At 31.5% G+C, this 252,287-nt stretch overlaps 24 protein-coding genes, 2 long non-coding RNA genes and 1 other non-coding gene across 42 annotated transcripts; 10 read left to right on the top strand and 17 right to left on the bottom strand.

Moving 5' to 3' along the window:
• Positions 1-35,969: 35,969 nt before the first annotated feature.
• LOC137831639 (trans-cinnamate:CoA ligase, peroxisomal-like) lies at positions 35,970-38,703 on the top strand. The gene is made up of 2 exons (XM_068639397.1): positions 35,970-36,438; positions 37,009-38,703. Exons 1-2 carry the CDS (start codon positions 36,130-36,132, stop codon positions 38,623-38,625), a joined length of 1,926 nt encoding a protein of 641 aa, XP_068495498.1. The 5' UTR covers positions 35,970-36,129; the 3' UTR covers positions 38,626-38,703.
• A 7,084-nt stretch (positions 38,704-45,787) lies between these two features.
• Positions 45,788-51,621, bottom strand: LOC137831638 (ras-related protein RHN1). Its single transcript, XM_068639396.1, has 7 exons — positions 51,313-51,621; positions 51,149-51,226; positions 50,445-50,612; positions 48,480-48,528; positions 47,652-47,725; positions 46,981-47,074; positions 45,788-46,252 (listed from the first exon to the last, which is right to left on the bottom strand). The coding sequence occupies exons 1-7, from the start codon at positions 51,349-51,351 to the stop codon at positions 46,152-46,154; spliced, it is 603 nt and encodes a 200-aa protein (XP_068495497.1). The 5' UTR covers positions 51,352-51,621; the 3' UTR covers positions 45,788-46,151.
• Positions 51,622-56,721: 5,100 nt separating this feature from the next.
• Positions 56,722-61,882, bottom strand: LOC137831637 (probable polyamine oxidase 4). The gene is made up of 10 exons (XM_068639394.1): positions 61,336-61,882; positions 60,589-60,704; positions 60,386-60,474; positions 60,065-60,178; positions 59,332-59,419; positions 59,146-59,231; positions 58,957-59,059; positions 58,256-58,353; positions 57,450-57,879; positions 56,722-57,330 (listed from the first exon to the last, which is right to left on the bottom strand). The coding sequence occupies exons 1-10, from the start codon at positions 61,373-61,375 to the stop codon at positions 57,016-57,018; spliced, it is 1,479 nt and encodes a 492-aa protein (XP_068495495.1). The 5' UTR covers positions 61,376-61,882; the 3' UTR covers positions 56,722-57,015.
• Positions 61,883-73,825: 11,943 nt separating this feature from the next.
• Positions 73,826-75,372, bottom strand: LOC137831636 (protein OXIDATIVE STRESS 3-like). The gene is made up of 2 exons (XM_068639393.1): positions 74,820-75,372; positions 73,826-74,339 (listed from the first exon to the last, which is right to left on the bottom strand). The coding sequence occupies exons 1-2, from the start codon at positions 75,083-75,085 to the stop codon at positions 73,997-73,999; spliced, it is 609 nt and encodes a 202-aa protein (XP_068495494.1). The 5' UTR covers positions 75,086-75,372; the 3' UTR covers positions 73,826-73,996.
• A 3,372-nt stretch (positions 75,373-78,744) lies between these two features.
• On the top strand, positions 78,745-80,391 carry LOC137833504 (uncharacterized). The gene is made up of 3 exons (XM_068641848.1): positions 78,745-78,756; positions 79,473-79,784; positions 80,086-80,391. The coding sequence occupies exons 1-3, from the start codon at positions 78,745-78,747 to the stop codon at positions 80,389-80,391; spliced, it is 630 nt and encodes a 209-aa protein (XP_068497949.1).
• A 9,645-nt stretch (positions 80,392-90,036) lies between these two features.
• LOC137831635 (uncharacterized) lies at positions 90,037-97,548 on the bottom strand. 3 transcript variants are annotated; one of them, XR_011084461.1, is made up of 9 exons: positions 96,168-97,414; positions 95,869-96,054; positions 94,897-95,450; positions 93,795-94,681; positions 91,463-91,640; positions 90,939-91,063; positions 90,617-90,705; positions 90,456-90,512; positions 90,037-90,274 (listed from the first exon to the last, which is right to left on the bottom strand). It is a non-coding gene; the product is annotated as an uncharacterized lncRNA (long non-coding RNA). The 3 variants fall into 3 exon arrangements; XR_011084460.1 differs by lacking the exon at positions 90,037-90,274 and having other exon boundaries at positions 90,302-90,512; XR_011084459.1 differs by lacking the exons at positions 90,037-90,274; positions 90,456-90,512; positions 90,617-90,705; positions 91,463-91,640; positions 94,897-95,450 and having other exon boundaries at positions 90,923-91,063; positions 96,168-97,548.
• Positions 97,549-102,112: 4,564 nt separating this feature from the next.
• LOC137831632 (CASP-like protein 2A2) lies at positions 102,113-105,212 on the top strand. Its single transcript, XM_068639388.1, has 3 exons — positions 102,113-102,419; positions 103,822-103,939; positions 104,814-105,212. Exons 1-3 carry the CDS (start codon positions 102,205-102,207, stop codon positions 105,087-105,089), a joined length of 609 nt encoding a protein of 202 aa, XP_068495489.1. The 5' UTR covers positions 102,113-102,204; the 3' UTR covers positions 105,090-105,212.
• A 1,192-nt stretch (positions 105,213-106,404) lies between these two features.
• LOC137831633 (zinc finger CCCH domain-containing protein 44-like) lies at positions 106,405-119,697 on the top strand. 3 transcript variants are annotated; one of them, XM_068639390.1, is made up of 17 exons: positions 106,461-106,596; positions 106,677-106,835; positions 107,403-107,482; positions 107,854-108,041; positions 108,774-109,665; positions 110,483-110,595; positions 110,929-110,988; positions 114,174-114,224; positions 114,619-114,690; positions 114,948-115,200; positions 115,405-115,879; positions 115,958-116,084; positions 116,162-116,440; positions 116,539-116,640; positions 116,722-117,180; positions 118,349-118,465; positions 119,350-119,697. In XM_068639390.1, exons 2-15 carry the CDS (start codon positions 106,741-106,743, stop codon positions 117,145-117,147), a joined length of 3,213 nt encoding a protein of 1,070 aa, XP_068495491.1. In that variant the 5' UTR covers positions 106,461-106,596; positions 106,677-106,740; the 3' UTR covers positions 117,148-117,180; positions 118,349-118,465; positions 119,350-119,697. The 3 variants fall into 3 exon arrangements, with proteins under 3 accessions (XP_068495493.1, XP_068495491.1, XP_068495492.1); XM_068639392.1 differs by lacking the exon at positions 107,403-107,482 and having other exon boundaries at positions 106,405-106,594; positions 114,619-114,689; positions 114,947-115,200; XM_068639391.1 differs by lacking the exons at positions 106,461-106,596; positions 106,677-106,835 and adding an exon at positions 107,123-107,204.
• LOC137831634 (uncharacterized) lies at positions 117,388-118,504 on the bottom strand. Its single transcript, XR_011084458.1, has 2 exons — positions 118,234-118,504; positions 117,388-118,110 (listed from the first exon to the last, which is right to left on the bottom strand). It is a non-coding gene; the product is annotated as an uncharacterized lncRNA (long non-coding RNA).
• A 4,195-nt stretch (positions 119,698-123,892) lies between the features above and the next one.
• LOC137831629 (uncharacterized protein At5g08430-like) lies at positions 123,893-147,454 on the top strand. 4 transcript variants are annotated; one of them, XM_068639382.1, is made up of 12 exons: positions 123,893-124,076; positions 124,169-124,327; positions 124,950-125,029; positions 125,360-125,547; positions 126,301-127,192; positions 128,006-128,118; positions 128,830-128,889; positions 131,832-131,882; positions 132,305-132,376; positions 132,632-132,884; positions 143,626-143,823; positions 146,607-147,454. In XM_068639382.1, the coding sequence occupies exons 2-12, from the start codon at positions 124,233-124,235 to the stop codon at positions 147,245-147,247; spliced, it is 2,643 nt and encodes an 880-aa protein (XP_068495483.1). In that variant the 5' UTR covers positions 123,893-124,076; positions 124,169-124,232; the 3' UTR covers positions 147,248-147,454. The 4 variants fall into 4 exon arrangements, with proteins under 4 accessions (XP_068495483.1, XP_068495486.1, XP_068495484.1 ...); XM_068639385.1 differs by lacking the exon at positions 146,607-147,454 and adding an exon at positions 144,411-144,585; XM_068639383.1 differs by lacking the exon at positions 143,626-143,823.
• A 1,180-nt stretch (positions 147,455-148,634) lies between these two features.
• Positions 148,635-150,296, bottom strand: LOC137831631 (uncharacterized). Of its 2 annotated transcripts, none has more exons than XM_068639387.1 (4): positions 150,162-150,296; positions 149,829-149,937; positions 149,116-149,220; positions 148,635-149,043 (listed from the first exon to the last, which is right to left on the bottom strand). In XM_068639387.1, the coding sequence occupies exons 2-4, from the start codon at positions 149,871-149,873 to the stop codon at positions 148,948-148,950; spliced, it is 246 nt and encodes an 81-aa protein (XP_068495488.1). In that variant the 5' UTR covers positions 149,874-149,937; positions 150,162-150,296; the 3' UTR covers positions 148,635-148,947. The 2 variants fall into 2 exon arrangements, with proteins under 2 accessions (XP_068495488.1, XP_068495487.1); XM_068639386.1 differs by having other exon boundaries at positions 149,829-149,958; positions 150,162-150,291.
• Positions 150,297-151,501: 1,205 nt separating this feature from the next.
• LOC137831628 (uncharacterized) lies at positions 151,502-158,687 on the top strand. Of its 3 annotated transcripts, XR_011084457.1 has the most exons (11): positions 151,502-151,772; positions 152,619-153,194; positions 153,411-154,784; positions 154,913-155,237; positions 155,391-155,652; positions 155,738-155,954; positions 156,276-156,640; positions 156,741-156,869; positions 156,988-157,083; positions 157,419-157,478; positions 158,375-158,687. XR_011084457.1 is itself a non-coding variant. In XM_068639380.1 (8 exons), the coding sequence occupies exons 1-8, from the start codon at positions 151,689-151,691 to the stop codon at positions 156,859-156,861; spliced, it is 3,324 nt and encodes a 1,107-aa protein (XP_068495481.1). In that variant the 5' UTR covers positions 151,502-151,688; the 3' UTR covers positions 156,862-157,228. The 3 variants fall into 3 exon arrangements, 1 of the variants encoding a protein (XP_068495481.1); XR_011084456.1 differs by having other exon boundaries at positions 156,741-157,083; XM_068639380.1 differs by lacking the exons at positions 157,419-157,478; positions 158,375-158,687 and having other exon boundaries at positions 156,741-157,228.
• A 1,313-nt stretch (positions 158,688-160,000) lies between these two features.
• LOC137831627 (probable helicase MAGATAMA 3) lies at positions 160,001-165,518 on the top strand. The gene is made up of 7 exons (XM_068639379.1): positions 160,001-160,487; positions 161,574-162,161; positions 162,629-163,858; positions 163,950-164,277; positions 164,408-164,666; positions 164,747-164,983; positions 165,162-165,518. The coding sequence occupies exons 1-7, from the start codon at positions 160,383-160,385 to the stop codon at positions 165,199-165,201; spliced, it is 2,787 nt and encodes a 928-aa protein (XP_068495480.1). The 5' UTR covers positions 160,001-160,382; the 3' UTR covers positions 165,202-165,518.
• A 589-nt stretch (positions 165,519-166,107) lies between these two features.
• On the bottom strand, positions 166,108-170,517 carry LOC137831626 (uncharacterized). The gene is made up of 8 exons (XM_068639378.1): positions 169,231-170,517; positions 168,939-169,023; positions 167,754-167,850; positions 167,331-167,394; positions 167,191-167,247; positions 166,815-166,852; positions 166,640-166,721; positions 166,108-166,407 (listed from the first exon to the last, which is right to left on the bottom strand). The coding sequence occupies exons 1-8, from the start codon at positions 170,293-170,295 to the stop codon at positions 166,318-166,320; spliced, it is 1,578 nt and encodes a 525-aa protein (XP_068495479.1). The 5' UTR covers positions 170,296-170,517; the 3' UTR covers positions 166,108-166,317.
• On the bottom strand, positions 170,450-170,531 carry TRNAS-AGA (transfer RNA serine (anticodon AGA)). The gene has a single exon. It is a non-coding gene; the product is annotated as a tRNA-Ser (tRNA).
• A 484-nt stretch (positions 170,532-171,015) lies between these two features.
• Positions 171,016-175,339, top strand: LOC137831625 (protein DJ-1 homolog D). Its single transcript, XM_068639377.1, has 5 exons — positions 171,016-171,243; positions 171,334-171,450; positions 172,549-172,992; positions 173,289-173,651; positions 174,920-175,339. Exons 1-5 carry the CDS (start codon positions 171,190-171,192, stop codon positions 175,106-175,108), a joined length of 1,167 nt encoding a protein of 388 aa, XP_068495478.1. The 5' UTR covers positions 171,016-171,189; the 3' UTR covers positions 175,109-175,339.
• Positions 175,340-175,863: 524 nt separating this feature from the next.
• Positions 175,864-180,508, bottom strand: LOC137831620 (cold-responsive protein kinase 1-like). The gene is made up of 8 exons (XM_068639372.1): positions 180,068-180,508; positions 178,447-178,835; positions 177,807-177,920; positions 177,479-177,606; positions 177,157-177,370; positions 176,821-177,052; positions 176,528-176,681; positions 175,864-176,436 (listed from the first exon to the last, which is right to left on the bottom strand). Exons 1-8 carry the CDS (start codon positions 180,430-180,432, stop codon positions 176,122-176,124), a joined length of 1,911 nt encoding a protein of 636 aa, XP_068495473.1. The 5' UTR covers positions 180,433-180,508; the 3' UTR covers positions 175,864-176,121.
• A 6,652-nt stretch (positions 180,509-187,160) lies between these two features.
• Positions 187,161-191,325, bottom strand: LOC137831623 (cold-responsive protein kinase 1-like). The gene is made up of 8 exons (XM_068639374.1): positions 190,921-191,325; positions 189,253-189,644; positions 188,974-189,087; positions 188,635-188,762; positions 188,313-188,526; positions 187,977-188,208; positions 187,693-187,846; positions 187,161-187,601 (listed from the first exon to the last, which is right to left on the bottom strand). Exons 1-8 carry the CDS (start codon positions 191,292-191,294, stop codon positions 187,287-187,289), a joined length of 1,923 nt encoding a protein of 640 aa, XP_068495475.1. The 5' UTR covers positions 191,295-191,325; the 3' UTR covers positions 187,161-187,286.
• A 2,669-nt stretch (positions 191,326-193,994) lies between these two features.
• On the bottom strand, positions 193,995-197,704 carry LOC137831622 (cold-responsive protein kinase 1-like). Its single transcript, XM_068639373.1, has 8 exons — positions 197,249-197,704; positions 196,204-196,595; positions 195,805-195,915; positions 195,474-195,601; positions 195,148-195,361; positions 194,815-195,046; positions 194,526-194,676; positions 193,995-194,432 (listed from the first exon to the last, which is right to left on the bottom strand). Exons 1-8 carry the CDS (start codon positions 197,620-197,622, stop codon positions 194,130-194,132), a joined length of 1,905 nt encoding a protein of 634 aa, XP_068495474.1. The 5' UTR covers positions 197,623-197,704; the 3' UTR covers positions 193,995-194,129.
• A 6,197-nt stretch (positions 197,705-203,901) lies between these two features.
• LOC137831619 (cold-responsive protein kinase 1-like) lies at positions 203,902-207,295 on the bottom strand. 2 transcript variants are annotated; one of them, XM_068639370.1, is made up of 8 exons: positions 206,786-207,295; positions 206,026-206,414; positions 205,643-205,768; positions 205,371-205,498; positions 205,063-205,276; positions 204,724-204,955; positions 204,449-204,608; positions 203,902-204,357 (listed from the first exon to the last, which is right to left on the bottom strand). In XM_068639370.1, exons 1-8 carry the CDS (start codon positions 207,163-207,165, stop codon positions 204,046-204,048), a joined length of 1,941 nt encoding a protein of 646 aa, XP_068495471.1. In that variant the 5' UTR covers positions 207,166-207,295; the 3' UTR covers positions 203,902-204,045. The 2 variants fall into 2 exon arrangements, with proteins under 2 accessions (XP_068495471.1, XP_068495472.1); XM_068639371.1 differs by having other exon boundaries at positions 205,643-205,714.
• A 1,790-nt stretch (positions 207,296-209,085) lies between these two features.
• On the bottom strand, positions 209,086-212,444 carry LOC137831624 (cold-responsive protein kinase 1-like). Its single transcript, XM_068639375.1, has 8 exons — positions 212,062-212,444; positions 211,484-211,875; positions 211,240-211,350; positions 210,676-210,803; positions 210,241-210,454; positions 209,905-210,136; positions 209,613-209,766; positions 209,086-209,527 (listed from the first exon to the last, which is right to left on the bottom strand). The coding sequence occupies exons 1-8, from the start codon at positions 212,442-212,444 to the stop codon at positions 209,225-209,227; spliced, it is 1,917 nt and encodes a 638-aa protein (XP_068495476.1). The 3' UTR covers positions 209,086-209,224.
• Positions 212,445-216,632: 4,188 nt separating this feature from the next.
• On the bottom strand, positions 216,633-222,950 carry LOC137831618 (cysteine-rich receptor-like protein kinase 2). The gene is made up of 8 exons (XM_068639369.1): positions 222,348-222,950; positions 219,080-219,462; positions 218,871-218,993; positions 218,481-218,608; positions 218,144-218,357; positions 217,820-218,051; positions 217,532-217,682; positions 216,633-217,357 (listed from the first exon to the last, which is right to left on the bottom strand). The coding sequence occupies exons 1-8, from the start codon at positions 222,845-222,847 to the stop codon at positions 217,040-217,042; spliced, it is 2,049 nt and encodes a 682-aa protein (XP_068495470.1). The 5' UTR covers positions 222,848-222,950; the 3' UTR covers positions 216,633-217,039.
• A 7,114-nt stretch (positions 222,951-230,064) lies between these two features.
• LOC137831617 (psbQ-like protein 3, chloroplastic) lies at positions 230,065-231,857 on the bottom strand. Its single transcript, XM_068639368.1, has 3 exons — positions 231,731-231,857; positions 231,007-231,486; positions 230,065-230,359 (listed from the first exon to the last, which is right to left on the bottom strand). The coding sequence occupies exons 2-3, from the start codon at positions 231,466-231,468 to the stop codon at positions 230,264-230,266; spliced, it is 558 nt and encodes a 185-aa protein (XP_068495469.1). The 5' UTR covers positions 231,469-231,486; positions 231,731-231,857; the 3' UTR covers positions 230,065-230,263.
• A 278-nt stretch (positions 231,858-232,135) lies between these two features.
• On the top strand, positions 232,136-239,729 carry LOC137831615 (auxin response factor 8-like). 4 transcript variants are annotated; one of them, XM_068639363.1, is made up of 15 exons: positions 232,136-232,404; positions 232,506-232,843; positions 233,060-233,175; positions 233,330-233,428; positions 233,532-233,588; positions 233,680-233,835; positions 233,914-233,998; positions 234,774-234,864; positions 234,955-235,119; positions 235,206-235,328; positions 235,916-235,991; positions 236,764-236,911; positions 237,766-238,763; positions 238,842-239,032; positions 239,195-239,729. In XM_068639363.1, exons 2-15 carry the CDS (start codon positions 232,801-232,803, stop codon positions 239,370-239,372), a joined length of 2,526 nt encoding a protein of 841 aa, XP_068495464.1. In that variant the 5' UTR covers positions 232,136-232,404; positions 232,506-232,800; the 3' UTR covers positions 239,373-239,729. The 4 variants fall into 4 exon arrangements, with proteins under 4 accessions (XP_068495464.1, XP_068495465.1, XP_068495467.1 ...); XM_068639366.1 differs by having other exon boundaries at positions 232,185-232,404; positions 233,063-233,175; XM_068639364.1 differs by having other exon boundaries at positions 232,136-232,843; positions 233,063-233,175.
• A 2,989-nt stretch (positions 239,730-242,718) lies between these two features.
• Positions 242,719-243,647, bottom strand: LOC137831616 (uncharacterized). The gene has a single exon (XM_068639367.1). The coding sequence runs from the start codon at positions 243,529-243,531 to the stop codon at positions 242,992-242,994; it is 540 nt and encodes a 179-aa protein (XP_068495468.1). The 5' UTR covers positions 243,532-243,647; the 3' UTR covers positions 242,719-242,991.
• Positions 243,648-246,059: 2,412 nt separating this feature from the next.
• On the bottom strand, positions 246,060-247,450 carry LOC137831614 (uncharacterized). The gene is made up of 2 exons (XM_068639361.1): positions 247,019-247,450; positions 246,060-246,325 (listed from the first exon to the last, which is right to left on the bottom strand). Exons 1-2 carry the CDS (start codon positions 247,223-247,225, stop codon positions 246,257-246,259), a joined length of 276 nt encoding a protein of 91 aa, XP_068495462.1. The 5' UTR covers positions 247,226-247,450; the 3' UTR covers positions 246,060-246,256.
• On the top strand, positions 247,333-251,260 carry LOC137831612 (FLUCTUATING-LIGHT-ACCLIMATION protein 1, chloroplastic-like). 2 transcript variants are annotated; one of them, XM_068639359.1, is made up of 8 exons: positions 247,333-247,522; positions 247,939-248,318; positions 248,592-248,697; positions 249,242-249,297; positions 249,812-249,973; positions 250,163-250,246; positions 250,717-250,830; positions 250,923-251,260. In XM_068639359.1, exons 2-8 carry the CDS (start codon positions 247,956-247,958, stop codon positions 251,043-251,045), a joined length of 1,008 nt encoding a protein of 335 aa, XP_068495460.1. In that variant the 5' UTR covers positions 247,333-247,522; positions 247,939-247,955; the 3' UTR covers positions 251,046-251,260. The 2 variants fall into 2 exon arrangements, with proteins under 2 accessions (XP_068495460.1, XP_068495461.1); XM_068639360.1 differs by having other exon boundaries at positions 247,347-247,545.
• The last annotated feature ends 1,027 nt before the right edge of the window (positions 251,261-252,287 follow it).

The following is a 252,287-nucleotide window of genomic DNA, read 5'->3' as shown; positions in this document are numbered from 1 at the left end:
TAAATTAGATAGCCACGTATTATATAGATAGAAAACTCATTAAATTGGGATGGGTCACAATTTTAAAACTACCTTTCAGCAAAATAGTGTTAATTTTATTTTATTTTTTTAAAATTGTATAATTTGTGTACAAAATTGTATAATTTTTACATTCTAAACTGTAAAATTTTGAAGATATTTAAGAATTCAGAAAATATAAATTCTATAATTCAGAGTAAATTAGGCTTTTCATAAAAAATAAAAAAAATATAGAGATACAAGAAGAAAGTATGAAAATGTTGAAGACTGGACCAATCTACAAGCTTTTCACTTAGGCTTAACATGATCCAAGCTGTCAGCAGCTTTTAGGAGTTTTACTTCCTGCACCCCAATAATTACTAACTCCATTCTGATACTAAGATTGAAAATACTAAAATATATTTGCACCTTCAGCAAAAGGCATTTAAAACTCAGACATCATACACACACTTGAGCAAAATACAAGCCCTAGCTCTTGATACCAATTGTTGGGTCTATTAGTGTCTAAGTTCAAGAGGGGAGGGGTGAATTGAGCTTATAAAATTTTCGCAAGAACACACAATTTTTCAGTATTCCAGAGGCAAAAAGAACAGATTGTTTTTACATGAAACAGATTGATTCTTCAGAGCAGTCTTGGCACAATTTGAATTTTGTTCAATGTAAAATTGTGTTCAACAAGAAATATAACAGAACCAGATCAGCTTAATATTGTGAGGATGAAGGATACAGCTATGCTTAGAAATCAATCAAAAGCTACACAACACAAGATTTCAAGAAGTATGATCCTTTCTCAGGTTTTAATGAATGATCAGTTTGTTCACAATTCACTTAAACCATTATATGCAGCAACCTTGTTTATGATCAGAAAACTTCAACAAATCAGGAAGAACAGTTTTCACTTAACCCAGAATTAACAGATTCAATTTAAAAAGAACAGATTTAGTTCTTGACAGAATTAAGCAAAAACCAGAAAAAAGTGCAGGGATGAGAATACAAGATACACACGTTTTTATACCGGTTCACTCATACAGAGCTACATCCAGTCTCACCTTACCCCAAGGTGGAATTCACTAAAAACAGTACCAATCACTTACAAAATCAGCAGTTCTTGAACACTACAAGAACAACACACACAATGCTGAAAAACCCTATTTCAGCACACCTTGCACTCCAAGAAACCCTATCAAGGAGTGACTAACACTTACACCTTTACAAAACAGAATAAAGGAAAGATTACACCTGAAAAGAAGATGCAAGAACTCAAAACCAGTAGTTCAATTTGCTGCAGAACTGCACCAGCACCTTCACCAAGATTCAAGGTTTCCTAGAACAAGCACACTTGAAAATCTCTTTGGAAAACCTTTCAAAAACTCTTTCAATCCTTCTTCTCACATGGAAATTATTTGATCTCTGTCAAAAGCGTAATTCCTCAGCACTTGTTCATGTGAGAGAGACATTGTTTATATAGAAAACAGTTTCTAACTTCTTTTCAAAAAACAGTTGAAAAGCAGTTAAGAAAACAACAGATTCAGTTTTGAACTTAACAGATTTATTTTGTGAAAACTGCCAACTCAGCTTAACAGAAATAACTGTCTGAGTGGTACCTTTGGTGCCCTAACTAACTTGTGAAAAACCTTTCAGCAGACCAAAGAATAAACCTGTTCTTTCACAGTAAAACAGATTAAAGTATAACACACAGGCCAGCTCAGCTTAACTGAAATAACGAACTGAGCTTTCCCTTGGTGCCCTAACAGAAATTTAGAAAAGCCTTTTAACAGAGAAGAAATAAACAGATTCTTTCTCCATAAAACAGATTTATTTGTGTACTGTTTTAAAACTGTTAAAACCATTTTAAAAGCTTTTCAAAAACCATTTAACCACATCATGTGCTTGATCTAGACTTGGTTAGGCATCTAGGATAGGTTACACAGCAAAAGGCAATCATACACACTTACAAGCCTAATTACAAATGAATCTAAAAACCTATTACAATCTTCAAAGCATACAGGCCATTTTCTTCATCAAACACACATCAAGCCTTGGTAGGGAAGAAGCTTCCTCCAGCTTCAACAATCTCCCCCTGTTTGATGGAGACAAATCCCCTTTGCTTTGCACAGCTTTGAAGAAAAATGACCAAATCTGTACAGAACTATATACAAAGAAAACAGATGTTAAAGCAGAACAAACAGATTTAGAAATGATATACCTGCAGATTTAACATCTGAATCATATCAGCAGCCACTGTGAATATCATCTGCAGAACCTGTTCCAGGCTATTCTGTACCAGGCTATTCTTAGGCTATTCTGTACCAGGCTATTCTTCTCCCCCTTTGGATTCATCAAACAGAATGGGAGCACAAAATACCACAGAAAAATAATAGCCATACATAACAGTTCAAATAAAACCAACATAGAGATTCATTACAACCCACAAAACAACTAAAAACAGTGCAGAAAAAAACAATACAGATTAATCTCAAATTGTTCAACAACATATGAAAGGTAAAGGCTTAGAAATAGGATCACTTGTTGTTGTAATAGAGCTCAGCTAGCTGCACTTGAACTCCTTCAAGTTGTTCATCCAAGTGTTGAAACCTGGCGTAAGTCATCTCATAATGTGCCTTCTGCTCATCTGTGAGTGTGTCCAGCCTGCTTAGCACCTGTCTTTCAAACATAGACAGAGGTTCACCTCTGTACTCAGGTGCCTCATATGCAACTATTGCATTCTGACTAGTGGCAGCAACATCTTCATGTTCAACAGAATGTACTGGTGATTCGTCCATGTGTTGCACACCATCAGCATTTTCTTCTTCTTCATTTCCTTGAGGAGCAGCTTCTTGCTCAGCCCTTTGTCCAGCATTCCTTCTAAAAACCCAACCATCTTCATCCTTATAGAATCCCATTTTCATGAGTGTGGAGTTATCTATTTCACTTGCAGCCTTAATAGAGTCATTCCTTTCATTGGTAGTGTCCACTTTAAAGTGATCAATTAGTTTTGACACAAATATTGCATAGGGAAGACGATAGTCAGGTAGTCTTGCAGATTTTAGCATATGTTCAACCATAGTACTTACCCAATTTACCTTAAGCTGATTCATGATGCAATACAGCAGTATCAAGTCTTCCTCATGAAGTACAACATGATTACTTCCTCTAGGGGTAAGCTGCCAAGCAATTATATGAGCTAAGAGTCTAGGAATTAGAGTTAGGCTACCTGCATGATACCTAGCTACTGGTTCAGTGGGATTCCTCACACAGCTTCTATAAAATTGTAATTTGTTGAATCCTTGAATTCCAGCAGTGTTTCCTTTGCTCACTTTCAGTCCTGAATATTTGATTCCACCCACACTGCTCCAGATTTCCCTAGTGATCTTCAGCTTCACTCCTTTTACATGCGAAACCAGATTTTTACCATCCTGTTCAAGGTTGCAGTAAAACACCTTCACAAGGTCTGGATAGACATTTCCATTCATCTCCAGAAATCCTTTCAGCTTTTGATGTTTGAGCAAGTCTTTGGCTTCTATCAAATTTTCCTCTCTCAGCCATGAGAACTCAAGCAGCTTGGGTACATTGATTTGCTTCCTGCCAGTCTCATGTATGAACCTTGTCATTGCCTCTGAATCTCCAGCAAACCAGTTTTCCAGGATACCTTGGTTGCTTTGAGATTGCTCCTTGGATTTCTTCTTTCTATGTGAGGAGGATGCCATGCTTAATCTGTTTTTCCCTGCATCAATATATTACCATACAATTCTAGAAGAAAGACATTACAGATTATTATTCAAAAGCAGAAACAAAACCTGTGGTGAAGCAATGTGCACCTGGACAACTTATAGTGCAAGTGAGATGGTGTGAGGGACGAGCTAAATTGTGCTAGGTTTATATAGACTTATTAAACCAAAATTGAAAAGCACAAATTTTAATTCAGGGCAATGTAAAAAGATTTTGGAAATAATGAATTTTGAAGAAAAATCAAATCCCACAGATATGCTACAGATTTTATTCCAATGGTGCAGCAGGTTCAGGTGTGGATTCACATAAGAATATCTTGGAACCTGATTTTGGTACATCAAATCTGTTGCATCTACACAAAATCCAATTAGTTAGGATACCCACACACTAATTTGCATGGATCTGCTGGTCAATAACCGTAAAAGCAGTCAATAATAAAGTGAGAGAGAGAAAAATAAATCTTTCTCTTTCCTAGTCACAGTTGTGATTTCTGAAACAGGGAACGAAACATGTTAAAACATAAAACAACAGATTGAAATTTTTCACTGCAGAGGACAATTCAAGCTAATAATACTCAATTCATTTAAAAGAAAGTGAAACCTGTCTTTAGCAAGTGGTTTAGTGAACAGATCAGCTAATTGAAATTCAGTACCAATGAATTGTATATCACATGTTCCATTAGCTATATGTTCTCTTAGAAAGTGATGTTTAATTTCAATGTGCTTAGTCCTTGAGTGCATGACAGGATTCTTAGACAGATTTATGGCACTTGTATTATCACAATTTATAGGTATGTTATTTAATAGAATACCAAAATCACTTAGCTGCTGCCTTAGCCATAAGGTTTGAGCACAACAACTTCCAGCAGCTATGTATTCTGCTTCTGCTGTGGAGAGAGCAACACAAGCTTGCTTCTTGCAATGCCAAGAGATTAGACTTGATCCAAGCATGTGACAAGTCCCACTTGTGCTCTTCCTATCAACTTTGCAGCCTGCAAAATCAGAATCTGAAAAACCAATCAAATTCAAAGATACCTTGTTAGGATACCACAATCCAACATCTTTAGATCCTTGCAAATATTTCAGAATTCTCTTTGCTGCATTGTAGTGTGATTCCTTTGGATCAGATTGATATCTAGCACATAGACATACAACAAACATAATGTCAGGCCTGCTGGCAGTTAGATATAATAGGGAACCAATTAAACCCCTATACTTCGTTTGATCCACTGATTTTCCTGCAGAATCTTGATCCAACTGACAACTTGTTGAAATAGGAGTGCTGATTGCTTTGCATTGATTCATATCAAACTTCTTGAGCAGTTCCTTGCAGTATTTTTCTTGACTTATGAAAATCCCATCCTTGAGTTGCTTAACTTGTAGACCAAGAAAGAAATTCATTTCTCCTAACATTGACATCTCAAACTCACTTTTCATGGTTTTCACAAAGTCTTCACACATCTCTTCATTTGTGGATCCAAAGATAATATCATCTACATAGACTTGCACAAGTATGATATCTTCACTTTTCTTCTTTAGAAAGAGAGTTTTATCTGAATTGCCAGGGCTATATCCTTGAGACAGCAGAAATTCACTTAGCCTTTCATACCATTGCCTAGGTGCTTGCTTTAATCCATATAAGGCTTTCTTAAGCATGAACACATGTTCTGGATTCTTGTGATCTTCAAACCCTGGAGGCTGAGATACAAACACCTCTTCATTGATGTAGCCATTTAGAAATGCACTCTTGACATCCATTTGAAACAGCTTGAAACCTTGTATGCTAGAGAATGCTAAAAGAAGTCTGACAGCTTCAAGACGTGCTACTGGTGCATAGGTTTCACCAAAATCAATACCTTCTTCTTGGTTATACCCTTTAGCAACCAGTCTTGCTTTATTTCTAGTGATAGCTCCATGTTCATCCATCTTGTTCCTGTACACCCACTTGGTTCCTATGATGTTCATCTCATGCTTCCTTGGAACCAAAGTCCACACTTCATTGTATTCAAACTGGTTCAGCTCTTCCTGCATTGCTGTTATCCAATTGTTGTCTTGTAGTGCTTCTTCCAACTCAGCCAACTCAGCTTAACAGAAATAACTGTCTGAGTGGTACCTTTGGTGCCCTAACTAACTTGTGAAAAACCTTTCAGTAGACCAAAGAATAAACCTGTTCTTTCACAGTAAAACAGATTATAGTATAACACACAGGCCAGCTCAGCTTAACTGAAATAACGAACTGAGCTTTCCCTTGGTGCCCTAACAGAAATTTAGAAAAGCCTTTTAACAGAAAAGAAATAAACAGATTCTTTCTCCATAAAACAGATTTATTTGTGTACTGTTTTAAAACTGTTAAAACCATTTTAAAAGCTTTTCAAAAACCATTTAACCACATCATGTGCTTGATCTAGACTTGGTTAGGCATCTAGGATAGGTTACACAGCAAAAGGCAATCATACACACTTACAAGCCTAATTACAAATGAATCTAAAAACCTATTACAATCTTCAAAGCATACAGGCCATTTTCTTCATCAAACACACATCAAGCCTTGGTAGGGAAGAAGCTTCCTCCAGCTTCAACAAATGGGTCGTAATAAATATTGATGCACCATTTTATAGTTGTTTCCATAGCTCACAAAGCACATAACACATTCAAATCATCTTAGACCGTGATGGCTTCGAGAGGGTCGTGAATAAGCATCCTGAGTTTGGTTCTTCGTCTTTGACCTTAGGTGAGCTACCTTAGGTGAGCTTTCTGTGAATTTTGTTCTGAAAGGGAGAAAATATTAGAAAAAATCATTTTAGAAAATATTATATAAGTTATTGAAAGTTTGTTTTGAAAATTTTACTCTGTAACATATTTTATATGTTTTGAAAAAATTATTTTGAAAAGTATTTTATAAGTTTCTAAAAAATTATTATGAAAATTGAGAAAACTCATTCCAAAATACATTTCATATGTTTTTTTAAAAAAACTTATTCTATAAAATCTGTTCAAGAAATTATGTTTAGAAAATTTCAGGAAGTTTGTTCAGAAAGATTTCCATAACAAATAATACAAAAGTCAACCTTTACGTAGGGTAAAATAGTCATTTTAAGTATTATAAGATGCAGTTAGAAATTACGGGTGCATGAAGAAAAAACCACTTTTAGAGTTGAGTAACTGATATATCCTTAAAACCTTTGCTGGGTTTTGGTATTTTGCTTTGGCACCTCCATAATTGTTTCCCATGGCCACTGTATATATTTTTTCTCCTTTTAAAAGCTAAATAAAGTAATAAAATGTATGTTCTGTTTTAGTTGTGCTTTTCTCGATTTTCCATCTTTTCAAAACTCAAAAAAATGAGAAAATATTATCCTTTTTTTCCATTTTCTGATCTCTAAAACAGTTTTTAAACTAGAGTTATCAGACAAGGGTTTTTCCAATTTATTCCTAAAAACAGTTCTTCAAAATTAATTCGTAGAACTGTTTTTAGAAACTAAAACAAAAAACAAAGTCTAAACATTTCATATGCTAATTTTGAAAACAAATCATAAAATTTGAGAAGATTAAGATTCATTAAACTTCGTTGAATAGAGTAACTTAAATTGTAAGATGCATACATGAATGGGTGAAAATAAAACAGTGAGAGATTGCAGTCTTAACCAACATGTTTACGTGTTTAACCTCAAATATTCTATACAAGAAAATTATGAAATAAAAACTAATTTTTAAAACAAAAAATAATTAATTGTTATAATAACTAAATTAGAGATTATTTTACAAATTAAAAAAAATTTGATTTTTAAATTATTTTTTATTATTGTTAAATGGTTTTTAAATTGGTGTCTAATTAACAACTAAATTTTTGCTACCAATTATTTAAATTTTAAATTTGATAGCAAAAACTTAAATACCAATTTAAAAATCCTTTAACAATAATAGAAACTAATTTAAAAACCAAAATTTTCATATTTTCTAAAATATCTCTAGTGTAGTCACTAATTATTTTGTTTATAAATATTTTATGATTGATTTTGTTGTAGTAATTATTGTTTTTTTCTATTTTGAGGTAATTGCTAGACAAGAAACTATAATTTAAATTATATTTAACCCTTCAATCCAATCATTTCAGTCTACATTTGAAAAAAAATAATAATAATTCAGAATCAAAACTTTTATCTGAGATTTTTTTTTTTCGTCACGAAAGAGAAAAACCTATAATTTTATAGTTCAAATTATCATAACAAGTACTCTCACAAACCAAAGAATATAATGACAAAAAATAAATAAATTAATGCACTCACATCTTGGCCTACATTTTGTATCATCATCATTGCAATCGATATCATGGTTCAAAAGAAATCTGTTGCTAAAATCCAATTGTAGAGTTATTGACAAGTGCAGTGTGTAGGACAAGTGTGCAAATTTTGAATTATTGAAGCCAGAAATAGAATATGATGGGACATTTTCCAGTGACTATTTATTAACATTAATTAATTTATAGTATCATAGTTCATAACTATTGGAATTCAAAATGTTCATACCTGTGATTTGGATACTGAAATTGAAGTATGAATTTGTCCTGAGGTGTTTTTGAAAAACAAGAAAAGAAAAAGGCAAACAGACATATGATTCAAGTAATTCCACAGACCGAAAACATGTTTTTGATTTGAAGTGTAAAAGTAAAAGATTGAATTTATAGTATGTACGTAACCTCATGTTATTAATGTTTGAATTTGTTTTCCTGTTATTACGTGAATTTATGTGTAATTTTCAACTTACATAATTTCGTATTCACAACAACAAAAATAAAAAGATTAGAATAATTAATTATTATTTAATTAAATTAAAAAATATTTTATAAACTAATTTTTTAATATTAAAAATAAATTCTATTATTAATAAAATTTTATAAAATATTTCTAAATTAATATTTACATTAACTATTTAAATTTTAATTACTAATATTTTGATTTCTAAATTAATTTAACTACTAATAAAAACTAATTTAGAATATAAAATAATAAATGACTAAAATTTTAATAATTAATAATTAAATACTCATTTATAATTCATCTTATAAATTTTTATTAATAATAAAAAATACTTTAAATATAAATATAAAAAAATTAATTTTTAAATTAGTATTTAATTTAATTATTAGAGTAACTAATTATTTCTGTATCTAAACTTCTCATACTTTATTCTTTTAGAAGTTTGATATTAAATAATATAAATAAATTCAATAAACTTAACTAAAATATCATTTAGTAAGTAGGCTGGTTTCTAACTCAATCTTAAAAAATATTATATAAAGTTTGATCCTACTTTATTTATATATATATTAATTATGATTAATCATATGTTAATTTTCAACTTATGATAATACGAAAAAGTAGTTTTTTAGTTGTTGTGTGAAATGAGGAGTATGAAGGAAAGAGAATGTGTGTGTGTAAACATGGGAAAAGGGTCAATGCAAATTAAATGTACAAAAAATATGTGGTTCTAGTATAAACAGTTGTAATATATATTGGAAGGTGACACAGAAAAGCAAATTATTCAATTGTCAACATTTCAGAAGGGTCATTATCAAATGTTGACCTCATGACAACATAATATACCATTTTTATTTGTATTCTCCTGAAAAAAAGCTTAAAACCAAATTATTAACGTTATAGTATAAATTATACCAAATTATTATTTTTATCTAATTTTTTTAACCAATTTAGGTTAGACCAATCCATAAAATAGTATTATTATAATACTAAAAATAATATTAGGATTAATAACTTAAATCACTATATATAAAATTAAAATTAATTTTACTATACGACTTAAATTTTATATATGTGTATATATATACTGCTTTTATTTCTTAAATAAAATAAAAATAATCTAAGATCGTGATTACATTGTTATTGATATAAATTCTTCCTTAGTCTAAATTTGGAACTTCATAAGCAAATAATTGATAAGGAAAATGGTGTGAAAAATATAATAAGTGAAATCAGTTTTTTTTTCAAAATGTCTCTAATTTAGTTATTATAATAACTAATTATTATTTTTTTTATCTAAAATTAATTTTTATTTAATATTTTTTTTATAGTGATTATTTTTAAAGATAATTTTATTAATTATGTAGTTTGAACACCTTTATTAAAATATATAAGAATTTTTGGTGAGTCACTACTATAAACAACCATTGTGTTGTTATCATTTAAGAATTCTTGATGAGTCACTATTATAAACAACCATTGTGTTGTGTTGTTATCATGTTATATTCTCACCTTCACAAATGAATGATTCACTAAATAATCTTTTATTTCATATTATCAATCTTTATTATTTGTAATTTTTTATTTTAGTATATATATATTAATTATGTAAAGTGTTATCCTCAATTTGAGATATATGGCTTAGTTGTGTAATATATGTACAATTCAATGAGTAAATCATGTAAAATTTGTTAACACTTTTAAAATTGTTATTGTTTTGGAGTCATGATTATTTATATTACGGCTGAAAAATTTTAGATTATGATTTTTATGTTTTAGATTACGATGTTTTCTAAAGTAATATTTATTGTAATTTCATATCAAACTTAATTATGATTTTTATGTTTTAGATTACGATGTTTTCTAAAGTAATATTTATTGTAATGTCATATCAAACTTAAAAATTAATGGATGAAATTTATATATTATATTTTTTTTTTATATTTAACTCATTTACCATAGGCTTTTAGAACAACTTTAAAGCATAAGACATTTATAGCATAGTAAGACACTATGGAATAATTATCAAATTGTAAAGTTGAGTTCTTATTGGTGTTTTAAGATAAAATAAATATGAATATTTTTTGAGCAGTTTTTTAGGTCATAACCTTTTCTCTGTTTGTGTGATGTGTCATTCCAACCACTCTAAATTTTGATTGATAAAAATAATAATAAATAAAGGTGTTAGTTATGGAGGATATAGTTACAACATTCCAAATAAAAGTTTGTTAAGAATTATGTAAAGATATTTTTACACCATTTTTCGTCGCTTTCTGTGCACACAGTGTTTCGGTGTGTACCCAATCCAGGGCCCACTATCATTAACATTTGTTTTCGTTTTGTTTTTTCTATTTATAGTGCCAATGTGAATTTTAAAATGAATTAGTATGTTTCAAACTACAAATACTGTTATTCATCGCAAAATAAATAAATCATCGAATATAAAAAAAAATTATGTTAGGTATGTATTTCACATGCTTAACCAGAATTATTTGTCATTATATAAAAAATATATTATTAAAAAGAATACAAATATATGAGAACTAATCAAAATCTATAAATTAACAAAAACGATAGAAGATAGAGTATACTTATTAATAAAGAATTCTAATAACAGACTTTATGAAAATCTATTATACTAATTAAATAATTTTGTAAAAATAAATCCTAAATTAAATAAAATTTTAGTTTTAAAAATATAATAAATTAATTAAATATAATATTTTAAATAAATTTATGACAATATTGTTTCATGAGAGTCTAATATGAGGGTTAATTAGACTTAATAAGTCAATCCAATTTTGATCAATGCTTAGTTGAGTAATAAATTTAGCGTTTTAAACATAAAATATAATTTAATTTGAACAAAATTATTAAATATATAATTATTATTCAGTTTATTTCATTATCTATTAAATAAATATCTAATTTTTAAATATTAAAGGTATAATTTTTTTTAAAAATTATAAATTTAAACAAAATAAATATTATGTAATTTACCCAATTCAATCCAACTCAAAATGAATTAACTTGAACTTAATTTAATAAAAAAAAATCAACTTAATTTAACTTCAAATATTTTTATTGTGTTGAATAATGAGTTTGGATGTATCTATCCAACTCTACTGTCATTTTTATACGAAAAAAGTGTTTTTTAAATAATATTTTTAAAATTTGGTTACTCTTATCTTATTTTTGAAATATATTTATCATTATTATTATTATAAATTTACTGAAATTAAAAGTTATTTTTAGTTAATATAACCTTTTATTAACAGTTTTATACATTTTAATGAATTGTAAGAAAAAGTTGAGTGCGGTAGGGTCCTCCATTGTCTTTATGCAGAGACAATGCTGAAACACAAAAACACAAATGTTACAGTGTCAAATAATCATTTCACCTTTCAGCCTTCAATTATTCATTTTCCTTCACATATCGTCCATTTATTTGCTTTGATTCAAAATTTGTCGACCCCATCAACCATTTTATGTTATTTCTTTTGTGGCTTCTAATTAAAGTCATATATTTTTTTTCTTAAATAATAAGTTTTGGAAAGATATCTTACATTTTTATCACATTAATTTCTATGTTATTCTTTATAACTAACACCATTATTTGTAACACCCCATAATTTACCTATAACTATTACAATACTGGTTCTACATATTTCTATACAAGCTTACAGTTTTTTCAAAACATTCCTAATACGTGATTAGGACATATGGAAATACAAATATTTACAATATAAGTTTCAAAATCAACGCCTTAAATCTTTTCTGATCCTCAGACACCTGTAAGATCATCTGCTCGTGTACGTAGTACAGTCATCGCAGTTCAAACACAGCAAGAAAAGCAAGGGTAAGCTAGTGAAAATAGAATTTTATAATATACGCAATTAAATCAAAAGAGAAAACCAAGTTACATGATCAATTTCTCAAATTATACAATCTTCTTCAAATCCCAACATTAAAACAATCACATAGATCTCACATGGATCTACACATCCAAGATATTCAACAAACAACGTCTTCCGGAAGACCCGTATTAAGTAAGTCCTACCAGAGACTAACACCTGATCCAAAGATTACCAGCGAATCCAACAGAAAGGATCAGGTAAGTTCAATACAACCCAAGCCGTGCATCTCATATGTCACGGTGTGCATGAACTCCCCCATCAGCTTCTCACCACCTGATATCTTAGTCTATGTGACTTAGATCATCAATGAAGCTCGGAGATCTCTGTTACCACATAGGCATCAATACTTAATACACAACAAACATCAGTCCATACATTATCCCAAATGTATGAATTCAATTCCATACCATTCCGTCAATACAATATCATTCCAAACACGATCCACAACATTCAAAAACATAATTAAAATAAAAAAAAACAATACTTAAATATTAAACCATCAAAATATAATATTTTTACAAATTTAAATAACATATAAACAAACAACCCAATATATATAACACACAACATGCCTGCAAGAAAAATTGAATATTGGGACCACGTCCCTTCCGCATTCAGATCTTCTATCCTAAGGTGCTATTAAAAATTAAATTTAGCTTCCCTTACCTCAATTGCTTGCTTTCCAAGCAACTTTTAGAATTTTATTCCCCACCGTTTGGATAAGCTTCAAGATTTACGGGCCTAATGCAAATTACCCAAACAGAACAAAAATTCAGTATAGAGTAGAATAAGTTGAGAGGATTAAACTTCTCAACTGACCCCACCAATATTGATGACTAAATTCTAAGGAAAAACAGAGAACAAAGGAACTTTAGAGTAAAAATGAACTTACTCTGTTTGAAAATCTGATCGGGTAGAAATGTTCCTTAACTCCTCAGCTACAGCGTGGTATGATCAGATTCTAAAATAGATGAAGATTGGGAGAGAAAATTAGGAGAGATGGAGAGAAGAGAATATGGGGAGAGAGAGAAAAAGAAGAAAATGAAAGGCACTGGTGGTGGGGGGGCAAAGCTTTTGTTGGTGTTTTTTTTTAAAAAAAAAACACGCTGTTACATTATCTCCAACTACAAAAATTTTCGTCCTCGAAAATGATTAGGGTATGATGCTCGTATCTCCTCTTCAATTTCCCAAGTGGAATCTCTAGAGATGAGATCGCATAATACTTTCACCATGAGAATATTTCTTCTAAGAAGTTGTTTCACTTGTGAATCTACAATTCTGATTGGCTTCACTTCAAATGACAGATTTTCTTTCACCTGGATGGAATCAGACTCTAGAATGTGGCTAGGATCAGGTACATACTTTCGTAGCTGGGATACATGGAAAATATTGTGAATGTTAGCTAAAGAAGGAGGCAAAGCAATTTCATAAGCCATAGGGCCTATTCTCCTGAGAATTTGATAAGGTCCTATGAACTTAGGAGTCAATTTCTTGGATTTGAGTGCTTTTTCTACACTAGTGAACGGTGTAACTCTCAAAAAGACATGCTCACCCGCAGAGAATTCTAAAGGTCTTCTTCTTTGATCTGCATAAGATTTTTGCCTGCTAAGAGATGTTTTCAATCTTTCCTTAATCATTTTGACTTTCTCATTGGTTTGTTGTATTAATTCTGGTCCAATTAACACACTTTCACCATCCTGAAACCAACACAAAGGTGTCCTGCACTTTCTCCCATACAATGCCTCGAAAGGAGTCATTCCTATGCTAGCTTGGTAACTGTTATTGTAAGTGAACTCTACCAAAGGTAGAATTTCATCCCAACTGCCCAAATGATCTAACACACAAGTCCTAAGCAAATCCTCTAAGGACTAGATAATTCTCTCTGATTGTCCATCAGTTTGAGGATGGTACGCTGAACTAAGTCTGAGTTTAGTCCCCAAAGCTTCTTGAAGTGTTTGCCAGAATCTGGAGGTGAATCTAGGATCTCTATCTGAAACTATGCTGGAGGGTACACCATGCAATCTGACTATTTCATCTATGTAAATTTGGGCCAACTTTCGCATAGAGATTCTCAATTCTATAGGTAGGAAGTGTGCCGTCTTTGTCAACCTGTCCACTATGACCCAAACAGAGTCATGCTTCCTCAAAGTACGTGGTAAGTGGGTAACAAAATCCATTGAGATACTATCCCACTTCCACACTGGAATGTCTAACTAAGTTAACATGCCTCCAGGTCGTTGATGTTCAATCTTTGATTTCTGACAAGTCAAGCAAGCAGCTACAAACTTAGCTACATCATTCTTCAGGCCATGCCACCAATAAGACTTCTTGAGATCTTGATACATCTTGGTCATTCCTGGATGTAAACTGAGTTTGCTTTTATGACCTTTTAGATAACACTGTTTGCTTTAGTTCATTATCCTCTGGTATACAAATTCTATTTTTGAATCTCAAAATACCATCCACTCCTAAAGAGAAGTCTTTAGCTTTGTCAGTATTTAATAAGCCCATGAAGTTCTTCAATTTTGAATCTTCCAACTGCTTCTCCTTCACCTTCTCCAGAAATTCATTAGTTATAACAAGTGTATTACAACTAATGCAATTTGAAGACATGGAAACCTCCAAATTCATACTCCTGAAATCTTCAATCAAGCGAAGACATTTGTATCTTTTTACGACTCAACGCATTTGCAACAACATTTGCCTTCCCAGGATGGTATATCAGCTGAAAATCATAGTCTTTTAAAAATTCAATCCATCTCCACTGCCTCATATTTAACTCCTTCTGATCAAACAAATACTTCAAGCTTTTATGATCACTGAACACATTAAAACTAACTCCGTAAAGAAAATGTCTCCATATTTTTAAAGCAAAGATAACTGCTGCCAATTCTAGATCATGAGTTGGATAATTTCTTTCATGCACCTTTAACTGACGAGAAGCGTATGCAACAACTTTCTTATTCTGCATCAAAACACAACCTAATCCCTGATAGGAAGCATCACAGAAAACTTCAAAAGACTGATTGGTATCAGGGATTGTCAATACAGGAGCATTAGTCAACCTTCTTTTCAACTCTTCAAAGCTTTTCTCACATTGTTCAGTCCATGCAAAAGGATGATCCTTTCTAGTCAATTGGGTCAAAGGAGCCACTATTTTAGAAAAGCCTTCTATAAATCTCCTGTAATATCCTGCTAACCCGACAGAAGCTTCTAATTTCTGTAACTGTTTTAGGACGTTCCCACTGAAGTACAACCTCCACTTTAGAAGGATCTACTAATATTCCCTGTGCAGAGATGACATGTCCTAAAAATTGTATTTCTGACATCCAGAAGTCACATTTTGAAAGTTTAACATATAACTGTTTTTCTCTCAAAATGTTCAGGACGGTTCTAAGATGTTCTGCATGTTCTTCCCTTGTACGAGAATAGATCAAGATATCATCTATGAACACTACCACAAACTTATCAAGAAAAGGTTTGAATATCCGATTCATATAATCCATGAAAATAGCTGGAGCATTAGTCACCCCAAATGGCATAACCAGAAATTCATAGTGACCATACCTTGATCTAAAAGCAGTCTTCTGAACATCTTCTGCTTTCACTAAAATTTGGTGATAACCTAAGCACAGATCTATCTTAGAAAAGACCACTGCCCCATGCAACTGATCCATCAAGTCATCAATTCTAGGAAGAGGATGTTTATTCTTTATTGTTAACTTGTTTAATTGTCTATAATCTATGCATAGACGTGACGAACCATCCTTCTTCTTCACTAATAGCACTGGAGCTCCCCATGGAGAAACACTAGGTCGAATGAATTGCTTCTCCAATAAGTCTTCTAGTTGTTTCTTCAATTCAGCTAACTCTGCTGGTGCCATTCGGTATGGAGAAATTGACACTAGGCCTGCTCCAGGAATCAAGTCTATTGCAAACTCTATCTCTCTTTTAGGTGGAAGTCCAAGAATCTCATCAGGAAATACATCCATAAACTCCTGAACTACAAATATATCTTTTTGTACTTTATCAGTAACTATAGAACAAGTCAAGAGCATAAAACATTCTGCACCTTCTTGTATCTCTCTCTCAAACTGATGAGCTGAGATAACCTGTACTCCTTCTAATTTAGGGAAAATTAACTTCTTCCGACCACAATCTATAAGGATATGATTAGCAGACAACCAATCCATTCCCAATATAACCTCCAAATCTTTTAGAGGTATACAAATCATGTTGATCTTGTATCTCTGCCCATCTATAATTACTGGACACTCAGCACACATGGAAGAAGTTACTATAATACCTTCTGTTGGTGTAGATACCACCAACTCAAATTTTAATTCTGGGACTGGCAACTTAAGTTCCTTAGCACAATCAAAAGATATAAAAGAATGGGTTGCCCCAGAGTCAAACAATACAGAAACTGTGTTCCAAAGATAGAACAAATACCTCTAACAAGGCTATCAGACTGTGAAGCTTCAACTCCACTAATAGCAAAAACTCTGCCAGTAGCTTTGAGTTTTTTTATTACTATTTTTTTGTACTTGCTGCACTCTGCCAAAATTTGGAGCTCCCAATTGGACACGACAGTCTTTTGTTGCATGACCATACCTGTGACATCTATCACATGTCACATTTGACACTGGATGAGGGCAAAATCTAACAACATGTGGCCCACCGCATCGAAAACATCTGAAACTAGGTGGTGATTGAGAAATGGGTCTTCCACTGCTATAAGATTGAGGTCTGAAATAAGGTTTCTTTCTATCTTCATATTTAGGCATGCTTTTAGAAGGTCCTCCCACTTGAGGCTTAGCAAGTCTGTTACTATTTTTCAAACTCTCCACTACTTTTGCTTTCTCCACTAGAGTAGGGAAATCTCTAATGGACATAGGAATCACCACTTCTTTAAGCTCTTGCTTCAACCCAAACTCAAATTTTCTACATCTCCAAGCCCCAGTGATGGTCTGGGTGTAGAATCTAGCTAGGTGTTTGAACCTAGTAGCATATTCAGCGACTGAAAGATTTCCTTGTTCCAGCTGCATGAATTCATACCTGACACTATCAGGAAAATACTCCTCTAGGAATCTTACTTTGAAGTTCTCCCAAGTAGCATCTTCACCTTTCTCTTCCATCATTTGCTTCATGCCTATCCACCAGAATTCAATTTCTTCAGTTAGTACATAAATGGCATAGGATAACTTTCTCTCTTCAGGGCATTGAGTAGCTTCAAAGATTCTTTCTATGTCTCTCACCCACTAGTCTGCTCCATCTGGATTTACCTTGCCATTAAATCTGGGCGGATTGTGTCTCAGAAAATCCTCCAGACTATAGGTATGGGGTTGTTGATGAAGCTGAGATGCTTCAGCTGCTAATCTAGTAGTTTCTAATTGATGAAGGGTATCTTGATGATGTTGTGCCATAATAGCACTCTCTTGTTGCAAGGTTGTTGCCATCATCTCTATTGCCCGAGCTAAGTTGGGCATATCTACTGGTGGAGGAGGAGTAGGTGGTCTACGTGCCATCTACTAAGTACGTAAAGAATTGGGTTAGAAATTACTAAAAAATTCCAACTACCTCTTTAAGACAAATTAACTTAAAAGAAATAATCACACAGAATAGATACAAAACCAATCAAGACTTATCTCTAAAATGTACTCTAGCTACTTAGAATTAAGATAGAAAATAATCTTGATCTAGTCATGAGTGTGCACCCTCACTACTCTATCAAGATTCTTTTCATTCTTAATACTTTCATCTTTATTCATAACAATTAACTTGACTCGAACACAAACAAGATTTCAAGAAAAACAACTTTGTCAAACATCTTATTAGAAACTTTTAACTAAGTCTTGAGGCTAGACGTAAACAAAAATCTACACGCAGGAGAAACAGAATAAACCCACTACCCTCAGGTTATCCTAAGGATGAACCGCTCTGATACCATTAAATGTAACACCCCATAATTTACCTATAACTATTACAATACTGGTTCTACATATTTCTATACAAGCTTACAGTATTTCAAACATTCCTAATACGTGATTAGGACATATGGAAATACAAATATTTACAATATAAGTTTCAAAATCAACGCCTTAAATCTTTTCTGATCCTCAGACACCTGTAAGATCATCTGCTCGTGTACGTAGTACAGTCATCGCAGTTCAAACACAGCAAGAAAAGCAAGGGTAAGCTAGTGAAAATAGAATTTTATAATATACGCAATTAAATCAAAAGAGAAAACCAAGTTACATGATCAATTTCTCAAATTATACAATCTTCTTCAAATCCCAACATTAAAACAATCACATAGATCTCACATGGATCTACACATCCAAGATATTCAACAAACAACGTCTTCCGGAAGACCCGTATTAAGTAAGTCCTACCAGAGACTAACACCTGATCCAAAGATTACCAGCGAATCCAACAGAAAGGATCAGGGTAAGTTCAATACAACCCAAGCCGTGCATCTCATATGTCACGGTGTGCATGAACTCCCCCATCAGCTTCTCACCACCTGATATCTTAGTCTATGTGACTTAGATCATCAGTGAAGCTCGGAGATCTCTGTTACCACATAGGCATCAATACTTAATACACAGCAAACATCAGTCCATACATTATCCCAAATGTATGAATTCAATTCCATACCATTCCGTCAATACAATATCATTCCAAACACGATCCACAACATTCAAAAACATAATTAAAATAAAAAAAAACAATACTTAAATATTAAACCATCAAAATATAATATTTTTACAAATTTAAATAACATATAAACAAACAACCCAATATATATAACACACAACATGCCTGCAAGAAAAATTGAATATTGGGACCACGTCCCTTCCGCATTCAGATCTTGTATCCTAAGGTGCTATTAAAAATTAAATTTAGCTTCCCTTACCTCAATTGCTTGCTTTCCAAGCAACTTTTAGAATTTTATTCCCCACCATTTGGATAAGCTTCAAGATTTACGGGCCTAATGCAAATTACCCAAACAGAACAAAAATTCAGTATAGAGTAGAATAAGTTGAGAGGATTAAACTTCTCAACTGACCCCACCAATATTGATGACTAAATTCTAAGGAAAAACAGAGAACAAAGGAACTTTAGAGTAAAAATGAACTTACTCTGTTTGAAAATCTGATCGGGTAGAAATGTTCCTTAACTCCTCAGCTACAGCGTGGTATGATCAAATTCTAAAATAGATGAAGATTGGGAGAGAAAATTAGGAGAGAGGGAGAGAAGAGAAGAGAATATGGGGAGAGAGAGAAAAAGAAGAAAATGAAAGGCACTGGTGGTGGGGGACAAAGCTTTTGTTGGTGTTTTTTTTTTTAAAAAAATACGCTGTTACACCAACAAAACAAAATAAAAATAAAAATCTTGAAATATTTTGATATGTAAGATCTTTAATAATATATCAATACTAATATCTTTTATAATATCTTTCTTAATAAATAAAGTTGTGAAACTATTTAACCTTTCTTGTGCCATTAATGATCTTAAGTAAGTTTGTATTAATTTAAATTTTTAAAAGATCTTCTGTTTGTTTATGTCAGTGTCATAAGCACAATTAAGAATATTTTATATGCAAATGACAGATTTGAATAACAATTTAACAAACTAAAGGATTTTAATGGCTAACATTTACTTGGTAGGCAATTCATTTGCAACACTTTCAATTTTAAGAAAAGATATTTTAAATGGACCTATGAGAGAAGGTAAAGTGTAGGTAAGCACAACTTTCTTTCAAATTATTATCATCTAATAACTTTAACTTGTTTCAATTAAACAAGAATCCAAAAATACTTCTAAATGTTGTTCTTTAAAGAAGTAATAATTATGTCTACGCTAATTAAAGAAGTGCGACATGTTCAGCTATTCGTTTATTTGTTTTATGCTATTAATGTTAATGCACATACCCACCCCCCACCCACCAGGCACACACACAATTCAAATTTATTAATTAAAAATTGTTTCATAGATAGTTGTATTCTAGTTTCGTTTATCACATATGGTATATATACATGTTTTGAAAATATTTTTTTTAATCATTTATGTCACATTGTATTTTTTTTCAAACTTTTTCTATTAAACATACCGTTTTTATATACATATGTGATAGTTACTTGAATAATAAAAATAATTGTGATAGATTCAGTAATATTAGTATTTGTGGTTATCTCGTAAGATCAACAAAAGATGATTCTTGTTTAGTAAAGAATTGTTGAATTTATATGGAGATGTCATGTGTGTAAGTTTAAGTTCTCTCTATCATTTTATAAAAGACAAATGATACACATAAAAGACACATTAAATGATAATAATTATCAATAAATTCTTTAACAGATTATACGAATATATATATATATATGGCATTGTCGATAGAGTTAGTTAAACTCAGTGATACATGCACCTATGATGCAATTAGTCAAGCTCACTAATACAAATACATATGATGTTAGTAGTCAAACTCATTGGTATAAGTACAGATGATATAATTAGTCAAACTCGTGATATAGATACAAATGATACAATTAGTTAGCATAAATACACATGATACAATTAGTTAAACTCACTAATATAACCACAAATGATACTATTTGTCAGATTCAAATGATACAATTAGTCAAATTCACTAATACAAACTTAGATGATGTAAGTAGTCAGACTCACTGATACAAAACATAGATTTTGTGAATAATCAAACTCATTGATACAAATAGACTCATTGTATAAATACACATAAGTAGTCAAAATCACTATTTAATTCATGTATATCAATTAAATTATTATTAAATTGTTCTTGTAGTGACTATTAAGGATAAATGGACTTATCAAATTATAAGGTCCAACCTCCAACTATGTATAATTAAGTTTGCATTTTTTTTCATGATAAAGTCAATCTTGAATTAAAACATACAATCCAACCCACTATTTGATTCACATGTAATAATTTAAATAATTCGTGTAGTGACTAGTAGGATAAATGATCTTATCAAATCTCATTCATTTAAATCCTCAAGTTCCAACCTTCAGCTATATTTAATTTAAATTTGCACTCCCTCAATACAGTATGACGTCAAAACGTAAGATAAAATGAGAATATCCTTTTTAAGCCAAAGAAATATCAATCAAACAAAATATTGAGATTAAAAACACCTCACTTGATATCGGACACATGGGAAAAATGGAAAGTTCCTTACCCATGTCAATTATACACCAATCACACAAAAATAATGAAAATAAGGATAAATAAAATAATAATTGTCTTTTTTCCCTTACTTGATTGCTTTTGAATATTGATCTATTGATCCGATGTTGTTCTTCTCTCTTCCAATCTCATTGTTACTCTTGTAATAGTGTGTGTATGTATGCTCTTATTTATAGTGTAACTTGTAATGATAATATCTCTCTCAATTTAAATTCTAGCTCTTATATTTGAGTTCCAATTGAATTAAGACTTCAATGGTTAGTTTGTAAAAGATAATAGTTGTAATTTTCCCTTACTTGATTGCTTTTGAATATTGTATTGGCCCAATATTTTTCTTTGTAAGGATCTAGAAAATAACCTTAGAGTAAAAGTGGTATATTTTAAATGACACCTGAATATTTTATTATTAAAATGAAAAGAACATATAAATAGAAAATTCAGTTATTCAGGTTTTATTTTAAAAGAACCGCCATCTTTCAAGAAATTTATTTTTTCCTTTCCTCTCCATTCTATCTAAGATTCTGACCTTCTCGCTCATCAGTTTGACGATTGGAGTACACTAATAGACTCTTGACAACGAAGACTACAAGATTGTCCGATTAGAATCTTCAATAAACTAAGTTCATTTTTGCTCTTCTCTTTGAGTCAAATTTTGAACTAGTAGGTTTGTCTCAATTTAGATTTTTTGCATATGACTCTTTTAGCTTCAGGATTAATCTTTGTTAGCTCAGAGTCTTAGTGATATAGTTAGATTGTTGATTAGAACTTTGTGGTGCAGGTTAAACTACTTTTAAGCTTTTGGTAGAATTGAAGCTCTTAGTAAATATTTACTCAAGTAAAGGTAAAGGAGGCTAGTTTAAATTGCCAATAGAACCCTAGACTAGAAGATCTGGATGTGGAGGTGACGTGGTCACCAGTTTCAAATTTTCTTGCAGGATTTCTTGTTTTTAAGTAGATTGAAATTTGTTTGAGATTGAAATGTGAAATTGTAGATATAATAGATGTTGCAGAATGTATACGAGTTTGAAATTTAAATTTGTTTTTAAATATGATATTAAAATTTATCTAAACAAGGTTTATATAGTGTATTGTGTCACTTGTTATCAAATCATACTCAAATATCTAATTTTACATATGAGATGTTTTTACTTTAATTTAGAAAAAGTGTATTAAAAATCTTACAACTAATTATAAATAAGATTAATTTATCGTATATACGTGAGAATGTTATGTGTTAGACCAACTTTTTAAAGAGCATGTATTTTCAAGAAAAAATTTACCAATATTTCCTTGATGTGATTTTATTAAACATTTCCTCTATTTTTTCACTTCAAGATAACATCTTGTGAGCAAAACCTCAAGTATAAGTTGAGTACTTGAATATCTAATCACACGTTTGCTAATTCCAAAAGTTGACTTCTAACGCAGTAAATATACGAAAATTAATTTGATAAAAAAATTAATCGGAAAAATAAATCATACTTTTTCACAAACAATAAAAAATATTTACACGCATTTTTTGTAAATTATAATTATAAATATTAAAAAAAAACCTCTCAATTTTATGGGGCGTACAATTAGACTCTAAAAAAAAACCATTGTCAGTCCTTAACATTAGAAAAAAAAGTCACAATTAATATTCAATTTCATTGAAAGACAACAAAAAAAAAAAAACCAAGTAAACCATGATGTGAATACTTTTTTAAACTACCATTCATGTATGTTATTATGTTATTGAAAATTAAACATGACCATAAGATCAAGAATGTCAAAGAATCTAGGTGACTATATACATTCTTTAATAAGTTTTTATTGTTATTAATGATCATCATGAATAAAATGATCGAATTAATGAATCTTAAATGATAAGTGACTATTTATGGAACAATGAATAACATTTATGTAGTTAATTCAAATGTCTCATGAAAGTTCATCCAAATAATACTACTTCATTAATCTATAAATATCATATTATCTCATACTCACTTTTATACACACGGAATTGCATTCTCCAAATTCTAACAAAACATATTGAGAATGGGATCATTTGTTAACAAGAGTGGCAAGGGATATTGAGTTTCAGGAGATTAATTTGGTTTCTAATGAGAGTAAAAGTTGAAGTTTGAAGAGAGAGATAAAAAAAATAGCTTTTATTCTTCCAATAATTCAAACGAAAATCCAGAAAATGGTACAAAGGGAGACTAAAAGAACTGTATCTAAATTTGGTGGGTGTCCATGAAATATAGAAGTAGAGAAAAAATAGTGAAAGAAACTTCCTATGTATCTTTTAAAAAGTGAGTTTTAAATTTAATTTAATTTTATAAGATAACATCACATTATTGAGAAGTCTTTATATTTAGTGAATGTCGAATCTCCAACAACGTGTTATTTGCTAAAAACAGTTGATTGTTGAGATTCTTTGTTTGTTTTGTTTTAATTTCATTCCATGCCTTGTTGCTGTTTTTTGTTTTGTTTAGGTTTTTCATGCCGTCTACTCTAACAATATCCGTGAAAAACGTGGGGGTATAGTATAACATTAGTCTACCTTATAATAATTTGTCATCATTCGTCTAATTTATGACATTAAATAAGTTAATCATAGGATGCATGTTCTTATTATAATGAAACTTGATTACATGTACATCATTTCGTAAATCACGCTCCACTGAATAAAATATGTCCAGTGTATGTTATTATACTAAATATCAATAATGCAAATTAACGTAAGCAGCACATTTTTTTAATATATGCTTTATTGATGGTTACAAATGATTAATAATTACAAAGTAAAAAATGAATAACTAATATTACTATGAATGCATAATATAATGAGTATATTGCCCTATTATTATTTTTATTAAGATACTAATTAGTTTTATCTTTATGGCGAAATTACATACATTAATACTATACGTAAAAATTAAACTCTTACGTTCAATATTCTTATCTCTATCCTTTTATATTTTGAAATCTTTCCCTACATGCAAGCTATAGATACTGATTTAAAACTGAAAAAGCATATAAAAAAAAATATTATTAATTGTGTCATTTATATTTTTTTACCTAATAATAAACGTTCGATTTAATACATAATAAATTTGAAAAGAAAAATAAGTAAAACAAAAACAAAAAAATGGAAGAATCCAAAATTCAAATTATAATATCTCAAGCAAAGCCATTAACTTATAAACTCAAATCTTAATATACTTTCACTTTCCATAAAATTTTAAAATTAGCACATGTATGACAACACATCCATAATTATTTTAGAGTCCACATATAATAACATTTAATTATCACGTTTTCAGTTATTTTTTTATTAAATAATACAGAGGTGAAATTTGTACTGTAGGTTGATTTGATATATGCTGCATTATAAAATTGCACCACATTTGAAGTAGCTAATATAAATTGAGTTTATAATATATTTTAATTTTAAATTTTAAAATTAGCATATTCAAAACATGTTAGGATAGTCGTATTTCTGAGACATAGATCTATTGGTTTGTAGGAACATGATCTCATGATGTATTCATTTGAGTTGTTTGACTATTTCTCCTAAATGTCTTCCTCGATATTAGATGGTTAGATAAAAAAGTTCTGTTTTGGCAGACTTTGGAGTAAGTCTTCTAAAAAAATTATGAATGAGTTATTGTATAAGAGTTGAATCATCCATAAAGTGATTCATATTTATTTATTATTTATTATTGATAAAAAAATAAAAAATCATAAGAAATAGTGTTCTCTGAGTTGAATCTAACTATTATAATATGTGAATCAATCTTCATTGTTGAACGTACAAGTGAATACAAGTGGCAAGAGAAGGAAATGATTATTGCAAAATTCTAATTTATTGCTGTTGAATAAGATAAAAAAAAAACTGATACATTATGAACTTAAGAGTTAATCAATCTTACATAGATTTTATATGTATAAAGACAGAAAAAAAAAGAGTGAAGTATGAGAACTTGAAAGGGAATAATGGCTTAAAATAATGGGATTAGATTAAACGTGGTAGGATTAAACTAAAAATATATATATCACCTGTCGATTGATTGAGCTAATCCTAATCCAATTTTTAGTGATGATTATATTAAATATTATAATTAATATTTTAATTTATATTAATTTGTTTATTACATAAAAAACTAAAAACTTATTTTAGTATTTTTTTTAATATATATTATTTAGAAGATAAAAAATTTAGATACGAACAAAAATTAATTTCATGTGTAAAAATATGGGAAAAAAACATTTTTCTATTACTTTCCTTTTGTTTCTTATATTTTTTTTCTGTACTTCAAATAATGTATTTTAAATTTGTTTCATTTCATTTCTTTCCACCAATCTAAACATAGTTATCTTTTGTATTTCAATTTTCATGTTAATTAATAATTGACTTTTAAAAAATTATTTGTTGATTTAATTTTATAAAGTGAATGAATATAGTCACAAAAGATCATAACAGGAGACAGGTATATTTTCACAAAGATCTCTTAGTTTATTACATATATATTTTTTCTATTAAAATATATGTAATAGGATCCATGCATTGCGCGAGCTTCTGTATAATAATAGGTAAACTGATTTTTAAGCAAATTAATTGTTATATTTCACTCAAAAGTATGTTAACAATGATAATAATAGTAATAATAACAATATGTTTTATAAATATTTTGTTCAGTGTCTCAAATTGCATGTTATAATTTTTATTTTCTTTCTATAAACTAATAACTCACACATCATTATATTATTGATACCAGGTTTGAATAAATTATCCCATAACTTTTATATAAAGATAAAATAAGATACTTTTTTTGGATCAACTAAAAATTAACTTGTATATTTTTTATAAATTATTTTTCAAAAACTAAAGCTTGGAAGTTTTTTTTATAGTCATTAATTTATTTTTCAAAATGGTATATTGTCTCATTTTCCTAAGACTAATCATTAAAAAAGATTCTGGAGTCAAGAGGTATAATGGATACAAAGATCTAGAAATTTAAAAGGAAGATTATCTCCTAATTTTATAGTTAATTATTATTAAATTATATGTTTTTTTTAATCAGCAATTAAATTATATGTAATAAGATTCCATGCACTACAGGAATTATTATAGAATAGTTGCTACCATATCAATGATTGATATAATTTAAAAAGGTTGATCCCTAGATGAAATATCATAATTAGTTATATATTTTAAAATATAATTTACTGAACAACTTTGTTTTCTTTAGCATAAAGTATTAGGAAATATTATTATAGCATTTTTAACTCATGATTGAGCTACTGTGCAGTAAAGAATGAAATATTGAAGTCAACAAAGAGGACATTTTGGAATATAAGGTTGAAGCTTAATTAAGTTTTATAAATTTTTAATCAAATTTTTATTAAATTTTTTGTTCTGTTAATTATTTAAAAAATTATATTTTAATTAATTCTATATGGTTTGATTTGTCATCAATTGAGGTTAGATTTACTTTGTGTAGTAATGTGTCTTGAAAAAAAAAATATCTTAATTTAGTTGAAGTCTTTTATAAGTTTAAATATTTTTAACTATATTATTATTAAAACTTTTTATATATTCAAAATCTTTATACTTTTTAATTGAGTTTCTTATGTAATTGCTTTAATTTTTCAACCATAACACCGAGAATTTAGACTATAAAATAAAAATTTTAAACCTTAATTATTTTTTAAGTAAATAATGTTATTTTCAGTCTCCACATGGTTAATTTGATATTTGTTTTAATAATTAATTTATAAAATAAAACAATATCATTTTTCATAAAGATAAACAACTTATTTTTTTTATTGTCCAAATTCATATTATTCTACTTGAAGCTACAAACCATCAACCCATCTCAATTGATGATGAAGATTGAATTGAAACATATAAGAATTCACATTATTTTATTTGGAGCTGCAAAATCAAACAATGACATCATCTCGATTGATATGAAAATTGAATTAAAACACAGATGATTTTAAATTCAAAGCAAAATAATTTTTTAATAAGAATTAAATTAAAAACACTCAACTTGGAACACATTTTTTTTTCAATGTGAAGACATATTAAATTGATACAAAATAATTGTTAAGTAACTCCAATTGACGACAAAATCAAATGACAAAAAGTCAATTAAAAATATAAAAATTATAAATATCCAATAAAATAATTTATTTAATAAATATTCAATTAAAATACTTAAATTTATAAGAATTTAAAATTTAATTAAGCTTAAAGGTTAATTAAGTCATTTGAACTATCTTATTGAACATGCTATATGTTTTGATATTAAGAAATATTTACAATAAAAAGAGAAATATTAAATATAGTTAAACTTAGGATAAATATTTGGTTCATTAAAAATTATTGATATATTCCATTTTTACTATTTTTTAGTATAATAAGAAAAAAAATATTACTACTTAAATTTTAATTTCATTAATTTTGTTAATGATTCACATAATTAAACACCTATTTAAACTTTTAGTAATGACCTATTTATTAAAACATGGATTAATGTTAACATCAATTAATATTCAAATATTGATTACATATTAACCTAAATTTTCATCTGAATGAACAGTTGTAGCAGTTGCTAAAAACAAAAAATGTTTACTAACATAATTTTAAAAAAATAACAATCACTTATTTATTCTAAAATTTATATATAAAGTATAAACTTGTTGTATTTAATAAATTATGGAAATATTAAGCTAGAAATTATAGGTAAATAAAAAAAAGGAGATTGTATGTTTGTTTTACACGTAGCAAATGACAAGTGAAATTTTGCTAAAATTTAGTATAAAAATCATATAAAATAAAATAATAATCAAAACAGGTTTATATATAATCAATTTTTTATTAAATTTTTTGTTCTGTTAATTATTTAAAAAATTATATTTTAATTAATTCTATATGGTTTGATTTGTCATCAATTGAGGTTAGATTTACTTTGTGTAGTAATGTGTCTTGAAAAAAAAATCTTAATTTAGTTGAAGTCTTTTATAAGTTTAAATATTTTTAACTATATTTTTATTAAAACTTTTTATATATTCAAAATCTTTATACTTTTTAATTGAGTTTCTTATGTAATTGTTTGAATTTTTCAACCATAACACGGAGAATTTAGACTATAAAATAAAAATTTGAAACCTTAATTATTTTGTAAGTAAATAATGTTATTTTCAGTCTCCACATGGTTAATTTGATATTTGTTTTAATAATTAATTTATAAAATAAAACAATATCATTTTTTTAATAAAGATAAACAACTTATTTTTTTTATTGTCCAAATTCATATTATTCTACTTGAAGCTACAAACCATCACCCCATCTCAATTGATGATGAAGATTGAATTGAAACATATAAGAATTCACATTATTTTATTTGGGGCTACAAAATGAATGACATCATCTTGATTGATATGAAAATTGAATTGAAGCACAAATGATTTTAAACTCAATGAAAAATAATTTTTTAATAAGAATTAAATTAAAAACACTCAACTTGGAAAACGATTTTATTTTAATTTCCATGTGAAGACATATAAATTGATACAAAATAATTGTTATGTCCCTCCAATTGACACGACAAAATCAAATGACAAAAACTCAATTAAAAATATAAAAATTATAAATATCCAATAAAATAACTTATTTAATAAATATTCAATTAAAACACTTAAATTCATAAGAATTTAAAATTTAATTAAGCTTGAAGGTTAATTAAGTCTTTTGAACTATCTTATCGAACACGAAAGAAATTATTAAGTAATATTTACAAGAAAAAGAGAAATATTAAATATAGTTAAACTTAGGATAAATATTTGATTCATTAAAAAATATTGATATATTCCATTTTTACTGTTTTTTAGTATAATAAGAAAAAAAATATTACTACTTAAATTTTAATTTCATTAATTTTGTTAATGATTCACATAATTAAACACGTATTTCAACAATGACCTATTTATTAAAACATGGATTAATGTTACCATCAATTAATATTCAAATATTGATTACATGTTAACTTAAATTTCCATCTTAATCAACAGTTCACTAATAGAAAAACATGAAAATCATGAAATATAAATAAATTTGTAGAGATCAAAATAATTAGATGCAATAGTAATTAAATTAGAGACCATTTTAAAAACTAAACAAGATTTTCTAAATTTAAGTATAAATTAGTTTATATTATTGTTAAATAGTTTCTAAATTGGTATCTAATTAGAGACCAAATTTAAAAACTAAACAATTGGTAGTTAAAACCTTGGTTACTAATTAGATACCAATTTAGAAACTATTTAACAATAATAAAAATTAATTTAGAAACCAATTTTTTTTAGTTTTCTAAAATAGTCTCTAATTTAGTTACTATTACAACTAATTATTTTGGTCTCTAAAAATTTATTTATATTTCATGATTTTCTTGTAGTGGTTATAGCAGTTGCTAAAAATAAAAAATGTTTACTAACCAAATTTTAAAAAAATAACAAATTTTATACTAAGACTGGATTTTTTATTATACTAAAAATGAAATATGTGAATTTTTTTTTTAGTCAATCACTTATTTATTCTCAAATTTATATATAAAATATAAACTTTTTTATTTAATAAATCATGGAAATATTAAGCTAGAAGTTATAGGTAAATAAAAAAAGGAGATTGTATGTTTGTTTTACACGTAGCAAATGACAAGTGAAATTTTGCTAAAATTTAGTATAAAAATCATATAAAATAAAATAATAATCAAAACAGGTTTATATATAAGAGTTGAATGTAAAATATAAAAAATACAAAAATATTACATACAAAAAATCTATAAAATCTAACGCATGAATATTAAAGAGTGTCCATATTAATACTTGTATTTACCAATTTCTCAAATTTCTTATATAAGGTCCTATTTTTCCTTAATAATATTTCTTTTTAATTGTTCTATATTTCATATTTTATTTAAATTTTTAAATAGTTATAATTTATGATTTTCTTCTTATCTATTTTTATGTTTAAATTTTAATTTTAATTATTCTTATTATCATTTATTTTTCTCATAAAGCAGATTTTATTATAAATAAAAATTTATAAGATAATTTTTATATTGATATTTAATTATCAACTATCAAGATCTTTGTTATTTATTATTTTATATTTTAAATTAATTTTGATTAATCTTTTAAAAATTAATTTAAAAATTTAAATATTAGTAACTATTTTTTTAAAATATTATTTTATAATTTTTTATTAATAATCAAAATCATTTTAAATATTAATAATTTTTTATTTTTTAAAATAATATTTATTTTATTCAATAGTGATTAATTATTTTTTAATTACTATTTTATATTTTTTTATGCAAATAATTAAGTCAAATAGTAGTTTTCTTTAAATATTAAGTAGAATGTTTTGTAAAACGAGAACCAGCAACGAATGTCTCGAAGAAAAACAGCTTCCCTCCAACCAATAAAAATAATAAACAAATACAGTAATTTATTCTCTGTAACATTATGTTAACACATTATTTTAAATACACACTTTACATGAAAATTTATTTCAGTAAAAAATTATAAAATTTTCAGGATTAATTTATTTTTAACAATTTTTTAAAGTTTAATCTGAACTAAAAGTCTATTTACAATATAAGAAAATCATGAAATAGAAAATAATTTTAGATAAAAAAATAATTAATTGTTATAGTGACTAAATTAGATATTATTTTAAAAATTAAAAAAAAAAAAGTTTTTAAATTAGTTTTTATTATGGTGAAATGATTTTTAAATTGATATCTAATTAATTACCTAGATTTTTGCTATCAAATTTAGAATCTAAATAATTGGTAGTTAAAATTGTAGTAGCTAATTAGATACTAATTTAGAAACTATTTAACAATAATATAAACTAATTTAGAATCCAATTTTTTTAGTTTCTAAAATGGTTTCTAATTTAGTCAGTATAGCAACTAATTATTTTTTGTCTCTAAAATTGATTTCTATTTCATGATTTTATTTTGAGGTGTGAATTAATTTAATTAGACTAACGAGCATAAGAAATTTAATAAGTTGTTTTCTATTATATAAGTTATATTTTGTTTTCTAAAGACTAATATCAAAAAAATTAAATACAATAAGTCATTAGATTAAAATAAAATGGCACATAGAGGGTACATAGTATTTATGCATAAAGATGAAAAAAAATCAGTTAGAATTACCAAAGTGTATATTTATTTTAAACCATTGCACTGTTAGCTATTGCATGTATTCATTTTTTCCAAAATTAACAATTTAATCTTAAAACATAATTTATATATTCAGTAAAAAAATTATAACAACTATATTAATTCAAATACAAGCGAATTTTAATTTATATGATATAATAGCATTCCTTTTAATATCAATTTTAGTGAGAAGAGAATACTATTTTGTAAAGTTAGTATTTGTATGATTTTTTGCATATTTAACTTGACTTCACTCTAATAATGCTCAAGTGGTGACAATAATGGTTGACAGAATATTATCTCTTAAATGTAATATTGTTTTTGAAGCAAAAACGTTTACTATTTACACTAAAACAATCATAAAATAAAAATTAATTTTAGAGTTAGCAACAAAGTTTTTGAAAAGATCTGAGAATATAAATGAAAAGAGTGAGAAAAGAAAAATAATAGAAAAAGGAAAGAGAGAAAAAAATGGGAAGGAAGGTGGAAAAGAAAGCAAACAAAAGAAAGGCCTCAACACCAAAATTCCATGGAAAAGTTTGGCCACCTTCTAGACTTTGGAAAGTACAAACAATTTTCCTCTAAGTTTAACCACCATATTATATACTTGTAATCCACCCACCCTTTTAAAAGTATAGACACATAGCCTTCTATTTTCCAACTTTTTCATATGGTCTTGCTGAGATGGTGTCCATTAAGCAAAATGAGACAAAGACAATTTCCTAGCATCACCAATAGTCACTCTCCAAATTCAACTAGAATACAACAAAACATTAGGAATTTATCATTTTTCATGAGTCCCACCCCATCTTTTTTTCTTTTCTAAGATAATTTCCTGGAAATTTTATAAGCTTTGGAGTTCAGTGTATTGTAATTGAATTGTGGAAAGATGAATAATATTCAACAAGACTAGACCAAAGACATTTGAAAGATTTTAAGTTGGAATGATGACTACGAAAGGAAAAGTTTGAAGCTTGAATAAGGTGGAAAATAGAAAATAGTTTACACTATGCTCTCTCCTTTTCTCGTTGTTAACTAACATCAAGTTGTTGTAGTCATTCTAGTGCCCGAAAAGATGTGAGAAAAATGAAAACACTATTATTGGGAAGCATGATGGAACATCTTTCTAAATGTTGTTTAGGTGTTTCCACTAAAGTCATGTAAGATGTAACCATTCGTAGACTCTATTTAATATAATTTATATCAATACAAATTCCTCACAGTTAAGACCTAAAATAAAAATATGACCAAAAGTAGAAGTTGTTGATAACTTTTATTTATTTTAGCATGAAAAATAAAATTATCCATAGATTTCATAAAATAATAAAACACGAAGAAAGTAGTAGGAGATGTTATAGTATTTTATTGTGTTAAATATGTTTTTCGTTCAATACTATAATACAAAATTGGTTTTTGTTCTTGTTCTAAACTTTTGATCATATAGGTGTTTGTAGTATAAAAATGATTAGAGTGAATCCTTCTTGGAATTGGTTCAATTTGATATTCAACTTCATCAACTTATTGAAAGTAGTTACAATGGATATCAATCTGTAATCAAAAGAACAACGAATTTTAAAAAGAACTAACAATTATTTTACACGATTTATTTCAATCGTTTTCATACTACAAGTATTTGGATGATCTAAAGTTTGGATTAAAGATGAAAAACAATTTCTTATTACAATATAAGACAAAAGTATATTTAACCCCTATTATATTTAGAATAATGATAAGATGAGACTTATTAGACTCACTTAATATCTAAATAAATTATTATTATTATGATATAATATTTTATTTAAAAAATAGTTATAAAATAATTATTTTTTAATATTAGAGTATCAAGAAACTTTATGCTTTTGTTTATTTGCTAAGCACTTGCATTTGTTTATGTCCAACGACACCCACTTGGGAGGATGAATTTTCAAATGAAATTTTTTTGTTTAAATTTTTGCAGGCATAATGGGAGAACGTTTCTCCAAACAAAAATAAAGGTTAGCATTTACTTCTTCAAAAACTAAACTCCCACCACAAATTGTGAAGAGTGTTAATCTGAAAATTAATGTGCAAAAGAGTTTTTTTGGAAATTTTGTTTCAAAAACCGCATTATTAGGGAAAATTTTAATGTTTTTTTTGTTTATATATGTGATAAAACTTAGATGGGATACATTGTTGTTTATAATTTAGCAAGGAGATGGATGAAAAATTAAATTAATCAGTGGCTTTTATTTGTGTAATATATTTAAACCCTAAATTAGTAAAAAAAAAATTGTGGTTTAATAGCAGTCTGCTTTTTCTGCATATCGGGAAATAATTGAATCCAATAATCTGAAAATACTCGAATCTGGATTCTTGCTAAGACTTTGCACGTAACTTGAACAAAAAATCTAGCACGCAAGTTAAGCCCCGCAAATATCTAATGTCACAATTAATAGTTAGTTGATGTCCAAATTAAAAGCATATGATACTGACCTCACATTTTGAAGTGATTAGAATTTATTATTGTAGTTAATTAGTATTAAGAAGAGGAAATAAAAATCCATTATTATTAGTATTATTATAAAGAAATAAACACAAATTGTAGATATTTTTTTACTAAAAAAGTTAGATGATAATAAAAAGAAATTACAAGAATATACACAAATTAAATAGAAAAAGTAAATAAAAAATATACGGAAAAATTTATATAATTCGAATAAAATTCAGTTTATGTTCTCGGTCAAAAATTTATTAAGAAAAAAAAATCGAGATTACAACACAAGGTCTATCTCACTGATGAATTCTCAACTCTAAGATAATGGTTCATTATAAAATCTTATTTGTATATTTGTATAGTTAAAACTGTCTATCTAACTTTCAAAATAATGCGAGTTTGGAAAGTCAGTCACGTAAATTGATTCAGTTAGGAGTTGAAAATATTAACTATAACGTTTAAAGTCAAACTAATGAAACAAATTTAACTAGAAACTCTGGTCACTAAGCCTTCATTATTAAAAAAAATAAAAATAAAGTGTGGGTTATATGGACATAAACTAAAAAATAAAAAATAAAAAATTGTGTGGGTCAGACGGTCACAACTGGAGCTATAAATAATAAATAATAATAAAAATTTAAAATTTTGTAGATTAAGCCCATGCAAACATAATATATATATATATATTTAAATTAAATTTAAATATGTAATAAAATTATGAAGGTTAAGCTCACGCTTGTTTAAAAGTTGTGTGGTCAATCCGTTGACTAAGCCCACGCTTCTTTGAATAAACAATATAAAATATAATTTTGTGTGGGCATAAGTAGGCTAAACTCATGTTTGTTTATAAATTATGTGGCCAACATGTAGGTTAAGCCCACGCTTCTTTAAATAAACAGTATAAAATATAATTTTGTGTGGGGAGCATGTAGGCTAGGCCTACGCAAAAAACACACCACTTATGTCCCACACACCCGCCACTATTTTTATGTCGAGCATATTAGCTTCCAAATTTTAATAATAACTACACTTTTGCATCCATTTATTATAGCTAATGTCCTTTTTTGACCTATGCTAATAAACATATTTTTTGTAGTGGGTGATCTTATATCACCAAACACTTTAACCCTGACGGTCACATTCCTAAACAGTTTATGAACCTTTAAACATAAATTTTAGTGAATTAAATTTTCACAATTATTTAAGTTAATAAATCTTATAGGTCTTCACTATTAAGCATGAGGAAGTGACCATATAAAAAAATAAAAAATATCTACATGCTCATCTTTTCCACCAAATTTCACTCACATCTTTCATTTCCATACTACAAATTAACAAGTAATTTGGATATTGAGTATAATAAAAGATATGGGCGTATGAAATTCATTTTTTTTATTAAAAACATGTTTATTTTTAATATTGAATTTAGTATTGAAACATGTTATTTTGAGAAGAAAGTTGTGGAGGAAAAATAGAGATAGTTTCACACTATATTTTTTCACATTTTCAATAAAAAAAATAGGTGCCAAAGAAAAAAAAAAGTAGATGTCAAAGAATTGGTTGTTAAATGAGAGTGTAAAAAAAATGATAATATTAATCTATCATGACCATCCTTTTGAATATTGTGTGTTCAGACTCAAATCTATTGAGAGGAGAATCAAAGCAACTTCCTAATACTCCTATCACTTGAACTTCCACACGCAAGTTTCAGTGTATCTTCTTCTTGATGTGGGCCTAACAACCCTTCACAAATAACGTGGCCTTGAACAACATCCCAACCAATGAACCTTTTTCTATATAAAGGAATTCTCACTCTCATTCTCAAACTCAACCTTTCCTTTCTCCCTATAGATCTCTTACCAACATACACACGCACACTCATCTTCTCCAACATGGATAAGCTTCCAAAATGGCAAGCAAACTACACAGCACTCACCCCTTTAACCTTTTTGTCAAGAGCTTCTGCATGCTATGCAAACAGAGCTTCTGTGATCCATGAAGGAACCCGTTTCACGTGGGCACAGACTTATGAGCGATGCCGTCGCCTTGCTTCCTCTCTCCGAGCCCTCAACATTGCTACCTCCGATGTTGTAAGTCTACCCACTTTCTTTCTTCTGCTACCTGCATCACTTTCTTCTACTTCAAAAATATTAAATCCTTCTAGTGTTTACAACATGCTGCAAATTGTTCAAACACTACCATTTCATCTCTATCTCACTCTCCCTTTTTCATCTTTACATAATGTTTTCCCAGGATCAAACCAGACTATTCTAGTTGTCTTCTTTTTGTTGTAGGAAGAACTTTTCAGAATGCAAATATCGAGGCAAAAAGTTAATTAAACTACAACAGTTAATTAATGATTCATGCATATACACTCTAATGTTCTACATGTCACAAACTTTAGTATTTGTTTATAAAAACTAGAATGCTATAAAAGAGTATGACAGTCATAGGATGTTTTGATTTTCATTAAACATGGAGTAATAATAGAAGCGTGAGTAGTATAGCTGTCACTTTTAAATAACTGATATAACTTTTAAAATACTATATTTTGACATCCACCCAAAACAAATATACCTACTTGAAAACTATTTTAATATCTAATTAAAATATCAATAGATGTATTTTAGTATCCCTCCTAACTTTTCTTCGTGCCACAGGTATCAGTGCTGGCCCCTAACATCCCAGCAATGTACGAGATGCATTTTGCAGTGCCTATGGCAGGTGCCGTGCTCAACACTATAAACACTCGTCTTGATGCCAAGAACATAGCCACCATTCTTCGTCACTCTGAAGCAAAAGTCTTCTTTGTGGACTACGAATATGTTCCAAAGGCACGAGACGCCCTTAGAATGCTCATGGACGACAACAGCCAGCTAAAGGGAGATAGTACTGCCAAACCAAGAAATCAACAAGACAGGGCATTTTCTCTCCCACTGGTCATTGTCATAGATGACATAAACTCTCCCACTGGGATCCGTCTAGGCGAGCTAGAATATGAGGAAATGCTTCATCATGGTAATCCAAATTATCTTCCTGAGACAATTCAAGACGAGTGGAGTCCAATTGCGTTGAACTATACATCAGGAACAACTTCAGAGCCAAAGGGTGTGGTTTATAGCCACAGAGGTGCATATCTAAGCACCCTGAGCCTGATATTGGGATGGGAAATGGGCTGTGAACCTGTTTACCTTTGGACACTGCCTATGTTCCATTGCAATGGATGGACCTTCACATGGGGTGTGGCAGCACGTGGGGGAACAAACGTGTGTCTTCGAACCACAGCTGCACGAGACATATACAGGAACATTGTGGTTAACAACGTGACTCACATGTGCTGCGCACCAATTGTGTTCAACATACTGATCGAGGCAAAAGCAAGTGATAGGTGTGAGATAAGGGTGAAAGGGAAACCCCCGGTTGAGATTCTCACTGGGGGAGCACCACCACCAGCACCATTGCTTGAACAAATTGAGTCACTTGGGTTTCACGTCACACATGCATATGGGTTGACTGAGGCCACAGGCCCAGCACTTGTGTGTGAGTGGCAGAAAAACTGGAACTTGTTGCCACAGCAGGAGCAGGCTGAGCTGAAGGCCCGGCAAGGGGTGAGTGTGTTGACAATGGCTGATGTTGATGTGAAGAACCTTGACACAATGGAGAGTGTGGCTAGAGATGGGAAGACAATGGGGGAGATTGTGTTGAAGGGGAGTGGGATAATGATGGGGTACTACAAAGATCATGAGGCAACCTCAAAGGCTTTTGAGAATGGGTGGTTTAGAACTGGAGATGTTGGAGTGATACACCCTGATGGGTATTTGGAGATCAAGGATAGGTCTAAGGATGTGATCATTTCAGGAGGGGAGAATATTTCTAGTGTGGAAGTTGAGTCTCTCTTGTATAGGCATCCAAGGGTGTTGGAGGCTGCAGTGGTGGCAATGCCACATCCTAGGTGGGGGGAAAGCCCTTGTGCTTTTGTGGCACTAAAGAAAAACAGCAACTCCTCACCAGAAAATGAGGTCACTGAATCAGAGATAATTGCCTATTGCAGAAAGAATTTGTCTCACTTTATGGTCCCTAAGGTGGTGAAGTTCATGAAGGAGCTGCCAAAGACTTCAACTGGGAAGATTCAGAAGTTTGAATTGAGGGTGATGGCTAAGGCTTTTGTGGTGTCAGAAAATGTGCAGAGCAAGAAGAAGAGTAGCAAAGTGGGTCAAAATAGCATTGGAGGGTATAGTAATAATAATCAGCAAATTTTGGCAGTGTCTCGTCTTTGAATTAAGTTAAGGTCGGTGATGTAGAGTGAGTCTTTGTCTGTCTATTTGGAAGAAGAGCAAAAGTGGATATTGTGTGTACATACTATTTTGCAGTATTATTCACTGTCATGCCATGCATAAATTTTCTCCCTTATTAACAAAATGGTTTCGTTTTTAAAAAATTATAAGGTTACTGAAACTTCATTCTTAAAAAAAATGTTACAATGTGATATAATTTAGTTGTAGGAAAAAGTTGTAAGAAAAAGTAAAGTAGTGAAAGTCTTATAAGACCTTTTCAACATTGTAAAAGGAATCCGAAAAGATTTGTTTACACCCTACACTTTGACACTTAGAGAGTAAAAACATATAATTAACACCACATTAGAATAATTAGTTTGTTAAGTTAAGTGAATACCACATTATAATAATTGATTTGTTAAGTGAATGTTTTACTGTTTGTACTATTAAAGGTATTCCCACCCGAAAAGGAAATAACCATCCTAATATAGAAAACCTGTTTTGCCTTAATCTAAATGGTTGTAACTTGGACAATTCGAGGTAACCACTTCCACTTTTTTAGCTTTCTAACTGTATAAGATTTTTGTAAGGATTTAATTTTTCTTTATTAATATTTTTTAAGTTTAAAACAAAATTAATTACTTTATTAACATTTTTAAGTTTAAAACAAAATGAATTATGCTTAATTACTCCTTCTTCTGTTCCATTTCAAAACTTCAAAGAAAAGATTGTTCTAAACTAATTATTTTTAGAAAGTCAAAATTATGTATTAAATGCTTTTTCCAAGACTATCTTTACTTTATAATTTTGTTAATTTTAAAAAATATTTAACATTTTATATTTTACGTGTATTTTTATTAAGGGGTTTTTTTTCCTATTATAAATATTAATTTTTATTGTGGATACGGTGGATTACGGTTCTCAAAATATCATGGAATAATTGAGTTTGGTTCTGCTGCCTTTCGTTTGTTTGCAGGCTCCACATGGTAAAGCACAAACCTTTGATCACTAATGTGTTTTTAAACATAATATTGTATTTTATTTTGGATGATGATACTAAATAAAAAAAAACCCTCATTTGACATTCTGAACAATAATATTTATTTTATTTTTAGTTTATAATTTTAATATATATTATTATATTATTAAAGTGGGATGTTAAGTGAATGTAATTTTTTTTAAGAGGTGTGAAACAAATACTTTTTTTATTATTATGAAAAAATATTACTTTTACAGTCAAATTCACTCATTTATAATATTTCAAAATTTTCTTTCCTCACATGTACACATTTCAGTAAAAATTGAAGAGAGAGGTAATGTGAAAGATCAATGAAATGCGCACATAATAAAAGTATTGGTTCATCACTTGCAGAGCGTATGCAACAATTGTCACCGCCACACACTAAAACTGTGAGATAAGAAGAAAATAAAAAGGAGGAATGAGAGATGGAGCAACATTGAAGAAAAGAAAAATAAAAAATATATTGTAATGATCAGAGCTTAACTATGTCACTTCTATTGAAACTAATATTGAATATTGATCAACTAAGTGATTTTAATTACATTAAAAGTAAATAAGAGATTAGTGACAATACACCTATATAAATTTGGGTAATATTTCAATAAACATAAAAAAAATATAAGATAAATTAATTAATATTAGTGCAACAGATATTATTTATGTAATAAAAGAATTTACTACTAAACATTATAAATAAGTCTTTATTATAAATATCATTAACTCTTATACATAATACTTACATAATTGTTCAAGTTGGTAACAGGTATTATTTAAATCTTAAACTATCAACCGATCATCAAAGAATTAAGAAATTCGAAAAAAATAAAAATAAACAACCAAACACAAAGTAACGAATACGAAAAGAAAAAAGACGAACGACCAAACAAAAAAAGACAAAGAAAAAACACTAGAAAAAAATGAGAAATAAGTCAAAGCATTCAAGCGATCAAATCGTCATTTTTAAGTTAAAAAATTATTATTATTATTATTTTATTTGGTGTAAATGACCTAGTTATTGCTTATTATTAAAATATTTTCTCAAAACATATAAAATAAATATTTCAAAAATGCTTTTTAAGAATAACTATATCTAACAATTATTATTTTTTTAAAACATCAAATCATCTTTAATTAAGACAATATAACGTTTACCGGTACATGCTTTTATCAGCTTATTTATAATTTATAAAATGAGAACGCAATAAAGACTTGTAAATATGCAAATAGCAATCATGCATAATTCATAAGTTTAACTCTTCCTATAATCAAACAAATTTATTAACTATTAAAAGCTAATTAAATAGTACTGAATGTAGTTTTTAAAAATGACTATTATAGATGCAACCAAAATAATACAATAATTAAATCAATCAATCAATTAAATAATAAAGAAAATTAAAATTTTTGAACGTCAAGAGCTTGTAACCATAGAAAAAATATCAAATTATAAATAAAGATCTTCAAACTCATGACAATAACATTAATATCCAATGTCGTCTCGTCTCTATCACATATTTAACTAGAACAAATAAATTGTGATGATGATAAGTGTACGGTAACATGATTATTTCATTTTTATATTTTTATTATATTAGTCTCCATCACATTCTTTATAAACATTATAGTTAGAATTATATATATATATATGTTTAAGTCTTGAAATAGGTGATTAATCAATATGTAACAGTTAATTATTTTATTTATTTTTATATTTGAATTCGAGAGATTATACTAGATCTCATATTAGTTAAAGAGTAAAATATTTTACAATATATAATTAAATATAAATTTTATCTTATTAAAATAAAAATATTTTATAATATATAAATAAATGTAAATGTTATTTTATAAATTAAATTTGTACTACTTGAATTTGACAGACTGAATGGAAGATTGTGTAAAAGAAGATATTTATGAGTGTTGGTCCCCTAGAGAGGGTCCAACAACAGTTAATGTGAAAAGGTTAACTGTTCTCCACTTCCAATAATAACTACTCCACATTTCACTTTCAACAACACTATTCACTTTTTATTTCCTCTTATCATTTTAATGTTGGAAACTCTTCGGAATTTCAAAATTATCAATACGACATTGAATTGGTTGTGTAACAAGAGAACAAACATTACTTAGATTCGGATATCATACGGATACATTTTCAATAAACTTTTTTTTTTCGATGAAAGCAAAGAAGGAATTAGAAATATATAAATTTACGTGGTTTAGATATCATATAAAAGATTTAAAAAGGTATAATTTGAATGAAAGGAAGAGGCTAATAAAGGAGGGTCATAGAATATAAATGCTACAAATAAGGAAATAAAATGCAAATGCAGAATTCCACCAACAAAAACCCTAAGGGACCGATGAGAGAGTTAATGTAAGGGTGGAAAAGTGGAGGTGTGATGAAGAGTGGCAGAGAAACAATAAGAGAGAAAATGACATGAACGATGATGAAGATGATACAGTTACGAAGCCGTACTAGGTACCACAGAGAGGCCCAAAACCAATGGGCTGTCAAGCCCCATTGTGAGTTCATGGCATGGGCCCATCTACTACATCCTTATCTGTCTTCTCAACATCCCAGGCCCCACACCTCTGTATTCAACTACACGTGTGCCATTTATGAGCTCATGTTGATCTAAACTTTAAAACAATGTAATTAAATATCTTCATTTATCTTCATAAATTTAATATCAACTTCTCATATAATTATCAATGCCAAACAAAATTGTTTAAACGGATGGGCAGAATATATCCTCTTTGCTCTTTTTTTTTAAGTTAAAATTCAATATAGATTTATTGAAAATAATTATTATTATTAAATACATTCATTGAATATTAAATTTATTTATAAAATATAATTAAATTTATAGATATCGAGTTCAATTAACACGAATATCAGTATTAAATGTTTATATTAATATCAAATGTGACTAATTAATCCGATCTAGAAGGATCCACACTGTATTTCTATCACCTCTGGCCTATGATGTAAAAAATATATCCAACAAAATCCTAAAATAACTACCCTTCCAAAGTACAATAATGTTGTTTCTCTTTTACAATTCCTTCTATTATCTTATCCAAAAATAAAAATATAAAACACATTTTGTATTTACACAAACCAATTACAAATAATCAAGACACTTCCATAAATTATAAATATATTACAATTTTATACTGTTGTCTTTTTTTTTTCTTCACACGTGACTTTCAATATCACAAACATTAATTTTTTGCGTGAAGGACGTTCAGATTTTCTTTTACTAAACTAAAATAATTTTATAAAGTAATTACTGAAATATTTAATATTTTAAAAAATTATTAAAATACATTGATGCATATCCAGTGTATTTAAATTAAAATCGTATTAAATTGGTATGACCTTTGTATTAATTGAGATGTAATTATATTAAAATTATGCAAATATCATACAATTTATCTATTTAGTTAATTTTTAAAATTTTATTTATTTTAATAATCATTCTATAAAATTACAGTATAAAAAATTTCGCATTTAGAATTATATGATTACATTAGATCACATTATGTTGAAGGTATAAAAAAAATAACTTTTTTCATTACATCTAAAATGTGTAAAATCAACACTAAGATGTGAAATGAAAACACTATTTTGTTTTGTTGGATATTCACAAGCTAGCTGCCGGAAGTGGTGATCCATTCTTTTTTATTGTGGTGAACTTGAAGAACTTTATGCAGTGTTATGTAACTTTCCAACTTAATGTTTGCATATGATTTTTTGGTGTTATGAGGGTTGAGATGGGCAAGCTATGTGGAAATAGGTGGTGACCTACCACCACGTTTTTGTATAGTTAAATAATTTTAGTAAATTCTAATTTGTGGTGTTGTGTTTGGTGTTGCATAAGAAATGTGTGAAGTCACATTTAGTTAATTTGAGTGTGAATGTGGTTAGTCACACTAATTGATGAAATGTGTTAGGAGTAAGTGGTAAGCTGGTATGGACTTTATTATAGTTAAGTAATTTTAGAAATTGAATTTTCTTTTTTATTGGGTGGGGTGATGTAGTGCATGAGGTGTTGTAAAAAGTGAAACCAATAGAGGACATGATGGTTAAAATTCGTATGCTCTTTATTAATTCGTTGTTTGTATTTTGCTGGGTCAGTATTTATTTTGGTTTTTGTAGAATTGAATTGTAGTGTTCATGGTTTTCAATTGATTAACTAATTACTTGTTCATGATATAATGTCAAGTAGCGAACGTTCAAATGAGGATGTTGTTACGATTGATCTTGATCCCGAGCCTCAAGCTAAGGTTTGATTGAAATCATGATTTTTGTTTTAAAGTAAACATGATGGTATATTTGTTTTTTCATGATTTTTATATATTAAAGTGTATTTATAATTGATATGCAAGTCTTTAGCATAATTGCTGGTCAAAGTGTTTGGATCTTGTGAACAAACACTTAAGTTTGAAAAAAAAGTCTTATGTACCGTGCATCCCATTTGGATAACTTATGTTTTTGCGTGAGGAGATAAAATTGAGTCGTGAACTTTTAAGTAAGTTATGTAGTGTTTGGGTGGAGAGGAAGCAAGATTTTGTAATTCAGTGTCAATTTGTGTCAGTTTGTTAGATATGTGTTTAGGACTAGGTCTAAAGAGTTGTGGGTAAAAAAATTTATTTAAGGAAAACAAAAGGTATATTCAAATAAGCTGAACCATATTCAAATATTCACAAAGAACAACTAAAAAAAATCATATTCAATAAGCACAGTGAAGACCAGAGGCAACGAATTTGAGTAGCAAAATGGAAGAATCAACGTTTGCAGAGACCAAAAAAGTGGGAAGAGAATATTGAATGAAAAGGGGTAAAGAAGTGGTGGTTCAACCAAGTACAAGTTAATATTGAGAAATAGCGGCAAAAATTGAAGAAATAGAAGAAAAGGAGAATTTGTTAGGGTTTCGCATTAAACATTGTTTTCCATATGAGGATTCTACCTTTCCAGGGGTCTTTGTAATGAGATCCTCTTTCCATATTTATTTGCTTTAAATGAAACTAATGATATCAAACAATATTAAGTGTTTTGATTATGGAAATGAATGCAACAAGTTTAATAGAAAATAGTAAACTTTTAAGTTGTTAGCTTATTTAATTTGATGCATGAATGTAAAAAAAATAGTAAAACTGGTTTTCAAATCAAGCTTATAAATCTAAATCGAATGTGATTAACGAATCATAATTTAAGAACAAAATAATCCATCAAGTCGTGAAATAATCTACCATGATTTTATTAGATAAATAAGAATTCACAAATTCTTACAAATAATCAATTATCCTATTAGAATAATAGCTTATCTAGCGTTTTGAAAAATATTAGTTTTCCACTCTTTAGATAATAAACTAAATTGAATTAGGAAGTTAAAAAGGTATTTTAATGAATAATGTAATAAATTAGTTTAAATAATAATTAGTTATCTTTATTCTCAGATTAAAAGCATAATTCCAAAAACAATACTTTCTAAATATCTATAATTTCAAAAACAATACTTTCTAAATATCTATCAGAAACTATGAGGTTCGGACACTTCTTGAATGACGTATTCGTGTAGACCACTCGTAGAATACTTATCGGTGAAGTGTTCAATTCAAAAAAATATTTGTTGAATTTTTTAAAATTTTAACACAGTTCTAAGGTATAAATACAATAACTTTCTAAAATCTCAAATAATAAATTTTTATTATGATTATAAAAATAAGAACTTGAACCAGTCATGAAAAAAAATTTTCTACTCACAAAAAAATCTAAAACATACTTTTACACATAAATATTTATTTTCAATTTACATAATTTAAAATTATATAAATCTAAAACATACTTTTACACATAAATATTTATTTTCAATTTACATAATTTAAAATTATATAAATCTGTCCCCTATCCGTTTCAATGCTAAATAGATCAGAAATGCTCTTTTTCAGTCTAACTTCAATAGCTGAGATTAGCCATTGGGTGACAACCCACGTAAAATTAATGGTTGCTAAGACACTTTATGACATTAAAGGGAGTGAGCTTATTTCTGTTAAACAATATTTAATACAAATATATTGTGAATCTTTACCTCTTGAAAGATCCCACAGTTACATTGAAAATATCAAAGAACTCACTTTGAATTTAATTAACTCGGATTTTTTATTTAATGTATATATAAGTTATTATTAATTAGGTTATGAGTGAAGGTCACCTTGGGAAACAAGAGAATTTTTTTGCAAAGAATCACTAATGTTGTCTATAGAAACTTAAGAATAAAGCTTAACGTTCACGCCTTTTCACCTCATACCCAAACAAATCATGGGGTGCTAAGAACACATCCAAAGGATATATTTTGCAGCATCAAGTTGTTTTGTAATTGCAGCCCATACACTTGTCGGAGCTCCACATAACAGTGACATCAAAGTGTGCAGTACGTACAAACCACAGAAAACATGATTAATTAAAAAGGGTTGGGGGATGCAAATACATCTCAAATATTTATGAACAACATGATGCAGCCCTAGTTCCTTCGGCAGGTCTATCAACAAGAACCATCCCTGCTGGGTTCTGAGCTGGCTGGGCCCTTGGTAACCTCTTGGCTGTTCACAAAACCAAATTTCAGTCAAGCAATGTAAACAAGGTTCGGTAGTTTATAGCACACAATAATCCCTGTTTAAGGTATTACTAATATCATTCAAATACTGCATGTACAACTATTTGCATGCTTCATACAACAGAGATTCAGAAAATAAAATGCACACACTACTATGAATGAAAAAAAGGATGTTTTTTTGGATAAAATTCTCCTAAGCACTTGTAACAAAAGAAATTAAAATGAAATAAACTTCTCTTGTAAACAAAAAATTAGTTCCTGCATAAGTTAATAAAAACTGTCTTTCAGTTTGCTTCGCCCAGAACTAATTATAACTTGTGTGCATAGCTTTTAGAATATGGCATTAAAGTGTGATATTGAGACGGTAAAGAGAAAGGATAAGGGGAAAAAATGTTGTAACGTTATGCAGCTCTCCAAGGTACATATAATAACTAGACCCAAAACACATGTCTGGTGTTGGATATGTCATCAGTGGGTCAAGATAAATAAGTCAAAAGACTAACTTTTTTATGAATTTTAAAGTTCAACTAGTAGAAATAATAGCAACTAGGCCATTAAAGTGGGGACAGATATTTTCTCAATCTTTTGAAGGCTTCCTCCCTCTTGAACTGATGACTGATGTACTATTAACTTTATTCTAAGCCATTCAATCAAAAGATGAAGAAAATAAATACTAATAAAGCAGCGTAAGACAAAGCAGGAATGGAATCAGACCTATTTCATAGAATATATCATTAACGTTGGATGCTGTTTTGGCAGAGGTCTCCATGAAAAACAAACCATTTTCTTCAGCGTATACACGTGCTTCCTGCAATATCAACGTGTCAAAGCCAATAAACTGGTAGCAATAAGAAATGTCACATAGCATATTATAAAAATGAAACTAGACAAGCATATGCAAGCTACCAATCGTAACAGAAGAATCCGAACATGTTGCAAACGTAAATTAAACATTATAGCATTTTTTTATCAAAATTGAAATTTTACTACGGTGGAAAATTAGTGAGATGTACAACTACCCTTCAAATTAAAACTAAATCACAATAGGTAAACCGTTAAAAGCACAAACAGTTTATAGAATTTGCACCTTTGCAAAGAGGGATTTACATTAAAAATACTTTCGGATTAAAAACCTAGAATTTTATCCCCCACCTTCATGTTTTAGAAAGATTCACTTCCCTCTAGAATACATCGTTGAAGATTAAAAAACATTAGAACTGTTAAACAGTTAGTAAAATATTTATTTGCCACATGTGCTACATTTTCTACTGCTTAGGCCCGGAATTCATAACGTATTGCATTCAATACCTGATATTGTTGGAGATTATATAATTCTTGATAGCTGACATGGAATAAAAAGAATATAGGAAAACAATTTTACTTACTTCAGCTGTCACTTTCCTCTTATCTTCCAAATCAGCTTTGTTACCAGCAAGAGCCATGACCATATTGGGATTTCCTGAAACAAAAACAAAAAAATAGAGAGCTTAAGTGGTGACTCTAGTTATGCGACAACAACTACCACATACAATGTTTAATTTAATAATTCAGAGAACCTCCAACTAAAGCATTACCTATATCATCTATCTGTTGACCTAGAATTTGATAGACGAGTCTAAGTAACATTTAAGGGATGTATATTAACATACCCACTAGATGTTAGAGACTCCTAACCTTGTGAAGGTACGAGGGAGAGTAATTGTATGCAGGATTCCCATTGAGCATGCAAAGATGTTTTTTTCTGGATTCGAGTCAGGACCAATTGGTCACTTAGATGCAACTTTAACATTGCACTATGGCTCTCCCTCCTTTATGGGAAGTATAAATAAATAATCATTTCAATTATTAAACAATATTTATCTCGTCAAACAATCTAATTCAATCACCCAAACTTTTCAAAAGTTTCTTTAGCACACATTTTCACACCATATCATGTATAATTCATCTATATCTCCACCATTCCATTATAAAGCATGAGTTAAATTTATTAAATGATTAATATAAGTCATTCCAACAGTTGAGATCCTAATACAAAAGAAGAAAGACATAAGAAACATTGAAACATTGTGGCAAAATTAATTTACAAATAGGTCTCATCCATAAGTTTGCAAACAGTTGATAAAATAGTTTAAATATCTTTTATTACTCTAAACTTTATTTGACTTCAGGAAAAAGAAACAATGATAAAACTTCAAAACCAATAGCAAAAATACCTTGCTTTTGAAGCTCTTGGACCCATTTCTTAGCTCGGGTAAAGGAGTCCTGTGAAAGGAAGATAGAAAATATTATATTAAAGTTCATTAAATAATCACATTAAACGCATAGTTTCCGCCACAACAAAAGACAAAAGCATATACTAATCAAATGAAAGAACCCTGCTATGAAATTTGATCTATTATACAAATTCGATAATATTAAACAAATTCATAGTTCAATTTTGATCAATTATACTCATTTTTCAATATTCTACGCCAATGGTCCAATCAATTATCACCACACAAAACCACACCCTACAAATATATACTTTGCCAAATTACACAAGGCAGTTAATGAATTTTGTTATATGTAAAAATCATTCATGGTCCTTCATCTAACAACTTAAGATTTTTTAAGAGTCAAGTTTTGGCATGAATTAGAGCTCCCTTGACTAATTATGAGTTGGTTGTGAGGTGGGTCAAAAACAAAATTGAATAAATTTCCCTGTTGATATTGAAGCAGCAATGTCCAGCTGCCAAATATTCACAAATTTTAGGTAGCTTTTTAGAATCCCCCACGTAACCAAACACAGGCTAAGTGATCAGGAGTTTGATCTTTGCTACCCGCAGTACTTTAATATTAAAAAGACAAATTCAGTAAAAGATGGAAGCATTGATTACATTTCAAGACAAGAGGACACTTTTGTGAGGGGTGTATCAAAAATAAAAACATTCATGAGCTCTTCATGTTTTAGAGGAAGTTGGTTATTAAAAAACTCTTAACTGAACTTATTCCTCACATTTGTTAGTTCCAAGAAGTTATAGCATGGAGTAGAATAAGTATCCCCGTGCATACAAGAATTACACAGGAACATCTTGTGCAAAGGTTTTGGTTATAAAGGACCAATCATTTATCCCCTAATGAGGACAGTACATAATATCTTAAAAGTAGGAAACGAACACAATTCCCTAAAAAGGATTGTTCATGACATAATACGCAATTCCCTATTTCCACTTTAAGATATAATTCACACTATACGTAAATTCAATTTGATTAAGAGTGATGAAATTAGACAAAATAACCGAAGACAGTAAGTATAACTTCAATCCAGAAATATATTCACTAGACCTATAAAATGAGGCAAAAGAAGCACTTGCTACAGAACAAATAAAACTTGAGACCGGCCAACCAGGACAAGCAGGCTGCAATTTTATCATTGTACCATGAAAACCAATAATTTTACATATTTTATATAAAGTATACAGCTACAAGAAATAAATAGAAGCATCAAATTAATTAAAAATAGCGCATATCTTAGTTAGTTATCAATCTAGGATAGCACTACATAGCGGTCAACCTTGAAAAGCCTAGAGTGAAGTGGGATGACCATTATTTTAAAGATTTTAGTAGATACTAAACAGTTTATAGTATACCTATTACTTAAATAACAAAATAAACTCCAAAATATAAAAGTATGACAAATAATAAGTCACAAGTTACATACACAATCACCATCAATCTATGAGCAATAAAAACATAGTAATGGAGTCAAAGAATACAAGATGACGGTGATATTAATAGCAAAAGAACATAAACAGTTAGATAAAAATTAACAAGATGTGAACTAGGAAGTTTAAGGGAAAAAGAAAGAACAGAGAACAGGAAAGAAAAATAGTCTGGTAGAGTGTAAAGGATCAGAAGCCAAAACAAAAGGTAACTTTTGGTGGAATATTTTACCCATAAAAAACTGAAGCAATAATATTTCAGGGGTTAAAATTGGTTTTTAAAGCTGATATCGTGGTCACGCCACAATAACACACGGAAAGAAGCCACCATTAAAAACCATTCCAGTATTTGAATTACAGAAGGAACCATGGCCACTCTACTACTATAGCATGCTATTTACTACTACGGTCAATGTGCCCCAGATACTGCAAATTTAAATAGGTATTCAGAGATATCCAAAGGCAAAGTTATCATACCAAGCTAGTGATGTCATAGACAATGATAGCAGCAGCAGCGCCTCTGTAATACATGGGAGCCAAGCTATGGTACCTCTCTTGGCCAGCCGTGTCCCAAATCTCAAACTTCACCGTTGCATCATTTACTGCCAGTGTCTGCGAAAAGAATGCTGCCCCTATTGTTGATTCCTGTTACCACAAAAAAACACAATTTCAGTAACACAATCTCCATGTTTCCCTACCTTTAAGACTCATCACACACAAAACAACTTCTCTCAAAAGTCGAAACCTCAAACTCAAACCATCATCACACAACTACAAAAAGAATAAAAATACTCTCTACCCCACCACACCAAAACTATTTAAGCCCCACAGTTATACGACCAAACACTAAATGATCACTACCATCATAACCTCCATGATCAAATCAGGTAGTCCCTTTAGAGACCAACCGAAATTCCTCACCTTCTGAATATTATTTTTTTAAGAAAAACCATTGGATACAACAAAATCCCATCTCTGGTCCGCCAATTTCATAGCGAATCAACATGAATTAGCTAAACACAACCCACCGTAACGAAAAACTTGAAGTTTTGTCAATATTTTCATCATTCAGAACAAACCCAAAAAAACGTTTCAGCGTACAACCCAAGGAGACCCTTTAAATTCGGAGAATCCTCCCGCAATCAAAACGAAGAAATCAAATAAAAAGTTAGAAAAACAACCTGAAATTCAAGAAATTGACCCTTGACAAAGCGCAAAACGAGGCTGGATTTCCCAGCACCCATGTCCCCGAGAAGAACCTGACGAAAGGAACAGAGTCAAAAATCATCGGAATCGAAATTTCGAGAAAGAAACAGATGAATCGAAAAGGAGTGGATGGACCCACCAATTTTGCATTGAGGTTGTTGTGTCCGATCGTAGCCATGGGATGAAAACTGGATCGATCGGAAACGAAGAGAGGAACGAGAAGAACCCAATACGCAAAAGATTAGAAATTTGAACTTTGCGGATATACAGATACTGAAGATTGAAATAATCAAATCGCAGAGGCAGAAGAAGAAACTCTCTCTCTTTCTCTCTCTCTCAATTCTATTGCTTTTCGCTTACGGTGGCTTTCCTTGCTACCGTCTGCGTCCAAACGCGTTCGTTTTATTTGTTTCTAGTTTTTATCTTTTCTTTTGCTTCCTTTTATTTTACTTATTTATTTATTATCATGCTGTTATTATTATTACTATTATTGTTATAAATTATTATTTTTTATTATTGTTATTATTCTGGTGGTTATTGGTGGCTTGACTTTGACATACAAATGGGAAATTGCTTTTGCTTAGAAGTTGGGCAAAATGAAAAAGAAGTTCCCTCAAAAAGGAACAATCTAAATTTGATCACTCTTTCTTTCCTATCTTCTATATCTTCTATGGTGGTGAAGTATTATTATGAATAGATTTACATTCTTTCAATATTTCACACTTTCTTTAATGGGGATAACAATATTGAAATATTATTTTTATTTTACTCATAGAACCCATTATCAACAATATTCTTTAACCCATATTGATTATATGATGTGAAAAAAATATAAGTAAGATTATTTTTTATTTTTAATATTATCATTTCTTTCTGTTAGTCTTATTTAAGTTTTTCAGTACTTTTGTAATTTCTTATTCATCTCAGAAATATTTTATATTTTATACATTATTTAAAACTTGGATATGTACTTAAAAGTTATCTATTTTCCTAAATAAATATTTTTTTTGCCTATATTAAAATATTTTTCTTTTCACCTACATACGATTTTTTTTAGGAAAACTTGACTATATATATTACTTTCAAGGAATATTATTTTTTAATAATGTTAATTTTTTCAAAAACAAAGAAACGTAATTTCTCAACTTTAAATTATCCGGATCTTAAGCGAAAATCACACACACATCAATTAATGAAATAATGCCTACAGACATCTCATTACAACAAATTATTATATCTTCATGTTTAATTTATTTGGTTTTCTGAATTCTTTTATTAAATGATAGAATGATTTCATTTAAATTTTTTAATTTTCAGTTATAATTACGTCTGTTTCCTCTATTATCTATAAGTGTATATATTGTTTTATTTTTACTCTATTATTTATAAGTGTATATATTATTTTATTTTTATTAGTTTGAATACTTAGTAATCTGAATAAATATGTAATTTTTATGTGATTAATAAAATTTAATTCTTCCTTAAGAAATATCAGTTATAACTACTATATTTGTTTGCTCTATTAGCTGTAACAATATCTGTTATTGTTTTTTTTTATTTATTCTATAAATAGAGCACTCGTTAATCTAAATACATGTGTAATATTTTTGAACCAGTAAATGAAAAAATTCTACTTATAAAAAATACAATTTAGTTTAAAATGATGAGTAATAGTTAGCTATGAAGTTTAATAATTATTTCAAAGCACCATAAAAAAACATTTATAAAAAATATATAAATTTTCCTTAAAAGACAATATTAGGATAAAATTTTACAAAAATGGTTATAGGAGTGACAAATATAATTTTGAGCTCAATTAATAATTTAAACACCATGAAACAAAGATTATTGTCTTATTTATTATTTAGTATTGTAATTTTTAGGGGAGTGAAACCTAAATTATGGAGAAGGAATGTCAACTTTGAAGCAAAATATTTGTTTAAATAGATAAAATGTCTGATATGAAATAGTTAATGAATTATGTGGATAGTGGAGATGATAATTAGACATTTTACAACAAATGAGGTAGAGAAAATTTAATTGATGCAGTGTTATAACTTTGACAAGTCATGTAATTATGTTGTCATGTATGTGTATAGGTTTTTCCTACACAAGATGACCTCTTTGAGTGGCTGTGTAGAGTGACTTTGGACTTGGTTTTGTGATACTCATTATTAAATCTAACACTACAAATGGAAAATAGGGTAGAAATACATTTTTCTTGTTAGGTTGTGAAAAGGGTGGTAAGTACAAAAAATATAACATGATTTAGAGGTCGGTGTGATTATAACACAAAAATTTGACTATCCATTTATATTGCATGATAAATTTGTTAGCAATGGAGAAGGTTGGATGTTGAAGGTAATATGTGTTAATCATAAACATGAATTGGCTTAAACATTAGTTGATCACCCTTATGCAGGCAAATTGAAATCGAATAAACACTTCATGCTTGTTGACATGACTAAGTATAGTTAAGTCGGCGAACATATTACTTACTTTGAATGAGAACAATGAGAATAATGTCACAATAATAAAGCAAGTGTACAATAGTAGATACATACAAAGGTATCTTAATATTTTATAATTTTGTTTGTTGGGCATCATTTATGGTTATTTTGTAGGTGAAATTGCATGATGGATGTGCCATACAAATGATAGACACGTTGCAGTCAACTAATTGTTGCCCAAAGACGAAGTTATGATCATCACATTATGTTAGTAGGATGCAAATATTTGCGAACTTAATGAGAGTTAGTACCACATATGTAAATCTTGTAAACGATTTATGTAAATATTATTGTATTTTTAATTAAATGTGTTGTTTTTTTCACTACATTCATTTTGGAAAATGAAATATTTATACACATTCGAATTAAACTCTCATTAAAGTAGAAGAAGGGGTGAGTAACCACCATACATAATATTAAAAGATATTCATACAAAGACGTATAATTTGTCCATCGATTTCAAAGAAGTAAAGAATCAAATATTTAATATTATAAATCTAATTACTCTACTACATTCCTAATGATGCCCATGTACTAAACAAGATTGTCTAGTATACACTGCCCCATCATCAGTCACGCCCTACTAGAGTGTCTTCAGTGACGTGACCACAATTAATCATATGTTGCAGAACGTTGGTGGTCCTCTTAAATATACCTTGAAAGACGTTCAAATAAAATTAAGTTACTGTGTATAAATAAACTTAATGCAAATTAGCAATGAATCATTTCAACAACATACTAACTTACTGAACATGAATGGTCCTGCTAGGATGAGGAATTTGTCTCCTCATTCTAGGGACTACGACCATGATGACGTGGGTGTACACTCGATCGATCTTCATCTGCACCCCTCACTATGTGTGGGTGTGACACGATCTTAAACCATTATATGTACTTTTATACACATGTATGGGGATGAGATGCCAAAGTCACGCATATGACAAAGTGGTCAGGCAAAGTGTAACCACCTTTCATCTATAACAGCCAAAGTACCTCCCTCGTATGACATCAAAGGTCGAGGTATGCTCCTATACTAATGCAACACATGTTCGGGAAAATATCGTTGACATGACGAGCCCAATCAAATGTAGCCAAAAAAGTTAGAGATGGACTCAAAGGGTCCGCTGGGGTGGTGGTCATCATATGGAGTCCAAGTCACTTTATCATGCATCAAAGCATCCAATTGCATCCAGACAACACCAACAATACAAATATCTCGTCTAGTGAGATATCGAGTTGCATGCAGGTGTACCTCATCATAAAGGAGATTTATATCTCTTCTCCCCATGCCCAAAAAATGTTCATATATCCATGTCTGTGTAATTTGAACAAAGTAATTATTCAAGTATTCATATGATAATGAACCTAATAAACATTAATGTTGTTTGTCTTATACCTAAATTAGAATAGCATAATTGTCCAATTGCTTCAATAATTTTCGACCAATGGATAACAACTTCAATTCTCCACTATCCTAACAAATACATTTGTGTTAGTAACTCAACGTCATGATAATTATTAGAAGTTAACTAAACAGTTTTTCACTTACCTCACCTTCTCATAGCCTCACGATGACATCATCTGCGAAACTAACTAGTAGAGAAGTCTGAAGGTCCTCCATGGAATCATTCATTCTCACTATGTCAATCTTCATGTTCCTCCATCAAATTACCTCCATTATGATCACGTTCTTTGTGGTAATTTCCTCTACAGACTGATGTCGTAGGTCTCTGTCTTTTATGACCTTGTGATGAAGCATCTCTCATCCTAGCCATAACTCTACCAAAAACAATATCCTTACATTAATAAAATGCTAGACGATCCAATCCAATATAGTTTTTTTTTACACGTAATTTTGGATTTGGGAATATATTTTGAATTGTACAATCCATGATGTGTAGAAAGAGAAAAAATGTCCATTCCAGTTTCATTCTCCGTTTCACCCAATTTTGAATACAAAAACACACACATATCCATGATCGTCAATCAGAATAAACATTGTTAATGAAAAAGGTAGTAAGGCAAGGGTTTCGCAAGTGCTCTAAACCATAACAAAAACCTCAAAAGGAAACCAAATGTTGTAGAAGGGGTGCACCATTGTTGAACAATGGCAGAAGAAGATGAAGGGTTTAGAGATTTTAGGTTGGGGAGAGGAAAGGTTCCCATTTTTTAGGATACTCCGAGAAACAAATATCCAATGGAGATGACGAGATGAGGTCTGTAGCTTAGAGTATTAGAGTACGTGATTACGAACGACACTATTTAGAGAGTAAAATAGACTTTTCATCAAAAGTATGGTAGTACAAAAAGAAAGTATTAATGTGTAGGAAGAAAGTAAAGAGTTGTATGAAAGAAACACATTGACAATAAGTTTTATGTTACATTCAAATAGAAATAAATGTAGAAATAAATTCCACATTGGACAAAGACTAGAGACGGAGAATTGGAAACTATTATTTATTTTTCTCATGCCTTTACGTTTGGATATTCTATCTTCTTCATTGGAGATTAGAAGTGTATGTGGTGAAGGATAATTTGTAGTTGCTTAAATAACTTTCCTATCTTCAATTCTAATACTCTAATATGTTGAATTTCAAATAATCTATAGCATGATTATTATTTTTATTGGGTAATTTGAAAGGAATAAACAGAAGGAAACTTCATGAGTCAACAGATAAAAAAAAGCTTGACATAAAAGTTAAGAAATAATCGTGTCCTTAAATATCTTGACAAAGATTTCCTTTCAACTACGTGTGTCTCGTGACTTTCCTCTTTATTCGGATTATTCGCAAAAAAAAAAATACATCAAAACTTTTTTAAATGAAGGGTAGTTACACAAGAAGCTGTGCCCTGTACGAACACAGCTCGGGTCAACCAAGTAAAATATTCAGAGAATGGATTTTTCTTTCATTTGAAGACAATATTTACTTAATTAATATAAAATTAAGGATTTAAGAAGTGGTAAAATTGTGTTAAAAAGATTTTGTTGGGTGAATGGAAAAACAGAATAAAAGAAAGGCGAAAGAAAGAAGGAAGGGTAAGGAAATAAAGCATATTGTCTGCGAAGATGTTGATTAGGAAAATGTTGAGAAGCTACCTAGAAGTAGGACAGACCCACATTAATTGTCGATAGTCTTACATGTTCTGAGCCTAAAAGAGACCACGGTACGTACATCTTAATAAGCCAAGCCTAAAAAAAGGTAAACAAAGCTATTCGACTCCACGATAAGAGGAACTGGTGCTACTACTTACGAGATAATCACCCATCCCTCCCTACCAACAATTATTCTTTATAATCACCAAGTGGCTAATACCAACTGACCAAAAACAAATCACATCCTTGAAATCTGAAGAGGTACAAGAGCTTCAAGCATTTCATGACTAACAGAAGCTAGAGGCAGCTTTTCCATGGGGCCTTGTTTCTCTAAAAGATATTTCTCACAATTTTCTGCAGCCATAACCCCAGCAGAGTAAGCTCCATGCACAGATCCCTGGTTGTCCAAGCTTACAGCTTCTCCCCCAAAGAATAGATTTCCCAAGGGTGCACGAAGCTTGTCATAAACATCATTTGGTTTTCCAACTAAATCATATGAGTAACATCCAAGGGAGTTTGGATCGGTTCCCCATCGAGAGACGAGATACTGAACCTGCAAAAGTGCAACAAAACAAAAAAGTCCGAATCTTCAGTAGGGTGTAGACACTAGAGAAACCAACTTTTATTAGAATAGGTAGGGTATGAGGAGAACATTATTAGAGATGGACTTACTGGCTCAGAAGCTTTTGGAAACATCTTCTTGAGCTGTTGCATTACAAATTTAGCTGCTGCCTCGTCAGATAGCTTTTCAATGTCATAAGCAAACCTTCCAGCTACCATATAGACAAGAACAGGATGGCCTGTTGCTTTGTGAAGATTGAGAAAATAGCCACAGGCATAAGAGGTTGGAGCGACAGTGCCCAGGAGTTCTACATTAGGCCAAAATACTTTATCAAATCTTAGGGCAATCTTATTTTCATTGCCCACACCAAGATCGGAAATTGCTGAAACCTTCCAATCAGGAAGTTTTGGTTCAAATTCAATTAAATTGGCTTTTAGGATTCCAACAGGAACAGTTATGATAGCAGCATCAGCAACAAAGTTCCTCCCATCCTCGACCGTGACCATTACCTTGTCGTAACCACTGGATATCTTTTTCACCCTACAAGGTAAGATTTCACAAAGGATCAAAATCGGGACAAAGAAAAAATTGGGGAACTAATCCAATTTTCAAGTAAAATTAAATCAAATAAACCCAGACTTTATTTTGTAGTGGCCTACTGCCGGTCAGCTCTCTAGTTACAGCAAGAGGAGTTTGTTGTAAATAAAGTTGAAATTAATTGTGGAACATTGTTCGAAATTATGGATGGTAAATCAATCAATGAACTACCAAGTACCAACAAATGTTTATTCAATCAATTGAGCCACTTAAACATAAAGTAAGAGGTGTCTATCCATTTTTAAAAAATGAAAAGCTCCGTCAAATATCATGAAAATGACCGTGTAGTTAAGTCAGGTACTAGATCTAGCAGGCATACCTGTGGTTCAAACGTATGTCAACATTTTTTGCAAGAGCTTTTATAACAGGATCATATCCTTGCACCATGAGTCCATGACCACCAGAGAGGACATGTTCCTATAAAAATGTAAGCATTAATTTGGATCATTAAATAATGCTGAGCTGATATTCGACATATAGAACACAACAATAAAAGTTGTATCACTCTTAAAAACACTCATCTCCATTTTATGTAAGACAAATGGTATACGTGATACTTGAAAGCGTCCTACGGTTTCAAGTTAGTCTTTGAATATTAATAAATTAAAAATATATCTTTTACATTCATCCTTTATTCTAAATAGGTCCTCGTATATTATCTCTAAAATGCAGTTTTAGTCCTTATATAAATGGACTAAATTGTATTTTAATAATAAAAATGTACAAGATTAGTCAACGATCATTGATGGTTTATCTTACATTATCTCTAATTTTTTAAATCAGTTCTAAATATGCTAAGTATATAATAATCAAAATGAAACAATACAGATTATTTTATATAAATTAGCAGTTTTAGATTTCTGCTTATCCCAAGATTTCATCATTTATCTCAACAATAACCCTAGGAAATGGTGGCCAATTAAGGTTTATGAATGAAATCATGGATAAAGCACAGAAGCATTTGTTGGAGTTTAGAGGCAAAAGGATATCTTATATCCTTCAACTTAGATTGGCACTTGCCTGATCCCAGGTTTTCAGTGAAATCATATCTGCATCAGCAGCAAACCAAGCTTCCATTCTGCATATGAACCACTGTAGCACTTCATGGGCAAGTCCTTTTTGCCTGCAGAAAATTTGGTCAATTGCAGATCTAGATTGAAACTTAAAGCCCCAATGACTGCAAATAATATTCTCTAATCAGTCAAATACCTTAGTTCTGGATGCCTATCTAGCACAACTGAAATAGCTCGGGAAACTGAAATGTCCTCGGGATGCTCATCCCTCACTTTCCCTGTCTGTAGTTACAGGTCATTAGATTCAAGATTGAGTTAATCAGAACTTCATTTATGATTGAAAAGTACCACGTCATATGCTGCTAAGTGAAAAAGGTCTTACCTTTTCCAGAATTTTCTTAAAGGTATCTCCAACTTCAATGACCAGCTGTTGTGGAACTTGTTTACCGTCGATGTTAAAAAGCATATAACTGGAAAAACAAAAAATGCAGTTACTAAATAAGACACTACCATTAAAATTGCAAAAGACCCAAATATTTTATTGTTTCAAACAGTAAATCGTATATGGAAGCTAACGCTTCATTTTCAAATGAGGCAATGTCTGGTTTCTCAAATCACCCAGCCTGACCAACTAAGTCATGGACCGTGAGTTTGGAAGACATCCAACAGAAAAATAAAAAATAATAGGTGCAGGAGGGCAAGGAGTGAGTTAGTTAAGCTCATTTATAATTCCTTTTAGGGAGTAAGAAGGAGGAGGGAGCCAGTTTTTTGGAGATTGCAGGTAGTAGTGAGCTAAGAGTTTCGCTCTGCAGGTATTTGAAGATTTTGTCTGTCTAATAACATTCATGTTTTTTTCAATAATACAACACTTTTTTCTTATTTTTGTTTTGTTCTAATATTAGTGATTTATAAGCTCTCTACGTATAGAGAAAAGGTTAAAGCCCACAAAGAGTGACCGTTTTGGTAAACTTGCAACTAATTATGTAGGTTAGTTTTTCTTGGTAAAAATTCATGAAGGTTAGTTTAAATACTATTAAAATATATTTCTAAAATTTACATCATAAACCTTCAAATACATCAATTTCAATGGAATTGGAGAAGTGATGGATTATTACCTTTCCAAATCATGGTCATATAAGACAGAGTTGTCACCACTGGTGCGATATAAAGGAAGCCCCAGGCCACGTATTATTGGAGCCAGTGGGTTTTCATTACAAACTCCATGTAGCCTAAAAAATAATGAAGAAAAAACTAATAGTATTAGCTAGGCATGAAATTTCACTCATTCAATTGACAATTCCGTTCATTTAAAGGATGACATAGCAGAGGAGTAAAATAACTAAAAGGAGCACATTCACTTGTCAGGACAAAAACAGTGTATACCAAAACATTATACTTCGTACTGATACAATTTCGTTAGAACAAATTAAACTTACCATGAGGCTCCCATGTCAACTGGACAACCAAGTGAGAAGTCCGTATGAATGCGACCACCAAGCCTATTTTGTGACTCCAGTACAGTCACCTAAGCAAATGATGAAATAAGCCAAAGCAAAAAGCACAAAAAACTCTTTAAGTGCACCTAATAAATGAAAATAAAATAAAAAATGAAGAGGAAGCTGATCATAAGATATGACACCTTAAAAGATGCTTCGTGAAGACTTCGTGCTGCAGCAATTCCAGATATTCCTGCACCAATCACAATAACAGAAGGGAGAGTTCTGCTTTGGCTCTCAACACGTGAGGAAATAGTACCTGATCAATGGACATAAAAATCATCAGGAGAAAAATCCTACTGCATAATAATAAGAATGAACTACAAAACCACATAAAGCAACATCTATAATATTACAACCATTAGAGTTGTCAAAAAAATGTTACAACCATGAGAATGAACATAATACAACAATGGCCTTATAATTGCATTGTATATATCTGCACACAAGATCCTGAAAAGACCCAAAAGTTGCAAAGCTCGCAAGCAATTCCATTCCATTATATAATAATATACTGCAGAAGAAAACACTCCTTAACTATATGCTCGTGAGCTACCCAACTTACCCCCAATAAAGGAATCAAACCATTTTAAATATGATTAAAGCAGCGAAAAGCATGTATGTGTGTCAACCAAATATTAAAGAACCACAAAGATCCATATAGCATCCTGCTCAATTAGGAACAAGTAGACCTTAATTATTCTAATTAGAAACAACAAGAGTCTTGTTGCGTGAGGGGAAATCAGTTACTAAGATAGGAGGATGTCATTCAGCAGATTCAGGAATCTAAGAAAATAAAACTGCAAGGAGAGAAACAAAATCCAAAAAACTGCAATAAAAGACTTGTTAGCGGAAGGTGAAAAGCAGAGGAGGAAAAAGCGCAAACTCACCATCGAAGAAATGCGACGAGAAGAATTGATTAGGGTCCATTTGCTTGGAGTGGATTGAAAACGAGAGAAAGGGAGTTATAGAATGAGTATCGAATTGGATCAGATCGGATCGGATCGGATAGTGGTGGTGTAGTGTAGTTGTGTTGCGGAATCAAGGGTGTATAGGAATGGGGAAATTGGAAACTAACTGGAAGGAATTGCAGAAGATTAACAGGAGGATGCCGGCAATGAAGCGGCTAAGGTGAGGAGAGAACCGCAGCTTCTCAAAATATATCATAATCTTACAATTCTTCCGATCAAAATCCAAACGGAGAACCTTCCTTGCATAAGAAATTCGATCGATGCGCAACCACAATTCTGATTTCCAATTCGATCGCTCAGACGAACGAACCCTTTCTCTCTCTCTCTCACTCTCTCTCTCTCTCTCTCTCTCTCTGAACGAATGAATGGAATAGCAGACGATGGTTTCTGAATTCCCTCGCCACAAACACACTATTTATACCTCACGGAACCACTTTCGCCACTATTATTTAATTACGATTATTATTATTTTAAGCAAATGGATCTATTTATAACCCTTTTCTATTCGTTGGAGTATAATCGTTTGGTTTTGGTCATCAAATTTTAGGTATAGATTAATAATATGTTAATTGAGTTTTTTAAGGTGTAAGATTTGCTATTTTCATAAGAATCCAATCTAGCAGTTAAATATGTTAACTTAGATTCGTCTGGTCAATTAATTTGTAGAGATATTTAGTTCGGTTCAAGATAAATAATAAATTCAGTGATAAACTGTTGGAAGTTTATATTGAAAAAATAAATAAATAAAAATAATTAAATTAGTTAAGTATATATATATTATTGTAAATTTTAATAAAAAAAATGGTTAGAGATAATGTTGTCTATACCTATAGAATAAATGAATATATTAACAAAATAATAAATGAATATATTAAAAAAATATATTTATGTTTGTTAAACTTTTAAATGAAGTTCTACGAATACTATAAAAAAAACTTGAGACCTAAGCAAATGTCATATATTATATTCAGATATTGATAGTTATATATTTTTATTGACTTCGTTAAAGTGTATCAATAGGTGGAGATGATTAGCATCCTAAAGTCGTAACAAAATACACCAAAGTTCGATCTAGGTTAACTGGTGAGAACAAAATTATTAAATGATGATGTTTATGTTAATTATAGACACTGAATAATTAAGGCCATTAAGAGAACTAAAATAACTTTCTCTTTGAGATTTTTAATTTGTTTAAAGATTTCCCTTTTTTAATTTGTTTAAAGATTGATTAAGTAGGTTGTTTATTTGTTTATTATTAATTACTCTTTAATAGTAACATATCTTAGGATTTTTAAAAATAACTTACTTTTCTAGTTTTTTAATCTTATAAACGGAATTTTAAAAAAAAAATTATCAGTGGTTAAATAATCTTAGATCATTATGAAGTTATACGTTATAAATTTAAAATCTAATTTATATGATTAGATTTTTTTTCTATACATTTTAATCTTAATTATATAAATAGCCATTTACTTTATACGTCACACTGATTAAAATATTAGTTGAAAATTATTGATATCATTTTCTGAAATTTCTAAAAAATATAATTTCAGTTAATAAAAAACACTTTACTCCTTGAAATGGAAAGGTACCCTCATATTAATTTTTAAAGATAAAAAGATGTTCAATAAGTATCTAAAACGTCAAACAGCACATAATTAAATTTATCACTCAAATCACACATTCTTTAGTTTTAAATTTATATAAATATTGATTTCCACTTTAAGAAGTTTTTAAAAATTCCGCATTGCAGAATATTGACAGAATATTCCAATTTGGGAAGCTGAAGTATTTGTTTTATTTTCTAATCAATTATGTAACGATATATATGGAGCTTTTTGAAGACAAATATTATTGTTTTAATTTTGGCGGGAAAGTTTTGTCCTTTGTGATTATGATGGAGACAGTAGCCTAACAAAAACTGCACTTTATGTTGTCACTTGCCTTATCACGTGGTGGGGACACTTTCGACTTAGACAAAACAATATTCACTTTTTTTTCGTTTTAATTATTTTCATATAAAAAAGTAGTAAATTGGTTACATTTTTTCAGATTCAGAGATAAATAATTAAGTTGATAACTTAAATTTATTCAAAAGGGCTATTATTAGCTGGATTTAAATGTTCTAACTGAAATACTTTATCAATAATTTATAAAATAAACGTAATATTAATTTAACAGATACAATTATCATTTTATACGTTTGTATTATTGATATAAGATATTTATCAATTTCATTAGCGATTAATTTAAACTAAAAAAATTCACTGATGATATAAGTTTTAAGTGTGAAATATGAACAATTCGGTTAGACTAACAAAATATAATATATTTAATAAGTGAACTTAATTATGGTATTTTTTTATAATTTTTATTTAAAGATATTATTGTATATGTAATTGAGCAAATGAAAATCCTAAACCCTAAACTCTAAACTTTAAACCGAAAATTTTATGTAATTGAGCAAATGAAAATCTTATGGTTAACCATCGAATCACGTTAAATATTTGGTTTACCGTTTTATAAAATCTCCCTTTCACATATATATTAATTAATGTACTGATTCATAAGATAAAGAAAGACTAATACAGTGTTTATTGAAAGATCTAAAGAATTAGAAGAAAACTTTGCCTTCTCAAGAGTTAAAAAATTGATTACGTGAACTTTATCAAAACGAATTCATAGATTTTTTTAAAGAAAAAGAAGTGTCAGTATAGTGTCGATTCGATGGATATGGTTGGATTCGATTTTAATTGGTTCATTGTGTGCATAGTGGAAATGATGGGGCAACGAAAGTAGTATGGTCGTAACACGTCATGTGACCACAAAAATATCTAAACTGGTCCAAATATTTTTTCACAACTCTATCAAATATATTAATTTATAATTGTGATGTGTTATAATATAATTTTTAAATTATTTTTATATTTTAAAAAATTAATTGTAATTTAGTATGAAATTGTGAATCTATTAATATTTAAAAATAAATGATAATATTGTTAACACTTTTATATAAAAGAAAGTGTTAATGATGAAAAGGAAGGTTAGAAGAAACTCACAAGGTTCCTGGCATTAGAAATGATTGAAATTCCCTATGTGAAACTTTGACCTACTTTGCTTTCTGTTTTATTATAGTCAGCCCTCACAAAGCACAAGCAATAGCCGACCTAACCAACCAATATTGATTCATTCATTGGTGGATGTCAATTTACAACTTTTCTCTTTTATATACAGATCTATAATGTATAATTCCAAATATAAATAAATGAAACTATTTAATAAAAAGTAAAACTATTAATAAATACTAATTTTATATAGTTGTTCTGACTTTTAAGTAAAAAAATTGTATTGTTATAATCAATTATTACATTTAAAATATTATTTGTTTTCAAAATTAGTGTTGTATTATACTTTTATCCTAAAAAACATTTTGATATATTAATATCAAAATAATATTTTAATCACATTAAATTTAATTAAAATTAGAGAAAAAAGCTTCAAAAACATGAAGTACATTATATTCTATTTTAATAAAGTAAAGATGTTTTCTAAAAAATTGAGCAGAAATTTTATTTTTAAAATTTAATTGAATTTTAAATCTTTCATGAATTTTAATATTTTTAATTATATTTTATTAAAAAAAATTATTTAATACTCATATTATTTATATTTTTAATAAAGTCATCTTTTATTGTGTCTTTAAGTGAAATCACTTTATTATTCGAGTTTAGATTAAAGTTTTACTTTTTTTTCTCTTCATTTATTTTTTTTAGACAATCTCTTGTCAACTTTACAATCAAATCATAGAAATGCTATAACAAAGTATAAAAACAATATAAAATTAGAGTTATTTATTTATTTATTAGACATTTGTCTTCAAAGCTACAACAACTTCAAATACCAAAAGAACCTACAAACCACTCTTGTAAACTTCAATTACTTAAAAAATAATTAAAACGGTCAAACATTAAAGATTGATCTGGATGATATATCATCTTCTTATTCTACAAAACTTCTAAAAGTTGTATATCTTTTTTCCTTAAAAGAAACACAAATTACTACATATGATTAATAATCATAAGTAATGTGTTAAGGTCTAAAACAATTAATTAAGTAATACGAAATTAAAATATATGTTTAACAATTAATCCAGATTAATATTGAATAAAGTTTACTCATCCTAATATAAATTAAGAATGATAGAAAAAAATAATTTTTATGGTATAGTAGATGTCCTGTTAATATATGTTAGGGACCAAGTTTTCCCTTTTGGTGTGTATTATTATTCTCCTTACAAGTTGTGTATTCCACCCTGGACATGGTTGTGGTCCAAGCAAATAATGTGTTCTTTCACTTCTGTGGTGACCCTACCACCCCACCAATCACCTGCTCCACCTCCTTCATTTTGCTTTCTCTTCCCCTGCAACTTGCTTTCTTTATTTATTCAGATTCCATCAATATTCTTTCATCAATTTATGTCCTATGCTCATGCATGCATCATCTTTCTAAATAAATATAATCATTTTATTAACTATGGAATAGAATATACACCTTCACAGATCCAATCATTCACTTTCTCTTTTTTCTTTTAGTATTATAACTTTTTTTTTATCTTTTACATTAGGTTTGGTATACCACTTTCTCAAAGTGTCTGTTATCCTTTTATGTTATTATATTGAACTCAAGTTTATGGTACATTTTATTTATCACCAGATTAGGCTAAAGTTTCATTATGTAGGGTGCATTATCTTTTATGCCAGATTCACATGAACTCAACTTTATCATGCGTTTTTTTTTTCACGGGATGATTCCTAAAGTCTAATCCTATTATTAGAAGGCATCACTAATAGGAGTTGAAATTAATTTTAAATGTTATTTTAATACAAATTGTTTAAAATAAAGAGAATTACTTAAATGAAAATAGTTACTTTTATATTCTTTCCAATTTATAAATCTCATATTTATAAAATCTTTATTAAAATAAAATTTTTATTTATAAATCATTTTTATTGGAAATGTTTGTGCTGTCAAACGTTATAATATGTTCAATAGTTTGGTCGTTGTTGGAGATCCCACATCGACTAGAGATTAGAGTCTTTTATTGTATATAAGTAGGTGCAAACCTCAACCCTATGAGCCGGTTTTATGGGGTTGAGTCAGGCTTAAAGTTCACTTTGTAATATGGTATCAGAGTCATTTCGAGTCTATCCTAGCGAGTGTTTGTGTTGGACCTATCGTGCCACCCGCTATCGAGCTCCTATCGGACTACCCAAAATATATATAAAGTTTTTATTTTACAACCACTTCAATATCTATATTAAGCAAATTTCTGTATTTTTTTTCTCAATCATCACTACAAAATTAAGTCTTTTAAGCATTAAATCAATCTACCAACAAACAGAAAGAAATAAACATAAAGGGTTTTTCTTTAATGATTTGTAAGGCTTAGATATTAGAGGTTTTTCAATAATTGTTATTTGTTATTCGATTGTTTTTTTTATTTTTATTTATTTTTTTGGTATTTACAAAAAATCACTTTATTCTTATTTAATCATGCTTATTTATAATAAACTATCTTCTTTATAAATCGTATTTTGTTAAAATGGTATTATCAAATTTATCACGTATTATTTGATTGGGTGTTTATTTCTTTATTTTTTCTTAATGTATTAATTTTATAAGCTCGAACAATCTTCAATATCGAATAACCTATTTCACCCAATTCCAACATTAATAAAAGAACAACAAAAAATAAAACAAAACAAAAATTGAACAGCAAAAAAGGCAGAAGAGATGTCGGGAAGAGAGGAAGAAGACAACTATTATTTTTCCAGAAAAAGGCAAGAAAAGAAGCAGAAAAGTTGGCATGCAAACATAATTTGTTACCCTGCATGTGCATGATAGATATGTGAATCTGTTTCTTCTACCCATTCACAATCATCACTTCATTCGTTCTCTCTTTCACCACATATTCTAATAATTAATAGTAATAAATAAAAATAATAATAACAATAAGAATGCTTAAAATAAAAATCACTAGTAATAATTAAATTTACAATAAAAATATTGTTTAGTTTTAAGTTAAATATTCTCTAAAAAATTATTTTCAATAATTTTAGTAGGTATAATATTCTACATCACTTAAGAATTAGGTTAAGCATAATTTATATACATTTCTATTTCATAACTAGCTTGGAGATTTAGAACCCTCTTAATTCTGAAAGAAAAATTCGCTTTAAGTGTAGAAAAAGAGTTGAATTTGGTTAGTTACCATGATGGGTTATAAGTGGTTAAGTTAGTTGGAGTCACATAATCAAATGATGATTATGACCACACAATCATCATTTTTGTAATTTCCCGTCATTTCTCCTTGTGATCATTCATTATTCACTCTATCATTCTTGTTCTATTTGCACTAATCATCTTGTTCCCAAATGATTGTGTATTTGCATCTACTAGTTTTGTTAATAACTATTTGATTATCGAATGAGATAGAATGATTAATGTAAAGTATACTTAAAATAATTTGGATTCTTACTTTAAATAAAACTGAAACTGGAAAATAATATAAAACAAAATTATTATTCAGCAATATTCAACTTCCACAAAAAAACAAAACAAGAAACTAATGTATACAAATGCAAATTAAAAAAAGTAAAATTTTATGAATAATTAAGTTGCTTAAAATTAAATAATTTCAAATTTTACCTAAAAGAGTACAAATTTGAAAATTTTGACATTTTTAAATTTATGTATTTTCTTTTTGTATCGACTTATCAACTTAATTCCACCCAAAAAAATGTTGTCAATGATGTTTTTTAATCAACTTTATTTTAATAACATCAATCAATATTTATTAAAAAGATATTTAATATTGATACTTTTAAATTATTAACTATTTTTTAATGTTTAAAACATTTTTAAATGTTATGGAAATTGAAATACTTTATTTAAGAAAGAAAATTAAAATACTTTATTTAAGAAAGAAAATTAAAATATAATAAATTCATTTTATTTTATTGAAAATATCGGAAACACATCACTTTTATAATTTTATTGTAGGTAGCTTTTATTGTGCAAATAGTTTTGGGCACTTAGTTGAGTTATAAAAAAGTTACAAAATTTCAGATGTAAAATGGGAAAAAATTCTGTAACAAAAAAAGTAGTTAAAAAGAAGAGTTTTCTCTATTATTGTTATAACACGGAAAAAAACATTTTAACTTTTAAATATCAATACCAATTAAATTATAATATTATTAGAGTTGGTTAAAGTCAGTTTTCATGCAACACAAAAAATTATTTTTTCTTAAAAACTTGAAAAATTATACAATTTTTTATATATTTTTTTTAAATAAATATTTGTATTAGTGTTGAATTAATATCCACTTAGTCATAGACAAATATATAATGTAAAATATTATTTTCTAAAAAATAATTAAAAATATATTTTTTAATTTTTTTAATAAATAAATATTTGTGTTAGTGTCGGATTTATAGTTCTTTTAATTAAATTTGGCTTACACAATTTTTTAACGATATTTTTAATTTTTTTAGTAAGTAAAGTTATTTTTATTAGTATCATACTAGATTGACACTAATTAAAATAAATAAAGTTAACGTCATATTTTTATTTATTTTTAGTATTTATATTTATTTAAGTAAGTGTCAAGATTTATATGTTATGAATTTGTGCGTTTAATTTAAAGATCCAAATTTTAAGATGGTTATTCACAATTACTTTCTCTCATTTTCTATATAGATGTGCTCACACTCATCTCTTTCATTCATATTCATTTTCTTCTTCTCTTTTATTCACACTCATCTCATTTACTCATTCATATCCTTCATTCACACATATCTTCTTCGTCGACACATCTTCTTCATCTAAACTCTTGTCTTCGTCTAATTTATTCATACTCATCTACTTCATTCATATTCATCTTCTTTGTCAAGACTCATATCTTTCATACATTACAATTTTTTTGGTTTATACTTTATTTTATTGAAGATGGGGTGAAAGAGTTTTACAAGATTTTTAAAATTATTGTAAAATATATTTTGTTTAACATTAATTAAGTTAATGATAAATTAAATAAATTTTAAAATAAAAAATATTAGTTACATGTTGTTGAACACAAATTTGACGTTATTGGTTGATCATGATCGGTTTTTTAATTGTTAGTATTAATTTTATTTCCTAAAATTAAATATCTTTTTGGTAGTATAAATATAATCATTATTAAAATAAGAAATACTATAAAATATAAAATATATTAAAAAAAGTATAAAAATAAATAACTTTTTTTATTTTGTAGATAGTTTTAGTTATTATTGTAGATAGTTAGTTGGGTTTAAAAAATAGTTACAAATTTTAAAGAATAAAATAATAAGAATATGTGTACATATTTTTTTTTAATGTTATAGATAAAATGTAGAAAATTTGTGTGCATATAAGAAGAGTAGTTAAAAAAGGAGATTCCCTTTATTAATGATATAGGTAAAATATTTGAAAAAATAAAATAATTTCAATTTAATATATTTTAATAAAGTATGATTTTTTTTTTCAAAATTGAAAATAATTATTATATGTGAAAAGCGTCTTAAAAACAAAACACTAAAACGTACAAATACATTAATTAAATATTGTTTGATGAAATTAAAAAATTTCTTCTTCCTAAATCATTGCATACCTTAAGCTGTGTAAAACCAGTAGAACTGGGTAGCAAAAGAAAAATGTCTGGGTTTTATATATGAAACTCCCCTCCCCACACAAAAAAAAATAATAGTTAAAAGACAAGATATAAACGTATTACAATGATTGAAAACATATTTAAATCTGAATAAATTATACTTGCATAAAAAATTCAAAATACTCAATAACAGTATTCTACATTATCTTTCAAAATGAGTTATTTTAGATAATTGAATTGGTTCTGACTTAATAAGATTAACTCCAATTAAAGACCTAACTAACCTAATTAGTTTTTATAATGAATCATGGTTCATGCATTATTGCCTCTACAACCTATAAGGCTAAGAACTACACATGATAACTAGTGCTCAGAATTATTTGTTTATAATTTTGAACTTATTATATTGTACTATTAAATTGGGTTTATCATTCAAGAATTAGGTTTCATACCTTTTCTTCTAGTTGGATCCCATTCAGTATCCACCACAAAAACTAAAACAAACAAACAAAAGAGTTCAATTGCATCATGCTTACTCATTGTGAATGAGCTAAATAAAATAAGTAAATGAATATGCACTCAAATTTTGATGTAAATGAAACTAAATTTAGATCTTTCAAACAAATTTCCTGAATTCCAATTTTTGTAAATAAAGAATATATCATAAAAAAGATAGACTTTCAACATATTTATTTTGGAATGAATTTCTTATAACTTTTGTATTATAGAAAATTTATTTCAACAGGAACGAAGTGAATCAAAACTTTTTGGCAGTTTCTTCCTGCACTCCTACATTTTTCTTCATGCACCTCCACAATTTTATAAATTTTGAAATTGACCTTCACCTTTTATTTGAAACTAAGATCTGGGAGTGTGCCACGAATTCATCAATCTGAAAGTGAATCATGTTGCTTTCTGGATGAGGGAGTGTTCTGAAAGCAAAATTTACATAAATTGTTGATTTTTAGATTGTTGAATCCGAAAGTCTAATTTCTATTACGGATTGGTGGGTTCAAAATGATTTTTTTCAATTATGGATTTCTGAATCCATAATACATATTTTTTAACACTACCATTTATGTACTACTGGAAGCACCTGGGAGGTTACCGGACGTGCCAATATTAAATTTTACCAAAAGTGTCAATCTGAATATTTACCGGATTTCATAATTTGGAATGCAAAAAAATAAATGTACAGTTTTTTTATGGGGACAGTTTTATCTTTCTACAGCATTATGGCGGTGTAGGAAGAAAAAAGTAGGGGTGCAGAAAGAAACTGCCAGACTCTTTTTATGAAGGAACCTAAGCCTTAATATCCATTGCACGTCCCAATTGGAACCCTAAATTCATTATGGACTAATAATGCGACGGCAATTACATTCTGCACCACTATAATTTGAAATCGGACTACCATATCTATTGAAATTCTAAATTTATCTTTTGAAAATTATATTTACAATACAAAATCTATTATTATTCTTTTTTATTTTTTTAAGTCACTTGATACACAATAAAATTATTTAAGATAAATGTAAATTTTTAATATAGAATTCACATAAAGTAAGCACATATTACGTTTGACATAAAGAATGAGAATAATATGTTAATGATTAAGAGTTGTTGTACAATATATTTTTAATTTTAAAATAAAAAATCTAAGTATATATAAGAACTATTTAAGAATTATGATAGTGTCCCTTGTCTCATACAACACATGGATGTTTAATGTACATGATTCTCTCATATAAGAAGTTACAAGTTATGATGACGATACATTATTTAAAATGGTATTAGACACGCAAAATATCAGTATAATTACATTTTTTTTTGTTTCATCTTGTCTGTTAAGTTTTCATCAACAACATTAATTTATTGATGATGTAGTGCACACAGTGACATTGGTTTGTAAAGGTAGACTGAACAAAATTTTAGGATTTTGAAATTGGAGAAAGAAGATTAACCTAACTAATATTTCAAACTGACAACTTAACAAATGTTGACCAAAACAACCTTAAATCAAAACTAAATCAGAATTATTTGTTAATTAATGATAAATTACGAGGATAAAAGTTGGGCCTAATTATAAAATACTATTAAGGCTGTTTATTCCTGCACCTCCATATATTATTCTCTCACCTTCATAAATTTTCATATTTTCAAAAATACCCCTTTGTAATATTCTGGATTATGTAATCTGGAAGTCTTTTTTCAAATTCGTAATTAGCTTCCAGATTACATAATCTGTAAACTTTTTTTCAGATGCATTATTAGTTTTTGAATTATGAATTCATAAGTCATTTTTAACTTCTGAATTACATAATTCAAAAGTTTTGTTTCAAATGCGTGTCCGAATTACATAATCTGAAAGCTACTCTATGAGATGGCACAAAAGAATAAAAAGGTATTTTCACGTTGTGTTGTGTATGGATGACAGAAAACAATTTACTAATAATAGAAGGCCTAATAAAAATGAGAGAATCCACTATCTAATAATATAAACAGGAGATTTAGTGGGTGAATTCTTATTTATGACATATGGAACTAACTTAATCACAAGAATCTTTTTAGGTACACCATCTTCCGTTGTCGGTGGAACCGTGACATTCTGAATTCAACTAAGGAAGTCGGGTGTCGGAAAGTCAAATAGCCATGAATGATAGTTAGAGAGATGAAGGAAAGTTGATTGTGTTATCTCGGATTAAGCCATGTAAAAACACTATTTTTTATAACAGCAAAAATTTCAAACTTTTTATTTGACATAATTTTAATATCCATGACATACACGTACACTATATTTTTTTAGTCATAACCATTTTTAGTCTTACACTAAGTATATTTATTGCTCTAATTAGTTAATTAGTTAGCAGATAATCGTTAGTTTATAAGAGACCAACACCCATTAATTGAATAATATTCTTGTTAGGAAGATGGGACCTAGAGTGCTTCCGGAAGGGTTGTTATGACTCTACTGGGATCTTTTTCGCCTTCGTGTTACTTTTTCGATTCTCAGTCTCGGATGAATGTCAAATGAGGAAGGTATCTACCGAAGACACTTTTACGCTCAAGTCAGTAAAAGGTGTTCGACACTCAGTAAAAGGTGATCGACACTCGGTAGATGTACTGTAATAATGACGTACTTGTTCCTTGATATGTGTGCTATTTATATTATTTTAATGAACTTACCTCATTGGATCCGATTAGTGAAATTATCACACTTATGATTGCATTACCTAAATTTAATGGTAGTTTAGCTTCACTGACCGTGATTTGAAAGTTAATAATTATATGTATGAAATTATCACACTTATGATTGCATTACCTAATTTTTAATGGTAGTTTAACTCCACTGATCGTGATTTGAAAGTTAATAATTATATGTATCAGTCAACCAGATCGTCCATGGTCAGCTCGATCAGGAAAATCGAGACACGTCGACCATACCAGTACAAACTACCAGCTTATTTAAAATTCTGCTATAAAATACTGCTCTTTAAACAGATTAAGAAATCAAAGTAAATTAATGCAGAAGTTAAGTCTCAGGTATGATGAGGTATGCCAGATTTAGACACCAAATAGTAAATAAGTAGGCAAGACACATGACTTGATTAGTATATTTAGGTCATTTAATTTTCTTTTCTAGTTCTTCAATCTTTGATAACATTCTGGGAGAATTTGTCAGAAGAAGAAAAAGTCATCTGCATAAAATTTCCAAACCAAAATTGAGCAGGTGAAAAAATAAAATAAAATATAGATTAGTTGTTGCACTCTTTCTCTCTCTCTCTCTTTCCAATAGTGCTCCTCAAAAGAAACTACAGAATCTCCTTCTCATGGTGCCCCCAAAAGTCAAAACAAAAACTCAATTCAACAACAAAAATTCCACACAGTCCCTTTCATGCAAACAACACAGTTTGACTAGGAATGGTGTTGGTGTTGGTGCTGGTAGATCTATGACGAGGATTTGGTGGCCTACTACCTATGAAGTTAGTGGCACTTCCTTTTCTTGCATTCAAAGAAGAACATGAACCCCTTGAACTTGCTGAATGCATCATTCCCCTCTTGGAAACAGCCCTTGACACCCCTTCACTCTCAGCCAACCCTCCTCCATAGCTCTTGCAAGACTTCAACCTCTTGTTATAAGGGTTTTCTGGCTTTGCAAGATCCTCCAAACTCCTCACATTTGTCAGTGAAGTGAAAGACTGCGACTTCCCCTGGTAGAATTTTGATAACCCCCTCCTGTATCACCGCCACAGCACACAAACTTTAGCAAATCCACAGACAAAAACACCCAAATTTTAAAAACTGACAAGTGCTTGTAGCCATGGACTAACTTTATTTTCATAAGAATATCATAATAAGAAATACCTCTTCTTGCTGGCACTAATTTCCTTTTAAAGATCCAGCCACTAAAAAGAAAAATTGTTCTTTGAAACCAAGGTTTTTTCTATTCACTAAGAGTTAGGATTCAAATAGGTATTTGAACTAATTACTTAAATGTCTACTGTGAAAGATTTGAAGACACTCAAAAGGTGAATTATCTAAGAAGTTAGAATTAGAATTAAAAAGTGTAACCATTTGCCTAAAAATCCAAACCCATTGTATTTTTACCAACCTCTTGTTCATAACCATAGCCTAATTTGACGGTTTAAGAAAAACCAAACAAAATGAAGAAACTTAAGAACAAGCAAACTTGGTGAGAGAAATCAAGAAACTTACTTGATGGGAAGTTGGTGAAAGATAGAAGACATGTCACTCAATGGATCAGCCACAACTGCAAGTTGATGATGATCATCTGAGGATGATGATGAAGAAGAGGGAGGAGAAGTCACCTCTTCAAGAGAGTCACAGTCCAATGACGATGACCCATTTGAAATTCCAGAAACAGAGGATGATGTTGTAGAGGAAGAAGAAGAAAAAGACCCAACAACAAAAACATCATCATGGTACACATGAACTGGTCCTGTCTTTTGGACTTGCTCCATTGATCTGCAATGCTTTGTGTCTGGTGTTCTTGATCACAAACAAAATTTGACTATCTAGCACTTTGTGACTACAATCACACCCACAAACACATAAAATATTTAATATATATAGCATACCCTTTTAATCTCCGAGAAGAACTATAAATGGAATGAATGGAAGGTTTGAGAAATCTTAGGATGATTTATAAAGAAAGTGCTAAGGTGGCGGATAAGATTAAAGGATCTTTTCCACTTTTGTTGCTAATATTCTTCTATGGAAAGAAACAGTGAGATTCGGCTTTATCCTAGTATGATCTTTTGTCTTCTCGTTTATCTCTAATCTCCAATCTCTGCTTAACACCTCTCTCTAGCGCGTGATTTTCTCACGTTTCAATGCACAACTTGTTTTCACACTGTATTTAATTAATAACATGCTGCTCAATTTTAATTTCAAAATTCAAGCCAGTCAAAGGTCTTATCTTGGTCATACTGGTTATTTATATAGAAAATTTTATAAATATAATCAAGTAATTAACTTGGTTAGTTTTGATTAGTGTTGTTATGAAATTTGATTTCAATGATAATTACATTTAATGATATTACTTTTAACTAAGTATATTTACTTTTTGAAGTGGTTTATTTTACATATGTTTTAGTAGTTTCTAGTATTTAATGAATTTGTATTTGAATTTCCTGAAAAATAAATGGATTTTCAGTGGAATTATGTTCACTTTATTATTTAATATTAAGGCGTGTTATTAAAATTAGAACATATTAATGTGAATTTTTCTTCCTTAAATTTCAGTTTAAAACTCTGCACCGTTTCTAATATTTTACACAGATCCTTTCAAATAAACAATAATAAAATTGATTTTGATAAAGAAGGTGTGTAACAAAAAATAGTTTCAAACCTAATGAAAAATGTTATAATGAATTCTAATAACACCATTATTCCTTAAAATATTAATCATCATACTTAAGAAAATAAAACAACAAATTTGAATTAAAAAGTCAAACATCTTATAAATATTCAGATTTTTTACAATCATATAATTAATTATTAAATATTTCAAATTGATTGTAATTTGAACATAAAACTACAGAGAATATGTTTACTGGTAGAAAGATATAAAAGAAAACAATATTTAAAATCTCCATTTATAATCAATACTCAACATAATAAAATGAACCAACTATTAATAATCTCTAACTACCTTTAATGAGTGAAGGGAGAGCGTGAGAGCAACGAGTGAAGGAGCGCGTGGAGAATGAGGTTTGAAAAGAGTTGTGGATAAGGTCGAAGTCGTGACATGGCAACGGCGTGAGTTGAATTTTGACTGAACGGAACGGAATGATGATGAACGGAATGCGCGGCGCCCACTGAGTTGAACAAATGTGAAATTGGAAAATTTGAAAGGAAGGCATTGTTTGTTTGGTTGCCTTCTTTTGAGGGCAACATGGCCCCAACTTTACCCTTTTCTGTCTGCCTTTCTCTTCACCCAAACAAACACCGGTTCCTCTTTTTGAGCAAAACCTTCTCCACTACCATGTTAATGTATATATATATTCCTTTCATATTTCTTTTTTTCATCATATTCTTATCACCATTTTTAATTAAATCTTATCATCACTTTTTGATATAATAAATAACTAAATATTAATTTAAAAATACTTGTCTTTTTACCACCCTTGTTGAGTTATTATAATATACAACATTATTGAATATTGCTTTACTCATTTAATTTAAAAGTTGTCAATACATTAAAAAAATTATTAAATAAAAATAATTAGTTATTATATTCATTAAATTAAAAAATATTTTATAAATTAAAAAATTATTAATATTTAAAGTAAATTTTATTATTAATAAAAAATTATTAAGCAAATGCTCAAACATAACACTTAACCTTCCAGCATACGGATGACTCACTAATGTCTCTGCTAAATCATGATTGTGAGAACCACAAATTAATTCAACTATTCACCCATGACCACCTTTGACTGGTTTGCCTCGCAATATAAAAGGACACTCACACTTCATACTTGCAGTTCGGTTGATATCTCCGTCTTTTTAATATGATTTGTATTTACCTCCTCTCTCACAACTTAATAATACAAGTTTGTATTTACCTCCCCTATCACAACTTAATAATACAAGTTTGTATTTACCTCCCCTCTCACAACTTAATAATACATACGTTATCCTTTCTCGTTGCCCTGTCCATGTATCTGACCTTAATATAACAATAACAAATTCATAACTATAACCAACATTTCTCGCCTACTCTAACAACTCATCTCGATTACGAAATACCAACAATAACATATGCCAAATTTTTAAATCATTCATAAACTACAATTCACTGGCCTAACATTTACCTTACCTCATTTGTAGTAAACGTCTCACTACACTCATGTGTCCTATGTTCATTATCTAACGTGTTATAAGTTATTAACTGCTCCAGATTAACATAATCTAATCCATCCCATGTAACAGTATAAAAAAAAGAGAGTAAAGAAGCAGAGTCGTTGCCTCCCCCCTGCACGCACCATTCTTTTCTTCCCTTTCTTTCTCCCTCCATTTCTCTCCCAATCTTCATCTATTTTAGAATCTGATCATACCACGTTGTAGCTGAGGAATTAAGGAACATTTCTACCCGATCAGATTTTTAAACAGAGTAAGTTCATTTTTACTCTAAATATCCTTTGTTCTCTGTTTTTCCTTAGGATTTAGTCTTCAATATTGGTGGGGTCAGTTGAGAAGTTTAACCCTCTCAACTTATTCTACTATATACTGAATTTTTGTTTTGTTTGGATAACTTGCTTTAGGCCCGTAAATCTTGAAGCTTATCCAAACGGTGGGGAATAAAATTCCAAAAGTTGCTTGGAAAGCAAGCAATTGAGGTAAGAGAAGCTAAATTTAATTTTTCATAGCACCCTAGGATAGAAGATCTGAATGCGGAAGGGACGTGGTCCTAATATTCAATTTCTCTTGCAGGGATGTTGTGTGTTTATTTATATTGGGTTGTTTGTTTATATATTATTTAAATTTGTGGAAATATTGGATTTTGATGATTTACTATTAAAGTGTTATTTTTTTATGTCAAATAAACTTTTGAATATTGTGGATAACTTTTTGAATGATATTGTATGACGGAATGATATGGAATTGAATTCATACATTTGGGATAGTGTATGGACTGATGTTTGCTGTGTATTAAGTATTGATGCCTATGTGGTAACAGAGATCTCCGAGCTTCATTGATGATCTAAGTCACATAGACTAAGATATCAGGTGGTGAGAAGCTGATGGGGGAGTTCATGCACACCGTGACATATGAGATGCACGACTTGGGTTGTATTGAACTTACCCTAATCCTTTCTGTTGGATTCGCTGGTAATCTTTGAATCAAGTGTTAGTCTTTGGTATGACTTATTTAATACGGGTCTTCCGGAAGACGTTGTTTGTTGAATATTCTGGATGTGTAGATCCATGTGAGATCTATGTGATTGATTTATGTTGAAATTTGAAGAAGATTAAATAATTGAGAAATTAGCCATGTAATTTGATTTTCTATTTTAATTTAATTTCGTATATTATAAAATTTTATTTTCACTAACTTACCCTTGCTTTTTGTGTTGTGTTTAAACTGCGATAACTGTACTATGTACACGAGCAGATGACCATACAGGTGCAGGAGAGCCTTAGAGGTTTCAGAGTTTTATTTTGAGTTGTGGATATGTAAATATTTGTATTTCTATAAATCCTAATAATGTATTAGGAATATTTTAAAAAACTCCAAGTTTGTATAGAAACTGGTAGAACTGATATTGTAATAGTTATATGTAAATTATGGGGTGTTACATTTAATGGTATCAGAGCGGTTCATCCTTAGGATAACCTGAGGGTAGTGGGTTTATTCTGTTTCTCCTGCGTGTAGATTTTTGTTTACGTCTAGCCAAACTTAGTTAAAAGTTTATAATAAGATGTTTGACAAAGTTGTTTTTCTTGAAATCTTGTTTGTGTTCGAGTCAAGTTAGTTGTTATGAATAAAGATGAAAGTATTAAGAATGAAAAGAATCTTGATAGAGTGGTGAGGGTGCACACTCATGACTGGATCAATATTATTTTCTATCTTAATTCTAAATAGCTAAAGTATATTTTAGAGATAAGTTTTGATTGGTTTTCACCTGTTTCGTATGATTAATTCCTTAAAGTTAATTCATCTTAAAGATATAGTTGGAAATTTTTAGTAATTTCTAATCCAATTCTTTATGTGCCTAGTAGATGGCACGTAGACCACCTACTCCTCCTCCACCAGTAGATATGCCCAACTTAGCTCGGGCAATAGAGATGATGGCAGCAACCTTGCAACAACAGAGTGCTACTATGGCACAACAACATCAGGCCGCCCTTCATCAATTAGAAACAGCTAGATTAGCAGCAGAAGCATCTCAGCTTCATCAACAACCCCATACCTTTAGTCTGGAGGATTTTCTAAGACATAATCCACCCAGATTTAATGGCAAGGTAAATCCAGATGGAGCAGACCAGTGGGTGAGAGACATAGAAAGAATCTTTGAAGCTACTCAATGCCCTGAAGAGAGAAAGTTATCTTATGCCATCTATATGCTTATTAAAGAAGCTGAGTTTTGGTGGATAGGCATGAAGCAAATGATGGAAGACAAAGGAGAAGATGCCACTTGGGAGAACTTCAAAGTAAGATTTCTGGAGGAGTATTTTCCTGATAGTGTCAGGTATGCAAAATAAATTGAATTCATGCAGTTGGAACAAGGAAATCTTTCAATCACTGAATATGCTACTAGGTTCAAACACCTAGCTAGATTCTACACCCAGATCATGACTGAGGCTTGGAGGTGTAGAAAATTTGAGTTTGGATTGAAGCAAGAACTTAAAGAAGTGGTGAGAAGATGCCACTTGGGAGAACTTCAAAGTAAGATTTCTGGAGGAGTATTTTCCTGATAGTGTCAGGTATGCAAAATAAATTGAATTCATGCAGTTGGAACAAGGAAATCTTTCAGTCACTGAATATGCTACTAGGTTCAAACACCTAGCCAGATTCTACACTCAGACCATGACTGAGGCTTGGAGGTGTAGAAAATTTGATTTTGGATTGAAGCAAGAACTTAAAGAAGTGGTGATTCCTATGTCCATTAGAGATTTCCCTGCTCTAGTGGAGAAAACAAAAGTAGTGGAGAGTTTGAAAATTAGTAACAGACTTGCTAAGCCTCAAGTGGGAGGACCTTCTAAAAGCATGCCTAAATATGAAGATAGAAAGAAACCTTATTTCATACATCAATCTTAGAACAACGAAAGATCTAGTTCCCAATCACCACCTAGTTTCAAATGTTTTAAATGCGGTGGGCCACATGTTGTTAGATTTTGCCCCCATTCAGTGTCAAATGTGACATGTGATAGATGTCACAAGTATGGTCATGCAACAAAACACTGTCGTGCCCAAGTGGGAGCTCTAAATTATGGCGGAGTGCAGCAAGTACAACAAAATAGTAATAAAAAACCCAGAGCTGTTGGAAGAGTTTTTGCCATTAATGGAGTTGAAGCTTCACAGTCCGATAGCCTTGTCAGAGGTATTTGTTCTATCCTTGGAACACAATTATTTGTATTGTTTGATTCTGGGGCAACCCATTATTTTATATCTTTTGATTGTGCTAAGAAGCTTAAGTTGCCAGTCCGAGAGTTAGAATTTGAGTTGGTGGTATCTGCACCAACAAAAGGTATTATAGTAACTTCTTCCATGTGTGATGAGTGTCCAGTAATTATAGATGGGCGGAGATACAAAATCAACATGATTTGTATACCTCTAAAAGATTTGGAGGTTATATTGGGAATGGATTGGTTGTCTGCTAATCATATCCTTATAGATTGTGGTCGAAAGAAGTTAATTTTCCCTGGATTAGAAGGAATGCAGGTTATCTCAGCTCAACAACTTGAAAGAGAGATACAAGAAGGTGAAAAAAAATTTATGCTCTTGGCTTGTTCTATAGTTACTGATAAAGTACAAAAAGATATGTTTGTAGTTCAGGAGTTTATAGATGTATTTCCTGATGAGATTCCTAGACTTCCACCTAAAAGAGAAATAGAGTTTGCAATAGACTTGATTCCCGGAGCAGGCCCTGTGTCAATTTCTCCATACCGAATGGCACCCGTGGAGTTAGTTGAACTGAAGAAACAAATAGAAGACTTATTAGAGAAACAATTCATTCGACCTAGTGTTTCTTCATGGGGAGCTCCAGTGCTATTAGTGAAGAAGAAGGATGGTTCATCATGTCTATGCATAGATTATAGACAATTAAACAAGTTAACAATAAAGAATAAATATCCTCTTCCTAGAATTGATGATTTGATGGATCAGTTGCATGAGGCAGTTGTCTTTTCTAAAATAGATCTGCGCTCAGGTTATCACCAAATTTCAGTGAAAGCGGAAGATGTTTAGAAGATTGCTTTTAGATCAAGGTATGGTCACTATGAATTTTTGGTCATGCCATTTGGTGTGACTAATGCTCCAACTATTTTCATGGATTATATGAATCGGATATTCAGACCTTTTCTTGATAAGTTTGTGGTAGTGTTCATAGATGACATCTCAATCTATTCTCATACAAGGGAAGAACATCTTAGAATCGTCTTGAACATTTTGAGAGGAAAACAATTATATGCTAAACTTTCAAAATGTGACTTCTGGATGTCAGAAATACAATTTTTAGGACATGTCATCTCTGCACAGGAAATATCAGTAGATCCTTCTAAAGTGGAGGTTGTACTTCAGTGGAAGCGTCCTAAAACAGTTACAGAAATTAGAAGCTTTGTCGGGTTAGCAGGAGATTTATAGAATGCTTTTCTAAAATAGTGGCTCCTTTGACCCAATTGACTAGAAAGGATCATCCTTTTGCATAGACTGAACAATGTGAGAGAAGTTTTGAAGAGTTGAAAAGAAGGTTGACTAATGCTCCTGTATTGACAATCCCTGATACCAATCAGTCTTTTGAAGTTTTTTATGATGCTTCCTATCAGGGATTGGGTTGTGTTTTGATGCAGAATAAGAAAGTTGTTGCCTACGCTTCTCGTCAGTTAAAGGTGCATGAAAGAAATTATCCAACTCATGATCTAGAATTGACAACAGTTGTCTTTGCTTTAAAAATATGGAGGTATTTTCTTTACGGAGTTAGTTTTAATGTGTTCAGTGATCATAAAAGCTTGAAATATTTGTTTGATAAGAAGGAGTTAAATATGAGGCAAAGGAGATGGATTGAATTTTTAAAAGACTATGATTTCCAGCTAATATATCATCCTGGGAAGGCAAATGTGTTGCAGATGTGTTGAGTCGTAAAAAGATACAAATGTCAAATTTATGATTAGAGAGCTAGCATTGATTGAAGATTTGAGGAGTATGAATTTGGAGGTTTCCATGTCTTCAAATTGCATTAGTTGTAATACACTTGTTATAACTAATGAATTTCTGGAGAAGGTGAAGGAGAAACAATTGGAAGATTCAAAATTGAAGAACTTCATGGGCTTATTAAATACTAACAAAGCTAAAGACTTCTTTTTAGGAGTGGATGGTATGAGATTCAAAAATAGAATATGCATACCAGAGGATAATGAACTAAAGCAAACAGTGTTATCTGAAGGTCATAAAAGCAAACTCAGTTTACACCCAGGGATGACCAAGATGTATCAAGATCTCAAGAAGTCTTATTGGTGGCATGGCATGAAGAGTGATGTAGCTAAGTTTGTAGCTGCTTGCTTGACTTGTCAGAAATCAAAGATTGAACATCAATGGCCTGGAGGCATGTTAACTCAGTTAGACATTCCAGTGTGGAAGTGGGATAGTATCTCAATGGATTTTGTTACCCACTTACCACGTACTTTGAGGAAGCATGACTCTGTTTGGGTCATAGTGGACAGGTTGACAAAGACGGCACACTTCCTACCTATTGACTTGAGAATCTCTATGCGGAAATTGGCCAAGATTTACATAGATGAAATAGTCAGATGGCATGGTGTACCCTCCAGCATAGTTTCATATAAAGATCCCAGATTCACCTCCAGATTCTAGCAAACACTTCAAGAAGCCTTGGGGACTAAACTCAGACTTAGTTCAGCATACCATCCTCAAACTGATGGACAATCAGAGAGAACTATCCAGTCCTTAGAGGATTTGCTTAGGACTTGTGTATTAGATCATTTGGGCAGTTGGGATGAAATTCTACCTTTGGTAGAGTTCACTTACAATAACAGTTACCAAGCTAGCATAGGAATGGCTCCTTTCGAGGCATTGTATGGAAGAAAGTGTAGGACACCTCTGTGTTGGTTTCAGGATGGTGAGAGTGTGTTAATTGGACCAGAATTAATACAACAAACCAATGAGAAAATCAAAATGATTCAGGAAAGATTGAAAACATCTCTCAACAGGCAAAAAATTTTATGCAGATCGAAGAAGAAGACCTTTAGAATTCTTTGCGGAGGAGCATGTCTTTTTGAGAGTTACACCGTTCACTGGTGTAGGAAGAACACTCAAATCTAAGAATTTGACTTTTAAGTTCATAGGACCTTATCAAATTCTCAGGAGAATAGGCTCTGTGGCTTACGAAATTGTTTTGCCTCCTCATTTAGCTAACATTCACAATATTTTCCATGTATCTCAGCTAAGAAAGTACGTACCTGATCCCAATCACATTCTAGAGTCTGATTCCATCCAGGTGAAAAAAAATCTGTCATTTGAAGTGAAGCAAATCAAAATTTTAAATTCACAAGTGAAACAACTTCGTGGAAGAAGTATTCCCCTTTCAAGTATTGTGGGATCTCATCTTTGGAGACTACGCTTGGGAAATTGAAGAGGAGATACGAGCATCATACCCTAATCTCTTTATTGGTAAGTTCATTTTCGAGGACGAAAATTTTTGTAGTTGGAGATAATGTAACAGTATAAAAAAAAAAGTAAAGAAGCAGAGTCGTTGCCTCCACCTTGCACGCACCATTCTTTTCTTCCCTTTCTTTCTCCCTCCATCTCTCCCTTCTATCTTCTCTCCTAATTTTCTCTCCCAATCTTCATCTATTTTAGAATCTGATCATACCACGCTATAGCTGAGGAATTAAGGAACATTTCTACCCGATCAGATTTTTAAACAGAGTAAGTTCATTTTTACTCTAAATATCCTTTGTTCTCTGTTTTTCCTTAGGATTTAGTCATCAATATTGGTGGAGTCAGTTGAGAAGTTTAACCCTCTCAACTTATTCTACTATATACTGAATTTTTGTTTTGTTTGGATAACTTGCTTTAGGCCCGTAAATCTTGAAGCTTATCCAAACGGTGGGGAATAAAATTCCAAAAGTTGCTTGGAAAGCAAGCAATTGAGGTAAGAGAAGCTAAATTTAATTTTTCATAGCACCCTAGGATAGAAGATCTGAATGCGGAAGGGACGTGGTCCTAATATTCAATTTCTCTTGCAGGGATGTTGTGTGTTTATTTATATTGGGTTGTTTGTTTATATATTATTTAAATTTGTGGAAATATTGGGTTTTGATGATTTACTATTAAAGTGTTATTTTTTTATGTCAAATAAACTTTTGAATATTGTGGATAACTTTTTGAATGATATTGTATGACGAAATGGTATGAAATTGAATTCATACATTTGGGATAATGTATGGACTGATGTTTGCTGTGTATTAAGTATTGATGCCTATGTGGTAACGAGAGATCTCCGAGCTTCACTGATGATCTAAGTCACATAGACTAAGATATCAGGTGGTGAGAAGCTGATGGGGGAGTTCATGCACACTGTGACATATGAGATGCACGACTTGGGTTGTATTGAACTTACCCTGATCCTTTCTGTTGGATTCGCTGGTAATCTTTGAATCAGGTGTTAGTCTCTAGTATGACTTATTTAATACGAGTCTTCCGAAAGACGTTGTTTGTTGAATATTTTGGATGTGTAGATCCATGTGAGATCTATGTGATTGATTTATGTTGGAATTTGAAGAAGATTAAATAATTGAGAAATTAGCCATGCAATTTTGATTTTCTATTTTAATTTAATTTTGTATATTATAAAATTTTATTTTCACTAGCTTACCCTTGCTTTTTGTGTTGTGTTTAAACTGCGATGACTGTACTTTGTACACGAGCAAATGACCATACAGGTGCAGGAGAGCCTTAGAGGTTTCAGAGTTTTATTTTGAGTTGTGGATATGTAAATATTTGTATTTCTATAAATCCTAATCATGTATTAGGAATATTTTGAAAAACTCCAAGTTTGTATAGAAACTGGTAGAACTGATATTGTAATAGTTATATGTAAATTATGGGGTGTTACATCCCACACATCAATCTCCACTGAAATTCCTATGTATGAGTCTGTTGTATCCATTGTCAATGCTGAAAAAAATCACATAGGAGTTGCATTCCGGATATTAATATTTGTAAGCCTCATAAAAACCTTCCGAATGTAGCAATTCATAACTCAAAAACCCCCTTCTGGTTATAGATATCCGGAACTCATACCTCACTTCCGAACAGGTGCATTCAGACCCTTAAATTGGAAATCAATTACTTTCTCGATTTTTATTTCTGGAGGTCCTAACAATGCCTTCCAGACTCTTGCATCCGTAAGCCTATATCCAGGCTTCTGGATATTGTCATCCAAGAATATCTTAGCTAAAAAATGACGAAAACAAAGATGCAATTTGGTTTCTTATCTCAAAACAATGTGCACTGCAACTAAGAGTGAAATCTTCCCTCCACCACCACACCAACAACAGCTCCTCTGCACCTAAACACACACCAAGCACCTCTGCAGCTTTTTTCAAAAGAAAGGAGAGTTGGGTTTAAAAAATTGTGTTGGGTGCACATAAAAATGATATGATGCTGGGAGAAATTTCCTTGCAAGCAAGTCACAGTCTGGCCTGTTTGTCAGTTAATATGTTTGTCAGTTAATACATTTTTACTATTAGCCTCTCTTTAAGGTTCTGTTATAGTTGCAGACCCCTCTTTGTATATAGGCTCTCATGCTCACCTTGCTAAGTGAGATAACAATAATAATATCTTTCCTTTTTCATACATGGTATTTTTAGCCAAATTTTTTTTCTCTCCCATCATTCCTTCTCCTTCCTCTTCCTCTTCTCCTTCTTCCCTCTCTGACCAACACATAACCATTCCTTCTGTTGTCCACCATTTTCAAACTCCTATCTCTCTCAAACTCACCGATGAAAACTTTCTTGTTTGGAAACAACAGGTAAGTGCTACTCTACGTGGTCTCCAACTTATGCATTTCTTGGATGACACTGTTGTTCCTTCTGAGTTTCTGAATCAAAACAACTGCAACATGGCCAATCCTGCGTTTTGCACCTATCAGCAACAAGATCAACTTCTTGTAGCCTGACTTCTTGCTTCCATGTCCTTCCCTCTTTTAACCAAAATGGTGGGTCTGGATTCTTTTGTTGCAATCTGGGGACGTCTGCTCACTCATTTTGCATCACACACCCGTGCCATGGTCAAGAAGTTTCGTCTTCTACTGAAAACTCCAAAGAATGATAAAACTATCACCACATACATCACTGATATAAAGAACATTGTTGATTCACTTGTTGTTGTTGGTTCCCCCTTGTCCACTGCAGACCATGTTGATGCCATTCTTGACGGGCTCTTTGTAGATTACGATGGTTTCATCACTTCCATTCTTTCTCATCAAGAGCCATACACGATAGACGATCTTGAAGCCCTTCTGCTTGCGCAAGAAGAACGTTTTGAAAGGCACAAGCTGGCGCATGATTCCATTCTTCAGGTAAACAACGTTTCCTCTTCATGGAATCTCAAAAACCAATACAAAAAGAAACCTTCCACCTATCCCTGCCGATCGCAACATCCCATTGGTTTTCGTCCACCTGTTCGTCTGCTTTTCCACCACGATGTGTCTTGGAATTCTGCAAAACCCACCTGTTAGATCTGCCATAAGACTGGCCACACTGCGGACACATGTTGGCGTAGGTATGATCCTCCTACTACTCCCTCTTACAATGCTAATCTCTCTCATTATAACTCTCCCATGGATTCCGATTCCACTCCGTCTCTTCTTGGCGCACCCTCCACCATAGAAGACCCTCTATGGTATCCTGATACGGGTGCCACACACCATATCACCAAATACTCTAAGTTCTTTACTCACAAACAACCATATCACGGTAATGATCTCAAACTCGACAACGGACAAGGTACATCTATTTCTCACACTGGTTCTGCTATTTATACTGACCCTCATTCCCACACCATGTTCAAACTTCATAATATGTTGCATGTTCATGCTATCACTAAAAATCTTATCAGTGTTGCTAAATTTGCCAAAGATAACAACGTTTATTTTGAATTTCATGCTAACCTTTGCTTTGTTAAAAATCAGGAAACCCATCAGACTTTACTTCAAGGAGTAATTAAAGATGGATTTTATGTGTTTCCGCCATCGCTTTCAACTCTTGCTCCCTCTGTTCATTATGCTTCTTATAAACCCAAGATACCTCTTTTACAGCTTTGGCATAACAGACTTGGCCACTGTAATTTTACTATTGTTAAACATGTTTTGAATGAATGTCATATTTCCTATCCTTCTCAAACTCATTTATGTGATTCATGCATACAAGGAAAACATCATCAGCTGCCTTTTCACACCTCTGTAACTCAATACACTGAACCTTTGCAATTAATTTTCATTGATATCATGGGGCTTGCTCCTATTTGTGCTTCCAATGGTGCACGTTACTATATTTCGTTCTTGGATGCTCACACAAAATATACATGGCTGTTTCTTATACATAATAAATCTCAAGCCTTAAATTCTCTTATATGTTTTAAAAACCTTTGCTGAAAATCAGACTGGATTTTAAGCTCCGTGTGATTCAAACGGACGATGCTAAAGAATTCTTATGTTTCAAACCTTTTACTCAACTACATGGCATTTTTCATTGTCTCTCTTGCCAACACCCACTCCATGACAACTCGTTCCAAGAGCGGCATCTTCAAACCCAAAACCTTCCTGACTCACACCACTTCAACATCTCACATCCCTACTTCCATTAGCGAAGCTTTATCTTCCCCTCAATGGCTTCAAGCTATGACAGATGAGTATAATGCCCTACTCACCAATCATACTTGGTCTCTAACCTCCCTTCCTGCTGGTGCAAAAGCTGTTGGATGTAAATGGTTATTCAAAAACAAATTCAATGCCGACGGGTCCTTCCAACGTCACTAGGCACGACTGGTTGCTAAGGGCTTCAGTCAAACTGCTGGGTACGATTACACTGACACCTACAGTCCTGTAGTGAAACATGCCACCATTCACCTCGTTCTATCTCATGCTATCTCCCATCACTGGCCTATCCACCAAATCGACGTCAACAACGTCTTCTTGAATGGCGACCTCAATGAAGATGTTTACATGACCCAGCCACCAGGATTCACCTCCACCTCTCCACATTTAGTATGCAAACTGCACAAAGCCCTTTATGGGCTAAAACAAGCTCCGCGAGCATGGTTTCATAAGCTAAGTGCAACTCTTAACTCTCTTGGTTTTCATTCAACAAAAAGTGACACATCTTTGTTCGTTAATTTCCATTCCACATACACTATCTTTATTTTAATATATGTGGATGATATCATAATTACAGGGTCTTCCCTGACAGTGATTCAGCAGCTCATATCCACTCTTAGTACGTGTTTTGCCCTTAAAGATCTCGGTCTGCTTCAATTTTTTCTTGGCATTCACGTAATTCATCTCTCTACGGGTGGTCTACATCTATCACAACAACAATACATCACGGATTTGCTTCGTCGCACCAACATGGATGTTGCCAAACCTCTTCCTACACCCATGCAAACCAACCTTCGCCTCCAAAAGGATGCTTCCTCTGCCATGCACGATCCATCTATGTTCCGCTCCATTGTCGGGCCCTACAATATGTTCTTATTACTCGCCCTGAACTATCCTATGTTGTCAACAAGGTGTGCCAATTCATGCATAGCCCACAAGATCACCATTGGCAAGTTGTTAAACAGATTCTTCGCTACCTAGCCGGTACTCGCACTCATGGTCTGATTCTTCACCCCAACCCCTCTCCAACTATACGTGCCTTCAGTGATGCTGACTGGGGGCAACGATGTAGATGACCGCAAATCTACCACAGGCTACTGCGTTTACTATGGTCACAACCTCATTGCCTGGTCGTCCCACAAGCAGCGTGTTGTATCGCGTAGTAGCACCGAAGTCGAATACAGGAGTATCGCTACAGTTCTAACCAAAGTTCTTTGGTTACAGTCTCTGTTACATGAGTTACATCTACCTACTTCTCAACCTCAGCTTTTCTCTGACAATATTGGTGTTGTCCTACTCAGTGCCAACCCCATCATGCACTCTCGCACGAAACACTTCGAGCTCGACTTACACTTTGTTCGCGACTATGTTCAACAACATAAGATCAGCTTAGTCCATCTTCATGCTAGGTTTCAAGTAGCAGATATTCTCACCAAAGCCGTATCGAGTCCTGCATTCTTGGGTTTCAGATGTAAACTGATGGTTGGTGTTCCACCCACATCAATTTAATGGGGGAATGTTAGTCAGGTAATACAGTTTTACTGTTAACCTCTCTTTATGGTTCTGTTATAGTTGCATACCCCTCTCTGTATATAGGCTCTCATGCTCACCTTGCTAAGTGAGATAACAATAATAATATCTTTTCTTTTTCATACATGCCCAAAAAGCTTTAATAGAAATGGCACAAATTGATTCATTTCGGCAAAATTAGAATGTCAAACGTGGACCCACCGAATGCCAATTCTTCCAAATTGAGTTAAAGAAAAAGGTCAAGCTTCGGGTTCCACTAAAAGCCAATTCCAAAATTCCAATTTAATCTCCACTCACTTCAGTAAATAGACCAAGACTAAATCAATGCCACTACAGCCAGCTAGCTTCTTCACGTTTTATATTTTTTTGAAATAGTAATTTCTCAAACCAATTTGCAGACGCAAATCAATTACAGTAATTCCATTCAATTTGCACCACTGGACCCGTGATTAAATATTCTCCAATAATGAATTCTGCGTCAACTACAATTGCAACTCCAAATCAAGCATCAATTTCCAGCAAGCACCAAGCCTTGCACCAAGACCAGAAAAATTACTGCAAATTAAGAAAATTATGCAGCAATTCAATCATAGCCCAACGTCTCGGGTAAAAGAACTATTCCAAAATTTCACTGTATCACTCAGCAGCACACCAATTAATTGCACCAACAGTAATAACTTTTTTAGATAATGGCGGATTCTATTTTATAGAATGTTTTAGAGAAAGAATTTCCTACAACAGACGCCAAGCTCATAAACATAGGAGTTCCCATCATCGTAGTCCTTCCGGAGTCCTGATGATCACAGTAGCCACCACAATACAGACTATTATCAACAAAATTCTAGGGATCATAGACAGAAAATATTATGAACCCAGGGAACAAGAAACAAATCTGGCCTTGAGTGGACCGGGTCTCTCCTCAGACTAAACCCTCTCAGCCACAAAATCCACCACAGCAGTGATGTCTTTCTTCATCAATTTTTTTCCTGCTGACAAAAAAGGGGAGAAGAATAAAATGTCATTGTAAGAATAAGAGAGTATGAGACGTTTACTCTCTGAGATTTGTGTTTTGTTCTTGCCTTAGTGTTAATAAATGTTTATTGGTTTTGATCTTAAAATAGTTATCTACTTTCTTAAATAATCACAAAAGACATTATTACTCATAGTTTTTGTCATCATTCAAAAGGGAGAGATTCTAAAGTACCAGATGATCTATCACCTATTAGACTAAGGGTCTAAGGGTTTTGATTATAACAAAACACTAAGATGTGTTATATGTATAACCACGGTAGGCTGTTTGAGCAGACCGTTTCTCATTCTCTGATACAGATCTTGACATTCTTCCTGCAATAACACCAAATGATATAATTATGAATCCAAAGAAAATATATATAAATAAACAACTAGGATCAAAGTAACTCTGTAGTTATTAGACATTATTTCTGTAAGGAATATGGCCATACAGATCACATATTCATAAAAATAAATTCTAACTAGTATAAACTATGATCACCTAAGAAGTCCTATCATCATCCTAGGCAGAAAACTAATACTGTAGAGCTATCATTCAACACCAAACAAAAGAAAAAAAATGGTTAAGAAAACAAGCATACAATTATATTTTGAAACTGTTGCTTATTTTGTTCCAGTGCCTGTAGGGACAGGAGAAATTAGAGAAAAATCTTATTACCACAACATTCATAACACAGAAAAGTCATCATCTGAAATTTTGGAGATAGGTACATTTTTTGGCACATTAGAGAGCTGAAGCACGATTTCCTTGTTGGTTTCAACCTTCCTTAAAGATCTGTTTATTCATGTAACTATCCAGATATAGATAGTCAATTATGAATGTTAGAAAAGTATGGTAGCCAGCATAACAACATCAGTCATGTTGACCTTCTATAGCAATGTACTGCACCTAAAAAAAGAACAAAGTACAATATGCTTCAGATATTATACTTCATTTATATTTCTTGATATGCCTTTTGAATACAATGTATATAACTCAGTATCTTTTTCTTCCAATGCAATAAAATTACAGTCAAAATTACATGCATGATCCACTAATTCATTTAAAAATATTAAAAAAAATGAAGTTCAAGATGAAGTTATTAAGAGCTTAATCAAATTAACGTCTTTACATGTCTTGTCCAAAGAAATAATATTATTTAATCAAGTATAAGAAGCAGTAGCCTTATTTTGAGTATAAATAAATAAAAGGCAGTCAGTAAATATAGTTTGACATAACAAAGCAGTTTGCACAATATCTTCTATAATTTTACATTACAAAAGTACACATTTCTTCAACTCACATATTATACACAATACTCACTAGATATAAAACAAGATATCTTACTACTAGCTGCAACAGACTTGTGTATCTCTTCATTACAAAACAAGAATTCTACTTTTGGCAAATTACTTACCAAGAAAATTTTGTATATAACTTTTGACTGCATTTCAGAAATAAGATCATCAAACAATTACAATATCAGTAGCTTATTTGAACACCTTTTTGCATGCAGCAAAACAACTACTTTACTTCCATTAAAAATTTAAAAAACTACCACCTACTATTTCAAGATAAAGTTATTATGAGCTTAATCAAATTAATGTCTTTACATGTATTGTCCAGAGAAATAATATTATTTAATAAGTATAAGAAGCAGTACCTTTATTTTGAGTACAAATAAATAAAAGGCAGTCAGTAAATATAGTTTCACATAACAAAGCAGTTTGCACAATATCTTCTATAATTTTACATTACAAAAGTAGTTTATATACCTACAAGTTCTTCAACTCACATATTATACACAATACTCATTAGATATAAAACAAGGATATCATACCACTAGCTGCAACAGACTTGTGTATCTCCTCATTACAAAACATGAATTCTATTTTAGGCAAATTTCATACCAAGAAATTTTTTGTATAGAACTTTTGACTGCATTTCAGAAATAAGATCGTCAAACAATTACACTATCAGTAGTTTAATTGAAAACCTTTTTGCATCCAGCAAGAATTAACTACTTTACTTCCATTAAAAATTTAAAAACTATCAACTACTATTTCAAGATAAAGTTATTATAATCAAATCAATGTCTTTCCATGTGTTGTCCAAAGAAATAATATTATTTAATCAAGTATAAGAAGCAGTAGCTTTATTTTGAGTATAAATAAATAAAAGGCAGTCAGTATATATAGTTTGACATAACAAAGCAGTTTGCACAATATCTTCTATAACTTTACATTACAAAAGTATACAGTTCTTCAATTCACATATCATACACAATACTCACTAGATATAAAACAAGATATCTTACTACTAGCTGCAACAGACTTGTGTATCTCTTCATTACAAAACATGAATTCTATTTTGGGCTAATTACTTACCAAGAAATTTTTTGTATAAAACTTTTGACTGCATTTCAGAAGTAAGATCGTCAAAAAATTACAATATCAGTAGTTTATTTGAAAACCTTTTTGCATCCAGCCAAAATGAACTACTTTACTTCCATTAAAAATTTAAAAAACTACCAACTACTATTTCAAGATAAAGTTATTATGAGCTTAATCAAATTAATGTCTTTACATGTATTGTCCAAAGAAATAATATTATTTAATAAGTATAAGAAGCAGTACCTTTATTTTGAGTATAAATAAATAAAAGGCAGTCAGTAAATATAGTTTCACATAACAAAGCAGTTTGCACAATATCTTCTATAATTTTACATTACAAATATACCTACAAGTTCTTCAACTCACATGTTATACACAATACTCACTAGATATAAAACAAGGATATCTTACCACTAGCTGCAACAGACTTGTGTATCTCTTCATTACAAAACATGAATTCTATTTTAGGCAAATTACCTACCAAAATTTATTTTGCATAGAACTTTTGACTGCATTTCAGAAATAAGATCGTCAAACAACTACACCAACAGTAGTTTATTTGAAAACGTTTTTGCATCTGGCAAAAATTAACTACTTTATTTCCATTAAAAATTTAAAAAACTGCCAACTACTATTTCTGTAATTTGAAGACATCGCAGAGATAAATTACCTACAACTTGCACAAGCAGATGTGAATTCTTCTGTAAATAGTCATACGGATCAGTTTTGATTCTTACATAACTTCCTAGCACTTTGTCATCAAAAGTTTGTGGTTGTTTGAAAGTTAATCCACTAAACCCCTCTTCAAGTAGACCAGCTTGAGGTTATAACTATCTATGGCTGCAAAACAGCTTTGATGCTCTTCACAAACTATGTTCAGATTACGAGATTTTGTAAATGAAATCGATTTTCTCTTTCTCGAAAATTTGGATGGTTCATTGTAATCCCTATCTTCAGAACTACTAATATCACGCATTACTTCAAAATTTTCAGCAAAGTGTCGTGCCAGAAGATTTTGCATGCTGTTTCTGTTTATTGATTTCCTCCCTTGTAAGAATCTCAGTAGTGCATCACAATGTATCTTTCTCCTTTTCTTAGGGTCAAAAAGATTGTTTTCTCTGCAGTACTCAATAATGATTGAAGTAACATCATGTTCAGAAAATTATCACCCGTGTCTTTGCCAATATATTCAAGAAATTCCATGAGACTTCTTGAACCCGATCCAATAAACTCTTTTTTCTTATCTTTCCCATTTCCTTTCATGGATGATAACTTTCCCAAGCCCTTCTTTGTCCTCCCTGACATTGATTCTCTTGTCTCATTCAGGTCATCACAATCAGAAACTATATAGTTACTCACGTCTTCAGAATCACCACTGCCATCTTCCCCTAAACCTATTTCATCTGGATCAAAGTCACGTTTGCTTTTGCCATTCTTAAAGAATCTATGGGCAGAGTGTACATGTTCAGAATTCAGCCCTTCTTCTTCTTTGATGATTTCATAATATTCTGAAAATAAGAATTCATACGTATCTTGATCTTTGAAATCTACCAATTCCTGTCCATAAAAAAACATGAAAAAATCAAATGATATAAATTCAATATTCTTCATTTTGACCACCCAAACTTCACCCATAATTCAAGCTACCTACACCTTTAAGAGCCACTAGACCAGATGCGGCCATAATCCACAAATTGTTTTCAAAACATTTTGATAAGAATTAATGTATCAATAAAAGTTACGGATTCTGTACACTAAGCTCACTCATGCACCTCACTAATACCAACTCTCTTTTGCGAACTCCTGCTTCTGCTCTATCGGTGTATTACATAATTGATAGACCATGCATTTGGCAGTGTTGTGTATTTCATTCCAAATACCTGCAAACCAATCCATTCAACAGCAGAATTCTTTCCATCTAGAGTTTTAATAAAAAGATGTTAAATCATGTTGCCAGAATTCAAATAATCATATGAAAATTTTAAATACAAAGTTGGTCAAATAGCAATAGTATTACTAATTTAGTCTTATATTACAGGATCCAAAATAAAAACAAACAGAAAGAGCCACAAAAATAACCCTCAGCTATTCAGTTAACATGATTGACAATCATGGCACTCTTGTAAGACTGAGTCGCTTCAAACCTCAGGATCAAATAATCTCCAGTCTCGATGATAGTTGAATGATGGTTCACGGGAAAATATCATGTTTGCAGGGACTCTAACAATCCATAAGACCAAAGAGCTAACTATAAAAAAACAGAGGCCACAGAAGATCTTATGTCCCAGGGCCAAAGACATGAAAATAAAAGATGTTCTGTTATACCCTGCAGCATAGAAAAACTAATGGAAGTTCAACTCAAGGTCAGTAGTTAGATTTTCGTGAAAGCAACTTCATAAGTTAATTAATTTATTTCTTCGATGTATTAACCTCATTTGTGTTAATTTTACTTCTGAAGTAGATTTTATAATAAGATGATCAACAAGCAACTATCAATTCACATTTTTTTCTGTAATCTAAACAATCACAACGGCGGTTTGAGTTTCTAGCTGCAGTCGCGGAATTTATAACAAATTCATGAAAATACATATAAGCACCTGAATTCAGCTCTAGTATTAACAACATTCACCAAGGTTAACCAGTAGTAAAGAGGCAATTAAATTTAGATCCCTACAAATTTTAACCGAAAAGTCTTCAATCCTATAACAATTAACAAACTTTGGTTGTCTATGAATTGCACTAACCTTGCAGCTCTTGCTCGTGATAAGGAAATTGAAGTCTGGCTATGTACCCGCATGCCATCCACCTGTTTGGGGTAAACAAAATGGAATTTGAGGTATGCTGACCAATAAGTATCATCTTCAAAGATATAGTGTCATTGGACCTCGTCTTAATCCCATAAAGAAAAGCCTCGTTCTCTTGTTACCCTTCTGGTCTCAGGTTGGCGAAGAAAAAAAATTTCCCTATCAAATTTACTGGGTATGTCCTTCACTATATTTTTAAGACTATTATTTTCAATTTGAATAGGTTCTAAATCTGTCACCTGGTCTTCCTTTGCCTGTTTCCCAGAAACCCATGCCTGAAGCATTTCTTCTGTCTTTGGTTCAGGAAGGAGGCCTTTCTCTTGCATCTCTGCATAATATCTGTATAGAACAATGTACGATGGTGTCCACAGGAATGGCGGGTTCTATTTTGTATAGAACGAAAATGTTTCTCAACAACCAAAGACGAAAATGCGTCATTATACAACCCTAAAAAACTCCATACTCGCAGTTCAATGAAAAAAGAAATGGAGACGTAAACAAAACCAAATCTTTACAAATTCTAATCTCACACCCAAAAGCGAAACTCCAAACCCAAATCGCAAATGCAGATACAAAATTCAAAAACCACGAATGGAAGACAAACCCGAATACTCAATGCCAAAAATATTAGCAAAATTCGATGAAATTTCTCCAAAATTTCCAACTCCGCAACTGAAACCCACATTCAAATTAAATATTTTTTCTTTTCCACGTCAGTAGATTGTAAAATGGCGCAACCTAATCTTTGGTTTTAACATATCACGACACTTCCCGATTTAAAGATTTGGTCTCGTTTTTTCTCCATTTCTTGTTTCATTGAACTGTGAGTATCGATTTTGGGAGGGGGGTTCGAATCGCAAATCCAGAAACAAAAATTCGAGGGCAATACCCAATGCCAAAAATATTAGCAAAAATTTCCACCTCCCCAACTGGGATCCACATTGGTTTTAACATATCACGACACTTCCCGATTTAAAGATTTGGTCTCCATTTCTTGTTTCATTGAACTGTGAGTATCGATTTGGGGGGGGGGGGGGGGGGGGCGGGTCGAATCGCAAATCCAGAAACAAAAATCCGAAATCGAGGGAAATACCCAATGCCAAAAATATTAGCAAAAATTTCCACAAAATTTCCACCTCCCCAACTGGGATCCACATTCCAATTGAATACTTTTTTCCCACGTTGACTGTAAAGTGGCGCAACCTAATCTTTGGTTGTTAATATATCACAATCGAACAAAATGAAGAAAGTTAAGAACAAGCAAACTTGGTGAGAGAAATCAAGAAACTAAATTGATGGGAAGTTGTTGAAGATAGAAGACATGCCACTCAATGGATCAGCCACAACTACAAGTTGATGATGATCAACTGTGAGGATGGTGATGAAGAAGAGGGAGGAGAAGTCAACTCAAGAGAGTCACATTCCAATGACGATGACCCACTTGAAATTTTTCAGAGGATGATGTCGAAGAGTAAGAAGAAGACCCAACGACAAGAACATCATCATGGTACACATGAACTGGTCCTGTCTTTTGGGCTTGGGCCATTTATCTGCAGTGCTTTGTGTCTTGTGTTCTTGATCACACAAAATTTGACTAGGTAGCACTTTGTGACTTTAATCACACCCACAAACACATAATATATATATATATATATATATATACCATACCTTTTTATCTGAGAGAACTATAAGTATAATCAAGTAATTAACTTGATTAGTTTTGATTGATGCTGTTACGAAAGATTTGATTTCAATGATAATTACATTTAATGATAGTTTTGATTGATGCTGTTACGAAAGATTTGATTTCAATGATAATTACATTTAATGATATTACTCTTAATTCAGTAGATTTACTATTTGGAGAATTATTTGATAAATTTGATTTTTGAAAGTAAATAAAATGCTCTTAAGAAAGTAAAGTGAGGTTGATTACAAAAATTAGTGATTCAAAATTGAGATATTGATACAAATAATAAATTAAAAATTATCCTAATCTTTAATTCTTTTTCAATTAATAATCATTATTTATTATTGTAAACAACTTCAACCAGAAAAATGAATTGCACTGTAATTAATAATTATATGAGAAAATCATCATTGTATATAATTCTTAATCTTGATTGATTTAGATATAAATATATATAGAATTGAAATATATTATTATCCAATCATGATATATATAAAAAAAATAGTTTTTTTTGTGAGTCTTGCTTTAATTTGATTTATGGATTTTCCATAGCTCTACTTATTTTCTCTCTCAGCTTATTTTACAATCTCTATTATATCATGTTGACAGCATATAGATTTCATTATTTGATAACCAATTGATTAAGGTAAGAAGGATTTCTCTGACAAAATCTTGTTTGAACATATTTGGAAATCATTTGAACCAAGAAAAATGTGTAGGTATTCATTACCTTCTCTAGCATACAATGTTTGTTTCAACATTTATAACATCAAATTGTTTATAGGAATAGAGATCAATTATGCTAGAAAAAGGAAGATGGGTCTGATAGGATTAGATCATTCATGTGGATTTGGAAAAAAAAAAAAAAAAACCTGTTCATGCATGCTATGAAGTGTTCCTTTATGTCTTGAAATTAGGTGTGATAAAAAGACATATTTCATTGGAATTATTCTCAGTGTTTAGTACATACTTCTTGGATCTTTTACCTTATCTTGTAATGTATGTTATATAGTATACACACTGATGTTCAATACAGCATAATTTCCTTATGTTGTCTTTTATGCTTTGTAGGTTATATAGTATACACACTAATGCTAAATACTGCATAATTTCTTTAAACTATCTTATGAATCTGAAGGAATGAATTTAAGATAATTTAAGAAAAAGTGTGAAAAAAAAAATTATTTGGATAAGTTACATAAAATATTAATAACAATTTTAATAGTATCAAATAATAATTTTAGTATTATGACTAAAAATATTATTATGATATTATCTACATATATTAATACTAATATTATTTTTATTATTGATCTTATTATTACTAATATTATTTTTATTATTATTATGTTATTTATTATTTTTTTGGTATGTAAGAGTAAAGTAATTTTGACCGCAAAAAGTCGTAATTTTGGCATTGGTAATATATGTATCTAACGGTTTCCCGTCTTAAATATATCAAAATTATGTATGAAATTTATCTACAATTTTTTCCTGTGAAAGTACTTCACTAATAGCTACAGAAAAATGTATAAATAAATAAATTTATTTTACTTACATATTTTAATCTTATATAAGTCCTATTTATCTAAGAATTTAAAATTATAAATAACTATTAATAGATAATAAAAAATTTGTAGTGTGTTAATAGAAAACGTGAAATATAAGAAAAAATCAAATATTACAATCAAGTTTTCTCTTTAAGAAGTGTTTTAACCACAATTTTTTGACAAGTCAATTATCATATTTAAAATATTGTCATTTTTGGAGTTGAAATTTAACCTTATAGTTTTATTCTTAAAAGATATTCGAGTAAGGAAAAAAGGTGTTTGTAAACTACCATTGACTTCAACTTCTAAGTGATATGAAACTATTAGACATAACGAAACAATTTTACGATCTCAAGTCCATTGAGATAACATTGTTTGTTTGTTTTTTTTTCTGATTAGTGAAATAGTATCGATAAAATCAATTACCATATTTGAGATATAGTTCATTTTGTTGAAATACTCTCTACTATAATTAAAAGTTTGTGTTGAATCCATACATGATCATCAATTAAATTTGATGTACTTATATTAAATTCTTTAATTAGAAAATAAAAAAATATATGAATAAATAAAACGTACAAGGGCTACCAATAATATTACATGACTTTTGCATCATATCATATGATAAGGTACTTTATACTTAACTTACTTTATATTTTAATCTTATATAAGTCCTAATTTATCTAAGAATTTAAAATTGTAAATAATTATTAATAGATAATAACAAATTTGTGAGTATTAATAGAAAACGTGAAATGTAAGAGAAATTGAAATGTTATAACGATCACGCCTTGTAAGTAAACGTGCGCCGTAGCCTTTATGTTTTTGCCTTTTCTCCATCTCAACAAACCCATCATTGATTCCCTTATCCTTTTTATATCCTTCCTTATCAATATAATTTTTGATTTATTTATGATTAAAAAAAAAAAAAAACTATGGAAGGATAGAAAATTTTCTCTAAAGTCGAAGCATTTACATGCATCTAGATTATTAAAACATAACAAATTGTCACTCAAGAAATGTATCTTTATAATTCCCAAAGAACATTGTATAATTATTTTTATTTCGTATCTAATTATTTAATATTTTAAAGTCTACTACTTTTGTAAACCGTGAAAGAATATTAATATTTTTTTTTAAGTTTTCTTTTTAAGAAGTGTTTTGATCTCAATAATTAGTAGCAAAAAATTTGTTATTAATTGGACACCAATTTATAAATCATTTAATAATAGAAATCAATTTAGAAATCAAAATTTTGTTAGTCTCTAAAATGATATCTAATTTAGTCACTATAGTAATTAATTATTTTTTATTTCTAAAAATTAATTTTTATTTGATGATTTTTTTTTAGTGGTACACTCCATCACGTAAGATGAAATTGTGGTTGAATGAAATTTTGATATGGATGAAGGTTGAAGAATGATGTTTATCAACTAAATTTCAAGATTTGAGTGTTTTATTATACTTAGATAGATTTGTAGATATACTAGGGTTACGAGTAGTAATATATTTTGGGAGAAATTATAATTTTTTCTTCTTAAAAATTATACGTTAAATAATAAAATATTTTGCATGTTTTATGAACGTAGGTGTTATAATGTATCAAACTATATTAAATTTGATGGAGTGTTTTATTTGTTTATATAGGAATACTTGTAATTTTTTTTAATTGCTTGATATAATTATGTATAAAATTAATATTATTTTTCTAGATTTTTTTAAGAGATGAAAATAATTGTGTTTTTTAATACTAATTTCTACATATTTTTTAACAAAAACTAAAAAATACAATATTTCCATTAAATTAATTAAAAGATTAAAAACATATTTAGATATAATAAAAATCACACAATTATTCCAATATTAAATATAAACATCTCTTTTAAAGATATCTTAATTTACTGTGTGTTATTGAAAGACTATCTTTTTCTAGTTTTACTTCACTCCAATTACTAATTAACTAATGTCAAAATAAATGATAAATTTTCTCTTTAAAATTGTATTTTGTTATGATGTAAAAAAACTCAAATGACACTTATCCACATAACACATTCATAACAGTCTATTTTATGATGATCATGGTACTAGTAACAGAGACATTAATGTTCGGTTGAAGTAGTACATGCTGAATGATACAGAAATAATACATTTGTGTGCACATTAAGTGTGGATGTTGACAAATATGTTGATTAAGATTTCTCTATTTATTTAATTACTCATTTCATAATCCCACAACACTGCCACAATCAGTTTTCATATTCAAATATAGTTTTTTTGGTAAATTATGTTATGCAATATTTTAGTTAAGCATGGCAAAAAAAGTTTTCTAAATATTTAGCTAAAATTGTATTTCTAAAGTTTTCTTCCATTAATGTCTGTATTGCTTCCTAAGCAACTTCACTTTCAACCCCACATATTTTCTTCTTCCTTCTTGCTCTTCCTTCACACACTGGAAGCTTCTTCTTCAGAATCGATGAGATTGTTTCCTTCCTTTTATATTATGTCCTCATCAATTTAGCAAATGAACACTTAATTAAATTTAAAGACTTAATTAACATTTTCAATATACTAATTAATATCCCAAGCTTTTCCTCTTAGGAAATAAATCGCATTTATCATCACTTTTATAACACACATATGCTTGAACTGGTGTCCAAAGTAGCATCACGTGAAAAGTAAACCAAAAAGTACTGTTACATTATTTACCCTTTATTGTGCTCCGTTGTCCTCAAACTGCACTAAAGAGATGGTAAAGGGTTGATTGGTGCATGGGAAAAACCAATAGAAATCCAAAATGAGAAGTGAAAATGAGAGGCTTAGCCATGGGAACATGTGGCCTTCCATAATGACAACATTGAATGCAGTTCCAGTACCCATACCTGCCTCACCACTCTTTCCTTTAATGCCCTACATGCCTACCCTAACACCTCTACCAAACCAAACTACTAACATACACTCCATCATACTCCTCAAAACCTACCAAGACACATAAAAACAAAGCTGTTTTCACCACCACATAACAAATAGTTGAAGGATATGGAGAAAACTAGTGCTGTGGAAGGTGCAAGATCTCCCATGCAGATGAAGTTGGGAGGTGAAATGGAAGGCAACACCAACACCCTGCGCACTGCCGAGACCTTCCTGCGGTTGCTTCCTGTTGGTCTTTGTGTTTCAGCACTTGTTCTCATGCTCAAGAACTCTCAGCAAAATCAATATGGCTCTGTTGATTACACTGACCTTGGAGCTTTCAAGTATGTTCATATATATATACATATTTTTTCTTCAAGTTCTTAGAATGTTTTTTAAGATAGAACATTGATAATAAGAGATTAGGGGAAACACGTATAAGGGTATGCTCGCAGTTAGACAGTGAAACACTTTTCATCTCCTACCTCTATCACTACTGTTGCATTGATCTGTTACTAATTTTATCCTCAGAATTACCAACTAATTAATTAATCTGTTAACTGTTAAGGATTGACATGTAGAAAATAAGTCATTGATCATGGACACATCTTTTAAATTAGTATGTCAACTCTAATTATGTTTTGAAAGATGCTGATTCAAGATTAGGTTTATTGATTCAACTGTTAACTAAATTGTAATTGATCTGATATTAATAAAATAATGTCAATAATTAAATTATTTATGAAATTAAATTATTTATGAAATTAAATGATATTAAAAAAATATAATATACCTTAATCTATAATAATACTAAAAAAATTAAAAATAACATATTTTGTAGGTTTTAATATATTCAAAATACACATAAAAATCAAATAGTTCATAGTATTTAGATTTATACTTTAACAATACATAACAATATTATTTGAAAATAACAAGTTTTTTAAAATAATCTTTTATTTTTTTATATCGTTAACCGGTTTAAGACTGATTGCAACAACACTCTAAAGATTACTTATACTATTTCGTTGTTTTAAAGATAATTGAAGAAGGAAATAATTAAGTCAATTAAATTGGTGATGTATTATTTCCTGAGTTAACAAACACACAGTACCGTGAGTTGGATTGTTAACCATAATTACGGTGGCAGAAAAAAGTTGTTTTTAGTGATAATTAATACTTTTTGTTGGTTGACATTTTCTTGTAGTTAGAAACACTCGTGCATGGATAATTGGTTTTTGAGCTGAGATTGTGTAAGATGAATCTGAATTAGTTTGGTTGAACTTTAGGTACAAGCATTGAAACTACTAGAATGTTAACAGTATCAAATAACCATTATGCAGCAGTAATTTTGGACATTTTACTTGTGGTGAAATTTTTAGATCATCAGAATATATACAATGTAACATACAATGACTAAAAATAAGAAAGTGGAAACATAAGATATAAGCATTAGGGAAGAATTTCAGGTTTATGTATCTACTTTTGTTTGGCAACTCTGTTACAGTAGCAGTTATGCACCATGATGGCATATAAATTTCTGATATAATGATATAAAAAAACAGTTATATAAGACCCTACAACTTTATTATGTTTACTTTGAAAAAAGTATGATAGCCTCCTCCTTATATGAATAAGTTTATAATGTTTATTAATACTGAATCTTCACGTAAATCCCTGTAAATAAATACTCAACCAAAAGGATAACAAACATTTATGTTGGTTGATGGGTTTTGGATGTTGCAGGTATTTGGTGCATGCCAATGGCATTTGCGCAGGTTACTCTCTATTTTCAGCTGTTATAGCTGCTATGCCACGCCCTTCCACTATGCCTCGTGCTTGGACTTTCTTTTTGCTTGATCAGGTAATCACTTCGCACTCATTCTTAATTTCTTCCTGCAATAAAGTATTAACTACCTTACTACAGAGATTATAAATGCTCCAAATAATGATAGTCAAATAAAACTAGATGGATTATGTCAGCCACACCACAGTAACAAAGGATGTGATTGTGGTCGTGGCTTCATCAATGGTGTCGTGTGGATTAGGGTGATGTCTTGTGGTGCTGTTATTTAACACGTTTTCAAATTTTGTGAATATTCTCGGCATTTGCTCTAGTTTAGGTGGAACCAGTAATGGTGTAATTAGAAGTGGTAAAGTGAGTGATCTAAGTCTGAATTTATTGGTTACAGAGGGTTGGACTAAAAAAGTACATATACAGATTAAATTTAAGCCTTCAAAATGAAGTCCAATCTTATGAAAAACAACTTTTTCAGTCTTCTACAGTTTTTGCAGCCTAAACCAGAATCAAGTTATGATCATACTAGGACTTGTATTTAATTTGAGTTTAGAATTTAAGACTAAAATATCATATCAGAACTAGCAAAACCAAACAAACAAGTATTTCATCTTCTTATTAAGAAATGAATTTATATCTAAGTGTTCAATAGTGATGATGGTTGATGGTTGATAAGTTCAACAAAGTCCCGCTATAATAGACTATACATGACTCAAATATAAGTTTAAAGTGAACTTTAAGTGTAACTCAACTTTAATCGGGATGATGTCTCCACCCATTTTATATATTATGAAATATCTTTATCTCTGGTCGAGGTAGGATCTTTCAGAGTTTTAACATGCTTTGATCATTCCATTGACCTGTGTGTTGGCACTTGATATTACATTTATGTATATTAATTGATGCATATACTGAAAACTTGTCCAATTTGCGTTGGTAGGTGCTAACATACATAATTCTAGCCGCTGGAGCAGTGTCAACAGAGGTTTTGTACCTAGCTGAGAAAGGAAACACTGACACAACATGGAGTTCAGCTTGTGGGTCATTTGGTAGATTTTGTAATAAGGTGACAGCATCAGTTACTATCACATTTGTGGCAGTGCTTTGCTATGTGTTGCTTTCCCTCATTTCCTCTTACAAGCTGTTCACAAAGTATGATGCACCAGCAGAATGCAGACCTACTGCATCCATTGAGGTTGCTGCTTTCCCTGGCTGACTCTGTGCTTCATATGTGTGTCTGCTTAATTGCTTCCAATTAATAATGTAATCAGATTCTGTTGTGTTAATTAGGACCTTAACTGTGAGTTTATAATATATATAATGCTGCTGTTCATGGATAGGATATGCTTTGGCTCTTCTCCTGCTGCTTCATTTTACCTCAACAACAAACTTTGCTTCCACCTTTTTAAAATTTTGTATGTGAAATTATAATATTAAAAAGGATAAATTAATCTGTAGTTTAGGAATATATTCTTTCAATATATTATTATTTTTAACTATAATTTGTAAATGAAGTGTAGTAAACATTTTATACTATGGAAAAATATATTTAGGAATTAATGTTTCTTCAATGTGACTGATGAATTGTTCACATGATAAAGAAAAGTATCTTGAATTTCTTTTATAGTCATGTTACGGTAATAATAAAGATCATTTCTAATAAAAAATAATAAATAATGTATTGAACAAATCAGGTTCAACACATTTGATAGACTTAAGTAAAATTCCAATCTTTTGACCGCTTATATAAAAAAACCTTTATTAAAAAACGTTAAATCCACTTTCTAAATTTATTTAATTAAAATAAAATATTTTATGAATAAATGTATTATCTTATGGGATAATAAATATAGACTATGCGTTTAAAAAAAGGGTTTATTTTTAAGTGATTTAATAATTTATATATATATATATATAATGAATGAACGATGAGATTAGAAACTGTACCATGGAGTCGTTTCTAAACTGCAGGAGATTCATTTGTTTCGTGCACCTCCCTCTATTGTTTTCTAAATTAGTGTTTTTTTTCGTCTAAAACATGTATATATAGAAACATATATTAAAATTTATAATGATATTTATAAATTTATCTTATATATTAATTTAATAAAAGTATAATTATTACAAATCTATAATTTAATATCTAAAAATAATAATAAACTTGAAAAAATATTTAAGAAATGTGTATATAACCACGACAATGTCTGATTTCACGACCAAGTGAGTTAAGAAAATGAATTTTTCAAAATAAAAAAATATATCAAATGCCTTTGTATACAACAATTTTCACTTTCTTTTCATATACCAAACATACCATAAACGTACATAGATTTTATGTATACGATTATCTATTATTAAATTACGTAATAGTACAAATTCTAAATAAAATAAAATTTATAAACTTAATTTTAGGTTAAAAAGAATTGTAGAAATTAAGTGTGCACAAGAATCCAAATTTGATTCCATAAGAGTGTAACATTCGTCGTATTATAGAGACACATACACTCACTCTGTCCCACCAAAATCCACTCAGACCTTTTTCGTGCACATTTATCCGTACCTCTGATCGGCAAAGCTGCAGTGGCATCACCACTCTCCACCGTCACCAAACACGCCACAACCTTCCCTTCTCCCCTTAAACGACATCACCACTCTCCACCATTACCAAACACTTCACATTCACTCATAGCTTTCTTAAAGATTGAAATTTTCACTATATTGGTGTCTGCTCCTCTGTTTAATTTATCTTTTTTGTCTTTTTTGGTTCACTTATTGTACTGTTTCTGATTTTTGTTTTTTTCAGCTACATTTTGCAGAGTTATTGGAGGGTGCTTTTTCAATTTTTTGTTTTATTTCCGTGAAACAAAATGGTGAAGAAGAACAAGATAAGGAAGGAGGATATTGCAGAGGATTGGTGTTTTGTGTGCAAGGATGGAGGGTTATTAATGGTCTGTGATCATAGGTTAGTTTCACCTCACAAACGTGTGTACGTGTAGTTCATGCAATTTTAATTTTAAAATATAAGAATGAGAAGAATACTCTGTTTGTTCTAAGGACAATTTTGAAATGAATGAAATATGAATTTCCTATGAATTTCTGTATCCTATATTGACCATTTTTTACCCTCGGCAGTGACAGGTGAATCTGTAATAAAAACAATATAAAATATAATTACTTAATTTTTTTAATTATATTCTTTGATTTTAATTTGCTACATAGTGCTGTGACTTTTTCTTGGATCTGTGTTTTTGTTGGAAAGATGAAGTGTGTACATAAATTTGACCTGCTAGTTTGCTGCAAGCCCAAATGCATAGTATAAAATAGGAAACAGGTATGATATTAAAAAAATAAGTTGTCATACTTTTAGGCTTTGTTTATTTTATCTTTTGTTGATAAAATTGTGGTTTACTTAGAATCTTCTTCAATCCTGTGTGTCTTTAGTGATGGATCTCAATTTGAAATCTTGGATCATTTTATTTCCTGGAAGAGACTCTCTTTTTGACTGTTAATTAACCCATGTTGCTTGAAGGGATTGTCGGAAAACTTATCATCCTCGTTGCGTGGACAAAGATGACTCATTTTCGGAGAATGGAAGTAAATGGACTTGTAGTAAGCCGGCTTCAACCTATCACCCTACCATTATTGGAAGACAATCAAATATATTTCCTTTATGCAATTGATTCCACCATAAGATCTAATTGTTCATCTTATATATCTGGGAATCAAGAACAGATGCTCCAGTTGTTCTCTTACACACTATTTGTTGTCTGTACCAGCATAGTTTTATTGTCTAAAAAAAACTGTTTATCTGTGTTACAATTCCTAAGAAACTTCATATACGGTCTATTTTTATTTTCCTGGCTTAGTTATAAATGCGTCTACCCCCTGTTTCCTCTCTCTGTCCATGTTTAAGAGATTATGGTTGAATGCCTTTTGATCCTTTTGTTATTGAAGGACTTTTGAATAAATTATTTTTGCAGGTTCACATTTTTGCTTCCTTTGCCATAAAGCGTCTAAGTTTAAGTGTTTTTGCTGCCCAAAAGCTATTTGTGAGAAATGCATTTATGATGCTGAATTTGTTACTGTCAAAGGGAACAAAGGATTTTGTAGTCACTGCTCAAAACTTGCATTTCTAATAGAAGATGATGCTGATAATGATTCTGATGGGGTAAGATTGTTTTTAATCACATCTTATATGCAGCAAAGGTAAGAAAGAAAAATTGTGACAGTATTTGAAATCCTAAATTTAGAAACAAAATGGAAAATTGCTGTTAATGTAAATTATAAGTTTAATTTTCTTACGTGAATATCCAAAGTTTGTGAGAAGAATGGCAATTAAAACATCACAGGTTGTTAAGCTGGGACAGTAATAATAACTGAGGCACTTGTTTTCTGTCTTACCTCTTTTGGAAAAATAAAAATTGTTCTATTTATTTTGAAGAGAAACTTGGGAACACATCCTGGAACTGTTTTTATTGTTATTATTTTTGTTAAAGGCAAAAATTGTTTTTGAAAAAGACTAAAAGGAACTAAATCGACACTGTATTTCTTACTTTATCATTTGCATGAAATGAGATTTGGAAAATGAAATCTAATTTTTACTTAGAAATTATGATCGGTGCTAACATAGGGTCTTTTAATGTTGGATGTTTGATGCATTCTGATGAATAGAAAAAGTTTTCATGACTGGATAAGATTTCAGTGTATGCCCAGTTGTAGAATTTTACATTTAAACAATGGTCAAGTGTGGTATTTTCGCATTTAACTTTAGACATGTTTGTTTTACTTTTCTTGATGGGAACTTGGAATTTAGTATAGAACGTTTATCTTTCTCTGGGACTAATAAAACAAATTTCATTTTCTTTAAATCACTTTATTTTTCATGTTTTTTTATTGACAGGATTTGGTAGATTTCGAAGATCAAGATACGTATGAATTCTTATTTTCAGAATATTATGAATTCATCAAAGAAGAAGACGGGCTGAATTCTGAACATGTACACTCTGCCCATAGATTCTTTAAGAATGGCAAAAGGAAACGTGACTTGGATCCGGATGAAATGGGTTTAGGGGTAGATGGAAGTGGTGATTCTGAAGACATGAGTAACTATATAGTTTCTGATTGTGAGGACCTGAATTACACAGCAGGATCAATGTCAGAGAGGACAAAGAAGGGCTTGGGAAAGTTAAAATCAATGAAAGGAAATGAGAAAGATAAGAAAAAAGAGTTTATTGGATGGGGTTCAAGAAGTCTCATGGAATTTCTTGAATATATTGGCGAAGACACGAGCAATGAATTTTCTGAACATGATGTTACTTCAATCATTATTGAGTACTGCAGAGAAAACGATCTTTTTGACCCTAAGAAAAAGAGAAAGATACATTGTGATGCACCACTGAGATCCTTACTGGGGAGGAAATCAGTAAACAGAAACAGCATGCAAAATCTTCTGGCACAACACTTTGCTGAGAATTTTGAAGAAATGGGTGATATTAGTAGTAGTTCTGAAGATAGGGATTACAATGAACCATCCACCTTTTCAAGAAAGAGAAAATCAATTTCATGTACAAAATCTCATAATCTGAACCTAGTTTGTGAAGAGCATCAAAGCTGTTTTGCAGCCATAGTTAGTTCTAACCTCAAACTTGTCTACTTGAAGAGGAGTTTAGTGGATGAACTTTCAAAGCAACCACAAACTTTTGATGACAAAGTGCTAGGAAGTTATGTAAGAATCAAAACTGATCCGTATGACTATTTACAGAAGAATTCACATCTGCTTGTGCAAGTTGTAGGTAATTTATCTGTGACGTCTTCAAACTACTGAAATAGTAGTGGGTAGATTTTTTAAATTTTTAATGGAAGTAAAGTAGTTAATTTTTGCTGGCTGCAAAAAGGTTTTCAAATAAACTACTGATAATGTAATTGTTTGATGATCTTATTTCTGAAATGCGGTCTGAAGTTCTATACAAAATTTCTTGGTATGTAATGGCCTAAAATAGAATTCATGTTTTTAATGAAGAGATACACATGTCTGTTGCAGCTAGTAGTAAGATATCCTTGTTTTATATCAAGTGATTATTGTGTATAATGCGTGAGTTGAAGAACTGTAGGTATATAAACTACTTTTGTAATATAAAACTATAGAAGATATTGTGCAAACTGCTTTGTTATGTCAAACTATATATACTGACTGACTGCCTTTTATTTATTTATACTCAAAATAAAGCTACTGTTGCTTCTTATACTTGATTAAATAATATTATTTCTTTTGAGAAGACATGTAAAGACATTAATTTGATTAAGCTCTTCATAACTTCATCTTGAACTTCAAATTTTTAATATTTTTAAAAGAATTAGTGGATCATGCATGTATTTTTGACAGTAATTTTCTTGTATTGGAAGAAAAAGATACCGAGTCATACACATTGTATTCAAAAGGCATATCAAGAAACTATAAATGAAGTATAAAATCTTAAGCATATTGTACTTTGTTATTTTTTTAGGTGTGCAGTACCCTGTTATAGAAGGTCAACATAACTGATTCTGTTATGCTGGCTACCATACTTTTCTAACATTCATAATTGACATTCTATATCTGCAAAACTACAGGAATAAACATATCTTTAAGGAATGATGAATTCAACAAGGAAATCATGCTTCAGCTTTCTTATGTGCCAAAACATGTACCTATCTCCAAAATTTCAGATGATGACTTTTCTGAGGTATGAATGTTGTGGCAATAAGATTTTTCTCTAATTTCTCCTGTCCGTACAGGCAGTGGAACAAAATAAGCAACAGTTTCAAAGTAGAATTGTATGCTTGTTTTCTTAACCATTTTTTTCTCTTTTGTTTGGTGTTGAATGATAGCTATACAGTATTAGTTTTCTGCCTAGGATGCTGTTAGGACTTCTTAGGTGATCATAATTTATACTATAATTTATTTTTATGAATATGTGATCTGTATGGCCATATTCCTTACAGAAATAATATCCTAATTGTTTTTTTTTTATATATTTTCTTTGGATTCATTATTATAACATTTGGTGTTATTGCAGGAAGAATGTCAAGATCTGTATCAGAGAATGAGAAACGGTCTGCTTAAACAGCCTACCGTGGTTAGTTTGCTGTATGACTTGTGATGATTTAGTGTATACCATAAATACTATGCTCAATTATCTGTTTATATTTTTGTAAGGGCACTGTAAATCTTTTGAGTTTGATAATAGTTTATTAACGTTTGCTGCAAAACTATGGTGTTTATGTTTGAAGTTTTCAGCAAATAAAATGGTGAACCAAATGTAAGGGAAGCCTTTGGAGGAGACTTTAAATGTGGCTTCTAAATTGTTGGCTCCATTTAATTGATCAGCCAAATAATGATGAGAGGGTTTTCTTACATACATTCATGAGGCAAAGGGTTAATCTTTCGTGTTTGAGGAGAGTATCATGTCAAGTAGCCCAGTTTAGCTTTGCTGGCGAAGACTTGAGCTCATCAAATGTAGTTTTTTCCGAAAAGCTTTTTGGACTGTAAACTGTAATTTAGAAACTGAGGCCAGAGCATCATCTTAAATATTGGTCTCAAATTCTAACTCAATCCCACATAATAGAAAGATTAAAGATGGAGGAAAATAATCATCAAATGAGAATGTTCATGTATAGGCTTACAACCAATTTGATATTCCTAAAATATGTAACCTACCATTAGATTTATTTGAAATTTAAATTAGTTAAGTAAACAAAACATTAAAGATAAAATCTACAACAATAACCAGTTCTCTATCTTAAACTCATTCAAAATTCTAGTAAGGGAAAAGTCTCGTTAGTCTAACACTCTTTCTTGTGATTTGTCATGGAAATGTTGAGCTTTAACTCCATGAGTCAGTGTTGATTGAGCGCTTACCACTAGGCTAAATGATATAGCTTAGATCCAGGGTGAAACTATTTCCACTTAAGCATGTAGCAGTTCAAGCGCTACAATTGTATTGTGACTTGACCCACCTAATCCACATCACGGGACAATTGATGCACCCTGCGACAGTCTCTCCCTCAACAATTGTTCCACTAAAAATCAAACTTGTCCATTGTGACTCGACCCACTAGGTTTAGACCACATAATAATTTTGCAACTTGCAACAATCTCCCCTTGAACAATTGTCGCACTGAGAATGAAACTAATAGTTGGATTTTAATACCAATTGTTGTAAGAACTGACTCTAGAAGGAAGGAAGGGTTGAATAGAGCTTGGACTCTTCTCGCAGAGAACTAGACTAGATTGTCTAGTGAAGAAGCAAAATAAACAAATAACACTGGTTCACCCAAACTTATGAGTTACGTCTAGTTCTCCCTTAAAAAGATTGCTTAAGAGGTTCCACTAAATAATCAATTGATTACAATGTGTACACCAACCACTCTTGGTTACAACAAGTACACAAACCACACCTGATTATTACTAGTACACAATCCAGTTCTAGTTAGACAGTTTTAACCTCCCCTTGAGATTAAGACCTCTCAATTATTAAGGAGCACTCTCAAAGAGGGCATACTACTTAACTTCATAAGGTGAAGAATTACAAAGGCTTACGCTCACTCACAAAAAATACTATAAGATCACTGGATGATTGAAAGATTGTAAAAGGTAGTTGTGTGTTTTTCATCATCAACTTGAATCCTTTATGTAGATTTGTAAAGAAGACTGTTGCAGCTATGCTTTTGCTAAGACTTGATCTTTGCTTGATCTTCAATGATAATTTTCATTTGCGGTTGGTATAGAGCTTCATATGGAAAGGTATGATATGAATCTTTAATAGCACTGATGACTCTAATTTGTTATAAAAACAATTTCTAACAATTTTTTCTTTTTATAAAACTCATTTTAGGCATCACAATGAAACCTGACATCTTAGCTAGGTTGACACCCCAAGTTTCAACTATCATATGCCATCACATGAAAGATAACAAAAAAAAAAGATACAAACAAGGATAGGGGGACTAGGTCAAACCTATGCTGAAAAGAAATATGATAATATAGACAAGATTCAAACAAGATTTGCATATATGATAATTAATCACAATTTAACATGAATGCATATATTCATTTGTTTCCTTAATTGTATGATTATTTGACCATTTGTCATAAATCATTTCCAAACATAGATAATATAGACATTGAAGATAAGGTCTTAAATATTTGTAAGTTATCTAGAAAACATTTGATCGTTGCGGCTTGATTATTATTTAAATTTAGATTAGGAACACATTGTCTATTAGACCGTCTGTCACGAGACTAGATGATCCACTAGATGGTCTATAGAATGATTCAATTGTCACAGAGCACACGTTAGAATGTTCAGATAATACATTCACATTTAACTAGATAAGTCATATATAATGTTTGTTATTATCAAAACTTGTAGATGATCTACTGACATCAAAGAGAGTAGGTATGCCATTCTCCACAACGTCTAACAAATCTATGTTATTGTACTAACGAAAGGCTATCATCTTGAGCTTCTAGTAATCATACATCTCGCCCTTGAACATGGATGAACGATTAACAACTTGTACGTTGTTCTCCATATAGTCTTGCTAGTCCTGTTTAGAACTAACCCTAGAGGTTAGCTTTGATACCAATTGTTTGATCGAACACTTACCACTAGGCCAAATGATATAGTTATAGTCAGGGTACAACTCTTTCTACTTAAGAGTGTAGTAGTTTAACTGCCACAATTCGATTGTGACTTGACCCACCTAACTTACGTTATAGGTCAATTGCTGCACCATGCAACAACCAGAAGTGTTTTAGTCATTATGCCAACAAGTTGTGCTTCAATTTCTTGGCTTAAATCATTGTCATCATGGTCATTTATTTTAACTTCATATCTTTAATCATCATATTCCAAGATTTGATATCCTAAATTTATCTCGCTTGAAATTTAATGACTTCAAAGTGTATGCGACCCCCAATCTTTCATGCGAGAACATCATTTTCATCAATTTTGACAACAGAATCATGAACTTCAACTAAATTAAACTTGAAATAAAAACTATTTTCTAATCTTTGCCATCTTTGTTTTATGTTCATCAATTTACAACAATCTATATGTGTCTTCTAGTTTAGAGCCGTTAAACATATATTTTAGTTAGCCTAAGTTTAGACTATACTGATTAAAGGGGCTTTATCTTTTGTGTATGCATTATGTGTTTTATGTGCTATAGTTTAATTCGAAGAATAATATAATTTCTTGGTTAGTCATAGTACAAATATGTGACCAACAGATGACGACCACCTCCTTATGTTTGACAGCTGGAGCTTGAGCAGAAAGCTAGAAGTCTACATGAAGATATAATGAAGCATGTATGTACTTGTATTATTGATTTGTCCCTTTTTGGTATTATAAAGATAGAATGCAATTCACAATACAATTTTCCTGTAGGCTAGCAGTTAAACACGGTCTGGTTAGAATTACCATTTTCCAAAATTCAATGGTTAGAATTGATTGTATATGCATAGAAGTTAGAATCTTGTAATTATGAAACTCGCTTAAGCACATGCCAGCAGACGCTAAACATATTAGGCAAACTAAATTTTGAAATCTGCCCTTAAATTATTACTTTAATCCTTTGTGCTTTGTTTGTCTAGTTGCATGTTAACATTATTGAACACCTTATTCCATTAGACTATTAAAGAGCACCAAGCGTATGATTTGTTTTTACTGATATTTGTCTTTATCTTTTACTTTATGTGACAGTGGATCTCAAGGAAGTTAGTATTATTACAAAACCGTATTGATCATGCAAATGAAAAGGGATGGAGGAGAGAATATCCTTTCATGATATACGGTTTTTATTGTTGGCTTAAAATTTGTAGCTAAAGGCCAAAGTATTTTCAGTTGTTATCCATTTTAATGCTTGATCAAGCATATCTATCTCATAATCAATTTAAAGTGAGAGAGAGGAGTTGTAAACTAAGCTGAAAGCTGTTATTACTGCTTTGATTTTTGATAAATTTTGTATTATTCTCTGTTTGGAGTTTTATCTTTTCTGTGAATAGTGTGATCCTTGACCATTTTTCCGTACACTTGCTGAGTACATAGATCAAAAGCTGAAGCTTGAGACACAATTGGAGCAATCACGTTTATTAAATGACATTCCAAAAGTAATTCCTGAAATAGATGATACCACTCTATCCCAAGAAGGTTCCCCAAGAATAGATAAGGTTGAGCAAAATGGCTTGTCAGAATTAGCCAGTGGACAGACTAGTAACTCTGTTGGACACTATTCCAAACACAGTGGTTTTGCTCATAGCCTAAATAATAGAACAGATGTGGCAGGTTTGCTATGTTTTTCTGTCTTTACTTCCTTTTTGTTTTTACATATCTATATTATTTTGAATAAATGTCAAACAGTCAATAGTATAATCAGGTTGATGTTGTTAAGTGTTGTGTTTACTTTATGTCTCGTAAGTCTAACATGTTATCATGACATTCACATCAATACAAAATTAAGATGATCCATTACATTACTTTTTTTTGCAGGAAAAATGGTTAGGAGTAGGGGTAGAGATGACTCTATCATCAGACATGGCCATGTACAACATGGAGTTTCCACATCGCTGCATGGCCATCTAGCCATAGAGCTTGGAAACATTCCCTATTCCAATGTGCAACCAGGCACGACTGCTTTTGTTGACGATCACCAAAGTGTTCCACATTCCTCTGCCCCCTCATCGTCCAACCACACTTCAGTTCCTCGTACCGTTGGTGGGGAAAATGTTGTACAGTGTCCTACCTATGGTCACTCTTGGGGCTTAGCTGTACAACCTATTGTTGCTCCCTCAGTCCACACCGTTCTTGCTCCCTCAGTCCACACCAACCCTGCTCCCCAAGTCCAAACTACTTCTGCTCCTCCAGTTGAGCCCATTCATGATGCCAGTAAAGTCCATGATCTTCCTGATGAGAAAGTACAACGTGATGCTAATGGGAGGGTCATCATTCGACCAGTTGGTAAAGGGTAAGCAAACTCTTATTTATATTTCATAAATTATGCTAAAAAATGAAATGCTTAAATATTCATTAATATGTTGTGCAGATGGACACCTAATCATCATGCTATTGAGGCGATTGGTCATGCAATTAGGTCACAGTTTAGAGGCCCCTACCACCATTATGAAGCCATGAGTGAGGAGGCTAAACTTAGATGGTGGACTGAATTTAAGGTAAGTTTTATTATTAATTACAATTCAGTCACGCTTTAATATGGTTACATTAACTTAATTGTTCCTCATTTTTACAGACTAGAGTGACTTGGGCCCCTCATGATGAGTGGCAGATTATAAAGGTTTACGAGTCAAAAGTCAGGAAACGTCTGTGTGACATGCTTAGTAAAGCTCGGGTGAAGGGCTCTAGACCTACTTGGATAGGAGAAGAAGCATGGGGTGAACTTTTGAACTATTGGGATTCCCAAAAGTTCAAAGACAAATCATCCCAGAACAAAATCAATCGTTCTTCCGTTCGGGGTGGAGCATTGCACTCAAGTGGCAGAAAATCACACTTGGATATTGCATTAGGCCTGGTAAGTATTACTCATTACTTATTTGTACCAAAGTACATGTAATTCAATTATATATTATAAAAAAAAATATATATTTGTAATGGCACAACCTTTCTCAGGAACGTAAATATGGACGACCTGTTGAACCAGATGAATTATTCCTTGCCACTCACACAAACAAGAAGGGTGATTGGATAGATGGTCGTTCTCGAGAGACTTATGTAAGTAATTGCTTTAAATTTGTTACTTCACTTATTTTTAACGTAAATTACTAACGTTTGCAACTTCCACTACTTATGCAGGAAACTTACCATGAGCAGTTGAGGATGATGCAATCAAAGAGTTCGAAAGGATCAATTTCTGATGTCCCTCCCATAGATGCAGCAACAAAGCTTCAGTGCTGGAAAGATGTTGCTGGAGGGAAAAGTAGAGGTAGAGTTTATGGCACTGCGGATTTGGCTGCTAACTTCCGCCATGGTGCCTTATCCCTTACTCAACCCTCTGTATTAGCTTCTACCATTGATCGTGATGAGCAATTTGCTCAGAACTCACAACTTAGACATCAAATCCTAGAAGCAACTGAAAGAGCAAACCAGGCTAATCAAAGAACTGCAGAGTTGAAGGAAACAGTGAGGTTGATGCAACAACAATTAGCTATGATGATGGAACGATATGTTGCGGACACTCCAATAGATACTAGTGAGGTCCACCCCCACCGAAGACTTTGATGATCACCCCCTTCCTTGATGACCACTTATAGTGTAAGTTAAATTACTTGCTCATTGTCTTCTATATTTTTATTTCTTCAATTTGTTTGTAAATACAATTTTTATTTTATTCTAACTTAATTGTTGTTATTTTTTCTTACAAGCACTCCCCATTGCCCACTAACTGCATAATATTTGTACTTTCTTTCATTAACATATTGACTATTATTACATTTTAATAATTACTTCTTATATTTGGTATTTTTAATTTTCATATGTTGTTTTTAGATTAATTTGTGAGTTTCAATTTGAACTTTGATGTGGATTAGAAATTATCAATTGCAATTAGATTGTTGCAGGAAGATTGGAAATTTGATTGCATGATATTTGAAAATGTATAATAAGCTGATTGTGGGATTCTAAATAGTAGCAACATGCTTTATTTTAGTACTCCTGTGTGGGCTTAGCGAGGGTCAAACCCACTCCAAGCCTTTTTGTGTGTAATCTAAGCCTTTTTGTGTGTAATCTAACTAAGACTTGACCCTTGCCAGCTACTACATTCATCCAATCATTAAGCTAGGGCTTGGTTCTAGCTATTTGTTTCTATGTTTAGGTTATCTAGGGCTTGACCGTTGCTATTTGTTTTTATGTTTAGGTTATTTAGGGCTTGGCTCTCTCTACTTTAGAGTGAGCTAGGACTTGACTCTCTCTTGGTTGGAGTGGAAGCTTCTATGTTATCTTTAGCAAGAGTTTGATATTCACTTTTAGCTTCTATTAAGCAAGAGCTCAACCCTGTATATTAGCAAGGGTCTAGTATATTAGCAAGGGCCTAGCCTATTACCTTCAATTTAAAGAGAGTTGAACTTACACTAATAGCTACAGGTCAACGAAAAGAATTAGTTTCCAAGATTCTTACGTCCATCATGTATGGGATGCTAAGCCCATGCTCGCTTTTTCTTGTGTTGCATCCATGGATGACCCACTCTAAATGACATCAGAATATGTACGAAAAATGTTAAGATAATGTAACATACAATGACTAAAAATAAGAAAGTGGAAATATAAGATATAAACATTAGGGAAGAATTTCAGTATATGGGTATCTACTTTTGTTTGGCAACTCTGTTACAGAAGCAGTTGCACCGTGATGGGATAGGAATTTCTCATATAATGATAAGGATAACGAACATTTGTGTTGGTTGATGGGTTTTTTATGTTGCAGGTGTTTGGTGATGCCAATGGCATTTGCGCAGGTTACTCTCTGTTTTCAGCTGTTATAGCTGCTATGCCACGCCCTTCCACTATGCCTCCTGCTTGGACTTTCTTTTTGCTTGATCAGGTAATCACTTCACACTCATTCTTAATTTCTTCCTGCAATAAAGTATTAGCTACCTTACTAAAGAGATTATAAATGCTCCAAATAATGATAGTCAAATAAAACTAGATGGATTATGTCAGCCACACCACAATAACAAAGGATGTGATTGTGGTCGTGGCTTTATCAATGGTGTCGTGTGGATTAGGGTGATGTCTTGTGGTGCTGTTATTTGACACGTTTTCAAATTTTGTGAATATTCTCGGCATTTGCTCTAATTTAGGTGGAACCAGTAATGGTGTAATTAGAAGTGGTAAAGTGAGTGATCTAAGTCTGAATTTATTGGTTACAGACGGTTGGACTAAAAAAGTACATATATAGATTAAATTTAAGCCTTCAAAATGAAGTCCAATCTTAGGAAAAACATTTTTTCAGCCTTCTACAGTTTTTGCTGCCTAAACCAGAATCAAGTTATGATCATACTAGGACTTGTATTTAATTTGAGTTTAGAATTTAAAACTAAAATATCATCAGAACTAGCAAATGGCTGTTAAACCAAACAAACAAGTATTTCATCTTCTTATTAAGAAATGAATTTATATCTAACTTCTCAATAATAATGGATGGTCTGATAAATTAAACAAAGTCTGGTTATGATAGAGTATAAATGACTTAAATATATATTAAAAGTGAACTTTAAGTCTAACTCAACCTTATAAAATCGGCTTATAAGATAATGTTTGCACACACTTTATATATTATGAAACATCTTAATCTATAGTCGATGTAGGATCTCTCACACTTTTAACATGCTTTGGTCATTCCATTAACCTGTTTTGGCACTTATATTACATGTATGTATATTAATTGATGCATATACTGAAAACTTGTCCAATTTGCGTTGGTAGGTACTAACATACATAATTCTAGCTGGTGGAGCAGTGTCAACAGAGTTTTTGTACCTAGCTGAGAATGGAAACACTGACACAACATGGAGCTCAGCTTGTGGGTCATTTGCTATTTATGGATATGCATTGGCTGTTTTCCTGGTGCTTGATTTTACCTAAGTACAAACTTTGCTTCCACCTTTTTTAAAATTTTCTATGTGAAATTATAATATTAAAAAGGATAAATTAATCTGTAGTTTAGGAATATATATTCTTTAGATATATTATTATTTTTAACTATGGTTTGTAAATGAAATGTAGTAAACATTTTATACTCTGAAAAAAATATATTTAGGAATGTTCCTTCAATGTGATTGATGAATTGTTCATATGATAAAGAAATGCATTTTTGAATTTATTTTATAGTCATAATAATAAGATAAGTCTTAGTAAAAAAAGAAATAAGATAACTATTGAACCAATCAGGTTCAACACAGTTGATAGATTTAAATAAAAATCCAATTTTTTGACAGCCTATATGAAAAAACTTCATTAAAAAGGTTAAACCCACTTTCTAAATTTAATTAATTAAAATAAAATATTTTATGAATAAATGTATTACCTTATTGAATAATATATTAGACCATGTTAATTTGTGTTTAAAAAAAGTGGTTCATTTAAATTATTTTTGTAAGTGATTAGTTCTTAAGTAATTATATTATTTTTATTTTAAAATAAAATGATCAAAGGGTTAACCTTAAAAATTTAAATTCACATAATTGTTTGTGACTATAAAATTTATTTTTTCACAAATAAACCTTGCTTATTTAATAGTCTAAAATTCTCCACATCATTTAGTTAGTTCTAAATTTCATAATTTTAATATATATATATATATATATATATATATATTAAATGAATGAACTGTGAGATTAGAAACAAGTTAAACATTCAAAAAGTTAAATATCTAAGAAGGACTATGACATGACCTACGTTACTACATTCAAAAAATTAAACATTAATTGAATTTCAAAAAATTAAACATTAATTGAATGTACATATAATTAATATTGTTATCTTATATTTATTGTAATGTATTCAAATCATATATTTATTTATATTTCTTAATTATTAATCACACTAGCCTTTATAAAATCTCAATTTTATAATATAATTGAGAGTTAACTTTATACATTGTTTAAAGGTCTTATCATAACAAAATATTTTTTCAAATAAGAAATTCATGTTGGCTTAATTAAACTAGTCCTGTGCAAATTAAATAGTTAAGTTCAAACTTTTTTTTCTTAAAACTAAAATTAGTTTTAAATCTAACAAAGCTTAGTATATTCCACTCCAAAATACCCGTATGCATTGACTGTTTTTTTTATTGCTATAAAATGGCTAGATTTCATGTGGGAACAAAATATGTTAAATGGGTTAATCTATATATAGTAAAATAAACGTTTTAAAAATATTTTTCTAAAAAATAAAAATTAAATTATTATGTATTAATTTTATGTCAAGCAGTTGACAAAGAAAAGTTCTTTATATTACTTTGTATTTTACTTTAGAACGAACATTTTTGACAGATGAAATTTTTTTAAATATAGAATAAGCATCTGGATATTTAATGAAATATGGATTCAGATTAATTTATGTGCTTATCATATTATATTTTTATGTATGTTTCATCTATTCTTTTAGTGTTTTATCATACTTAAGAAAAATAAGACACAATATGATATTATTTGTAAATATGATATTATTTGTAAGACAATACTTATTTGTTAGAACTATTATCTTTTAATAAAGTATAATTATATTTTATAATTAATTGTTAATCAAAATTTTATTTTTAAACTTTTGTCTTAACAATAATAATAAAAAAAGCAAGTTTTAAAATTTCTTTACTAAGTGAAAAAGTTTAACATAATGTTTTAATTTATATAATATTTAAACGATATCAGAGGTAGTTACTAAGTTCATAAAACTAAATTGAAACTACAACTTGTAATAATATTATGTAAATATTTTTGGTTATTGAGACCTCATTTCCTCTTTCGTGTACAAATAGAAATGACTATCATCTTAATCAGTTTTATAAAGATGAATTAATTTTAAAATTCAATTTCTAATGTAATATTAACATTTATTATACTATAATTTTTTAGATATATTGTGTCACTAATTATTAAATTATTTACAAATATTTAGTCATACATTCAAAGTTTTCAACCTAAAAGGATATTGTAGATTTTATTAAACATTTGTAAATATATTATTATTTTAACTATGATTTGTAAATGAAATGTTGTAAACATTTTATAGTCTGAAAAAAAAATTAGAAATTAATGTTTCTTCAATGTGATAGATGAATTGTTCATATGATAAAGAAAAATATCCTGAATTTATTTTATAGTCATGTTATGGTAAGAACGAGTCACAATTAACAATAATAATAAATATAAATCTTGAGTAAAAAAAAATAATCTATTGAATCAATCAGATTCAACATATTTGATAGATTTAAGTAAAAATCCAATTTTTTGACAGCCTATATGAAAAAACTTTATTAAAAAAGGTTAAATCCACTTTATAAATTTATTTAATTAAAAAATATATATTTTATGAATAAATGTATTATCTTATTTGATAATAAATATAGACCATGTTAATTTGCGTTTCAAAAAAGTGGTTTATTTTTTAAGGACAACTGTTGGTTTTAATTTTTACAAAAAAAAATTATTTAAGTTATTTTTGTAAGTGATTTAATAACTTTAATATTTATATATATAAGTAAATAAAGAGACATAAAATAAATTAATGATCGATGAGATTATAACTGTAACATGGAGTCATTTTCTAAACTGCAGGAGATATTTCACTTGTTTAGTGCAACTCACTTATGTTTTTGTTTGAATTAGAGAATTGAAAATTAAGGTTGTAAAAGAGTGGAATTATGAGAATTTAAGAAAAAGTCAAAAGGAAATGGAGTGTGTTTGAATTTGAGTATGTTAAGATGGATATGTAAAAAAAAATATATTATACTATGTAAATGATATGATAATTATAATGGTATTTTAAATTATTTTTAATAGTGTAAATTGTAAGATTACAAATTTATTTTTACGTATTAAAAAAAACTGAAATATTAATAATTTTGTACACATTTTAGTTAATTAAAATAATGTAAAATTATTATTATAGTCAATGAAAATAAATATTCCCGATGAGCTAAAAAAGAGAGGTTTTGATGAACCTTAATTGCAAATGAAAAAAAAGAGAAAATGACTCAAATACAAAAGAAATTCTTATTTATTTGTATAAAGAAAAAAACTAAGACCTAATTGAAAAAAAAATAATGAAAGTTTGACCAAACAAACAAAATCCAATAACTTAAAACAGAAAAACTAGATTGGTTAACAATTACAATAAATAAAAAATAAAATAATGTAAAATTTAAATAAATAAATATACAAAATTAAATATATAAATAATTATATTATTATTCATTTATTTATTTTATTAAGAATGATATAATTATTTTAAAATTAAAATGGATACTCATTAATAAAACAAAAAAATTAATAGTTACATTAATAAAATATTTATATTATTATTTCTATTTTTAGAATTTAAATATTCAGATTAATTTTGTATCCTCATTAATAATTCTAAATTACTATAATATAATAATTACATCAATTGAATTCTATTATTTATATTTTTAGAATTTAAATATTTATATAGATTCTCTATTCTCATTAATAAATCAAAATTTAAATTACTATAATATATCAATTAAATTCTATTATTTATATTTTTAGAATTTAAATATTTAAATAATTTCTCTATTCTCATTAATAAATCAAAATATAAATTGTTATAATATATCAATTAATTCTATTATTTATATTTTTAAAATTTAAATATTTAAATGGATTAGAACAAAATGAAAAAAAAAACACAAACAAAATGACCTGAAAAACAAATCATTAAAAACAAAAATTGAAAAATCTGTAAATATAAAGATAACCTTAAAAAAAAAATCATAATCGCACTATTTCTAAAAACCTAATAATTTTTTCTTAAAAAACAAAAACAAATATAATCAATTAGATAGAATATGTCAGTAACATAATGAATTATGTTCGTTTTAATATAATTATCTTCTAAAAGTAAAGATTAATCAATTATGTTCTATACTTAATTGATTATCAATTGTTTTGTTAGAACATAATCGTATTTTTCATGCATAATGTATAATAGATTAATCAGTGTGAAATTTGTTAAAAATGTCTAATTTGAAGGAAATAATTCAAATTTCAATTCTATACGAGAACGAGTTGTTAAGAAAAAATTTAATTAAAAGTAATTATGTATGTAACAACAAAAAAAAGAAAAAACTAAAATCACTCTTAACATCTGTATTTATATTGCAATTAATTTGATTTCAGAGTAACATTCCAATTCCTATATACACACCTACTCTCACTGTGTCCCACCAAAATCCGACTCACACCCTTTCTTCCTTTTTATTGCCCATTTCTCCGTACACTGCAGTGCCACCACCACCCTCCACCCTCCGCCATCACCAAACACCTCAACCTTCTCTTCTCCCCTCAAACTACACCGCACAATGTTGTTTATCTCTCTCACTATCTCAATGTGATCACTACTTGGTGTCACTAATGTCTTCTGCATTCACTCACAGCTTTCTTAAAGATTGAAATTTTCACTATCTTGGTGTCTGTTCCTCTGTTCAATTTATCGTGTTTGTTCTTTTTGATTATTTTTTTTTGTACTGCATATCCGTTTCTGATTTTGTTTTTTTTTTCAGCTACATTTTGCAGAGTTTGTTTGAGGGTGCTTTTTCATTTTTTTATTTTATTGCGTGAATCAAGATGGTGAAGAAGAACAAGATAAGGAAGGAGGATATTGCAGAGGACTGGTGTTTTGTGTGCAAGGATGGAGGGTTATTAATGGTCTGTGATCATAGGTTAGTTTCACCTCACAAACATGCGTATGTGTTGTTAATGCGATTCTAGTTTTAAAATATAAGAATGAGAAGAAGACGCTGTTTGTTCTAAGGACAATTTCAAAATGAATGAAACATGAATTTCCTATGAATCTTCTTTATCCTACATTAACCATTTTTTAACCTTGGTCTGAGAGGTGAATCTGTAATAAAAACAATATAAAATATAATTACTTCATTTTTTTTTAATTATATTCTTTGGTTTTAATTTGCTACACAGTGCTGTGACTTTTCACTTGGGTCTGTGTTTTTTACGAGAAAGATGGAGGTGTACATAATTTTGACCTGTGCTAGTTTGCTGCTTTTATAAGGGGCAGTAATCATTTCATCTCTGTTTTCTATTTTGTACTCTGCATTTTGTCTTGCAGCAAACATAGAAAATTACTAGGTATTAAAAAATAAGTTGCTCATACTTTTAAGTTTTGTTTATTTTATCTTTTGTCGATAAAGTTGTGATTTACTTAGGATCTTCTTCAATCCTGTGTATAATTAATGATGGATCTCAATTTGGAATCTTGATCATTTTATTTCCTGGAAGAGACTTTCTTTTTGGCTGTTATTAAATAACCCATGTTGCTTGAAGGGATTGCCGGAAATCTTACCATCCTCGTTGCGTGGAGAAAGATGACTCCTTTTTGGAGAATGGAAGTGAATGGACTTGTAGTAAGCCTGCTTCAACCTATCACCCTACAATTATTGGAAGATTATCAAATATATTTCCTTTATGCAATTGATTCCACCGTAAGAGGATCTTATTGATCATCTTATATATCTGGGAATCATGCACATATGATCCTGTTGTTCTCTTATACACTATTTGTTGTCTGAACCTGCATAGCTTGATTATCTCAGAAAAAAAACTGTTTATCTGTATTACAACTTCTAAGAAACTTCATATACCCCCTGTTTTCTCTTTCTATCTATGTTCAAGAGATTATGGTTGAATGCCCTTTGATCCTTTTGTTACTGAAGGACTTTTGAAAATTTTTGCAGGTTCACATTTTTGCTTCCTTTGCCATAAAGCGTCCAAGTTTAGGTGCTTTTACTGCCCAAAAGCTATTTGTGGGAAATGCTTTTATGATGCCGAATTTGCTATTGTCAAAGGGAACAAAGGATTTTGCAGTCATTGCTTAAAACTTGCACTTCTTATAGAAAATGATGCTGATATTGATTCTGAAGGGGTAAGATTGTTTTTAATGACATCTTATATGCAGCAAGGATGAAAGAAAGAAAAATTGTGACAGTATTTGAAATCCTAAATTTAAAAACAAAATGGAAAATTGCTGTTAATGTAAATTATAAGTTTAGTTTTTCTTACGTGAATTTCCAAAGTTTGTTAGAAGAATGGCAATTAAAACAACACAGGTTGTTAAGCTGCCGTAGTAATAATAACAGAGGCACTTGTTTTCTGTTTTGGAAAACTAAAAGTTGTTCTATTTATTTTGAAGAGAAACCTGGAAACACATCCTGAACTGTTTTTAATGTTATTATTTTTGTTAAAAGCAAAAATTGTTTTTGAAAAAAACTAAAAAGAACTAAATTGACACTGTATTTCTTACATTATCACTTGCATGAAATGAGATTTTGAAAATGAAATCTTATGTTTTTAGAGTTAGTTTTAAAGAATTTTAACTAAGAAATTATAATCAGTGCTAACTTATGGTCTTTTAATGTTTGATGCTTGATGCATGATGCATTTGATGAATGGAAAATTTTTCATGACTGGATAAGATTTCAAAGTATGCATAGTTGTAGAAATTTACATCTTAAACCATGGTCAAGTGTGGTATTTCCGCATTTAACTCTTGTTTATTTTACTTTTTCGAGATGGGAACTTGGAATTTAGTATACAACGTTTATCTCTGTCTGGGACTAAGAAAACAAATTTCATTTTCTTTATTTCACTTTATTTTTTCATGCTTTTTTATTGACAGGAATTGGTAGATTTCAAAGATCAAGATACATATGAATTCTTATTTTCAGAATATTATAAATTCATCAAAGAAGGAGAAGGGCTAAATTCTGAACATGTACACTCTGCCCATGGATTCTTTAAGAATGGCAAAAGCAAACATGACTTGGATCCAGATGAAATAGGTTTAGGGGAAGATGGCAGTGATGATTCTGAAGACGTGAGTAACTATATAGTTTCTGATTGTGATGACCTGAATGACACAGCAGGATCAATGTCAGGGAGGACAAAGAAGGGCTTGGGAAAGTTAAAATCAATGAAAGGAAATGGGAAAGATAAGAAAAAAGAGTTTATTGGATGGGGTTCAAGAAGTCTCATGGAATTTCTTGAATATATTGGCAAAGACACGAGCAATGAATTTTCTGAACATGATGTTACTTCAATCATTATTGAGTACTGCAGAGAAAACAATCTTTTTGACCCTAAGAAAAAGAGAAAGATACACTGTGATGCACCACTTAGATCCTTACTAAGGAGGAAATCAGTAAACAGAAACAGCATGCAAAATCTTCTGTCACAACACTTTGCTGAGAATTTTGAAGAAATGGGTGATATTAGTAGTAGTTCTGAAGATAGGGAGTACAGTGAACCATCCAACCTTTCAAGAAAGAGAAAATCGATTTCATGTTCAAAATCTCATAATCTGAACACAGTTCGTGAAGAGCATCAAAGCTGTTTTGCAGCCATAGTTAGTTCTAACCTCAAGCTTGTCTACTTGAAGAGGAGTTTAGTGGATGAACTTTCAAAGCAGCCACAAACTTTTGATGACAAAGTGCTAGGAAGTTATGTAAGAATCAAAACTGATCCGTATGACTATTTACAGAAGAATTCACATCTGCTTGTGCAAGTTGTAGGTAATTTATCTCTGTGACGTCTTCAAACTACTGAAATAGTAGTTGGTAGATTTTTAAATTTTTAATGGAAATAAAGTAGTTAATTTTTCCTGGCTGCATAAAGGTTTCAAATAAACTACTTATATTGTAATTGTTTGATGATCTTATTTCTGAAATGCGGTCAAAAGTTCTATACAAAATTTCTTGGTATGTAATTTGCCTAATATAGAATTCATGTTTTGTAATAAAGAGATACACATGTCTGTTGCTGCTAGTAGTAAGATGTCCTTGTTATCTAGTGAGTATTGGGTATAATATGTGAATTGAAGAAGTGTAGGTATATGAACTACTTTTGTAATGTAAAATTATAGAATATATTGTGCAAACTGCTTTGTTATGTCAAACTATATATACTGACTGACTGCCTTTTATTTATTTATACTCAAAATAAAGCTACTGTTGCTTCTTATACTTGATTAAATAATATTATTTCTTTTGAGAAGACATGTAAAGACATTAATTTGATTAAGCTCTTCATAACTTCATCTTGAACTTCAAATTTTTAATATTTTTAAAAGAATTAGTGGATCATGCATGTATTTTTGACAGTAATTTTCTTGTATTGGAAGAAAAAGATACCGAGTCATGTACATTGTATTCAAAAGGCATATCTAGAAACTACAAATGAAGTATAAAATCTTAAGCATATTGTACTTTGTTCTTTTTTTAGGTGCAGTACATTGCCCTGGAAGGTCAACATGACTGATGATGTTATGCTGGCTACCGTACTTTTCTAACATGCATAATTGACATTCTATATCTGCACAATTACAGGAATAAATAGATCTTTAAGAACTGATGAAATCAACAAGGAAATCATGCTTCAGCTTTCCCATGTGCCAAAAAATGTACCTATCTCCAAAATTTCAGATGATGACTTTTCTGAGGTATGAATGTTGTGGTAATAAGATTTTTCTCTAATTTCTCCTGTCCCTACCGGCACTGGAACAAAATAAGCAACAGTTTCAAAGTAGATTTATATGCTTGTTTTCTTATTGTTGGAGATTCTATATTGACTAGAGATTATGACATTTCATAATATATAAGTAGGTGCAAACCTCACCTTATAGGTTGATTTTATAAGGTTGAGTTAGACTTAAAGTCCACTTCTTAATTCGGTATCAGAGCCATTTGGAATCTATCATATCGAGAGTTTGTTGAGTTTACTAGGTCACACGTTATTGTGCCGCTATCAGATTAATAAATATATATTTTCATGTACGAGTTGCTAGCTTTGGCGTGAGGGGGTGTGTTAGAGATCATACATCAATTAGAGATTATGACATTTCATAATATATGTGGATGCAAACCTCACCTTACAAACCGATTTTATAAAGTTGAGTTAGGCTTAAAGTCCACTTCTTAATACTTATCTATTTTTTTTCTTTTGTTAGGCGTTGAATGATAGTTATACCGTATTAGTTTTCTGCCTATGATGATGATAAGACTTCTTAGGCGATCATAGTTTAGACTAGTTAGAATTTATTTTTATGAATATGTGATCTGTATGGCCATATTCCTTATAGAAATAATATCCTAGTTGTTTTTTTATATATATTTCCGTGGATTCGTAATTATCACATTTGGTGTTATTGTAGGAAGAATGTCAAGATCTGTATCAGAGAATGAAAAATGGTCTGCTCAAACAGCCTACCGTGGTTAGTTTGTTGTATGGCTTATGATGATTTAGTGTATATCATAAATACTATGCTCAATGGTCATTGATCTGTTTAAACTTTTGCAATGGCACTGTAAATCTTTTGAGTTTGATAATAGTTTATTGACATTTGCTGCCAAACTATGGTAGTTATGTTTGAAATTTTCAGCAAATAAAATGGTGAACCAAATGTAAGGGAGTGGAGAGTTTAAATGTGGCTTCTAAATTGTTGGCTCCATTTAATTGATCAACCAAATAATGATGAGATGGTTTTCTTACATCCATTTATGAAGCAATGGGTTGGTCTTTCCTTTTTGAGGAGAGTCTCATGTCAAGTAGCCCAATTTACCTTTGTTGTCAAAGACTTGAGCTTATCAAATGTAATTTCTTCTGAGAATATTTCTGTAATGTATACTCTAACTTAGAAACTGAGGCTAGAGCATCATCTTAGATCACAATCGAATGATTAAAGATAGATGAAAATAATCACCAAATGAGAATGTTTACATATAGGCTTATAACCAATTTGATATTCCTAGAATATGTAATCTACCATTTGATTTATTTGAAATTTAAATTAATTAACTAAACAAAACATAAACGATAAAAGATAAAATCCACAACAATAACTAGTTCTCTATCTGCAACTCATTCAAAATTCTAGTAAGAGATAAGTCTCATTAGTCTAACACTCCTCCTTGAGATTTTGTCATGGAAATGTTGAGCTTTAACTCTATGAATCAGTGTTAGATTGAGTGCTTACCACTAGGTCAAAAACTATTGTTTAAAGTTTGGGTGTAACTCTTTCTCTTTAAGTGCATAGTAGTCCAAGTGCCACGAATTCATTGTGAGTTAGCCTACCTAGCCTACGTCATGTGACAATTGACTCACCTTGCGACAATCTCTCCCTCAAACTTTTCGATTGTGACTTGACCCACCTTGTCTACCCCACGGGATAATTGTGCAACTTGCAACAATCTGTCCCTGGACAATTGTCCCACTGAGAATCGATCTCATACTTTGACTCTGATACCAATTGTTGTGACAACTGTCTCTAGTAGCCTGGACTTTTCTCACAGAGAACAAGACTAGACCATCTAGCGAACAAGCAAAATAAACAACATAACACTGGTTCTCCCAAACTTATGGGCTATGTCCATTTCTCCATTCTTTAAGCAGACTGCTTAAGATGTTCCACTAAACAATCAATTGATTACAATGGCACAAACCACTCCTGGTTAGACCGTTTTAACCTCCCCTTGAGATTAAGACCTATCAAAAGTAAAGAACACTCTCAAATAGAGCACACTGGTTAACTTCATAAGGTGAAAAATTACAAAGGCTTTTTCTCACTCACATAATACTATAAGATCACTAGATGATTGAAATATTGTAGAAGGTAGTTGTGTGTTCTTTATCTTCAACTTGAATCCTTTTTGTAGACTTGTAAAGATGACCGTTGTAGCTCTGCTTTTGCTAAGACTTGATCTTTGCTTGATCTTCAATGATTAAACTTCATATGTGCTTTGTCTAGAGCTTGATATGGAAAGGTATGATATGAATCTTCAATAGCTCTTCTGACTCTATTTTGTTATAAACAATTCAAACAAGATTTGAATATATGATAATTAATCACAATTTAACATGAATGCATAGATTCGTTTGTTTCCTTAATTGTATGATTAATTGACTGTTTGTCATAAATAATTTCCAAACATAGGTAATATAAACCTTGAAGATAAGGTTTTAAACATTTGTCACTTATCTAGAAAACATTTGATCGTTGTGGCTTGATTATTATTTAAATTTAGATTATGAACACAAGGTCTATTACACCGTCTGTCACAAGACTAGAGATCCACTAGATAGTTTGTGGAATCTTTCTGTTGTCACAAAGCACATGTTAGAATGTTCAGGTAGTACACTCACATTTAACTAGATAAGTCATATACATAATATTTTTTATCATCAAAACTCGTAGATGGTCGACTGACATCAAAGAGAGTAGGTATGCCATTCTCCACAATGTCTAACAAATCTATGTTATTGTACTCAAGAAAGGCTATCATCTTGAGCTTCTAGTAATCATACTTATCGCCCTTGAACAAGGGTAGACTATTAACAACTTGTCCGTTGTTCTCCATAGAGTCTTGCTGGATCGTGCCCCTAGCCCTGTTAAGAACTAATCCTAGACGTTATTTTTTATACTAAATGTTGGATCAAACACTTACGCCACTACGCCAAAAGCTATAGTTTATAGTTATGATGTAACTCTTTCTACTGAAGAGTGTAGCAGTTTAAGTGGCACAATTCAATTGTGATTTGACCCACCTATCTTACGCCACGGGAGTATTGATGCACCATACAACAATTAGAAGTGCTTTAGTCATTATGCCAACTAGTTGTCCTTCAATTTCTTGGCTTAAATCATTGTCATCATAGTCATTTATTTTAACTTCATATCTTTAAACATCATATTCCAAGATTTGTTATCCTAAATTTATCTTGTATGAAATTTAATGACTCCAAAGTGTATGCGACCCCCAATTTTCATGCGAAAACATCACTTTCATCAATTTTGACAACAGAATCATGAACTTCAACAAAATTAAACTTGAAATAAAAACTATTTCTAATCTTTTTAATCTTTGTCATCTTTGTTTTATGTTCATCAATGATAAAACAATTTTGTTAATAGGAGACCATGTAAGAGTGTTGATTTACAGCAGTATATCTGTATCTTCACTTCTAGTTTTGGGCGGATAAACATATATTTTAGTTTGCCTAAATTTAGACTAAACCGATTAAATGGGCTTTATCTTTTGCGTGTGCATTATGTGTTTTATGTGCTATAGTTTAATTCACAGAATAATATTATTTGTTGGTTAGTCATAGTACAAAAATGTGACCAACAGATCACAACTACCACCTTATGTTTGACAGCTGGAGCTTGAGCAGAAAGCTAGAAGTCTACATGAAGACATAATGAAGCATGTATGTACTTGCATTGTTTGTCCCTTTTGGTATTACGAAGATAGAATGCAATTCACAATACAATTTTCCTGTAGGGCAGTGTTTAAACACTGTCTATGCATCTTAAATTCAACAACGGCAAATGCTAACTTATTAATTATTGTTTTCCAAAATTCAATGGTTAGAATTTATTGTATATGCATAGAAGTTAGAATCTTGTAATTATGAAACTCGCTTAAGAACATGCCAGCAGACACTAAACATATTAGGCAAACTAAATTTTGAAATCTGCCCTTAAATTATTACTTTAATCCTTTATGCTTAGTTTGTCTAGTTGCATGTTAAGATTGTTGAACACCTTATTCCATTAGACTATTAAAGAGCACCAAGCGTATAATTTGTTTTTAATGATATTTTTCTTTATCTTTTGCTTTATGTGACAGTGGATCCCAAGGAAGTTAGTATTATTACAAAACTGTATTGATCATGCAAATGAAAAGGGATGGAGGAGAGAATATCCTTTCATGATATACGGTTTTTATTGTTGTCTCAAATTTGTAGCTAATGGCAAAGTATTTTCAGTTGTTATCTATTTTAATGCTTGATCAAGTATATCTATCTCATAATCGATTTAAAGTGGGATAGAGAAGTTGTACACTAAGCTGAAAGCTGTTATTACCGCTTTGATTTTTGATAAATTTTGTATTATTCTCTGTTTGGAGTTTTATCTTTTTTGTGAATAGTGTGATCCTTGACCATTTTTCCATACACTTGCTGAGTACATAGATCAAAAGCTGAAGCTTGAGACACAATTGGAGCAATCACGTTTATTAAATGACATTCCAAAAGTAATTCCTGAAATAGTTGATACCACTCTATCTGCAGAAGGTTCCCCAAGAATAGATAAGCTTGAGCAAAATGGCTTGTCAGAATTAGCTAGTGGACAGACTTGTAACTCTGTTGGACACTATTCCAAACACAGTGGTTTTTCTCATAGCCTAAATAAAAGAACAGATATTGCAGGTTTGTTATGTTTTTCTGTCTTTACTTCCTTTTTGTTTTTATATATCTATATTATTTTGAATAGATATCTTACAGGCAATAGTATAATCAGGTTGATGTTGTTGTACAAGTGTTGTGCTTATTTTATGTCTCATAAGACTGATGTGTCAAATTTATTTTAAAACTTCTTCAACATGGTTGAAAATCAGTTTCATCCAAAATTCAGTATTCTTTGTTCTGACAAAAATACTTTGATAGTTGCCCAGAGCTATTTGACTAAAATAGGAATTCAGCACTGATCCAGCCGGTTGACTAAACGCAAGAATGTTGCCTCGTCACGACCTACACTCACCAGCTTCAACGCCACGTGCACCTCAAGTCCTCGTTCCAGATTTCCTCTCTGAGAACCTGAAGTTACAGAATAGCGCCACTGCGGCCGGTGCACTCCGACGGTCAAGTCAACAACAGGAACACCAAAAACTCAGAGAAACTGGATCCTATGGAACCGTGCTCGAGTGCCCTCTCTGAATCGTAATGAATTCCCCCCCTTGAAATTCTGTTAAGTTCAGCTTTTATACCTAGGCATTTTCTCTCTCCAGACAGTTACACTTTTGGACACGTGGCTCGTATCCAACTCTACACGTGTCATCATCTGGGGCTAAAGTAACTCAAGCGTCATTTCTATGTATCTCGTTATGCGACTAAGTTACCCATACAAGGAGTAACCTAGCACGTAACACACTCTGGAATGCACACCTGACAAGGCAAGTACCAGGATACAACAAAGTACACCACCTCTGTGGTATTGCCTGTCGCAAGTGCCACCTTCTTCATTGACACGCCATGCATGTTCTAGCTAAGGAAACCTCGCTATCAATGAATGTCCATTATGGGAAACCCCATCACCGATGAGCAAGCTGCTTCCTCTAACTCACTTCTCATGCTAGGACATGATCACCTTGTATCTTAACCTCTATGTTTCGTGCTGATGTTTACACGCCTGAACCTCCTAACAGCCTTAACTGAGTTTACTGAAACATCCGGCGATGTGCTTCTTATGGCGATTCCTGACCACTTGATCTTCTATTCTCAAACACGGCGATGATATGAAACTCTGGCGACAACCGACTATGTACACTAAAGAACGCCACTTCAACGAATGGCGACTATGTTAACTTCTTGACTGCTCGTCTTTCTCTCGACCACGTGTCCCTCCAAGCACGCTCCACATAGTCACTCACTGCCCACGCCATCACACCCGATGACCTGATCGGTACACAAGCCCCCCAGTCTTATGCTGTGACTTGTCCAACGAAAAGACTAAGAAGTCGAATTCTCGGCGATCTACGTGGCTCTGCGCGCTAACACCGTACTACTTACTGATTCGACATTTCCCCAACCCCCCTTCAATCAACCCACACGTGGACTTATCAACGGCCATTATTTGTTGCCGTTTGCGCTTCTTGCATCGTTCAAAACTCTTAAAACCCTCGCGCCACTTCACTGTTTCATTACCCTCTTCTTTACTCATAGCGTTCGAAATACTCTTGTGGACCCTTCATCTCCCTCAATCATCGTCTTTCTCAAAGCACTTCCGATCATCAAAAGGTAATGTTTTTGTTTCTCCCACTGACATTTGCTGTATTTTAATCGGTTTGCATCATCCATTAACTGCTCTGAAGCATACGTTGTGGGTTGCTCTGTTTTTCTGTATTTAGGTTTTCTCTATTACGTTTTCTCCCTGCGAGCCCCCCTTGTTCATGCTGTTTTCTTCTTTTCAATCAAATCATTTTGTTTATAACCCTTCATCTCTTCCCTTTTTACCTTCTTTGATGCTCTTCCAATGGCTCGTACAAGAAACATCCCAAACCCACCTTTGTCTTCCCGAAACCTTCCACCAAAGACTCGCAAGGTCAATCCTTCACAAAACCCTTCCTCCTTTCGCAATCCACCGAGGGATCCCAATATCCCTTCAAACCAAGCTGAGAGACCCACACCTTCTCAACCCAACCAACCACAACCAACTCCACCACAAACTGAAGAACCTGTGAAACCCCTTTATGACTACAAAAAACTATATCCTTGGGCCACCTCAGCTTTGCTGAGTGAAACTTCCTCCATTAACACAGAACCCGCCGTTCTTTGTCTCAAGAGAGGTGATAAGGCCCACCTTTCGTTTAGCAAAGAACATGACGACAAAGTCACCGTTCACCTTTGTTTTCCTGGAGAACCCGTATGCACCGATGGCCAAGGGAACAACGGTGAACCACTTTTCTTCGTCTATACTACCGTCTTCAAGAAGGTCAGACTCCGCCTTCCCCTCACCCGCTTTGAAAGAGAGCTCCTAACTGAACTGGACATAGCCCCTGCCCAACTACACCCCAACAGCTGGGCGTTCGTTAGGGCCTATCAAATCATGTGCGCACATTTGGGGCATCCAGCTTCCGTTGATGTCTTCCCGTTCCTGTTCGAGGCTAAAAACCCAGGTGATCGACTATGGGTTAGTCTCAGTGGGATTGCTGGGAGGTCCATCCTTTCCATCTTCCAGCAGTCCTACAAAGACTGGAAAGGCAAATTCGTTCGCGTTTGCCATAACGATCAAGACCCCACCCTCCTCGACGGATTTCCCTTGTATTGGGTGAATAAGGGAAAAAAAGAATCTAAAGACAACTTTAGAAGGGCAAGGAGTCCAGAGAAGATGGGGGACCTCGATAAAGACTTGTGCAATTTCTGGAAAGGAATCGCTTCTTCCAACATCACTCTGCCCACCTCCTCCATAATTACCTTTGAATTCCATGAAGATCAGCTGGACTTCCATATTGGTTTGTTTTCCCCTCATCTCCAAATTCCCTTTTCCCCGTGTCCCAAATCATACTATCTTTTATCACCATTGTTTGTGTTATTCTGGTTTGCACTCAGTCTTCACTAGCTAACTCATGCGTTTGTTCACATTACTTGCTTTTCTGCACACTATCAACTGTCAAAATTCTCCGTGGTAGTTTGTAAATCTTGTTCCTCTTATGCAGATAGGATGTTGGGAAAAGAACAGATGACTAGACATCGCTCCATTGCCAAACTACACAACTTGGCGGCGGGCTCCCAAACCGTTCCCAACTCCGTTGCAGAAACTGCTGCAGCACGTGGCAAATCTCCAACAGTTTGCCCAGCTCCCCCTACCCTTGAACAAAGACAGCCGCCATTAAAGAAGACCAAAAGGAAAGCTGCTAGGGTGGTCTCTGATGAGGAAGAGGATGAGAGCCCTCAAGAAGGATCGACCTTTAAAAGGAAGAGAGCGACTGCTGTTGAATCATCTGCGAATGAAGGCGTCACCCCTGACTACGCAGAAAACCCCCCAAGCGCCTCCACACCATTTGAATCTGCTGACGATGCTCTTCCTTCAAATGCCTCCGCTGCTGGGAATTCCCAAGAGCAACTTGCTGATAACCAAACATCCCCTCAACCTGCAGCTGAACAACCCTCCTCACCACCACACCCTGAAGCTGCTCTTACCATCCAACCTGATGAAGGTGGTGGTGGTGAGAATCAACCAACAACCCCTCTTCCAGCTCCAACGCTTCCAGCTCCTCTCCAAGAAGCTCTGAAGTCCTTCACTGCACACTTCAGTGCCATAGCTGTTGAAAATTTGGAGAAATGCCTTCCCCAAATTGTTGGTGAAGCTCTGAAGGACTCCTTGAACAAGTTTGAAATCGACAACCGCCTTCATCAGGAAGAGGCAAACACCGCGAGAGCTCAAGCCGACAAGCTTAGATGTGACATAACGATGCAAGGGTTAGAGTTCTCGCGAGTAGAAACCCTCAATGCTGAGCTTCGAAGTTTGCACGAAGATAATGCTGATCTGCGCCAAAGGCTGGACGCCAAGCTTCAAGAAGCTGTTGAGTTAGAGAATAGGATTGTTTCTTTGAAGGTCAAAACATCTGAGCTGGAGAAGACCCACGAAACCGACAAGGCCGAGATGGCTACACTAAAAGAAAGATCAGCTAAGAGAGAAGACCTTCTAGGACAAGTCAAAACAGAACAGGATAAAAAATCTGAAGAACTGAGCAAAACTACCATGGAGCTTGCCCAAGTGCATGAAGAGAATAGTGAGCTCAAGAAGAAGATCGACGAACTTGACCTCGATGCCGCCCATGTTCTCACCTCAAGCTTTGGGGCCGCTCTGGAGCAGTTTGCTTGTGAATTTCCCGATCTTGACCTCTCTAAATTCTCTGTGTACAATGAAGTGGTGGATGGCAAGATCGCGCCTTCGACTTAACTGCTTTCATCCGCCACTTCAACCTTATTATCTTGAAAACTCTTATATTGAACTTTTTCATTTATCTGTATTAACTCTCATCTTGTATAAACTACTTTTGTATATGCGGCATCACCTGTTTATGGCGATTCAATCTATCTTAGCTTTGTATATCTTTACCTTTGTCTGTTGTGCAATTATCTGATGTAACTGGCTAAATTTGCTTAACCAAATTAACTTAGCACAAACTGACACTTAATTTTTTGAAAATCAACTTATCCTGAATAAACTGTTATCTTATAGTAATAACATTTAACATAAAATCACTTGCTGGGCAGTAGGTGCAAGTCAATCTAGTATTTTAAATACCGTTGCCCGATCTGCCAAGTGAAATGTGTATTTCTATGTCATCGCCCAAAACTCCGCTGATCTGGTTCTCGCCGTGTAATCCTCTTGCCATCTCAATCTCAATGTTACAGGCTTTCGGCAATGTCATTTTTCTTTTAACTGGAAAGGCGTCCTCAATGGGGCTACCTCATAACTTTGAGTGGTCATCTTTACTCATATGGGAGGAAAGCTGCCTTGCGGATCTCTCTCTACCTCCTTGAGCTTTCAATCTTTACTACCATCCACTCATCTAGGAAAGGGAGGTGCCTTTTATGGATCCCCCTCTACCTTCCCTGAGTCTTTAACCTGAAATAACTTGATCATTGCTCCCTCATCTGGGGGTAGAGTTGCCTTTCGGATAGTGAGGTGTTCACTGTGAACCTACCTCAGCCACCCTTTAACCTCTTCCACCCTTCACACCGCACCTGAGCTCGTTCAAGACGAGAAGAATTTTATCTATCTTCATAACGCCCGCAAACGCGGAAGCTTTAACTGGTCTTACTAGGCCAATATTGATGTTTTACTTAAAGAGAGGAGGCGTTTTCCATCAACCTGAGCTCGTTCAAGACGAGAAGGATTTTATCTATCTTCATAACGCCCGCAAACGCGGAAGCTTTAACTGGTCTTACTAGGCCAATATTGATGTTTTACTTAAAGAGAGGAGGCGTTTTCCATCAACCTGAGCTCGTTCAAGACGAGAAGGATTTTATCTATCTTCATAACGCCCGCAAACGCGGAAGCTTTAACTGGTCTTACTAGGCCAATATTGATGTTTTACTTAAAGAGAGGAGGCGTTTTCCATCAACCTGAGCTCGTTCAAGACGAGAAGGATTTTATCTATCTTCATAACCCGCAAACGCGGAAGCTTTAACTGGTCTTACTAGGCCAATATTGATGTTTTACTTAAAGAGAGGAGGCGTTTTCCATCAACCTTCCTCTTCCACATTTAAGATCATTAGCACCCCTGACTTTTCAGTTTCAACTTCCCTGAACTCACTCGAGGGTGAGAAGGACTTTCTCTGGTGCCTCAATTTGTCCAGGGGTGATACCTCATCCCTCCTGGATGCACTGAGGACTTTCAAACTTGCCTCAACTAGCTTACAACAAAGAGGTCTTGCAATCTATTCTTGCCTGCACCCGCTCAAGGCGAGGAGGACCTTTCAATCTTCTCTCTATCACCTCAAATCGCACAAGGGCGTTAAGGACTTTTAAACTTTATACTAATGCCTCCGATCGCACGAGAGCGATGAGGACTTAAAAGTTTTAAACTGAATGCATGCAATAATCTTTAAACTGTTGCCTTAAATCACACAAGAGCGATAAGGTCTTTTTTTGAAAACTTTAGAATGATAAACATGCAAACTTAATAAACTTGGAAACTTTAATAAACTTTGAAACCTTCTTTATTGGGTGACCTCATTAAAAACCCTCCTTAGGGAAAAAAGAGTGCCCCCTTGAAAACTATTTCAACTGAATACCAATTGTTTAAAACTGTTCAATTTAATCACTATTTACCGTATTTTAATTGTAATAAAACTTGAGATGGGTGACATTCCAAGTACGAGGAATCGCCCCTCCCTCCAACGTCTCCAAGCGGTAGGCGCTGTTTCCGAGCACTTCGGTTATTCTGAACGGTCCTGTCCACTTGGGCGACAATTTGTTCGCCAAAGGAAAGGGTCCCAGAATATCAATTCCCCATGTGTGAAACGGCCAGGGGCTGTAAATTGACCTCAGCTCTTCTGAGGCGCATTGTGCCAATCAGCATGCTGCTGGCATTGTTTGCAACACTGGGCATATCTTTTGCAATCTTCCCTCATTGTGGGCCAATAATAACCTGCACGGAGAGTTCTCATTGCCAAAGCTCGACCCCCGATGTGACTCCCACAAATCCCCTCATGGAGCTCAGCCATAATTCTCATGCACTTCTCTCCGTGTCACATACTAGAAGAGGATGCGTAAACCCAAACCTGTATAACTCGCCATCAATGAGGGTAAACTTGCTGGAATTCTTTATTTTTCTAGCTTCTGTCGGGTTCAGTGGGAGCACGCCATCCGCCATGTAGCGTCGGTATGGCGTTATCCATGTATCTGACTCATGGATAGTACAAACTTGCATCATCTTTACTTCTCCCACTGGATGTGCTCTAATTCTCGGCGTCTTCAAAGTCTCCTGAGTCAAGGATCTATGACTCCTTGCCATTCCCTTCGTCAACTTGCTTACTTGAAGAACCTGATGATCTGCCACAAACGCCCGAGGTATCTTCAAAGTTTCTTGTATGACGGTCCTCTGCCTGCCCCCCTTGCCCGAACTGGCGAGCTTGGCTAGCAAGTCAGCTCGGACATTCTGCTCCCTTGGCACGTGTACCACTTCAAACAAGGCGAATGACCCCTTTAACTCTTGTATATACTCCAGGTAAGCTGCCATTTGCGGATCCTTGGCCTGAAACTCGCCAGTAACCTGCCCAGTGACCAACAACGAGTCACTTTTGGCCACCAGCACCTTTGCTCCCATTTCTTTTGCCAACAAAATTCCGGCGATCAATGCCTCATACTCTGCTTGATTATTGCTAGCTTTGAAGGCAAACCTCAGGGATTGTTCTATCAACACACTGTCGGGCCCCTCCAAAATAACTCCAGCACCGCTACCCTGCTGGTTAGACGATCCATCCACTGAGAGCACCCAACGAAAATCATTCCCCTCACTCTGCGCTGTTTCAGAAGAGAGCTCGACCACAAAATCAACGAAGATTTGCCCCTTGATCGGTCCTCGGGGCTCATACTTAATATCAAATTCTGATAACTCCACCGCCCATTTTACCATTCTTCCAGCTACATCCGGCTTCTTCAAAACCTTCTGGATAGGTAAATTAGTCATTACCAACACTGTAAAACTCTGGAAGTAATGGCGCAACCTCCTTGCTGAAAACACAACCGCTAAAGCCGCCTTCTCCAAGGCTTGATACCTCACTTCTGGGCCTTGCAACACCTTACTGACAAAGTAAATAGGCTTCTGGATTTGATCTTGCTCTTGGGCGAGTACCGCGCTCACCGCCTTCTCAGTTACAGCGAAATACAACCTGAGTGGGGTTCCCAATTGAGGTTTGCACAAAACCGATGGGCTCGCCAAATACTCCTTAAGCTTCAAAAAAGCTTCTTCACATTCCTTTGTCCACACAAACCTATTATTCCTCTTCAGACATTGAAAATACGGATGTCCTTCCTCTCCACCAGCAGATACAAATCGAGACAAGGCGGCCATCCGACCTATAAGTTGTTGCACCTCCTTTACAGTAGCAAGGCTCCTCATCGCCAAAATAGCGGCACACTTATCAGGAATTGCCTCAATTCCTCTTTCAGTCAAGAGAAATCCCAGAAACTTCCCTGCCTCAACGCCGAAAATGCACTTCTCGGGATTTAACTTCAACTTGTACTTGGCTATTGTAATGAACAACTCTTATAGATCAGCAATGTGCTTGCTTTTCTCCAGGGACGTCACGACCATGTCATCAACATATGCTTGTACATTCCTTCCTAGCATGGGCGTAAGCACCTTATCCATCAGCCTCTGGTACGTGGCTCCCGCATTCTTCAGCCCAAAGGGCATTACCTTGTAACAATAACACGACCTCTCCGTCATGAAAGCAGTCTTTTCCTCATCCATTGGATGCATCTTAATCTGGTTATATCCCGAGAAGGCGTCCAAGAAACTAAACAATTTACACCCTGATGCACTATCTACCAGAGCATCTATACTTGGAAAAGGATAAGAATCCTTTGGACAGGCTTTGTTCAGATCTGTAAAATCAACACACATTCGCCATTTTCCATTGCTTTTCTTCACCAACACAACATTGGCGAGCCATTCTGGATATTGAATCTCCCTGATATGACCCGTAGCGAGGAGTTTCTACGTTTCGTCCCTAATGCCTCTTCTCTTTGTTAAACTTTCTTCTTCTTTGTCGAACTGGCTTGACTCGAGAATCCATTGCTAGGCAATGACACAAGAAGTCAGGGTCGATCCCTGACATGTCTGAAGCAGACCATGCAAACGCGTCCAAATGCCTTTCTATCACCTTGGCAATCTGGTCTTGTATCTCGCCACCTAAAGACTTACCAAGCTTAAACATTCTGCCACCGATTTTCCTCTCCAGCCAGTCCTCAGTCGGTTGAGGCCTCTTCTCACTGGCGGTCGCCGCTCTTGCTATTCCTGACTCCCTAGTAACTTCTGGGCAGTCCTTCTCTTCCTCTACCCGAGCGGCGTTCTCGCACCCCACCTCGACATCTGCCATCACTACTTCCCTTTCAGCAGTCACCTCCGAAACTGTGTCCACAACCCGCCGATTTACTTGTCTAGGCTTCACACCAGGGAGCGGCGTTGTGGTTACGTGGCACACCGATCACTTATTCTTGAGGTTGTTTTCGTAGCATTTCTTCGCCTCCTTTTGATCAGAGTGAATGGTGATAACCATCCCCTCCATCGAAGGTAATTTGACCTTTATGTGCCTTGTTGAAGGCACAACTCCTATCTTGTTAAGTGTCGGCCTTCCCAACAGAACATTATATGCTGAAGGAGCATTCACGACAAGGTAGATCTTCTCTGTACGCGAGGCCACCCCATCCGTGAATGTGGTTCTTAAATCAATATACCCCCTGACCTCCACTTGATCACCAGCAAAACCATATAAACAGCCCACATATGGGCTCAGATGGTCAGGAGATAGCTGTAATTTGTTGAAGGTCAGCCAAAACATAACATCTGCCGAACTTCCTTGATCGACCAACACCCGGTGAACCTTCCTTCCTACCGTAACGAGCGAGACTACAATGGGATCGTTGTCATGGGGTACAACATCCCTAAGATCTTCCTTGGTGAACGTAATGTCCACATCGGGTGAATGATCCTCAAAAACTTCTACTGACATCACAGACCTCGCATATTTCTTCCGCTGTGATGCAGTACACCCACCACCTGAGAAACCTCCAGATATAGTGTGAATCTTGCCGTGAATGGGTACTTCATGTTGTTGTCCCTCATTGCTCACCGGTTGCGAGTCTGACGATTGACCTGTTTGTTTCTCCAGCAAGTAATCTTTCAAGAACTCGCACTTCACCAACTCAGCGAGTTGGTGACCCAAAGCCAAACACAAATTAATGGAATGGCCAAAACTCTTGTGGAACTCACCACATATCCGGTTTTGGCCCCAACACCTTATTCTCAGGCACTTTAATCCTGGTGGCAATATTCGGAAGGGCAATCAAGTCAGCCAATCCCATCACAAACTCATACCTCGGAGGGCGATTAACTCCCTAGGCCGCCCTGACCCCTTCCTTTTGTTTTTCTCTGGATCATAAGGATGGTGCATCCTTTGATCCTTCTTCCCAGTCGCCGCCTCCATCACCCTCTGCGGCTGAATCCTCGTCTGAACCCGTGGCTTAGCTGGAGCCACATTTCCCCGTTTCTCTGAAACTTCGCTCTCAGCAGCGATATGAGCCACAACACGTCGCCGGATTTCAGCAAACGTGGCGGGGTGACTCCTAATCAACGATTCGCTAAACGGTCAAGGTAATACGCCCTTTTTGAAGGCGTGAACAAACATGTCTTCATCTTTACCTGGCAAACGAACAATCCGAGCTCCAATATACTCTTGGGACTCTTCTTATCTTGGGTTCTCTGTTTCTGTTTTTAGTTCTTCGGGTGCAATAGATTCCTAGAATTACCAATTATTACACCAAAAGGTTGAGTGGAACTTCATAAAGTGTCAATTGCCTCGGCTCTTAAAGATGGTGTTATTATAGGGATATGGATATTATGGGTGTCTAAATTCCACATTGAACAGTATAAGATCTTCGATAGTGTATTTAAGTGTTTGATTTTCTCCCCTTAATCAGTTTTTAAGGGAGAGTTTTCCAAGTGCTTCGGGCTTAGCAGATAGCGAGAGGTGTTTTGGAATTGATGCAGGAGAACTGTATTACAGTTACTTGAGGGGAAGGCTTCCCTTGACAGAGCAATAAAAGCTGATGACATTCTTGATTCTTTCCTTTCATTTGTTATTTTCCTCTCTTACCATATTTTGAGAACCCGTCAGTCTTGACCTTATCCTATCTTGTATTCGATTTATGCAGTTGAAAGAATAGCTCAGGATGTTGAGAATGATAAAGGAGTGCCAACAATAGATAGTTCTAAGCCACGGGTAGACAAATCGCAGTCAAATAAGGTGCTTCATGTTTATACTCGGAGGAATTTACAACAGAAGAAAGTTCAGCCAATCATTCCGACACTGGAACAAATGGATTCCATAATCTCTCCTTATAATGTTCCAGGTAATAATGAACCCCATTATTCTTATTCAAATTCAAAAGGTGTTAGAATTTGTGCCAGGAAAAGTGCTAGAACTTGCAGCATAAATCACCCGAGTTCTAAGTTCATCTCATATCCACATTGGAAATTAGCAGTTATGAATTTTTTTTTGAATGCCCTTTAGAGCATGCTAATTAAATCCTGATACAAATCGTGAATTGGAAGACCCAGTTTTCGATTCACAAATCAAATTGAATTGTGAATTACAAGAGTCATGATTAAAATATAACATAATTTATGATAAATTTAATACAAAGAACGTAAAAGTCAATCTAATATATATATATATATTGTTGTAAATAATTGACTATTAGAAAAATATATCTTTAGAATCTTTTTGTTCATTTCCGCATATTTTTATTTTTTATTTATTTTAAAGAATTCAATTATTACAAATAGAGATGATGAGAGCGTAATTGATGTAATTGTTATCAATAAAGTAACTGTTTATTTTCTTACATAGTTCAAGTTGGTATTATAGCTGCAATCTTGGACACTCTATTTTGACTACTACGTTAATAGTCGCCACCTTTGTTGTTCACTATCACAGTTGAGATTAGTGGTGGACCAAAAAGGTACACCTGACAATCATAATGCTAATAGATGCATTGTCAATAAATTGTCACATACTATCACGCGCCACCACTAGTATTGAAGCATCTAGCCCACATGCCTTGCTCTGGAAAAGCTTGCTTGCCAATGCCACAGACAAGTGTCTTAGCCCATTCCGAGTGGTGGTCTCCAATTTGACTCCAATTTGATTAAATCGGGATTTTTTGGTTGTCTCTTTGACATATTTGTTGTGATTTTTTTTTCAATGTCTGGTATGAAAGTTTATAAAGAGGAACTTGAAAATTCTCTAAATTGTATACCCTATTCATGAAAGGTAAGAATACATTCAATACTATTAACCCTACTTTGGAATCTTGATTCAAGAGTAACTGATAGTATGAATCCATCTCCTTGCTCTTCAATTTGAATGTCAAAAGGTCTAGAGAACAATTCATTACAGTTGCAAATGGTGATAATATAACCATATGCAAATCCAGAAATATAACTTTATAGTCATCTATTGTATTAAACAATGTTTTATATGTGTACAATTGATCAATAGTTTTATAATTGTACATAAACTTACAAAAGATTTGAACTATCCAATAACTTTTTTCTTTTCTTATTATATATCATGGCCTAACCACGAGGAAGATGATTTTAATTTCTAATAGCGAAGTTTGTTGTATTTGTTAGAATCTAAGGACCAAAACATAATAAATGTCATAATCCAACAAAAAAACATCAGAAACATGAGTAAATTCCCCAACTATGGCTTCATCATAAAAGACTTGGACATCAAATTGTGGTGCTTTAACTACTACAATCTTAAGTAAAAGGATAAGAGTTGTATCCTGACTATCAACTATGTTTTTTAGCCTAGTCGGTAAGCTCTTTCCAACAATTAGTATTAGAACCAAGGTCATGAGTTCAATTTCCAATGGAGCAATTGTTGAGGGAGAAATTGTTACAGGTTGCATCGATTGTCCTCTAGATGGGCCAAGTCACAATTCAATTGTGACAGATGTTACGCTCTTAAATGTAAAAAGTTGCACCTTGGCTTTAAGAGAAAAATTGGTGGCCCAATTTGAAAGGAAAGATATGGAAAAACGTATTTCCTTGGAATAGAGGTTAATTATTCCGTAAGGAAATTTTCATCTCCCCCCAAAAAACATGTAGTTTATGCACGATTCAAGAGAAAGATACATGCAAATAGTTGAAAAAATTCTTCATTACTTGAAGTCAAGCCCGAGAAAGGGGTAAAGGATTGTTGTCCTGTAAAGAAGACACTTTGACCCCAAGGATATACACTGATGCAGACTATGCAGCTTTTGGTATTATTGACAAAAAATCTACCTCTCGGTAGTGTATATTTCTTGGAGAAGCAAAAAATAGGATAAAGTATCTCATTCCAATGCAGAAGTTGAATTTCAAGCCCTTGTTCATGGTATCTGTGAAGGATTCCGGATGAAAATCACAAAGATGAGCTTAAAATAAAAGTTGACATTCATGTGCAATTGTACCATGATAACATTAACTACTAAGGGAGCTAAAAGCTCATTGTCCTATACCAATGAAACTGGTGACATTGTTTTAGGGAAACTGATTTTTATGGAGAGAAACTATCGTAGATTCGTAACATTAAATCTACTATTCCTCTAGGTTAAAAATTTACAATCTAGTTCTACGTGCCAGCTTTGAGGGGGAGTATTGGTGAGTGAATTTGAATATTCTCTTTTAGTTTTATAAATATGTTGGTATTAATCAACCAGCTTAGTAGCTCCCTAAATAATTTCTTTAATAGCTCCTTGTTTTTAGGTATTTGTTTCCTTAATTATTTGCAAGTGCTTCCTAATCCATATTTTACCATGTACAGACTATTGTACATTAGAAGTTAAATACCCCCTTTAAGTTTTTCTGTTTTAAACAACCAAATCTTTGTTTTACTCAAACAAAGGTCACTTAGATTAATGATCTTTTAATGTGCATGTTATGAACCTTTTATTATTTCATTCCTATATTTAGCCCACCATATCATTTCAAGGTTAAGCAATCAGTAGATGTGTCTGGATTTCACTGTAAAAGTGACTTTGCTTTCTTTTTTATTTCTGAGTTATTGTGCCAGGAAAATTTATGCAGACACCATTTACAAATGAAACTAACAATATGCATTGTGTTAATTTTCATTGCTTAGGTCCAAAATCTCCAGTAAAGGAAAATCAAGAGGGCACAACCTTTCCTGTTGCCAGTACGGGTTCCCAAGATAAAATCACTTCTCAAAGAAATCTGCCTCAATCTTCTACTACCACAAAAGCAAGGCAAGATGATCCTGAGGCTAAACTCCTTAAAAAATTGGGCTATCCAGTAAAATATGGGTTGTGCCAACCAAGGAACACTGAATCTGGTTCTGTTATAATAAATGGCAGAAATCTGTGTGCTACCTTGTATGCTGAAGAAACAATAAAGGAGAAGCAAAGCATTTCAGTTGCAAGTGTCAATGACAAACAGGATACTAGTATCTCAGCTCTTCCTGTGGAAGAAAAGGAATTGAGCACTCCTAAAAATGTCATCGTTTTAAGTGACGATGATGAACAAGAGACAATTGTTAGAGACATTTCTAGCAGAAGAAAGGCGGAGGAGAATCCTGATATTTCTATTTGGCATTGTGTGGGTCCTTGTGGTGAAAGAGGAGGGCCCTATAAAATGTCCACACTCAAACGTTGGACTGGAACTTCTTCAAATCCCTTAGAATTCAAGGTCTGGAAGACTGGCCAGAGTGAAACAGATGCAATATCTCTCACTGATGCGCTGAAACGATTTTTCTCAAACATGTAACTAAACGGAAACGAAGGGGGAAGTCACTTCCTTAATCTAAGTACATAGACAGTGTTAATATATAATTAAGAACATGGAGAGTTTTAACCAAACAGTTGCTTGTGTGGAATGCTGCCAAGTTAATAGTACTTCATATGATCTTGTTTTCCTTGGATGTAAATTTCACCTACACAATTACAAATCAAAGTTCCTTGTTTTCCTTGTGCATCCAACATGTTTTTGTTCTTGTACCTTCTGTCATGCTATTTCAGCATAGAATAGGAACTCAACCCAGTGAACCACAAGCTTTGCTTTAAGGATATCAGCATTCTCTTGGAATCAAAAGGTAACCAAAGAACAGTTCTCTGCGTGAAACTGGAATTCCAACTACTTTTTTATGCTCGCCAATTATTTTTAACATTCAACTAAACAATATCCGTTTCTTATAAATGAATTTAATTACTTAGTTGCTTGCTCCGAAAGGTTTCCAATTGTTATTAGATTCTTTTGTTCGTTTTTCAATGATCAAGTTAGTCACCATACACTGCAGACTGCAGAGGTATCTCCTCGCTTGTAACCAGACTAGCTTCTGGATGTGTGTCTAAGCTAGTTTCAGCAGAAAAGAGAAATTAAAATGTTATTATGCTATGTTTTATTGAGAACTAAGAGAATAAAAGCTAGTATATTTATTGAGGATGGAATTAATCATCATTTAAAACATTTTAAAGTTATATTAAATGGCATTAGTGTTCATTTCTTTATACTTCCTTTTGGTTTTGACCTTTGAATACCTTTACCAAAGAAAAAACTACAATTTGAAAAATTCAGGGAAAATGTTCCCATCACTGTAAGGTGGTAAGCCAACAAAAATAACAGACTTGAGAAACCAGATAAACTTGTTTAGAGAAAATTCTCGGTAGCTTTTATAAAAGAAAATAAATAAAAATGTAAAATAATTGGATTTTTCTCATGTTTAAATTAATAATACACAAAAATCTTTTAAAAATACACAAGTTAATTTTAACTTGAGAGAGAAGTTTACATCATTTTATCTTTAGAGTATTTCTTCTCTTACCAATACTTAAACATTTATCCAAAATAAGACCTTGGTGCGTGGTGCTGATGTTGAAGAGTCTTCACCTAATAAAGTAAATGGGGTGAGTTATATACACACACTAAAAGAAACCGTTGATAGTAGCAGCCATAATGCTCCTAAATTGATTCTTGTCTTTTTTGATAGAATGTTTTCCTAAAGCAAGTAATCTTCAAGCTAAGTTATATATATACACCACCTACATCATGCAAAGAGATAGGTACTTTAACATTCTGATTCATTGTCTTAAGTGGAACCCAAACATGTTATACTCATTGTCGAAGTCACAGCGAATTTAGAAGCTTAGACACTGTATTTTTATGAGTGCTTTTTATTCCCTGATTCCAAGTTCAAATCCCAATTACATCAGCCAACACACTTGTAATAACATTATGATGCTCTCATCATATATGAAATAACATATAATGAATCAATGATTCGTCAAATCATTGAGTGAGTAGCATAAAGACAGAGCAGGCAAGGGCCTCAAATATTCTTCAAACAATATTAGTGTGTATAATAACCCTCTTTAAAGGCTGTAAGAAGTACATCATATCAAGCCCTTGTACAAAATTATAGTTCTACTTTGCGGAACAGTTTGGCATTTTTTACATTTCAAAAAAATCTTCTATTGAGTGCTTGCAGCATTTTCTTTCCTAAAATTTCGCAATTGTTCCTTTAACTTTTTGCTCTCTTCAAAATTAGCCTTCCGCTTCAAAGCTTTCTAGGAGAACAAAACAAAGAGATCCTTAACAAACAACAACAAAAATAGAAGAACGAAATGAAAAAGGCTCACCTCTTCTCTGAAACAGCGATCCAATTTTATTTTCAAATCAGTACATTCGCCAAAGAATTTGCCAATTGGATGTTCAACATGACACTTTTGAAACTGCTCAATAATCTGCACAAAAGCAAAATCTAAATTAAAGTTGGTCAAGTATATACTGCTTCACGTTTGCTAGACCAATTACAGTGAAATTCAGGACCAAATGAAAAAAATTTCTCTTATTTTTTATTTCTACTTTATTTCCGGTTTTCTAAAGCTTATACAAGAAAAAGAAAAAACAGAAACCAATAAAAATTGTGTTCACTACTCTACAAGTTTTGCACACAAACTTTTGAAGATGATAAATAAAGTAGAAACAAAATCTCAAACTAAATAGTCGCTTAGTAATCTGAATTTCTAAAGTCCACCGTGGACTGCAAAGGCAAGGAAAAGATATTGAAGCTTTTTGAGTATTGTCATCAAAGCTTCATTCCATTTATTCAACACAACTCCACATAACCATTACAAGTTTACATAGCAAACGTGATTTACTCATAGGAATACTGGATTAGGACCAAACATCCTACAGTTAATCATTATCCCATAACATAACCATAAACATCAAATTAATAATAAACAACAAGGGAACCAATAACACAACAACAACAATATCTATTTAAGAATACAATAATAATAGTAAATACTTTGATTTATTTTTAAACAGAATAATCAAACAAACTCACTTCAGTGCACATTGGGTGTTTGTGCAATGTTAAAGGAGGGTGCATCTTCCCACAGTCAAATTATACGCAACACCTTCTCCTGCGTAGCAACCACCCACTGTTGTGTTCCCTTCACAGTACCAAACGAGAACTGTAATAAAAAAATTGAAATCGGCCCAGAAGAAATCCAATGCAAAAGATCATAACTTTGAAACCTAGCAAAGCTATAGATTACAACATAGGAAGAAATTAAGTAATGAAATCGATCAAATTGAAATCCAACTAGAAAAATATAAAAACAGTAACTTCGAAATTTAGTATTATTAAAGACTAGAAAAAGGGAAAATAACTTACGAATTCAAAATTTGAGATCGAAGGCTTAAATCGGAGTCTCTAAGCGCAGGGCGGTGAAGATTTTGGAGATGTTATTTTTTTCTTAAGCTGTAATTTAATAAAACACCAAAACGCTCCTTTTTCTTCTCAGTGTCCTCTTCCACCTTTATTTATAGTGTAGGGTTCTATAAATCATAATTTTTGGATTCAACAATTTTAAATTTTGCAATTTGAAAATATTTTTAGTATAAAAAAATATTTTTAAATTACACAATATGAAAGTAAAAAAAACTTTTAGATGGAAGTCAATAACTTCTACATTATACAGTTTAAAAAGAATTTTTGAATAAAAATTATTTATAAATTACACAATTTAAAAGTTAAAATAAAATAAATTAATTTGCATAATTCAAAAAAAAGTTATATTAAAAAAAATTTCAAATTTAAAAGTCTTTTTTTAAAGATAAAACAATAATTTTATATTTATGAAATATAGAAGAAAAATATAAGGTGAAAAAAAAAATGCTGTAATAAATAACACAAATATAAAATAAAATAATGTTGGACATAGCCCAAACAATTGTTTGCTGATTCACCTCCACCCAACACACTCATGTAAAATGTCCATTTTGTCTTTAATAATTTAAATATTTTTGCATTTTGGATATTCATATCCATAAGTGAAATTACAAAGTTCTCGATATACAAATTTATAACGAATATGTCACTTCCTGATTTCACCATCCGAAAGCTTATTTGGACAACATAAATGATTTTTCGGATGTCAAGATTCGTAAGCAAACATAAAAGAATTCTGACACCATTTACAATACACCATTTTGGATATGAAAATTCGGAACTCATTATTCACTTTCAGAGTTTAAATGAAATATGAAAATGACCTTCCAGATTTTGAAATCCATAATGTATAAAAATAACTTCTGGATATTGAAATCCGTAAGCAAATATGTGAAAAAGGCATAATGAGATTTTAAAATTTTCATTTGGAAGTCAAAATTAATTGGATGCATCAAGCAATTGCCACAATTGTTTTTAGGTAACATGATACACAAAATAAAAGGGAAAATATTGATCAATGTGATAAAAATAATATTGTTTTCCTTAAGTTATGATTTGCATTTATTTCTTTCTATCTTCCTATTTAAATAAAATGTGAGTAAAACTAACACTTTTTAAAAAATTTATTGTATTTGAAAGAAAAATAATAATAAATGTGATGCAAATGATATTCGTAAGAAAAAGAAAAATACAAGTATATTTTATCATTGAAATATCATTTAAGAGACAATTTATGACCAAAAAAATCACTATATAAATTAGGCATTTGTCTTGCTTGAAATGCTTTGCTACGTGTTAGAGAGTAGAACTGTGCTACATTTTTGTTCTGTCTGCAATGGCAATTGTTGCTTTTCTCTGCAATGGTAAATTCAATAAGTTCATTCCCGTGTATCTGTTCTCCTCATTGATCAATGGGTTTCTCTGATCAGTGAGCGATAATCTGATTGAATTTTCTTAGAAACCCAAGTTATGGAAAAGGGTGAGGGCTTCTCGAGATTGATATTATCTTGGTCTCTTGAGGATATACTCAACAATGGTCTTTACGTAGACAAGGTCAGGTTATTCATTCCTCTATGACCTTTTTTCCCAACACACCATTACTAAATTACACTGTAAATTCTCACTTTATAACTGTGAATTTTCCTCCCATGGAGTTAGGTCAGTGTAAGAGTGTTTTTGTAGTTACTGTCCAGTTAGGTTAGTAGGCTTTAAACATCTTGTTGTCTGTCGTATGCCTATGCCGTTGAGTTTTGTTTGGAATACTTCAATTTTCCTCTTTACATTGTTCCTTAGTGTTGGTGTGATTCATTTTGTTTGATAACATAAGTGAAGTGTCTGATTCTGGATACTTGGGCCCAATATATAGTGATTTCTAGAGGGGAATTTGTGTTACATATCCATATCCAATACTCTAACATTTACCAGGACTTATCAATGAAGTATGTAATCTATGAAGCACTAATACTTTTATGATGATAATAATTTTTAGTTTTTTTACAATGTCTAAGAAATGTGATTTCATACATTTTTAGATACGTATCTGTCATATTGGATACGCACAGTATTCTATACACGTATTGTATCCATTTATCAATAAATAGGTGTGATCTGATCACGCATACAAGAGCTTCATTGAGGTTTCTTTAGTTATTAAAAGGCTTGAGGATTCTTCATTGAGGGTGTTCTTTGATGTGTAAAAATTAGCGTTTTTCCTTTTTTTTATTGATGTTCGTACGGAGTAAAGAGTTATGTTATGTGTAAACGAAAATAATTCTTACAGGCTGCAGGCACTTATGGGACTTACTACATTTTTCTAATATGTTGATGAATACCTGAAGCTCCTTACCATTTTTGCATATAGTTAGATTCTAAAGCTGTTAAATTTGTACGTTTTAATAGGTGAAGCAAATTCCAATGACATTCTTGTCTGTCGCTCACTACTTGAAATCATTTACTTTTCCACTTATTGAGGAAACTCGTACAGATTTATGCTCAAGCATGAAGATGTTGTCAGAAGCTCCAGTGTACGAAATAACTGGCGTTGATTTTTCCGAAAATTATAAACCTCCGCATGATTTGTTATACCAGATAGAAATGATAACAGTGGCGGATAGTGATAGAAAAGGGAATATATGTGAGCCTGAGATTGGACAACTTTTTACTTTGACAAATACGAGGCCAAAATGCATAGATGATTTGAACAAGCGTGGAAATTCCTATCTTATTGCTTTAATAGTGAAGGTTAGAAAGAAAAAAGACGAGGAAGATGTTTATGAGGTTCAAATACTAGCTTCAAAGCCCATTAAATTGGAAATGTACTGGCAGGAGGATGGCACATATATATATGGCATATATGGTTTTGCTGCCTATCTTATCAATATAACAACAAATATGCGTATATGGAATGCACTGAACACAGATCCAGAAGGTCCAGATATCCATGTCATCAAACAACTGCTCCAACCTGATTCTGCTGTAAGAACAATGGTTTATTCTCTACCTTTTACCATAGATATATACCTTGCAATGTCTAGTCCGTGGTATAGCTGTACAACTGGTTAGGCTGGATTTTTTGTATGATCTTCCCCCCCCCCCCCCCCCCCCCTAATTTTGTTCCATTACCTTGTAAAGATAACCTTATTGATTGGATAAATGATTAAGTGCTTTAATTGTTGTTGCATCTTCTGACAGGTTGGGGGAAATTGTGCTCAATGTTTCTCTAGTGAAAGGTACACTATTGATGTATCAAATATTGGTGCTGTTATTCGATCATTTGATTTGAACAAAGCTCAAGAAGAGGGAGTTTTAAGTTGTTTAGCTGCAAGGGAGTGCTCTCACAAAAATACTGTGAAATTGATTTGGGGCCCTCCAGGGACAGGGAAAACAAAAACAGTTGGCTCATTACTGTTTACCCTCCTCAGGAGGAAATGCAGAACGCTTACTTGTGCCCCAACTAATGTGGCTGTGCTGGAAGTGACATCCAGGTTTGTTAGGCTAGTGATGGACTCCATTGATTATCACACTTATGGTCTTGGAGACATAGTATTATTTGGCAACAGAAAGAGAATGAGTATTGAAGATCGTGATGATCTTCTTGATATATTTCTTGATTACCGTGTAAATATTCTTGCCAGGTGCTTTGCACCCTTGTCTGGTTGGAAACATCATTTAGAACTGGTAATTCGTTTACTTGAAATCCCTGAAGAGCAGTATCGTGAATATTTAAAGTGTGAGGAAAAGAGGGATTATGAGATAGATGATGATGACTGCTTGAAAGAAAAGGATGAACTACGTGTAATTGCAAGTCAACAAACAAATGAAGGGAAAACTAATATTTCCCAGGATCCAAAAATCTGTAAGCAAAATGAATGGATGAAAATAATTAATAGAACTTTAAGAGAAAGCAGATTGTCTTTTAAGGAAGCAAACAAAAGCAAATACGATAAGCAGGAGAAGAAGGATTTTCTTTTCCCTGAGAACAAAATAGAAAGATTGACATTTCACAACTTTTTCACGAAAAAATTGAATTATATTAGGAGGCGGATGAGGACATTTGCAGTGGATATGTGTACTCATTTGCCCACTTCTTTTATTTCATTAAGAGCGGTGAAAAGTTTATTCGAATGTCTTGATTGGCTTAAAGTCCTTTTCGAAGTGTTATCAAACAATTCCATTATTGATCACGAATTTAAAGATGCCATTTCTATATCTATTGGTGATCATAATAGAGGTAGTTGCTCTACTTGGCAGGCTAAGTTGTGTATAACCAGGAAAGAATGCCTTAAAATGTTGAAATCTCTTCAAAATATGTTCATTCTTCCTGATTTTTGTGATGAATATTCAATAAAAAACTTTTGTCTCAGAAGATCTCGCATGCTTTTTTGTACTGCTACGAGCTCTGCTAGATTGCATGCAGTAGAACACTGTAGACTAGAAATGTTAGTTATCGATGAAGCTGCTCAACTCAAAGAATGTGAGTCAAATATACCTTTACAACTTTCTGGTCTTCGTCATGTTGTACTTATTGGAGACGAGAAACAGTTGCCTGCCCTAGTCAAAAGTGAGGTGTGTTCCAGTCTTGTTAATTCCTGACTATGCAAGCATGCTTGTTATTATGTCTCACTTTTTTTTGCTCTGTTATGAAATTCATGGACAAAATATTTCAACATATAGAAATCTTTATGAATATACAGATTTCTGAAAAGTCAGGGTTCGGAAGAAGTTTGTTTGAAAGGCTGGTCCTCTTGGGTCATGAAAAACACCTTCTCAATATTCAGTATAGAATGCATCCATCTATTAGCTTGTTTCCAAATATGGAATTCTATGACAAACAGATTTTGGATTCTCCAAGGGTCAAAGAAAGAAGCTATGAGAAGCATTTTCTTTGCGGTGATATGTTTAAGTTTTACTCTTTCATAAATGTTGCTTATGGACAAGATGAATTAGATGAAGGGAATAGCCGAAAAAATGGAGTGGAAGTAGCTGTGGTATCTGACATTGTTCTTGAGCTCTACAAAGGTAATTTTATAATGTGATCTAAAATATGACTACGAGTAAAAGTAACCAACAGAACTCTAAATGTTTGTGATTAAGTTCTTAATCATGTAATTTGTGAATAGTAACTTTTATTGAATATTTGGATTTTAATTATCAACTATTGACTCTTTACAGAGTCAGTTACTAGACAACAGACTGTTAGTGTTGGAGTTATATCTCCATATAAAGCTCAAGTTGTTGCCATACAAGATGCTCTTGGAAAAAGGTTTGGTGGTGATGTTGCTAATAACTTTTCCGTGAAGGTTTCAACTGTTGATGGTTTCCAAGGTGGTGAAGAGGATGTCATAATAATATCCACTGTAAGATATAATAACATGGGATTTGTGGGTTTTATTTCTAATTTTCAAAGAACTAATGTTGCTTTAACAAGAGCAAGGTATGATATGTTCCCATTTATTATTATACACGCTATTTATTCTACATTCGTTGTATTATGAATGTCCTTTTCCTTATCTATACAGGTATTGCCTTTGGATAGTAGGTAATGGGGAAACTTTGATGAATAGTGGCTCTATTTGGGAGAGAATAGTCCTTGATGCTAGGTCTCGAGGGTGTTATCATAATGCTGACGAAGATGAGAGGTTATCTCATGCTATTACAACTTCCATTATTGATCTTGGTCAAGTGGGTGATTTATTGCATCTGAGTTCTCCACTCTTCAGGAAAGCAAGGTGGAAGGTACGCACCTAACTGTTCTCGAGCCTCTACTTTTATTACTGAACAAGACATAACAATTCAAGTTAAACCCTCAAAGCATACATAACAAGAGATAGAGAACATTTCCAAACTAAAACAAAAAATTTCTCACATCATAAATGCACACCAGATCGATGTATTGTCCTAAAGTTCAAATTCACACTCCTTAGGAGATGATGGTATTCATGAATTTAGTTGCTCTTTAACCCCCTTATGACAGGGGCAGCAGATGAAAGTCTTCTAACAATTCTTAAACCGCTTTACCTTTTTCATGAACTCTTAATTTTTTCCGTGACTTTATAGGTTTGCTTCAATCAAAGTTTTCTAATTTCTATGGCAAGAATTAAGAGCACTGAGATTTGCCAGAAAATATGTTCCCTGCTAAGGCAACTTTCAAGTGGTTGGCGTCAGCCTAAACGGGAGATAAATTTTGGAGTTGTGGATGATACTTCTTCCCAACTATTGGAGCTGTATAAGGTCAACGAGTCACTTTATCTTGTTTGGACTATCGATGTTATAGAGGAGAACTCAAATTATGTTCAAATTTTGAAGATTTGGGATGTTTTACCATTGTCTGAGGTAACCAATTTGGCAAGGAATATTGACATTTCATACAGGAGCTATTCTGTTGATATTCTTAGATTCTGCAAAACCAGATTGTATGATGGGTATAACACTTATACTAACTCTTTGATTAGCTTCACATGGTTAAAATAGTGGAAAATTTATTTCAAATAGAATCATTAACATCATAATCGGTTACTGCAGGAAATTTGACATTCCAGTGACATGGCTTGCTAGGAATCATCTGACCAATTATAATCTTCCAGATGCTATGCAAGTTCTATGCAACCAATTTGCTTCACTCGGACTGAGGGACATAAATTAGAATCAATAGTATATTACTCTCACCTCTCTTGAATTTTATTTGTTACTTAAACCTCTCCTTTGTTTTGAAAAATATATATAAAAAACTTAAAAGAGGTTTGTTATTCAATGATCATTTTTTGTGAAGGTGTTTAAACACACAAGAGGTTAGTGTAGTGCAAGCAAGTAAAATACAAGAGAGGTCAGAGTAATTTACTCAATTTCAACCAGTTAGAAGTTATGGGTAAGATTTTCTTCTTTTGCCTTATTGGGACTTCAATGTCAGGCCATGCCTTATTTTAGATTTTATGTTTTGTTGTGGTAATTCTAAATTCTAAAGTAATCCTTTCCTTTGGTTAATCCAAATAAGATATGACCTTGGCTTCTCACTTTATATGTCCATCTTAAAACTTATTTAAGAAATCAGCATCATCAGGGTCTCTCTACACTTATGAAAGTAAGGACAATTTGTTTCTGATCTTTCCAATGTGGTTTCTTCATGAGATTTCATATTGTTTATTTCATTCTTTTTATTGATGAGGCAGAGATGATTATTCTTTCTGTTTTATGTTTTTTCAGAAATATTAGATTTTGGAATCCTATATCAAGCAGCTTTGAGAGCAATATTGAATTTTTTGGGTAAGTATCTGCTTCAATTTATTTTCATATTTATTAAAATTTTAAATAAAATCTCTAGACTACGCAATTATAATACTAAATTTCTTAATCAATTAACATATTTATATTTTTAGATATTTTATATTTAGCTACCAAGGTAGGTGGAGTTAGATTACAACTTCTTAGTTTTTAGTCTCATTCATCTTTAAGCTAAGTAAACTATAACAGTACACTTCTTAATTTGTTGATCATCAATATTTTTTTTTGCATATTTTATTGATTTACATATATTTTATTTCTTATTTATTAGTTTTTATTATTTCTTATTTTTTTCTATCTTTGAATTAAGAGAGTGAAATTAGGATTATAACTTTTAGTTTTTACTCTCTCACTTATTTCTTCTGTTTTTTTTCTTTCATTCTCTATATTTTTCTATTTGTTTCACTTGAGAACATATTGTATCCTTACTATTCAAAATTCTTCGTTGACTATATTGTACCATATTTGTTTTCTTTCTCTTCTGAAATTCACTCTTTTGTTTTTTTTATTATTTTATTTTTGTTTTTTTTCTTATGTTTAGGTAGAAATGTAACTAAATTGTCATTGACTTTATCTATTCAATTTTCATTTGTATTGTTTATATTACGGGTAGATAAATTATATTTTTATTATTCTCTTTAAAATAAATATATTTTTTACTATTCTCTTTAGAATATATCTTATTATAAGGATAAATCCTTTTTGCACCTTCATATTTTTTTCTAACACCCTCATATTTTCAAAAGTACTGAAATTGTTCTTTCCAAATTTCACAATTTGAAATGCAAATTTTAAATTTTGCATTTTAAATTGTACAATCTGAAACAAATTTGTATTATGAATTCTAGATTTCATAATACAACTTTTTTTTGGTTTAGACGATGATGGTAAGGGTTTACTGCGGCAATGACGTTAGATGTGGGAGGTATTGTGACAGTGGTAGTGGCGTTGGAAGTTGAAGGTGAGATTCTCAACGGAAAAGATGATGAAGAAGAAGGTAAAATTGTAAGTTCATTATGGAGGTGCAGAAGAAGGCATGGAAGTGTAGGAAGGAATTTCTTATTATAGGTTGTGCTTTTCTATTTATTTGATTTATATGTGTCTGTTTCTCCTGCACCCCAACAAATGACTTTGCACCCATCATTATATAAAAAGACTATTTTACTTCTTTTAAAAATAACTTTTGGATTATTCTTTTTTTCAGAATATTTTCAGAACATACATTTTGGAATACATTTTATGAATTTTGGATTTACTGATTTTTTGTATTCTGTGTTTACGGAATCTCTATCCTGAAAATATTTTTGCTTACAGAATTCTTATTCTGGAATTATTCAAAATTATCAAGGATAATTCTGGTATTATATAAAATGTAGCGGTGCAGGAGAAAATATCCTTTATATGTTAATGTTTATTTTTTCGGACTTGACCTATAGGCCCAATACGAAAGATAAATTATTATTGGATTATTTTATTCTTTAATCATTTTGATCTTTCTCACACCGTTTTCTTTAATTATAATTTTTTGAGTTAAAAAAAACAACGTTTGTGAAATTTAATTTTCTATTTTCATTTACACTTTTTCTAGTTGTAACTTATTTTCGTAACAAAATCACTGTAATAATTTGTAAAAGTATTTAATAATTTTTTCAAAATTTGAAAATAGGAGTTTGTTTTGAATATTTTATCATACAATTCTTTTAAAAGAGGATATTTTATGATCGTAAAACACCATAGATTAATTTCTATTTTTAATTTCTAAAACATATTACATAGACTATTTAATAGTATTTAATTAAAGCAAGAAAATTTAATTGAGAAGATAAAATAAGAACAAAAATATTATCATGTTTAAAATATTAGGATTTGTTTGTTGAAGTATTTTTCATTTAATAAAGCGCATTCTGTTGAACATAATTACTTTAAGAAAATCAACAAAGTATGCTTCAAATTTTCAAAATAAGATTTTTTTTTATAAAAATATTTGTTTCTTTTTTTAAAAAAAATATTTTATGATTGTAAAGGAACATAAATTAATTTATACTTTTTAATTTCTAAAAATTAATCTCTGGACTATTCAAATTTGTTTACTTTTTTAAATGAAATGTTAGTTTGACGTTTTTGTGATAAAATTAGTCGTTTCTTTTAAAAATAAAAGATATTTTAATATGGCAAAAGAACGTAAATTAATTTCTAAAAATAATCCTAGATTATTTAATATTATAATGTTCAAATTCATTATTAAAAAAAATCCAAAAGTTTTGTTTCAAATTTGAAAGATAACAGATTATTTTGAATACTATTTCTTGCATGTTTTCAAGCTGATTATATATCACTCTTCTACTATTTCAACTCTATTAAAAACTTTATTTATACCTATTTATGTCTGTATTCATGGAGTCTTACACATTAAGCAACATATTATTGGTTAACAAAATTTTCCATTAGAAGTGATAGAAAAAATGCAACCAATTAATTAGTCATAATAATTTCCAACGTTCTACAATTTCACATTCCACAAAAATTGCATTGTAAGTAATCAAGAAATAGAGCACAAAACCGAGTAGCATACCCCTTTACGCGTTCCAATGGAATGACTTGCAATTGACTTGTAGTCAATGTCTTATGTGCATTTATTTCGTACTCTCTCTCCCTTTGCCACACTTTGCATATTTTTTCTTATTATATGTACGGTAAATTGCTTTTGATGACCACATCAACTATGAGAATCTTTTTTTTAACTTTAATCATGGATATCAATACCTTGCTGAGGAAGTCTTGTGCAAACTATTTATTTCCCTTACATGTAAGGGATCCTTTGTATTTCTGCCCTTTTGTTTTGGTTTGCAAGTAGCATTCTTCTGCTAGAGTTATCACAAACAGAAAATGGAGGGAAGCTGTAGTGCCAAAGAAGAGGGTCTTCATTTGGTGGAGACTGTGTTTTCTTGGACTCTCAAGGATGTTCTCAATGAAAACCTCTGCAAGCACATGGTTGTTTTTTACTCTTTCTTCACTGCTCATGATGAAAAACACATTAACCTCCAAAAAGATGTGTGAGAAACTCATCAAGTCAATCGTCCATGTGGTTCTAAAGATTCTACACTTTCTAGTTTTTTCTGATTTTGTTGCATCTATTTTAGATTGGAAAATGGTTTTTAAAGCTGCATGTATGTCATTCATTCACAGTGGTTGGGAAAATATGCAATCTGGTTTTGGCTTGACCACTGCTTATTATTTGCTTTATATTTTCTTACACCTCAGTGGTCCTTTTTTTTCTTGCATAAGAGATATCAGAACCTTAGCTCTTATAGCAAGCCATGTGCTAAACAAACTTAATGATCTCTGCATTTTTTATACAGTTTGGCAAGAGAAACATATCATGCCAAAATAAAGCCTGTTGTTTGAATAACTTTTTATGAGTATTTATAGAAGACAATAAAACCTAGTTATTTTAAGAACATTGTGTCTCTATCTAACTTACGATGATAATTTCTAAAGAACATTGTGTCAAGACAAGAAAGATAATATTTGTGATTAGAATATTATGTTCAGATTATTATTTTTTATTTATTGTCTGGTTGGATCCACATATAAGTCATCTATTTAATAGTATTCATTATCTATTTCTCAAAAACTTTGGCAAACAAATCAAACTCAATCCACAAGGATCTAGTTGAGAGAAAGTTAAGTCAAGTTAGCCTATTTTGACATCCATGAACCATAACAAATCATTCTATCCCTTTAGGACACATGATCAAAATAGCTGTAATACTTATGCACCTCAATAACATGAACACTAATTTGACCATGTCAATGTCTTCTCATCACTTAAGCTTTCAAATCTCATTTTCTAAATAGAAAATATATTGAATTAGTAAAATTTATTAAAAGGCTAGAATTTCATGCAGTGTGCAGAAAATATGTTCCTTCATTTAAAACACTTCTCTATTTCTCTTACCACATTATTATTTCTCCTTATTCTCTATCTTTCTCTCTAATGGTATAGAGTAGCTATTGATGTCTACAAAACATTATTCTCATAAAACTATGTAAGTCTGAAGCATTGTTTCCTCTCAGGTAAGGAAGATCCCACAGACATTTTTGTCAATAACAGATTACTTGAACTCCTTCATTCCTTCACTGATTGAGGAGACTCGCAGCGACCTGTCTTCAAGCTTGAAAGGCGTGTCAAAGGCTCCCTTTTGTGAAATATCGAGCGTTGAACTTGAAAGGTCGAAAAGCTTCATACCCACCAAGAGCTTCTTCTACCAAATTTCAGTGAACAGAACCAACAATGATGAGAATGGAACATATGAGCCTGAGGTTGGAGATCTCATTGCCTTAACAGATATTAAACCAAAAACCGTAGATGACTTGAACAGGTCCAAAAGAAACTACCATATTGGTTATGTTCATGGAATAAAAGAAAGTACTGACAAGATCTCAATACTCTCATCCAAAAGCTTTGACATGGACATTCGGTTTTCCTTGAGAAGCAACAGTGCACCTAAGCTTTATGCCTCGAGTAGCAACAATGCACCAAAGCTTTATGCCTTCTGTCTTTTGAACCTTACAACAAATGTTCGAATCTGGAAAGCCTTGAACTCGCAGCTGGAGGGTTCAAGCTTGAGCATGATGAAAAAAGTGCTGCAAGCTGACTCAAAGGTATGAATCTCTAGGTCAATCAAAGAAGTGTCTTATTATTGGATAACATTCTAGATTTTTTTTTTCTTAATTAATTAGCATTGGTAACTTCTTCTGCATAGGTACATATTTTGAAATGTGCTTGCATTTGCTGCTCTAGTGGTATGTTGAAATTCAATCCTTGAATAGCTGGAACGGAATTCAATGCTTTTGCTAGGATTACTTCTCTTCTTGAGATTCTCTCACTACATAGTTATCAACGAAACGTGGTTGCCTTAATAACTAATGAGTTGTAGACATGTACTGTCAGTTTTTACAATGTGAACCACTCAAAAATCATTTTTAATATTTTTAAGGTGGTTATTATAAAAGTCAACAAATTTATTATACTCGATAATGTGTGATGAGATGGCACTGTAGGAACTTTTTAATACTGTCAATGTTTATCGTGTTTATTCATAACTATTATTTTTTCTCATATTTCACAGAATGGAGAAACCTGTCAAATTTGTTTTTCTGGTGAAAACGATAGTGCAACTTGTTCAAGTGTAAAAAACATAATCCTATCTCAGAATCTGAACGAATCCCAGAAAGATGCAGTTTTAAACTGTGTTACTTCGAGGGAATGCCATCATAATGATGCTGTTAAACTTATTTGGGGGCCACCAGGAACTGGCAAAACAAAGACAGTAGCTTCCTTGTTATTTTCCCTGCTTGAGTTAAAAGTCAGAACATTAACATGTGCTCCAACTAATACTGCAGTGTTGGAAGTGGCTGCTCGCCTGCATAATTTGGTTAAGGAATCACTTGAGTATGATATTGGATTTGGTGACATAGTTGTATTTGGCAATAAATCTCGAATGAAAGTAGACTGTTATCGAGGCCTCAGTGATGTCTTTCTTGATTATCGTGTAGACAATCTTTTGAAGTGTTCTGGATGGAAACATTCCTTGGAATCAATGATCAAGTTGCTTGAGTACCCCAAAGAGCAATATGATTCATATAAGCGTGAGGAAGAAAATAGTATTATGTCATTGGAAAAATTTGCTATGCAAAAGTACTTGAATGAGAAGAATGATAATCCTCTTACATTGCAATTTTTGAAGGACTCCACTTGCAATATAGAAGAGCAATACCTTTCGTATAAGGATGAAAAAAGGAAAAGCATCAAGACTCTGGATCAATTTTTTGTGGAGAGATTCCGTTCCAATGCCGAGCAAATGGAGAAAAACCTGGGAACTTTGCGCACACACCTTCCTACTTCTTTAGTTCCACTTGCGGAGGTAAAGAAAATTCCTATAGCTCTTGATTTGCTAAGATCTCTTGAGAACTCTCTGTGTAAATCCAAGTTGAAGCAAACTTCCGGTGGCTGTGAGGAAGGAGAAAGCATTATTGATTCCCTTCGAAGGTTTAGCATAAAAAAGGAAGAGTGCCTTGTCAAACTGAGATCACTTTCTCAGACAATTTTACTTCCAAACATCACTGACAAATATGAAATGGCAAAATTTTGCTTGATGAGAGCACGCCTGATTTTCTGTACTGCATCAAGTTCTACTAAATTATTCGAAGATGGAATGACACCAGTAGAATTCTTAGTTATTGACGAAGCAGCGCAACTGAAAGAATGTGAATCAACAATTCCATTGCAGCTATCAGGCCTTCACCATGTAATACTCATTGGTGATGAGAGACAGCTTCCTGCGGTAGTCAAAAGCCAGGTACGTACCTTTTTTTGACATTCTTGATGATTGGATTGTGTGCACATCATCAAGGGTTAGTTTCTAATACCATTACATGATCCAATTTTAGGTTTCTGAAGAGGCTGAATATGGAAGAAGTCTGTTTGAGAGGCTGGTTTCATTGGGGTATAAGAAGCATCTGCTTAATGTTCAGTATAGAATGCACCCATCCATCAGCTTATTCCCAAATAAGGAGTTCTATGAGGAGCAACTTTCCGATGCCCCTTTTGTCAGAGAAATGGGCTATAATAGGCGTTTCCTTGAAGGAAAAATGTATGGTTCATATTCATTCATAAACATAGCTAAGGGTAAAGAGCAGAAACCTGGTCGTGGACACGGGTGGAAAAACAAGGCTGAGGCTGCTGCTGTTTGCAAGATTATTGAAAGCCTTGAAAATGGTTTTTTTTTTCTCCTTCCTTCTAGTGTCGAATTATGTGTCTGTGAATGGTTAGTTGTATTAGTCTCAAATAAGAAAACTTCTGGATACTATAATATAACTCTGGTCATCATTCCTCTTTTTTGCTACAGAATTTTTGAGGTCAAAGAAGAAAGTTAGCATAGGAATCATATCTCCATATAATGGTCAGGTGTCTGAAATCCAGGAAAGAATTAAGCGGCAAAATTTGGTTTCTGATCCTAACTTCTCTGTTAATATTCGTTCTGTTGATGGCTTTCAAGGTGGTGAACAAGATATAATAATAATCTCCACTGTGAGATCAAATGAGAATGGAAATATAGGTTTTCTTGACAATCGGCAAAGAGCCAATGTAGCACTCACTCGGGCGAGGTATGTTTCTTATACAAGATAACAATTCAAGTTCAGAGAAAAGACATAAATTGATTAAAATCTGGGTTTAATTTGTGCAGATATTGCCTATGGATATTAGGGAATGAAAAAACTTTAAGCCGTAGTGATTCTCTATGGAGAAATCTAGTGAATCATGCTAAGGAAAGAGAGTGTTTCCATAAGGCCGAGGATGACAAAAAACTGGGCCAGGCCATTGAGAACGAAGCCTTGCTTATGGAACTACTCGATGAATCAGAGACCCCTTTTAAGAAACTCAGTCTAGGGGGCACTTCTCGACCAACTCCTACCACCTTCAGGTAAGTGGATATCAGCCTAGCCATCAATTTTTATTTACTAATTTATAACCAGATAGGCAAATTGATAATAATGAAGTAATAATACTTTAGGTGTACCAAGCATGCAAAAGCATAATGTAGATGTTAGATTAGCATTATTGGTAGTTTGGAGAACTAACCATTTATGACCATATACCAGAGGGTCTTTCAGGGGCAGGCCAAGGACACCAAGGTGGTGAAGAATGGGACTATAGATTGCTGCGCCCTGGAACAACAGATACGACTAATGAATTGTTATAGTTTGCCTGCAGATGCTGTAAGATGTAACCTTTTACATTATTGTGTAATATCTTAGGGCCAAATCCAATGTTCTGTTACAGCTCACCGCCGTAGTATATATAAAATCTAGAGTATCAGCGTTCTGAGGAGTGCAGGGTGAAGAAGGGCGTCAGGGTGAGCCAGTTCCAGGGACGTTAGATACACCAGGAGTTAATATAATGTAAATTTGTGTACAAGGCTCAGATCCAATAAAAAAGTATACGAATTACACATTCAACCATTCAGATTCCATGGCTTTATTACTTTGAATTATGCAGACACGGAAACATTTACTTACGCTTGTCACTGAAACCCCAATGTCGTACCAGTCTTATTACATGATCAAACAGAATAAACTTTACAAATAGTTCTGAGAAAAATGCAATTCCCATATTAAAATTAACTTATAAATAGAATAAAATAACCTTTTAAGCAATTGATTAGTTAACAAATACATAAACTAAAACCATGAAAAAAAACCTAATCTTATTTTTTCTTCTCGTAGAAGTACTTCTGTTAAAAATTAACCACAAATACCATTGTCCTATTCTTAATTATATTTTCCTCCTCTTATTACTACGCACAAGAGAATATTAGTAAAGAATAGTTACGTTTCCTGACGGGAGGAACAATGGAGGGTTGTAGGCAAAGTATATTATAACCGTAGACAAATTTGCCTGCAAAATTAAAGGCTCAATTGTAAAATGACTACAACAAAACTTTATCTACCGCATTTACAGTGCAGATTACTTTTAGGTATGGAAATAGAGTGAAAGACTAAAGTTTCAGTATTGGACTGAAATGGATAATAGAATAGAAGAAGAAAATTCAAGACACCCCCTCCAGGGGAAAAAATAGCATCCATTATAACTACATTAAGAAGTGTGAGGAAGAAAACATTACAAGGCTATGATCTCAACAACATTTGCAGTTCGGCGATTTCATTCTCAATACCCAAACTAATCTATTCCTCTTTTACAAGCACTTAATGAATAACTTCAATCACATTCATTTAAGTTTGCAAGTCTTAAAACTAATTATAGTGCCATTATGAACTTCTGAATTTTTGTCTGTGCTCTCTCCTTCTCTTCCGGTCCGTCAAGGTCACCAATATTATCATGATATTCCTGAAACAGAAAAAATTCCAATAGATTTGAGCCTGTGCTGTTTCTTTTTTAAAACACTGGGTTTCTAGGAGTGATGCACGGAATTATTCAGACACGTCAATATGGTCGCAACATTAGAAATATTGCAAACCTATATTTAGTTGGACATGGAACTTCGACAATGCATCCTCCACACATGAACGTTTCAAACCAACACTGGAAAGATAATTAGGTTATCCTCGAAAACATATACCTGAAGTATATCATGGATATGCTTCTTACTAAGTTTGTTCTGCTTAAGAAGTAGCTCAATTCTCCCCCTCATTTGTGGATGTCTGACCACAAAACATTTAACTAACACTCGTCAGGTGAAAACACACACACACATATACTCTTGACATTAACAATATATAAATGCAAATACTTACTCTGAACACCAAATATGACCCAAAATAACAGCAATCAACTGCAGAACCATATATAAAATTGTCAGTACATAAAACGTGCTGCAGAAATGGTATCTACTTAGATGATGCTAGTATAAGAGCTACTGTTGTTCACTAAAGTTCTTCCTAAATACAATTTCTTTTATCAGCTCCTAAATGCAGTTTGAAATAGAAAGAAACAAAACATTTGTAAAACCGAGTTGGCAATACATTATGTATAAAGAACAAATGTTTCCTAAGAAATCATAAATGACATCTATTGTTTTGAAGTGATTATGGATGAGTCCTTGAAACAGTAAAAACAAACCCTGTATGTCATTTCTTAGCACCAACTAATGTATTAAATATAATATATTACCTGAAGAGTGTAAAGTCCAGATTCTAGTTTGCGATTGTATATTTCATCTTCATCCATCTATAAAATACAGAAATATTAGATTGAGCTAAAAAAAGGGCATTTCAGTATGACATGTCGAAGCAGCAGAATAAATAAAATACCTCCAAGTCATCAAACTCAATTTGATTCAACCTTTCAGTTTCTGCTTTGACTCTATCTGAATACCTGGTTAGGATAAAATGGATAAATCCATTTGTTAAGTGAGAATATGAGCTCTAAAATAAGAGCTTACTACCCATCACAAATTTTACAATATACAGGAAAAGATGTAGACTAACTTTAACCTTGGAGAAAAGAGAATAAGTTCATTGGATCCAGCAAATAAATACGCCAAGTGTATTGGTCAATGAATCAATAAATGTAAGTATTTCTTTATTGGAAATTATAGTAGAGGTGCTTTGGCAATATTAAATACAACGCTTTCCTTTAAAAACTCTATGTTTAATTCCTTAACCAGGGACTATTAACATTCTCACAGCTCAATAATCATGAAATTCACAAACCGTATAATGAGTCCAACCTACCTGATGTATAGTTCCATTAGTCTGTCTATCTTCTCACACTCATTTTCGACAAATTTACTTAATAATCTTTCTCTCCTAGAACCCCTCAAGATTCCACCTGGCAAAAATACAGAGCACTAAAGTTTAATATCAGAAATGGTATAAATATACAACATGATAATTTAATCAAGATTCAAATAATTAATTGGAAAGCCTATTTTTCGAGCTGCGGATCAAACTGTCTCATGAATCTAAGGTTCATGATAAATAAGAATAATAAAATAGCATACACAACTAACATTGAAAATGAAAGCACAAATTCATGATCAATAAACGAAAGACAACTCTAGGAACAATTTAACATGAAGAAGCATGTTAAAAGTCAATGCATATATATAATGCAGAAAGAGGAACACGTGTTAGTGGCAGACAATGACCAGAACCTGCAGTAGTTGGAATGAGAAACACAGCACAGTGAGGGAGAGGCACAGAAGAGAACAAGAAATAGGCAAAAGAGATGCACATGAAGAATGGGCTACCCTATGTTAGATTGGAGGGAAAGAACAGGCCAACTCCCTTTCTTCCAGCTAATATTTTGAAAAAAAAAATGTATATAGAAGTCTAGGATTTTCAAAGCCAGATGAAGCACCAACCTGCAATTCATGGCGTCATTCAAGTGTCAAAATAAGTTAGCATCCTATTCACTTTGCTAGTCACTCAAAATCATATCACACAAATGTACTGTATCAAGTGAATCATATTGTGAATTGCAAGATACTGATAACAATGGCACACACATTCATGTCTCACTGAAATGCATATTTCAATCTCATTATTGGATGCACCTATGTCACTCCGAACAATTAAAAAAATTGTTGTCATTTTCATAGATACATATTAACATGAATAGACATCCATAAAGGCATGTAAAGGCACCTTCACAAACAACAACCAGGCATTAAAAAACAAAATTTTCAGTAACCCCTTTAAAGAAAAAAATAAAGACAAACCCTTCGTGTTCAAGTTTCATCACTCCCAGTCAAATGCAAGACGCCCTGACTGAGTATTTGCAGACGAATTGCAATTTGACCACAATAAATTTCAAACAAGACTAATTTCGCATACAGTCTGGAATTGTCATTCACTAGCCAATACAGACATCCTAACTAAGTCCGAACTCACATAAAAGTTCACTTGCCTGCTTACCAAATAATGACGCAATCAGTGACACAAGGCGCTCCTCCATATCCTCTTGGTACCTTTCCTTCTTGTTCTTCTTACTTACAGGAATCTGTGCATCAAAACAAACAACTTCTTTAAAATAATCCATTTACAACACGTCTACAAAATCAGAAGACGAAAAGGCAAATTCACAAAACACTATCAAACAAATTAAAAGTAAACAACATAAACCATCACAGACACCAATACCAGCATTTAAAAAACAAGCTTAAACTTCTGCCAAGGGGAGACAGAGTTAAGTTGTAGTAGCACTTGCCTTACCCATGAAAGCTGCAAAGGCGGTCTTCAACCCCAAAACATCCACAAAACGTTCACACGCCGGCGGGTACTTAGTCATGGCAAAATCAAGCGCCCTAATAGCCGACCCATAAGCCAACTTCTTCTGCTTCATAATAATTATCATCAACTCCACCCCTTCAGCCTTCACAAACCTCTCCTTATTCTCTAATGGCATCAACAAACAACACAAGCAATCAAACAAATTCTCCAACATCTCCTCCTCATCAGAACTTTTAGGATCCTTAGACTTATACATGGCCACAGCCTGAAGAACCACATCAACCCCATTCATCTGCCCCAGCTTCTTCTGATTCACCGTACTACTCTGCAGCAAAATCGCCAAAATCTCCGAAGCATACTGCTTATTGCTGTCAAATTCCCTCACCTTGATCTTCCCGAGAAGCCACTTCAACAACTTCGTCTTCTCGCAAACTAACTCCGCCACCGCTGGCTTCACCTCAATCAAATTCTCCACTGTCGCAAGGGTTCCATACACGGCGGCAGTTTCATCGGGGTCAGAATCATTCAATCTATGAAGATTCTGAACCAGAAGCTCGAGCGCGCTGTTATCAACCAGTGCGTCGACCAAAACCCTAGCAGAATCATCGTTGTCGTCCAGAACGTCCTCATCGGTGAGGTCCTGCAGCAATTGAACAACATCGATGGCGATATCGGTGTTGTCGTGGTTGAGGAGGTCGACGATTGACGGAATCACATTAAGGCCGACGAGGTCCGGGTAGAGCTCTGGCGCACCAGCGAGGACCTTGAGCTTCTGGAGCTCGTCGTGGAGTTCGACTTCGGAATCGGCGAAGCGGTCTGGTTGGTTAGGGTACTTCAGGCGCGCTTCGATGTTGTCCTTCAGGCGACGTTCGAAGGAAAGGACGTGCTTTTTTAGGGTTCGGAGGTCGAGGACTTCGATGGCGTTCTGCGATTTCTCAATGGCTTCGAGGAGGGAGAGATCCACATCAGTGGCAACGCCGTTAGAAACGGCGTCTTCGAATTTTCGCTTGGTGGCGGGGTTCCGCGCGTTCGCTACCTCCATTGTTGCTGGGGATAGGAAAACCCTATCGCTCTGTTATTTGAGGGTTTTGGTTTGTAGAAGAAGAAGGTTTCAACGACGTCGTTTGGAACCAACACAACTTTGCAAAATCTACCAGAGAATTTAAATAAATAAAAAATCATTAGGAAAGTAAAAACGTGGACGGCAGGATTCGAACCTGCGCGAGCAAAGCCCACATGATTTCTAGTCATGCCCGATAACCACTCCGGCACGTCCACCTTCTTGATTTATTTAAGAAATAAATTTAAATGTACAAACCGAAGTAGGTTTTTTTTAATAGATCGGCACTGGCAGTAACAGTGATGGTGTAGAGATTTTTTTTCTAAATTCCTTTTTATGGCAATTTTTAAGAAAAAAAATTAATTGAAAACAAAATTAATGACAAAACTAAGCTTTAAAGGTAAAAATACAATTAACACTATCAATAATTAATTAATGACCCAATAAATTAGTCCCTAATATTCTCTTAATTAATTACCGGAGACAATCTTCGGAGATCTCTTAATTAATTACCGGAGACAATCTTATTTCGGAGATTCTCTTAATTAATTAATTACATAGTAATGCTAATAAGGTGGAACGAAGTAGTAATTAAAATGAAGATAATATTATTTGGGAGATTCTCTTAGTTAATTAATTAATTAATTAATTTGATAGTAATAATAACGTGGAATAAAGTAGTATTTACTAAAAAGAACTAAAGAAATGTTTTAAAATGAAAAACTCATTTTGGTAAATCATACGAGAGGTGGGACGAAAGGATAGTGACACGAATGCCGCATAATCTCATCATCTTCCTTTGTCTTTCTCTGTAAATTCAATAATCCTCTCATTCTCACTCATTCTCTGCGAAACTGTTAGTAGCAGCTACCCATCATGGCTTCTAAAAGGGTTCTTCTCCTCTGCGGGGACTTCATGGAAGACTACGAAGTAACATTTCTTCATTCACTCTTCACTGTGAAGTGTGATTACACTCTTTTCAATCCTTTCGTATCAATAATTCATTTCGTGTTCTTGCAGGCCATGGTTCCCTTTCAGGCGTTGCAAGCATTCGGTGTTGCCGTCGACGCCGTCTGTCCCGGAAAGAAGGCCAACGATGTCTGTCGCACCGCCGTCCATGTACTTTCCGGTGCTCAGGTCTCTGTCATCTTCTTCTCTTCCTTACATACTATTTCCAACTTCCAATTATTCAATTGTGTAATTTAATTTAGGCTAATCAAGTTTTTATTAAATATTTTCGTCTAAAACATTTTTTATTTTCCTCTAATTACTCTGCGGTTTGAATTTGCTGTTAGCTGAAGATATGACACTTATTTTTGTCTTCCTTCGCGTTTTTCTTCTTCAATCTCCTCCCACACTTCTGCTATCTTCCTCAGATGAACGAAGAAATCGGCTTGGAGGAGATTAAAGAGGGGATGAGCGAATTGATTAATAAGTTAAAAGACCAGAAAACATAAGTAATGATTACTCTTGTTGATCATAAAAATCAAATGAGCAAGATAATTAAATAAATAAATAAAATTTGAACACTTAATTGAAGGACAATTTTTAATAAAGACACATTTAAAAAAATATGCAAATTCATATGTAGTTAAATCTTAAGTAAGCCTTTAATTTATTTGCGAAAAATAAGGTTTGAATTTATTTGCAAAAAATATAAGGCTTGACTTGATTTGTAATTCTTTTATGAACGGATAGGGCTTTAACTTTTTGATGTGGTCTGAAATAAAAAATATAAATGGGTCATGTATAACTGGACATGGATGGTCAAGAATACTAAAAAAATACTGTTTTTATTTAACCTGAATTGTTTAAACATGATTTACAATTATCTATATTTATAGTTTTCATTTCTCATAATAAAACAAAGTATGTTTCTCTTCAACTTAAAGTAAAATCTAATATAATTGTATAGGTTTAGAGAGAAAAAAAAAAAACTCTTTGGACAGTTTAGTATGGGGATTGTGTTTTCTATTTTCACTTTTAATTACAAAAGAAAATGAAATGGATAAAATTTCTCTCCGACAAAGTGTTGAAAATAGGAAACAGAAAAATAAGTTGTCATTTTTTGTATTTAATATTTAAGAGTGAAAACAACAAATGTTTCCTTAAGCTAAACGACTCCCAATTAATCAATTCCCAGAATTTTAGTTCCAAAAATAGTAACTTTTGTAAACTTCTTTAATTGGTATGGGGAAGTTTTAATTTTGGTTGATGCCTTTTGGCTGCTTTCAGACCTATACTGAGACAGTTGGTCACAATTTTGCACTCAATGCAACGTTTGATGAAGTTAATGCTGCAAGCTATGATGGTTTGTTGTTGCCGGGTGGGAGGGCTCCAGAGTATCTTGCTCATATTCCTAGTGTTGTAGAGCTGGTGACCAAATTTGTCAGTCTGGGAAAACAAATTGCTAGCATTTGTCATGGACAATTGATTCTGGCTGCTGCTTCTGGAGTGGTTAAAGGTCGCAAGTGCACAGCTTTTCCTCCTGTTAAACCAGTACTGATTGCTGCTGGTGCTCATTGGGTTGAACCTGAGACCATGGCAACAACAGTGGTGGATGGTAATCTCATTACTGCAGCTACTTATGATGGGCACCCTGAACTTATTCACCATTTTGTGAAGGCATTAGGAGGCACAATAAGCGGCCCTGATAGAAAAGTCCTCTTTATTTGTGGGGTATGTTCAAATTTTTCTCATGTTGCTTAAGCTGATAATCATGGGCTTGCCTTACTTCTCTTGGCATGACGAATTGTAGGAGTAGAATTTTCAGGCATAGAGCTGAGACTATCTACTTTTTGTTTGAGAGATCCTTAGCCACACATGGAGTAAGAGTATCATCTTACACCATTGTGTAATTCCACCTAAATTCTGTAGGCCGTCATTTGCCTCAGTTATTGCACCTAGTGTACTCAATGATTTTTTCATCTTTGTTTCTTTTAATTGATGAAGATGAGTGTTACCAACTTTTGCAGGATTACATGGAAGATTATGAGGTCAAGGTTCCTTTTCAGTCCCTTCAGGCTTTAGGATGCCATGTTGATGCAGTTTGCCCCTCAAAGAAGGCTGGTGACACTTGCCCAACTGCTATTCATGATTTTGAAGGAGATCAAACTTACAGTGAGAAGCCAGGACATGCATTTCCTTTAACAGCAACCTTTGGTAATGTGGATCCTTCGAGCTATGATGCTCTTGTCATCCCTGGAGGTCGAGCACCTGAGTATTTGGCTTTGAATGAGTCAGTCATTGCCATGGTGAAGCATTTCTTTGAAAACAAGAAGCCAGTGGCATCTATCTGTCATGGCCAACAGATTTTATCTGCAGCTGGTGTTCTAAAGGTATATATTATTGTGCGATTTTAAAAAGAGAGGGAAGAAGAAAATGTTTCCCGCAAAATGGGATATATTTTATTTCAAGTTTTTTAACTCATAATAAAGCCACATGCAAAATATTGCTTAAAGTATCAACGGTTTTATCCCCGTGGCTTAAAGTATCAACATATTTACACCCGTGGTCTCTTATACCTTTTAAGCCTCATTTCTAAAACCGTGGCCATTACTATGTTTAGACAACACTTTTATACGCGTGGTTTATTTTAGCGACACTTTTATACGCGTGGTCTATTTTAGCGGCTTAAAGTATCAACATATTTACACCCGTGGTCTCTTATACCTTTTAAGCCTCATTTCTAAAACCGTGGCCAGTACTATGTTTAGACAACACTTTTATACGCGTGGTCTATTTTAGCATTGCCTAAAGTAAAAAATGTTGCAGTGATTTGCTTTGCAGACTTACAGATAATGAAATTCATGCAATCAGCTTCTGTGAGACTTCATCTCCTGGTGTATTTTGTGTTCATGTGCTAGCATACTTTTGCTACTCAAATTTATTCTTATCTTAATTCTATCTCACTTAGGCAGTCTTCTAGCTTTTGTATACCTTGTTTTTCTTGCTTGCTTGAATAATTGGATTGTAATCCTAAGTTATGTTCAACCGATATTTCTCTTTCTTTGCCCCTATCACCCATCAAGGAGCAGAAGGAATGGTAACATAAAGAATTAATCTTAGAGAAATTAAATACACGTGGAACTGGACATATGTTAACCAAGACTCTGTAAATTGCTTCTTTTGTTGATCATTTCCAATTGTCCATCTATTATGAATTGATCAAATCTTTGGTCATGGGAGCATCCTCATTTTCTAGAATTATAGCTTATAATACTTCGTCTTGTTTTATTAATTCTGCTACCTCTTGAAATGCCTGATGAATTATTGAATTCTATTATTAACTTGATGCTATGATTAATTATGAGATCTTGTATATACAATGTTGTCTTGTTTTGTTACTTTTTTTTTTTAATTTCCTACACATAATCTATTGGTGAAAGTAGGTAGTAAAACACATACTGACAATCATTGAATATTATGAATATAAAATCGAGGATATTTTTGTCATTCCCTTATTTCATGTTATCATCTATTGCAGCAGAAATTCAAAATCTAGAACTACTATTTTTTGCCATTGCTTTTGTGATAATTGAGTGATATGCAATGGATGGTAGCATGAATTCTTAGTTCTATGCTGACATACATTTTTACTGTACAGGGAAGGAAATGTACTGCTTATCCGGCTGTGAAGCTTAATGTGGTTTTGTCAGGAGCAACATGGCTGGAGCCGGACCCTATAAGCCGCTGCTTCACTGATGGAAATCTGGTTACCGGAGCTGCATGGCCAGGGCACCCTGAGTTCATTTCTCAGTTGATCACACTTCTTGGTATTCAAGTATCTTTCTAGCTGCACTTTGTGATGTGATTAATTACCAGTGAAAAAAGCTTGGCAGTTTCTGTAAGCATTTTGTATCAAATATTATAAATATATGGATGCGTTTTACTGTACTGTATTTGAAGGACCTATAATGTGCAAGTGCATCATGCACTTGTTACTTTGAGCATTTGGTGGTGGCTAGTATGAGTTTCCGTTCCTCTAAAATAAAACTATTATGCAGTATTTGTTTAGACCAGGAAATCATTATTGGTTCATAAAAGTAAATCATTATGCATTTTACTACACCAAATTTAATATTTTGCTGCTTTTGGTGTAGTAAAGTAAATTTCAAAATAGAGGATTACCTGTGGATGTCTATGTACGTAAGGATTTTACTAGCCAAGTTCAACTAGTTGCAATTTTTTTCTGAAATTATTATTTTTCCCAATTATCACTAGTCGGTCTCTTCGATGATACGTAGTCTTGATATATCTTAATTCATATAAAATACTTTCATAAATCATTTTTTATATTAATTCACCGTGAACATTAATTCTCTAACATACATATCTTAAAACAAAATACCACTCTAATCATACACAAATAATTAATTGTTAGAGTATAATAGTTTTACCTTTTATCTAGTTTGTAATGATTTTTTAAAATTTTAAACTTAGCTGAGAGTTATCTTTATCTGTTACATTAATATAAGCAAATAATGATTTACTGGTCCAAAATTATAAGTATATATAATATTAATCACTATATCATCGTTACATTGTCACTTGTATATAACATGTTATAATTTCATTGGTATTGCATATGATATGATGGTTTCAGACCGTACAATAATTTCTCCACGCATTCTTAATTTTTATCCTCAATTTTACACTCTACTTATAAATCAACAGCACAGTAGTCCCTAATTAACATCACACTTTTTCTACCTTGAGCTATTGATAAACAACTGGAATGAAAGCAATCGTTGTCTACTTTATTACTGGTTCAGTTTGTCAAGATCCTTTCCTGCATTGGTTCCATAGTCATCGTGCTGATAGAACAGAAATGGAGGCAGTGGCATTAGATGAAGAGCCACTGGTTGAGCTAGACTTGCTTTCCCGAGTCTTCATATTCGTTTCAACAAACACAGGCATAGTCGGTCGCAGGTGCTCCACTAAGCTCTTGCTTTTGAGTAGCACTACTATTTCAGACATTGTTGGCCTCGTTGCAGCTGATGCCTGAGTGCACAACAGTGCAATTTCTATAATCTTCTTAACATCCTCTGCTTCATACTCATTAGGCTCTATGGCCTTGTCCATCAGCTCGAAGTGCATGCCTCTCTCATACAGTTTCCATGTCTGTTAAATGAAAATCAAATGTCTCATTCAAACACTATAATGTGTCGACAAAACCAACAGTTCCTAGTTCTACTTATAACAACTTGCTTACTCGTTGAAGTAGGTATTCATGACCATCCTCGTCACCCTTCACATCAGTACTCTTTTGACCACTAATGATTTCTAGGACTACAATACCATAACTGTAGGTATCAGCCTTCTCGGATAATTGACCATGTATTGCATACTCAGGTGCTGTGTATCCCCTGACAAGTGTATCATAAGTTATTAAAACATGACTCAGAAATATATCTTGTTAGATTTTCCCAGATCAGATTTTAATTGTCCCTTTTGCTACGACTTGATGTTGTAAAAGTTTAAGAGAATGCAATTGTTTTGACTTACAATGTTCCTGCAAATCTTGTGCTAAGATGGGAATGATCCTCTGGCAGAAGCCTTGCCAATCCAAAATCAGCAATTTTGGGTTGGAGATCATCATCCAAGAGGATATTAGAAGTCTTGATATCTCTATGTATGATGGATACGTGGAACTCCTCATGCAGATATGCCAGTCCCATTGCTGTGCCTAAAATTATATCATAGCGTTGTTTCCAACTCAGGGAACCTTTTCTATTACCTGTTTATTTGCCAAGTAAGATTGTTGCCAAGATAAGAAAGAAAATGAATAAATATGTGTAAAGAAAATGGAATTTGTAACAGTGTTTGACATGAATTATGTACCGAATAAGAATTTGTCAAGACTGTTATTTGCCATATACTCATAAACCAAGATTCTCTCTTGACCTTTGCTGCAACAACCAAGAAGTCTAACAAGATTCCGATGATGAACATTACTTATAAGCTTCACTTCACCTTCAAAATCATCCTCCATCTTGCTTGATTTCCCCAAAACTAGTTTTTTTACGGCAACAACTTTTCCATTTTTCAGAGTACCCTGTTAAAAATAGTTTGTAGGACTGAAAAGGGAAAGTGTTTTCTCTTCTGGTTTTGGATATATCTGAGCTAGGGTATTTTTGTTTTGAAAAATACAACATAAATTTACCTTGTATACATCACCAAAACCTCCTTCTCCAAGTTTGTTTTGAGCACTGAATTTTTTTGTTGCAGCTTTCAAATCATTATAGTTGTAGTTGACTGGGCCTTTCAACTCTGTTGCTCCCAATATGTCACCTGCTACAATCATGAAAGAATTAGGAAACAGAATAAGGAAGTTACAATCACAGCATAGGAAAAAAAAGATGTTGATGAACAAATAAGTATTTTTCGTCCTATTTTTCAATACATCTTCCATTTAAAAAAGCATTAAAAATGCAAACTAGGAACTAATTAATCTCAAGCATTACATTGAAGACTTTTCCTCATTTACGTACCTCTAGGAACCCTCTTTGGTTTTGTAAACCATAGCCATGCAAACAACACACAGAGGAGAACAACAAATCCTCCAACACTGCCACCAATTATAGCCCACTTCTTGCTTGAATCTCCTGCAATACAGTAAAAAGTTTATATCAGCTCCAAAATTGTATTCGGGTAGTCACACAAAAATCAAATATGTTTTTTATTCGGCACTTTATTTTTATTTTCAAAAGTTCATATTGAAAATGGTTAAAACAATTAAAAGAAGTAAGCTATTTTTTTGTTTAGGTTTAATGTATTTATTAGTTTTAGCAACATGGAAACTTTAATTTTAATCTTCTAATTTTTTTCTTGTTACCTTTATTTTATAAATTTATTTTTTAAAACAGGCTTCATTACTATATATTAATAATAACATGGCAGAAACACTTCATTTAAAAGTGATACTTAAAAGTAGTCTGTGTGGATGTATACTATATAGTATAATGAAGATTGAGATATTTTTAAGAAGTAAATTTGTGTAAATGAAACTAAAGACTATAAAACGAAAATCTGCATTATTTAGAGTGAATAAAAGTAAATTTAAAATATAGAAAAGGTTTCAATAAACCATATAACCCAACCATTTTGATCTAAATATACATAAAAAAGTACCTTGTTTTAAAAAGGGTGCAATATCAATGGTTTGATTATCATCAAAGAAAAGTGTGGTGGAGTATCTCATGAAACAGCCAGCATCATATGCTCTTCCCTCTGTTCTGGGAAGACAATTTTGTAAGTTGTATCCAACTTGCATGCAATTCTGACATGTATCCTCGGTTGCAGTTTCAACACACTGTGCAACAGCATAAATTGCACTACCACCAGCCACCTCTGTCTTAGTAGCTGCATAAAACCCTTTGGTTTTTGGTGTTGCTCTTTGGATATCCGAAATAACTTGTTCTACAACTAATCTTAAACCAGTGGCATTTGAAGTGATGTTTCCACATGATAGACCATAGCCAACATCATGTGTCTGATCGAAGAACTTCTCGGTCTCATACCTACATCATCACATTTTCATAATATCCAACATTAAAATTAATTCTCAAATCCTCAACATGGCCTCACACTAATGTTTAAAACTAAACACTTTCATAATCAACTTTTATACTTTCATCTTATTACAAACTCTCACACTAGATAAAGATGTTAACTTATCATATTTTTTTAAAAAATTATACCAATGATAATTTTCCATTGATAGATAGAGTGATTTTTTTTTATTCTGACTCCAGCATTAATGCAAAACAGATGACAAGTATATGAAAACTGAATCATGGGAAGATGTTTTTTTATTTTTCTCAAATAGTCTTTGACTATTGTGTTTCCTGGCCTAAAAAAGTTAATGTTGGATTATTATTTTGTGTTATAAGGTCTAATGCGATTTTGATGGAAATTTTTTGTTAGAAGAGTAATTAATGTGATAAATTGTTAATGGTTGTCTATATATATGGATTTCATTTATTTATTTTATATATATAATAAAGGTTAAATTCAAATTAAAATATTTTTCATCTATTTTATTGTTTTTACTGTATTTTGTTTCTTCCTGTATTATTTTCAATAAGTGAATCAGAAACGCAGATTTCTTTTTCTATATGATTAATTCGGGGCGGGTCGAAAAGGTAGAACAGAAAAAATCTATATTATTTGAAGTTTATTTTTCACAAAGTGTTGATGTAAAAAGTGAATTATATATTTTAACATAAATATTATAAAATTAACAATTTTGTCATACATTAATAATGATTGGATAATAATATAAAATTTTATATTGCAAAGACATTTAAATTAAATTCTATCATTATTATATATTTCTTGAACATTTTTATTATACTATACTTTTTTTCTTCATTAAATTATTATCTTATTTGACATTTCTCTCTTTATAATTCATATAAAGAAAGTGTTTGGTTCAAATTGAGATGAAATTGTATCATTCAATATATTAAAAATACGAATAATTATATTTTATTTTTTATTGTTTAATTTTGAAAAACAATAAAAATAATAGATAATTATAATTTAATAGTAGATCGTCGAAAATGATCATGGATGATGTTGAACATGTGAAGTCATTTGATAATAAGCTTGAGACGTGTCTATGTATAGCTAGCATATAACATGTAAGTTTTTTGTGAAAAGACGTGAGCGATGCAGAGAATTTCTAAATGCATATATTCCTAATAACTTTGGCTGTGTTATGTTTCTTGCAACTGTGGATGATATGTACCTGAGGAAGCAACCGTCGTAGACGACTCTGGCGCCGGTGGCGGTGAAGCAGTTTCTGCGGATTTGGGTTGCGGCGGTGTTGAAGCAAGAAAGACAATCATTGTTGGAGAGATAGTTTCTGCATTGAAACATAACAAAGGTGAGAACATCTCCTGTGGCTTGCTGTGTTGTGCCAAAGTGCTCGCTGTCATTTATAATATCTCCTCTGAGCTCTGAAAATGTTGCGTTGATATTGTCATGGAAACTCTGAACGTTGGTAGCGTTGTATGTGCTGCACCCTATGTTTAGTGGATCACCCGTTGCACCATGTTCTACAATATTGCTCCACAACATCATAACTAAGACAGTTACCTTTAGTTCAAACATGATGTTTGTGTCTGGTTTCAGAGAGAATGAACAACAATGCTGTTCACACACACACACACACAGTAGGTCCAAGAGATCGAGGACGATGTTTTTGTTCATATATATATATGTATGAATTGGCACGTATATGTGAAGCAGATAAAGACAGAGAAGAAAGAGAACCCTAGAGTACGTCCGAGAGATCGAGGACAATGCTTTTGTTATATTATATTATATATAGGTCAAATTTCAAATACACCATAAATAATAGAGGAAAGTGTATTGTTGAAATAATTTATTACTATTTTTCCGACTTCAAGGATGCCATATTATTTATTTTAAAGCTTGAAATTTCATCACATTTTTTCTTTAAACAATTATAAATATGTATTTTTATTTATCTTAACAAATGTTTATGATGATGACTTAGAAAATTATACATTAATGATTGAAAGGTTTTTATTTTATATATTGTGTGGACATGACTTGTGTGAAATGTGAGTATGAAAGGCAAGAAATTTTACATATCTTAGGAAAATCATTCACTAATTAAATACAAGCCAAAAATGATAGGAGCTACGTGTTGACTACGGTTTCTAGAGTCAATGCTCATTTATTGGTCCTCCAATGTCATTATCCAATTTCACCAAACACACTAAATTCTTTTGCAGTGTGGAGTAGTATACACTTCACCCTTCTCCAAATAGTAATTATAATTACTACTCATATTATTTTTTGATATTTTATGCTAATAAATTTGTTTAGTAGTAACATTATATTATACTTAGTGTATAAATCCATAACTATTTCTATTTTAATTTTTGTTAGAAAAAAAGACAAGAGCTTTTTTTTCATATTATGAAGACTTAGCACGACTTGCTTGACAAGTTGAAATAAAAAGTCATTTAGTAAAACGTTACTTAATAAACGCGTTAGGGTGTTTGAATTTTCCTTGTTAGACTATGTCCATGTTTATGAAAATCAATCAATCTCAAAAATAGGAGATCCAAGGCTTTTAACATGATAATAATATTTATTAATAATTAATTCATGTTATTATAATAATGATCGAATAGCATGAAAAACAATAAAGGTGTATACACTTCAATTTGAATAAACTCATTATCTAATCTAATAATTCATTTGATGGGGTTGAGTAAAGTTTCTGTATTTTTTTTTGGTTAGATCTAAACTAATTAATATTTATTGAGTTGAATTACAATTTTTTTTTAAAATATGTTTATTAAAAATTGTAATTTTCAATTTTTTTATTTTTTTATTTTTTTAAATAAATTATATATTTTTTGTAGATAAAATTAGAAAAAAAAAAACTTCTAGTTACAAATTAAATATCAAAACTGAAATAAACTAAAAGTATCAAATAACTAAATTATTTATTGAATAATATATTAAAGTATTTACGGTCAACTATAATTAAACTAGATCTTATAAGCACATGATTTCTAACTAATAAAGAGTCATCGGATATGTTAGAAGAAATTTGTTTACATGTACAAATTAAATTAATATATACGAAAACATCTTGATTGATAAATTTGGTTGAATAGTCCTAGTCATCTTACTATTTACATAAATAGTAAAAAAAAAATCTTAAAAAGACTATGAATAGTGACATTTAATAGAAATCCGTTGTAGAAAGAAGTGTGGCAGCATTTTTGTGATAACACTGATAAATAACGATAATTGACTTTTAACCGATGTTAATGAAGATTTGAGGCAAAATAACAATAATTACAATAAAGAACCGTCATTAATGAGGAGTTAGTAATGACGGTTAAGTGAAAAATTGTTATTAAAAGCTCGAAAATTAACCTTAAAGCTCATTCCACGCTCTCATTCATTCTTCATCTCATCCGTGCCTCTCTCCCTCTTCACTACACTCAACGCAGCGCTCTCCACCAACGACCTACCCCCTCTGCGCCCCAAGCTCTCTTCTCGCGCCTCTCTCCCTTTCCACCATAGAGAACGTCGCTCCTCTACGCGTGCATCTCTTGTCTTTTCTCCTTCACGCATCTCTCCTCCATGCGTACAAGCAGCTGTCTCCATCATTAACCATTTCCCACGCCGTCAGCACCTCCACACGCTGTCAGGACGTCCGCACCTCTCAGACATCCTTTTCACGACGCTAGATCTCCACACATAAGTTTGAAGTATTTTAAATTTTTTAATTAAATATTTGAATGTATGTGTTGATTACTTAGTAGTTTAGGGTTTGTGGGAACTTCATTTTGTGGATATTTGATGAAGGAGTACTGACATTGAAGAGAATAGTGATAGATTTGGAGTTGCCAAAAATTAGTGCGAAAAAACTTCAAATTGTCATAACTTTTGATTGAGAAGTCGGTTGGAGACGTTTAGAAAATGAAAGTTGCTCGAAAGGAGGTAACGAATCATGTGGCCAATTTCTGAAGAGGATTAGGGTCCACCAAAATTCCAAAAATCCGCCTTTTACTATTATTTTTTATTTTTTAAGTATTATTTACGTATTTTTCAAGTATTTTAAGGTTTTAGTTCCTACACTTTCACTTGTCAGAAAATTCTAAAATTTTACATCATGTTTCCTAGTTTAAATTAGAGTTTTATCAAACCATTATGATTATATTGCATTCACAAATTTTTTACTCATAATGTTATGTATTCTAACATGAAATCTTATTATTTCAGTGTTTATTTTGAATATAACATGTTAAGTGGGAGGGAAAGTGCAAATGTGAAAAAACCTAAAAGTATTTAAAGTATATTTTTTACTCATTTTAATAATGTGTCTAATTTATTCATTTAATAACATTTATTTCCACTTGCACTACAATAAACAATCTGGAAATTATGAGTATGATTATTATGTTATGCAGTGGATGTCGACTATTGTGCGAGCTAAAATTGATAGAGAGATTGGGATTAGGTAATTCCTCAATACAAAAACGCTTTAAAATTTGGGGTTTAGAATTACATAGAACTCTTTAGAATGTTATGTACTAATTTATTGTATGTAGACTTTCATATTTAAATTATGATATTACATACATTATTATTCGAAAATTTGATATTTTATGCAGAATTAGAATATATATAATAGTAAATATTTTTTTTAAAAAATACATTTATAACAACAATTCCAACCTTCTTTAAAAGTTTGATTTTTAGGATTATTAGGACCGTTCCAATCTAGAATCATCGTTATAAATACATTTTTTTTATTTTCATTTATTTTGACAGAATAATGATAATTTTTTACACGTGTCTTTAATGTGGTTTAATAACGACGATTTCAAATATGTCATTATAAACAGTTGATTTATAACGACACCCATAATAACGACGGTTCCATAATCGTCTTTATATATCTTTTTTAATCGTTGTTAAAGCATTGTTTTTTTACATAGAAGCACATTAATGTCATAAATAATGTATAGGCTTTTGGGTTAAACTTCATTAAAAAAATTATTGATCCATGTCTTAAAAAGGGTAAGAAAAATATTCATAACTTCATTAAATAACTAATTAATTGAAGAATTAAATAACAAGTAAGAATAAAACATAATCACAATTTTATTAATTATGGATAGATATATCCAGACAGATAATTAAAATTTTCTTATTTATCAACTATCAGAATAAGAGAATTGAGTTTTTGGAATTTTATTTGTTGACAATTTCTTGAGCAGCATTACAAATCTCCTCAAGGTTTGAAGTTGAGCTGATAAATATAATATTGTTCATGATGTAATAAATAGACCATATAATAGTCATCCACATGAATTTTCATAATTTGGAATAGGTGTTTATAGCAAAGTTTTGATATGCAAAGATGATATCAATTTATTTATTACATAATTTCCAAATTTTCCAACACAATAAAAATAATAGGTGTTGTACTAATTTACATCCTTAATTCCTAGATCTCCATTTCTTTAGGTTTGCTTATTGTTAAGCCATGACATTTTCTTTTGTTGTGATTCAAACCTCATAAAAATTGTCTTTGTATTTTTTAATTTCTTTCATTATAACTATTGGGACTTTGAAAAAAGATAAGAAAAATAAAAATAAAATTATAATTATGATTATGATGGAATTATTAAACAAGCTTTGGTAGCAAAGGTTAAATATCTTCCTTTCCAACGACTTTTATTTTTATTTTATTTTATGGATCATGCTATCCCATATTATGATATTCCTAGTATTTTCACCTATTACTATTCCTGGTATGTAAAAGATATTTTCATTGTGTTACACTTCATGATTTCCACATACCTTTCCTTTTTTTTTTTCACTAACCCTAATCCCACTCATTCTATTCATGATTGCCACATACCTTTGCATTTTTTTCACAAACCCTAATCACACTCATTCTACTCTTATTGAAGTTCAAGGCGAAATTAATTGAAAGCATCTCAATATCGCCCTTACTTTTGAAAATTAAATTTGCAGAAGTTTTTGCATGATAAGAAATATGTATGTATGTTTTTTTGAGCTTATGCGATAAGGAGATATTACATAAAAAAAATGGTATAAGAAAGAAGGCAGAGGATGATCACTACAAGAAAATCATGAAATAGAAACTAATAATTAGTTGTTATAGTGACTAAATTAAAGACGATTTTAGAGACTAAAAATATTTTTGGTTTCTAAATTAGTTTTTATTATTGTTAAATGGTTTCTAAATTAGTATCTAATTAGCAACCAAGGTTTTTGCTACCAAATTTAGAATCTAAATAATTGGTAGTTAAAACTTTGGTAGCTAATTAGATACCAATTTAGAAACTATTTAACAATAATATATAGAAACTATTTAACAATAATATATAGAAACTAATTTAGAAACCAATTTATTTTAAATGGTCTTTAATTTAATCACTATAGCAACTAATTATTTTTTTGTTTCTAAAATTGGTTTCTATTTCATAACTTTTACAATCAATTTGGCCAAAGTTAACACGCAGACTCTATTTTCAGAAAAATCACTCTTTTTCTATTTCTCTCTTTTGTATATCTTTTAAGTTGTGTCTCTTACAATTAATAAAACAACCTTTTAATAGGCATTAAGAAGCTATTCTAAAATTTAAAATAATAAAATCTTATGATGATTATAAAACCCAACTAACAACTCTTGGTTCTTTCATCTATCTATGAACTCTCATTCTTTCATTTTTCACTAACTTTTAAATTTAAAATCCACAAAATAGCATTTAAAATTTATTCAACAGAGCTCCCCGTAAACTTAAATGTTGGTACCATTTATCATGTGAATCATCATCTTCTTGTATTATATACTTATATATTTTATTCAAAAGAAAATAGAGCATGGATTGCATATCTTGAGGTAAACTTGAAGTTGAAGCATTTTACTACTGTTTTTTTATGCTCTAGTTTCTAGTTATCTTTCTAGTCAAGATTTATCTTTCACCAATTTGTGACTTTAGTTATTTGTTCTGACAGTATGAAAACAATTCTTTTGAATTGTTGGGTTACAGAGGTGTAACTAGTAAGACTGAGCTAGTAAGAAATTATCACTTATGATCTTTTATCGGATTATGTTCATTCCCTTAAATAAGTCAGGTAGGCTTTCTTCGAATTTTGTTATCACAGTTTTTGTCCCTGTCTTTATTACGGAGTTGCTTGGTAGCAACATACATCATGCATGAATTGAGAATCACAGCATTTGCTTTGCAGACTTACAGATAATGAAATTCATGCAATCAGCTTCTGTGTGACTTCATCTCCTGGTGTATTTTGTGATCATACTTTTGCTACTCAAATTTATTCTTATCTTAGTTCTATCTCACTTATGTTCATCTGATATTTCTCTTTCTTTGCCCCTCCCATCAAGGAACAGAAGGAATGGTAATATATACAATTAATCTTAGAGAAATTAAATACACGTAGAACTGAACAGATGTTAACCAAGACTCTGTAAATTGCTTCTTTTGTTGATCGTTTCCAATTGTCCATCTATTATGAATTGATTAAATTTTTGGTCATGAGCATCCTCATTTTCTAGAATTATAGCTTATAATACTTTGTCGAGTTTGATTACTTCTGCTACCTCTTGAAATGCGTGATGCATTATTGAATTCTATTATAAACTTGATGCTATGATTAATTATGAGATCTTGTATATTCAATGATGTCTTGTTTTGTTACTTTTATTTTTCTTAATTTCCTACACATAATCTATTGGTGAAAGTAGGCAGTAAAACACATACTGATAATCATTGAATATTATGGATATAAAATCGAGGTCATTTTTATCATTCCCTTATTTCATGTTATCATCTATTGCCACCGAACTTCAAAATCTAGAACTACTATTTTTTGCCACTGTTTTTGTGATAAGTGAGTGATATGCAATGAATGGTAGCATGAATTCTTAGTTCTATGCTGACATACATTTTTATTGTTACAGGGAAGGAAATGTACTGCTTATCCGGCTGTGAAGCTTAATGTGGTTTTGTCAGGAGCAACATGGCTGGAGCCGGACCCTATAAGCCGCTGCTTCACTGATGAAAATCTGGTTACTGGAGCTGCATGGCCAGGGAACCCTGAGTTCATTTCTCAGTTGATCACACTCCTTGGTATTCAAGTATCTTTCTAGCTGCACTTTGTGATGTGTTTAATTACCAGTGAAAAAAAGATTGGCAGTTTCTATAAGCATTTTGTATCAAATATTATAAATATATGGATGCGTTTTACTGTACTGTAATTGAAGGACCTATAAATCAACAGCACAGTAGTCCCTAATTAACATCACAAGTTCTACCTTGAACTATTGATAAACAACTGGAATGAGAGCAATCGTTGTCTACTTTATTATTGGTTCAAGTTCGTCAAGATCCTTTACTGCATTGGTTCCAAAGTCACCGTGCTGATAGAACAGAAATTGAGGCAGTGGCATTAGATGAAGAGCCACTGGTTGAGCTAGACTTGCTTTCCCGAGTCTTCATATTCGTTGCAACAAACACAGGCATAGTTGGTCGCAGGTGCTCCACTAAGCTCTTGCTTTTGAGTAGCACTACTATTTCAGACATTGTTGGTCTCGTTGCAGCTGATGCCTGAGTGCACAACAGGGCAATTTCTATAATTTTCTTAACATCTTCTGCATCATACTCATTAGGCTCTATGGCCTTGTCCACCAGCTCTAAGTGCGTGCCTCTCTCATACAGTTTCCATGTCTGTTAAATGAAAATCAAATGTCTCATTCAAACATTAAAATGTGTCGACAAAACCAACAGTTTCTAGTTCTACTTATAGCAACTTGCTTACTCGTTGAAGTAGGTATTCATGACCATCCTCGTCACCCTTCACATCAGTGCTCTTTTGACCACTAATGATTTCTAGTACTACAATACCATAACTGTAGGTATCAGCCTTCTCGGATAATTGACCATGTATTGCATACTCAGGTGCTGTGTATCCCCTGACAAGTGTATCATAAGTTATTAAAACATGACTCAGAAATATATCTTGTAAGATTTTACCACATCAGATTTTAGTTGTCCCTTTTGCTACGACTTGATGCTGTAAAAGTTCAAGTGAATTTGACTTACAATGTTCCTGCAAATCTTGTGCTAAGATGGGAACGATCCTCTGGCAGAAGCCTGGCCAATCCAAAATCAGCAATTTTGGGTTGGAGATCATCATCCAAGAGGATATTAGAAGTCTTGATATCTCTATGTATGATGGACACGTGGAATTCCTCATGTAGATATGCCAGTCCTCTTGCTGTGCCTAAAATTATATCATAGCGTTGTTTCCAACTCAGGGAACCTTTTCTATTACCTGTTTATTTGCCAAGTAAGATTGTTGCCAAGATAGTAAAGAAAAGGAATAAATATGTGTAAAGAAAATGGAATTTGTATCAGTGTTTGAGATGAATTATGTACCGAATAAGAATTTGTCAAGACTGCTATTTGCCATATACTCATAAACCAGGATTCTCTCTTGACTTTTGCTGCAACAACCAAGAAGTCTAACTAGATTCCGATGATGAACATTACTTATAAGCTTCACTTCACCTTCAAAATCATCCTCCATCTTGCTTGATTTCCCCAAAACTAGTTTTTTTACGGCAACAACTTTTCCATTTTTCAGAGTACCCTGTTAAAAATAGTTTGTATGACTGAAAAGGGAAACTGTATTTTCTTCTGGTTTTGGATATATCTGAGCTAGGGTATTTTTGTTTTGAAAAATACAACATAAATTTACCTTGTATACATCACCAAAACCTCCTTCTCCAAGTTTGTTTTCAGCACTGAATTTTTTGGTTGCAGCTTTCAAATCATTATACTTGTAGTTAACTGGACCTTTCAACTCTGTTGCTCCCAATATGTCACCTGCTACAATCATGAAAGGATTAGGAAACAGAATAAGCAAGTTACAATAACAGATATATTGCATAGGAAAAAAAAAGATGTTGATGAACAAATAAGTATTTTTCGTTCGTACTATTGTCAATACATCTTCTATTTAAAAAAACATTAGAAATGCAAACTAAGAACAAATTATCCCAAGCATTACATTGAAGACTTTTCCACATTTACGTACCTCTAGGAACCCTCTTTGGTTTTGTAAACCATAGCCATGCAAACAACACACAGAGGAGAACAACAAATCCTCCAACACTGCCACCAATTATAGCCCACTTCTTGCTTGAATCTCCTACAATACAGTAAAAAGTTTATATCAGCTCCATAATTGTATTCGGGCAGTCACACAAAAATCAAATATGTTTTTATTAGGCTCTTTATTTTTATTTTCAGAAATTCATATTGAAAATGGTTAAAACAATTAAAAGATGTAAGCTATTTGTTTTAAAAATTGTACCTTGTTTTAAAAAGGGTGCAATATCAATGGTTTGATTATCAGCAAAGAAAGGTGTGGTGGAGTATCTCATGAAACAGCCAGCATCATATGCTCTTCCCTCTGTTTTGGGAAGACAACTTTGTAAGTTGTTGTATCCAACTTGCATGCAACTCAGACATTTATCCTCAGTTGCAGTTTCAACACACTGTGCAACAGCATAAATTGCACTACCACCAGCCACCTCTGTCTTAGTAGCTGCATAAAACCTTTTGGTTTTTGGTGTTGCTCTTTGGATATCCCAAATAACTTGTTGTCCAACTGATATAAAACCAGTGGCATTTGAAGTGATGTTTCCACATGATACACCATTGCCAACTTCATTTGTCTGGTCGAAGAACCTCTCGCTCTCATACCTACATCATCACATTTTCATAATATCCAACATTAAAGTTAATGCTCAAATCATCAACTTGGCCTCATACTAATGTTTAAAACTAAACACTTTCATAATCAACTTTTATACTTTCATCTTATTGCAAACTCTTAAACTAGATAAAGATGTTAACTTATCATGTTTTTTTTTTTAAATTATACCATGATAATTTTCCATTGATAGATAGAGTATTTCTTTTATTCTGACTCCAGCATTAATGCAAAACAATTGACATATATATGAAAACTGAATCATGGGAAGATGGTTTTTTATTTTTCTCAAATAGTCTTTGACTATTGTGTTGCCTGGCCTAAAAAAACTAATGTTGGATTATTATTATTGTGTTATAAGGTCTAATGGGATTTTGATGGAAATTTTTTGTTAAAAGAGATAAAACTAATTAATGTGATATATGTTAATGGTTGTCATATATATATATATGGATTTCATTTATTTATTTGATCTATATAATAAAGGTTAAATTCAAATTAAAATATTTTTCATTTATTTTATTTTTTTACTGTATTTTGTATCTTGCTGTATTATTTTTAAAGATAATGATATATTAACAACTTCAATCTATTATACAACAACATTACCATTCTTAATACTATTATTTTAATATTTTTACATATTAATTAATAATAAATTTACTCTTTATTATATATATATATATATATATTTATTTTTAAATTCACCACATCAAAAATTTATACAACTCTTTTTGGAGTTGTCAATGTCAAAAGTATCATTTTCCATTGAAAAAAAATTGAAGTTTATTTTTCACAAAGTGCTGATGTAAAAAGTGAATTATATATTTTAACATAAATATTATAAAATTAACAACTTTGTCATACATTAGTTTTTTATTGAATAATAATATAAAATTTTATATTACAAAGGCATTTAAATTAAATTCTATCATTATTATATATTTCTTGAACATTTTTTAGTTCAAATTGAGATGAAGTTGTATCATTCAAATATATATATATATATATAAAATATGAATAATTATATTGTATTTTTATTGTTTAATTTTGAAAAAAATATATATAATAGATAATTATAATTTAATAGTAGATCGTCGAAAATGATCATGGATGATGTTTAACATGTGAACTCGTTTGATAATAAGCTTGAGACGTGTGCATATAACATGTAAGTTTTTGTGAAAAGACGTGAGCGATGCAGAGAACTTCTTAATGCATATATTAATAACTTTGGCTGTTCTTGAAACCGTGGATGATATGTACCTGAGGAAGCAACCGTCGTAGATGACTCTGGCGCCGTTGGCGGCGGAGCAGTTGCGGATTTGGGTTGAGGCGGTGTTGAAGCAAGAAAGACAATCATTGTTGGAGAGATAGTTTCTGCATTGAAACATAACAAAGGTGAGAACATCTCCTGTGGCTTGCTGTGTTGTGCCAAAGTGCTTGCTGTCATTTATAATATCTCCTCTAAGCTCTGAAAATGTTGCGTTGATATTGGCATGGAAACTCTGCAAGTTGGTAGCGTTGTATGTGCTGCACCCACTGTTTATCATACGTGTCTGTGGATCACCCGTTGCACCATGTTCTACAATATTGCTCCACAACATCATAGTTAAGACAATTAGCTTTAGTTCAAACATGATGTTGTGTCTGGTTTCAGAGAGAATGAACAACAATGCTGTTCACATATGTATATGACTTGGCACGTATATGTTAAGCAGATAGAGACAGTGAAGAAAGAGAACTCCATAGTACGTCCAAGAGATCGAGGATGATGTTTTTATTATATATTTATAGTCAAAATGTCAAATACACCAAATATTAGAGGAAATAACCAAATTATGTTTTATAACAAAAGATAACAATAATTGATAAAATAATTTATTATTATTATTATTATTGTTTTATCTCAAATCGGAATGATTAAGAAATAATATCATTAAAGTGATATGTATTTTTATTTATCTTAACAAATGTTAGTGGTGATTTAGAAAATTATATATTAGTGATAGCTAGAAAGGTTTTTATTTTATATATTGTGTGGACATAATTTATAATTTATATAGAAATGTGAGTATGAGAGGCGTGAAATTTTACATATATTAGGAAAATTATTCACTAATTAAGTAAAAGTCAAAATTGATGATAGCATCTACATTTTGACTACGGTTTCTAGAGTCAATGCTCATTTTTTGGTCCTCCATTGTCATTATACCAAGCACACTAAATTCTTTTAGGAAAATATTTCTTTAATACACAATGTGGAGTAGTATACACTTCATCCTTCTCCTATAATAATTATAATTATAATTACTACTCATATTATTTTTTAATATTTTATGCTAATAAATTTGTTTGGTAGTAATAATATTATATTATACTCAATAAAATCATCAAATAGAAACTAATTTTATTGACAAAAATAATTAGTTACTATTGTAACTAAATTAGAGACTATCTTAGATACTAAAATAAATAGGTTTCTAAATTAGTTTCTATTATTAACTACCAATTATTTAGATTATAAATGATTCTAAATTTGGTAGAAAAAACTTTGGTAGTTAATTATATACAAATTTAGAAATCATTTAATAATAATAGAAACTAATTTAGACCAAAAGTTTTTTAGTTTCTAAAATTGTCTTTAATTTAGTCACTATAGTAAATAATTATTTTTGGTCAAATTGATTTTTATGTTATTATTTTCTTATAATGACTTAGGTATAAATCCATAACTATTTGTATTTAAGTTTTGTTAAACAAAACGACAAGACCTTTTTTTTCATATTAAGACAAAACTTAGCACAACTTGCTTGACAAGTTGAAATAAAAAGTCATTTAGAAAAAAGTTACTTAATAAATGCATTAGGCTGTTTGAATTTTCTTTGTTAGACTATGTCCATGTTTATGAAAATCAACCAGTCTCAAAAATAGGAGATCCAAGGCTTTTAACATGATAATAATATTTATTAATAATGAATTCGTATTATTATAATAATAATCGGATAGCATGAAAAACATGTATACACTTCAATTTTAATAAACCCATCATCTAATCTAATAATTCATTTGATGGGGTTGAGTAAAGTTTTTGTATTTTTTTTTGTTAGATCTAATCTAATTCATCTTTAATTGAGTTGGATTGAGTTGAATTACAATTTTTAAAATATATTTTTTTATTAAAGTTTGTAATTTTCAATTATTTTAATTTTAGAATAACTTTTAAATAAATTATATATTTTTTGTAAATAAAATTAGACAAAAACTTATAGTTACAAATTAAATATCAAAACTAAAATAAACTAAAAATTTTAAATAACTAAATTATTTATTGAATATTATATATATTAAAGTATTTACGGTGAACTATAACTAAATTAGATCTTTAATATTTTTCTATTATTCAATAACCTGAAACTTATAAGCACATGATTTCTAACTAATATAGAGAGTCATCGGATATGTTAGAAGAAATTTGTTTACATGTACAAATTAAATTAATATATATGAAAACATCTTGGTTGATAAATTTGGTTGAATAGTCCTAGCCATCTTACTATTTAGAAGCACGTCAATTTCATAAATAACCTATAGGCTTTTGGGTTAAACGTCATCAAGAAAATTATTGATCCATATCTTGATAACTAGTGTAAGAATTATTCATAACTTCATTAAATAACTAATTAATTGAAAAAATAAATACCAAGTAGGGAGAAAACAGAATCACAATTTTATTAGTTATGGAATGATATGTAGAGACATAGAATTTTAATTTACTAAATCTCTAATCTCTTATGCACAGTTGTGGACAGAGTCAATAACGATTTAATCCTTTTCAACGATTTAATCTTTTTTTTTTTTCATTTTAGGGATCGTGATATCCCACACTATGATATTCCTAGTCTTTTCCCCTACTAGTATTCCTTGTATGTAAAAGATATTTTCATTGTGTTACACTTCATGATTGCCACATACCTTTCCATTTTTTTCACTAACCCTAATCACACTCATTCTACTCCTTGTTGAAGTTCACTTTTAGTGGCGAAATTACTTGAAAGCATCTCAATATCCCCTTCATATGTTTCTAGTTTTTCTTTTTTTTACTTTTGAAAATTAAACTTGCGGAAGTTTTTGCATGATCAGAAATATGAATGTATGTTTTTTTCATCTGGGATGAGCTTATAGGAAAAGGAGAGATTACCTATAAATTGGTACAAGAAAGAAGACAGAGGGATGATTATGTGTTCTTGTGAATACTATGTTTGATTTCATGCTTTTATTTATTAAGTGAAAATTAAGTACAATCAAATTTCATGCATTTTTTAACTTTACATATATAACTAGGGATGTGAAATTGCAACTACACTTGAATGATTTGAAACTATATAAACTAGAAAATATGCAGCATGGTACATTCACAACAACAACACGTAGAATGCTTAACAATATGTATCTATTTTAAGGTCATGAAGACCCTATCGAGCTGATGGAATAGAAATGGAGACAGTAGCATTAGATGAACTAGTAGAGTTGCTTTCCCGAGGGATCATATTTGTTTCAACAAACACAGGCATAGTTGGTTGCAGGTGCTGCATTAAGCTCTTGCTTTTCAGTAGCATTACTACTTCAGACATTGTTGGCCTCGTTGAAGCTGATGCCTGAGTGCATAACAAAGCAATTTCTATGATTTTCTTCACTTCTTCTACGTCATATTCATTAGGGTCTATTGCATTGTCTACCAGCTCCAAGTACAAGCCTCTCTCATGCAGTTTCCATGCCTGTTATGCGAAAACCAAAGGTTTCATAATCATGAGGTCAAATGTCATGAGAAAACCAACAATTCCTAGTTCTATATATAGGAACTTGCTTACTCGTCGAAGCAGGTATTCGCCATCTTCATCATCCTTTACATCGGTACTCCTATGACCACTTACGATTTCTAGGACTACAATACCATAGCTGTAGGTATCTGCCTTCTCTGATAATTGACCATGCATGGCATACTCAGGTGCTGTGTATCCCCTGTGTATCATAATTGTCCATAAAATGAAAGAACACTCGCACATAGCATGTACATTTTCTCAACAAGATTTTAATTTGTCTCTTCTGCTACCACTTCATGCAAACAAATGTCAAGTGAATGCAATATTTTTTACTTACAAAGTTCCTGCAAATTTTGTGCTGAGATGAGAACGATCCTCTGGGAGAAGCCTTGCCAACCCAAAATCAGCAATTTTTGGCTGAAGATCATCATTTAACAGGATATTAGCAGTCTTGATATCTCTATGTATGATGGAGACGTGGAACTCCTCATGCAGATATGCCAGTCCTCTTGCTGTGCCTAAAATTATATCAGAGCGTTGTTTCCAATTGAGGGAACCTTTTTTGTTACCTGTTTGTTTCACAAGTAAGATTGTTGAGAAGAGAGGAAAGTTTGATAAGTATGTTGATAAAAAAAATGGAAATTCTGAGAGGTTGAGATGAGTTTTGTACCGAATAAGAATTTGTCAAGACTTTTATTAGCCATGTATTCATAAACTAAGATTCTTTCTTGGCTTTTGCTGCAGCAACCAAGAAGCCTAACGAGATTTCGGTGGTGAACATTACTTATAAGCTTCACTTCCCCTTCAAAATTATCCTCCATGTTGCTTGATTTCCCAAAAACTAGTTTTTTTACAGCAACAACTTTTCCATTTTTCAGAGTACCCTGTTAAAAATAGTTTGTATGACTGAAAAGGGAAAGTGTTTTGTCTTCTGGTTTTGGATATATATATCTCAGCTAGGGTATTTTTGTTTTGAAAAATACAACAGAAATTTACCTTGTATACATCACCAAAACCTCCTTCTCCAAGTTTGTTTTCTGCACTGAAATTTTTGGTTGCAGCTTTCAAATCATTATACTTGTAGTTAACTGGACCTTTCAACTCTGTTGCTCCCAATATGTCACCTGCGAATTAAGAGCACACACCACTTGATTTTGTAACAAACATGACTTTTAGATTTGCTTATTTTGTAATTAAAATATTATACCCCAGAATAGTTAATTCAAAATGAAGAAAACAAGTTATTAGGAAACAAAATAAAGAAATTTTAATGTTCTAGTTTTAAGGCCAAACATTCATTGAATGCTTTCATCATTTAGTTAATTACCTCTGGGAACCTTGTTTCTTTTTCTTGACATTCTCCAGGCAAACAACAGAAGGAGAAGAACAACCCCTCCTACAACACCACCTATTATAGCCCATTTCTTGTTTGAATTTCCTGCAATGCAAGAATGAAATTGATATCATGTTCCAAGTCAGGTCTGTAGAGGTTGGCATTTATTTTAAAATTTGTTTTTTATTATTATTTTAACTATGTAAGTATTTGCTAACTCAGCTTCAATAATGAAAGTTAGAATAACTTAACTCTCACACAACACATGCATGACACTACACGATCATGCCAGCATTTCTATATTAACAATAATAATAGAAAAATGTTTTAAAAACTATAAAAATATTTAAACCAACCGTTTTTTATGATTAAAGGGAATTGCTGTAATTCTACCTTTTTTCAAATAGGGTGCAATATCAATGGTTTGATTATCAGCAAAGAAAGGTGTGGTGGAGTATCTCATAAAACAGCCAGCATCATATGCTCTTCCCTCTGTGTTAGGAAGACAACTTTGTAAGTTGTTGTATCCAACTTGCATGCAATTCTGACAATTAATCGCAGTGGCAGTTTCAACACACTGTGCAACAGCATAAACAGCACTACCACCAGCCACCAGTGTCTTAGTAGCTGCATAAAAATCTGTAGTTTTCGGTGTTGCTGTTTGGAGGTCCATTAGGGCTTGTTCTCCAGCAACTTTAAAATCAGGAACAGTTGAACTTATGTTCCCACATGATACCCCACTTCCAATTTCATTGGTCTGATCGTAGAACCTGTTGCTCTCATACCTACATATCTCTCACCAACATCCAATATCAAAATCAAAATCAAATAAATATTAGTTTATGCAATTAAACAAATGATATTAACAAGCAGTTAACAAGTGAAACTGAAATAATTTACACCTTATATATGTGTTTGAGGAAATAGTTTGTGTTTGAGGAAATAGTTAAAGAGTAATTCTATTGGTATGAACGAACGACAAATGTCATGTCTCGATCCCATCAGACCAAAGGCTCACGTCCATTGGGCCGACTGACAACATAACATAAGTCCAATTACGTTCATGCATGTTTAACGGAGTTAAATTCATGATTAGAAGATAGGTAATATGACCCTAATCGCAATCCAACTTCCTAATTCAGCCCAATAAAAAAAGTCTACTAAGGTAATATAAATAGACATAAAATCTCCAAGTGTTGAATCCCATGTTGACTTGAGTGTTGGAATATCTTTTATAGGTACTCCATTCGAAAATCACCAAAAGACCGAGAGTCAAGACTATAAAAGAAAGGTGAGAAACAAGCAGGGAGGAAGTTGAAGAACACTACGACCGACCAATAGGATGAAGTTCTCTCTCAATAATTCTCTGGAGAATAATAGTTTAAAGAGTTTTTATATCATTATCCTATCATAAACTGCATAATAGAAAAAATGATACCTGAGGAAGCAGCTATCGTAGATGACTCTGGCACCGTTGCCACCGGAGCAGTTGCGGATCTGGGTGGTGGCATTGTTGAAGCAAGAAAGACAGTCATTTTTGGAGAGATAGTTTCTGCACTGAAACATAGTGTATGTGAGGACCTCTCCTCTGGCCTTCTGTACTGTGCCAAAGTGCTTGCTTTGATTTATAATCTCTTCTCTCATGTCTGAAAACGTTTCATTGATATTCGCAAAGAAGCTTCTCAAATCGGAAGCATTGAACGAGCTGCACCCCATGTTTACTAAATGTGCATCTTTGGCTGCAACTGCATCTTCAACACCATTACTGCTCCACCATATCAAAATTAAGGCCACCACCTTAAGTTGCAGCATCACGCTTTGAGCTTGTATCGTGTTTGAGAGAAAATGTATTGGTTTGATTAGGAACTGTGATTTGAGTAAACTATGTTGAATTAAAAAGGGGAGTGGTTTTGTTAGCTTTATAGGAGGATGAACTCTGCTATATATATATAAATATATGAACAATTTGTTGCAAAGTTGATGTCTGAATTTCTATGTGGGGTATTGGCTGGACCAATTAATGAACAATGATTGTGAAAATTAAGCCAAGTCAATGCTCATAATGATGCTTACAAAATATGGCGTTTACTTCAGTGTTATGGAAATGATTATCCTGTTATGCTTACAACATTAGCACGCTTTTCTCGTAATTGTATTTGTACGTAAAATATGTTTACACCATTTTTATGTCACTATTTTTTAATGACATTTTAAATAGAAATATTTTAATCAATTAACTGTTTATAAAAAAAAAAGCATATATGGACACGTTCATGATAATAGAAACTCAGAAAAATAAAGAAATAGAAGAAACAGATATGATTTTGCAGTAGTGTTTGTATGCTGAAGTTGAGGGGTAATGACCAGAGAAGCAGCAGCCCATGTGTTTGCATGGTGTGGATATGTTTTTTGTTTATATAGGGTTAATGTAGCACGAAATGTCTCGAATATATATAGAATGTGTTATTTATGTTGATAAAAAAATACTCTTGGTAAATCTAAAATGGAATTTATATATAGAAAAATATTTCTTACAAAATTTAAGTGTAATATAAATTAATTATATATTAAAAAATATTTATTTACTTATTTTAAATTTTATTATCAAACAAAACTATATTAATCAAAAAAAACTTGAGATTTTGAATGTTGTTAGTAAATAACAATTTTATTCTAAACTACTTTGGTGAGTAAAAAAATGAGTATGTTTAAGAAATAAAGTATTTAATAATGGCATCATTATTGAAAGTATTTTTCTTTTTTATGCTTACCTTGCTTTAAGAGTATCTGGTTTTAAAATTATTGTAATAATCATCTTAGCAACTAAACTATGTTCCACCATTATAGAGGAAAAAACAATGTAAGATGTTTCCATCAAGAGATATTTAATTCTATTAATGAGAATGAATCCAATACAATACCACAAATTTATAAGAACTCAAAACCTATGAAACCAATTGACTTAGATTTCTTTAAAGTATGCAACACGATTGGTATTTTTTAAAATATTTTTCATCCTAACTATATGCATTTTCTTTTGGTAGAGTGTTTTATTTATAGGCTTAATTAAATTTTAAGTCCTATAAATTTAGATTCTATTGACGTCATCATTATTTTTGTCTTTTTTCTTCTAAATTACTTATTAATTTATTCTTTTTCTTTTCAATCTCTCTCAACATTGCTTTCCTCCCTTTTCAATTGGATTGAATGACAAGTTGAAAAAGATTAAAAGAAATGAACAAATTGATATCATCCTGTTACACGAGAAAATTAAATAGTATAATATTAAGAGAAAAATAAAAAATATTTTAGATACTCCATAATGAAAAAAATTATTAAAAATATCTAAATATAGACGATACTTCAAACTTAATTAAGTGGAAGGAGGTGTGTGATCCAAATTCAGAAATCACTTATTTATTTATTTATGTATATGTGTTAATTCTGCTGATAGAAAAAAAAAAGGATAATTAATTCTTAGGAATAAGTTGTGAAATTTTGTTTAAAAATACATGGCATACGTCTATATACATACAAAACCTGAAGTGTTGGCTATGAATACGATGCAAAGTCAACGATGTATTATACTTTGTTACATTAAATACTCTGTACACATACATTTTGTTGTTTTCAAGATAATGGATAAGTTAAATAAATGAGTTTTGTTTCTCTTAAGGTTTCATTAAGATAAATTTTATTTTGAATACATTTGTAATTGAATTGGATTTATAAATTCAATTTTTTTTTGTGTAATTTGAGTTTTTAAATTTATTTCATTTGGTAGAATTATTTGGTAATTTAAATCTGCAATTGGAAAATTGGATTTGAATGAGTGGGAAGCAACCAAAGCCACGTAATTAGGCATCAATCCAATATTATCATTCTTATATAACTCACTTAAATACTTAACTTTTAACAAACCAAAATTCAATTAAAAACATAATTTTAAAACTCAAGTAAAAATAATAATTTAGAGATTTAATTAAATATTATCAAATAAAGGACTAGACAATTTAACCTGCTATTTATTAGTGACGTAGAAACAGAAAGACAAGTCTGAGGACAATGTGTTTTATTGTAAATAATTTTAAGTGCAGTATTATTATTATTAATTTAAAAGAAAAATGTTTTGCTTCTATTTTTAACTGTTTCTCTGCTTTCTAAAGCAAAGGCTATTGAAACTAGTATTACTTCACATTTACTAAATGACTGTATAAAAAAAAAAGGTTTTAATAATATTGATGACAAAATTTCCCATTTAATAATCTATTGATAATCTTGTATACACAATAGATTAATTTACTTCTGTAAATGAAAGTTAATTTTAAAAAATAAAAAATATTATTAAATTATGTTTACATTTTTATTTGAATTATAAAAATTTAAGAAATTGGATAAGATCATTTGAAAAATATTATATTAATCTTAATTTATCGCAGAAAGAAATTTGCAACAATTGCATAAAAATCCATAATCCACTAAAATTATTCCGTTACATCAAAAGACAGTATTTAGAAAGAAAAAAAAATGAATTGTCTTTAAAAAATATTATTTACAATTCTTGTAGATATTGTTATGGCTTTAGATGACTGTTTTTTGAAAATAAGACTACTCATCTAAAATTACCTACGTAAGAGTATATATATTAAATGAATTTGTTATTTTATATATCAAGAGTGAAATGTTAGAAACACTTAATTGCATTATTAATGTTTTGGTAGCCGCCAAAAAATAGAATTTGACAAATTAATATCTATTCTTGTAAAAAAAATATTATACATTGTTGTTACTAGATTTAATGTTTGAATTTTTTTGAAGTGTTGAATCAATTTGTTGGTAAAGTCTGATATTTTTTTTAATGAATGGTTGAGTTTTAAAGGAGAGTTTCTCATATTCAAGTTAGTATGAGTATAATATTTTAAAATAATAAGTAAATATAGAGTATGAGTTAAATTTATTTTTTTTATCAGCAATAAAAATCAATAAATGGGAACCATTTTAGGATGGTCCAATCATTATACATAATTAACATTATCATTCTCCTAACTAAAGCTCCCTACCAGTATGCAAACAAAACATTAACGGATCATCCTCAAACAGTCCAAAGAATTCAGAACCCAATTTGAGTAAGAAAAATGTAGACTTTGCGTAAATCCAAGACCAAACTTTTACTTGCGTCAAAGCAAACACTTCTACTGCATCTGTCACTCCCCTATTAAAGATGAACAGAGTTCCTATATTTCCAAATTTAGCTCACTACACCGATTCAAATTGTACCCCAAACAACGTACGAGTTAAATGAAAAGTACTCTTTAAATTTTTATTTATAAGTTACAAGGTCTAATATATCTCTCTGAGTTATAAAAATATCTTTGATATTGTAAAAAATTTCTTAATAATAATAATAATAAATGGTTAAAAATTATGTTAAATTTTTTTAAAAATAATTTATATTGTTTGGTTATTAAATATGAATTGCATCAAATTATAGAATGAATTTTAAATCTTACCCGAATTCTTTAAATGGAATAGCACATATATGAACATTGGAATTTGGATACTCCAACTTTTTACATACATGTAATAAGTTTAAATGATTTATTCTTTAAATTCAAACTTTTCCTTATTCCCACAACAGAGAAGTGACTTAAAATTAAAGAGTGAATTGTTCTCTAGTTCCACAGTGAGGGCTTTAAAAGGTCATTTCAAAACACCAACACTATTATGTCCCTTCTAGATACAATATTAGTATATATTTTCCCATAGTTGATCACTTTTGTTGGCTGGACATAAGAATTATACAGTGATTAATTATTTGGATATCCAATAAATAAAAATAGGCGGCTAAACATGTTCACGATTTGAATTTTTATAAACTAATTATCTTTTTTGAATAATTGATGAATCATGTGCACAAACCTAGGATAACATGAGATGTGTTAAATTTAATTTAGTAAGTAATGATACTTTGTTCAGAAGTCACAAGCCACCCAAGCAGAATCTGTGGCAGTGAATGTGATATACGCAAAGTTAGTGCTGTGTTTTATATTATAATATCATTTTTTTTTGTCAAGAAAAGAATATGTATTTTATAAGATGAAATTTGTGATTTTTTTTAATAATAATAAATAATAAATAAATATGAATAATTTTAGGAGTGATCCAACCTTTATAAAAAATTTATTTATAATCTTTGTCACATAACTTTAGAGTAAGTCTACCAAAACATAAACTCTTCTAATTAATCCAGATAAAAAAACACTAGTAAAGTATAAATTAAATTGTTATGCAAATAGCTGGATTAATTAAATTGATCCAACATTAACCTTGTCATTAAGTAGAAACTGCATGCATAGTCTGTCTATGTTCTTCTTTGGCGTCTTACTTGGTCAATGTCAAAACCTAGGCTTTTAGATTAAACATCTAAGAAAAAATTCAAAGCTTCATTAAATAAACTAAGGAACCATTTCATTCATTATCAACTTATAAACAACTTTATCATGATTCAATAATAATAATAATAATGTTGTGTAAATAATGTATTGATAGGGGAGAGTTTTGTAGATTTGTTTAGTTTCTTTTCTTTTGTAATTCTTTTGTCTCTGAAAAATTAAATATTTTGTTGTTGATTCCTTTATAATTATAATTACATTGTTAACTAGTATAAAATTAATTAATTAATAATATAAATGTTTTATTCTAATATGTATATCCATTAAACTTTAAAAAAACAATGTAAAGTAGGAGAAATAAAAAATGTTTAAAGAACAAAGAAAGAAATATCAGTAATGTTAAGAGTTCTTAGTAAATTATAATTATTACACTAAAAAAATCATTAAATAAAAATTAATTTAAAAAAAATAATTGATTGTTATATTATCTAAATTAGATACTATTTTAGAGACTAAAAAATTATTGATTTCTATATTAGTTTTTAAATTGGTATCTAATTAACTATCAAAATTTTTGCTACCAAATTTAAAATCTAAATAATTGATAGTTAAAACATTGTAGCTAATTAGATATCAATTTAAAAATTATTTATCAATAATAGAAACTAAATTAGAAATCAATACATTTTTTTAGTTTCTAAAATAGTATTTAATTTAATCAATATAATAATTAATTATTTTATTATTAAAAATTAGTTTCTATGTAACGATTTTCTAGTAGTGTTAAAAATATAAACATTATTTAAATTTTTAATAAATTAATTTATACAAAATATAAAATTTATAATTTTATAATTTGATTATAATATTTTATATTTAATTCTCAATGTATAGAATCATGTGATAATATATTTTATCCTTACATTAAATGTATGATTGGAGATGTTGAAGTCGTTGAAGAGAGTATATTACTAATTTGTCCTTATATCGTGCGGCTCATTCCGTTTATGCAAACTTATATTGTATGAAATATGTAAAATATAATTAATTTGGATATGTTATGATATTTTTTTAAAAATCACAAACCACACGAAATGAAATTCTTGGACAGTATAATACAAAGTCAATGATATATTTTGATATTCTAAACTGCTTCCTAAAAAGTGAATTAAAAATTCTATTACACAATAAAATCTAGATTTCAGTAACAGTTTTAGATATAAACTTACAATAAGGATAACACATTCCAAACTTCTAAATTCTTTTGTTTTTTTTTTATGAATCTAAATTCTTTGTTACTTAAGAAAGAAAGATATTACACTCTTTTCTTGCATAAATTCTTTCATAAAAAAATGTTAGAAAATCTTAGAACAAGACACCACAGTAAAAAAAATTAAAAACACCATAAAAATTATCTCAATCATCAGTGATATCACACTTCACCATCATACTTAAAAAAAAAGTATTGGTAAAAAAAAAAATATGAAAGTGTAAAGAGAATATATGGAGGTACATGAAAATTTTTGAACATGGTTAAGGAAATGAGAGGAAGAAGAATTTTGGAGTTTCAAGATTTTGTTTTAAAAATACATGGTGGATTAAAAAATATTTATAAATTATTTCAATCACAATTTTAAGAGTTATGTACTATTTTGAAGAACTGAGATAAGATAACATGCAACTGATACACGAATGGGTGTTTACACAAAAATCTAACACTGCTGGAGTTAACCGAAAGTTTAATTTTCCAAGACTTAACCATTTCAACTAACTCAGATTATTTATTCTGCATGCTTTACAACATCATTCTCACCCTCTAACATTTGCATCATATGATTAATCATTAAGCAGGTACTATAGAATCGGAGGCAGTACCATTAGATGCAGAGGAACCAATTGAGGCAAAGATATCTCTGTGGGGTCTTAACTTTGATTCAATAAAGAGAGGCATTGTAGGTCTCATATGCTCAAGTAAGTCATTGCTGCTTAGTAGAGCTACTACTTCAGACATGGCTGGTCTCATTGCAGCCGATGGTTGAGTGCATAACAAAGCAATGTCTAAGACTTTCTTCACTTCTTCTGCATCATAGCTATTAGGGTCTAAGCTTTTGTCCACCAACTCCAAGTGCATGCCTCTCTCATTCAATTTCCATGCCTGTTACAGTAAAAGAGAAGGGTCATGATGTAGTAAGTTGTCACAAGAAAAACAAAGCAATTTTTTATACATACTTTTAGGAAATCCTTACTTTTCGAAGAAGATATTCATCTTCAGCGTCATCATCAACAATCTTAACATCAGTACTCTTTTGACCACTTATGATTTCTAGGACCACAATGCCGTAGCTGTATGTATCAGCCTTTTCTGATAATTGACCATGAAGTGCATATTCAGGGGCTGTGTATCCCCTAACAAATGCATAACATTTACGCCACATATAATTTTAAGAAATCGTAAAAACTATTATGCATACATTTTACCCTTTAAACTTTTCAAGCTGAAATTGGTTTTTTTTGGACTTACATTGTTCCTGCAAATCTTGTGCTAAGATGAGATTGGTCCCCAGGTAGGAGCTTCACCAAACCAAAATCAGAAATTTTGGGCTGAAGTTCTTCATCTAAGAGGATATTGCCACTCTTAATATCTCTATGTATGATAGAAACATGAAATTCTTCATGTAGATAGGTCAATCCCCTTGCTATACCCAAAATTATATCATAGCGTTGTTTCCAGCTGAGAGAACCTTTTCTTTTACCTGTTTCCCAAGTTTACATGCTCAAAACATTAGAGGTGTGAAAAGGAGAAGCTGGAGAAGGAAATTTTACACAAAAATTTTCTGTTGGAAATTGACATATTAGTTACCAAATAAGAATTTGTCAAGGCTGTTATTTGCCATGAATTCATAGACAAGTATTCTGTCTTGGTTTTTACTGCAACAACCGAGAAGCCGAACCAGATTTCTGTGGTGAACATTACTTATAAGCGTTACTTCACTTTCAAAATCGTCATTTATCTTGCTGGATTTTCCTGAAATTAACTTTTTGACTGCAATAACTTTTCCATTTTTCATAGTCCCCTGTTGAGTAGCAGCATCATCATTACAAATTCTGTTTCAAAGTGATTTATCCCTATCACTAACGTTGAAAGTGTGAGGAACAACTCAAATGTACCTTATATACAGCGCCAAAGCCTCCTTCTCCTAGTTTATTTTTCTCACTAAAATTTTTTGTTGCAGCTTTCAAGTCACTATACTTGTATTTCTTCGGGCCTTTCAACTCAGTCGCTTCCAATATGTTACCTGCCAAGTAAAATATGTGTTTGATTTTTCTTTATATATAAATGAATTCATTGATTCATAACAATATTTAAGATAAAAGACATGAGTAACAATAGTTGGATGCAATAGCAAAACATCACATTAAGACTTTCCAAATAGTCTTACCTCCAGCAACTCTCTTGGGACTTTGGGGTCTTCTACGCCATGGAAATAATAAAAGAAGGATCGCAACAAGGCCTGCACCCCCAACAACACAACCAATAATGACCCACTTCTTGCTTGAACTTCTTCCTTCAACACAACAAGGAACTTGACCTAAATTCCAACATATATATCTACATTGTTCTACAAATAGAGATGAAATCCACTTGCCTTCGTTCAACATATACAAATGAAGTTCGACTTAAATAAGTTTTACATATACATGAACTCATATAAATAGTAAAAAAGACTTGAGTAAGAGTAGTTACTTTATTAGGCATTCAAAAAGAAAAGTTGATTACATACTCAAAACAAAAGTTTAAGCTGATGAATTATTATATTTGTACCTTGTTTTATAAAGGGACTGATATCAACGGTTTGGTTATCAGCAAAGAAGGGTGTCTCCGAGTATCTCATGAAGCAACCAGCATCGAAAGCTCTAGCATTTGTATTGGGAAGACAACCTTGTATGCTGCTACTTTCAACTGACAAGCAATCCAAACAATTATCTTGGGAGAGAGTTTCAGCACATTGTGCAATGGCATAGATTGCACCATCAACGGCTTGTGTCTTGGTGGCTGCATAGAAGGCAGTGATTTTTGGTGTTGCTCTTTGTAAATCCTTTATCACTTGCTGTCCAGCTGCACTAAAAGCTGGGCTTTCATTTGCAGTCTGATTTCCACAAAGTATGCTGCTGCGAGGCATGATCTGGTCAAAGAAGTCATTGCTCTCGTACCTCAACAGTCAACACATTTGAAAGTATCAAACATCCAAGTCAATCCTGACTTAGTTTCATGAACTGCAAACTCCATGTTCTTGTGATGACAGCATATCTAAAACAACTAATCCACTCCAATGTTTTATTGGTATTAACTAATCACTTGTACACATTTAACCCACTATTGATCATATATTAAAAGTGATTTGTTTACAATAATTTTTAATAAAATACTTTATTTAGATGATGATAATAAATATAAATAAAATGATAATATTTAATCACCTGTCACTCTCAGTTTTCTTTCATCAAGCTAAGAATGCCAAAAAGTCTATTTTGAATGGTAAGCAAAAGATGGTTGAACACATAGTAGACGGATGGAGGTGTACCTGAGGAAGCAGCCATCATAAATAACACGGGCACCGTTGACTCCGGTGGAGCAGTTGCGGATTTTGGCGGCTGCGGTGGCAAGGCAGGTGGCGCAGTCCGTGATAGAGAGGTAGTTCCTGCATTGAAACATGGCATAGACAGGATCTGTTCCGGAGGTTGCTTTAGCCGTTGCAAAGTGCTTGCTTTGGTTGCTAACTTGTGCTGTCAAATCATCCAAGCTTGCGTTTAGGTTTTGGATGAAATTTGACAAGTTGGGTGCAGTGAATCCGCTGCAATCCCATTTGAGAAAAAATATTTGAGGGTCTCCTACTGTACCCTCTAAGCTCCACCATGAACACAGCACCAACAAGGTTAGCTCTTGGATCTTTAGTTGCACCATATTCTTTAATAATGGTTTAAATGATGAGTTAGTTTGATATAATTTGCCATATCCATGGGTGGACTAAGATGATATCAAAATCTGAGGGATGGAGGCGAACAAATGTGTGGTTTGAAACTTTGAATTTTGACTAAGGATATAATTATGATGACATTGAACTGCTCGTGGACCTGTTAAAAACACTACTTGACATTGACGTGCTACACTTTACACTTCAATAAATATTAATATTTTAATTAATTATAATTTTTTTAATTTTAAAATTTATTTTAATATTTTGTTTATATTTTCATTAAGGATTTTTTTATTTTTTTATTATAAATATTAATATTTTATTATGAGTGTAAAGTGAAACAGAATATCAAAATATCATAAAATAAAATAAAATTGTGGTTTATATTAATTTCTTTTTTCTTTTGTATTGTGCCTTTTTATTCCAAGATCAATTTAAGTAGTTTCATTTAAATTTAATATTTTTTTTAAAGTTTTAAATTTAAATAATTATACAAATAATAAAATAATCAAAATAAAATATTAATATAAAGATAAAATAAGAATAAATTTATTTACAACAAAAACTAGTTATAATGTTGAATTTCTTTACATATAGGTATATATTGATAGTTAAGATATTATATTTGAGTGGAGACTTAACCTTACATCTTACATCTTACACCTTATACCATATATTAGCCTACACACTAACATAATAAAGCAGGTTTGATTTTCTGATAAAGTAAAACTAGAATGTCTTTTTGGTTTTACACAACTTGGATAAATCTCTTGTATTCTTAACATGAAGTTTGAAACAACTTTTGAATATATATTTTTTCCGAACACTAAGAATATTTTGTAGGTTTTTCTTAAATAACAATCTCTTATCATTTGATTTGAATTTAGTAACAAGAATACAAGTAACTCAAGCGAATTTACTTCATTATAATCAAGTAGATAAAGTATTTCTAAACAGTAACTTTATATAAATGGTCTAACTTTTCTTCTTTAGTCTGTGATAAAAAGAGATTACAATTGCAATTTGTACTGATATAGGATGCAAAGCACCGATATTGAAGAAGAAACTACTAGTGAGGATTTTAAATTTGAAAAATACTAAAAATGAAAATCAAGAACTAATATCAAGCACAATGAAGTTAAAGATTTCCTAATTTATAACTTACCTCTTGGAAACCTCTTAGGTTTGCTGGATCTTCGCAAGGCAAACACTGCAAGGATGATAGAAGTAGACCTCCACCTCCAACACCACCACCTACAATGGCCTCCTTCTTTCTTAAACCTCCTGCAGTACAAAGAAGTTGACATACATAGATACATATATATATGTTCCAAATGTTGATCTGCATTGTACTAAGAAATTGTATACAATAAGTGAAAAAAAAAACTGTTATGTTTTAAATTTTATTTTAATTAACTGATTTTATATTATTATGTGTCAATAATCTGGGTTAATTTTTATAACAGTAACTATTCAAATAATCTGGGTTAAGACCAGTAGATTAGGTTTCAGCATCGTAATATCTAGCTGTTTAAGATACTTAGTGTCTGATGACAATAGACAGAACACACAAGTATTTGGTTCCCTTAGTCTACTAAATAGTCAGTCACTTAGAGGATGGTAATGATGACACCCTACCCTAGAGCATGTGTTCTTTCCAAGCCAAATTGCAGTTCAAGAATGGGGCAAAATCAAGAAAAAGGAGCAAGCTGAAGATTACAGAAATAGCAGGCAACAGAACACTGATTTAGCTATTCTAAAACAAGTAAATAGTTAATCTAATTCGACAAAATCAACCAACAAAGAAAATCAAGTTGGAGTCACAATTGCATGATTTTGAACAAGGAAAAAGTATATATCATCACACGTTGACAAAACATTCTTAACTCTAACAATAAATGTCAACACCACCAGTCACTAACATACGTTCTACTTTAATTGTAGCATTCATAAATAACTGAAATGAAAAAGCAATCCACATGTATCTAAATTATTCTGTTAACTTCTTAGTTAAAGTAATCACAACCCTTTTTCCACATCCCATTATCATCGAGCTGATGCAATAGAAATGGAAGCAGTAGCATTAGATGAACTAGTAGAGTTGCCTTCCCGAGTCATCACATTCGTTCCAACAAACACAGGCATAGTTGGTCGCATGTGCTCCACTGAGTTCTTGCTTTTGAGCAATACTACTACTTCAGACATTGTTGGCCTCGTTGCAGCTGTTGCCTGGGTGCATAATAAAGCAATTTCTATTATTCTCTTCACTTCTTCCGCATCATATTCATTAGGGTCTATAGCCTCTTCCAACAGCTCCAGGTGAGAGCCTCTCTCGTACAGTTTCCATGACTGTTAAGTGAAAATCAAAGCAATGACATGGTATCATGTCAAGAGAAAAACAATAATTCCTAGTTAATTATAGCAACTTGCTTACTCGTTGAAGAAGATATTCACTGTCATCCTCATCAACCTTCACATCGGTACTCTTTTGACCACTTATTATTTCTAAGACTACAATGCCATAGCTGTAGGTATCAGCCTTCTCTGATAATAGGCCATGCATTGCATACTCAGGTGCTGTGTATCCCCTGCAAGTGCATAATATATTAACAAAATATGTCACTCGTGGCATCTTACGTTTTTCCCACATAAGCTTTTAGTTTGTCTCTTTTGCAGATGCTCAAATAAATGTAAAGAAATTAATGTAACGCAATAGTTTTGCTTACAATGTTCCTGCAAATTTTGTGCAAAGATGGGAAAGATCCTCCGGAAGAAGCCTTGCCAACCCAAAATCAGCAATTTTTGGCTGAAGATCATCATTTAACAGGATATTAGCAGTCTTGATATCTCTATGTATGATGGACACGTGGAATTCCTCATGCAGATATGCCAGTCCCCTTGCTGTGCCTAAAATTATATCATAGCGTTGTTTCCAACTGAGGCAACCTTTTCTGTGACCTGTTTCTTTCCCAAGTAAGATTGTTGCCAAGATAGGAAAGAAAATGAATAGATATGTGTAAAGAAAATGGAATTTGTATCAGTGTTTGACATGAATTATGTACCGAATAAGAATTTGTCCAGACTGCTATTTGCCATATACTCATAAACCAAGATTCTCTCTTGACCTTTGCTGCAACAACCAAGAAGTCTAACAAGATTCCGATGATGAACATTACTTATAAGCTTCACTTCGCCTTCAAAATCATCCTCCATCTTGCTTGATTTCCCCAAAACTAGTTTTTTTACGGCAACAACTTTTCCATTTTTCAGAGTACCCTGTTAGAAATGGTTTGTATATATGATTGAAATTCCTCTTTTTGGTTTTAAATATTTTTCAGCAAGGATATTTTTCTATTGAAAAACAAAACGGGCTTCTTTATATTTTGTTCTTCAAAATAAAAATAAGATATAATTACTAGCTTTAAAAAATGCCCAATGATCATCGTCTTTGAACATGCTTTTTCATAAAAGTATTGAAAAATACAACACAAATTTACCTTGTATACATCACCAAAACCTCCTTCTCCAAGTTTGTTTTCAGCACTGAACTCTTTTGTTGCAGCTTTCAAATCATTATACTTATAGTTAACTGGACCTTTCAACTCAGTTGCTCCTAATATGTCACCTGCTAATTAAGAACACACACCACTTCTGATTTTGTAATATAAGTAAGGAATATTTATTATTTGACCCATATCCTCACATAAGAAGTCCAATGGGGCAATACTCGAAATAGCAATCCATAAAAAAACACCAATATTCAGATCTTTTAGATTTGCTTATTTTGTGCTTATAAATAGAACACTTATTAAGAGATCTTGGGAGAAAAAAAATATTATCCACACAATAATCAAAAACCAATCATGAAGGAAACCAAAAAATATTCAATTGTGGAGTTATTGGATGAAAAAAACAGATGTTGAAGAACAAAATTGTATTGAAGAAATCTTTTTCGTTCTATATCATTATATATTTTGTTTTCCGAATTGAAAAGCACTAAAATGCAAATCATGAAGTATTAATAACAAACATTGCATTGAAGACTTTTCAAATTTACATACCTCTGTGGACCCCCTTAGATTTTCCATACCATCTCCAAGCAATCAAAAGAAGGAGGAGAAGAACAGCTCCAACAACACCACTTATAATACCCCACTTCTTCCTTGAACCTCCTGCGATAAAGTAAAAAAATTGACATCAGTTCCAAACGAGGTCAGCAGGTACCATATAAAAACTGAAGGCATGTTTTTTTATTAGAAACTTTATTTTTTATTCAAAAGAAAGGGAATTGTTGCACAGCTGTACCTTGTTTTAAAAAGGGTGCAATATCAATGGTTTGATTATCAGCAAAGAAAGATGTGGTGGAGTATCTCATAAAACAGCCAGCATCATATGCTGTTCCATCTGTGTTGGGAAGACAACGTTGTAAGTTGTTAAATGCAACTTGCATGCAGTTCAGACAATTAGTCTTTATGGCTGTTTCAACACACTGTGAAACGGCATAAATTGCACTACCACCAACAACCGGTGTCTTTGTAGCTGCATAAAAACCTTTAATTTTTGGTGTTGCTTCTTGGAGCTCCATTAACACCTGCTGTACAGCTACTCTAAAACCAGTGACGGTTGAACTCGTGTTCCCACATGATACACCACCGCCAGGTTCATTGGTTTCATCGTAGAACCTGTCGCTCTCATACCTCATCTCACATTTTCAGAATACCCAACATCAAAATCAAATATATGTTCAGGCTCAATGCTCAACCACTGACTAATGTGAATATATTGAACTGTCCATTACAAGAAATACTCATGTGTTGAAAAAAAACCAAGAACTCGTACGCAATATAGATATTATATTTGAAAAGTGTGTTCATTATAAAAACCTGAGGAAGCAGGAGTCGTATATGATTCTGGCGCCATTAGCAGCAGAGCAGTTGCGGATTTGAGAGGTGGCAGTGTTGAAGCAAGCAAGACATTCAGTTTTGGAGAGATAGTTTCTGCATTGAAACATAGCATATGTGAGCACCTCTCCCCTGGCTTTATCTTCTACGGCAAAGTGCCTGTTCTTATCATTGCTAATCTGTGCTCTCAGGCTTTCAAACGTTTCATTCATATTAGCAAAGAAGCTACGCAAGTTGGATGCATTGTATGCACTGCACCCCTTGTTCAGTAAATTTGTCTGAGAATTTTCAACTGCACCATATGCATGAAAATTATTATAACTCCACCATATCAAGGTTAAGACCAGTAGCTTAAGTTGCAGCATTCTAGCTTTTAGCTTTGCTATACAATTTAGTTATAGATAGAAATATGGCAAGGACGATTAATATTTTTGTTAGAGGAAAAGAAGTCAATCTTCTACATTGCAAAAACATTGATCAAGGTTTGACTTTTTGATGAAGAATTAATGATGAGTGGTGCCACTGTAGTGCATGTTGGACTCAGAAAGCGTAAAGAACACGTACATATAAGTTGCTTAATTAGAAAATTTGACGTTAACTTTTAATTAAGATGAGTAAGTTAAGCTACCCACCCACTCTTTTCACCCCTTATATAAAGGAAAGTTTTTCATCAAAGACTTCAGTTTAAGTTTGGTTTCTAAGAGAATATAGAGAGACTACAAAGAGGGTCACATTCATTCCCTTGAAAAGAAATGGTTCTCAGAATTAGCAATGTGTTTGAAAATTGAATGGGAGGAGTTAATTTCTTCTAGATAATCCATTAGACTATATCCAACAGGCTCAAGGAAAAAATCTATGAAGCAAAGGAAATAGATCTAATACTATGTATAGATACTAACTAAGGTTGTTATGGAGTTCATTAACCCATGTTTGCATGTTTGCTTCTATGGATGTCCTGTTCAAGAGGAAGGATGTGAGTGGATATCCATGATTTGGATCAAGGAATATGCAGGAAAGTGAAATCTGTAAATAGTAAATATCCTCTCTCCTCAAAATGAAGAGATGTAGAGGGAAAGTCATGTCAACATCCCTTATTTCCAAATTTACTCTCATTTGAATGTATCACAATGTTTCATTTGAATGTATTAGTATTTTAAAAAATTTATTTTACAATGTTTAAAATATATATATATATATAATATTTAAAATGAAGAAACAAATCATAATAAATTTTAAAGAAGTTTTAAGTTTGTTTATTATTTTATAAAATATTATAAATCAGTGTAAAAAAAATATAGTTAAATAAAATCTTCCATTTATATATTAGTTATTAGAGTAGATCAGGTAATACCTATTTTTCAAGTTCTAATCAAATATTTTATTAAATGTGGTTGAATTTAGTTTTTTTTTTAAAGAAAAGAATATACTATATCTAATTAAAATGTTGGATCATGGTCATCACCAAAAGATTATACTACACATTTTTCATTTTATTTTATACTAAATATTTAATTTATTTATTTTATACACATAATTTATTTATACTGAAAATATAATCGTATTTTTACATAATTTATTAATAAAAACTACACTTTATTATAAATATTAGTTATTAAATAAATTTAACTAACACAGATATTTACTAAAACAAAATAATAATAATTAATTATTGAACTATATCGAATTATACTAGTAATACGTTTTTATCCTTATTTTTTTATTATAATTTTTTATGAAATCCTTTTCTATGGTTAATTAAGTTATATTTTTATTACTGTTGTATTTTTTAGATTGCTTTATTGTGAGGTATTTTAATATTAAAAAATAGTAATTTTTTATTTATATAAGATGTGATTTATATTTTAATTTTATAGTATATGTTTAATATTTAAAGAAATTATTTGAAATTCTCTTTTTATTTTATTTTTTTGTTATGTTTATATTAATATATTTCTATATATAGTTATTATGTTTGAGTTATAATTTATTTTAATAATTTTTTATGAATTTTTTTTATTGTTAATTACGTTATATTTTTGTTGTTGTGGTATTTTTTATTTTTCATTTCTAGAGGGTTTTTAATATTAAAAATAATATCCTTTTATTTATATAAGATTTGATTTATTTTTCAATTTTATTACTTGAAGTTCTTCTTTTATTTAATTTGTTAAATACATTATTTTTTTTTATAATTATAGTTTTTATATTATACATATTTACATTTAACATATATTTTTTTAGTTATAATTTTTAAATCTATGAAATGTGTGAAAGTTTTTCATTTTTAAACAAAAACAACTCATTTTAGTATTAATTTTTTTAGTAAGCAAGGGTTAATCTGTAAAGTAATATTTCATACCTTTAAAAAAAATTTAAATTTCCTCATAACCATCACATTACTCACAAACTCCCATTAACTTTCTTCACACATTTACCCTAACATATCCCAATCTAAACACCTTCATTTTCTTCACACTTTCATCACACATCCACTCCCTCAAATCCTCACACATCCCCACCTTAATCCAAATAGAAACATGATTATCAATGGTAAAGCAGAAGTCCATTAGAAAAGCAGAAACGGAGAGAGAGAGAGGGAGGAATTGAAGGCTTATCAACGAATGAATGTAGTTAACCAATGAAAGATGCTCTCAGCCGCCACTCAGCAAGAAAAAAGCAACTCAGGGTAATCAGTAGTGTCCATCACACAATTTTCAACAAACTACAATTAAGTCATATATTTTGGGAAAAAATAAATATTTTTCAAAAGTTAAAAATTAAAATTAGCTAAAGTATAAATTGTATTTGCAAAAATTCTTTTATATTTTTTTTCAAAATTTTCTTTTAGTTTATGTATATAAACTAGCTAATATTACTTCATGAAAATTTATTTCATTTTTTCTTATAAAAAAAATATTTATAGAAATGTTTATTCCACTATTATCGTAATCTTTTCTTTTAGTTTGCGGAGTTGAGAAAAAATAGACTATCATTTAAAAAAAAAAACCATTGATGATTTAATCTCTAACATTTTTTTCATCAATAAAAAATAAATAAAATATTTTGAAATATCTCAACTCTTAGGACATTCTTAAATAAATATTATCTACTTCTACTTGTTTAATTTAATAAAACATAGATAACTTCTCTAACACAGTGTTCACGGTGTTACCAACACCATATATCACATAATTAACAACTAATATTAAATGAATGTTAATGTAAGTGCGCTTATGCCACTCATTGAAAATTAAATTACAAATTATTAAATGGTGCAAAAATATTACGTTAGCTAGGGTCACGATGGATCAATAATAACGTGATGATATGTGAAAAATATAAAATAGTACTATATTTTAAACGAATTAATTATGTATATATTTTAAACGTGATTCTTAATCAATTAATGTATAATTAGACTAAATGAAAGAGTGTACAGATTAATTTAAAATTTAAAATTTTCAAAAATAATTGTTCCATGACAATATCATAACTATGATGGTGACAATTGCCATAAACATTTTTTAAAGGTATTAAATGGAATGCTTTAGTCCAACACACCACTTAATAAATAAGTATTGGTTAGACTTAACTTATACTTTTTAAATAGGTTAGACTTTTTTTTCCTTACATCAAGCCAATATAAATTAATTTAATTTGTATATAATGATTAAAAGTTATTTATATTTTGTACATAATGATATAAAAAAAGTTGTTTATATCATTATTATAGTTAGCATATTTTTTTTATCAACTATAATCATTACAAGAAAATGATATTTAGTATCAGTTAATGAAGAAGACGAGCGTTAATGAAGAAAATGAATGTAGATGAAGTAGACGAGTGTGAATAAAGAAAATGAGGAAATGTGTGTAGATGAAAGAGATAAGTATATGAAAGAGATGGATGATGATAAAGGAGGTGAGTGTAAGAAAATTTATGAGTTTTGAATCTAGGAGATGAATGAGAGGATATGTATATAAAAAGTGAGATAAAAAATTATGAGTGAGAAGATTTGTCATCTTTAAATTTGAATTTTTAGATTAAAAATAATTTACAAGTTCTATTATAAAGACTCACAAATTCATAACATATAAATTACTATTGATTAAGGATAACTTAAATAAATATAAATTAAATTATTTATTTATTAAAAAATTAAAACTAATTTTATTTTATTTTTAAATATCTTTTATTGTTCTAAGGTTGAAAAAATTAACAACTATCAAAATACAGAAATAAAATTATTATAGAAATAAATATATTATAAAAAAGTACTGAGATGAACAAAAGAGAAAAAAACGACAAGATATGTAAAGGAATATTTTTTCCGTTTATTTTTTCTTACTTAGATCAAAGCAGGTGGTCTGAATTTATACAAACAATACATTCATTCTATATCTAGATAAAGAAACTGAATGTAAAATAAAAAGTCAATTAAAAAAAATACTAGATATATGTACAAAGAGAAACAATTGATATTAACTTCCTTTTAGAAGTCTCGTATTCTATTCTTTTGTTAAAAAAAATAGAGAAAAGAAATAGACTGAAATTTGAGTAAATCTTTTATATTTATCTATTTTTCAAATCATTTTATTCTCACCCATACTATCATCACACTTGCGGAAGCTTTTGTATACATTCTGAAAATCCAATCTGCATATGCTGAGAAAATATCCCACCTTTTTTACAATAAAATACAAAATTAATGAAAGCACATTTTAGTGGAAGACCCTCTTTTCCAAGCCACTTCCAATCTTCACTAATGTGCTTCATTTCTACATAGTGCCTAATTCATCAACTTCACATCAATCATACTTGACAATTTACCTGGCATTTGTAGCACAAAATTGAGCAACAATACTTCAAAAATTGGGGATGAAAAATCCCTTCTTTTAGAACATTGTTTCCTTCAGTTTCCTTAATTGGACATCACATAAGCTCTTTCTTAAGACATATTCATCGAGCTGAGAGGATAGAAATGGAAGCAGTAGCATTAGATGTAGAGGAAGCAGTTGAGGTAGAGGTGTCAGCTGCACGAGTCCTGAAGTTAGATTCAACAAATACAGGCATAGAAGGCCTAGTTTGCCCCACTGAGTTCTTGCTTTTCAGTGAGGCTACTACTTCAGACATTGTTGGCCTTGCAGCAGCTGATGCTTGAATGCAAAGCAAAGCAATCTCTATCACTTTCTTCACTTCTTCTACCTCATACTCTTCAGGATCCAATGTCTTGTCAGCCAACCTCAAATGCATGTCTTCCTCATAAAGTTTCCATGCCTGTTAAAGTAAGACCAAAGTTCATATGGCCAAATGTTATTTGAAAGAGTTTGATTTCAATGTAAATAGAACTTTTAAGGTAATATGATAAAAGAACAAACATCAGTAAATCGGCTATTTACTCTATAAAAGAAAGTTGAAAATGTTCTTATGTGACCATATGAAATTGCTTACTCTTTGAAGGAGGAATTCACCATTAGCATCTTCCCTCAATCCAGTATTCTTTTGGCCACTTACTATTTCTAGGACTACAACACCAAAGCTGTAGGCATCAGCCTTCTCTGATAACTGACCATGGATTGCATACTCAGGTGCTGTGTATCCCCTGACATGTATACAAATTTTATAGCATAATTAATGAAACAATGTTGATTTACACATAGCATGAAATGGAAACATAATAATAAAATAGATGTCTCTTTTATTACATCTAACTCTATACAAACAAACATTTGGTCTTACAATGTTCCTGCAAATCTTGTGCTAAGATGAGATTGGTCATCTGGTAGAAGTCTTGCCAACCCAAAATCAGCAATTCTTGGTTGCATCTCATCATCCAAGAGAATATTGCTAGCCTTTATATCCCTATGTATGATGCAAACATGGAAATCCTCATGTAGATAAGCCAAACCCTTTGCTGTGCCTAAAATTATATCATATCTTTGTTTCCAGCTGAGGGAGTCCTTTCCTTCACCTATGATTGAGTAAAAGGGAGGAAGAGAGGGGAATATATAAAAAACTGAGATTCAAAAAATGCTTCAATTAGGAGATTGACATGAGTTTTACCAAATAAGAATCTATCCAAGCTGTTATTTGCCATGTATTCATACACAAGGATTCTCTCTGGGCCTTTACTGCAACATCCAAGGAGTCGAACTAGATTCTTGTGATGAACGTTGCTTATAAGCTTCACTTCACTTTCAAATTGTTCATCGATCTTTCCTGAGTGGCCTAAAGATAATTTCTTCACTGCAACTATTTTCCCATTTTTCAAAGTGCCCTGTTCCATGAATTGGTGATTTAGCTACAGTTTTAAAAAAGTCATTGATCTTTTTCTCTACCTTTCTCAGAAAGAATCATGCTTGTTTTTAAACATGTACTCCAATAAAAATGTTGAAATTACCTTGTATACATCTCCAAAACCTCCTTGTCCTAGTTTATTTTCTTCACTGAAATCTTTTGTTGCAGCCTTCAAATCCTTATACCTGAACGAAACTGGACCTTTCAATTCAGTTGCTCCCAATATGTTATCTGACAAGGAAACGAAATTTGGAACATCTTAGTGAATAAATGGATCCAATTATTCATCATAGCAACAAAGAAATTCAACACTCCACAGTAATTCATTCCTTGGAATAAAGACTAAAGGAGTTATTAGCAGAAATTTAACTCTATTACTATGAAATTAATATACATGATAAGTTTGTTAACTTCTATACTATACTGTACTGTGATAAAAATCAGACCAAACATGTAAGAAATCATCAATTCAAAAATTATCCAATTTTCTTACCTCTTCGACCCCTCTTGGGTTTCTTGAACAGTCTAAGCAAGACAATTAGTCCAAGGAGGATCACCACAAGACCTACACCTCCAACAACCCCACCAATAATGGCTCCCTTCTTGCTTGAACCCCCTGCAGGATAAAAAAATATACTACTATCATTCATTCTACCTTGTATTTCAAAATTAATGTAAAGAAAGTATGATTCCTAACTCTACCTTGTTGCAAGAAGGGTGTGATATCAATGGTCTGGTTATCAGCAAAAAAAGCTGTCTCTGAGTATCTCATAAAACATCCAGCATCAAATGCTCTTCCCTCTGTATTGGGTAAACAAATATGTATGTTGTTATATCCAACTGTGAGGCAATCCAGACAACCACTCTCTGAGACAGTTTCAGCACATTGTGCAATGGCATAGATTGCACCACCAGCCAGTTGTGTCTTGGTAGCTGCAAAGAAACCAGTGATTTTGGGGGTTGCAATTTGCAGATCCTTTAGAACTTGCTGTGCAGTTGTATTGAAATCAGCTGCTGTCTGATTTCCACAAATCATACTGTTGCCAGCCATAGTGGTCTGGTCAAAGAAGCCAGTGCTCTCATACCTCAACAACACATTTAAAAGTACAAAACATCAAAGTTAGCTATGACTCAGGTTCATCAACTGCCAACTCATGTTCTTGTCTTGGAAAATCAACATTCTCAATCATCTAAATAAAGAGCATGTTACTAATGATATAAGAAATGTAAATGTTTATTTTGAAATTAGAAAAACTTTTAATGTCATTGAAAAAACCTTAGGAGTGGTAGATTCAATTTTCTCCTAATAAATTTAGTTTTTTATTTATAAAAAATACTTTTATATTTTAAAACTTTAGTTTTAATTTTCATATTCTTTAATAAAATTGTGGTATTTTAAATAAAATAAAGAAAGTAAATAACACTTTCTTAAGAGCATAAGCGGCATAAAACTCATAATAGATGCTTGTGTTTAAAAACTTTTAAGTGAAATTTCGTCTCAATAAATCATATTGAGAAGAACTTAACTAGAAAATTATAAAAAATAAATAAAAATTTAAGCTTTCAAATAAAAAATTAAAGAAAATTCTATAAACAAAAGATTAAATAAATTTTATATTTTTAAAATATTATTTTTACAAACTAAAAAAATAAATATCATTTTCTCAAAAATATATATTTTTTTATAAGAAAAATTATAATTTATTTGATAATATATTTTTATGATTTTTAAATATATAATTAAATCTATGAACTTTTTCCTTGCAAAAAATTCTAAATCCTTGTTTTTTAAATTTTCATCATTTTTATATTTAAATATTAGTTAATATATATTATTTAAAATTTAAAGTGTGAATTTCATTTTATTAAAAATATAAGAAAAATAAATATTTATTTTAAATTGAAGAAAATATAAATGTTATTTAGTATAATTTTAGGATAGATAAGTGATTTTAGGATAAAATCTCATATTTTCAATTTTACACATTTGACTGTTATAAAGTTATTTGTGTTCTACTGGTTTAACACGTGTACATCATGACTCTATATTGGTCACAACCAATAACATTTAATATATGTATATATACTATTGTATTGTATTATTTTTATGATTTAGTTTTACAAAATGGGTCTATGTTTTTTCATTAAATTAACTAAGATCACACTAGGGTCAACACAACGATCTTGTGACGGCTAATTAAAATAATAGTGGTATTAAATTCCTAATTAATGGCTCAGATAAGAACTAGTAATATTCTCGAATAATTTATACATAGAAGCAAAAAAATGTGCATTTACAAGAGTTTATCTTATTTTTTGAAGTCTACACATCATTATTATGCTGTATATAAAATATTTATTAATAGTTTACGAGATTAGGAAAATAACAAAAATAATAAGAAATACTATGTTTTTTCTTCTGTTTATACGTTTAGACGATTTAAAAGTGAAAGAAAATAGCATGAACATATATATATATATATATATATATATATATAATATGCATACAAGAGAAAGAAAGAAGATTAATATTATATAAATAATATATAATTTGAATAAGATTAACCTTTTTCTTTTTTAACTTATGAAAGGTGGTGACGTTAAGGAAAAATGGTATTACATCATCTCTCATTACCATACTGTCAAAAAGTCAACTAGAATTTATATTTTCTATTTGTTTACCTACTTACATGGGAAATGTAACACCCATATTTTTTTCTCAAAAAAAAACATAGAATAGAGAAATTATATTTATTAAACTTTTTTTTTAATTTTATTAGTAAAATTTTAAACTGAAAATTATCTCAAAATAAACACTGGCAATGTATTTTCACAGATTTGTTTGAACGTATTTCTTTATTAATGGATAAAACGATTAAAAAAATGCATTCTTTTATTAATAAATTTCTCTATTGATTTTACAGTTTTGAATAAATTCCAATTAATAATAAAACGTGCTAAAACAAGCATCTCAGATAAAGTATTATTGACACTTTAATTAGATTCTAAACATACAATTATCTGTTTATATCTTCTTTACTTTAATCTATAAGTTAGATTATTTTAATTTGAGTGCCAAGCCTTTAAATTAAGACCACATTAATCTTTTTATCTTATCATCTAGAAAGCTGAACCACGACTCTTGACAAAACCAACAAAAGAAATTCCTCACATAATTAATGCCTTGTCAAATCATATTTAAAATTTAGTCTGATCCTGACATTATTAAATTTGATAATTAATGCATGCAAGTTCATACATAACATGGCTGCAATCTCAAAAGTCCAACCATTGCAATTCCATCATTCACACGACAACTGCTCAATTATTATCTTTCATCTCTTTCCAAAAAATATCTACAGAATTTCTTTTGTAATATAATAATTAATAAAATACTTTTATATACAGACATAAGAAAATATTTTATGAAATAATAAAACTCTGTATTATGAAATAGGAAGCGAACTTTTAAATTTAGCTTAATTTAAAAAAAAATTGAGGGTTCATATAGTAGAATTTATATTAACAATACTTTTTATAAGTTTTATAATAGGTTCTAAATGAGTCATATATATATATATATATATATATATATATACTTAATAGTGAGTTTTAAACTTGAACTAAAATTTATTCTTACATCTTTATCTGTAATCAATATCATTGTGAAATATATGTATAATGGATCTTGATATTTTGTCAACTTCTACTTTTGTTTTACAATTAATAATACTACTGTTTTAATATATTTTTTTATACCATTTAATATAGTATTTATTATATATTTATTTTTAAATCATTACATCAAAACTTTACAGCTAATAATACTATTATTTTAATATATATTTTATACCATTTATTTACAAATATATCAATCATTATATATATTTATCTTTAAATTCATAATCTATGGGCATAATTTTCCGTGTATGATTAAGCATAAGAAATAGATGTGATAGTGAAGGTGTACCTAAGGAGGCAACCGTCATAGATGACACGGGCACCGTTGGCCCCGGCGGAGCAGTTGCGGATTTGGGCGGCGGCGGCGTCATAGCAGGCGGCGCAGTCAGCAGTGGAGAGGTAGTTCCTACATTGGAACAAGGCATAGACAGGGTCTTGTCCTCTAGCTTCTTGAGCGGTGGCAAAGTGTTTGCTTTGGTTGCTAACTTGAACTCTAAGTTCATTCAAAGTTGCGTTTAGATTTTGGTTGAAATTGGACAAATCTGTGGCGTTGTATTGGCTACACCCCTTGTTCAGCAAAAGAATTTGAGGGTCCCCTAGGGCACCCTGAAGGCTCCAGAAGATGAAGAAAGTTAGGGGTAGGAGATTGAGATGCAGTTGCAGCAGCATTTTGAAGAAGAAGAAGAAGTGGTTAGAAAGTTGATGGTGAATTGAATGGAGAATAAAAAGAAAAAAAAGAGAAAGGTTGTGCGTGTTGATGGTGGTTGGGGACCAAAACAGCGTACACATCGTTGTCAACCATTGTTGAGATTAATGGTTTTGTGAATGCGTTTGGCAGGTTGCGTCTTCATATATCCAAGTAAACATTCCTCCTGTTGCCGGAATTATGTTCAAAACATCACAATATTTGTATAAATATATGTGTTTAGTCACACGTGACGTTCAATATAATCGAATTATTAGAAATGTGAAATTGACTTTGGATAATGAACTAGTTAAAAATCGGAAAGAGAATTAATTAGATAAAAGAATTAGGATTTGTCGTCGTCTGTTTCTCTAGTTTGTTTGACCTTGTTTATGAGTTTAGGTTTCTGTTTGTTTAACCTGGTTTATGAGTATTATTGGAAAATGGGAAATGCATCTCACTTGATTTGATATGAATCAAGGTGTTGGATTGTAATTTGGTTTTATAGTTTTATGTTTGTTATTCAAGTCTCAATTCTTTTTCCATGTCGTTTGTTATAATTGTTGTTATTATGTAAGATTTTGTTTTTAAATTCTTTTTAACTTTACGAGATAGACGTTAATTGTTTTTGTATATAGGAGAAGGTTTTTTCTTGCGTTTTTGATATGGAACGTATTGCAAAAGATGTTTTGACGGTCAAGTTAATCCTCTTGAGTAGTTTGGAGTGATAAATACTATTGAAAACATCTTTTTAGTCCTTAACAACCTCTTTATAGAATTGTGTTGGACCTTCGTACTAATCGAACTGGATTAATACAATGGAATTATTAACTTCCTATTAATCTAACACCATATACATTTTAACTAAGGGATTAATTTCATTCTCAATCAATTGTTTTATTAGATTCCCAATATGTGTTTGATATTGTTTTTTATATCATTTTATAATATTTTCTATCTTTTACTATAAAAATATTTTATAATATCATTTTATGAAAATATTATTTTATAATATTTTGGTCGTATATAATAAACCGGTGATTTATAAATATGAACACACGATGGATCTTAATAATAGTGAAAGAGCATACACTCACCAATTCCATCATCAAATAAATCATTTGTTGTGTTTTTTTCATCTTATAACATAAACAATAAACTACATTAAAATGAATATATTATTTTGCCCAGCTCCCATTTTCTCTCCTAAAAAATTATTGATCATGTACACAGCTAAATAAATTCTTGAAAAAACAAAAATTATAATTTTGTTAAGAAATGGGTATAAATAAACTCAAGAAATACATCACAATATATAACAAAAAATGTTATGAATTGATTTATAAATATTATAATTTAATATCAGATTAGATCTCATTTTCAAGGTTTTAATTCTCAAGTGGATTGTGTTAAATCTCATGATATGGCTAGTTTTCAACGTTAAATCACTGATTCGGTGTTTATTCTAAATGTATTTAATTTTAAAAAAAAATACATTCCGAATTATTCAACCTAAAATAAAATCAGCTTTTAAAACTAAATTTCAGAATCCGAAAACTTCTCAAAACAGCCATTCAATTAGGAATGAATATAAACGACAACAGTATATGCGTGTGATTAAGATATTTTGGTCTTTTCATCATCCTATGAAGTGGACATGGAAACAATGGGGTGCAAAAAAATAATATTTTTAGTATTCTCCAAGTCCAGTTAAAAAAAAAACAATTTCAACCCAATGAAAGTGTATAAATTTTATTTTTAAGAAAACAATGCAATTACTTATTGCAACTCTGTGATTACTTTATGCACTTTTCATTATATCTTTTTATAATTATTATCTGAAGTTAACAATAATAATAAGAATAATAATAATATTAATAACCATAATTATAGTAATAATGATAATAACAATAATAAATTACAATGTGTCAAATAATGATGGAAGTAATATTTATGTTAGTAAAAATATTGCTGGGAGGAGAGGAAAGAAAGAACAAAAGATAATTATATAATCATATAATTTTGAAACTTAATTTTCTCTCCCAAAATATACAAATTAATATTAAAAATACTTTTGCCAATAATTTATTGATTTTAATTAATAATATAATAATTTCAAACACAGATAAAAAGAATAACGTTAACTCTCCATTACGTAACACAAATCAAAGTTATTTTAACTAAAACACAAATCATAGTGAGACATTCCTTCGTTAAATGTTGGAAAAACAAAAGTTTGAGTTCGTTGAGTGATGTGATATTTGAATAATGTTGGAAACAAATGTATGAAGTTTGGTTGAAAAATCAATGACCTTAATTCCATTATAGTGGAACTAACTCTTGAAAACATCGAAATATTAACTACTTCACATGCATTGTTTTTATTCTTTTTTTTTAAAGGACAGCTTTTTTATGGTTTCAGTACGATGTTTTATGATGAAAACAGCATGTACCCAGAACAAATTGAATGCAAAGTTTGATCCTTTCATGAATGGAAGTTTAGAATCTTGAACAGAAAATAACGATAGCACAAGAGAAAACGAAAATGGAAGTGATGTAGTAAGTAGAAGCTGGTAAAAAAACATTATCTATGGAACAATTTACTTTACTATATATCTTCATATTACATTTAAAGTTTCAATATAAATAATTTAATTATTAACTTCAGAATATAAATAATTAATAACTATTTTTTTCATAACTAATTAAATATCAATTTAAAAATTATTTATAATAATAAAACCAATTTAGATATTAATAATTTTTTAATGTTTAAACATATAAGAAATGTTCCCTTTTTATGCGTGTTGAAGATGAAAGAAAGAAGAAAATTACTAATCATAGTTGAAGGTTTCTACAATCTTCCACATCACTTATTACATCCCTTTATTTTTCTGTGTATTTAAGGTCATGACGTTACGCAATTAGTGCCTTTCCTTTTTCATTTTTCCCTTTTGGCCTTAAAATATAAAAAAGGTATAAAAGAAGATTCATTAAACATGCCTTTAACTCTTATTAACCATGATTAACTCAAAACCCCACAACACAAACATCTCAACTAATTTGGAAGAAGTGAATAACGTTGGATGTTTCCTTGTTAGTGAGAAGAAAAACCTAGTAGTGTCTGTCTCCCATCAACAAAACCTTTATCAGTGTGAAAAGATTACAAAAGTACAAAACTCAATTATTCTTGTTAATGTCACACAAACAACATCAAAACCAAATAGTTAGAGTGCAAATATCACACTAATTTCTAACCCAACAAAATCAACTTATTCATGTCTCTCACAGTCACGACAACTTTCTCCCTCGCCATGCTTGGTCTTTCAATTTTCACACTTCAAACGATTCTCAAAATTCACTGTTTGTGTGCACACTTGGAAGGGGTTTTCAACCACTTTAATGCTTTTATGTTCTTTTCATTAAAATATTGTAACAAACATTGCACTAATAATATATGCTTACATGACAGTTGGAAGGGTTTGGTTTAGTGACCCACACACAAGACAAAGATCGATGCATGCGAATACCAATCCTACATTTTACTTCTTTTCACCACACACTCTCTTTCTTTTCTTAGGTTACAAAACAAAAATTAGAGTGCTACAAACCAATCTAGTTGCGTTGGTCCAATTAAAGATTTATCTTGAATTTCATCCAAGTTATAATTTATGTTTTTTTCTTTTTTTAATTGATGCATAAACCTGATAGTTTGTATGAAGATGATTTTATGAGATATTTACTTAGTATATTAGGTGACGTTCTCTTGGTTAAGCTAAGAGTGTTTTCTATATGCATACATGAAAGTATGTCTATTGGAATTGATTCAGGTTGTTATTATGTATAAAGGGTTGAACCACCCCTAAAGTGACTCATATTTATTTATTTATTTATTGTCAATCAAATAAAAACAATTAAATGTAATTGTGTTTTATTTGTTTATTTCAAATTTAATTTAAAAGAAAATAATTTTTGGAACTTTAAACATTCATACAATCAATTTATAAACTCTGAGTTTGGATTGGCTTGTATGATATAATTTGATTATATTTTTAATCAAATATTTTTTAGTTGTTTTAAATTATTAAAAAGAATTGTATCTTGAAGTAAGATATAGAATTAAATTAAACCTATAATCAAAACTTTAGAAATACGTAGACATCCTTTATTATCATTCTTTGATATATTATATTAGATTCATATTCTTAATATATCTAACTATCTGAACTTTAAGTTTAACTTAATCTTATAAAATCAGGTTGTAAGAAAAAATTTATATATACTTAAATACTACGATTGATTTTATCTCTAGTCGATGTGAGATTTCTAACATATAATCTCTCATGCTAAGATCTATTAATTAGTACGTGAAATTATATGTTTATAGATACTAACAGGTGAAACTATTAAACTCTAAATAAATTTTAAGATAAAATTTGCCATATATATAAATTAACCTTATCTATCTTCAACCAATCATACCACATAAAAGGTTAAATAATAATATATTGAAGTTAAAAATAGATAAATACCCACTTACTTTTGTTGGATATCTCACTATGCTCTATAAACAACTTTTCTTTTGAAAGTTTTTAAAACATTTGTCATGCTCGTGGACTTGTGAAGTTTATAGTGATAAGATAGTGTAATAATGTTAAACTATTGTTCCAGTAAGTAGTTTAAGACTTTGCAATCACTAATGTTCTATACGTACCATAAAATCTTAAAAATCTAAAGTATTCATGTATTTTCAAGTGGAATTCATGGTATAACTATTATTACTGTTAAACTCTTTATACCATTATTGTCATTGAGTTTGTCGAAATTCAAGTTAAATGATCGTTTTAAGGTTGCAAGACAAAATGATACGAATATAGTATCCTTTTATTCTATTCACACACTATATTCATCATTTATAATATATTTTTTTATGTGGAATGATTTAGTACATATTTGGTCTTATAATATATTTTTTAGAAATGATTATTTTTTTCATGAAGATAGTTTTTCGACATCAAGTCTTCAAGTTGATGTAGTTCTTGAGTCTAATGGAAAAATAAATAAAAAATGATGCTTTTTGTTTTGCTTGTTTCAACTTCTTTTGTTTTAATTGTGATGTATTTTTCTTGTCAGGTTTAATAGCTATATGAATGATATTTAGATCTTAATAGGAACTTTATTTTGTAAATAGTTGAAGCACCCATCAAGTATTTTCTTTTAATTTAATTTATTCTTTATTGAGAAAAAAATCATTATATCTGATGTATTGTTTACTTTGAAGGTTCACAGTTTTATCTTTAAAAGACAACACATCAAATAATTAGGAAAAACTTGTGTATTTAAATTATCATTTACCTCAACTAATAAACAATGTGTATGTATTTTAATAGAAAGTAATCCTTAAATAAATAAAAAATAATTCCTTTAGTTGAAAGTTGAAGACCAAATTTACATTATTCATGTATCAATATATATAATTCAATTGTATTGAAAATTTATTTTTGATAAATATTCGAATATATTTACACGTGCATGGAATTACAATTTATCACGTCTTTATCAGTAAATGGAGAAAAAATAAAAGTAAAATACAAAATAGAAGGAATACTATAAAGAAAAACGGAGGTAGAAAAATGTTATTTATTTTGAGTGGTAAAATAAGTAAAAAAAATAAATTATGTTGGATAAAATTTTCTAAAATAAATAAATAAATAAATAGTGTGGGAAGGAAAATATATAATGGAGACAAGAGTAAAATTATTATATGAACGACTCTCCGAATACGAATAATGTGAAAGGGAAACTCTTTACTTTTACTCACTTTTAAGTTATTTTGATTAAATTGAGTTTTATGTAGAATGTGATTTAAGATTTTCATAAAATAGTAGTGCACTTTGATATAAGGAGGAGATTTAACCTCAATAGTTTATAAACAAAGTTATATAAGAAATTAAAATACCATTTCCGATTTAAAACTTCTATATAATAGATTTCTCAATTTTTTAGTCTTATATATGTTATGATAATATTAAAAATTAAAATTACTATATATGAAACTACAATTTTTAATATATATATTTAAAAAAAAAGTCTTGATTTAGACCCATAAACATTAATTATATTAACTAACGGAAACACGTAATGGTGTGTATCTATTTTTTTATTTATCATACTATATTATTTTAACGAGGTAAATTTAATATTTATATTCATAAAATTTGGAAATAGAACGAATTTCATCTCAAAATAAGATATGATCATATTTGTATATAAGTGATATTTTTTTAATTCGTTTTAGAATGCCTACTCCAAATTAATTATAAATAACACATAATGTATTAATGCAAAAGTATTTTGTTTGTTTTTTTTCATAAGTTTGGTTTGAACTCCATAAAAATATGGTATAACTTAGAAGTCTATTAAAAGATTTATTTTATAATAGTTTAATTTTAGGATAAAACATTTAATTTATATTGTTCCCGTACACCAATATACCCCACATAACTTAAGAAACGATGTAAATGACAGTTTATATACTTTCTCATCCCTCAATCCATTGAGGTACCTTTTTAAGACAAAACCATGACAGAACACCGACCTTCAAAGCGGATATTATTGTTTTTATCAATTCTGAAGGCAATCCTTAGGTTAAGCTTATCTATATGGTTGTTGTCATTTCTATTATCTGGTGAATGATGAACTATGTTCATTTTTAGATCCTTCTTTTCAAGGCTATTGATATTGTTAAGGATTCTATTGGGACTTTGTCAGCAAATAAATTTTAAAATTTTTCATATCTTCAGAGAAGGTAATCAATGGGGCAAGAGTGAGTGTAGCATAATACCTTGCCTCCTAGTATTTTTTTGAAATTTTTTAATAACAGGTGTAAATCTCCTATTTTTTCTTGATGAAATTTTCTTCACAAGTATGGATCTTGGCCTAGTACCCCATAGTAGTTTGTATTATTTTTTTTTCTTTTAATAATACTTCATTTATGTGACCACAGAATATAGTTGAAGTTTATAGTGCTAGTGAGAGGTCAGTTTTATATTGAAACTTCAAACCTTTCATTAAAAAAGATAAATAAACAATTTAATACATAAGAAATTTTTAATAAAAAATATTTGGTTATGTTTATTTGAGCATCTCAGTTTTTGTAGGCTTTAAACCATTTTTTAAATAGTCTTTTTAATTAAATAAACAATAAAAAAAAGGCAAGCTTCTTTCAGTAAAAGTCTTAACTCAAATTCACAAGTAAGAAGTCAATATTTCCATAATCTAACTTAGAGATTGTTCTGTATCAAAATTGAACATCTTGGTGTCAAATATAATCAAACATTCAATAATTTTACTCTTCATGATCAAACTCATGATCTATAATTGTATATAACAGGGTCCTTTCTTTGTGAAACTACTTTTGAGTACATATTCTTCATTACTCCACTCCTTGCAAGAAGCAATTTTGGCAACTGTTTGACATAAACTTATCAAAACAGTTCAACCCCCCCATTTTCAAAAGGCTATAATCTGGATATAATGTCATTGACAGCCACAACAATGTTCTCATAACACTGCCAGACTTGTGGTCCATCTCTATCCCTTGCTGCATAATCTAGCTGCATCGTTTCACCATACATGAATGTTGTCAATTGATGACATTTACACACAAAAATAACAATAAATTTTTAGTAACGAAGCTATCTGACAGAGTTTCAATGCAAAATCAGAAAGTCAACTTGAATATCAAGTATCAATTTACCAAATAGATTCTAAGTATAAGCGATTATTTTGGTCATATAATACAATCGATTAAAGATCATGCACAAATTACTTTCCCTAATACTTTCCCTAATTAATGAGCAACTAGAAGTTAATGGTAAATCACCTCTCAATGTTTAAGTAAAACTACACAGTTATCAAATTTTTGAATAATCTGCAAAATGAAGAACTTCATACTTCCTTTTAGTAACAAAATAATTTGTGTTCTAATCTTAACCATATATATATATATATATATATACACACATTAAAATTGAACAAAATCAATCTTGTCCATTTATGAATGAATGTGAAGTCAAGATAATTTTGTAGAAGACATGCATTTAATAAATTATGAAGCTATATGAGTATTGAATGGAGTAAAATCAAACCACTCTACAAACTATGATTTAAGAAAAAAAGAGAAACTTGACAATGAATATATACACATTTATGGTTATGAAATTGAAAATGCACCTGAAGAGGGGCATGTTGTAAGACTTACTCTAGTTACATTGCTGAAGAGAGTGAAATAAAGCTTTCTTAGTTCTGCCCTCTCAATTCCAGGCTTGTTCTGGATTATGATATATATGTCTTTCTTCAGAACTGCTGAGCTCCGTCTTAGATTCCTTTGTGCTGCTTTCCACGATTCTGACTCTAACAAATCTTTAACTTGTAACAAATCTTGTGCATGATTTCTCACACCACGCAGTGCCTCTTCAGCTGTCATGTCAGGGGCCACAAATCTAAAATCAAATGCATCTGCATTTTGTGTCTTGAAAATGCCTTCTCCACCCAAAATCAAGGGAGTTATGATTGCCAAAAATCCCACCCTTCTTCTGGTGAATTTCAATGATAGTTCCTTGGGCTGTAAATGCTGGAAAGAGGGTTTGAGTTTGACATAGCATGTGAATGTTGGAAACAAGTGCGACAAGTTTGGTTGGAAAATGAATGATCTTAACTCCATTGCAATGGGAACTAACTCCTGAAAGCATCAAACGTATTAATTACTTCACATGAATTGTTTTGTTCCTAATTTATCTTTAAAAAGACAATGTTAAATGATTTAGTACGATGTTTTTTATGATGAAAAGAACATGTAACGAAGTAGGATTGAATGAGGGAGAAGAATTGAGAAATTGAATGCAAAGTTTGTTGATTTGATGAAGAGAAAAAAAGAGAAAAAACAAAAATGGAAGTGATGAAATAGTGGAAAGTAGAAGCATTACCTTATCTAGATGAAAGATGAAAGATGAAAGATGAAAGATGAAGGGAAACTGTATGGACGACCAACTTGCTTTTGCTTTCGATGATGATAATCTCTTTGCTTTTAACTTTTTCTTCTACTTATTACCCTTCACATACAATTGCGTAGCACGCGCTTACACCGATATTTTTATTTTTTTCAAAAATATTTAATAATAATGATAATAGTAAAAAATAACAATTATTTTATGGTACTAATATTTTCTCTATATACTCCGTACTTCTGACAGTGACCGGTGAAGGATGGTGGCACATGCCTGCTGTCACATCACAACGAATAACGGTCCAGATTTTTCACGTACGGAAGATCCAACGGCTGAGATGGTTTCATCCGCCCATAACACTCTAACATGGATTTTCTCTCTCCTACGCTTTCTCTCTCTACTGCAGCATGTCCAGCTTGGTCGGGACCCCCTTATATATGGCAAAGACTCTTCTTATATTTTTCTCTCTCTGTCACTTTCTCTCTCCTCTCTCATCACACTCTCTCTATCTCTGCATTGGTTCAAAGCCAAAAAATCCTGACTTGGGTCTCCATCGAAAGTGATAGGCCACAAAAGAGAGCCTTTAGTTTCAACGTCACACTTCATTCTCAGCTTTCATGGCGATCTCGGGGAACGTGCCACCGTTGCTGCAGGTTAACTCCAATTGGGTTTGCTTTCTGCTTTGAAATTTGCTAAAAAAGGAGCAAAATAAAAATTTTAAAAAAGGAAACTTTGTTGTTGTTGGAGTCTGCAGGGCTGTTTTTGTGTTCTGGGGTTCTAGAGTGGTTGTGAATTTGTTGGGATGTTGTGGTCTTTGGATTTGGGCTTTGTTTGATTGTTTTAAGGTTGTTGGGTTTTATGTGCGCGCGCTATGGAGTGAGTGCATTGGCATCATGGTGGAGGAGGAGGGTGTTGTTGGGGAATGCTTGTTTATGCAATGGCTTGAAGCAAATTGAGGGTAGTGGCTTTGAGCTAGGGTTTCATGTGTGATTGGTATACTAGTGTCTTTGTGTAAAAGAGAAAAATAAAAGAAGGTAAAGCTTGATGATATGAAGCTTTCAACATCAGGTTTGGGGCAGCAGGGACTTGAAGGTATCCATTCTATTCCAATTCTCTCTTTTTACCTTTTCATATTTTTTAAATTGAGCTAACATTCTGTGCTCTTAGTGTGCCTTCTTGTCATACTTGTATATAAATGTAAGGTGTCCCTTTCATACCCCTTTTGTGTTGCTTGAACATGCTTGTGCGTTTTTTGTTTTCCTTTTCCCTTTTTGATAATTTGATTGATGTGTGAGTAATGATGGTTAGTAGGGGAGAAGAAGTGTTTGAATTCTGAGCTATGGCATGCATGCGCGGGGCCCCTGGTGTCCCTACCAACTGCAGGGACTCGTGTGGTTTACTTCCCTCAGGGTCATAGTGAGCAGGTTTTTGTTTTTTTTGACTACTTACTCTACTATAGATTGCGTCAATTTGTATAATACAGAAGAAATAGAGTGTTTCATGTAAACTTGAATTGAAACCAATTCAAATGATTCTATAAATAGAAATTGAGATGGATATGTTGAATGGTGATTCCAGGTTGCTGCCACAACTAACAGAGAAATTGATGGACACATTCCCAATTACCCTAGCTTGCCACCCCAGTTAATTTGTCAACTACACAATGTCACAATGCATGTGGGTAAACTATGTTTTTCCTTTTAGATATGTTTGATGACTGAGGTATGGCTGCTTGCTCTTAAGAGTAACCTCAGTGAACTGCACATGTATTAATTTTCAGGCAGATGTTGAAACGGATGAAGTGTATGCTCAAATGACATTGCAGCCATTGACTCCGGTATCATGTTGTTCTTTGATGAGTTCAGTGTATGTGTTATGAACCTCTATGGTTCCGCAACTGAGCTTTCTTTTTTTAAATTTGGATGTAGCAAGAGCAGAAAGATACATTTCTTCCTATGGAATTGGGCATTCCTAGTAAGCAGCCATCAAATTATTTTTGCAAGACGTTAACAGCCAGTGATACTAGTACACATGGAGGATTCTCTGTTCCTCGTCGTGCTGCTGAGAAAGTTTTCCCTCCACTGGTAGGGTTCATATTTTACCTTTGTGTTTGGCTCTGGTTGGTTATAGATGCATTTATCTTATATCTGTGCGCCATACAGGATTTCTCACAGCAGCCACCGGCTCAGGAACTGATTGCCAGGGATCTCCATGATGTTGAATGGAAATTTCGGCATATTTTTCGGGGTAGGATTCTAGTTCTTTATTGATTCAAGTGTATGATCTTGTTAGGTACTCTGCATTAGACTTTGGGGTAAGGCACTTTAGTAGTCATCACTCTCTAGCAGATCTTAATATTTTTTAATCTGAAAAGTACCTATACTTGTTTTCAGTAGTTTTCAAATAAGTTTTTGTATGTTATATAAACTGCAATGTGGTCCCTGATCTAGATTATGTCAGGCCCCTACAAAGACTCAATTTAAAATGTTTGAAATTACAATTACTCCTTTATAATTTTTTAACTATAAGGGGGACCTATTTAAAAACATTGTAAGAGTACAAGGAGGTACAGATTAGTGTAGCCTATCATAAGTGGCATAAGAAATGGGAATCCACCTGTTTGTACTCGTGTTAGATAGGTTTTTGTTACAACTTGCTAGATTTTTTCTTCTATATTTTTCACAAGTTTAACTGATGTGCATGCAAACTGTCAACTGTATCAATACAACTGTTATGATCACATGTCAATCCTCTTCTTAGTATTTTGGTAATTGCTAGTTGTTCCATGCAAGAGAAAAATGGGCCAGTAAATGCAGTAATGATTTATTTTTTCGTTTCCTATATTTATGCCATGAATTTGCCTGTTTATTTTTTGGTTTGAGTCATTCATTCTACTTTAACAGTAGCATTAAACTTTAAGCACGCAGTTGTTAAAATTGGAGATGTGTACTAGTCTCATTATTAATTTTACTACTCATACATGATCACAAGCACACGATATGTTGCATTCATATTATTTCAGGACAGCCAAAACGACACCTTCTTACTACAGGCTGGAGTATTTTTGTTAGTGCCAAGAGACTCGTGGCCGGAGATTCTGTGCTTTTCATATGGTACTTTAACCTCTTTAAGCGATATTTCTTGCCCCCGTGAATGTTGGAGATTGATTCTTTTTTGCTTTTCCTATGTATTTTTACATTTAGGAATGAGAAGAATCAGCTTCTTTTGGGAATACGTCGTGCCAATAGACCACAAACTGTAATGCCATCATCAGTTCTATCCAGTGATAGCATGCACATTGGACTTCTTGCAGCTGCTGCCCATGCTGCAGCCACTAATAGCTGTTTTACCGTGTTTTATAATCCAAGGTTGTAAATGTTGTCTAAGTTTCTACTCATGAAATTCTTTTTCAAGTAATCATAATGCTTTTTTTTAATAGTTACATCATTGGCAGGGCTAGTCCATCTGAGTTCGTCATACCACTTTCAAAATATATCAAAGCTGTGTACCATACACGTATTTCTGTTGGTATGCGTTTCAGGATGCTTTTCGAGACTGAAGAGTCAGGTGTCCGCAGGTACTTGCACACATCAGTAGTTTTTATTTTTCCTTAAGCAACCATTAGTATTTTTGCTCTTGAAAATCGAGACATTTCTTCTGCCTCTTAGACCAGTTAGTTGTATTTTTCAGAGATAGACATACTTATGATACAGAACCTGTGCCTCTTAAATAAACAAAGATAGTAGTAGCTTGCCTTTGCTTATAATGAGGTTGATATGTTGTATGGATGTATAGTATAGATAGATGCAAGTTTCTTGGTGAACTAGTCTGTAATTTGAGTCTTGCCCAGTTAATAAAGATGTGTAGCAAATGACACGGTGAGCAATATCATATAGGTCAAATGCATAGTTGGCTAGCCCTAAGAGAATGTGAGAGAAAAAACTTTAGAGCAGTTGCTAAATTTGGGAAGTCTGGAACTGTACTGTGTTGCCTTTAAGTTTACTTTTAATTACCATTATTATCTTTATTTTGGTATATGAGCCAAAAAAACCTGGATTTTAATCTGAAGACAGTGGAGACCAGTGGAAAAATATTATCCTCTGGTAATGCTATGCCATACAATTGCCTCCTTTACTTAACAATATGTCATCTTTGTTTTGGAAGGTATATGGGTACAATAACTGGCATAAGTGATTTGGATTCTGTTCGGTGGCCGAATTCTCATTGGCGCTCTGTCAAGGTAAGGAAGAACACATTGCACTGTAGTCAAAAGACTATATAGCAATAATTACTGATCCACAATTATGCTCCTTTGTTATATACTCTGCATGAGGATACAGTCATTTTAGACATTTGACCAGATTTAATTGTAGTATATAATCCTGTTTCATATAACTTGATATTTCCTTCTTATCAAACCATAAGTTTTATTGCAGTGTCTGTAATATCGCCTTCATCTTTTTTGTAGTATTAGTTTCCCTTTATCTTCATCTATCACCTGAAATAACCCTTCGATGCACCAGAGCTTATGTTGAACATTGAAATTAATATCTGTGGTTCCTCCTACCCTATCCACCATTAAATGAAAGAAAAAATAACTATACTATTAATCAAAGGCTTATGTACGACTTTAACAAATGAAGGTTCAATTAAGAAAAGTGTCAGTTAACGCTATGAACAACTTAATTTGTTTTTGAAAAGCCATTGTAGATTCGTGTTGCTTGATTGATACACAGGGAAGGGAGCTAAAGATTCAAATCTATCTTTTATTTCTCATTTTCTCTTATCATGTGCTTTTGTTCTGATTCCTTTTATTACTACTACTACTATTACTACTAGATAAATAAGGGAATGTTACCCTAAACCCTAAAACCTAAAACTATATGGTCATTTCATTTGTGATCGTACCAAAAACTTCACTATGGCAATAGCATTTTAAAAGTATCAGTAATTGATTTCATTAGATGTTTTAAAACAAAAGCTATTGCTTGATTTTTTTTCTGCTGTGCTAGGTTGGTTGGGATGAATCAACAGCTGGGGAGAGACAACCACGAGTGTCTCTGTGGGAAATTGAGCCATTAACAACATTCCCTATGTATCCGTCATTATTTCCCCTTAGACTGAAACGTCCATGGCATCCTGGCTCCTCATCTCTGCATGGTATTTTTATTCTCTTAATGCTTTATTTTATTTATAGATTTTGTTCTAATTACCCACTAGATTGTTAGTGAGACACGACTTCATTTTTTTTTATCTCCAAAAGGGGGATGGCAAGGTGCATGAATAAGTATCCTCCCAAAACAGTGAAGAAATCCTTTTTTTTGGGACTTTGATGGGGCATGAATTGGCGTTGTAGATTATATAACTGAAATTTTCAAATTTTGGAGAAAAATGAAATTATTCCTAGTGATCTAAAAAGCAAGTATCCTAAATATGGCATTTTGGTTCCATGTGCTTATCTGTATTGTTTATATTGAGTTACATATCCAAGACACATCCTATCCTTTTTTGGATCTTATCTATTCAAAACTTATGGATTATTAAATGCTTAAACAAACTGAGACAGCCTAAAATATACTTAGTTCTTTTTCTCTACGCTGTTAGGTTTGAACTGAACAAATTTGATAAACATTTAAATTTATTTTTAACTTTTTCTTCCTCCCTCCACGCATTAATGGGGAAATTTTGCATTTTCAATAGTGTCAACGTTCTGTCCAAGCATAATGTGGTTTTTAATTTATTTTTTTATATTTTTGGGATAAAATGTTGTATCTATGTTAATAAATGTTCAAATTATGATAATATATTATAAATGGAAATCAAGTTAGCCAAATTAGTTTTCTAGCTTTCATATTTTTCCCACTCTCACGTTTGTGTGCATATATATATATATATATATATACCTGATGATTAAATTTTGTTCTGTTAGTCACTTGATCCAACTTTCGGTGTCGTGAGCTCGGTTGTTTTGAGCTGCTACTTTTGTGTCCTTTTTTTACTAAATCTTGTTACAGATGGTAGTAGAGATGAAGCAAGTAATGGGCTGATGTGGCTGAGGGGTGGACCTGGAGACCAAGGTCTCAATTCCCTAAATTTTCAAGGAGGTGGTATGTTGCCCTGGATGCAGCAGAGAATGGATCCCACTTTACTAGGAAGTGATCAGAATCAACAGTACCAAGCCATGTTGGCAGCTGGTTTGCAGAATCTAGGTAGTGGATATCTCATGAAGCAACAAATGATGAATTTTCAACAGCCTTTCCACTATCTTCAGCAATCAGGAAACAGCAGTTCTCCTTTGCAACTTCAGCCACAGCAATCAATTCAACAATCTGTGTCTTCTAACATGCTGCAGCCACAGGCCCATGTATTGACAGAGAACCTCTCTCAGCACCTACTTCAGAAACCACACAACAATCAAGAAGTCCAAGCACAACAGCAGCAACATTCTTTTCAAGACCCGCTCTTAATTCCAAGTGATCAGCTCCCTCAGAGACAACACTCTGGTGTTCCTTCACCATCATATTCAAAACCAGATTTCTTGGATTCGAGCATGAAGTTCCCTGCTTCAGTTTCCCCCGGACAAAACATGCTTAGTTCACTTTGTCCAGAAGGAAGTGCAAATCTCTTGAATTTATCAAGGAGTGGTCCGTCTTTGCTCAGTGAACAGTTACCTCAACAGCAATGGACTCAAAAGTATGCACCTATGCAGGTCAATGCTTATGGAAGCACTGTGCAATATTCTGGAAAAGATTCTGCAATGGTGCTACCACATCTTAACTCAGATACCCAAAATTCTACACTCTTTGGTGTCAATATCGATTCATCTGGCCTTCTTCTTCCGACCACAGTCCCTGGTTACAGTACCTCATCTGCGGATACTAATTCATCAACAATGCCATTAGGGGAGTCTGGTTTCCAGGGTTCTCTATTTGGTTGCATGCAAGATTCATCAGAGTTGTTGCAAAGTGCAGGGCATGTTGACCCGCAAAACCAGACTCAAACCTTTGTGAAGGTAGGATTTTCAAGTATCCTGTGGCCTTTTCAGCCCTTATTTATATTTAAACAAGTTTTTAATCTTATCATTTAACAGGTATACAAATCAGGGTCAGTTGGGCGCTCACTTGACATATCTCGGTTCAGCAGCTATCATGAACTGCGCGAGGAGTTGGCTCAGATGTTTGGAATTGAGGGAAAGTTGGAAGACCCTCCTAGATCAGGCTGGCAGCTTGTGTTCGTTGACAGGGAGAATGATGTTCTTCTCCTTGGAGACGATCCGTGGGAGTAAGTACCAGTTTCAATTGTGCTAGTTTTTTACTCAATGAGCTAGCATTGTGATTGAAATATTTCATCCCTTTTTTCTTAATTAAAAAGCATGCTATGCTAAATTTTTTCACTTGGCTTTTTATTAACACTTTCTTCAATGGTGTGTGTTTTACATTGTAGATCATTCGTCAATAATGTTTGGTATATCAAAATACTTTCACCTGAAGACATTCAGAAAATGGGGGAACAAGCGGTGGAATCCCTTGCTCTAGGTTCAGGACAAAGGCTAAATGGCACTGGTGCTGAGTCTCAGGACATTGTTTCTGGACCACCATCAATTGGCTCACTTGATTACTGAGATAATTGAAACATGCATTCCTCTGGGCTCCATGGTCTAGAGAATTTCTGTGCATGTTTATTACTATGGTTGGAATATGTTGTGTAGGATCAGTTCCCCCATTTCACCACCTTTTATTGTTTCTATCAGCATTGGAAAAATATATATTTATGATAAAAAAACTTAGGACATGCTTGTGTGCCAATTTGAACATGGGGCACTGCAAGCTAGAGTTAGTGTTGCTGCTATTTTAGCATAATATTTTATTAAACTCTTGCATGAACTAATGTACTCTAGATAGGAAAGAGAAGGCTGTTATGCTTGAACTGTCTCTGTATTCTACAATGGCATTTGTATTAGCATTTTACTATTTTACTATATTGTCATCAAAATCATCACCTACCATAAACCATTGAGATGTCTCTTAAATGTTACCATGTTGTTGCAACATAGAGTTTTTGCAGGGTTGAGTTTCTTACAAATATTTGAACCTTTTAATATATATTTTTTCTAATTAGTTGCTCCCTACGCAATTCTTACTGGCTCTATTTTATCGGTGGATTTGTGATAAAATGTAGTAACTAAACATTTTTCTGTATTCGGGTTTGGATTATGCAAATGCAATTTTTGGGTACTAAAGTTTTTATACGAAAGTTAGCGGGAATGATGACTGATAATAAGTTGTTAACAGGGAATTAAACAATAGATAAACATCTTTGAAGTTCTGCAAAATTATATGAACATCTATTTTTTGGTCTTAATACTTATCTCTATTAATTATTTAAAAATCGTTTAACTAAACCTTTTTTTTTTTGCATTAATCTTAAATGCATGAAAAGTATTGAAATGTGAATCCTTGTAAAGAAAGTTGCTGTAAATATGAAAAAAGTAAGAAATAATTTAACAAAATCGTAGAAGTGATTAGTGTAATTAATGTTGCTGCAAATTTTCAATTAAGAAATAGTTTAACAAAACCTTAGAAAGTTACTGTAATTTAACCCTTTACTTTTCTTTATTTTGAGTCACTTCAATCTTTGTTATCTATCAATGAGGAATCACAGACAGACAGTCCAACCAGAAGTCGTCAAAAATACACCTCTACCCCCTAGCAAATCCTTCATTCAAATTATGGAAAACTTGTAGGGAGGGAACAATGAGGCCCGACGAAGAGTGGAGAAAAATAAATCGAAAGGAAATTTTTGACAACTCGAAGAGGTCATGAAAGTCCATGAAGAAGTAAATAAAACTAATATCGAGTTACAACAAACACTACACCAGAGAAAGATGAAGTCAGATTCCATCATAGTTTCCACTTGACACCCAACCTTTCTATCAAAAGATCCTAGTCAAACTAGTGTCACCATGTTACATGTTGCCAACTATCACTTATTTCGTGGGGTCTATGGATCCTAAAGTCCATCTTCGAGTTTTTTTTAGCTCAAATAATGATTTATGGAGGACAAAACTAAGGGTGATTATTCTACTTGAATAACTCTAAGTCTTGACCGTTCTACTTAAACAACTTTAACACGATTAGAATTTAACCTTAGATCGATTTAAGGTTGACCATTTCACCTGAACGACTCTAACACAAATAAGAGTTCAGTCTTAGACTAAACTAAAATTGACCATTCTACTTGAACGACTTTAGATAGAAGTAAGTTTAACTATTTATCTCAGTTATAGCTATCCTTGATTTGTAAAACTTAGCTCATATCATATAACAAATAACTATCATAAAAATTCTCTTAACACGCTGATCAAAATAATAGTTGCATAATCGTACAAGAAATTTTGTTAAGTTATCAATGTTTCTTAAGATTTTTTATATTTTATGGTTAGCAAAAACGCACATTTAAAGAAAGTAAATAAGTAGGAATTAAGAGAAAATTAATACATTGTGCACAATATATAAAAGATTACATTGATCAAACTGAGTGTTAAGGAAAACAAAAAAAGAAAAATAAAAAACAAAGAAAATGTTCTTCAACCAACTTTCCTTTCACTACAATTTTATAAGGATTCATGAGAGAGAAGTTCATCGCCTCTTCAAAGATCGTCCCGAAAGAAGTAGCAATTTTATCTTTAAAAGCCTCTTTGGTAGATTTGCAGTCCTTCTCCTTATCAATCATGTTTCCGAACGTAATCATAACCGATCATGTTTATAATCATAATCAATTATATTTCATATATTCTAAATAAGTTTGTTCGAAAATCAAGAACATGATAATTTATGACCAATTATGAATATCCTTCTCTATTTTTTTTATTATTACAATATTTTCAGTTATTTTCAATCACCTTTATATAATTCAATCAATTTAACTTTTCCCTCAAATTCACTTCTTTCCTTTTCTGACTCATCCAAACAAAGTATAGCACATAAAATTATATCATTGCAGCTTTTAATTCCAAGTCTGCAGAAAACCAAATATCAACTACAAAAACCTTCCAAACCCAAGACTTCACTGATTTCCTATACTGTTGAAAAGAACAGAACAACAACAATAACATTATACAAGGCTGCAGTTTTCCTCATAACTACAATATAACCAAAACTAAAATAAATATTGCTTGCATTATTTTCAAGATGCTGTTGATATTGACAAACTATTCAGCAAAACTGGATACATGGAAGGCAAAAATACTACCGCAATCAATCTACAATCCTTCTTACCAAACATTATCATCTTGTAATCTAACTTGGTGCAAATACTCAGGACAAAGTATTAACTTAAGCCCCAATGTGCAAATTCTCCTGAGTGAATTGATTTTGAAAATTCAATTGTCTAGCACTACCAACAAGAGTCAACATTCACAAGATACATCATAATTTAGAAACTCCATGATTTCAACAATATTAATACAAAAATACAAGATAAAAAATCATTCAATGGATGCAAAATAATGCAGAAGAAGCTCACGGAAGAAAACAAGAGCAACCCAATTAAGAACAGTGACCAATGCACCATTTTAACTCAAGAATATTATACCAGATCTGACCAAATCCTCTACACAGAATTAAAACATTTCCACCAGACAAGTAACATATTCTCGTTTAGTCATCCAAAATGACATTGAAATACCATTAGCTCGGGTTGAGCCATTTAAAATCACATTAACTCAACAATATTATACCATAGCACATTAGAATCAGATTTAAAACCCTTTCCCCAGATTTCACCCCAAAATCAATAACAAACAGAATCAATTTCATTCAAAATCAATCATAGAAGAACTCAACCTGGGTCAATTATGCAAACATTCACCCAGAGACACCCAAAATTGAGACAAAGTAATCAGAAATCAGCAGAACCTACATAAAACATAATGATTAAAAACAAAGCTTCCAAATAAAACCCGTGAGTAAATACATAAATACTACTATATATCACGACTAGTTCCATATCCAAGGTAATAATTAACGCCATAAACACCATGGTTCGCCAATTAGAACTAAAACAACGGAAATACACCAAATTCAAAAGTAAACATGTAACATAGAAGAACCAGACACAAATACATGGCCAAAGTTTGCAGCATTCGACACTTTCTCTGTTAAATTCACCTATAATTATTAACAATCAACATCACCCACACGGTTACCAAGAGATATACCCAATCTCAACATTCAGGGTTTTTATACTGAGCCCTTGGCAAGCGTTGGAGCGGCGGCAACGGTCTCGGTGGCCGGAATCTTCACGTATCCTAACTTCTTGGGGGACTCGATCTCTTCGTCTGAGGAGAAGTCGTCGTAGGCCGCGGCGCGGTGGCGCGTGGAGAAGACAGACCAGACGAGGTACATGGTGGCGGCCGTGAGGGCACCGCAACCTACGCCGAAAAGGAGTGCGAGGGCGACGCTAAGGATGTCCTTGGTGCGGTCGCGTAGGGAGGTGAAGTCGTACGCGGAGGCAAACCCTAGAGGTGCGCGTGGGTTGACGCGCTCCGGTTGAGGGAGCGCGTGGGGGAAGAAAACGTCGTAGGAAGAGGGTTTGTCGGTGATGAAGAGAGGGGTGAAGGATCGGATCTCGGTGATGGTTGCGAAGGTGTTGGAGTTAGGGTTGCGGAAGGAGTATGAGGAGATTATGAAGGTCCTGCAGGGACGCGCCGTCGCGGAGGTGGCGGAGAGGGTGAGGATGACGGCGACTAGGAAAACCGTGAAGATCGCCAGACGGGCCATGAGGGACGAGAAATTGAAATTGGAAGAGAAAATGGGAAGAGATATTGGTGTGACGGAGAAGAAGAGAGGGAAAGGGAAAAGATAAGAAAATAATGAAAAAAACTAAAGACGAAGAAGGTGATATGGTGTGAGTTTCCTAAAGGTGTAGTTTCCAATAACAAGTCAAATAGTAATTAACTATAAATTAAATTACCCTTTATGAAATTATAAAAAAAAAACTGCTTTTGATTTTTCATCTTTTCTGTCTTTGAAAACTTGATTTTTCATCTTTCTAGAGTACAAAACTGCTTTAATTCTTTTCAATTTTAATAAAGTTTATTGACTAAATCATAGAAAATGGAAATAGTTAATTTATTCAATGACATTACCTTTTTTAAAAATATATATGAGGATAAATTAAGTTTTTTCAAAGTTTGCAGAAGAAGAAAATTGTAGATTCCAATAACAAATTAATTGGTAATTCATTACTACGCAATTTGATGTGTTTGATAGATAGTAAAGAGTAAAAAAATTATAAGAAAGGAAAAAATATAGCGAATAAAAATAGAAATATTAGATTTAGTGTTTTGTTTGATAGATGGAAGAGATATACATGTTGAAAAGGAATAAAGAGTAAAATAGGAGAAAAATGAAAAATAGAGATAGGAGAAAAAAAAATATATCCCACTATTTTTCAAAGGGATAAAATTTATGTAAGAAAAAAAATCGTATTATTTAACTATTCTTCTAATCACGTAATTAATAACATTAAATTATTAATCTTCTTATTTAGTTAAACAAGAACGGATTTTCTCTATCAACTCTTAATATCTCATGAATAAATACATTTTAATGTTTATGAGAATATGTCTAAATTACATTGTATTATAGTGAAATAATCATTACTTTTTTTCTCCTCATTTATTTATAATTTTTTTAAGGATTATAGATACTTATATTAATTGGTCATGTATCCAAATTATGTTTTGACGTGATTCATGTTTGAACTGAATGACCAATATAATAAAATATCATTCAATAATGGACAATATAATTCATAAATTATTAACAAGTCTATCAATTAAATATTTTGTTTCAATAATAGTTTGTTAGATTTATGCTATGCAGAATACAGTATATAATGTCCAAACTATTGCATTTTTAACATTATTTGTGGTAATCTCAGTTTATCAATTTCAATTTGACTCATTTCATAATTGACTCATCAAAAGTAAATCCTGTCAGATTGACTTATATAAATTTGTAAACTATTTTATGTGTCTTAATCTGCATAATTTCTAATCCACACATACAGAAAAAAATAGAAAAAAAAACTTAATAAGATCATTGAAATTTTTTTCATCTCTTCTAATTGTCAAAATCATGTGATTTTTTTTAGTTACTGAAAGTAAAGAAGAAAACATTTCATCTCTTCAAATTGTAAGCAAAATAATGTGAACTTTTTTATTTATTTATAGCAAGTAAAGTAAAGAAGAAAACATACTGTTAAAATAATTAAAGTATGATATGAAATAAAATTAAAAAGATTAAAGTAATATATGAAATAAATTAGACTTGTGTATCCATAAGTATAGAAGTGAAAACAAAATACTACTAATTCATAAGTGATGTTATGGTAGTTTGATCACAAATTAATTAATTTGTCTTACAATTTTATTAATTTCCAATAATCAACAACACTATACTAATATGAAATAATAAATAAAAAATATGTAGTCGTACTCGACCCACAAAAAAATCATACTCAACAATGAGAAATTAAAATAAATCTTATATCCAGTTTAACTTGTTACAAGAAACATTTTGTTCGAACAAGTCTTAGTTAAGTGGTATGGATTAGTATGAACTATTTGCATTTGCCCATCTCAGAATCGGACTGAAGTATTTGTTGTCTTTTGGAGAAGGAGTCATCTAAGAAAAAACCTACAATTAATACCTTCTATGGTTTGCTATTAAAATGAAAAGCAGCACCAAAACCTCCTCTCATATACAGATTGAAATCATTTGTTCATAGCAAAGGAGGGCTCTTGCTTCGTCAGGATAAGATAAACTAATAAATAATGATAAAAATCTATTACAAAAGAGAATTTGAAGTTGCTTCTTCAACTTGGATAAACAAACAAACGGTAATGAAAATTTCTTACAACAAATCTCCATTATTAAGTTGTTAGGTAGACAATTTTTATAAGAATACATTCTAGATTAAGTTTTTAATAGATAGATAATGGTAGGGAAAATGGTTAACATAAACTTACAAGCAAAGATTTAATGGTTCGATTACTGGCCCTAAAAATCAAAAGTAATCTTTCGAATTCTACTTTAGATGAAACTAGAAAACGATGAAACTCATACGTTGAAGAAACAGAACAAACTTCAAGATGAGTCATCTAATCCAAAATAAGAAGGATTAAGGAACATATGAAGTACCATAAACCAGATTTGAGATTGTTGGTCACAACACTTCCATCCTAGGCTAGGGGAAGGAGATATTGAATGAAAAAGAAAGTAGATATAAAGAGACAGCAATATAAAAACAAACCTTTATACTTGATTTTGCTATAACTAACTTGAACAGAAAATTGTACAAATTTTATAGTTTCACATGTTTTACCTATGAAGTTACATTTAGATACAAATACAAAAGGGAAATCCACAAATCATTGCATGGCGTACTAAGAATACCTCTATGGACAAAGACATCCAACCAGACCAAACATAAACTCTTCTAAAAAGGCCAAAATTCTGGTCCACCAGGCTTCTTTACAAACAGTTGATTGTATTCAGGTCTTGATGTCTGCAATTGAAGCAAACAGTTATTGTTAGAAATTATAACTCAATGGCAAAAAACACAGAACATGCGATCAATGGAGCAGGGGTAGTGGGAAATGGAGTTCAGATGGAGAAAAATGCCATGCTGCCAATCATTTAGGAATGCATTCAGCTAACTAGCCTAGTTAAAAGCACTTATTCAATAAACTCTCTTCACATGAGGATTTGTATCTTAAATTTGACCATAAAACTTGTGGAAATAAGCTTAAAAGAAAATTTTCGCCAATAAACTTGCTAAAACAAGCTAAGCACAACTTTACAAGCTCAAATAAATTCCGCAGATCTCTTCCACGCATGTGCATCTATTCAGAGAACTCCATAAATAAGTACGAAGGACAATAACCCTTTTATATAATGTATCAAGGATACAACACCGATATGGTAAAAATTTAGTCAAATAATTCAGTCACGAGAATCATAATTTAGTTAATTACAAAAAAAATCAATAACAGCAATGGATTGATCACTAATCATGCATAAAAATTGAATTCGAAACAAAATTGAGATCCAAAGGTCACAATTTGAGCTAATTTTGATTTCATGGTCAAAATATGAAACCAAAGACAATTTAACCACATAGAAAATAACGAAAATTTGAGGAAATTGCAGAAATGGGTGGCGAGAAAGGAGAGAGAAGAAGGTTAGAATGGAAACTCACGATGTCTTTGAAGAGAAGATAAGCAATGAAGAAGAAAAGAAAGAAGAGGATCTCAAACTCAGCGTGTCTCACGAAGGCGAAGACCGCCACAACCGCCCGAGTCAACCACGACTCGTTCCGATTCTCGCCTCGCCTTGCCATCGCTGTTCTCTCTCTCACACTTTCAAAACTCAACACTTTCTCTCTCTTGTCAAAGAAAAGAACCATAAAAGTGAAAATGTTTCTCTTCAAACGGATCCGGGTCGGGTACCGGTACTTCCTGGACCGGCCCAATATTTCTATTTCTCCTTCGGCTTAAAACGGCACAGCCTTTCGCGTTTTGTTCTTCATCAATTCTTGTACCTTTCTTCTCTTCACCGCCATTGACCATCCAAGTATTTTGTGACCTTAAATTATGCCTTTTTCTTAATAATTGAAATCAGAGTTTCAATTCTCATATTTATTCCCACAAACACAATTCTTCAGATTGGTTGTTTATGATTATTCTTCTTCTACAAACTTAAGGTGTGTAGAAAACTAGACATTGGGTAAAGTATTGTGATAATGTTGTAAAGTGATGAAATCTATTCATTTACTTTTCATCTCGTGTTCATATATGTAATAGATTCCATATGATTATGAATTGTATACAAATTATTGCATTTTCAATTTATATTCTCACTAATTATATTCTATCTATATGTATATAAGATGAGTTGATGGGCATATGATAATTGCTTCCACTACTATTGCGTTTGACATTTGTTTGAGATTATCTGACTATTAATTGTCGGAATTGAAAGGGTTTGAGATCCTCAATCTTGGACACATCCCTTCATAGGGCATCATTTTTCCTCATTTTTATTCATTAGGATTAATATTTGATGTGATTGCGTGCAGAATTAGAAAGTTCTTGCTCTGAACATATTTAATTAATGCAGGACTTGATTCAATTTGTATGGTATTAGAAAGACAAATGGCCTTGTTGAGAAGATATGTTGCTGCTAGTGCTGTTGCATCGTTTGTCTTGTTGTTGTTGGCTTGCACCCTTAACATGGCTTCGGCTTCCTCCGGAGGTGTGGTGGGAGGAAGTTTCTTCGATTCTGATTCTGATTCTGATTCATCATCCTCAGACTTTTACACTAGGGATTCAGAGTCATACAGAATGATGCATCATCGTGATTCTTCTCATGACACTGAGCATGCGAAGGGAGGTCACGCTGGAGTGCCTCTCTTGTTTCTATTTTTCATGTTGGCTATGTTTTTGTTTGGATTCTATAAAAACAAGAACGGTAATTCAGTTACTGTGCTCAAGCTTCAGGTTGGTAACTTGTGTTGATCTTATCCTTCTTCAACTACTTCCAATGACTAATAATGAGTTTTACTGAGAATGTAGAAATGTTTGATGGAATTTAGATTTAGGATAATGCTTGTTTTTGTGTTCCCTCTTGTGTTCTCACTTATTAGTTTGATATTTTTGGCTTGAACTAATATTGTTATGAAGTTTGAGAGTGCATGCATTATGATAGTTATTGGTCCGCATGTTTTTTGTTTTGAGTTTATTTTTAGTTTTATTTTGTTGTGTCTTGTGTAGGTTGCAATGTCGGGTGGGAAGGGAAGCTCAATACAAAGGGATCTAACTAGGATTGCAGAAATTGCAGATATATCGTCTCGGGATGGGTTGACATATCTATTGACAGGTAGTTTCATGAATTTCTTGTTACATTTTTATATGGTTTTGTTGAACCTATGTGAAAATAGGTAGTGTTATGTTTTTTTTATCAGTTGGTGTGGATTTGATGGAGGGAGGTTGCATTTTTCTTGAGGAATCCTCCTTAGCCATGGTTACTGGTTGTAGCTGATAAACTTTATAAGCACTGATATTTTGGGAATAATGCTTCTTGCACGTCCCTAAGAAGCAAATTAACTCAGTGTATAGGTATTCATAAAATAAGGTAGATTAGAAACTACTGTGATTAGAAGGAGTGAAAAACATGTACATGAATATGACTGAGGGGTGAGTAAGGTGCTCTTGTGCTCCTAGGAAATGTCTTTTGTGATGTTAGTGGGCACCTAAGAAGTTTCTTGTCTGGAATTCTACAAACTATGGTTATAATTACAATCGAGTGTCAAAGTTATTGAGGCTGTGTATTTATATTTTTTCTATGATTTGGCTAACATTGAACATTTCTTTATCTATACAAGGATCTGTATTTGATGTACTTAGTATTTAACATGTAACAGACACAATACATTGTTTGGTTGGACATCTCGGTCACTGTACAGCAGGATATTCATTTGTAAGTCCATTCCTTCTCCCACGGCCAAATTTCAATAGTAGGTGTTGGTTATAAGCAGGAGTTTTAAACAAATTAAACCAAACCGAAGCATAAAAATTGAATCATTTTTATAGAAGATTGAACCTGACCATTTTTAAAAATAATTCAGTTCAATTCTGAAGAATCATTTACTGCTTCGGTTCAATTCTTTGTGTTGAACCAAACCATAAACAAATTAGAGGCACTCGAAAGAATTGAATTGAATCAAATTGATTGAGAGCCTAACCGAACCTTTTTTCCATTAAAAAACAAGCCCAACCTTTTTCATAGAACAAACTGAAGCATTTCTTGAAAATGATTGAGTTTTCGCAAACAGTTATCAACTTCGGTTCAGTTCTTTGTACTGGACCAAACCATCAAGTTTTGTATAGCTAGCAGTTGTTGGGTTTTTAGTTAAAATATATGCATCCAAATTTTATGTAGCTAGGAAATTGTGACTGTTAAGAGGTAATCTCTAATGAACCATCTTTGGCAGGTGGATCTAAAGCAGAGTAAAGATGATGGGGAGAAATGCTATTATCAACTATCAAATGAAGAAAGGAAGAAATTTGATGAGGAAACATTAGTTAATTTGAACAAAGCAGAAAAGAGAAACACAAGCACCCAGAGTGATGAGCTAAACAATGAAAACTCAATGGTATGGTCTGATTATTAAAAAGCTAGTCTAAAATATACTTCAATTTCTTGGAATCCACATGCAAAGTGGTTATTGTGATGCAACTTTGCAAAAAAAGTGTTATCTACTTCAATGTCAGCTGTAAGGAAAATCTTAGTTTTGCATCTAATATCACCAATAGAGATATAAACAACTAATATTCTATTGCAGTTTGATGGAAAAGATATTAAAGAGGAAAGAAATATATTTGAAGAAGAGAAACTTCTGAACGGGTTTGGCAACGAGTACATAGTGGTATGGTATGATCTCTTTCTGCATGTATTATTCCTAATTAGTATTATGTTTGTATACCAGCATAAACTTTAATTTCACTCGTAAGTTAAGCATAAAATATTCAAGTGCTTCAGTTCCACAAATTTTTCATCCTTACTTGCTTAATATCATCTAACAAATAGGTTGGCACAAGTGGAGGATTTCACTATTCACATTGGATACATCAGTTCACTTTTATGTTGAAAATATTTTTAACTGTAACTCATTCCTAAGTTTAATTTGTAAGCACTATCCACTCGTATAGCAGAAGAGGAAAATATTTCAAGATCTTACTCATTCCTAATTGTCTCATCGCACATTTTATGTTTGGATTGAAAAAACTGAATCCAGAACATGCATATTGAAAAACCCATTTTCTAGTTAAAGTTGAAAATCCAAAAATGAAAAAAATTGCATTGTTTGTTCTTATACTTCTGACGTATCTGTACCAGATAACCATCTTGGTAGCTGCTAAAGGAGCACATAAGCTTCCTACCATATACGGAGATGAAGATATGAAGAAGGCCTTACAAAAGCTTAGAACCGTTCTCTCAAGCAAATTATTGGTAAGACATCAGTCATCAAATTAATCCATTTCTATACTTTAATCAGTGTCATTTCTTCAACAGTAATCACAACAAGTTCAATTTTCTTACAGGCTGGGAAGGTGATGTGGACCCCACAGAATGAGGATGAGACTCTTTCAAAGCAACAACTACTTGAAGACTATCCTCAATTAGCAAATTGCATGAAAACCTATCTTGTTAAGAAACATGAATGAAACAAATGCTTAATCACGTTTTCTGTGCTAAATTATTTCCCTAACTTGAACTTTTCTTTTCAGGTTCTAAAATTAAAAATCTATATAAAATAGGTTCAATGTGCTCTTAGGTTTTAAATGTTAGTTTCTTACATTTAATTGTATACTTGAACTTGATTTGCATTAACAATGTAAAATATGTGTACTTTGTTATCCAATTATATTTTGTCTTGCAAGGACAGGTTTTTTTTTAAGTCATATCCAGCATTTTCTTTGATTGTTTGACAATGAATATTTTTACATCGACCATTAATAGAGATTAAACTTGCAATTGAACTGCAAATAGTTAAAGAAATTTAGCCTATATTAAAAATTATATAAATTAATTTAAAGGGTATAAAAATGTGTATATTTTTGCACACTATCATTTAATCTAATAATGCTGTATTATATATATAATAATAAAATAATAATAAATTAGTTTATTTTTATAATAATTATTTTTGTCTAATTAATTTTTAACTAAACTTAAATCGATCAAGATTTATTAACTATATGTAATCGATACTTCAACTAAACATAATATATTTACAAGTTATTTTATTTTATTGCTTGCAATGATTTTTTAAATATCTTCTCAAGTTCATTAGTTTTTTACACCAATTATTTCAAATTTTTCATTAATATAAATTGACATTCATTGATGTAGATGAGGCTCAGACACTTTTCTTAAATGACGTGTTCGTGTCGATCGACACACGTATCGGTGTCGATACTCGTAGGACACTTATCGGTAAAGTGTTCGATTCAAAAAATATTTGTTGGATTTATGATAATTCTAACATAGCTCTAATACAGTTTTAAAAAGGATAAATACAATAATTTTCTAAAAACTTATGATTAAAAAATTAAGGAACAAATTCTTTTGAACTAATCATAAGAAACATCTTTCTGCTCCAAAAAAATCTAAAACATACTTGTACACATAAATATTTATTGTCAATTTATATAATTCTTAGTTATACAATATATAGATTAGTGTTCGTATCCTACATTTTAGAAATTATACATATTTTTGTATTTGTGTTATGTCAGTATTCGTGTCAATGTCCGTATGTGCTATTATCATTTTTTTTAAAGCAAGATTGTCATTTACCAAATAGAATAAATAATTAATATTTTGACATATTAAATGCACTATCAACAATGTTGGTTTGAGTGAAAATGAATTCATTGATATAAACTAACATGCATTCATATATT

The sequence above is a fragment of the Phaseolus vulgaris genome, chromosome 6 (genome assembly GCF_000499845.2).
Source record: "Phaseolus vulgaris cultivar G19833 chromosome 6, P. vulgaris v2.0, whole genome shotgun sequence".
Classification (NCBI taxonomy): Eukaryota; Viridiplantae; Streptophyta; class Magnoliopsida; order Fabales; family Fabaceae; genus Phaseolus; species Phaseolus vulgaris.
The sequence above is the reverse complement of the archived record's forward strand: the minus strand, read 5'-3'. Positions and strand labels throughout refer to the sequence as shown.

Coding starts and splice junctions, on each gene's coding strand:
- LOC137831614 (XM_068639361.1), bottom strand. CDS start 247,225: ATGGTTCTTTTCTTTGACAAGAGAGAGAAAGTGTTGAGTTTTGAAAGT. Junction 246,326..247,018: donor ATCTTCTCTTCAAAGACATC/GTGAGTTTCCAT, acceptor CTTCAATTGCAG/ACATCAAGACCTGAATACAA.
- LOC137831619 (XM_068639370.1), bottom strand. CDS start 207,165: ATGGTGCAACTAAAGATCCAAGAGCTAACCTTGTTGGTGCTGTGTTCA. Junction 205,277..205,370: donor GCTTTGGCGCTGTATATAAG/GTACATTTGAGT, acceptor GCTACTCAACAG/GGGACTATGAAAAATGGAAA. Junction 204,609..204,723: donor ACAAGATTTGCAGGAACAAT/GTAAGTCCAAAA, acceptor TGCATTTGTTAG/GGGATACACAGCCCCTGAAT.
- LOC137831624 (XM_068639375.1), bottom strand. CDS start 212,444: ATGCTGCAACTTAAGCTACTGGTCTTAACCTTGATATGGTGGAGTTAT. Junction 210,804..211,239: donor ATCTAAGGGGGTCCACAGAG/GTATGTAAATTT, acceptor CTTAATTAGCAG/GTGACATATTAGGAGCAACT. Junction 210,455..210,675: donor GTTTTGGTGATGTATACAAG/GTAAATTTGTGT, acceptor CATTTCTAACAG/GGTACTCTGAAAAATGGAAA.
- LOC137831636 (XM_068639393.1), bottom strand. CDS start 75,085: ATGGAGCAAGTCCAAAAGACAGGACCAGTTCATGTGTACCATGATGAT. Junction 74,340..74,819: donor TTTCACCAACTTCCCATCAA/GTAAGTTTCTTG, acceptor GCGGTGATACAG/GAGGGGGTTATCAAAATTCT.
- LOC137831618 (XM_068639369.1), bottom strand. CDS start 222,847: ATGTGTACGCTGTTTTGGTCCCCAACCACCATCAACACGCACAACCTT. Junction 218,994..219,079: donor CACACCCTTCTTGCAACAAG/GTAGAGTTAGGA, acceptor TTTATCCTGCAG/GGGGTTCAAGCAAGAAGGGA. Junction 217,358..217,531: donor GTGAATTCCTCCTTCAAAGA/GTAAGCAATTTC, acceptor TTACTTTAACAG/GCATGGAAACTTTATGAGGA.
- LOC137831631 (XM_068639387.1), bottom strand. CDS start 149,873: ATGCACCCTCCTTTAACATTGCACAAACACCCAATGTGCACTGAA. Junction 149,221..149,828: donor AACACCCAATGTGCACTGAA/GTGAGTTTGTTT, acceptor GCTTTTGTGCAG/ATTATTGAGCAGTTTCAAAA. Junction 149,044..149,115: donor ATCGCTGTTTCAGAGAAGAG/GTGAGCCTTTTT, acceptor TTGTTCTCCTAG/AAAGCTTTGAAGCGGAAGGC.
- LOC137831638 (XM_068639396.1), bottom strand. CDS start 51,351: ATGGCTACGATCGGACACAACAACCTCAATGCAAAATTG. Junction 51,227..51,312: donor ACAACCTCAATGCAAAATTG/GTGGGTCCATCC, acceptor TCCTTTCGTCAG/GTTCTTCTCGGGGACATGGG. Junction 48,529..50,444: donor TCTATGACATCACTAGCTTG/GTATGATAACTT, acceptor TTCCTTTCACAG/GACTCCTTTACCCGAGCTAA.
- LOC137831616 (XM_068639367.1), bottom strand. CDS start 243,531: ATGGCCCGTCTGGCGATCTTCACGGTTTTCCTAGTCGCCGTCATCCTC.
- LOC137831615 (XM_068639363.1), top strand. CDS start 232,801: ATGAAGCTTTCAACATCAGGTTTGGGGCAGCAGGGACTTGAAG. Junction 235,120..235,205: donor ACCGTGTTTTATAATCCAAG/GTTGTAAATGTT, acceptor CATCATTGGCAG/GGCTAGTCCATCTGAGTTCG. Junction 235,329..235,915: donor GAAGAGTCAGGTGTCCGCAG/GTACTTGCACAC, acceptor TTGTTTTGGAAG/GTATATGGGTACAATAACTG.
- LOC137831617 (XM_068639368.1), bottom strand. CDS start 231,468: ATGGAGTTAAGATCATTCATTTTCCAACCAAACTTGTCGCACTTGTTT. Junction 230,360..231,006: donor TCTTCAGCAATGTAACTAGA/GTAAGTCTTACA, acceptor GAAACGATGCAG/CTAGATTATGCAGCAAGGGA.
- LOC137831629 (XM_068639381.1), top strand. CDS start 124,233: ATGGTGAAGAAGAACAAGATAAGGAAGGAGGATATTGCAGAGGACTGG. Junction 125,030..125,359: donor TGGAAGTGAATGGACTTGTA/GTAAGCCTGCTT, acceptor AAATTTTTGCAG/GTTCACATTTTTGCTTCCTT. Junction 127,193..128,005: donor TCTGCTTGTGCAAGTTGTAG/GTAATTTATCTC, acceptor GCACAATTACAG/GAATAAATAGATCTTTAAGA.
- LOC137831628 (XM_068639380.1), top strand. CDS start 151,689: ATGGAAAAGGGTGAGGGCTTCTCGAGATTGATATTATCTTGGTCTCTT. Junction 155,955..156,275: donor TCAGGAAAGCAAGGTGGAAG/GTACGCACCTAA, acceptor GTGACTTTATAG/GTTTGCTTCAATCAAAGTTT. Junction 156,641..156,740: donor AAAACCAGATTGTATGATGG/GTATAACACTTA, acceptor CGGTTACTGCAG/GAAATTTGACATTCCAGTGA.
- LOC137831625 (XM_068639377.1), top strand. CDS start 171,190: ATGGCTTCTAAAAGGGTTCTTCTCCTCTGCGGGGACTTCATGGAAGAC. Junction 172,993..173,288: donor AAGTCCTCTTTATTTGTGGG/GTATGTTCAAAT, acceptor CAACTTTTGCAG/GATTACATGGAAGATTATGA. Junction 173,652..174,919: donor CTGCAGCTGGTGTTCTAAAG/GTATATATTATT, acceptor TTTACTGTACAG/GGAAGGAAATGTACTGCTTA.
- LOC137831627 (XM_068639379.1), top strand. CDS start 160,383: ATGGAGGGAAGCTGTAGTGCCAAAGAAGAGGGTCTTCATTTGGTGGAG. Junction 163,859..163,949: donor CTGCGGTAGTCAAAAGCCAG/GTACGTACCTTT, acceptor ATCCAATTTTAG/GTTTCTGAAGAGGCTGAATA. Junction 164,984..165,161: donor CCAACTCCTACCACCTTCAG/GTAAGTGGATAT, acceptor ACCATATACCAG/AGGGTCTTTCAGGGGCAGGC.
- LOC137831637 (XM_068639394.1), bottom strand. CDS start 61,375: ATGGACCCTAATCAATTCTTCTCGTCGCATTTCTTCGATG. Junction 60,475..60,588: donor TTCACGAAGCATCTTTTAAG/GTGTCATATCTT, acceptor TCATTTGCTTAG/GTGACTGTACTGGAGTCACA. Junction 59,060..59,145: donor GATAGGCATCCAGAACTAAG/GTATTTGACTGA, acceptor AATTTTCTGCAG/GCAAAAAGGACTTGCCCATG.
- LOC137831612 (XM_068639359.1), top strand. CDS start 247,956: ATGGTATTAGAAAGACAAATGGCCTTGTTGAGAAGATATGTTGCTGCT. Junction 248,698..249,241: donor GTTGACATATCTATTGACAG/GTAGTTTCATGA, acceptor AACATGTAACAG/ACACAATACATTGTTTGGTT. Junction 250,831..250,922: donor TTCTCTCAAGCAAATTATTG/GTAAGACATCAG, acceptor ATTTTCTTACAG/GCTGGGAAGGTGATGTGGAC.
- LOC137833504 (XM_068641848.1), top strand. Junction 79,785..80,085: donor CCACTTGGGAGAACTTCAAA/GTAAGATTTCTG, acceptor GAATTCATGCAG/TTGGAACAAGGAAATCTTTC.
- LOC137831632 (XM_068639388.1), top strand. CDS start 102,205: ATGGAGAAAACTAGTGCTGTGGAAGGTGCAAGATCTCCCATGCAGATG. Junction 102,420..103,821: donor ACTGACCTTGGAGCTTTCAA/GTATGTTCATAT, acceptor TGGATGTTGCAG/GTATTTGGTGCATGCCAATG. Junction 103,940..104,813: donor CTTTCTTTTTGCTTGATCAG/GTAATCACTTCG, acceptor TTGCGTTGGTAG/GTGCTAACATACATAATTCT.
- LOC137831620 (XM_068639372.1), bottom strand. CDS start 180,432: ATGTTTGAACTAAAGGTAACTGTCTTAGTTATGATGTTGTGGAGCAAT. Junction 177,607..177,806: donor ACCAAAGAGGGTTCCTAGAG/GTACGTAAATGA, acceptor TGATTGTAGCAG/GTGACATATTGGGAGCAACA. Junction 177,371..177,478: donor GTTTTGGTGATGTATACAAG/GTAAATTTATGT, acceptor TATTTTTAACAG/GGTACTCTGAAAAATGGAAA.
- LOC137831622 (XM_068639373.1), bottom strand. CDS start 197,622: ATGCTGCAACTTAAGGTGGTGGCCTTAATTTTGATATGGTGGAGCAGT. Junction 196,596..197,248: donor TACGATAGCTGCTTCCTCAG/GTATCATTTTTT, acceptor AGAGATATGTAG/GTATGAGAGCAACAGGTTCT. Junction 194,433..194,525: donor GCGAATACCTGCTTCGACGA/GTAAGCAAGTTC, acceptor TTCGCATAACAG/GCATGGAAACTGCATGAGAG.
- LOC137831626 (XM_068639378.1), bottom strand. CDS start 170,295: ATGGAGGTAGCGAACGCGCGGAACCCCGCCACCAAGCGAAAATTCGAA. Junction 167,851..168,938: donor ACTGATTGCGTCATTATTTG/GTAAGCAGGCAA, acceptor TATTTTTGCCAG/GTGGAATCTTGAGGGGTTCT. Junction 167,248..167,330: donor TTGAGTTTGATGACTTGGAG/GTATTTTATTTA, acceptor TGTATTTTATAG/ATGGATGAAGATGAAATATA.
- LOC137831633 (XM_068639390.1), top strand. CDS start 106,741: ATGGTGAAGAAGAACAAGATAAGGAAGGAGGATATTGCAGAGGATTGG. Junction 109,666..110,482: donor TCTGCTTGTGCAAGTTGTAG/GTAATTTATCTG, acceptor GCAAAACTACAG/GAATAAACATATCTTTAAGG. Junction 110,596..110,928: donor CAGATGATGACTTTTCTGAG/GTATGAATGTTG, acceptor GTGTTATTGCAG/GAAGAATGTCAAGATCTGTA.
- LOC137831639 (XM_068639397.1), top strand. CDS start 36,130: ATGAACCTTTTTCTATATAAAGGAATTCTCACTCTCATTCTCAAACTC. Junction 36,439..37,008: donor ACATTGCTACCTCCGATGTT/GTAAGTCTACCC, acceptor TTCGTGCCACAG/GTATCAGTGCTGGCCCCTAA.
- LOC137831623 (XM_068639374.1), bottom strand. CDS start 191,294: ATGTTTGAACTAAAGCTAATTGTCTTAACTATGATGTTGTGGAGCAAT. Junction 189,645..190,920: donor TACGACGGTTGCTTCCTCAG/GTACATATCATC, acceptor GTGATGATGTAG/GTATGAGAGCGAGAGGTTCT. Junction 187,602..187,692: donor ATGAATACCTACTTCAACGA/GTAAGCAAGTTG, acceptor TTCATTTAACAG/ACATGGAAACTGTATGAGAG.